At 35.0% G+C, this 239,120-nt stretch overlaps 7 protein-coding genes across 10 annotated transcripts; 3 read left to right on the top strand and 4 right to left on the bottom strand.

The window, feature by feature from the left end:
• Positions 1–1,657: 1,657 nt before the first annotated feature.
• On the top strand, positions 1,658–46,811 carry LOC138320501 (rho guanine nucleotide exchange factor 10-like). 2 transcript variants are annotated; one of them, XM_069263494.1, is made up of 23 exons: positions 1,658–1,762; positions 3,836–3,925; positions 8,660–9,869; positions 21,051–21,134; positions 22,641–22,780; positions 23,094–23,255; positions 23,604–23,681; positions 28,008–28,187; positions 28,671–28,787; positions 29,959–30,075; positions 32,986–33,078; positions 33,294–33,503; positions 33,744–33,829; positions 34,563–34,717; positions 35,068–35,183; positions 35,778–35,896; positions 40,270–40,355; positions 40,802–40,908; positions 41,276–41,538; positions 42,501–42,676; positions 43,030–43,172; positions 43,739–43,916; positions 44,483–46,811. In XM_069263494.1, exons 2-23 carry the CDS (start codon positions 3,848–3,850, stop codon positions 45,580–45,582), a joined length of 4,998 nt encoding a protein of 1,665 aa, XP_069119595.1. In that variant the 5' UTR covers positions 1,658–1,762; positions 3,836–3,847; the 3' UTR covers positions 45,583–46,811. The 2 variants fall into 2 exon arrangements, with proteins under 2 accessions (XP_069119595.1, XP_069119605.1); XM_069263504.1 differs by lacking the exon at positions 29,959–30,075.
• Positions 46,812–52,724: 5,913 nt separating this feature from the next.
• Positions 52,725–159,692, bottom strand: LOC138320490 (tensin-4-like). Of its 2 annotated transcripts, XM_069263476.1 has the most exons (10): positions 158,851–159,692; positions 135,507–135,587; positions 127,276–127,350; positions 121,690–121,836; positions 103,302–103,598; positions 101,905–101,931; positions 99,140–99,550; positions 87,185–87,708; positions 57,531–57,789; positions 52,725–57,077 (listed from the first exon to the last, which is right to left on the bottom strand). In XM_069263476.1, the coding sequence occupies exons 1-10, from the start codon at positions 159,106–159,108 to the stop codon at positions 56,874–56,876; spliced, it is 2,283 nt and encodes a 760-aa protein (XP_069119577.1). In that variant the 5' UTR covers positions 159,109–159,692; the 3' UTR covers positions 52,725–56,873. The 2 variants fall into 2 exon arrangements, with proteins under 2 accessions (XP_069119577.1, XP_069119587.1); XM_069263486.1 differs by lacking the exon at positions 101,905–101,931 and having other exon boundaries at positions 158,851–159,498.
• Positions 159,693–163,829: 4,137 nt separating this feature from the next.
• On the bottom strand, positions 163,830–181,161 carry LOC138320454 (ubiquitin carboxyl-terminal hydrolase 5-like). Its single transcript, XM_069263418.1, has 21 exons — positions 181,014–181,161; positions 178,923–179,033; positions 178,543–178,668; positions 178,171–178,225; positions 177,811–177,929; positions 177,285–177,391; positions 175,723–175,958; positions 175,407–175,501; positions 174,678–174,871; positions 174,288–174,359; positions 171,090–171,165; positions 170,239–170,361; positions 169,853–170,006; positions 169,095–169,152; positions 168,661–168,783; positions 168,070–168,158; positions 167,320–167,427; positions 166,642–166,785; positions 166,041–166,177; positions 165,596–165,728; positions 163,830–165,403 (listed from the first exon to the last, which is right to left on the bottom strand). The coding sequence occupies exons 2-21, from the start codon at positions 179,022–179,024 to the stop codon at positions 165,231–165,233; spliced, it is 2,424 nt and encodes an 807-aa protein (XP_069119519.1). The 5' UTR covers positions 179,025–179,033; positions 181,014–181,161; the 3' UTR covers positions 163,830–165,230.
• Positions 181,162–181,246: 85 nt separating this feature from the next.
• LOC138320473 (cell division cycle-associated protein 3-like) lies at positions 181,247–188,512 on the top strand. 2 transcript variants are annotated; one of them, XM_069263440.1, is made up of 4 exons: positions 181,247–181,318; positions 184,803–185,037; positions 185,495–185,674; positions 186,568–188,512. In XM_069263440.1, exons 2-4 carry the CDS (start codon positions 184,812–184,814, stop codon positions 186,822–186,824), a joined length of 663 nt encoding a protein of 220 aa, XP_069119541.1. In that variant the 5' UTR covers positions 181,247–181,318; positions 184,803–184,811; the 3' UTR covers positions 186,825–188,512. The 2 variants fall into 2 exon arrangements, with proteins under 2 accessions (XP_069119541.1, XP_069119553.1); XM_069263452.1 differs by lacking the exon at positions 181,247–181,318 and adding an exon at positions 181,319–181,343.
• A 1,535-nt stretch (positions 188,513–190,047) lies between these two features.
• On the bottom strand, positions 190,048–192,137 carry LOC138320482 (ceramide-1-phosphate transfer protein-like). The gene is made up of 2 exons (XM_069263464.1): positions 191,973–192,137; positions 190,048–191,680 (listed from the first exon to the last, which is right to left on the bottom strand). Exons 1-2 carry the CDS (start codon positions 192,089–192,091, stop codon positions 191,170–191,172), a joined length of 630 nt encoding a protein of 209 aa, XP_069119565.1. The 5' UTR covers positions 192,092–192,137; the 3' UTR covers positions 190,048–191,169.
• Positions 192,138–194,510: 2,373 nt separating this feature from the next.
• LOC138320463 (AP-2 complex subunit mu) lies at positions 194,511–201,863 on the bottom strand. Its single transcript, XM_069263429.1, has 11 exons — positions 201,738–201,863; positions 201,220–201,347; positions 200,519–200,784; positions 200,055–200,137; positions 199,619–199,754; positions 198,774–198,924; positions 197,828–197,959; positions 197,474–197,609; positions 197,057–197,154; positions 196,620–196,731; positions 194,511–196,182 (listed from the first exon to the last, which is right to left on the bottom strand). The coding sequence occupies exons 2-11, from the start codon at positions 201,291–201,293 to the stop codon at positions 196,048–196,050; spliced, it is 1,323 nt and encodes a 440-aa protein (XP_069119530.1). The 5' UTR covers positions 201,294–201,347; positions 201,738–201,863; the 3' UTR covers positions 194,511–196,047.
• A 299-nt stretch (positions 201,864–202,162) lies between these two features.
• On the top strand, positions 202,163–204,654 carry LOC138320442 (large ribosomal subunit protein eL22-like). Its single transcript, XM_069263409.1, has 4 exons — positions 202,163–202,279; positions 203,317–203,436; positions 203,943–204,064; positions 204,471–204,654. The coding sequence occupies exons 1-4, from the start codon at positions 202,271–202,273 to the stop codon at positions 204,616–204,618; spliced, it is 399 nt and encodes a 132-aa protein (XP_069119510.1). The 5' UTR covers positions 202,163–202,270; the 3' UTR covers positions 204,619–204,654.
• Positions 204,655–239,120: the final 34,466 nt, after the last annotated feature.

Raw genomic sequence — 239,120 nt, 5'->3', positions numbered from 1 at the left:
TCTGATATTTAAAAGCGTCAGCGTGCGATCAGGATACAGCAAAGATGTATGAGACAATTATTTTTACCGTATATATAATGAAATAATCGATTACATAATTAGTTGCCAATATGTTTGTTACTTCACGCGCGATTTTTTTTGCAAAACATTTGATGTCGGCCATTACTCTGGAACATCACGACTTTCTAACTCTGCCTTAATTCCGCCTTAGGCCTCTGATCGCCGAAAGGTTTATTGTGTTCTAATTTAAGTTTAATCATCATAATGCCTGTTTCCTTTATCTTCTTGTATTTTCTATTGTTATTTCTATATCATATAATCGCTTTTGTTAAAATGTGTGTCTTGATAAAGAGACATGCAGCCAGTGAAAATTCGAATTCTACAGTATATTTTGTCTACACGGCTAGGAAACTTCATTGCCTCATATATATATATATATTCAGAACGAGTTTAAAAACATCATCATTTTTTTCAACTAGTTTTATCAAAATTCTTACACCAGAGCACGGTCAACTGATATCGGACAAATCTTTTGGTGACTTTCTGTCTACTCTACCTGGCATCAGAATCAGAGACATATATATAATTTAATTACTATTTAATTATCTGTCGGAATTAAATAAATGTATTATCACGCAACTGACGCTGCAAGTCAAGTATACACGAGTTATGCCCCTTTAAAAACACAGGTTTGAAATGTCCTTAGCACTGTTTGGTTTTCTATTTCTTTATTTCTGTAAGGTTTGTTTGTTTTGCTCTCTCAACGGCTATTTAGGACGTGCCGGATTAAAATTTGAAGAAGATCAAGATGCCCGGAGAAATATATATATAAACTTCTCGTGTTATCTGAATATCCAGTTGGTATTACTTCTTTGATCCGTATATAAAAATATATATCACTAAACGTCAGAATAGTGAACATATGGATTTGATCTAGATACATGTATAGTACAATGTAGAGGACGAGTTTTATCGATTTTAATTTAGACCACTCACTAGAGATCGTAAGTGATCAGAACCCCTGGAGTATCGAGGATGACAAAAGGATCAATAGATAAACATGTACATAACACACAGTAGATTAAAACAACAACGTAGACAAGTCAGCTTTCCTCAGACAGATTAAAGGACTTTTCAATAAAGAGGGCTAAATCCTGTAGAAGTTGTAGATTATTAGAAGACAAGAGTCTGTCAATTTTTTAAAATCTGTTAGATGATGGTTTTGAAATTACATCTCTATGTCTTTTAAAAAGTGTTCTCATTGTAGAGCTAACGAAACACTTAAAAATGTTACAAAATTTGCATAACCGCTGAGGACAGGGAATCTTTTTTACCCTACCCGCCTCAATTTCTAAACTGTGGTTGCTTATTCTCAGTTTTGCGAGCAATTTTCTATAACATAGATCTATAGCTGCCACGTGGATATCGGGCGGTACATGATGAACAAATTAAATTCCGTGTCAATTAAATGACGTTTCTGATCTCTAAATCTCCCTCCTTCGATTATATTTATATGGGTTCGTGTTTCTGCAATCTAAGGAAAGGGCACCTGCTCTAAATTAATTAGTGCTACCACATTCAAATTTCGCGCCATCGCGACATCTCCAAATTTGACTTATCCAATCAGAGACGCCGTACTATCTGGCCTTTGGAGAACGTCAACAACAACTACACGTGACGCCTTCGGTACTTCCGTGTCATATCGGGTCAGCTATGACAAGATGGAGTTAAATTTACAGACGGTCTGTGACGGTAATGGTTGGTAAGTAGGCATTTGTTGCTTGAAAATGAACAAACTCATGAGTTCTTTATAAAATAGGATTGAATCTACGAGTTATATATTGATTTTGGAAGCAGACTTCAGTCCGCTCCCGTAGACCGAATTCCAGCACATCGATTCACCAGACACCTTAAGCTCATGACGAACTGCACAGGTGGAATTTATACGGTTATGCACATTTGTGGATAGGTTGTAGACAGTCTACTGTTGTTATGCATTGGAAAATAAATATTACTGTAATATACATGTTGAGTATGATCTCTAAATGATTGCAACACTAATTATGTTTCTAGACGAACTGAAATAAAAAAAAAAAAAGTATATAAAATTATAATATAGGCCTATGGTACTCTGGATATATGCCTGATGTTCTACACTGTAACATTGATATTATAAAAATCGTGTAATATTGTGGATTGTTTGTGTTATGATTTCCATTGAATTTACTGTATTTTTATGCTTAGACATAGACAAGGATTTATAAGTGAGAAGGATTCGTGTCTGTCTCTTTACATTACTAAACACCACGCGAGACGCCTATGAACCGGGAATAAAAACCGTTTTTCTCAACAAATACTTGTCTTATCAAGTCAAACGAAACACCATTGTAAAGTTTATTAAATTTCACGACGTTTATAACTTGCTTTAAAGACGGAATATTTAGGGGATATGTCTTAAATTTTCGTTAAAAAAAATTGACAGCTCATGAAATGACAGCACCGCTTCAGAAAGTAAGACGGTAACCCTCGCACCCGCAAGCTACATCAAAGGCTGCGCCGGCGGATATCAAAGGAAAATCAGTCGTTGCCCAACGTCACGGTCAGTGCACAAACACAAAAGCGCCTGCCTTGGACTTCCCCAAAACCCAGTGTGACTTATCCTTCTCATATACGTCCTTGGACATAGATAAACAGCTGAACTATAACATCTTTAATTATAAATACATAATTTATAATATGTAAGAGTTTTGGATTTTAAAGAACCTCTGGAGAAAAACCAAAGACCCTTGATCATGATCATGACCTTTATGAGCGAAAATTTATTATATTAAGCTTTATATGGGCATGCCACTATATAGTGAGAGGGGGTCAGTGATGTGTTTCATGTACAGTCTAAAAGTTCTACTGCAACTGCAAGTAAAAAGGTACACACAAAAAAGTTGTGTTTCAAGTTTTAGAAATTTAAGAGATATTAAGGAAATCATATTACCTGGTAGTTAAATGAATGTAGGAATATTTGTACCTAAATGCCCTGATGAAAGCCGGATAGGTCCAGCAGCTGATGGAAAGATGATATCATATAAAATGCTTAGTATATTAGTAATATGCTTCTGTAGAAGAACAGGGAAAATACACATTCCTGTCGAGTGCCCCGACCAGGAATCGAACCCGGGTCTCCGGCGTGGAAATCTACGGCTCTACCGACTGAGCCAAAGAAGCATGCTCCGTCAGCTGAGTGACAGAGACCGTATTTAACACTATTTACAAGTCACACTGACCCGCTCCTTTTACACTACTCCCCCTTTTTTTCTTGAGATTTCCTTAATCTCAACCCGAGACACTTTAACCACCTACCATGGGTTATTTAGTTGGGCGCCAATGTAGAAGAACAGGGAAAATACATATTCCTGTCGAGTGCCCCGACCAGGAATCGAACCCAGTTCTCCGGCGTGGAAATCTACGGCTCTACTGACTGAGCCAAAGAAGCATGCTCCGTCAGCTGAGTGACAGAGACCGTATTTAACACTATTTACAAGTCACACCGACCCGCTCCTTTTACACTTCAGTGAGACAACGCTCTAAAGTTGACCTTTAAGAATAACTCTTAATATTCTTTCACAGGGACACCAATTTCAAAACATAAACACAAATCATTTATCGAAATTTTGTACTCTTGGAAGAGGCTGTCTAATAATGAATTATCAGATCTCTTTATACAATGTAGTACCAAAGTACATATCTTGCAAACAACTTTATCTTCAGTTTAGCATTATAATTGTAATGCACTCTTCATATAAACACCAATTTCCTACTGTAATCTTTTTTCTCATTACAGAGAGAGATAATTATGGCAGCTAACCAGGAATGGCCACCAGGTGGCAAGCATGGAGATTCGGAGGCTGTTTATGCATCTGTTCCTAATGAGGTAATGTACACAGGTGTCTTAGAACAAATGAAAAATAGTTCTGAATCAAGGAATCCGATAAATACTGACTAGTCTTTATCACACCTGTAGTAAAATATATATCCCTCTGTACAGTACTGTAACACATTTATCTATAACTAATTAATCATCAGTCTCCAGTGGCCATGTCAAACATTTCAAGCACTGTTATCAGTAATGTAAGTTTTTTTTGTATAATTTAGCTCCATCACCTGGTATCATACAATGCTAGATATTGAAGTTCTTTTGTACCTACTGGTGAAAATATCTTTATGCAATCAGCATAATGAGATATGTATGGATTATTCATCAAATTTTGACAGTTGGTCAATTTATTAGTGAAATTTTACAAAGGGTATATGTATATTGTGCATGGCAGCATTTAGACTTAATGAGCTTGTTCAACCATGAAGAAATAATACACATTAGTTGATTAGTGACAGATGTATTTGACTGCCTATAGAATAATTACAGAAACTATTTTGAATATTTTGTTATATATATACATTACCCAACAATTTTTTTCTCAAAACTCAACAATTTTTTTCTCAAAAACAGAAGTCTAGGTGTTAAATTCGATTCAATATTTTAGTATTATACATTCATTTTTTGGAATATTGTTAATGCAGGTATTCACACAAAAAGTTCTGTAAGCTTTAACATACCTAACTTTGAAAGTGATGACCCCTTTTCATTTCTGATTTTTTAACTCTCTATGTATGTAAACATTAGCTGATAATGCACCTCTCAGATTACATCAGTGTTATATACTCTACAGATACAGGTGTAAAGCAGGAAGTGATCATTGTAATGACGTACTACATATATACCACACTATGTTTGTCTGTGTCTCTTGGCTGTACATATTTGTACTACTATATACAGTCATGTATAGTTAATCATGGTAATGATGTGTGCTTTTCATTAATTCTATATATATATATATTTCTATATAATATACAGAACCTGTGTTTTTGAAGATAATTTGAATGCTTTGATAACTTAAGATGGCTTGATATTTCAGAATGACATCACTTTCTTACTTTCATGAATTTTTATGTCTTAGAATATTGGATGAGACCTGCACTCATGAGAGTTTGGATAATATAGTAGATTACCTTTATTAACAATTTGGCTTTAATTAGCAGAACTACATTAACTATGGTAACATCCTTGATACTTCAGGGGTTACTTTCACTGTCACTATATCAACCCCTGGAATTCCGAATATGTCATAGCAAAATAGAAGGCAACAGAAAACACTGGGAATTTGGTCATTTGATGTACGGTACATGTACATCAACAGAATCGAATAAAGTTACACTGATGTTAACTCTATGGCTTTGAAGTTGGGCATCACTCTCTGTAATCTTCAGGAAGTCTCAGCAGGCTTGTGATTGGTTAGTTTTTTCTATTGATCTGCCTTCAATTTTACTATTAAGGTAGATAGTCAAAGGATGGATAAAAGTAACCCATGGAGTATTGAGGATGCTACAGTAACAACAGAGCTAAAATGGGCAAGACTTTATTGTATGAATGGTTATCATAAGGGTGCATGTAAAGATGGAACAACTGAGGGATGTATACACATTATAGAGATTTTTAGTTAGTTCTGTATTACAACATATCTTAACTATGGTTTATTAAATGTTGGTATTTGCTGATATCTGTAGCCAATTCTGATAATATTCATGGGACTTTAGAGCCATATTGATTATCTCCAATGTGCCGAAACCATTTTCTATATTGTCAAGGGACCTTACTAATGGTTGAAATACAATATAAATTTTGAGAACCTAGGAAAAGGTATGTTACTAGTTGCAGAGATTAACAATAGTAGAATTTGAGTACAGGAAACTGACCAGTGTCCCTAGTGACTCCTGTGAAGGATGAACTTAAGTTTTTAGGTCAGCTGCTGGTCAACACAAAGTGGTCATTTTGAAATAAGGTCAAGGAGATGGTGGTTATAATTTTGTATCATGTAATAATTCCCCAGGGCGTTATATATTTAAAACACTCTGTATGGTAATGTACCATGGCAAAGTCATGACATTTTGACCTGTATATATCATCTGGGAAGATGTCAATAACGGATCTTCAATTACACAATTTTGAAAAACAAAACAATTATTACTCATTTTCAAGGTAATAACACCACTACCTGACACTACTCAGCTCTTAAACAACAATTTTAGGTAGATAGTGATAAGATGTTGAACTTTAATATAACATTATGAATTACTGTTTGAGTAACACTAAATACTTTGGCACTATTTATATGATGCTGTTGATGATTTGAAACATCTATTGGTAAAGTTTCTGTTTCTGTTGATCAGCATTGCCAAGTCTCCCACTGTGATATATTGAAGAAGAAAAACTGATGCAATATTAATAGAAATGCCAAGTGTATCCAAGCACAGGCGTCTGCTTCTAGATTTGGAAAAGAAAATATAATAACCTACCCCTATGACCAAAACTTTTTTTCTAAAACCAGAAGCAGATGCCTGTGATTATTCCGTTGTCGCTCATTTAAAAATACTCCCTTATATATAGAATATCAGATTTTGTGAACACACTCTGCCAAGGACATAGGATTTGGCACTTTTTGGAATTTTTTTCAACAAGATTTTCAGCCAGCACCATTAATAAACTTTCTATCACTATATTCAGATCGTATTACAGCAGACTTTGAAAGTCACAATCCTGGTTATTATACTGTTATTGTTTAAAACTATGACTTAACTTCCTCTAGGTGCTCAATGTGAAAAGATTATTTACAGGGTTGGCTCCAATTTTGAATACTTATAATCAGGATAAATACCAAGGTCCTGTTCTACAAAATATCTGAATCGCTGACCATGAGAGACAATCAACAAGAAAATGACTATATCTGAAGACTTATTTCATATTTCACTTTTAAAATTGTTTCCAAATTAACAGCATCACTACCTTGCTGTAGTATTCGTATCAAAATCACAAATTTTGTGCATCATTTTCTTAACTCATAGCTAGGGTGATGTGTATTTCATGCAATAAGCAATAAAAGCACAAGAGGAAGTTGGAAAGGTTTGCAACATTCATAGCAAGGCTGTCTCCAGATCAGCTGTTTTGATGGTGTATTAATTAAAAATCCTTGAATTTTGGACTTGACACTGTTATTTTATAATAAAGTATGCCAGGTTAGTGTTTCTCTGGCATTGTCCCAACCATCAAAGTTGATGGGAGATATATACCAGACACTGTTGTTGTCTATACATTCTACATGTGGATATTTACCACCACAAAGAAGAAAATTATAGACTCCAGCTATTAAAACTAAGGCTATCACCAAACTTAATTTCATTTATAGATATGTAGGATATTCTGATTCTGTTCAGTGAAGTGTGTATACTGTACATAGATATTCAGCTTATGATACGTACATACAGGTGAGATGATGGGATCTGATTACAGGTAAAAGTTATAAAAGTTTATTTTGCTGGATGTTTTGATAATTATATAGGTCATATTCTTTACCACTGAGATACCAATCCTTATATGACCTAGGTATAGGCTGTTTGTGTCCTCATATAGATGTACATGTATTATCATAATTGTCACTTTGTATAGTGTCTTCCCTTGTTGTTGTGTCTTACCTATAGTAAACTTTTCTCATGTAATTACAACAATTGGTACTCTGCTATATACCATGTCCTTGAATGGCCCTGATTGCATTTTCCATAGACATCAGTCCATATGCAATTCTAGTTATTCAGGGTTTCTATAGGAACCCTGATAGTGTGTTAAGTACGTTATCCAAATTGACATTGAGTCTCAAACACATTAATATGATCCTTTTAATGTCACTTTATATAAGATTCTTCCTATTTGACATTGTCATTTGACATCTATCCAAGAACAGTGTAATCTTTATATATGACCTTGAATATTTGTCCTTTAAAATACCTGTCCTCATATGACCTTGACTTTTGGTGTCCTTGCAAATTGATATCAATACTTACATGTGAAGTTGTCTGGTGGTATCACTTGAGACACATGACTTTCAATTGGATTGGTGCATTATATATTTTACCATAATTAAATATCATAATGCATCAGCTTTAAAAATACATTTTAGAAAAAAATGTGTTTCATACATGCATAAAAACCATAGGAAGCGTTTCTTGTTTCTATTTGCCTACTGAAAGCTTTTGTATACAATGAGACAGGTTCCCATACTGTTTTGTACAAGTTAATTGTAAGCTTTCTGTGTAATTGACAGAGCTGTAAGTCCAGATGTTGGAGGGCTACATTTAGTAACTAACCCCAGGTCACCTCCAATGATGTTATACACTCTGGTAGTTTGTACTGATGCTGAGTTTTATTCTCACTGTCAATGTATAGAAATCAGATAAAAGAGTACAGATTCTGTTGCTATGTATACATTCAGCTGTATTTAAGCTATCTAGGACTTGTGGACTTTTCCATATCAGGTTTTAGCTCTACATAGCAGAATCCAGAAGTCGGAAGGACTAGAACTGTGTTAAAAGTTTAAGGTATTAGAATGTTTTAACTATAAACTGATTACCAAGGTTTTAAAATAAGCTGTAAAAATTAATGATATTATACTATAATTATAATCAGCTTGTTTACCTTTCATCTTCCAATTAGTCCTAAGTGTAAATAGTAAATAATCTATCTAAATATCAATAATCACATGTACATTCAATATTGTAGGAGATAAGACCAAAGCTGGATTCCTCGGATGATGACACAGATCTTTACGTGGACGCATTTTCCACAGTCCAGGGTCAAGGTCAAAATGGAGATACAGGTATGGATTTTATTAGTAACAGATCTTTAGGTGGGACAGCCCCTCCAGTGTATGATGTGGTTAAGGCCCCTGTTTCGCTGTATGATATATCTAAACCGGTGGCTGACATGTGGGAACCGCCACCAATGTCAAATGATGGTGACAAAAATCCATCTATCGGTCAAGCGGAACTGCTTGTCAATGAGACACAGGACGATGGGCCTGTGTTCAATCCTGTGGTGCACTCAGACTTTCCTGTGTATGAATTGGCCAAAAATGTAACCCGGTCATCCGTTGATGAGGAACCTGAATCTCCACTTCCTGAACTTAAGATCGTAGAGGAGGATATTGGAGTACAAGATGATAACTTTTACGAGGCTGTTTGTGGAGACAATGATATAAGTGATCAAGCGGTGAGTGAACAGGGGGTGGAGTCAAATTATTTATTACAAGATAATGGTGACAAATGTACAGTGGATGATGTTCCTCAGTGTGTCGGTGATAGAAACAAACCAGCATGTATACAGGAGGAAAAAACAAAGGCACCACATATAGTAGCAGAAAATCAGACAGAGGCACCACCTGTGGTAGAGGAGAATCAGACCGAGGCACCACATTTGGTAGAGGAGAATCAGACAAAGGCACCACATGCGGTAGAGGAGAATCAGACAAAGGCACCACATGTAGTAGAGGAGAATCAGACAAAGGCACCACATGCGGTAGATGAGAATCAGACAAAGGCACCACATGCGGTAGAGGAGAATCAGACAGAGGCACCACAAGCAGAGCCTGTTAAGCTTTTGACTGAAGCAGATTACAAAAAGGATGATAAGTTTATCTACGATTTAGCTGGCCCAATTATAGACAATGAAAACAATGTAGGTACGGAGGAAAAGGTGAGAGAGCCCACAACATGTCCTGTATGTCCTGAAGTGGCACCCAAACCTTTACGCCGTAAGGAAAGCCTACCAGGGAAGAAGTCTTTACGGAGCAGTGGTGTTTATGAGGAGATCTCTATAGTTGACATGTTGCCACAACTAGTGAAATCCTCCGTCAAACCAAAGATTAAAAAGCGGCAGTTGTCGGGAGGGAAGTCCCAGAGAGGAGGTAACAAGGGGGACACACAAAAGAGAGGTAACTCTATGTAACCTGGTGCACCCTGTGTTTCTGTCGCCACGCACCCTGGGTGTACTTAGCTGTAGTGCTTTACTGCTGTAGTGTATACACAGCATTCTCTAGTCTTAACCAAAAATCAACTAACAACTAACCAACTCACTGTTAGTTGTCACAGATTTTGGATGAGACAAAGTATTATTCAGGAATGGCAGTGTCTTCTTTATTTAATTAATTTTTCGTTGAGTCTGCATTGATATAGATGAACACATGCTATTTCTTCCCTAGCTTGTAGTGGGTAGTATACAAATACGTGTATATATACATTTCATAGACACAATTTTATTCACATTATTTTGAAATTTTGTTTTTTGTTTTTGTAAATATTTCTTCTTGTTTGTTTGAAAGTCGTACACATCACTGTACTTTTGTTGTTGTAGTGGCACTTCACTATATGCTGATTGTGTTTGTGCTTTGGCCAAATCTGGATCCCTGAGTGTGCTAGATTTATCACTTTTCTTTCATAATATATATGCATATATTCAAGCTGTAATGGTGGTTGTGCTAATTGCTGAACTCACTGTGTATGCTCCTAAAACTTACAGTGACACAATTGATGTAATTTCATATTATTGTACTTAGAAAATAGTAGCAATTCTCATTTGGCTAATTAATCTTTACAAAAGAAGTAAATTGATAGAATTATTCGATAATTAAATACTTATAGATAGTTTAAATTTGGCAAGCAGTCATTAATGATTAATGCAGTAAATATGCAAAAAGTTTTTACATTAACTCAGATTTGGATCATTACATATCCAGAAAATAGATTGTAAGAGAACCATTAGTAAAAACAGCCAAACCTGTCTATAAAGGCCACTCAAGGGGCAAAAAAAAATGGTTTTTATAGCCAAATGGTCTTTATACACAAGTCAAATTGTGTTGAAACTGACCATTTACGACACTTAAAAAATTAGTCTTATTAAGTAGGTGGTCTTTATACAGAGGTGGTTGATAAGGCAGGTTTGACTGTATAGGACATATTGCATTGCATAAATGATTCACATTTTCCCTGTGCCTTATATATATATATATTTATATGTGTAACATATTGAGTTGACATGATATTTGGCGGGGTGGGGAAGACAAGGCCAGGGAGACCATCTTTATACTTGCCTACTTCATGTGACAAGTGGATTGGCCATGGTTTGCAGCGTGAGTGGAATTTATAATGATACTGCTTGTTAAGCAGATGATAATGTGTATAATTCACGGTAACAAACATTTTAGTATCAGGAAAAAATGTGTTACAATATCACGTATAACAGTAGACTATCTATAATTGGTGTCAAATCAACAAACCCCGTACTGTCAGCATGGACTTGTCTGTTGTATGTAACAGACCTATCAGATGATACAGTCTAATTTTCAATTCACAAATGCCTCTTTGTGAAATCGCAATTCCATTACATAATTGTGCATACTGATATACATGTATACAATCATATCCTCATGGTGCTGTTACATGGGGAGCGCGAGTCTGTGATGGAAAATAACATAGAAAAGTGTTTTCAGGGATAACATCTACATAACAGCTGCTAGACTGTTGGTTCCAGACATTTAAATAATCAACAAAAACAAAAATTGGCACCTGTATAGTAGAAATTTAGCATGTTGTAACAAAATAAATATAGACTTTAAATTAAGGCCATAGAATTCAGTCTAGACTTTAGTCTATATAAAACTACAGTTCTTGATAGTTTTGATGCGATACTGCAGACATTTTTTGTTCAAAGAGGTAGCCAACAGCTGCTACACTTAAGTCAATATTTATTTGTTGAAGCCAAAGTTTTTGGAATACATGTAGATTATAAGGGCAATGACACAGTTCTGAATTAGAATATGAGTGTTTGAGCTCTGTAGTTTGTTCAAGTGAAAATCTTAAGTTTTAAGGATGGTTTTGGACTTTAAAAATGATTTGAATACATGTATATATGAAAGATTTTGAGTGTTGAAGGATGTTTTAAGTATTCTATGATGATTTTAGGTATTGAAGGGTGAATTGAAGTATGACAGATATTTCTTAGGACATGTATTTTAGGATTATTTGAGCATTTATGGATTAGTTGAGCATTTGATGATGGCTTTGAGCATTTGAAAGTGGTTTTGAACATTTGATGGTGGTTTTGACCATTTGATGGTGGTTTTGAACATTTGATGGTGGTTTTGAGAACTGAAGATAGGTTAAATCTCTGAAGATTTTTTTCTACCAATGAGATTGTCTTAAAGCTGACAATGCAAGTTAAAAACATGCATTTGAAATTAAAAAAAAATTATTAACGAAATATTTTTTTCAAATATTGTTTCTGAGACATCCCCTAGTTATGACAGTGTGGTATCTAAGGAAGTGGCAGCCATTTTTCTTTTGCTCTTCTTAGTAACCTTCACTGGCCAACCCCCTATATAAAGCACGGGACACTTGACACGTGTCATTCTTAACATGTCTTGTCTCAGATACACATGCCCCGATATTGGAAATAACAATGTCAAATTGAAAATAAACATTGCACTAACCTGCCAATATTTCATTGAAGTAATAGATGAATGTGTTGTCAGCTATATCCCAACATATGTCCAATACGAACTAATAAAACACTTCAATATACACGAAGTTTTACACGTACATGTACATCGACACGTGTGTGTCCTTGATAGTTGTCGCTCGTTCGGGTCAGGTACGGTAAATTACGTTATACTAATTTGAGTGCATCAAATACGAGGACATACGTGGAGATAGGCCCATGGGCCTCTTGTTGACTTCTAAAACTTGCGTTGAATTTTTGTATAGATAAAAGATTTTAAAGACAACTTGAAGGATGTTTTAACATGTAATTGCTGAAAAATGTCCCATATAGTTTTGAAGGGTGAATTGAAGTTTTGTTTACGGATATTTCTTAGGACATGTATTGGAATGCTAGGATTATTTGAATGAGCATTTATCGATTCACTTTGAGCAATTGATGATGGCTTTGAGCGTTTGAAAGTGGTTTTGAACATCAAAATGGTTGTCCTGAACATTTTGATGGTGGTCATAAACGATTGAGAACAACGAGTAGGTTATTTAAAAAAAAAATCTCTGAAGATAATTTTAACTTGCATTGTCAGCTTTAAGAACATCAAAAGATTATATGATTTTGATCATTAAAATACAGTTTTAACATTAAGCACAATGATGACAATGTAAGTGAATGAGGGCAGTAGGTCAGTCTCCCTTATAGTAACCTAAAACTTATCATGTTCCTGATCTGGTCATGATCTTATCAAGTGTTTAGGCGACACTAAATACACTACAATAACATACTGTCTTACTTGTACTCTAGATAGTCAGGATCTTTCCTCTGTATAACAACAGGGAATGGTGAACTGATAGTGATACATATTGTACATTGTAAAGTGACATTACAAATTTTACTAGTAACAGAAGTCCTTTATTGGTAAGAAGCAATTTTTAAAGGAGGCTCACGATGACTAGGCTGGGAATTTGTCAGAATCATATCAATTATCTTGCTCATGTGAAATACATGTTGTTATTTATAACTAGCTTCAAGATTGTTTTCAGAAATCATAAAGAAATATTTGACAAATATCTAAATGTTCATTAAAGTGAGATGTGAACTTTGGAATACAACAGTGTCTTTTTTTAAGGTTCTGATTCTCTTTTTTGTTAATTTTGGCTTTGATTAGAATAAGCTCAATGTGGGATATCATTATAGTTATGGCTAAAATAGTCACTGGTTAAAGTTTGACAGGTAGGACAATATTGGGGACATGTAGGCATCATTCTAGACGGATAGGAGGTTAGTGTAGACAGGTGAAAAGCTAAGAAATAATAGCTTACTTAGACAGGTAGGACCTTAATAATGAAAATTAAAGGATAAATATGCATAGAAAATAATTATAGACAGGTGACACAATGGACATCTTGTCAAGTAAACATCTGAAATCCATAATCAGAGTTGATGATACTGACAATACCCGGGAATTACCCATTACTCAGAGTTTATTTATAGACTTTGACACATCTGTATCGCTCTGGTTACAAGGGAGATAACCCTTGTCACACGGTCGGTTGATTTTTTCCAATAATGACTTACCTGATGCATATGCTACCTGTAGTACTACACAGATGATTAATGAAGTCAGGCTGTTTGGTTGTGGAGGATGCTAGGCATTGTCAGTGGAAGTACTGTTGCAGGTAAAAATACTAAGTATTGGTATATATCTAGTACATGAAGGCAAATTAATTCTAATAATTAGGTGTTAAATTTTAAACGGATTATGTTACAATATCTGAAGTTTTGTGTATAGTATTCTAGAAATCATGAGTAGTGTTCATTCTTTTGTTGTAGTAGTATACTTATTTTGAAATGTTTCAGTTGTAATTGATAAATGCATGGAAATTGCTCCTCTAGATATTTTTATTTGGTATATGATACTTCCTTAAAGAGAATAAGAGAGGTTCAAAATATATAACTGTATCAATTTATCATTAATTGCTCCAATGTAGTTGAATACAAAGAAAAGGAAATACATTTCTTTTTACCTTTTCAATCATTTTTGCTATTTCCTCAATGAACTACAAGTAAAGGAAATTTGACCGCTGGAAGCAGACAAATGGTTTATACCATTTGGAATTGCAATAAATAATTGATTGAGTTAATTTCTTCCTGAAAATTGTGATGATATATATGTTGGAGCATTATAGACCTTCCAGGTTTAAGTGTGGTAAGACTCGTACAGTTGATAAAGTGCCACAATATTTACCTTTACACTTTTATTGATTGGAATATTTGATTTACCAAGTAGTAATGCTGCAAATAAAAGCAAAAAGCCTTCAATCAGAGGAGAAGGTCATAGAGATGAGTTATTATGGTTCATTTTATATTGATAATACCAAGAACGTCAGAGAAACTTCAAATGTCAAGGTAAAAAAATATCATACAATGTCAGGGTCATATACGAACAATGCATAAGAAGGTTATGAGTGTCAGCATATGTTACAAGAATTTATGTAAATTTTAAATGGGTCATGCAGACATCAAGAGTTAGATCAGAAACAAGATTAAGAGAATTGATTCAATGTTGGTTACAAGGTCATATTGCAATGTTCATGCAAAGATTGTTGTTTTCGTAACAGTATCTGTTTAATGCAAATTGATCAATATTTGTTAAGTTATCTTTATTTCAAAGAGTCAAATATTGTATTCTGCATCTCAGAAGGTCCCCAAGGTCATAGAAATATATTTATATAATTGTAAAGTTAAAAAAAGAAAAATAAATTAAAGATATATGATAAGAATTTCCAAAAGAAATCTTTGTTTTGAGGTCAAAGGTTACATGCAGTCACAGGACGGTTCAAGTGGTCAAGCAGAAAGGTCAGAGAAATGTTTTGGTGAAACAGTTAACCACACTTTATAGAGAGTGAGTGGATAGACATCTTTGATAAAAAAGGTGACAGATAGATAATTCACTGTGGTTATATGTGTACACTCAACAAAATACTCATACATAGAGAGCATCTCAACTATTGTGTGGGGGAAATCTTATCATTCATCAAACCTCTTATGTATAAAATACATGTAGATAGTGTAGCCCGGACAACAGGAAGTGTCTGTAGGGGAAGTTATAGCAACAAGAAGTTCATAGAACTTGAACACCGATTGTGACTTTAGACGGGGCATTTTCAGTAGTGTGTGTGTGTGTCCAGGTATAAAACTAATGGTACACTCCAGTCTTAGAATGGGTGAGTTTTGTTTTGTCTCAGCTCTAAGTTAAGGTTTAACTTGTAATGAGATGGTGTGTCTATAGATCTAGAGACAGTTGTGTATATTAAGTTTTAAACTAGGTTATTGTGCAATCTTCTTAAATAATAAATGAGGAAGTTTATATCTGCTGTCATAATTTTGATACCTATTCAGTAGAGGAGTTACGGTTTCCTTCAACATGAAATGGAAAGACATATAGCCATAGGGTAACCTTGTATGTCTACACTGGCCTATCCAATCGTTTCCTGTACACTGTCCTGTCCCATCGTGTCCTAAACACCATCCTGTCCCATTGTGTCCTGTACACCGTCCTGTCCCATTGTGTCCTGTACTCCGTCCTGTCCCATTGTGTCCTGAAACCTAGGACATACTATTAAGGATTTTAAGCAATCACTTTAAATATTTTACCATTATTGTAAATATCACTATACATCTCTACAAGCCTTTTTTGGCTTCCCAATGATGTTGGACTGATAAAAAACTGATGAGAAACTGTACACTGTCCTGTCCTATCGTGTCCTGTACACCGTCCTGTCCTATCGTGTCCTGTACACCATCCTGTCCTATCATGTCCTGTACACCATCCTGTCCTATCGTGTCCTGTACACCATCCTGTCCTATCATGTCCTGTACACCATCCTGTCCTATCATGTCCTGTACACCGTCCTGTCCTATCATGTCCTGTACACCGTCCTGTCCTATCATGTCCTGTACACCATCCTGTCCTATCATGTCCTGTACACCATCCTGTCCTATCATGCCTGTAAACCATCCTGTCCTATCATGTCCTGTACACCGTCCTGTCCTATCGTGTCCTGTACACCATCCTGTCCTATCATGTCCTGTACACTGTCCTGTCCTATCATGTCCTGTACACCGTCCTGTCCTATCATGTCCTGTACACCGTCCTGTCCTATCATGTCCTGTACACCGATCCTGTCCTATCATGTCCTGTACACCGTCCTGTCCTATCATGTCCTGTACACCGTCCTGTCCTATCATGTCCTGTACACCGTCCTGTCCTATCATATCCTGTACACCGTCCTGTCCTATCATGTCCTGTACACCGTCCTGTCCTATCATGTCCTGTACACGTCCTGTCCTATCATGTCCTGTACACGTCCTGTCCTATCATGCCTGTACACCTCTGTCCTATCATGTCCTTACACGTCCTGTCCTATCATGTCCTGTACACGTCCTGTCCTATCAGTCCTGTACACCGTCCTGTCCTATCATGTCCTGTACACTCCTGTCCTATCATGTCCTGTACACCATCCTGTCCTATCATGTCCTGTACACCTCCTGTCCTATCATGTCCTGTACACCGTCCTGTCTATCTCCGTCCTTGTATCGTACACGTCCTGTCCTATCATGTCCTGTACACCATCCTGTCCTATCGTGTCCTGTACACATCCTGTCCATCGTGTCCTGTACACCGTCCTGTCCTATCTGTCCTGTACATCCTGTCCTTCAGTCCTGTACACGTCCTGTCCTATCATGTCCTGTACACCGTCCTGTCCTATCATGTCCTGTACACCGTCCTGTCCTATCATGTCCTGTACACTCTGTCATCATGCCTGTACACGTCCTGTCCTATCATGTCCTGTACCCTGTCCTTCTGTCCTGTACACGTCCTGTCCTATCATGTCCTGTACACCGTCCTATCTTCACTCCTGTCCTATCATGTCCTGTACACCTCCTGTCCTATCATGTCCTGTACACCTCCTGTCCTATCATGTCCTGTACACTCCTGTCTATCATGTCCTGTACACCGTCCTGTCCTATCATGTCCTGTACACCGTCCTGTCCTATCATGTCCTGTACACCGTCCTGTCCTATCATGTCCTGTACACCGTCCTGTCCTATCATGTCCTGTACACCGTCCTGTCCTATCATGTCCTGTACACCATCCTGTCCTATCATGTCCTGTACACCGTCCTGTCCTATCATGTCCTGTACACCGTCCTGTCCTATCATGTCCTGTACACCGTCCTGTCCTATCATGTCCTGTACACCGTCCTGTCCCATTGTATCCTGTACACCGTCCTGTCCCATTGTATCCTGTACACCGTCCTGTCCTATCATGTCCTGTACACCGTCCTGTCCCATTGTATCCTGTACACCATCCTGTCCTATTACCGGGATATGTCCTGTACACCGTCCTGTCCTATCATGTCCTGTACACCGTCCTGTCCTATCGTGTCCTGTACACCATCCTGTCCTATCATGTCCTGTACACCGTCCTGTCCTATCGTGTCCTGTACACGATCCTGTCCTATCATGTCCTGTACACCGTCCTGTCCTATCATGTCCTGTAAACCGTCCTGTCCTATCGTGTCCTGTACACTGTCCTGTCCTATCATGCCCTGTACACCGTCCTGTCCTATCGTATCCTGTACACCGTCCTGTTCTTCAGGGCAAAGAGACAGGGACAAACACTTCTTGTTCATTCTCATTATCTTAATGAGCCAATGAATTATAACTTAATTATACTTTGGAAGTGGGTGCCATGCAGGATTAACATATATAATTCATGAAAGAAGTTGAGTTTGGTAATGAAAATGGGATTGAATGTCCACAGTGGGCAACTGTAAAGGTGCTCTTAGTAAATGATAGTCATCTTCCTGTGGCAAAAGAGTTCAGTGTCAAAGTGGAGCAGTTGCCATGTATGGATTGTAGGTGGATGGTTTTTCTCCTGGTAATTTGACTTTTTGCCACCATTAAACCTGGCTCATAATGAAATGTTACTGAATATCAGAAGAGCAAAATGTAAAAAAATTTTTTATGAAAGCACTGATATACACAATGTAATGTTGGAAAATGATATGGTATGGTGTGACATGAATTAGGTTTTACCTGACTGTGATGATGTCATATGAATGAACCACATGATGTGCACCTGGTGCATTAAGAACTGTTCTAATAACATTACATGTCTGAAGTCATTGTAATGTTGTTTGTCAAGGTAAAATCTTCAGTGTAGCCTTAACAGTTATTTTTACCTGACATATATATTTACACACGCAATATAATTAGGTATTGTCGATGAGCTCACATGTGTACTGATATTCTGACATAGAAATAAAAACGACAGGATTATGCACAGTCAGAGATCCAGTGTGATTATAATGTATATGGAAGGATCTGTGTTTCTGGGTAGTAGTATAGACGGTAAGGCTTGATTTGGTAGGATTCTGTTCTGAGGTAACTATGGTAACTACTTCAAAGATTCTCCATTAATTTTGAGAGAAACAATGATTGGTTGTTGATTGTGATGGAAAATCTTGATTTCAGGACATTCAGGTTATCTAACCAAAAGTGTTAAGATTATCTATTTAGTCTATAGTGACCATGCTTCGAGTTCATCTTCGTCCCCTATGCACTTTTTGCCATGTGTGTAGTCTAAAAGTTTCTTATTTTAAACTTCTTCTATGTTCCATCAGCCAGATTGAACTGAAACGTGCCTGGATTTATCCCCAAAAGCACAATAAGTTCATACTTTTAAGTTTAGTTTTAAAATCCAAAATGGCTTCCACAGCCATCATCCGGTTAAAAATGCATTTTAAACTCATCCAGTTTCTAGAGCAGTGTAATAAGAGAAATTTGTTTTCTGTGGCAAACAATTTTTAGTCTTAACGCTACATCATATATGTGTATAGTCATGTACATGTAATTATTTCTCTTCTAAGACTTCTTTGTAATATGCATGTTTCTATCACCTTGTCAGTTCATGTTTTTAGGGTTTTTATTTTTTACGTATAATCTAAATTTAGTTTATATCTATGAATTCTTGGACTTCTTCCAGGAAAGTTATGTTTTTTTTACTTTTACCAAATAAACTACATTGCAATCTAATTTGCATGGGTGTTTTCTTGACTGTAAGGGATCTTTTATTCTGTATAACAATACAAATACATAATCATCTGTGATAATACAGTATATGTTTTATATATTATCTACCGGTATGTACGGTATATTAACATTACATGTATATTAAATAATCTTCAACTTCACTGTTTCAGATTAATCTGTTTTAATCTCTGTGTTAGTTTATATATTCTGTCTTTGCATATTGCAGAGTTACCTCCCTTGCTGGTAGGTATCCATTATGATGTCATTTTGTGAGCGAAACTTCCGTTGTTTTCTCTGAAAAGCATGATGTTACACTCGCAAACACATGACGTTATAATCAATACCTATCTACAATAAGGGCAGATAACTCTACAATATACAGATATGGAAAAGTTAATTAATTTTTTTCTTATCATGTAGACATGAGTGCTGATGTTTAGACATTTTTTCTATGATACTTTCTTGTTTTGGTGATTTCTTTGTACCGTTTTGGTATTTCTCTGATTTCAGTTGATGTTGTTTGTGTTTGATATTTTATATTGTGAGATTATTGTAAATAAAGAATTTGTGTTTGAAGTTTAAACATTTAATTGAAATAAGAAAACAGAATTTTAAAAATTGGTTTTTCATTGTCAATCTTGATTCCTCTGATACCAACAATTTTGATATAATGTACTCATTAACAGTTTCTGTTGTATACTTTATAGTGGTTAAATTTCTTGGCTGGTTTATTTTTACTATATTCATGCTTTCACTGAAATCTGTAAATGCTTAAAACCAGCAAAATATTCAGAAATTCATTGACAACGTACCTAAGAACAAAAAATTATAGGTATAAGTGAACCACAGACTTTAACATCAGTGAATATGCTCTGTATAACCGTAAAAATATTAATATAGACCCTGAGAATTTAAAACGGTATATGCAGTACTCAAATAAGCTATTTTAAATTCATTACATAGTGTATCTATTAGGTGCTAATTGATATTTTTATTCATAGATTTTTACTTATATTAATTACATGTAACAGGTTTAACTACAGAGCTGAATTAACTTACAGACAAAAAGTACAAATTAAATCATTAATGTATTGATTAATGAATATATAACATAATGTATTCATGCAACAGTTACTTATAAACCATACTAAGTTACATGACATTGTGTAACTATAATGCAATTAATCATACACTAATACATATATATCCTGATATTACTATAACCATTTATATATTAGAAATTTGAGAGGCACTATACTTAAAGCCATTAAGATAATAGCAATAAAAATGAATAGATCTGTAGTGCTAGTAAATATTAGCCAAAACTACCCATATAGATAATAATTTCTTATATTAATGTAATCTGAATCTTTTCAAAACGTCAAGTGATTGAAAAAGTATTTTGAATTAATAACCAATTATAATTGAGATCAATTTTTAAAAAGCAAATAAATAAATTCAGTTACAGTATTTCTATGTGCTGATATAGTTTCTAAATCATGTGACCTTTGACCTTATGTTGTAGGGACTGCAACAAGTCAAAGGGTCCCGGGATGGCCCCCAGAATCTTCTGACGGCACTTTGTACACAGATGTCTATTATCCTGGAGGTAAGTCTTGAGTTGTCTGTCCTTGAGTCTAACACTCAAAATGTATCCTACGGAAGCTGCATGCTTAGACTTATCTCCCCTTTTAACTACAAGTAGTTATTTGCTCCTGATCTACATCTGCCAGTTCAGTCATGTCATCGCAATTTATGAGGAATATCCCATTGATTCCATGTAATAAAGTAATCATTTGCACTATAGCCCATTACCTTCTTATCTCCCCTTTAATGAGTTACATCCCCTTAATCTGCACGGGAAATGCCCCTGGCTTGTTTACGTGCAAAAAGTGCTGTCTATTAGTATCTCCTTGACATTGGTCTGCATGTACGCTATACTTAAACTGCCAATTTTAATCCATATATTTAAAACCCTTTACATATATGAGATTAACAAGATTGGATCAATATTTCTAGATATGATATAAGTTTCAGTGGGTCCAAGTACACCAGCTTAATTTCATTGGTGCATACATCACTATTTGGAGGCATGAATATAAATTGCTGTTGATTATTTAAATTATTTAAATCTATTATATATATAACCAGAGCAGCTTAAAGTCTGAACTGAAGTAAATACAGGTAGCTTACAGTTGTTTATACAATTCTTATCAACATTTGATGCAAAATCCAAAACATTCACTAATCTACATGTATTTTAGTTGTGTAATAACTGTACCAATTTATATCCCTTTGGGGTTTTCCCAAGATATTATGCTTCAGTGCTATAGCACTATAAAAAGGGCAACAGTTCCACTATACAAGAAGACACAACATGAATATACCGCAGTCTCCCAAAAACATGCACCTCGCACAACATACACGCAACACACCGCATACATGGGAGGCCATCCTTACATGACCATAGCTGTTAATAGGACGTTAATTAATCAAACAAACAAACCAAGATATCCATTGAGTTGCTGGTTATAATTGGGAAATGATTGAGTTATATAATTATTTCCTTTTAGCTGTCTGAGATATCATTATTCTTTAACTTATTTATAATCTCTTAACATAGTTTTAAAACAAAATTTCCTGCACTCTATTTGTTAGTAGATTTATGACTTTACAAATTTGTTATGTGACTAATTAAAGTCAAGTTTTAAATTGTGTTACCACTTTATACTTATAATTTCAAAGTTATACAGATTTATGGCTGTAAACAATGCAGTAGTTGTATGGAAAATATTTTTCTGTGTTTTCAAAGAATAAGGAAATATAACAGAAGTAATTCTTGTAAAGCTAATGAAATAGTAATAATTCATACAATTTATTGAGGATACCGAACCTTTTTAGAAAAACTAATTTTTTACAGGGTTTTAAGATAAATTTCTACGTATATCTGAGTTTAATCTCAAGTAAATATTGTTTATCTGTTAATTACACCACATTTGAAAACATTAAACACATTAAATATACATGTAGAGAAGTACCTGACATGACATACATGTTTGTGGATGAGCATTTTGTCAATACAGTGTACATGTAAATATCTTTGATTGCTGTTCAGATGATGATGAGTATGCTCTTTCCCTCGATGGTGGATCGACTGACAGCGAGTTTGACACAATATCAGACCAGGAGGAGGCAGAATTGGCTGAAGTCGATGATTATCCTGATAAACCCCTCCCAAAGCCTCCACCCAAAAATGTAAGTTATTCACCATACTTAAAGTTGTCAGGCATATTCCTCTTCAAATTATCATACAAACATATTTGTGCACCTGCCCACACAAACTAGAGTAATTTGTTGTACTCAAATCATCATAAAAGCATAAAACACAAGACTTTAAATTATGCTTCATACCTGTGTTGAAGACATCATTTCTTTTTAAATTGATTTTTGTGTGTGCATTTCTCTTTAGTCACACATTATGCACAACATTTTAAGGAACCGTCTTGAATCCTTAAAATTTTTCATTATTGAAACCTTTTCATTTACCCCAATTTTTTTTTTTTAACAGAAAGGAATTTTTGAGCGTATGAAGATAAACAAAAGTATAAACAAGAAAATTGACAAGTTTTCACAAGAAGAGGCTAGTCCGTGTCTACCAGTCAAACTGGACACCAAACGACATCCTCCCCCGGAGATGCCTGCCCCTCCGGCAGATCTCACGGAAAAACAGGTACTGTATTATGAAGTGTTTTCATGACTACAATCCACTCGGATTTTACCTTCACTTATTGATAACAGTAACAGTATGTAGAAAAACAATTTCTGATCAGTTACTGTGCCCCAAATATGTACATACTCATCACCCAGAGACAGAAGGCTACAGGTAAAATAATGGGATATTGTAATCACTAGACTATTGATATGAGGTATTTATCGCATTCACAAGTTTTTTTTATTAAGTGTAAAAGAAAATGTTGTTAGCTAGGTCATTTAACAGATACCCACTATAGATATTGCATGTTTACATTTTTACTTTGATCATTGTAAAACAAAAACTATTTGGGTTTATATTTTACAGAACAAGAAGCGAAAGGTGATTGAGAGTATCATCAACAGTGAGAAGTCCTACATAGACTCTCTGGACAGGGTGGTCAATGTAAGTATAACAGTGAGAAGTCCTACATAGACTCTCTGGACAGGGTGGTCAATGTAAGTATAACAGTGAGGAGTCCTACATAGACTCTCTGGACAGGGTGGTCAATGTAAGTATAACAGTGAGGAGTCCTACATAGACTCTCTGGACAGGGTGGTCAATGTAAGTATAACAGTGAGGAGTCCTACATAGACTCTCTGGACAGGGTGGTCAATGTAAGTATAACAGTGAGAAGTCTCTCTGGACAGGGTGGTCAATGTAAGTATAACAGTGAGAAGTCTCTCTGGACAGGGTGGTCAATGTAAGTATAACAGTGAGAAGTCTCTCTGGACAGGGTGGTCAATGTAAGTATAACAGTGAGAAGTCTCTCTGGACAGGGTGGTCAATGTAAGTATAACAGTGAGGAGTCCTACATAGATTCTCTGGACAGGGTGGTCAATGTAAGTATAACAGTGAGGAGTCCAACATAGACTCTCTGGACAGGGTGGTCAATGTAAGTATAGCAGTGAGAAGTCTCTCTGGACAGGGTGGTCAATGTAAGTATAACAGTGAGAAGTCTCTCTGGACAGGGTGGTCAATGTAAGTATAACAGTGAGAAGTCTCTCTGGACAGGGTGGTCAATGTAAGTATAACAGTGAGGAGTCCTACATAGATTCTCTGGACAGGGTGGTCAATGTAAGTATAACAGTGAGGAGTCCTACATAGACTCTCTGGACAGGGTGGTCAATGTAAGTATAACAGTGAGGAGTCCTACATAGATTCTCTGGACAGGGTGGTCAATGTAAGTATAACAGTGAGGAGTCTCTCTGGACAGGGTGGTCAATGTAAGTATAACAGTGGGGAGTCCTACATAGATTCTCTGGACAGGGTGGTCAATGTAAGTATAACAGTGAGGAGTCCTACATAGACTCTCTGGACAGGGTGGTCAATGTAAGTATAACAGTGAGGAGTCCAACATAGACTCTCTGGACAGGGTGGTCAATGTAAGTATAACAGTGAGGAGTCCAACATAGACTCTCTGGACAGGGTGGTCAATGTAAGTATAGCAGTGTGAAGTCTCTCTGGACAGGGTGGTCAATGTAAGTATAACAGTGAGGAGTCCTACATAGATTCTCTGGACAGGGTGGTCAATGTAAGTATATAACAGTGAGGAGTCTAACATAGATTCTCTGGACAGGGTGGTCAATGTAAGTATAACAGTGAGAAGTCCTACATAGACTCTCTGGACAGGGTGGTCAATGTAAGTATAGCAGTGAGGAGTCCAACATAGACTCTCTGGACAGGGTGGTCAATGTAAGTATAACAGTGAGGAGTCCTACATAGATTCTCTGGACAGGGTGGTCAATGTAAGTATAACAGTGAGAAGTCCTACATAGATTCTCTGGACAGGGTGGTCAATGTAAGTATAACAGTGAGGAGTCCTACATAGATTCTCTGGACAGGGTGGTCAATGTAAGTATAACAGTGAGGAGTCCTACATAGATTCTCTGGACAGGGTGGTCAATGTAAGTATAACAGTGAGGAGTCCTACATAGATCTCTGGACAGGGTGGTCAATGTAAGTATAACAGTGAGGAGTCCTACATAGATTCTCTGGACAGGGTGGTCAATGTAAGTATAACAGTGAGAAGTCCTACATAGATTCTCTGGACATGGGTGGTCAATGTAAGTATAACAGTGAGGAGTCCTACATAGATTCTCTGGACAGGGTGGTCAATGTAAGTATAACAGTGAGGAGTCCTACATAGATTCTCTGGACAGGGTGGTCAATGTAAGTATAACAGTGAGGAGTCCTACATAGATTCTCTGGACAGGGTGGTCAATGTAAGTATAACAGTGAGGAGTCCTACATAGACTCTCTGGACAGGGTGGTCAATGTAAGTATAGCAGTGAGAAGTCTCTCTCTGGACAGGGTGGTCAATGTAAGTATAACAGTGAGAAGTCTCTCTGGACAGGGTGGTCAATGTAAGTATAACAGTGAGGAGTCCTACATAGATTCTCTGGACAGGGTGCTCAATGTAAGTATAACAGTGAGGAGTCCTACATAGATTCTCTGGACAGGGTGGTCAATGTAAGTATAACAGTGAGGAGTCCTACATAGATTCTCTGGACAGGGTGGTCAATGTAAGTATAACAGTGAGGAAGTCCTACATAGACTCTGGACAGGGTGGTCAATGTAAGTATAACAGTGAGAAGTCCTACATAGATTCTCTGGACAGGGTGGTCAATGTAAGTATAACAGTGAGGAGTCCTACATAGATTCTCTGGACAGGGTGGTCAATGTAAGTATAACAGTGAGAAGTCCTACATAGATTCTCTGGACAGGGTGGTCAATGTAAGTATAACAGTGAGGAGTCCTACATAGATTCTCTGGACAGGGTGGTCAATGTAAGTATAACAGTGAGAAGTCCTACATAGATTCTCTGGACAGGGTGGTCAATGTAAGTATAACAGTGAGGAGTCCTACATAGATTCTCTGGACAGGGGTGCTCAATGTAAGTATAACAGTGAGGAGTCCTACATAGACTCTGGACAGGGTGGTCAATGTAAGTATAACAGTGAGGAGTCCTACATAGATTCTCTGGACAGGGTGGTCAATGTAAGTATAACAGTGAGGAGTCCTACATAGATTCTCTGGACAGGGTGGTCAATGTAAGTATAAACAGTGAGGAGTCCTACATAGATTCTCTGGACAGGGTGGTCAATGTAAGTATAACAGTGAGGAGTCCTACATAGATTCTCTGGACAGGGTGGTGTCAATGTAAGTATAGCAGTGAGAAGTCTCTCTGGACAGGGTGGTCAATGTAAGTATAACAGTGGGGAGTCCTACATAGATTCTCTGGACAGGGTGGTCAATGTAAGTATAACAGTGAGGAGTCCTACATAGATTCTCTGGACAGGGTGGTCAATGTAAGTATAACAGTGAGAAGTCCTACATAGATTCTCTGGACAGGGTGGTCAATGTAAGTATAACAGTGAGAAGTCCTACAATAGATAACAGTCTCTAGACTCTGGACAGGGTGCTCAATGTAAGTATAACAGTGAGGAGTCCTACATAGATTCTCTGGACAGGGTGGTCAATGTAAGTATAACAGTGAGGAGTCCTACATAGATTCTCTCAATGGGTGGTCAATGTAAGTATAACAGTGAGGAGTCCTACATAGACTCTCTGGACAGGGTGGTCAATGTAAGTGTAACAGTGAGGAGTCCTACATAGATTCTCTGGACAGGGTGGTCAATGTAAGTATAACAGTGAGGAGTCCTACATAGATTCTCTGGACAGGGTGGTCAATGTAAGTATAACAGTGAGGAGTCCTACATAGACTCTCTGGACAGGGTGGTCAATGTAAGTATAACAGTGAGAAGTCCTACATAGACTCTCTGGACAGGGTGGTCAATGTAAGTATAACAGTGAGGAGTCCAACATAGACTCTCTGGACAGGGTGGTCAATGTAAGTATAACAGTGAGGAGTCCAACATAGACTCTCTGGACAGGGTGGTCAATGTAAGTATAACAGTGGGGAGTCCTACATAGACTCTCTGGACAGGGTGATCAATGTAAGTATAACAGTGAGGAGTCCAACATAGACTCTCTGGACAGGGTGGTCAATGTAAGTATAACAGTGAGAAGTCCTACATAGACTCTCTGACAGGGTGGTCAATGTAAGTATAACAGTGAGAAGTCTCTCTGGACAGGGTGGTCAATGTAAGTATAACAGTGAGAAGTCTCTCTCTCTGGACAGGTTGGTCAATGTAAGTATAACAGTGAGGAGTCCTACATAGATTCTCTCAATAGGGTGCTCAATGTAAACCACACAAAGCAAGTCAAAGTTATTTCCCTTATGGGCAGGATTGACTTGGTAAGTTATTTGATTGTGAGAATAACAAAAAGAATTTCTGTAGAAATCACAATTTTTTAAGCACAAAATAATGGTTAAGCCCTGCTCCCAAAAGTCATTAACCAGAAGCTGTATGATCGGAGGTCCCTGGTTTGAACCCTGTTGGGCTGCGTGCACCTTTCCTCTCTTAAACACATTTGATGCCAAATTTTGTTTTGTCAATGCTTGCTTGACAAAGATATAACCAAATCTTGATTATAAGTTTAGACTTAAGGGCTTTTTAAAATCTGCCTTGCAATAGAGAAGAAGGGGTGTATAGTATTAATCATGTATGTTCCATCCCACCCTGTCCTGATTTCAAATGGACGAGGAAAAATGTAATGGAGGATATATTCTGGACTTTGGTCACAGACCGTCATTGTTCCTGGTCAAAAAAATTATATCGATGAATATACCATTAATGATTAATATATGACTGTTTGTGTGTTTAGATATTTAAGAGACCACTGCTGTATTCCTATGGACTAGAGGCAAAGGAATCAAAGGTCAAGGACGTATTTAACAAAACACAGGAGATCCTGAACTATCATCTCATGTTTCAACTGGAGCTCGCAGAATGTGTCAAAAACTGGGACGAGACCGAGAAGATTGGAGACATCTTTACTGCTTCAGTATGTCCACTACCTATAGTCAGTCCTACCAACTTATTTCAATAGTGTAGAATTAAAGTTGATCTGTCTGAAGATTTGTTGAGGTCCAAATCAAGAATGAGTGATAGAAAGTAATATCGGTAATATTAACATATTTGTAGTTTATTACACGTATATAACAAATATTTCAGATTTGATTTTGAAATTAGATTTTTTGATATAGAAATATAATATAGTAAAACATGGTTATAATGAACCTTTAGGGACCATCAAAATTACTTTATTATTTTTAAACCTTTATGTATTAAACACATGCACAGTATTACAAACATCTTATTGGAACCTGCACTGTGAATAAAAAATTACTATGTTGTAATCATGAGCTTGCTGTAAGTGTGTTCATTATAAACATGTTTTACAGTCTATTTTTCAGATCAGATTATTAACCTGAAACATAAACATTTTATTCTTTTCTTATATTTTGATGATATTTGTTTTCTCCAGTTTTCCCGGGCGATGGTTGTGGATGTGTACAGTGACTATGTAAACAAATTCTCTACAGCGATGGAGGAGATTAAACGTGCTCAAAATGCTCAGCCTGGACTCCGCAAATTCTTACAGGTATATATTTCATGACGGGCAAGATCGACTTTCATATCTCCATAGTGATAATGTTTATTGTGATCTGATATTTTAATTGGCTAATTTTCAAATGTTTGCAGTTACCTAATGATTAAAAATAACAAAAAGAACAAAGTTTATGTTTATATTAGTTTTGTTGGGTTTTACTTAGTTGCTGACAAAAGAACTCTGTCCGATTCATCTTGAGATCTTTTTAATTTTTGAGTGGATATTTAAAACAAAAGGCTATTAGGACATTTACTCAAGAAACAGACCACTTTCTAGTCCTCAAAGCTGTAGACTCTTCTCTCAACTAAATTTCTGCTCCTTACTAACACCTATAAACAGTATCATGTACATTGTATTCTGTATTACCGTAATTATACTAAACAATCTTACATATTATTCAATGCTTCAAAAGTAACAACATATTCTAGATTATATTCCTTTAAACTTACATAATGTTTTAGTGATGCTGTGAATATAAGAATTTAAACCATATCTATCGGGATTCCATATTCTGCCATATAGAAACATCATTGGTTCATTAAATGCTTTGAAAAGTACTACATATTAATGTTTGTATAACATCTATTACTGTACTAACAATATATATTTGTGGGAGTTTTTTCAAAAATTTGATAAAGAATACACTGTAAATATATTGTTTTGTAAATCCAAAATAGACCACTAAATTTACAAAGGATGATGCTTTCTCAGGAAAATTGCAAGATATTTAAATTGAATTATGTACAATTGTGACCAGTACGGAGAAGACAATACCTATATCAGTATGTTTTTCATTTAAATTTCTTTACACGTTGTTACTATAAGGGGAGGAAGTAATTTAGGTATAAAATTCTAACATTCATATCTCATTTTAATTCTTATGATATTGAGTTATAGGCTTTTTAAGCCTTTTTCAAGAGGGAAAACACAACTTTTATCCAATATTTGCATACATCAGAGTTATCTGCCCTTGTAGGTAAATGTTGATTGTGATGTCATGTGTTTATGAGCAAAATGTCATAGAAAACAAGGTGAATTTTGCTGAAAAAATAATGACATCACAATCAATACCTACCTGCAAGTGCAGATAACTGTAATATTCGATGACGGAATATTTAATTTTACACATCTGATTTAAATATTCGTGACATTGTTACCATAGCAATGTGGAAATGAGGTTAGTCCATCGGGTGGCGGTGATATATCGCCCAGTGTACGCGGCAAGAAGCCGATCGACATACAAGCTCTACGACGAGACCCAAACTTTATGGTGATACAGGTATTATATGGGTGATTTGAGCTTTGATGTATAACAGAGCAATGCTTGTATCTAGATTGACTGTATTCACTCTACTAGACCACTACTGCATGTATTTACTGAAACTGATACTAGTCTGCTCTGACGCGGATAAAATGGACGTTAGAATTGGACTAGACAATGAAAAGGTGGATAAAACATTTCAAGGCTTCAAATATTTTCAAGGATGTACATTTGTATACCTAGATTTGAAAATGTTTAAGTTCCTTTTTGCCCTTTAAGCTCAAACTTTATACAGATACTCCTTTTCTTGCTTGCTTCAGATGGCTTTTCAGATCTAAAGGTCAAAGGTCAAGGTTAATATTACAGGAAATAGAGAGTTTGTTTCTTTGTAATAACCATTAACAGTTGTTGAAATTGTGCAGAGACCCAACTTAAGCAAAATTTTTTTTTTTTTTAAGTTTATTGCCTTGACTTATAAAAATGTCATGATTTTTTTTGTTATTTTAAATAAATTTTTACATGACTTGAATTGAAAATGAAATAAATCAACCGTTTTTTTAACCTCACAAGAATCACCTTTGCAATATCCTGTACATATCCAAAGCATTCATAAGTTTTTGCTTAAGTTTTTTCTTTGTTAAAGGTTCTCCGGCTCTTATATTTATACATATAACTGTTTTTGTTATGGTGATAGGCTAGTCACATACTGTTAAGTTGTATTGACTTTTTGTCTATTTTGTAGTATCATAGAATTAATAGATAGTTTCGGCTATCACATTTAACATGCAACTCAAGGCATGTTTATTTGATTTTTACAATACCTCCATTACTAAACTATGACTAATCGGTAACTGTTCTCTTATATAACCATAGTGTGTTGTGTAGTTTTGTTGAAAACTATGACCTTGGTTTGACCTTTGTGACCCTAATGGCATGTAAGATTTAACGAAAGATTTGCCAAATGACCTTTTTATTAAAAAAAAATGTTGAAACTAAAATTTTATTGAAATAATTCAATAATATGTTTTATAATGAGGCACATGTAAACTTTTCAAATAACATTATGTTTATGATCAAAATTGCAAGAAACGCAGCCTTTAAAAAGAAAAATTAATTTTAACAAACTGTGTGCTTAGGTCTTAAAAGTAATTATTAACTGAAAGATGTAATACACCGATTCCGGGATACAACATTCAGTCAGTTTAGTCATGTGATTTTTATCACCATGTGACTTAATTTAGGGCACATTGAAACAAAAATGCGGAGCAAATGTAATGATCTGAACACGGGTGGGAAAATTACATATCATTGATAGAACATTTAACATTAATTACCAGAAAATATTGAATTAAATCTAATCTAAATATGCACGGAAATTGAATTTAGACACTTCATAAAGAAATGACATATAAATTACAGCATCAAATGGAGCTGTTGCCTAGCAGGTGGAAATCAACGGTATCTGACGTCTCACTCACAAATATTTAATAACTTAACTTGTTGCATTTTCCCAAAAATCAATACCAAATAAGAAACACAAAACATAACAGTTTATCTTAGTTCCGTTATCGAGCAAGTATTACCCACTATGACCTTAACCGGGACATTGGTATTCTCTGCCTATAAGTGTCACCGCCATGACGGAAAAATGTGCCCTAAATTTTTCGCAGTCACATGACCAAATTAACGTTTTTTACCTCCTACCCCAGAAGAGTTCCTTGTATCCCGGAATCGGCGTATTAATGAATATTGACATTTTCTACATCTTTTTTGCCAGCTTTTATCTTTGATGTCTACTAAATCTGATCTGTTAACATCTAAACATAACCACAGTCTGTCAAATAATACCAACATTATACAGAGATTATATCGAAACAATAGGATTTTAGACTGAGTACAACGCAGTCTGACTTGTTGTTTCTGCTTATTTGAAAATTTCTTGGAGCTAGTACCTTGTGTGTATTTTGCTGATTCAAACTTAGATGGATTGCTGCAAATCACTCTTAGCCAATCAGATCAAACTTTTATATTCCTATGTACTATCGCTAGGCAGCTTCTGTTTCTGAGAGTGAAATCATTCCAATGCTAAATCTATGAAATCTTAAACATGCTGTTTTGCGTCTGTGATTTTTGGCATGACCTTTAACATGTGATCGTCAATGTTTGTAATGTGCAAAGTCAAACTAATATCTCTGTGTGGTCTGACACCTTGAATTGTGTTAATATCAGCATGAAATCCTAACATCCAGGTGAATATTGTAATATAATTATATGAGATGATTAAATCAAAGAAAAAAAATACTTAGAAAAACCTTGAAGCCATACGTTTTGCACTTCTTTTCTGTAACTCTGTAAAAGTACTGTATTTCATTATCCATGCATACAAACAAGGTAATGTACTGCAAAGAGCATTTTCACAAACTTCATATGTTTTTTTTGTGGTCTTGTTCAATTTAATTGATTTCAAGAACACTACAGGTATCATCAAACATTAGTTCTGTATCCTTAATGACACAGACCATTATGGTGATCTCCAGCAGGTTCGATCACTCATAAAAGTAACCCATAGAGCCAATAGGATGGATCTTCACGATTAAGTCATTTATCATGGTTTAAAGTGAATTTAAATGATTATGAAATAATGTCAACAGACTTGAAAGATTTAAGAGTATAATGGTTTAGAAGCTTTGATGAAGCCATGTTTGTACAATCACTTTCGTGTCTCATTGTGATAGAGGTGCTTACCCAACACCATGAGCTGATGTCGTTGCTGAAAGGTCACAGCTTTCATGCAGCTTGTTTTTATTCTCAGAACCATAGATTTATTCTGAAAAGAAATTTTGTTAGATGTTTATGTTGTTAGTGGTAATCTTTGAACATGTGTGATAATGCTCAGTATACATTAATGATGTCATCGTTTATCCTCAGGAACAAGAACATGCCACGTCGGACCGCCTGTCCATATTTGGTCTGATGGTGAAGCCTGTCCAGCGATTTCCTCAGTTTATCATGTTTATGCAGGTAAGAATTAATTAGATGATTATGGTTATCTCTCTTTGTTGATGATTGTGGTTGTCTACCTTTTTTGATGGTTGTGATTATCTCCCTTTCTTAATAGCTTAATATACAATGTAATGGGATAACTTCCCTTTGGTAAATAAGAGTCGGACGATTGAGATTATCTCCCTTTTGTCATAAAATTATAGTCTTATTAACCATGAGTATTTTTTTTGTAGGACCTACTAAAGTACACTCCGCCGAATCACCATGACCGATGTGCCCTACAGAGGGCGCTCACTGAACTCGAGAACGTCGCCCACAGACTCAACGAGAGCAAGCGTGATAGTGAACAGTATCTGGAGGCCAAGCGTCTGATCAAAAAGCTTGGCAGGACATTGTCTGATCGATCACAAAAGCTTCTACGCCAGGATAACTTTGAACAGATGGTATGACTCAATATTTTTAAACAGAAATAAGTCTGTTGCTCAGCAAATTAATCATTTATTGAAAGTATGTAGGCTTTTGATTTAAACTTTCTATTTTAGTTTTATATTTCAAACAAAAAGTAACTTTTTGGGGTTCAGTATAAAAGTTTTGGTTTTAATTTATTGCTAGGTATAATCTTCAAAGTAAAACTGTGCTTCTGTATAAGGTGGTGAGATCATATTAAATTCTTTTGGTTGCAGACCAAGGCCAATGGTGAGATTGTGATGAAGAAGCGACGGCTCATTCTGATGGACGACTGTCTCATTGTGATAGGTGTAACCTATAGGTAGATACACTCATAAATACGATACGACATTGACTCCAATAGTGCCTAAAACATTCAAGGTCATACAGAATTTAAAATTTGCCTTGCTTTATTGAAAAGGCCAGACTGTGAAAAAGCTTTCAAATCAAACAAGTTAAAGGAAGTTGAATGTTTGACAATCAAATACTTAGTTTTCTAGAGTTATAAGACTAGGTTGTCATATAATAAGAATAAAATACAATAAGTAAAATATCCATGACAAAGATCTGACACTTAATGATATCTATAATTTTAGAAATACAGGATCTTTCATGAGTGGCTATGTGATATGAAATTTATCAAACGTGTTCAATAATTTGATATGCCACGAGCCTTTAGGCGATAAATTTCATATCACATAGTCATAAGTGTAAGATTCTATTTGTCACATATCTTTTAGAAATATAGAAAAATAGATATATAGATAAAACTTTAAATTTCCTCTCTATAAAATAGTAGAAATCTGGCTCAGATGTGAAGTTTGCATCTACTGAAACAATCATGTGATGTTATATATGTATATTATGATGTCAACACTACATGTGACGTCATAATAATGTTATTACACATGTGTCTTACGATATTTATGACATAGCTAAACAGGCCAGATATGAGATAAATAAACATGTAATACTAGAGAATCTCTCCTTTCTAGCCATTTCAATGTTTAAAGTTACCATGGAAACAGACATCATTGTTTTATTATAATTTATAGAGATAATGAAGACCGGCGGGCAGCAGAACAGCTAAAGGTAAAAAGCTGCTGTGCCCTGGTGAACCTGGAGCTAAAGGATAGCTCTATATCTCCTGACATGCAGAGTAGTATCATCACCTCTAGTCGTCGTACCTCCATACAGACCAAGGCCCCACGTAAGTCTGAAGATAGTCGATAACCACTGGCAATATAGAAAGAAAGATGTAATTCAGGACAAAACCATAAAAAATATCATTTTACTATAAACATGATTCTTACTCATTTAAAATGTTCATAAATTTATTGTATTTGATTATGTGAATGTGTTAAAGTATAGTATGTACTAGTAAAACTTATTGATTTTAAATGACTTCATAAATCTACCAGATGTTAGCCATATTTGTTGACTTATTTAATGACTTTCATAATTTGGATGCTAAAAGCGATTTTAATCCAATTTATAAAAATGTAATTATAAAGAAGTCTAGTTCAAAAAACTTACTTATTTGTTTGATTATTTTCACAGTAAAACCAGAGGACGACCCGTTTCACCTATATAATGACCTTAGTAACATGATGCATGACCTTTCTGTACTGGGTAAAATTGGGGCACTCGTCTCATCACTACAGAATACATATGAGGTAAGGCGATGGTACAGTTCAATGTTTGGAACAAGTTTAATTGATTAGTATTTTGATCTAAAAAATTCATTGTGACATTTTCATTATCTTAACCATGAGTTCTCCTTTTTATTCCCAACCTCTCTTAAAAATAAAACAAAATGCAAAAACATACATGATGTACTGTCAAACTTGTCTAAAAAGACCAACAGAGAGACAAAGACAAATGGCCTATACAGCCGAGTGGGTGATATTGGTCATTTGAGACCCCTAAAAACTGGTCTTATTAAGCAGGTGGTCTTTAGACATACGATGGTGTACACTAAATCAGGTTTTATTGTTGTATGACAAAAGATTTACATTTCCTTCTCTTGGAACAATTCAAACCAATTATTTTTTTGATCCAAAAAGATTCACTGTAAAATCATCATAGTCTTGTCCCTAACACAGATGGATTAAATTATGTTGACCATTTGGAACCACCAAAAATCATCGGTCTTATTAAGCAGTTGAATGTTAAACAATGGGTTTACTAAGGCAGGTTCTTCTGTATCGAAAAAACCATGATACCTGTACAGATATGATTTAAAAGTTTTTAAAATTTGTTTTACACAGGGTTTAAGTGAAGATCTGGTTATCGAGGTGACCCGTGACCTCCAACAGATGATTCAGGTCAAGGACCAACAGTTGCAGCTACTGAACAGCTGTACGATCAACGTCCACGATACACTCAAGTAAGTCTAACTAAACAGCTGTATGATCAATGTCCACGATACACTCAAGTAAGTCTAACTAAACAGCTGTACGATCAATGTCCACGATACACTCAAGTAAGTCTAACTAAACAGTTGTATGATCAACGTCCATGATACACTTAAGTAAGTCTTAACTAAACAGCTGTACGATCAACGTCCACGATACACTTAAGTAAGTCTAACTAAACAGTTGTATGATCAACGTCCATGATACACTTAAGTAAGTCTTAACTAAACAGCTGTACGATCAACGTCCACGATACACTCAAGTAAGTCTAACTAAACAGCTGTACGATCCACGTCCACGATACACTTAAGTAAGTCTAACTAAACAGTTGTATGATCAACGTCCATGATACACTCAAGTAAGTCTAACTAAACAGTGATACGATCAATGTCCACAATACATTCAAGTAAGTCTAACTAAACAGCTGTACGATCAACGTCCACGATACACTCAAGTAAGTCTAACTAAACAGCTGTATGATCAATGTCCACGATACACTCAAGTAAGTCTAACTAAACAGCTGTACGATCAACGTCCACGATACACTCAAGTAAGTCTAACTAAACAGCTGTATGATCAATGTCCACGATACACTCAAGTCTAACTAAACAGCTGTACGATCAACGTCCACGATACATTTAAGTAAGTCTAACTAAACAGCGATACGATCAATGTCCATGATACATTCAAGTAAGTTTAACTAAACAGCTGTACAATCAACGTCCACGATACATTCAAGTAAGTCTAACTAAACCGCGATACGATCAATGTCCACGATACACTCAAGTAAGTCTAACTAAACAGCTGTACAATCAACGTCCACGATACATTCAAGTAAGTCTAACTAAACCGCGATACGATCAATGTCCACGATACATTCAAGTAAGTCTAACTAAACAGCTGTACAATCAATGTCCACGATACACTCAAGTAAGTCTAACTAAACAACTGTACGATCAACGTCCACGATACATTCAAGTAAGTCTAACTAAACAGCTGTACGATCAACATCCACGATACATTCAAGTAAGTCTAACTAAACAGCTGTATGATCAATGTCCACGATACACTCAAGTCTAACTAAACAGCTGTACGATCAACGTCCACGATACACTCAAGTAAGTCTTACTAAACAGCTGTACGATCAATGTCCACGATACACTCAAGTAAGTCTAACTAAACAGCTGTACGATCAACATCCACGATACATTCAAGTAAGTCTAACTAAACAGCTGTATGATCAATGTCCACGATACACTCAAGTCTAACTAAACAGCTGTACGATCAATGTCCACGATACACTAAAGTAAGTCTAACTAAACAGCTGTACGATCCACGTCCACGATACACTCAAGTAAGTCTTAACTAAACAGCTGTACGATCAATGTCCTTGATATACTCAAGTAAGTCTAACTAAACAGCTGTACGATCAACGTCCATGATACACTCAAGTAAGTCTTAACTAAACAGCTGTACGATCAACATCCACGATACACTCAAGTAAGTCTAACTAAACAGCTGTACGATCAACGTCCACGATACATTCAAGTAAGCCTAACTAAACCGTGATACGATCAATGTCCATGATACATTCAAGTAAGTCTAACTAAACAGCTGTACTATCAATGTCCACGATACACTCAAGTCTAACTAAACAGCTGTACAATCAACATCCACGATACATTCAAGTAAGTCTAACTAAACAGTGATATGATCAATGTCCACGATACATTCAAGTAAGTCTAACTAAACAGCTGTACGATCAACGCCCACGATACATTCAAGTAAGTCTAACTAAACCACGATACGATCAACGTCCACGATACATTCAAGTAAGTCTAACTAAACAGCTGTACAATCAACGTCCACGATACATTCAAGTAAGTCTAACTAAACCGCGATACGATCAATGTCCACGATACATTCAAGTAAGTCTAACTAAACAGCTGTACGATCAACGTCCACGATACACTCAAGTAAGTCTAACTAAACAGCGATACGATCAACATCCACGATACATTCAAGTAAGTCTAACTAAACCGCGATACGATCAACGTCCACGATACATTCAAGTAAGTCTAACTAAACAGCTGTACAATCAACGTCCACGATACATTCAAGTAAGTCTAACTAAACCGCGATACGATCAACGTCCACGATACATTCAAGTAAGTCTAACTAAACAGCTGTACGATCAACGTCCACGATACACTCAAGTCAGTCTAACTAAACAGCGATACGATCAACATCCACGATACATTCAAGTAAGTCTAACTAAACCGCGATACGATCAACGTCCACGATACACTCAAGTAAGTCTAACTAAACAGCTGTACAATCAACGTCCACGATACACTCAAGTAAGTCTAACTAAACCGCGATACGATCAATGTCCACGATACACTCAAGTAAGTCTAACTAAACAGCTGTACGATCAATGTCCACGATACACTCAAGTAAGTCTAACTAAACAGCTGTACGATCAATGTCCACGATACACTCAAGTAAGTCTAACTAAACAGCTGTACGATCAATGTCCACGATACACTCAAGTAAGTCTAACTAAACAGCTGTACGATCAATGTCCACGATACACTTAAGTAAGTCTTAACTAAACAGCTGTACGATCAACGTCCACGATACACTCAAGTAAGTCTAACTAAACAGCTGTATGATCAATGTCCAGGATACACTCAAGTAAGTCTAACTAAACAGCTGTACGATCAACATCCACGATACACTCAAGTAAGTCTTAACTAAACAGCTGTACAATCAACGTCCACGATACACTCAAGTAAGTTTAACTAAACAGCGGTACGATCAATGTCCACGATACACTAAAGTAAGTCTTAACTAAACGTCCACGATACACTAAAGTAAGTCTAACTAAACAGCTGTACGATCAATGTCCACGATACACTCAAGTAAGTCTAACTAAACAGCTGTACGATAAAGTAAGTTATACTTTATATATTACTGTGATGTTCTGTTTACAATGTATGGAATACATGTATTCTCAATGCAATTTCTTTCTGTTTTTTGGTAAATATAAATCGTGTAAATTGAACATTTTTGCTTCCTGTACAATAATTATGAGGCAATGGTATTATACCATTAGAATTTTATTAGTCCATGAGCATGACCTTAAATGTATACATTCAAGGTCACATGATAGTATGTATATTATTGAATACTAGAATGATATGATGACCCAGATGTCTGTTTTTATTGATAGGTGTTTATGTTTGCAGCAGGATGTCCTTTGTATGATGGTTTGTCATACAATACAAACAATCTTATCTGTTTTACAGGAACATCCGCTGTTGTCATACAATACAAACAATCTTATCTGTTTTACAGGAACATCCGCTGTTGTCATACAATACAAACAATCTTATCTGTTTTACAGTTAGATCCGCTGTTGTCATACAATACAAACAATCTTATCTGTTTTACAGGAACATCCGCTGTTGTCATACAATACAAACAATCTTATCTGTTTTACAGGAACATCCGCTGTTGTCATACAATACAAACAATCTTATCTGTTTTACAGGAACATCCGCTGTTGTCATACAATACAAACAATCTTATCTGTTTTACAGGAACATCCGCTGTTGTCATACAATACAAACAATCTTATCTGTTTTACAGTTAGATCCGCTGTTGTCATACAATACAAACAATCTTATCTGTTTTACAGAGATCCGCTGTTGTCATACAATACAAACAATCATATCTGTTTTACAGGAACATCCGCTGTTGTCATACAATACAAACAATCTTATCTGTTTAGACCGCTGTTGTCATACAATACAGGAACATCCGCTGTTGTCATACAATACAAACAATCTTATCTGTTTTACAGGAACATCCGCTGTTGTCATACAATACAAACAATCATATCTGTTTTACAGGAACATCCGCTGTTGTCATACAATACAAACAATCATCTGTTTTACAGGAACATCCGCTGTTGTCATACAATACAAACAATCTATCTGTTTTACAGAACCCGCTGTTGTCATACAATACAAACAATCTACACAGGAACATCCGCTGTTGTCATACAATACAAACAATCTTATCTGTTTTACAGGAACATCCGCTGTTGTCATACAATACAAACAATCTTATCTGTTTTACAGTGAACATCCGCTGTTGTCATACAATACAAACAATCTTATCTGTTTTACAGGAACATCCGCTGTTGTCATACAATACAAACAATCTTATCTGTTTTACAGGAACATCCGCTGTTGTCATACAATACAAACAATCTTATCTGTTTTACAGGAACATCCGCTGTTGTCATACAATACAAACAATCTTATCTGTTTTACAGGAACATCCGCTACACTTTCCAAACACAGACACCGGAGATGAAACAGGAATGGTGTAAAGAGTTCCTCATGGCAAAGTTTGCTCTCGGTACATATTATGGCTTCTGTATATTCATCACTAAAATCAGTAGATCTGAATATGTCCAATCTTATTTGTCTGTCTTATTCCATTTTGATTTCATATGGAAACAGGACCATTTTATATGACTGTCTTCCAGACATCTATAGTTTCAACAAAAATATGAAATTTTGTCATTTGTGTTTTCAACAAAATTTTACAAAGGAATTTATTTTCAATACCAATAGTAGCTTTCTTTGTAATGTTACATTACTATTTTAACTTAGAAGCTAAGAGTAAATACAAGTATAAACAAATACATATGTATAGGTTTATTACAATAGTGTTAGATTATCATACTAAAGGAGAATTTTCGTATATCTCCGTTAAGATCACTTCGAATTTTAATTTACCTAAAAAGGTATTTTTGCTGGAAAATAAGGGACAATAACCTGATAAATGATTTGTGTGTACAGAGCCCCAGAACAACCCAGGCTGGCTGAAGGCTGAAGACACCAACTCACTACAGCCTGCTGTGTTTATGAAGTCTGTGTGTGTGGACATGCCGCGGAACTATACCAAGGTAACTAGGATCAAATTAATCCTAACACAAGTGGTTTGTTGAAATTTAGCTGAATTTAGAAAGAAAAAATGGCTTTACACAGCAAGCAAGACTGGGAATCATACCCGGAATGTTTGTATATAATTTTATGCAGTATCTATATAATCACTCTATATTAGCACAATTACATATATAAAGTTTTCTCTGAATCATAAATGTTTTTACATAAGAACTTCACTGGAGTAAAAATTGCTCAAATGCATTAAAACAAGAATGAAAGATTTTTAGAACATCAGATATATTTACAATACAAAACATAAAACTCTACTATCATGATATATCTGTTAAAAGAAAATCGTTGAGAAACTTTTTCAAATTTTTCTATCAGATGAAGTGTGCCGTACCTGTATTTCTGTCTGCCCCTGGTACTATCGACATTGGTATTCAACATTTGTGGGTCGTCATGACAACAGAGAAACGTACACAGGTGGCGTTGGTGTCGACTCAATCAACCAAGCCAGCCTTAGTGGAGTCCTTCCAGGCCATGGATGTGGAGGCAGTTGCCGTGGAGATGGTCCAGGGTTACGCTACAGTGGACACGGATGATGCATTTGTGGAGGATACGGTGTGGATGTCGACAATTTCATCTGAGTTAGTAACTGAAGACAAGATGTTTGTTGCATATTGGCCATAGAGATGGTTTCAAAACATTGACCACTTTACATATTTCAAAGTGTAAAAAAAAAATCTTGTTAACTCAACGACACATTGAATTACTTAAACTTAGGGAAATGATTCCCTGAGAAGACTGCTCAAAAATGTTTGAGAGTGAAAAGTCTCTGTGTATTGGTTCTGAATGGGTGGATCGCTGGCATTCAAGTGGCTCAATTGATAGATCATTAAACTAGTTATTAAAAGCATTCAGTGCTTGAGCATTTTTGGGGTCCACTTATATATACAAACTTAGATTAACTCATATACTTTGGATGTCTTCAACATTTTCATGCTCTTAGTTATAAATCATGGTTGTAACATTTCTTACCAACTGACCGTTATAGAATATCTGATTTGATGTCTTACCAACTGATGTTTTACCAACTGACCGTTATAGAATATCTTGATTTGATGCATTACCTACTGACCATTATAGAATATCTGATTAGATGTTTTACTAACTGATTTGACCGTTATAAAATATCTTGATTTGATGCATTACCAACTGACCATTATAGAATATCTGATCTGATGTCTTACCAACTGACCATTATAGAATATCTGATTGATGTTTACCAACTGACCAACTGATATTCTTACTGACCATTATAGAATATCTTAATTTGATGTCTTACCAACTGACATTATAGAATATCTGATTAGATGTTTTACCAACTGATCTGACCGTTATAGAATATCTTGATTTGATACATTACCAACTGACCATTATAGAATACGTTTCTTAGACATATAAATATCTGATTTGATGTCTTACCAACTGACCGTTATAGAATATCTGATTTGATGTCTTACCAACTGACCGTTATAGAATATCTGATTTGATGTCTTACCAACTGACCGTTATAGAATACGTATCTAATTTGATGTCTGTTTTCCAGGATTATGGTGTTCCGTTTGTTTAATGAAGTGGGACGGAGAGATTTATCAACCACGGCTAGAAAACCTGCCACACATTTCTACTGTCATGGTATTGCCATGGTAATCAGGGCAATGGACGACCGGGTGTTTGTTGGGTGCAATAATGGAAATTTAGTCATCTACGACCGAGACGCTGGTAATGTTACCTACACATTCTCAATCCATAGAAAAGATATTTTCTTTTAGATCACATAGTGTTGAATATATCGGTGCCATTCTTTCTTTTTTCAATTTGTTACCATTGATTAAATCTCGAGCAATAGCTTTTAGACTCATAATCTGTACAATGTTTAGTTGTACAAGTCCTTTTTTTTGGGGTTAAAATACAAGATGGCTGCTATGGTCTGCAATTAACAAAAACAACAGAAATTAACATAACTGAATGTAATAAATTATTGCTCTAAACAATGTAAGCAGAATATATAAGTAGATTAAAATGATTTTTAAACATACTGATTGGAGGTATAAAAGAATAATTGATATTTCCAGAAGGGAGATGGAATTTCCGGTCCCCGACGATCACTATAATCGACAGTGTTCCAATCCGGAGTATCCTGGTGATGGAGGAAGAAATCTGGTTATCATGTCGGGATTATGTTTACATCATACAGTATGAGGAAAACACCTACAGTGTAAGTCTACCAACCTGGCATGTCTATTACGGCCTAACCTGGCATGTCTATTACCGCCTAACCTGGCATGTCTATTACCGCCTAACCTGGCATGTTTATTACGGCCTAACCTGGCATGTCTATTACGGCTGTCAAAGAATCAAAGTAATTCTGACTAGTTCTAGAAGATAGCTTTGTCACTCAAACAAATCAGTTGTTCTCACAGGCTCATCAAACCTATAGTCTCTGTTCAAAAAAAAAAAAAAAATCATCATGATATTAATTTTTGTAGTGGGTTTCATGACATCTCTGGAATATTTCATATTATGGCATCTTTGTCATAGAGTTTCATTCTTAAAAAATAAAGTCACCTTTATCAAAAAAACATTTGAAGGAAATTTCTCAGACCTCTTTCATTATACATAGGGAATCTTCTTTGAGGGAAAATTACACAGGTTTTGTGATGACTGTGTTCAACTGATGTTATGTCATGAGCTAACTGGAGATATGTTACAGTTAACCAATCAATTTGATTGACTAAATAGCTGAGTAGTTTCTTACACACAAATATTTGTTGATTATTTCAGGAGAAAGTGAAGATGAGTTCAAACGAAGGCGGGTCAGAAATCAGTGAAATGGTACGATCCGGTGTGGGATTATGGGTGTCTTACAAGGACCAATCACGAGTCTGTCTCTTCCACATTGAGACCAAGGAAAATCTTCAGGAAGTGAATGTAAAGGGAGCAGTGGAGCGGATGGTGTCGAGTAGGTGTCGCATGATCAAATTGTTATAAATGAACATGAGAGTGTTATGCAAGTCTCTTGATTACAAGATCAATGTGTTAATCCTGAGCTCAACTCGATTTGTGAGCTTCTAAGAAGAGAAGTCTTCTCAGAAGACCTTCCACCTCCTAGATGGCAGAGCTTTCAGAAGCAGAAGAGCTACAAATCAAGTGTCCGGAAGTTATATTCTAGAAGTAGAAAACGGCAAATCAAGTTAGGCTAGGAGAGATTTTTTATTTCTCAGTTTAAATGTTCTAACTTCACTTTTGAATTCACCTTTAGAATCCTAAACGTTAAGCATTATTTTATCAAAGCTTTATCTTGCTGACTCCACTCACCAGGGGTCTCATGGCCATCCACTTATGTATCCCTGGTAACTCAGGTATCTTCCTATGTTAAATACTCCTCACATGCTTTATTGGGCTAACAAGAGTGAATTCAGACCAATAGAACTATTTTTGCATTTCTTACTAAATGTTTAGTCTAACTTCAGCAAACAAATAATTGTGAAAGAATTGCCAATATTTCACAACGGTTATATGTTGCAGGTTGTCCTACGTATGCTAAGGAGAAGTCTACAGACAACTGTATGGTAACAAGTTTGATGACAAGTCGTGGTTATCTGTGGATTGGGACCAACGTAGGCATTATATTGACAGTGTCCTTACCACGTCTCAAGGATGGGGTACCCCGGTACTGGGACAAACCCTGGGTGTCGTGTCACGCCCACAATGGTCCCGTCAAACTTCTAATCCCTGTCTACTGTGATACAGTAAATCTGTGGCAGTTAATGGACGGAGCCAGTCAGATGGCTGGAAATAACTCTGGTGATGATCTGAGAAAAACTAGCTCATCTGCGGAACCAGAGACTGAAAGAAAGAAATCTAGCTCATCTGCCGAACCAGAGAGTTCATCTGCTGAAACAGAGGGCTCTGAGAGAAAGAACAGTTTAGGGATTCAGGTTTTACCAACAGAGAAGGAAGACGTGTTAATACCACTAAATGCTTCACATTTGACATTACGTGGGGGTGAGGCTGAAAATGCATCGGCTAAATCTTTGGGTCGATTCATGCGACATCCTAATAGTTCTCTCCCCTTTAGACGGGAGCTACTAGAAACTGTTCAAAAGAAACGCTTGGGTACTGTCAGGAAATCAAACCTTCTAGATAATGTATCATCAGAGGATGAGGTCAGTTTGTACTACCATGACCTCATGACCTTTGATGAAGGGTCAGATTCCAGTAAAAATTCCGATCTATCTGACACCTTAAGTGTCAGGGAATTAGCGGGTAAGATGGATGATGTTGTGCCTACTACAGAGGAGAGTAAAACCAAGAATAACACAAATGTACTTAAACCACACAAGGAGTTAAAACCTAAAAAGTCATTCAGTATACGGAAAACTTTATCAAAGGGAAAGCAGCCCAATGTGGTGAGAACGTCACTATCGCTCAAACTGCCACCCGGGGAACACAATGGGCCCCGAATGAAGGCTATAAATACGTTATCCAAACGGAACTGTAACGCTGTGATAGTGATCAGTGGAGGGGATGGCTATCTCGACTGGAAACGTCCGCCTTCCGATCAACAGAAGGAGTATCTCCGTAACGATGAATCTTCTCTAATGATGTGGATGTATAAATTCTGATGTTGACATGGAAGTTTTAGAGAATTAATACTTCAAATTGCTCACATTGTAGAGGGACCTATCATTGTGTGTATAACACACTACTGATTTTATTATTTTAATTGAAGAAGAAAAGAGAATTTCATTTATTAAAACTTCAGAAAGAAAGCGACATTCATTCGTTCTAGTCCAGATTTAAATATTCAACCTTGTTGGCTCCCAAGTTGATGTAACCATGGGAACACTTTGAGTAATCCAATTATTAAAGTTCAGTGTAATATATATTAGAAAATTTGGTTGGAACCAACTTTTAATTAAACAGGGTCTTTACGTTTCAAAACAAGTCAATGAGGTTGTAGGTCAGATGAAATGAATAGCCTGCCAGGACACAAAGTTGTGTGAGCAACTCTAATTTACCTTTTCTAGGTTTACAGAACAAAAGGAACACGATTCTGTTGATAAAATACTCACATTATGTTATCTCCATGATTACTCTGTCGACTCTGTATATCTGTGATGATCTGTACATTAATGGCATATACTAAGCTGTAAAGGCATAGGTATTCAGTAGATAGTTTCAAAATTTTACAAATAGCCATTCAACATTGTCATTATAGCTATGGTAATTTATTCAGTGTCTGTTTCACATTGGGGCCCGAGAGCTGTGACATTATACCCGAGAAATGGTTACAGCTTATTTCATTATAGGGCGGACATCTAAGGCGCTGTGACATAGGAATTATTTTGTCTTTTATTTGTTATGGTGCCAGGATGTTGTGACTGCAATATAGAATTTACTGGTTGTTATTTAAATCCATTATTTATAAATCCTCATATTTGTATATCTGTATAATATTGTGTGCTTTGTCTCCATAGCAACTCCATTAATTATTCTATATAAATCACTGTACATTAAATTTATATTGGTTTCCATGGAAACTTTTAATGTTATTTTACAATTCACATTTTCATAAATCTTGGTGTGTTTTTATCAGCTTGTGTAGAAGACTGTTGTAATACCGTATTCGACCCAATAAGCGCCCAGGGCGTTTAAAAAAATGTAGGAATGAAAAGGTGCTTAATAAGACGAAATTATTGCAAACCTATACAATTATGTGTAGTTTTGGTCGTTATTTTGGGCCAAGGCAACTGAAATTGCGGCCTCAAAAAGGGGGAGGGTCGCTTATAAGGACATGGGCGCTTATTGGGTCGAATACGGTCATACCCACCCCACCCCCTACCATCTCCACTATATATATGGTACATGTATGACCCAGTAATATATATAGGTATGTTTCCATGGTAACCCAGGCTGTTGTGATATCCCCCCTCCACTAACTTTGTTACAAAGTATTACAGTTGTTATTTGTGTATATTCTATGTTGATATGGTTGCTGCTTCAACTATAACTTGTTTCACAGATTAAAATTTATTTTAAATATGTTGCAGAATTTTATGCAATTTTGATATATATATGTACATACCTATGTATTGTTTCCCTGAGGCATCAGAAAGTAGATTTTTTATTCTTATATATCGGCTAATTTTATATTTTCAAATTATTATGATTAAGTAGAAAAATATTATAAAGTTATCAATAATCCAAATTAATAAGCTTTTAGATCATGAAACAACTTTAAATTGAAGTAAATACTCACCCAACTTCATGGTTTGTGATTGTTTAAGTCAAAACTTAAGTTGTAGACATATCCAGATTTATTTTATGATTTCAAGGTTTGAAAAGAAATTACTGACAACTAAACAATATTTTCAGTTTATGATTAAGATCTCCATAGGCTTATTGGTCTATATAAAAATGATATCTTTATATCTGATACTGCAACGAAAAAAACAAGTATACATACTCAAAGGTTAATGTGGTAAGTCCATAAAGGTATTAGTGACCAATTCAGAAAAGATATATAATGTGATCTATACATCTGATACAGCAACGAAAAAAACAAGAATACATACTCAAAGGTTAATGTGGTAAGTCCATAAAGGTATTAGTGACCCATTCAAAAAAATATAAAAATATGTAAAAGTGGTTCAAATAATTCATGAATGTAAATATACTGAACATCCTTTGATCACTATTTAATGTATTTGGGAATATTTTGGAATTGACAAAGACTTGAAATATAGTATTCCGTCTATGCATATCACAGAGTTAGCTCCCTTGTTATTACATCAAGATCAATACCTACCCACAGGGGCAGATAACTCAATATGCAAACAAGACGGAATACATGGATATGAAGTTGTTTATAGTCGGGAGATATATTTGTAAGGTTATATGTTCATGATGTTAAAAATAATGCAACTAAGCCATTCAATATCAAAAATATGATATGTGTATAATTGAACTAGAGTATGTCTGTATGGCTGTAGCCTAAAGGTGATTACTGGTTGGTATAGTATAATTCTACAATTAATATTACTGTAAAGTGCTGTATAGATCCTTCTTTAAATATTCCATTTCTCCAATCCTAATGTTTATTTTGAAGAATTGAACAATTTTTACACCACGAACCATTCTTAAATTGTTTAAAATCTGTTTAAAGACTGTTGTTGTACTTAATATATAAAAAGTTTATCTTTGTATGTTTTGCTTGAATTCATATTTTAATATTGTTGTATATTTGATAGATTTAACAAAAGTTACAATGATTTCAAAAATTTGTAAAATATCTTTTTGAGGAAGTACATGGAGTGGTTGATGTTGACAAATACAATGAAACTTGACACAATTTTCCAACACACACATAGAAGTTTTTTGGCTGTGCCAGATTGTCAGAATATTCAGGTGTTGAAATTGTCATGGTTTTACTGTACCTTCCAAAAAGAACATTCATCGGTTGATGTTACCCTGTAGCCTTATGCCATATTGTACTTAAAGTTAGTATACATCTAATGTGAAATATATGTACGTGTACAACTAGTCAAATTAATTCAGCTTTATAACCATTGCTACTGCAGCTAATATATATATTGGTGTTCTAACCAGTGTGAATGAAGCATATTTATCCAGCATCAAGCCCTAAGGGAACCAAAGTCTTTTCTTGGTAAAGTTTTGAATTTTGATAGGTATTATTATGGGGATCTAAAAAAACCCATCTTAATTCCACTTACAGTGGAAATTTCATGATCTTTTCTCCTCTTCTGTGACAAACAGTGGTAGCGTGCCATGTTTTGTATAATGTCTATCTATTGTATGAGGTTTTACATTAAAAATTTGGATTGATTCATTAAAATTTGTTTAATCATAGTATTTTATCATTAATATAAGACTTCTTGCTGGATATGTATGCTACTGAACAACACTTTAATCATTAGTTGGCTTAATTTATGTTAAGTTCATGGCTATTTATGTTGACTTTTAGGCTAAATAATATATATGTAGTATTTGTATGATATCTGGGCACAGAGTGCCTTTGTACCTGGGTAATAATTAATAGTGGCTACACCATGTGAAAATACACCTTTACAATTACAACACAGAATGTCAAACGTAGCCGACTGTTATGGCTGAAGTCTGTCTGTGTATATTCGCTACTAATACTTTCATTTATATAATTTTGTGAATCGATTCAGGCCCTATGGGCCTCTTGTTTCATGTAACTTTCTGGGTTTTTTTGGGGTTTTTTTTTGCCTTTACTATTGAAATAGTTTGTTCTCTCTGTTGTGGATAACCAGTATTTATCATTTTAATTTTACAGTATTATTAATTAATAGTCCAGTATTTATGTTTATAGATAATCCCATCATTAAGTGCTCATATTTAGCATAATTAGTATATTACATGGTACAAATGATGTGTACTCTGTGAAAACAAATTTTGGCATCAGGGTACAATTGTTTTGAATATTTCACCAGAAAGAGTTATCTCCCCTACCTTTCAAGGGTGCCTCTTTTTCTTACCTTTTTATCCTTTTGTAAAATGATAATTTTTTTTGAAATCCTACATGTAGACGATACATTTTGTATTAAATAACTTAATTCCCATACAGACATTAGAAAAGGGAGAAATACTTTGGAAGATGTATTAATTTAGTAATTAATAAAGAATTATAAAAAATGATACTCAGATTCTGAACGGTTTCATTGGTGTTGAAATCGTTATTTCAGAAATAATTTAGATATAAAATTTATTACAGTTATTTCAGGAAAATGAGTTATTCAACTCATTGTTCTTGAAAAACTTTAAACATCATAAAATAAATACGGTGTACGGTAAATATATTTTGTTAAACTCCGAAATTCAACACTGCATGCTAAGTATACTAAATTCAATATTTAAATGAAAAACAAATTTCTTTATTCCTTTGTTTGAGTCCTTCATTCACAGCATCTATGAGTGGCCTTGGCACTTTGATTTAACTTCATCGGGGTATGAAAGAAATTTTGTTTGCAAACTGTATGAATCCACGTAGCAGATTGTCACAAAAGTTAGCAAACAAAATTTATTTCATAACCTGATGAAGTTAAATAATAGTTAAATAGTTACATTTAGACTTTTTCAGACTACGTGATAACAAAAAATACGTTTAAACGTACGATACCATTGATTTTCCAAAGGATTATTTTTTCTAAATCAATACGCAACGTCAACGTCTCTATTGTGACGTCATGATAACGTCAGGTTTTTATGCCATTCTCGGATTTTTTCTTCATAGTATATGAAGAATGGAGAAAAAGTATAAGCCAATTAGAAAGTCAGATTCAGTATGAAAACAACTAAAAATTAATTATTCTACATATATAACATATTTTTACGGTCATAGTGCACTTTCTTCCATAGATGAACAAGTGAAAAAATTGGGGTAATTAAATTGTGGAATATCTGTTTGATGGAGACTTTATTGTGCTTAATAATTTACAAACTACATGTGCTACACAATATGTAGACAGGTTTTATAGATGTCTTCATTTATTTTATGATACATTGTTTTTCATAACTGTAACACATGAGGCAGTGATTAATCTAGAAATTACATACCTTGCAATCCATCACAGGAATAATGCATGGACAACAGTTTGGGATTTAATGCAGACTTCCCCATATTAATTAATTTCATATTCCATTAAAAACATTTATTAGAGTCATGGAATTTCTTACAAAGTTTAAGAATATGATTGGCTTTGCTTATTCCTCAGTTTTCATGCAGTTTGAATCAAATGTAAATCCATTTTATGCAATTTTGATAATTTTTCTTAAATTTGTTTTGTCTCTGTATATATATACAGAAATATTGTTGTAATTTAAAACCTATTATTATTTTGTATATTTTCCCGGTATGCAAATGAAGTCAGTGTTGTATGAGTAAATGATATAATACTTGTTTGATGCAATAAAATGTTTAAAATATGAAATATCACACATAGTTTTGACTTTGTTATCAATACATGTGTTATGTGTATAAATTTGTCTACCTTCCTCAACTTTTTGTATTAAATGTTTTTTTGTAATAATAGGTTACAACGACTGTCTTTACACTAGTGACCGCCTGGTTACAATAACTGACTTTACCCTAGTGACGTCTGGCTAAAACATTCAGTCAAACCTGTCTATAAAGACCACCCAAGGGACTAAGAAAAAATGGCTTTTATAGCGAGGTGGTCTTTATAGACAGGTCACATTATGTTGAAATTTACCATTTTTGACCCTTAGAAAGTGGTCTCAATAAGCAGGTGGTCTTTATACACAGGTTTTACTGGATTATATCAAGCTGGTTTGGTTGATTTTATCCTATGTACAGCCAGAGTCATTTAAGGTTTTTTATGATTAGAATGTGGAAGTAAGTACCCCGAGAAAAAACCACTGACCAACAGTCTTTGGATTAATATGTTTTATGTTTTATTAGCCCACCATCATCAGATGGTGGGCTATTCAAATCACTTTTTGTCCGTGGTCCGTGGTCCTGTCCCGTCCGTCCCGTCCGTCCGTCCGTCCGTCCGTCGTTACAATTCTTGTTATCGCTATTTCTCAGAAAGTACTGAAGGGATCTGTCTCAAATTTCATATGTAGGTTCCCCTAGGGCCCTAGTTGTGCATATTGCATTTTGGGACCAATCGGTTAACAAGATGGCCGCCAGGCAGCCATCTTGGATTTTGATACTTTTATCGCTATTTCTCAGAAAGTAATGAAGGGATCTGTATCAAATTTCATATGTAGGTTCCCCTAGGGCCCTAGTTGTGCATATTGCATTTTGGGACCAATCGGTCAACAAGATGGCCGCCAGGCAGCCATCTTGGATTTTGATACATAAAGTTTGTTATCGCTATTTCTCAGAAAGTACTGAAGGGATCTTTCTCAAATTTCATATGTAGGTTCCCCTAGGGCCCTAGTTGTGCATATTGCGTTTTGGGACCGATCGGTCAACAAAATGGCCGCCAGGCAGCCATCTTGGATTTTGATACTGAAAGTTTGTTATCTTTATTTCTCAGAAAGTACTGAAGGGATCTTTCTCAAATTTCATATGTAGGTTCCCCTAGGGCCCTAGCTGTGCATAATGCGTTTTTGGATCGATCGGTCAACAAAATGGCCGCCAGGCAGCCATCTTGGATTTTGATAGTCAAAGTTTGTTATCGCTATTTCTCAGAAAGTATTGAATGAATCTGTCTCAAATTTCATATATAGGTTCCCCTAGGGCCCTAGTTGTGCATAACTCGATTTGGGACCGATCAATCAACAAGATGGCCGCCAAGGAGCCATCTTGGATTTTGATAGTTGAAGTTTGTTACTGCTATTTCTCAAAAAGTACTGAAGCGATCTGTCTCAAATTTTATATGTAGTATGTTTGCAAAAGTTTGAAAAGCAGAGAAAAGATCCCTCTTTCCATTGTCAGACATAGATCATTCTTTGGTGGGCGCCAAGATCCCTCTGGGATGTTTTATGTTTTATTAGTTTTACGTCCTATTAATAGCCAGGATCATATAAGGAATTCTTAGGTTTGTTGGTGGAGGAAACCGGAGTACTCAGAGAAAAACCACCATACAGCAGTCAGTACCTGACAACTGCTCATTATGGGATTCAAACTCGAAACACAGAGGTGGAGAGTTTGTGGTAATATGTTGGGACATGTTAACCACTCGGCCACCGCGGCCCCGGACACACATGTTAACCACTCGGCCACTGCAGCTTCATATAAATAACAAACAAGTTTATACTTTGTCTATGACTTGTATTGGGCAAGAACAGTGTTTACTACACAGGTGTTACACCCTTCCACAATCACAGGTTTGGCAAAAAACGACGCAAAATAAACATTCAACAATCTTCTATATAAATATGCTAACAAACAGAAACGTTGTTGTAGCCTACCTACTCCCAGAATCACCAAATGGTTTACACTTCGTACATCAAATGGTTTACACTATGTGCATCACATGGTTTACACTATGTGCATCACATGGTTTACACTATGTGCATCACATGGTTTACACTGTATGCATCACATGGTACACATATTGTGCATCACATGACACTACATCTGAATGCCACTTAATATCATAGGAAAATATTGAATTACCCACATGGCCCGATTTCTCGAAAAAAAATTTCATAGGTTACATAAGGAGAAAAACTGCTTTGACTGAAGTCTGCACTTTTATTTCGAGAAATCGGAGCCTGATGACACTGATAATCTGTATTACATGAGCTCAGTTTTAGTACAACTTCAAAATGTGTTCTGGAAATGAGTAGGATACAAAACTACAAGTCTTAATGCTAAACATGCAATCAAATACTACTGGAAATAATATAATTTATCATCCATATCCTTTAACATCTTCATGTGCAAGAAATAATCTGCCCATAAACTCTGATTCTGTCTTGTGATTTTTCTTTCTTTTGATATAATTCATCAAGGCTTATGGGCAAATCATTTCATGCACCTACACAAAAACACCCAATGACAATCTCGCATTTGTATACATGTACATTCTCCCCCCTAAAACCAACCTCAGCTCGATCAACGCAATTTTCTCCATTCATTCCACTTCAAAAGTTCATTCTCTTTAAAATTTCACCATATCTGATTTAGGTCAAAGTTCATTTACAACATTTCGTAACAAACATTTCCAACCCATTCCGCTCTACACAATCACACCTTGAACATCCAGTTACACTTGTACATTCAGGTTAAAAAAGGCCACAACAGAAGCCAACATAAACCGTAAGTTTTTAAAACAACCGTAGCTACATGTCTTACATGTATGGAAGCATTAAAGTAGTAATTCACATACAGTGCTAAAATGATCTGTAAAATCTAGGAGAAACTACTGGGCAACCAGTTTTCGCCGAGTACCAATTCTCACCATCACAACTGTATCTGTACAATTTTCACGCAAATCTAGTCAATATAGCCTTCTTCTGATAGAAGACACTACCATGCTGATTTCCACAAAAAATGTCTCAAAATTTGTCTGTGATCATACAATTACCGTATTCGACCCAATAAGCGCCCAGGGCGCTTAAAAAATTGTTAAAAATGAAAAGGTGCTAATAAGTTAAAATTATTGCAAATTTATACCGTTTTATGTAGTTTTGGTCCTTATTTGTGCCTGGGCAATTGAAATTGAGGCCTCAAAAAGGGGGAGGGGCGCTTATAGGGACATGGGCGCTTATTGGGTTGAATACGGTACATATGCAATGGCGAGAATTGGTACTCGGCGAGAACTGGTCGCTTGCCAGTATATAAACTTAATGAAATCCTCCTATAAATAACTAAAAGTAAAATATTACACCTTTGAACTCTTGGATATTTAGAAGAAATGAGTTTTACTTAGTTTAATTAATAATCATTAGTATATTTCATAGACCCAAGAGTCATATTTTTAATCTGCTAATTGCTCCGTTAACAGAAAGTTTCTAACTGCATCATTTAGAATATCTGGCCATCTTTTCCGAGTATCATTATGATATAAAACTTTACCATCTGATTAAAACAGATTGTCAGTTTACAATGGTCCTGACTGCAAAAAAAAAAAAAAAAAAAAAAAAATTTTGAAAAAAAAGAAAGATTTAAAATTCAACATGGTGCATAAGGTAACAGATATTGCGTAGATTCTGAGACACATGGATGATTCTGTTTGGAATAGGCTCATAAGAATGGATTCGCATCAAATTATAATGCACCATTTAAAATATAATGTCAGGCTTTTTCACCAACAGTAAAATTCAATACCATTCTCAATGGTTGCCCTGCAGGTGAGTTTTCACTATAATTGATAAAACAGCACTAGTATTAAAAATCATGCATAAAAAGGTGGAAACACGTAAAAGAATGAAAGTGCACTGAAGTGTTTCAAATAAATGAATGAATCAATGAAAAGGCTTTCTTTGCTCATGCCTGAATTTTAAATGTAGATACACTATAATTTTCATCTCTATTAAGACACGGATGAAATGTAAACTCCGAAGTTTTTCATTATAATTCCCCGATGTTATTAGTTGTTTATTATATCACAAGTTTCTGTTACGTTGTTTCACAAAAATCAAAATATAAAATCTCCCAAATATAGTTTGTATTACAAAATGTTTTAATATGTGTTTCCATTCTCCCAAGTTTGGCGTTATTACATTATGTAACCGGCACTCTCTGTATATTATTTTGAAACACATGATACTTCTTACAAATACGATATAAAAATCTGATACCCTGAGCAAGGAATTATGAAATACAATTAATTAAGTTGCTTGAAAATGAATTGAACAAAACTTACTTGAAGGCTAGATTCAGAATACCAGACACAATGTTTTAGCAAGATTTACCTCCCTTTTGTAGTTCTTTTATTTTAAGTTTTAAAGATTCATTTTTAGCTAGGTAAACATTGATATAACATTATCAGTGGCAATGAAGTTTTAGGTCCTGAATTAAATAAGGATCGATCAGTATGTACACTTTACATACCACTGTCATCAAGGCATACTTTATTAATATAGCTGCAAAGGAAAGAACTAATGAAAAAAAATTTGATGAAAATTATTACAAGCTTTCACCCTCCAAAAACAATAAACATTTAACATGGACTTATCCATTGACTGATAGTCACAGAACTGATTCAATGAGGGGCAGAGAGGGACAGGTTATACTCCTGAATTGGACTGATCCATAAAAGTTTGGGAAGGATTCACTCCGATTGGTTAATCCAAGGCAAGAATCCAACATTTTGTCCTTAACTACAGAAGTTATGATTTCAATACTACATAAACTATAACATACAATGTATTACAATGTTCATATATATACACTGTAGTACTTTGTATTCTTCACAGATCACAATATCTTACATTACAGTTAAAATGTTCTTAATATATAATATATTTTTACATCAACATTTTTACATCTTACACATGAACACTTGTACATATATATCTAATATCACAGCTTCATCTGCATCCCACTGGCAGATTATCTCTAGTCATCCCCATGATGAACACCAAACACAAGCACATCTCCGATGGACATTTTCATCAAACTCCATAGACTCAGCTTAGTTTCAGAATATTGCTCTGCTACTTTTCTAGCAAAGTACCCTTAGAAGTTCTTCATTAGGTTCGCCATTACAGCATCCAATGACAAATATGTGATGATTATGGGTATGTTATAATTGTTTTGCACCGAGACATTATTTCACAATGAATGCTGTTACTTTAGCCCCTGAATTGTAGATTTTGTTAATGATAATGTGTCAGTGATGATTCTGATGTAATGTCGTCTACATTGTCTACGAAATGCCACTGTATGATCACCTGGAATTCAAAATCATTCCACTGTTTGTGTCAACATATTATACCTGTTGATTGTAAAGACTGGATATAAAACTTTCCAATCATGGTTAATATCACTGAAATCACCAACAACCGCCGACTGACGTTTGTCTGGTTAATTAACATCAAGTCTTGTACTGTACCAATGTTTATCCCTTACCCTGCACCATGAGAGAACTGTTCTGCCACAACAAATCTGAGTTATCTCCCTTCAAACACAGACTGATCTCTGATTCTGGTGTTAGTGTATGTAAAGTATCAGACCTCTGTATTCTGGGTAATAATTTCTGTATTGATAATCATAGTAATGCACCATAAGATCAAATTCATCAGCACATGTGGGACATTGTTTGTGTAGTCACTGTAGTATCCATGGTAACCAAATTTTGTCTGTATCCAGGGTATTGACTAGCTTCCATAGTTACCAGATTTAGGATACACTGTAACCATTCACGGTAACTAGTGACTACGGTAACCGTGGCAACAAGAAATACACATCCTGTCAGTGTTCATTTCCGTTCTATGTAGTGATCGGAGACTACATCTTGAGAGTGTCCATCATGGAGGAAAAGTCAGACAGACGTTGATAGTCGGGATCATCTTCTTTCTCATCCTTGTCACTATCTTTAAACGTGGGGTTTGTGGACTTGTGTGGCAGGCGTAGGGTGCAGGGTAACATTTCTGACATTACTGTATGATGTGTGACTAGAGCAATCAGATCAGGCCATTCCTTCTCCAGGCCCTGCAACACATATCAAACACATACATTACAAGTGTACATAGAGGATAGTCTCTGAAATGAATTCTAGAATTTTAGAAATAACTATTTAATTTTGATTTATTCTTAGTTACAGCCAGGGTCATAATGTAAGATGTACCAAATTATGAAGGTAATGGGAAGTCAGAGTTCCTGGAGAAAAGTCATTGACTTATGGTCAATACCAGATATACTACAGGTAGAGGCTATTAGTGTACCATTACCACTTGACCACTAATGACCACTTATGACCACAGAGGCTTTCTCACTTAGTAGGTGAACAAAATATTTTATACAAATCAAAGAAGTTTTTTCATCAGTCTATTAAAGTTTGACCATGTCTGTAGAAAACTAGCTTTCATCTGATTTTATCAAAAGTTATTACTCACAAAAATTCAGTCCACGCCCTTATAAGGTATACATGTAGTCGGAGCTTACCTTTAACTTGACTCCCCGCTGTGTCTTAAGTATAAGATAATGGGAGATGCCTGTTGGATTTTCAAACTTTGGGACACGGACCGAGAGAGCATAACACCCTGGGTGTGTCGAACTGTCCCGTACAATGAATGATCCAATATCCTCCTGTTGTAGAATCTCCAAGGCAATCTCTCGTGGAATCCCTGCCTGGTACCATGACGCATGACGTAAGGTCTCATCCTCAATGTGACTCCGATCTAACCCCATCAACGACTCGAGTCTGAAAAATAGTAAACAACAGAAATTTGAATTGTATGCTAATTTTGTAACAAAATATCTAAACAATCAATAAGTTGGTAATTTTTTGTCGCAATATCATTCAATAATATTAGTTAGCTTCTTCAATATCTGACAACAGTGATGAAGGTCTTACTTCTTTTGAGACCTGGAGCCAGCTGACCAAGACATGAGACCGACTTACTCGGAGACATATGGTCGAGTTTTGACCTGACAGAGGACCAGTGAGGTATATACCTCAGTACTGTCTGATTTTCCTGGTTACCAGTAACTTAAAACAGCTAGTACGGTAAATGTTACCAAGGTTTGATCAGCAGATTCCATGAATGGTCGGGGCATATCATTACATCATAAATGTGGTAAATGTTCTTTAAGAATGAAAGTATTTATTCCACAGATAAAAGAAATAATACATGGTCTTCTTTTGTATCAACTTGAACACATGAATATATTAATATCAGAAATATCAGGAAAATCAGGAAATCCTTAAAAACTTTAAAATAAAAATTGTTGAAATTGAAGTATATCTACTGTCATCACTTTCCGGTTGCTATGTCCCCGACAGCGCTAGTGTCTCCGACAGCGCTAGTGTCCCCCAGTTTTATTGTTTTACAAGACGATACCTTAAGTAGCTATTTCTCTGATGAGTAATAACTTAGTGTACCTGTAGCTGAAGTTTACAGAGAAACGCCTCATATATCACTTTAACACTAACTCAAAAGCTTCACATCATTCTCAACAAGAGATAACAACCTAAAAAATCCATTTAAACAAAGTCTGACCAAAGTAAACTTCACTTTTGAAATATATCTCAATTTCTGAAACAAAATATCCTGGTACTCAAAATTATTTTGAATAAGGTTTTAAAATTTTGTTTATCAATTTTTGAAGCGTTTTATTTTGAAATTGAAGATTCTGAAAAAGATAAGGTAATGATTTATGATACACATTTAGTTTGCTTGCCATTTTGAAGTGGGGGATTTTACAAAGTTATAGAAAGTGGTTTACATATATATGGTAATGCTACACCACAAACAAGGCTTTAACACTACAACTTGGATGATGAAAACATGATTCTATTGGTAAAACACATTAATTCTAGGGAAAATCTTCAGATTCCTTTGGTTATAACCTCTCCAATCAGTAACCTCTCCAATCAGTAGATAGTTTCCTTTACACCTGGCAACAACAACTGTTTCAGCGAAGGTGGTAAAGCATACTTGAGATAGAGTTAGCATTATGATATTTTCATTAGCCTACTTTTGTTTCTGATAGAAATCCCACCCAGTCCAATAGATAAAATATACATCTTGGTGCTTCAGCACCTCTAACCAGACATGGTAGGATGCCTGATATCGATCCATAGATCACATGACGTTTCGTATCGATGGATCGTTACTAGTGCAACTCACGCTATAATTATTGGCAATATTATTTCCGCCAGACAATGTGACGACTCTGGATCAAGTTCTACGCTGCATCTGATGGCTGGAGACCGGTTTATGGTGACCCTCCAAGAGTTAATTAATGAACAAAATTCAAACCAATTAAAAAACAAACTGCATTATTGATTTTTCTGGACCATCCAGAATGGTACAGCTAGCTATTCGGTTAGCTCACAGTTTAAACCTTTAAAATTCAGGAACCACGCGGTTGATTTTATTAACCATCAGCCAGGACAGTAAAACTGATACCACATGGCACATATGTACCCCATACTTACGTTTTATAACAATATCTGAACCTGTAGTCTCGCACACTCTGTTTTAGCTTGTAAGTGTTCCATACATCCAGACTATATTACTACTGACTATATACCACAATACTGTACAGCCTATTTACATTGTCTGAATATCTGACATCTCATTGCATACACAAGTGTTTATTTACATTATCTTCTATTTATATACATTTTAAAGTTCATAGTTCAAATTTCTGCCCCCAAAACAATAAGAAGAAACTTCTGAAAAAAGGAAAATCATTATTTGGAAAAAAAAATAGAAAAGAAAATTTAACTTCAGCAAACCTTGCGTTATGGAAATACATATCCCAAATACAGAGAATCCAGAAGATTAAGAGAGTCCAGAATCCTGGGTTTGTTCCATACGAACATCAGCTCATCTCTTAGTCCTCCCAATAGATCACACAACACCAAAGACCAAAATCTAGCGAAGAAGAGTTTGCTCACATGAAGACGGCAGAGCTTAATCTGAAGGTCATTGTATGGCCTACCAACAACATTTAAGGTGAAGTGTGGCAAAAAACTTTTGATAAGCTGAGTAGAGAAGATTGGTTAATACACGATCAGGCAGACTCCAGTAGTTCTGTAGCTGATCCAGGTGTGGGTCTTAGAGTTGACATGTTGTGCAGCTCATCCAGGGTAACAATGTAACTCAAAATAGGAGAAACAAGAAACCTGACAATACCTTTCACAAGGAACCAAAAACTCTCATTATAAACTATTTAGAATATCTCTCCTAAATACCAAACATAATGCTAACATTATCTAATGCACAAGTCATGCATAACATCTATATATCATCTCTACTAACGACATACACCGTTAAAGGTCAGAGGTCGAAGGCGGAGATGTTCGGTATATCATGTAACATTAAAGTGTCTTGATCCGAACATTTGTAAATGTCACTGTTATCATAAATAAAGCTCCATTTCCTACAAAAGGCCACCAGTACTGTACAACTTCTGTATCAACAGGAGCTTTCTAATACAGGTATTGCGGTGTCTTTTTCCAAAAAATGATTTTAATTTTCATTATTGCAATAAATGAAATACCATAAAGTTTAATTGATTTTTATCAATAGAACTCCTGTACACTTAATTTTATGGGACTGACAATATTTTCAAAGAGATTGCTCTAATCAAATATTGTTAATTTTTGACATCATGCAGATATTTGAAATCATATTTCCTGCCATTTTCATAATACAAAATGTATAAATTTACATCTCAAATAAGATTTTCTTTCTATATAACATACGGTAAATAATTCAAAGCTTTGATAATGATTCCCACAAAATGCCTATTATTTTATTGACATTTATCTGTTTATGCAGCGCATCCCTAATTATCGACCCTATAAACGAATATAGCTCGCGGATGGGGCATGTCACATTAATATTCATACATCCGGTAGTGTTGTTGCAGCATTGAAAGTAATCTGGATTCACTACAGGGTCCCACCTGTACAATGTCAGCCTATCTATCATACCTATACCTATCTATCAACCTGATAACAATACATGTATTGTTTTATCTCATCACTTTGAGTCTGATTCACCTTTCATCACCAAGGATGGATACATGAAATCATGTCAAATCAAAATTTTGTTTAACATGAAATTTTCAACCTGTGTAACATATTACAATGTAGTATGGACTTCAAAAACAAACAACATTGTATCCATCAGCTTAGAATGCCCACCATTCTGCTGAAAATTAGTATTATCAACAATATTGAATTTACCTTGGGTAGTCAATTTCTACTCAAACTAAGGGGAGATAATCTAGAATTCAGCTAAAAATTAGCAATTTATATGCAGCAGGTAATTAGTGTTTCAGCCATCAACTTCAAATTTGATTGGTAATTTCAAAATTTAATTGTCAAATTTTTTTTAACCATGTAGGTGTTTAGTTACATCAAAAGACTGAATTGCACTGGATACTCTTCGATATAATCACAGAAAAATCATTTGTTTTCATTAATAGAATCTCAGAATCAATATACCTGGAAGATAATTTGTTTTATTTCACATTGCACGGTAATAGTCAGGTGATAAAATCGCTGTAAGAATATTCCGCGTATGTTCTACTGAAAATACCTTTCTTAATGACCTGTTTTCATTTGTATTTCACAAAAGGGTTGGTATGCGCAAGAAAAATATTAAGACTTAATTGCTTTTAGATTGAATTTAGATGTATTTATTTATGAATACCTGAGATTACAGGTACATAGTGGAATAACAATGGATACCTATTAACAAACGGGGTGATTTAGCCTACCTGGGGGAGGCCAGGTATACAGGTATCTTCGAGGTAGGTACATATCTACCATTAATTATACCTAGATTGTGTAAGCAATACTCAAGTCACATGGCATTTTATTTAAAGAAACGGTGCACATTTATATGAATTTTAAACAACTGCAAACAAATTAAAATGTTTGTATAACAAATGATTTTAACATTAGCAAGAAACTCTGCCAAGGTTGATTATCATTTCCATAACCATACCAAAAGTACGTCGTCCATTCTCTGTAAGATTCTCCACAAACACTAACATAATGGTTGATTTATTGGCTATCTCAGGTTATGTAGAATAAATATTGCTCTGTAATAGTATTTATTATGTATAAAGAACCATAGAAACACACATTCCTGTCAAACAGTTCTACCAGCTTCGTATAGTATTGCTCATTCAGCTGAATGACAGAAATTATGCTCATTTTACAATTTCAAATACCATTTGGAAATAAAACATTTAGGCAACATCTTTTGAAATCCTACACAGATTTTGATATTTTGATATTGTAACTGGTAGTTGTGATGGAATGAATGTAAATGTGGATTTTTTTGGATTACTATCAAATCCACATACAGTATCCTCTGGTTGGTGGTCCCGTCTCTGGTAAACATTCTTTTTATGGTAAATCCTTAGATTATTCAATAATTATGTAGATTACTTATTTGCATTTTCCCCTGGAGGAAAACCTGTGAATTTCGTATGAAAACTTGTGATTAAGTTATGCGAGTGTTAAACATTAATTCATCCTGTGGACTGACTCATCGTTTGATGGTCTCCTCCCCTCACCCTTCTCTTACGAAGGTACAGCCCCGCGGCCTGAGGTCACGACAGGCCAGGTCACACCAGGTTAGGGAAATGTTCCCAACAGAATAAGCCTGAGTGACTGACAAGAGAGAGCATTGCCACAAAGCTGGGATTAACCCCGCTCAGCAGATAGAACCCTTTGTGTTTTTTCAGGCATTAACTCCATGATAAAGAATACAAATGCCGAAATAAAACAAAGCTAAGGCCCCGCAGAAATGTGTGCGAGGTCACACGGAGCCAATTCTTCAAGTATCCCAGACAACACCGACATCTTTAAGACTTGAGATTTCAGACTTTTTTCTCAGTGTTTATGTCTTAGTGACAAACTTTCTTGTCTGTAGTGACGTTACTGTGATATAATGTGTAAACACCTTGAGAGTTACGACATAATCTAGTCCAATTACCTTGGTCAATATTTGTGTAGTAGGTTACATGGATCACCGTTTCTCTGTTTTGTGACTAACAGGTCAAGCATGTGACCGCTTGGACAAACCGCTTGACCACAGCCTAATATTAGATACCTATGGGTTGATAAGGTGAAGAGAAAACATATACATCATTGATCCTATGAGAAAGTATGTCCTAATGTGAGAAATTTAGCTGAAGGGGTATTGTCAAATGAAGGACTGAATTGATAGTTTCTGAAAGGAGGATCAAAAGAATAAAATGTCATGAAATCTACAGTACCACCATCAATAAAATAGCATTAACTTCAATTTAGAATGACAATTCTTCCTATTTATGACTTCTTATTTGCTTAAAACTTTGAGAATACCGTACACTGCTTCCCCAGTTTGCATTTGGCAAAATCATGACATTAAATGTTTTAAGATAAAAAGGTCCCAGTCTCAATATCAAGAAAGGGGTGAGGAAAGAATGGAATGGTAACACTCTGTGCCCATTTCATGGTGGGACATGTTTTCACCTGTTTATAGGTAGTCACCTGCTGCTACTTCATGTATCAGTAGTTAAAGTCAACCAGGATCAGTTTCATCCATCATAACACCCCTCTACTATAACACACAATCCTCCTTCAGACCGAGCCCGATATTAAAGTACATGTACTTCATATTTTAATAAAAATATCATCCCTTGTCAATCCGGAGGTCGAAGGAGATTTTGATAAGACGTTTATCACAGACTTAGAACTGATTAAAAGTTTCTGTGTGAATCTATCAGGTATTAGACACTTAAAAACACCTAAGATCTCCTGAAATATTCCGACCATGACTAGATATCAATAGGGAGCTTTAGTTTTACGTGTGGGAGCCGAATTTGTCAGCTGTTTGTTGTGTGTAAATCTATACTCAAGTAACACTATATAATACCTGTTCAATCTGATTTCTGTCCGTACAACGGAAATTAAAATTGATCTGAACTTTTTTTAAGTATCTGGTAATAGAATCTATGCCAAGATATTAACTTAAAGATGCTCCACCGCCGACCTAGCATAAATGATATTCATCATTTGAACAATAATTGGTATTTACTCGTGTATATATATGTCTAATTAACACAAAAAAATATATAAGATAATTTATTTTGCCTTAAGTGCATGCGCAATCAGTACTTTATTCCATATAGGATATAGTGCCACAGAATTTTTTCGGGATGCAATTAATTATTTTTCATATTTTTAACTTGAAGTAAAATTAGAAGCTGAAACTTTTCAGTGGTGGTAATGGTGTAAAGTAAGTAACTTTTGTACCTGAAGAAAAATACTAAATCGTCTGCTCATGTTTTTGACAGTGAAAAAATACCATTTGTCAGCGGTGGAGCATCTTTAAGGAAAAGTAGATTATTTTAAAAAATGTCTAAGTGCTTCATTACAGTTTTGCAGATTTTGCCAATATTGAAGATTACAAAATTCTATTCAATCTCTGGCAAATGGAGCGGTTTTAAAAAATGTGGTATATAAAATGTATATGGATCTTAAGATGTCAATGACAGCAAAATAATTCAAGAGTCTTTGCGAAACAATGAATATCTAGATCTCCTGAAAATGAAACGTTTGAATCAGAAAATAATTATCGATTAATCCGATTTTTTAAAAGTTATTTTTTAGGTTTTTTTTTTTATGAAAGCATCAAGTACTCAATGATGAAAATGTTCCACATCAAATTTTACTTTCGTCATAAATAAATTGGGGTTATAATGTGTACATTATCATTCTCTGTTAAAAAAACCATCATGGTTTAAATACATTATAATGACAGATAATTCTCTAAGAACATTTACACAAGACTGGGCAAAGCTTTATAAAATACTGATAGAGTTCAATGAAATTGTAGATTTTTTTAGTATGATTATCTTCAGCAAAAAGACCAAACAAGATATTACTGACGATAAAGTAATTTTTTCTCCATAAACTCGTCATTTTTAAACCATAAATCATAATATGTCATTTCTATCTTTAGTAAACCATGGTAACATTTTCGCTTTTCATTCATAAAATTCTTCGTGAGTGTTTTACATTGATCATCCATAATGGCTCGCCTTTCCTTTCCCCATTATCTGTACTAAATCACACAAACTACATTATTTACCTGATAAATTTTCCTCATTTCACTGAGTTTTCCTGAGATCTTACCCAACGTATGATTGATATCGAGCAGGATGAGTCACCCTGTATGTTTGTTCTTTATCGTTCAGCATACCAATGACATACATTGTTTTATTGTTTCTGCCACCACTGTACTAAATCATATCAATAATTAAACAACTATTCCTGCCATTGATAAACATTGGTAGTAAAACAGGTCAGCAAAAACAATCATTCATTTATTTATAAATACACTCTTAGGAGTTAATTCTATAGACAATTTGTAAACTTGAACATTTCTACAACAGGAAATTATCACTTTGTTGTAATCTTGACCTTGAGTTTTACCAAAAATACTGAAGGCAAATTTAAGACCATAAATGCCTATAACAACAATCATTGGAATCATGATATCTATAGATGGGACAGACCATACTGACTAAATAATGTCCTTTTATCGATAAGGTTCATTGGAAGCACGATATCCATACATGACATGCTTCAGTGATCATGTGACCCTCCATCCAACGGATCAATGTCTATATACAAAAAGCATGAAATTCAATGAACAATGAAATTGAAAGGTAAATCATTGATAGGGAATCAGACTTCAAAGAGTGTTGATTTCCGAGTCATTCAACTTGAACCTAACTGCTTTTAGATCCATAATGACATTCCTTGAAGGTCTCTATGTTATTTTAAATGTTCAACAGAAAGTCAATGACTTTGTAGGTGAGTTTTACCATACAATACAGTGATAGCTTAGGACCTGACTCATTCAAGACAATTTCAAAATAGTCTCTGCAGATAAAATTCAACTATATTAACTCTTAACTTATGGTAATATTGAAATCTACCTTTCACTAGCTGAGGGGGCTAGGATTTGATTTTCTGATTGAACTTGATAAGTTATGGAGAAACATTCCAAAAAAATACAAGAATTTTTCTACATTAGTTCCAATATTTTGGTTTGCTCTGCACTCCTCTTACTCTTCTTCCAGTTGGGCAAATAAGTGTAATTGATGAAGTTTAGTATAAAATATAGCTTGTTTTGCGATTATTGTAAAATAAAACAAAGGTTACTTACGTCATCTTTGTGATATTCCACATCGTACTACAGAATTAAACAGTCTTTTATAAATTTTACCATTCTCAATACCAACAAGATACGATGCCAGAAAGTTTTGTAGAACTTTTCCAAATTCCTAAACAAAGCAGCTGAATTCTGGCAGTCGAAACGATGAAATCACTGTGGAATACAGCAAGTCTCTACCTTCACTGAAGCAGAGACACCGAGTCTCGAACAAAAAAAAACATTTCACCAAAATCTATTTCAGCGACAATTAATAATTCAGAAAAGCTTATATGCTTCCTACCAAACCAGACTTTCAGGAATACAGACTCCAAGATTCTGTAAGAAATACATGAAGGGAAGTAATTTTATCCGTAGTTACGGGGACATTGAGTCTTTAGTCAGGTTTCGTTGACATTTGAAATGAGAAGTTTTTACAGTATAATGGTGAAATGTGGCAGTAAAATTTCATACTAACACATTTATAGTCTGGAAATATCAACACTTCTGACAATATAGACAGAAACATTTTGATCCAACTGAACATATTTTTGCCATTATAAAGTATACTACAAAACAACCAATATATTGGGAATGAGAAATCCATTCCAGTTGAATGTCGAAATAATGGCAGCAAATGGAAGTGAACATTAGGAATGATCACAAAGAAAAGCACAGCTAATGAACTTAAAAAAATAAATATATTCTGACAAAAAGGGACATAGTGTAATAACAAACATTCAAAAGACCAAAGAAATGGGTGTACCAGTCGGGTAATGACAACTATTAAAGACAATGCGAATCAGTGAAACGGGAAAATGGCAGACAGCAGACGTCAACAGTAACTATAGCAACATTTATCTAATGTTGTTTTTTCCATTCTGTGACACTGCCTGGTTTCTCAGAGAACTATAAAGACAATTTTTGGGAAGTATATATGCTAATTTCTATAGTTAACTCGATAAACCAAATCACAACCATCAACACAATTATCTTACAAACTCCATCCACCGATGTTTTACATCCAAACTCATCTAAAACATTGAAACCCTCTACTGTGCTAAGCCTTAGTAGAAACAGCAGCTCTATTTGTTTGGTAATTACAATGCTAAAACTTGTTCAGGACAAAGATGATACAAATAGAATCCAAGAACGAGTTGTAGAATGAGGTTAAAATAGAGTACAGGTCGCGTCTACTCTAATCCCACATAAAATAACGTCACAGTCATTCTTTGCTTGTTTGGGGGTGTCAATCAAAACAGTCTTAAAGTTTGGTAAGAGTACACTATGTTACATAAGATAAAGGTACTTAGTAATTAATTCTCTACTGTCTGTACCACCCCTGTAATATGTATGTGTTATATGTCCAGACTGGCGTTGTGTAAGATTGAGATAAGTCTGAGTACTGGATATACCCAACTGTAGTGTTCTTATCACTGTACAAACAGCTGTTAACACCTCATAATCTTATAGTTACAACCATAGTTAGAGATAGTCGGGAGTGTGGGGGTGGCGGGTGATGGTGGGGGAGGGTGGGAGTGATTATAATCATAATCTTATAGCTACAACCGTAGTTAGAGATCGTTGGGAGGGTGAAGGTGGCGGGTGATGGTGGTGAAGGGGTCGGGGTAGATCTTACCATAATCTTATAGTTACATCTGGTAGTTAGAGATAGTTTGGAGGGTGGGGAAGGCAGGTGGGTGATGGTGGTGAGGGGATGGGGGTAGATCTTACTATAATCTTATAGTTACAACAGTAGTTAGAGATAGTTGGGCGGGTGAGGATGGAATGGAGGGGGTACATCAGAGAGAGTGAGAGAGGGGAGGGAAGGAGGGAGAAATAGAGAGAGGAGAATGTAAGGGAAAATTCACATGATGTCTTATTATATCAATTATAATTGATAAAGGACAGATGATGGGGGAGGGGTAAAGTGAAGGGATAGGTGCATCATTACACCATTGTTTTACATCAGTTATTTGAGATAGAGTAAGTTTACATGCTACTATTACAAGGGGAGATAGTAAGGAAGCTGTTTGGTGGAGAGGTGGGGGGGAGGGGGCAGAAATAGTCCAGATAAGGGGGAGGGGGCAAAGGGAGAAGGGTGGTGCACATCTCTGTGCTGACTCTTCTGATAACACACTTTAGATAAATTGCACATCTGTTTGTACAAAAACAGCTTGAAATGTTGCAACGCTGTGATAATAATTTCACGGTGTTTTATATTAATTATGTGTCTTGAAAGTAAAACTACAAAGATTGTAGACATCCCATCATTCCTTAATATGATCCAACCTTTCAAAAAGAAAAATATTGTTTCTTTCAAAAATCCGAAGGAGCTAGGCTGAACTTCGTAAATAAATCTTAAAATTACAAATTTTGATCTAATAATGACTAATAACAAAACCAAAATTAACCAAGTCCAGAAATTTTATTTGTAGGATCGATCAGGAGGAATTTGAATTTGTGATTAAATTTTCTGGCAAATTACAGCAATTTTAATGTCACACCAGCTATAAATGATTCATAAAAGTTTCCCTTACAATCTATACAACAACCGGTAAAATAAGCCAAACAATCCCTCAACATTTCATTTCATTTCTATTGTTATAAAACCATCCAGTGAAATTGAACATGTTTTTACCTATCCCTTATCAAACGTCACTGTAAGTTATAATACCCTCGGTAACAAAATCCTAGTCTAATCTAACTAATGTCTTTCACAGAATTCTTTATATATGTATGATTCATCGTACTTTAGGTCGGATTCAATATCAGATGTTTATCTTTCCGATGTCCAGTATAAAAGACAAACTGACCACAATGTTCGGTCTAAAAGACCACAATGTATTTCATCTTTGTGACCCCTGAAATTGACAACTGCCCAATCAGATCCAACAAAAGCTGGACTCTATTGGTCTAGCACATTTGAAGGGGTTGGAATAGCATTGACGGGATTAAATAAATTTTCATTATGAGGAGGGCGATATTTATTAGCGACTTTAGAAAAGAAGTGTGTACCTTTCCCTAATGTAATTAGTGGACAGGTAACAGGACAAGTGTGGGAGAGGCCAGTCTTTGATCACAGTTGATGAATGTTGACACAGTGTCACGCGGACAAAAAATCTCAGGCCATGTGAAATCAGTGTAAGAATGACCACTTCAAAGAAGTCGTTGGACAGCGAGCTAATATCACACTGGGACGATAAAATTAATTCTCTCAATGTCAAATAGCAATAACATAGCAAACGCAATATGTACAAAGGGGAAATGAAACAGAAAAATCTGGGCAAAAACACAGAGAAACACTTTAATGTTAACAGTCTATAAATTACCACTACAGGGTAATTAAATATTTTCTTGCTACTCTACCACTTTAAACGACTTCATATCTAGAGAAAGTGACGATAAATTTCATCATATTATGTATAATATCAGATATGGATAAATATCGATTGGCTTAGGAATACCTAAAGGGGCTGTTATATACCTACTGTACATATACACGAAAAGTGACTTTCCAAACCAATTTTACAGATTTGATGAACATCAATTTTAAGACCATGACATATTCCAGCAAAAGTTCATGCATGGAATTTTATACATTTTAAAAGTCTATACAAGACTTACCGAACAATTCCGTTCCATTTCTGTTTCCGTCGGCGTTCAAACCAGCGTTTGAATACACTCATATCATAATAATAGTTTTTTGGCATGATGGGTATTAGTTAGCATCCTGTGGAATCTTCCGTCCCATTGACTGACCACCCGCAGCAACTCGCACTGAGAAATAGTCTATTTCCCAACGCTCAATACAAACTCAATTGTTTACAACACTTTTCAGCTGCATCCCCTGCAGCGATGTTCAGTATTTTAAAAACTTTTTAAAATTCAGTATACAGCATCAACACAGAGCTTGCCCTAATAGCTGTAATGTTAGAGAGAGGCGAGAATACTTATAGGTATTGACACTGCGCTGACTGCAGCAGAAGCTTCTCAGTAGGTTTTCCACTGTGATATATGTTGATGGACAATTAAAATGGTGGCAGCAGCTACTGTAATGAAGCTTTGTCTCCCGGCAGGAGTTTTATACAGCTACCACACACATGTAAACAGCAGGCTTCTAAAATCCACTGTAAACTCCTGGTCTGACATCCAAAAACATTTCACTTTCCTACCCATAACACTTGATTAACACTTTAGAACAATAACCCCATATTCCCTTTTCTGTTACAATTCACCGGAAACTTGCCCCTTATATCCGACACCCCGGCATCAGGTTGATCTCATGTTAATGACCGATTCTCCTTCATACCAACTTGTTGATATACACATGTTGAATTCCCAGTAGGGAGTTCCATCAGTATAAAAACATAAAAAAAGGTCGGAAGTAGGGAAGTGTTATCTAGGCTGGTGTAAGCTGTACGATGACAGATGTCAGTCTACCATGATGGGGTTTCACTGTGTAACATTGTAACAGTTGATTAGTTTATATAGAACATGTATCACAGCTGCCTTGTAAGTGTTCTGACCTCGCCATACAGGTATGTACACACACAGCTAGTGTCTTTAACAAACACAAGACGTTTACATATCTTCCTCGTTAGCACTGTTAACCTACAGGTAAATAAGGTTGAGGATTTCACCACCACTCTCGTCAGATCAGCACTATAATGTATCTCCTTGTGGTCAGTTTTCACCACGAGGCTTGAGCCATACTCCTGGTCATAATCCCTGACTGACCGTTATCTATATTTGCCCGCCATACCTGTCCAGTCTCTAATGTCCAGTCTCTACCCGACCACATTCACACCACAGACACAATTCATTTTTTACTGGACTGATCGCCAATAAAGACCTGTTATTATTGAGTGGAGACTAGTCACATGGCCGTTTTAACATTACAGGTAACAACCGTCGTTCAAACCTCACATGCTCAACATACCTGGGATCACTCAGGCGTGACGCCGTCATCAAAGTCACACAGTTTCCTCACGCTAAACTCTAAACCAAACAGAAGAACCAAACGACTCGAACCTCACCTGTAAATCTGGTCTTAGAGCAGCAAACATACCTGTTCAATTAACCACTACTAATTATCCCCACTTACCTGTCGGATTCGTTACAGGTAAACATACTCAACGCTATAAAACATGTAAACAATAACTTTTTACCTGTAACATATGCAAATATAAACCTATTTACCTGGTTTAATGAAAATTTGAGATTTTTTTATTAGAGATTTGTTTAATCATTTATATGCATGAATAGAAATAAATTAAAGTACTCAGTACTCTTTTACCCCAGAGTAATCAGTGAGATAAGTTTACCAGGTACAAACATTGTGGACTGAGTATACATATTGGTAATTACAATGTATTTTAAATACAAATCTCTTCATAAAGACATTTTCTAACCTTAAACTTTCATGTTAAGACAAACACGAAAATGACGGAAATTCTATATGTTAAACTTGTGTACATGATGAAATATTAATACAGGTGTTTCTGTAAAACATATTTGTATGTCAACGTCATACATTTATTTGGCCTTGAGCGTGACTATATGAGCGTGATCAATTACATTGAGAAAGAAATTCTTCCGAGCAAAAATTGTTCAGTTTCCTCGGTGTGGAAATTGTCGCATTAAGTCTGTAATCAAACGACTATTGTTAGATTTAGAACAGGCCTTGAAGAAAATTTAAGATAAACACTGAATGTTGTTTGATCAGAAACATGCCAGTTGGTACTATACTGGATTAACTCAGGTGCCCATTCTTTGAACTTAACAACAATAATGGAATTAGCGAAGATTTTTATTACCTAGTGACATTCTTTTACCAGAAATAATGGCAAAAAACATGCTTTCAGCCTTTGAGCATGCATAAAAATGGTCAATACTTTCAATTTCCTTTTTCTTTTTTGATCCTACAAATTACATTAAAAAATTCCCCAACATCAAAAACATGCATTAAACATGTTTGCCAGACAGACAACACAAGGACTCTGGTAGTTACCAGAATCAATATCTATATGGACCTCTGATGGACCGATACCCTATATAGACCATATGTCAGACTTTCATCCCCACGTAATTACTGATATCACATTTAATCATACAGGGACGTATGATCTAACAGCTCAAAATATGGTGCAGACATTTTTTTGAATTTTTTTTTATGAAGAACAGGGAAAGAGTATGGCAGATGTGTGCTCCAAGTCACAAGTTGTGTACAGCTAATTTTTTGTCTAAGAAATTCTGTCAAGAATTTTATTATTTTATCACAATAAACAATAGTTATGGTGACTTTGAGTTGTAGTAGCTACTGGCTACATAACATATAGCATGCCAGTATCATCTTAACTTCACACATAAGGAGTTGAAATACAATTATTTGTAATATCAGAAAAAAAATATCATAAATTACAGGAAACAAAACACCTTATCTAATGTAGCTTTAAGGAAAATATCATCAAAGTCTCTTTCCTCCAATCAGATATTGATATTAACACCAATCATAAAAAAAATTAAAAGCTTCCATTTAATTACATTTCTCTCTTCTGTTGCTTTTTTTTATTGAACAATGAGGAGTAGAGAATGGCCGTATGATGTTACAAGGACAGACATCCAATCAGATCAACTAAGGCCGAACTGATGGCAACAATTAACAGATTGTTTTACCAACATAAAACTGTAATATAAAACAACAGTAGCTGTGAGAGATCCACTGATATCACTGTCAAGTCATTATCTCCTCATCATCTTCCATGTTAAAATACTCATAAAATCATAACATAAAAACAGGTTTTACAGCTGGTGGTCTATGTTCTGATCCTTTCTCTACAACTTTTCTATCTGCAATACTTCTAGGAGCCGCGGTGGTCAAATGGGTAAGCTGTTCTAACATATACCCACAGGACATCAACCTCTAGGTCATCAGTTTGAATCCATTGTGAGGCAGTTGCCAGATACCGACCGATGGTCATTGGGGTTTTTTCACGATTTCTTCACCTGACCTTTAACCTGACACCTATATCCTAAATGACCCTGGCTATTAAAAGATGCTAAACCAAATCAATACTTCACTAAATGTTACCGGTACTTTACTCTTATGCCTCCACCTCTAGGTCACAGTGGCTGAGTGGTTAAGGTGTCTGACATTCTACCACTAGCCCTCCAACTCTAGGTCACAGTGGCTGAGTGGTTAAGGAGTCTGATATTCTACCACTAGCCCTCCACCTCTTGGTCACAGTGGCTGAGTGGTTAAGGTGTCTGACATTCTACCACTAGCCCTCCACCTCTAGGTCACAGTGGCCGAGTGGTTAAGGTGTCTGACATTCTACCACCAGCCCTCCACCTCTTGGTCACAGTGGCCGAGTGGTTAAGGTGTCTGACATTCTACCACCAGCCCTCCACCTCTTGGTCACAGTGGCTGAGTGGTTAAGGTGTCTGACATTCTACCACCAGCCCTTCACCTCTAGTTCACAGTGACTGAGTGGTTAAGGCCCAAATGGTGCAGATACAGATACTGGCTGTATTGTTTTTTAACTGAAGAATATCTGAATTTTCTACAAACACCAAAGACTTTAACACATCATTCAATGACTATAACCAGAAGTACAATGAAATACAAATAATCAGAACTATATCCTACACTGTATGGAGTTATCAGTGAGGCCTATAATGACCCGGGGGGGCACCACTTTTCCTGTGATTAAGTAATTTTCTCCATCACATTGCGTAGAATAGCAGAGCTATCTGGAGACGATTCTGATCCTAATTATTGTTTATGGTCCATAGGAAATAATATAACTCTATAAACACTCTCTTTACATTGTCTTTAACACTCAGTCACACAAAACAGACACTAAAACTCTATTCCCATTTCTACTCTTGTTTAAAATTCACTTTAGTGTTAAATTGTTTTGAAAGTGATCCGCCCAGATCATTTTATTTTACATTAAGTATTTTTTATTTGTTGATGTGAGACAAGTTGAAATGTAATTGGTCGTTTTTAAGAATACAGGGCAGTGGAGTTATATAACACAAGTATTTGACCCCATCCCCCCACCCACTCCCTGATCCCCCTCCTCTCTACTTCTCCAATCTCTCTCACATTGGTTAGTCATACAATTCCACTTATCAGATCCCTTACTTTACGATACTTCAACATTTTACAGCACAATTGAGGGAAATTAAATTTAAGCATTTTTAAAACAACACTTCACCAGATGTAATTTAGGATATTTTGGTGATAGGACCTCATCTAGGTCATGAGTCATCTAATATCACTGAAAACGCTACTGAAACAGAGGTCAATGGGGCAGGATGAGAAGTCGAAGACAGGGCAATAGCTTGGACAGGGCGATAGCTTGGATAGGAGAAAAGGGTTGAATTAGGCTTAGCTTCGTATTAACAGCCAGGGTCATTTAAGGATGGCTTCCCCTGTATGCAATGTGCTAGGTGTATAAATGTCTGTATGTATTCGTGTTGTGTCTTCTTGTTAAAGCAGGACTATTGCCCTTTTTATAGTGCTATCTCACTGAAGCATAACGTCAAAAACGAAGGGAGTGGAATGACTGGTTTGCCTGTCGTCAGTAAAATGTGATCAGGTGGGGTGTCTGTAAGTTGGACGGGGAATAAAACTGAATCTGGATAAGAAATCTACTATCTAAATCTAAATGTGTCTCCTTATGGTAATTCAAAACTGTTTTAAACTAAAAAGATAATTTAATGGTAAAGAATCAATTATGAAGGAATACAAATATATCAATATGGAGATTTTTAAGACACCAAAACGACGTATATAATATTTTAACGTTGATTAGTCCTAAACTTCCGATGATTGTGACATCATTACGACATGATTTTTGTGACATCACAATCATCAGAAGATGTTACTAATCAACGGTTAATTGACTACTTTACCTAAGTTGATTTGGTTTCTTGAAATGAACAAAACAATGCAATTATTGATTCAAAGTTTACAATTTAAACTTGTTGAGAAAAAACTTACAGCAAAAACATCCTATACATACTGGGGTATGTAACTGAAAAACTATAACCTATATTTCTAAGTAATTTAGATATTGTAAGCCATAAAAATGAAAGAAGTGTCCCATAAGAATTCAATCTCTGATAGAACTGAAATTAAGTTTGGAGATGTGTCTATATGTTTGATCTATATATCAAAATTTATGATAAAAATGAATTTAAGCCGTGTCTGGTTGAGAGATAGGAAGTTGGATCAAATTGCAAAATTTTAGATTTCAATAACTTTTGGTACATAAGCATGGTCTATTTTCTCCTTCTCTTTTTAAATGCATTATAACTACTGTATATATTCGCATCTTCCCTTACAAGAAGACAGACGACAGATACTAAGCAGTGAGCAAACTTCTTTTAGTTTTCTTTACAATGCAAATTGTGGATTTCAATAAATTTCATCAATTTTTCTGAAGATTTTTTTCTTTCCTTTCCATATCTTTAACTCTTTACTCTCAGTATAAGTACACCATGTAAATATTTAAACAAGTAATTTCTATGAACAATTTTACCTGCGTCTGTTTTGCAGTTGCATCACTAGTATAACATTAGATGACATACCTGTATTATATTTGTCTGATATAACACCTGTCCCAGGTAAAACTTATACCCCCAAGGACTCACCTATCTCCTGGGAACACAGGCCCACACACCTGTTGATAGGGAAACATCGTCACCTGTCCCGACGTCCACAAACATGCACACATGCAGTGACGTCCATATCAGACCTGCGCCGACTTCACAGCAAGTGCACGGCTCAGTATAGCCCGGTATCAATGTCCCTATCGCCAATCAGCTCCACGGTTAAATAGGATTAAAACAATTGTATTGAAATGAGTGAATTATTCACCAGGTAGCTCGCCCATGCTCTCCGTAACATGCGTGATACCTGCAGGCAACATGCATTTCCTGTCGTCTATCACCATAATTGAATTAAAGTTTGGAGAACAAGATTTGTTTTAATTAAGTTTTGCTGTAAGTTCTGTGTTTTTTGTTTTAGATCCTCAGTCAGTGAAATAATTATGTCCCAAAGAGAAAACGCATTTCCTGAAGAACCTAAATGTCTAAAATAGTGGAACGTTTTATCTCCCACACCAAGGAGAAACAATGTTCTATGTTTAAAATATCTCAACCAGAAAAACCACACTTTAAATATCTCGACCAGAAACAAATCTGATTTGTCTTATTGGAACAGGGCAAAACAAAGCAATTGCAGATTGCCTAGCGAAACGGAAAACATTTTAGCAAAATTGCTTTTATTAGTTCCCAAATTTAAATTTCAGAATAAAAATCTTCTATCTCCTGGGACACATATCCAGTGATGTTGCTGGTTTCGCTCAGATATTGACTCAGACTGTCATGGCAAACACAAAACGTCATATATATAAATCTTAAATGGGCTGTTTTGGATCGGCCGGGATAAAAATGGGCATAGTGTAATAGCAGACTGACTGCCTTTCAGTAATTCCTGCATTAATTCTTATCCTTTACACCAAAACTGAAGAATTTACAAACAAGCCAATGATAACTCTAATGATTTTAGGTTATTTGAAGATTATTGTAGAATATATATATTTCAACCAATTTGGAATATAAATGGTATCACCGATTATCATGAAGAAACTCTTATACAGATGAATAATTACTGTAGGCCAAATTTTACAAAATCAATTATTTTCAAACATTTTTATTTCAGATGCATTTAAAAGAAGTCAGAAATCAGAATTAAACTCCTGTCAGAGAAGACAAATATGGACTGGAGTCAGAAGCTTCCGTCTTCACACTCGGTCACCGACAATAGGTGTGGTATCAGTTTTTGGACGAGGCTGGGCGTTGATGAGGACGCGCGTGGAACAGACAATAAGACGCTCACTGCTGCCAAAGTACGACCAGAATAGATATATAATGGGAAAAAGTAATATAATGGAGTATAGTTGGTCACAGATCCATACAGAACTATCTACACTGTCCAGAAAGTCTATCAGTTATTATTTTCTATTCTCATTAAATGACATGTATAGGACATGCTCTCTGTAATATCTACACACAGGTGTGAAGTGGGCCCTATCACTACAGACAATGGCATGTGGTAGGGTGGAAGGTATTCACAGGATAGGAGGGGGCAGGGAAGAGGAGGGGGCAATAGGGGAAGGGGGCAGGAAGGAGGGGGTGATCGCGGGAACGGGGGGGGGGGGGGCAAGGAGGAGTGGGGGGATAGGGGAAGGGGATAGAAAGGAAGGGGGCAAAAGGGGAAGGGGAAAGAGAAGAGGGGGGCAATAGAAGAAGGGGCAGGGAGGAGATGGAGGGATGATAGGAGAAGGAGGCAGGGAGAAGGGGGGTGATAGGGGAAGGGGGTGGGGAAGATAGGGGGGGGGACAATAGGGGGCGGCAAGAGGGAGGGGCAATAGGGGAAGGTGGCAAGGAAGAGGGAGGGGCAATAGGGGAAGTTGGCTGGGAAAATGGCATTAGGGGGAAGGGGTTGGAAAAGAGAGCAGAGAAGAGGGCAGATAAAAGAAGGCAATAGGGGAAGGGGACAGGCAGGAGGGAAGAGGGGTGATTAAGGGGTAGGATGATAGGGGAAGGGGCAAGGAGGTGGGAGGGGGGAGGTGCCAAAGAGGAGGGGGGCATTCTCAGGTTTAGTAAGTGATAAAGTAGGGGTTTAGGCAGCTAAAGTAACTGTGACACAAGTGGGTGTGGGGGTTTATATGAACAGTTAGATAGAAAGAGATTTTGGTATGGGGAAGATTTATAATTAATGTGTGATTGGGTAGAAGACAGGAGGGTCTGGTAGGGTGGACAAAAAATACAGAGACCTTGGGGATGATGGATCCTATCATGGAGATAATTACATTGAGTAAGTGGTGGGATAATTATACAATGTGTTGATGTTATTGGGAGGTAGGTGATGCTATGGGGAGATAGGAGGGTGGGGAAAGATGCAGGTGCAGCGACCATTATCACAGAAGTACACACTTATCATACCGATGATTATATAACTTCCGGAGACGCTTACACGTGCAGGTTAATGACACAACAAAACACATACTATAGTCCCATGGAGCCCTTGATATTCAGTTAGACTCAATTTGGAATAATTTAGTCTTATATAATACAGAGCTTTACTGGAACAATAGAATAGACTCAGGCTAATTCTACAGAGTGTCCAATGGAATAGGCTAAGACTAAGTCTAAAAAGGCCCAATGGAATAGACTCATCCTTAGTCTACAGAGTGTCCAATGGAATAGACTCTGACAAAACCTATACAGGGCCCAATGGAATAGACTCACACAAAGTCTACAGAGTGTCCAATGGAATAGACTCTGACAAAACCTATACAGGGCCCAATGGAATAGACTCACACAAAGTCTACAGAGTGTCCAATGGAATAGGCAAAGACAAAACCTATACAGGGCCCAATGGAATAGACTCAGACTTAGTCTACAGAGTGTCCAATGGAATAGACTCTGACAAAACCTATACAGGGCCCAATGGAATAGACTCACACAAAGTCTACAGAGTGTCCAATGGAATAGACTCTGACAAAACCTATACAGGGCCCAATGGAATAGACTCACACAAAGTCTACAGAGTGTCCAATGGAATAGGCTCAGACAAAACCTATACAGGGCCCAATGGAATAGGCTCAGACTTAGTCTTCAGAGGGCCCAATGGAATAGACTTATCCATCGTCTATAGAGGGCCCAATGGAATAGACTCTGACAAAACCTATACAGGGCCCAATGGAATAGACTCACACAAAGTCTACAGAGGGCCTAATGGAATAGACTCAGGCTAAGTCTACAGAGTGTCCAATGGAATAGGCTCAGACTAAGTCTACAGAGGGCCCAATGGAATAGACTCATCCTTAGTCTACAGAGGGCCCAATGGAATAGACCCTGACAAAGCCTATACAGGGTCCAATGGAATAGACTCAGGCTAAGTCTACAGAGTGTCCAATGAAATAGGCTCAGACTAAGTCTACAGATTGCCCAATAGAAAAATGTTGAATAAATCTACAGAAGATCAAATATTAAGTTTATATGGGTCTTATTGGAATAAAGCCTGGTCTGAGCTTGGCAATATTCAAACAAAATCTAAGGAAACACAGGAATAGAATAAGAAGTCCAAGAGAGCATGATCAATCCTTAAGCCTGACTGACTGACACAGTCAGGTATGGTATCTGCCCAGTCTATTGCATGTCTACCATCTGATAGAACAGATCATATCACTTTACGATTTTACCACACGGAAAACAAGCACTTTTTCTAATTTCCTCTGAAATAAGATGATGAGATTGACTAGAAAATTAATGTTCTACCGTTTTCGTGTTTGTATGATTCGCCGCCGCTGACAGGCAATACTGCTGGTTTACCAGTGTATATGAACCAAGTGTAGGATCGCCAATACACCTTGGGAATAACCTCACGCCCAGACCTCATAAAAGTCTACGACAAAACGCCCTGTAAGACCAATACCAGACCCCTGCTCCGTCGCGGGACAACCCCAGGAGCTATAGGGCCTGATGATTGAATTCCTCTAACAGTACTTTTATATCACAAAGGCACAAATTTATTGACTGATGGCATCACTAATCTAATGATATATCATTAAATGATATTAAGTGCAACTGGTTTTTTTCTTGAATATTCAATATTACTTGTTTACAACCAGTCCATCAAGGCTCAAGGCCTTCTGGCCTAACGTAATATTAGGCAGAATCATTGAAAATGGCACCATATTGTCGGGAACACCATTCCCACATGCGCTCCCATTTGATAAGTTGTGTTGTTGTTTATTGAATTGTTTCTCATTACATATATCTCATTTGAACCTATGAAAATATGAACAAAATAGGTATAATATCTTGTCATATCCTATCTTGACGGAAGTGAATGAAACTGAAGGTATCCGCAACATTCCAACTCCCCAAAGTTATCTTTCTTTGTGATAAAGTATTGATTATCATTATAGGTTCCAGTTAAGTAATGGCTGTGATGTCCTCATTTCTTTATGTACGATGGGACAGATGACCACACATCAATAAACATATATGACATTTCAAACCAGTATAAATAACAATTTTACTGTCAAAAGCAGCAACAAATGTAACAACAAACGCCTTATCAGAAGAGTAACTATTAGTATTACTAATAATAATGAAAAGACAAAATTAACGTTTCTTGGCGTGTCTACATAGGGTACGTAATATCGTCTGTAATAGGAGTTAAAAGTTTACGTTCAGGAAACGTTTCTGGTTGAATATTTAAAAGGTGAGCAAATTTAACAGTGGTAAGAAGACCCACCATTCTGTATGTATTTTGTCACCTGTAATTTCACTTTCAATCACAACATGTCTGTTTTTCTAATCAACAGGTATCAAACAATGGTATCGAATGTCTGACAGGTCGTAACACAATGCGGGGTTTTCTCCCCCTGTCCAGATCAACTGTCACCCTCTCTATAACATGACAATAATGAATGGGCAACTTTTACTACACGGTACAATTTTCTCCATTCTGAAAAGCAGAAATTAAATTTTTACGATTTTTCAACAATGGTGTTGAATTCAAGGTCACTAGTGATGATCTTGACTGTCATCGTCACAAAACATTGGGTGATTGAATAACTATTCGTCCATTGTCTAGGGAATGGGGGGGGCAACACAGTGGGATTCATTAGGACCACAATGGTGGAATTCAAACCCACTAGTCCTCAATTGTCTCCCTTAGGTACACTGATGACAACTAAAGACAAGAATGTTGTCAAAAAAAAAATATTGACTTTCACTTTTTAAAACTCCACAATAGCCAATAGATGATGGTGAATCACTCGCTTTTTGACATAAAAATAACAAAGCGTGCCCGAGAATAAAAGTCGCCCTAATGTTTAGTACACAAACACTAAATGGTGTAATTATCGTAGTTGACTCGGATTCTATTCATACGCACTTTCCTACTTCTTAATTGGATGCCATTTGAAAAGAAACTCTTTCTACATAAATAGAAGAATTTAACAAATATAATTGGCATCATTATCAAATTATTTTCATCAATTGGTTTTTAGAATTTTTGGCAAATTTAATGTAGACAGCAATTTTGAAAATCATTTTCTTGATAATTGTATCAAGAATTTTCATCTAGAAATAGATTTTTTGGGGGTAATTTTAAGAACTTAGGTATCCTTGACAATTTGACATAAACTAACATGTAGATTCATGATTCAGATCCCCCATTGTATGCTGGAAACTAAGCTGAACTGAAAATTGCTATGTTAAAGCAGGATTTCTTCCCTATGACTATATGTAAGCAATCAAAGAATTCAGACTGTCACAATTGTCAAAGTTGTCACAAAGAGTTCTTACATGTTCAGGCCCTGATTTCTCTAAACAAAAGTGCAGACTTAAGTCAAAACTTTTTTTTGTCCTTATGTAATTTATACGAAAATTTATGACATAAGTCAGTTTTTTTTACTTAAGTGTGTTTCGAGAAATTGGGGCCAGGTCATGAATATTGCATGACACAGATATAAGAATACTGCAATGGAATAATAAGCTTACTATTTGTTTCTGGGGTGAAAAATGCACCAATTTATCTAAATGCTCGAAAGAGAATTTATTCAATGTACAAATCATATCCTCTTCCATGTAACAAAAATCAGCATGTCTCCAAAGTAGTACTGAAGATTTGTCTTAAAATTACTTGATCAATAATTCAGCCTTGCCTCGGGTATCAACGCCCAGAGAGGCGTTAAAATGTTACATCACTGTTACATCACGACACTAATGAAAAATTACACAATCACTCCAAGATCATAAGACTCTTTCATATGTGGATATGAAGGATAGGGATATTCTACCCGAGGGTCACAAAATGTTGTAAACCCGAGTCTTGCAGAGGGTTTACAACCTTTTGTGATCTCGAGGGTAGAATATACCTATCCCTAAAAAAAAGTTAAAATAATACCAAACAAGCAAGTTCGTGGAATTTTCATCCCCCGCTTTCAGGACATATTGATGGTAAACATTATTGAGGTTAGGTTTAACCTTGGTTGAAACATGCCGTGGCAATCACACTTGGCCAAGCCCTTAAGGCATTTGACCTTGTTACAAAGTTTGAAGAAAATCAGTTAATATTTATTAGAGTTATTGCAGGGAAAAGGCAGAAAATGACTTTTTTTTATTAAACCAAAGAACCATAACTGTACTAATTAAGGTCCGTCGCAAGTAACAATCAGACTTGGCCCAGCCCTTAAGACATTTAACATTGTTACCAAGTTTGAAGAAAACCAGTTCATATTTATTAAAGTTATTGTACGAAAGTGGCAGAAAATGACATTTTTAGTAATTCAAAGGGCCATAACTCCGCTAAATAAGGTCCATGAACAGTCGCGATCAAACTTTGCCGAACCCTTAAGGCATTTCATCTTGTCACCAAGTTTGAAGAAAATTGGTTTACATTTGTTACAGTTATTGCACGGAAACGAGGTGTTACAGGCAGACAGAAAGACAGAAAGACAGAAAGACAAACCCAAATTAATATCCCCTGATTCGGAGAACGCGGCGGATAAAAATAGTAATTTTGTTAACACTGTGAGGTCACAAGGCTTTATTGCATGAGTAGCCATGCAATACAGCCTCAGGTGACATGAGTGTTTTGCCCTAGACCAGCTAGTATTACATGTGTAGGTATGAGAAAATAAATGATAAATAATTTCTTTCAACATTTTAAATCATTGAAATAATTCTATATTCAATTTTCGAATATTAACATACTTTGAGGTGGTCAGTAGTAGACTTTAAAAAGAGGTGATTTGGTTTACTTTTGGTTGAAATCAATTGAACTGCTATCATCATTTGAGGATAATTTAATGGTTAGATGGAAAGAAAAAATGATTACTCAGTGAAAAATCCCAGACCTACAGCTGCATTACCAAACAATTTCCCTTCTTGTGCCTCAAACCGAGAAGTAGATTGAAGGATTTCAGACATCAACAGAAAACATCTCCACCTCCATCCAAAATGGGCCATTTACACATTTGTTACAAAAACAATCATTAGTCCCAAGCCATGCTGTGGGAAATCTGGTGTGCTCATCACATGTTCAATTTTTGACTTCAATTTCCTGACATGTATAGACAAAGTGTCAGCGATCTTATCTAAAAACTAACTTTATGACGGTACAAAAACAAATTAAAACTTCCTCAACATAAAATAGTCAGGAGAAATCTACATATTTATTGTTAGAAGTGTTTTGTAGGGAAAACAATTTAAAGGTTTTGAGTTGAGGATTTGAATAAAATGTTTGTTACACAGTAATCTGGCCGGTACTTTAAATTCCTGACACTTCACTTGGCCATCGTAAGTGTCACCACCCCATCTTAACTGTCAGGACCGGAGTCAGGCACAAGTACTCCCTTTCATCTCAAAATGCCTGTATCGACAACATCTTATGTTCACATCAATATCTCTAAACCACAGTAAGTTGAATATTTCTCAAAATACTTCCTGCACCAAAATGTGACACAGTCACAAAATGATCATATAAATTCAAAATACTTCATAGTTTTTAACCAAAAACAAGTTAAATTTTTATCAAACTGCATTCTTTACTACAATATTTATACTTTGACTATGACATTTTCCCTGACTTTAATTACTTTGACATTTTCCCTGACTTTAATTATCTCCCTTTGTCAAAGTGATATGTGTTTTCTCCCCTTGCTACAAATGACATGTTGGTTTAAATCAATTAGCTTCTTTAACTTTAATTTAAACACTGAACCCTTCGTAAACTAGCTTTTATAATTATAGTCTAGACAGAGTGAGCTGAACAGCCTCATATGGAGCTGTGCAAATGGCCAAAGCTGACAATCCAGTTCCTTGGTGCCATGGCTAAATATGTCATTGGGAGATGTCCTGCTCAGCCACCATATCCAAAGAAAAGGACAACCGACTGATCAACTGACCAACTACCCCATGGCAAATGATAAACAAATCCGACCAAAATAAAACTGCAGGACTAAAGAGAAGTATTCAAGCCAGTCAGAATATTGTGTATAATGTTAAAAAGGACCTGGGAAACAAACTGTTGTGTATTACCATTACAACCTGTGGGTGGTACACAAGTAGACACTTGACAGGTATAGACCATTTTCAAATCAAAGTCGATCATTTCTCTAATCGAACTTGGCATTTAATTTGATGACTAATAAATACATATTTTCCTGATGCCTTATCATAACTTCCCTTTCACAACTGTTTTGATTTTTGATTCAAAAGACAAACAATTTGATGTTTCTGTCACTTCAGATTTCAGAGTTTTAAAACCCACCACCCATAAGTCATAAAACGAGTGTACCTTTTATCTACAGTTGATTCACAATCATACATATACAGTTACAACTTGATATAGGATTACAAACCACTACACAAACCAGACAGTAAAAGGACTACTGTACTAGGCCACTTGGTGATACATGATTATCTCCCTTTGTGAATATTTTCATCAGTTTTTCAAACTGTCTTGTAAAGAAGGTACATATTGCCTATAGGAAGATTTGTATTTACCAATTCAAGACAACTTATTTCAGTGAATTATAGCTAGGTACACAATCGTCTTCCTTGAAGGAGGTTTTGTTTTTTCCCATGTCATTTTGAAAACTAATTATCATTGAGCTGAATATAACTTGCTTTGTGATAAATGGAGTTTGTCTCCCTTTGTGAAAATCTCCATTTTTTTGTAGCACATTTTCTGTTTTACTGCCGTTCTATCATAAGATTGCACGATTGTGTTACAGTACTAGTGTATCGACTCACTGTAGTAGATTACATCGCTACATGGTACAGATGAAGTGTCTATGTAACACGCATTGTGATTGGCTGAAGTGTGTATAAACATTACACAACCTAATTCTACATCCGCGGGAAAACACCCCAGTTTAAAATAGCCCCTATTTGTGCAATCGGGACGTTCTAAGTACGTCGAAACAATTACAAATGTTCAAATAGATAAACATCTGAAAAATTAATATTTGTAAAATAGAAGTATTACGCCGTAAAAATAAATAACGCTGATATATAGAATTCGCGCTGTAATATACATGACTGTTGGGTGTTTTTTTCCGTAGTACACCTAGCACATGTGACGAACTTGACTGACAGAGTTTCCTGAAATAGCTGTTGTAAATATATAAATAAGATGATTGAAAAAAAATCAAACATGGAAAGAGATAACACACAATCAGGTTATACTAGCTGTAGAAGAATACATAATATTGATTTTTAAAAACATGATAATACTGGTACCGTTAATGAATAAATATGAAGGTCAAGAAGAAAGTATCTGCTAAAACAACTGTTCAGTTTCATAATTATGGTAAGGTATATTTAAAATGTCAATTTAACTCTGAATTTGAACTTTATACTGAATAAAAAAGTGTGGAAGTACTAAAAATCGTCGATCGCCAAGCTGCCAACGCGTGCATATTATAAGTTACCGGTAAGTTACATGTGTGTTTGCACATGTGTAACGTTACGTTACTATTTTAATCTCGCCAAAATTAGAAGCGGTTCAACCGATCACAGCCAAAATTAGAAGCAGTCCTCAACCGATCATATGTCGACATGTCAAAGCCACGAACCGATCTAAAAGTACGCGAAAGGGTAGTGAAAATGTACAATGATGGCATGGGGTGTCCTATGGAAATATATCTAAAGCGGCCGACGTTTGTAAATCCACCTGTCGGAAACATCGCAAAGTTGTGCGAGGAACAGCATGGTTCTCTGCTTCCACGTGTTCGGTCTATCATGACACCAACAAAGGTCAGTGAAGAAGTTGTTAAATTCGTCGAATATCGGAAGAAAATGAGACCAAGCATGGCAGGCTAAAAAAGCAGCTTTATTGTGCACACACGTTTTTCTCTTCTATTTTTAGATCAACCCAGCCAATCACAATGCGTGTTACATAGACACTTCACCTGTAACATGTAGCGATGTAATCTACTACAGTGAGTCGATACACTAGTACTGTAACACAATCGTGCAATCTTATGATAGAACGGCAGTAAATGAAGGTCAAGAAGAAAGTATCTGCTAAAACATAACTGTTCAGTTTCAAAATTATAGTAAGGTGCATGTATATCTAAAATGTTAATTAAACTCTTAATTTGAACTTTATAATGAATAATAAAGTGTGGAAGTGCTAAAAATCGTCGATCTCCAAGCTGTCTACACGTGCAATTATAAGTTACCGGTACATGTGTGTTTGCACACATGTGTAACGTTACGTTACTAACGTATTTTAATCTCTCGCTAAAATTGCGCCAAAATTAGAAGCGGTTCAACCGATCACAGCCAAAATTAGAAGCAGTCCTCAACCGATCATACGTCGACATGTCAAAGCCACGAACCGATCTAAAAGTACGCAAAAGGGTACAGTAGTGAAAATGATGGGGTGTCATATGGAAATATATCTAAAGCGGTCGGCGTTTGTAAATCCACCTGTCGAAACATCGCAAAGTTGTACGAGGAACAGCATGGTTCTCTGCTTCCACGTGTTCGGCCTATCATGACACCAACAAAGGTCAGTGAAGAAGTTGTTAAATTCGTTGAATATCCAAAGAAAATGAAACCAAGCATGGCAGGCTAAATAATTGTGTACACACGTTTTTCTCTTCTATTTTTAGATCAACTCAACCAATCACAATGCGTGTTACATAGACACTTCACCTGTAACATGTAGCGATGTAATCTACTACAGTGAGTCGATACACTAGTACTGTAACACAATCGTGCAATCTTATGATAGAACGGCAGTAAATAGCTGTAAACAGAAGGTGGTGACTGACTGAACACAAACACATAGAGAACATTACTTACCCAGGTCCTGGGCGTGGTTTGTTTGGTTGATTAGGATCCTCCGGACTCTCATAGGAACCGGGTTCTTGGAAAGGACTTTGGTTATTTTGGTATCTAAACGCCTGTTTTGACGGAGACGAGTGATCGTCCTGCTTAGACGGGGATCTGTGATTATTTATAAATTGTTGTTGGGTCTGTAAATGAACCTGCTGTTGTATCTGCATTCCTTCCGACCTTGAGTTACGTATTTGACGAGTCTGCATTTCCCGTGAGCCGTACATATAACACCCTGGCTCGTCAAGTCTAGCACCGGGAAAATTAGAAAGTTTTTTATCTGAGAATACTTCACTTAAAGGCCGCGCTGGCCTCCTTTTGGGTGAATCTCCCATGTTATCCCCCCGCGACCTTGACCTTCGTGGCACTAGAACATCATCGTCCATGCTTGTCCAGTTTTTGTGTTTACAAGGACTGCCTGACTGACCGTTGGTTTGGATTGGGATGGCTGGGAGTGGACGATTGACCATCTTGTTGCACAGATTCTTGTTCTGCAAACAAAAGTTTTTACATTTTATTTAAATTTTGTAAAAACTGAGCCATGAAAACCGAGACAATTAAGATGTAGGAACAAGCTCTCATCAATAAGATGTTATGCTCTTTATGTAAGAAGTGATAGAAAAAATGGTTTGAATTGGTTTTAGCCAAATATAATAATTTCAAGGCAAGCAATGTAATGGATATCCAACACCTTAACCACTTAGCCCCCGAGACCTGAAGATGTATGGCTAAATGCAATGTCCAACACCTTAACCACTTAGCTCCTGAGACCTGAAGATGGAGGGCGAATGGTGCAATGTCCAACACCTTAACCACTTAACCCCCAAGAGCTGAAGATGTAGGGCTAAATACAATGTCCAACACTTTAACCACTTAGCTTCTGAGACCTAAGATGGAGGGAGAATACTGCAATGTCCAACACCTTAGCCACTTAGCCCCCCGAGACCTGAAGATGGAAGGGGAAAGCTGCAATGTCTGCACTTTAAGGATGTACACCTCTGAGAAGTCAAAATTTTCTTGTATTAAACTTTTTTGCTCATATAGATTTTTGGAAAAAGGAGTTCATACCATAGAAGAAAATGGAATAAAAAACATATGTCCGTGTGCTAGTTTTTGAGCTTTTGTCACTCAAAGATACCTAATTGACAAAATATTGGATTTTATGGGAATTTTGCCGTTTTAACCAAATAAGATAGAGATTAAGGCCATAATTTCCTAATGAGGTGTTTGATATGTATGAATGTTTGTAGAATTCATTTTCTGTTAGTCTTTTTTAAAAATATACCAGATTTTATCAATTAGACTAATATTTTTTCACACAATTTTTTTTCTAACAACATATGCTACCCCTACCCCTTAATTTTGAGCTACAAATTACACCATTTCCAGCCATTTTTGCCAACTTTAACCCTTTATAGAAAAAGTTCTGGTATTAAACTTTTGTTATTATTTTGCATATCAATAGGAAAACAGCTGTTCTTTCTAAATCAGGAAGAAAAATTGGGGGTCCGTGTGCTTACTTTTTTGCTCCATTTGATTTTTTGTTTTTTTTTTAGTATTTTAGAGTAAAAAATATAAGTGCCCAAATTACCATTAAATTTAAAAAATAAAGTCACAAAAGTGTATCAATACACATATCATTGCTCAATATTTTAATTACTACGAACCAAGTAAACAATTTGCAGCAAAAATTAGCTCAATACAGCTAAAAATGCTGGCGCAGTGATGATTTAAGTAAAAGCAATTTCAGTAAAAAATGATAAAACTGTGGCTCTACTTGAAGCGAAAAAAGACACAATTTCAAAATGGCCACCAAATGGGCCATTTCTTAAAATCCCTGTATAAAAAATTCCCCTAAAAATAGAAATGTAATTTTTTGACAAAATTTGCATCTGGCAACTTGCTACAGATACTGATAAATTGTATTTGAAAATCTCAAAACTTCTTTGATCTATGTTGAAACGAGACTTCAACGGGACTGAAACCTCAGAAGAATACATCCTTAACCACTCAGCCACCACAGTAAGGATGTGGAGAGCTCTCAATTTGTAGAATGTCCAACACCTTAACCATTCTGACACCATAAACCATTAACAAGAAACAAAGCAAAACTCTAAATACATCAATATAAGTTTAATATCGAGCAGTTCTGGGAGTTGATAATATGACTACAGTTTCTCCTCCATTAAAACAACATCGTGATGATGAAGTATATAGGTGAAGAGTAATCAATGACTAACAACACCTGTCTACAGACGTTATTGACACCACCTACTAACATCAAAGGAATAAACGAGTTTGTACACCTCAGGTTCATTGTTCTTTTACAGGTGATTAGCATCAGAACAAACCAGAGAATAGGATCTAGTTCATGAACTTACAGTATCTACAAGTACATTAAAGGCCCACTACCTTTACGGAGCAAAATTTAAAGTTTTCTTAAAAAACATTAATAACATCAGAAAAACACATTTCGTTGGAATAAGATGAGGTAACCCCACAAAACATATGTAGGATTTCATGGGTAATATCTGATAACAGAGGAGAGCCACTTCGCTGTTTTGCCGTCTGACGCAGTGATAGTCAACTACCGTGCAATATTTAGGACGAGGGGGCGGGGGAAACATAAGACGACCTGCGTTATGAAAATTAACATTTTATTTTTTTTAAACAAATTGTTCAGAAAGTGATGATACGTGTATTATTACTCTTTAAAATTTTCAATCCCATTCTACATTTTCATTTTAAAAACTAAAAGCTGTTTTGGAAAGGTAGTGGACCTTTAACAACATACAATTTCATTTCCCTGAAACAGGTATCTCAAATTGAGTTGAGAGAGAAGTCTTACAACCTTAATCAATCAAGTTAAATCTGGGACAAAGTCATTATTTATGTACTATCTAGGTCACTGACTTTAATTTTTTAATTTCTACTACAGGTATGTATACATGTTATAATAAAAGTTTGTCTTAGAAACTACATGGATAATGTTTTTGTAATACATGGACTCAGAATTATGCATAATAGGAATTTAAAACTAAACTTGAAGAAATATCCATGACATTAAACTTTCCAAAGAAAAGCATTACAGATGGTAGGGAACAAATCAAAATTAAAGGATCTTCCTCAAAAAATATTTCAAGAAGTTTCCTGAAGTTTTTCAAGAAAATTCTGTGCATCATTAAAACTGAAAATGTTTCTGTGCCATTAGTATTGGGACCGCAGAATCAAACCAAAAATAGATTCCTGGAAATCCCCTTTTGGGCACAAGATTTCATAGAGAGGTGAATGTTTCGGAGCCTGCTGATTGGGTATTCAGGGCGCATCAGTTTCAAATGTTTAATGTGTGGGTTGGGCAATACATGTAGATGTAAAATATGTAAAGAAATTTTAAAATTCTGTCTATTAATTTTATTAATATTAATATTAATATTAAATTTTAAAAAAGTGTGTGTCTGACAGGGGGAGATAATCAATATTGGAATTTCATGAATATTTTGGTCAATTTTTGGTGCGTAATTCAACATAAGATGGAACCCCCCACATAAAAGTTTAGCAAGATGGTAGATCTTTATTTCTTTTTATTCACAGGTATGCCAGATGCCATTCTTCAAAATCAGTGACAGGTGACCAGACTTGAAAACTCCATTTAACCTGGACAGTGGCAAACGTTAATATATCGTATATAGCAAAATCATTTGGTTCTGCGGTCTCAGTATTAGTGTAAATGATGAAATGTCTTCACTATTAGATGTCTGATATCATTTGATGATATGTAGACAGGAAACGTCACGTCCAACAAAGGAACTCTTTCCCGTAAATCTGATGACAAGGTAGAACTAATTAAGATACTTTTTGCCTAATTATCCTTTATCGCGTTGTTAGAACAGCAGGAACCGTTTTGTGACCTCACCGATACACCTTTCACCTGTCAATGCTCTAATTAGAGATTTAACCTTATCTACATACCGATCAGCTGCAGATCGTACAAAGATATCTCGTCCATTTATGCCTCCTACAGAAACCAGACTCGAACACAACTACCCGAAGACATGCTTCTCCTGTCGATATGTTCCAGATTATCCTTTCTATATAAGTAACCAATTACCTGTAAATTTTATTGTTATTTATAGTTAGATAACACTTCTATCTTAATATTGCAATTTTCTGCTTCAGACTAACGCGTGTCACAAATGACAATGGCGTGGGTCTGCAGGAGTAATTAGACTCTAATAAACTTTACGAAGAAATCCGAAACACTGCAGCGACAGAAAAACATGGAATTTGACCAATTAGCACCACAAGAATGTTGTCCTCAAAATAAGTAAACATAAGGAATCGGAGACACTGGCACAACACTAAGTCAGAGTGATAAAACCTTGTAATAGACAGTCATGTAGCTGTCAAATAGTAACTATAATTAAAGGAATTAGGGGTGTACTAAAATTATTGTGGTACAATTTGACATTTGTCATTACCATTTTACATTAAGGGAGTCTTCTAAAGCTTATAAAACATGAAAAAGTTTCATGAACTTACTTAAACATCAAACATTCTACTATCCAAAAATGTTTTTATATATATATATTACAACTTCTATAACATATGCTAAATATGAACACGCCCTTACCTTGAATTTGACGATACATGTTCATGCATTCCACTCTAATCAGGAATTAAACACATAACTTCATCGGATGTGAATCTGACATAACCAGCCTTGGGTACATACCGACAAACAATATCATAGCTATGTAAACTCGAACAGAAGCTAGACCGTCCAGCGAAGGTAAATAAACTTTATTGACATTATGTGTACAGCTGTTACCAGAATTAACGCCAAAGTTATCGTAATCAATAAAAACAGTTTCCATGTCACTGGCTTTTAAAATTCCATATCACATCTGTTTGTCTAGCTCTAGTCGTACTTTCATATTTTCTTGATGACCACTCTATCGGAAAATATACTTAAACATAACATCACTCTTAAATTGATTTTCTTAATGTACTTGAACAAAACCCTTTTTCATATCACAAATCCATCAGAATACCGACATAAAAATATGAATGTTTGGTACTTTGACTAAAACCTTTCAATCTCCAATTAAAAATCCATTAGAAAACATCTATTTAAACACTATTTATGCTAAACTTTCTCCTAAATATTCTAAAAACTTTTTTCTCATCCATGATTATATCTCATACCCCATATAAAAATATTACTATAAACTTTCTCCTACTAAAACAGCTTTACAACAACTATTCTATACAGTAACCAATATGACACAAAAATTAAACTTTCCGCTGCTTCTACCAAGACATAGCTATGAGCGACGACAAACCAATCTGGAAATATATAAGTAAACATTAAACCTAGAGTTGAATTATTACCTACTTGATCTCAATTAGCTGTATCAACTATAGTCCAACTTTTTCTGGGATCAGCCAGGATAAAGTTATTAAATATCAATTAGGGTGTATCTACTACCACCCAATATTGATACAGCCTAAGAAAGAGTACCTTGGTATACCTGCCATGTCACCTGGAGCCTCCTTTGATCTGATGACGAGATTTGGTAACTTCAGGTAGGAAATGACTGCAGACAGCAGTGAATGATATACACATATGTTACCTCTACACCACAAAACTTCATTTCCTTTTCACATCAAAACAGGTTTAGGGGCAAAAGTACAAAATATGTTGTTTTTTTAATTTACATTTCGATTCATTTAGCAATGTCATTCATTTCCATTTGAATAAGATTATAAATAAAACATTAAACCTAACAGGATTAAAAGTACTTCTCATTCTTACCGAACTTCTCATATTTCTTAGTTTACAATAAAACAGTTCATGTTAAATGTTTGTTGGATTCCTGCATTTACTTGACAATGATTATGCGTGACATCTAGATCCAGGACATGTTTGTAAGTGTTCCTTGACCTTTGACCTATAGCTGATGCATCTCTTTGGCTGTCATTTATGATAGAGCTGCTACTTTAGATATGACTGGTATAAATTACACAGTTTACCAGACAGAAAACCTACTACGACCTTTTGTGACCTTTATTAATCAGTATTCCCTATACATTCTTAGTGAATCAAGCAAGAATGGGTACAATAACATTTGATATTAGAGCCCCTGGTAAAAATTCTGGGTGGTATGTTATGTGATGATACGTCATACGCTAAGTGACTATTGAGGTTTTTAGATGACTTTGTGTCAACTAGTTAAAGTAGCCACCAGCTACCACCATGAAACTAACAGAATATTACAGGGGTATATTTTGGTTGTTAGCTTGAGGCTTGCTGAGTGCTGATCAGCAAAAATTCTCATGATGTTATTTACTTCAAAGAAAAGGATGACGTTTCATGTTTTGAAGCATTTTCACCTTGGTATCATCACAGGATTGTCGGTACACCATATGTGTTGATAATGTTACTAATAATTTAGCATATATGTGGGCTGTTTTACACTCTTCTGTTAGACAGAGTTATCTTTTCCTTAGTAATCATGAGATTAAACCTATGAATAATGAAGAAAACCTCTGTAAGTGTGTATTTCTGTTGTAAATGAAGGAAACTGAGTAAGTCACCAGCTTCTACAGAGAAAATATTCTCTTCTGTATGTTTCATTGTTTGTGATTGTGTTCACAGATATATTATAGAACTACATTTCAAATGAAAACTTCTGGGATTTTGATAGTTATGATAAGAACTCAATTACATTAATTGAACGTTGATGACCTAAAACACTTGGGGTTAATTTAGAAAGAGATATAACTCCTTACAACAAATGAGTAACAAGAAGAGATCAAAGGTTATGTACTGAATATCACCAGTCAAATATACATATGTAACGCAGATGTCATCATGGCCTAATGATCCCCAGATTACCTGACGACCTAGTTTATCTAACGAGGATTATTTGATTATCCTAAAGTTTATGCTATATCCTTACTATAAAGGACTACATTATGATTAAATTTCTGATGAAAGGCTTGCTAACGTCATTTTATCACCGTAAATTATTATCCTAATTCTCTAATGTAGCAGATATAGCAGCCGTCTTCCAAGATAAAATGCCAAGGATAATGGCTTAAGATATTAAAACTTGATTATGTAAAGATGAAGTATAGAGTCTAGCCAACATCATCAAAGAGCTTCAACATCATCACGACTTTTAACGTGTAACTTAAAAACCTAAAGCAACTTTTCCTAACAACAAATTTTAGGATGAATAGGGTACAAAAACTCTATAAAGCTGGCAAATATCTCTAAATTTCTGTGTAAATATTGTGAAGGGTGAGAGTTAGAAGTGTATAAAGCCTATATAATAGCCAGCTAAACATACAGTAGCAATTACACACGATTCCAGACGTTGTTGACTTTTGTCCGTTGGTTTTATGGGGTCAATGTGTGAAGTGCTCAATGAAACAACACTGAAAACCTACATCAAACAAGTACTCACATACCATACTGATCACAAACTATTTTAATTGAATGAAATCTTTTCGATGATTCAGACCTCAGTCACGGTTCAGTGATTACACATAAAACTTAAAAGGGACTATGATGCTAAAAAGGGGAAAGAACTCATGAAACCGTTTATAACTCAACAAGTGTTATTAGGACTTTGAATTTCCTCTAATGATGTTTCTAAAATTAAAAGCTTTTTTCATGTGCTTTAAAGAGATATTTCATCATGAGGTTGATTAACTTTAGCTTTAAAGTGATATTTCATCATGAGGTTGATTAACTTTAGCTTTAAAGAGATATTTCATCATGAGGTTGATTAACTTTAGCTTTAAAGTGATATTTCATCATGAGGTTGATTAACTTTAGCTTTAAAGTGATATTTCATCATGAGGTTGATTAACTTTAGCTTTAAAGAGATATTTCATCATGAGGTTGATTAACTTTAGCTTTAAAGTGATATTTCATCATGAGGTTGATTAACTTTAGCTTTAGAGTGATATTTCATCATGAGGTTGATTAACTTTAGCTTTAAAGTGATATTTCATCATGAGGTTGATTAACTTTAGCTTTAAAGTGATATTTCATCATGAGGTTGATTAACTTTAGCTTTAAAGTGATATTTCATCATGAGGTTGATTAACTTTAATCATTAAGTAACAACACAGGACTTACACAGCTTTACTGAACTGTTATAAACTCCTGGTTAATTGAACACTTTAAAACAGATTACAAGTAAACAAACTCATGGTGATCATTTAAAGAAGCTGTTTTCAGGTTAAATCATACAACTGATACACATGTGGCCAGTTTGAAAAAGCCTAATTGTCTTTTGAATGTGAGGTTTAACTTCAGTCCTATTCTCTTGAAAGAAATTGAGTTGAAAAAAAAATTGTGATAACAAGTTTCCAGTGTGAATTCTTCGGGTTCTCACACAATCTTGCTCTCTATAGAACGACACCTGTAAATTAACGATCAAACTTTTCCAGAGATACGGGGCTGATGGTTCCCAGAGAATTCCCTAACTGGCAGTCTCTATATTCCGTAACAGAATTATCTCCCTTTGGGAAACTCTTTATTGCGTAAAAGAAGTAATCACATCTGACAGACAGAGTGCTTGTCTCAGGAAGTATGTAGAAATGTACATCAGGAAAGTTTTCAATAAATGTGCTTAACTGTACAACTAGTTTTAATGTCCTGCAAAAATCAAATTGATATATCGGCCTATCATAGCACCTGCATGTCCATAGGGATACACTGAAAGACCGATTCATTTCCGACACCAAAATAGACTTTCACCAACACAGCAATGATATTTCGAAGGATACATAATCAATGCCAATATAAAGTCCATTTAATATTTATGTTTTATTTTATTTAGTTAAAATGGTACAATGAAATTTTGGGAAGTCACTTTTGGTTAACTGAAATAACAACTTTGACTACGGCTGTATTTCCAATATTTTACATTTAAAAAGAAATATCTACATACTCGTAGGCAAGTCTATACTTATTATTCAGACACAAAAAGAATTCCAGAATAACAGTCATTACAATAGAATGATTCAACTAAATGAGAAACTTATGACCTCAATTTTATGAGTTTTATCACACTGATAATATTTATCTAAATAAGCATTTGCCATCATTGGGTACGATGTTAAAATTTAAATAGTGATAAAAGTTTTCCATTTCTTAATCTTGTTTTTATTGTTGTATAAAAAAAGAGACATCCACCTTCAAAGAAAATAAACAGTTTAATCCTGGGGATGACAAAGATCTGAATCAGCACCATTACTTTATCTACAGGTCAACACTAAAATGTAACATTAACACAAAAAGTCTTGTGATAAGCAGACACAGAATGTCAGGAATTAAGATATCATGAATAGGCCTATTGTGACCGGTAGGATAACTTTTTGTGTAGATTAAAAACATTTTCTGTAACTGTATATAAGTAGATTATATCTAACTCGTGTCAACGGCAGTGTCAGTATCGCTGTCAGATGTAGTTTTTAGTTCTCTGATCATCGTGACCTTACCACTGTGTAAGGGTAAAAAATAGAGATAAAATCGGGTAATCCGAGAAAAGGGGAAATAACTCAGTCAGGAAATCGTAATGGGAGACCGGAGGATCAACCAATGACAACATACTTTACAATCCACGTTAAATCAGCATTTTTATTACTGCTATTAAGCATGCCATCGAGCATAAAAGTCCTTCTGTGCGATGAGGGAATTAAGATGAGGACTAGAAATAGGCAGATTACAATGGTACAGTATCCAAATCATTGCCAGATTTTCAATCATTTTTAATCACAATTTTCGAAAAAAAAATATTTTACATTCATCTTACAAGTTAAATTTTGATATAAGAATTCAAATACCCGGTATCCGCAATTTAACAAAAGGAGGTGCCTTCATGTCTCACCCCCAAAAGTATGTCCACAATTTTTTTTTTTTTTTTTTCAAGTTATTTCTATTCTTCTTGTATATTTTAACGATGAAATTTCAATCTCAAACAAATTTGACTTAACAGAAAAGTGCCTATAATATTCCATTCATAGGCAGTTTTTCATGATCAGAATTACATGAAAAACATCATTATTAATAGAAATTCCTTCCCTTCATAATTTTCTAACCTTAAACTTACTTAGTCTTCTCTTCCCAGATTTTAGTTTAAATTTCTCTGTCCTTCTTCAATGAGTTACTAACCATACAAACTCTCCCTGGCCGAGTGATTGATTTAATCTATCAAATCGCTCCACCTCAGTACTTAGCCACAGACATAAAACCACCACTATAATTATAGATAATCATAGCTATACATATCTTACCATTGACACCGACCATTAGGCCCCGCACCCATGTACCATTATATCGTATAAACTCATCTATCATTACTCAATAGCATCAGTTCAATACCTTCACATCAATCTCATGCTCCGACTTTTAACAGTGGAGATATTTTTAGAACTGCTGAGCTTTCTTAAAAAAAAAACTTTGGTCACTGTTGACCAGTTAGTAATTCGAGGACTGGAATAGCTGTAAGTTACTTTCATTGTCAGTGAGCCATGATGTTAATTATTACTATCGTCACCTGTCAGCACCTGGTCTGACGCGATGATACGCCAATCAGCCACATATTCTGATGACAGCTGGATAACTCTCAAAATGTTTCAGGCAAAATAACCTGTCAGCTCATAGATGGTCCAAAACGTGAGTCATGATAATCACTCAATGTACCTGTTTCAGAACAACACAACAAATCATCCCGATATTCAAATATTCTAAATCAGCAAGGTGCTATCTAGTTTATTTACTGGATTATCTCCCCTTGGTTTGGAATTTGAAATCAGATACTTGATTGATAGGGAATACAAATATTGGAAGATCAAACACAATAGGCTGGCCACCAGCCCCTGACTTTGTTCTACTTTAACCAGCTAAATCTTAAACAATATTACCTCCCCTTAGATTTCTATCCTAAATTTTGCTTTATTCAAATTATCTCCTCTAAGTTTAAAATCTAAACAAGACATGCTGTATAGACCATTTTATTAAAATAACTTGAGGTCTTGAAAACCTTTTTTTTGGAAGTTTTTTTGCAGTTCCATTGCTCTGGGCTCAATCAGAAACTAAATGTATGTCATTATCAGCTTCATGAAATAGAATAACAAGAATGAAGTGAATGTAAATAGCCTAACTACCAATAATTACAGCAAGAATGTTAACAAACATGCTAAATAATCAGAGAAGGATAGATAGAAATAAACAAATTAACAAATAAGAAAGATGGAAAGAAAAATAACTCTTGTTACACCAACTTCAGACAGGATGATGATGAAGGAGCGAGGTTAACGTTGTATGAATTCCCCACCATATGCCTCTGTACAGTTGGGTTTGATAAATTACCGGGAAGGGGGAGGGGACATGTGTTACCTCCCTAATTACCTGTACTACATATTACTCTGCATACCTGTCATTTCATTCTTAAAATACACTCACAGCGATCCTCAAACAGAATACCTACACCAACTTTTCAGCTCGAAGCTTTATATCATGTCTATACCACCACCAGGAGCACAAAACATAGAAATAAATCTATCTTAATTATATCCAAATCATCTGTATCAAATCAGTCAAATTTTGAGTGAATTTTTCATTCCAGTAAAACCTCCCTTGCCACAACCTCTGTATAAAGACCACCTACTTAATAAAGCCACTCTCTACGGAGACCAAATTAAAAATTAAAACATAATTTCACCTCTGTATAAAGACCAATTGGCTACAACACAAATGCTCTTTGGGTGGTGATTTTAGGGAAACTTGACTTTATTTTGAAATAATCAAAATGTTCAGCAGATAACAAACTTAAACAATACTAGATGGTGAACCAATACATGCATAAAGAAATTCCATTTTTTTTAGCCCAGAAAACCTACCTTGTCTTCGTTAAGTAGCCGGCCATTATGTGGTGCTAAGTAACCCTCCTGGTCGTGTATAAGAAGTCCCCCGGAATCTGTACTGTCCTGACTAGATAGGGACCCGTTACAGAACCCTTTATCAATAGCGTCCTTTAGGGCCGTCACTGGCGACCCCTTACTCTTCCCCGAATTATTTGTACTGTCGAAAGAGCTCCGAAGGAACGCCAGAGAAGATGCGTTCTGATTAAGTGAGTGCACTGGTGTGGAGTTCCGTTTGTTAGCGGATTCTCCAATGTTGTAATTGTGGATCAGAGCTTCTGACTGGGGCCTTCCTCCGACCGTCGGAGATTCACTTCGCCCCGGCGGTGACGAACTTAACGATTCATTGGCAGCTGACCGATGTTTTACCTTGTCCACTGCTTGCTTAGCCTGCAAAAACACAAAATGCTTTTAAGGGTGTATGTCATAAAACATGTTACTTATTTTCAGTCCAAAAGATTTCTAGAGAAGACAATCAAAGTGACCATAATTATTATTTTCTATTTCTTGAATAACTGTAAGACGATTTACTACCTACAAATCAACTTATCATTCATCAGAGAGAAAAGGCAGAAGAATCAGAATACAAACATGAAGTGAATGAGAAATTAAATTAATATCAATTTTCATGATGACCTATTGACATAAACTTCTTTGGGGATAAAAGTTTCTTAAACTGTTCAATTCAAAATCATTAATATTACAAAGTTTTCACTAATAATGTTTATTTAAGTTTTATATCAATTATCAAAAATATTCTGATCTACATTATTTGTATAACATAACAAGTTACTCCATTTTTGCCCTACCTGTGCAAACGGTCAAATATAGCGCCCTACCTGTACAAAGCTACCAATGCCACATCCCTAAATTAATCCCTTTGCACACCTGACTCAGAAATAAGACAGTAGAGTATGCTAATACTGATAAGATGTATTTTTTACTATCACTCCATAGAAAAGGATACAACGAAGCAGAATTTCCCAGAGGTGGCAAAGACAACAGCTCATTAGAAAGATCAGATTTTGTAAGAGTATGCAAAACAAGAAAACAATACCTCTACTATTATGAAAAATTGTCTTTGAATGAAAAGATAAAAAATTAAAAGAATCTCCATCACCAAACCAAACAGCAAATCAAATTTTCACTGCAGCAAATAAAATCAGGGGAAGGAAAAAGGAGATTGTGACGTGTTGTGGCACACAGAGTGAAGATATTGAACCCCACACACATGTACATACAGTAGGTAAGACATGCAACGGGAATATTGGACAAGGTCCTGATTACAAAATGGCAATAATGGAACAGCATCAACATTAATTACTTGAACCGGAGGAGAAACAGTCATAAATATTCCCCAGTAGACAGGGTGGGCATGTATAGTGGGGTATATAGGAGAACGGAATATCACAAGGATCCCGGCCGAGAAATCTTGGCATTCCGATCATGTCAGGAAGCTGAGGTATGCAGACACACAGGACTGTTATCTACAGTGTACACAGATTATGGTATAATGACACAAGTCCTGTTTATAAACAGAAAGTCGCAACACGATCCGAGTCAATACAAAATGACCCAGTAGAACTTCGAGTATATTATGTCATGCTTACCCGAGTGATTATTTTTATTCATAACAAAACAACCAATTCACAGTCAACAAGAGCATATAGAGAATTAGTCACAGAAATATGGAAATGGACCACATTAATTCAAATATCTTCAGTTTTACCATGATGGGCATTCTTAACTTTTTAACCTGACTTTGTTACTTGAACCAACATAAACCTTCTAGTACGATTGCATTATCTTATCAATTTTACAAACAAAATTAAAAAAAAAAATAATTAAACAATGATTAATAAAAATACAAACATAGCCTATTCCAGTATATATATATTCATATTTCTGTTGATTTTTACTTTTTTTTTTTTTTTGTGTGTGTGTGTGTGAAGGAAAACATTCTGAGAATATCATATAAAGACTGATAGAGTTACTTCCCCTTTATCTGAGCTCAGGAGAAAAAGACAGCTAGGTGTGACAGAGTTACTTCCCTTCTGTCAAAACAGCTATGGACTGACAGTTATTTCCTTTTGCAGTGGTATAATGTGCTAGTTAAATCAGGAAAGAAATGTGAAATAAATCCATAATTTACCAAGAAGAAAACAAAAAAGAAATGTATAAAGCACATGCTGTAACAGATATACATGAATACCTTAGCAATGAAATATGCTCAAACTATACAAATAATCATCTAATACCCTTTACATAAAATGCTCCTGTCTCTAACATTCATACAGCTACGTGCAGATTTTAATGTACCCCAATCCCTCATAGCCTGAAATAAAAGTGTTAGCTGCCAAATGTTTTCACATCTCAACTTTGTGTAATTGTGTTCACTGATATATAAAACTTAATGATATATAGATTTCTTCTTCAAATATTTTCCTTGATTGTGAAGTTTTACTTTTTTTTTCATATCAATGTTATTCAAATTGAGATAAGATATAATTTTGCTAATTGTTTTTATCATACCTCACTACTACAGGATTATCATTGTGATATCATGTGCAGAATTAATTTTGCAATTAAGTATGTTTTGAGTGCTAAAATAATTTTGTATTTTAAAAACATTATGTTATCAGATTAATCAATTACAGCTATGTGGATGTAAAAACATCTGACGTGCCGACCCAGACAGAGGAATGGACAACATACAGAGGGAAACATCAACCATCTTACTGTACCTTGATGGGACTACGTTGTAACGAAAACTGGAAGTACATATAGATCACAAAAAATTGAGTGAAGGCTTAACTTTCTCTGGCTACTTTAATTCTGTAACATTAGCATTTATCAACAGAAATACAAAACAATAGGCCCTAAGGACCTTAACGAACATCCGAGTAGTATCATTTATACTACTGTAATACACAACACCCAGTGCCAAACAACATGCCTTGTGAGGAATCTTCCAATGGCATTCATACTGATTTACATGCCATCGACATAGTCTTAAGCAATGATCATCTTGGTATTTTTTACTTTAAATAAATAATTTTTAATCAAACACCAATCCTTTATTTAAATTGTAATCTGATACTCTTATCAAACATGATTAATTTGTTGATTAATTTGTCAATCATGGTATTTTTTACTTTAAATAAATAATTTTTAATCAAACACCAATCCTTTCTTATAATTATAATCTGATAATCTTATCAAACATGATTAATTTGTTGATTAATTTGTCAATCAATGAGGTATGCATGTTGTTTTCTGATTTATACTTTCTGTTTTAAGACATTTGAAAGATCAGTCAATCATCTAAATCCAAAATATGGTAAAAAGGAAAATATTTTTTTTTAATTAACTTATTAAATGAAAAATTATTACTTTTATGATTTTGCACACTTATACTTCAGAAGTTATCTCCCTTCTAAAATGTTTTTTTCATCATTTACAAGCAAGAGTTATCTTTCCTGAACCCTCAAAGCGAGAGATTTTGTTGAATCATGAAAAGTGAATGTAGCTAATGAAACAAAGGGCCTAATCAATATAAGTATGACTCAGTGTACATATGTGTGAATATTGATATCCTACTCCAGATTTTGTTACTACTTTTGATGTGATGTACATGTATTGACCTCTACTGTTATATCTACCCCCCAGGTAAAAATCTATACCTATTGGTATTCTCTAATTATCAGCTCAATTTTAAGCATCATACAGCGACAGAGTATTTGCACACACAAAAAAATATCTATAATTTTTAGATGATCATAAGTAGTAAAGTATATACTCCTTGCTTAAGATTATAGTCCCAACATATGTAGACTTTATGTCATGATCTTCCTCTTAAAATGTTAGTAAAAGCCGCAGATTAACACTTTTAACACAATCACACTTTCAGATAAAGCCAAAGTTAGTAAAGTGATCAATCTCAAACTTGCAGTGAGGCTACATTCAATATTGCAACATTTCTAAACACAACTATAAACCACCATATTGAACCAAAAGTACATCCCACCAGTCAAACAACCTTTTATTTCAAATTTCCAAGACACTCAATCAAATGTAAAACAAAACTAGCAAAATGCATCCCATATACAAACTCTAATGAATAGTTGACAGAACAGCTTACCCATAATTTATTTTTGCCAACGACAAGGTCGCGTTCCTTTTCCTGGACATCATCACTGCTGGACTGTCGCCTCATCTCCATGCGTTGTATCGCCTTCTCTGAGAATGGAGTGGGGGTGGCAATCTCTGTAAGTTTCTGTTTGAATTCTTTTTGAGCCTGAACCTGATATTCTGCGAACTTGGCCTTCTGTTCATTCAGTTGTATTTCGATAAGTTCGTTAAATGTAGGTTGTCTTACTCTCTGTTGTGCGTAGGCCATTTTGAAAGCATTCCCAATGATTGTGTTCAATTCCTCTGCCTGCAAGAACAGGGAAAAAACAATAATTTAATTATATCTTTTATATATAAAATTTATAAGAAAGAAAAATAAATGAACATAGTTAAAATGTAATCGAAGGCAGATACTAGTGAAATACAAATTATACAAGACAAAAATGCTGCTTCCTTCATATGTCATTGTATCAACCCATCAGAGGCTGTGAAGGCTATCTTGGATTTTTGGTCAAGAAAAAATCGAGAAAGGTGCACAAACCATTATACTAGTTATGTTTTTGTGAGAAAAACTTTGTGAGAAAAACATTGGAAGTTTACAAGAATATGTAGCTACAATGAACTGCATATGACCAGAAATAAGGGAACTTAACATGCATGCAATTAAAAAAAAAGTCTAAAATCTTTTTCCTACATTGAACTTTTTATAGAAACATTTTATAATGCAAAATATAAGAGAATATAACAGAATTAAGAAAATATTCTTCTCAGGCTAATTTTATCTTCTAGATCTATGCAATACTTTCCATGTAGACCTGTGAAACTAAATCAAATCTTCTCTTACAAGGACACATAGGATTGTCTCCCTTATAAAGATCCATTGATTTTAACACAACCACAGTATCAGCGGCAGACCATCCTCACCAGGAATGGTGACAACTAATTACCTGTTAATAGTGCAATTAGCTTCCATTACAGAAACAGGGATGTCTTTTTTTAGATTCAACGTAGAACATTTCTTCACAAAAAAACAGATTGATCTGAATCAAAAGTGGCTGATAGTAATGTCTGTAACGAAACTCAACACAACAAGGAAGAGGTGAAGTGGAGTACTAGCTGGACAAACATCAGATAAACGGCCAAGTCTTCCTAAATTAATCAAGAGAACTGAGGAACACATTTTTTGACCAACTAATTGGTCTTGTCCAGCATGCTCCATTTTAGGCAATAATTGATATGGACAAGCAAAGTCTTTGTGGGGAACACCAAGATTGAAATAAAATTACTATATTCATCCTTGTTAGAATAACAATGAATTACTGCTGAATATGGTCTTATGATACCACTCATGATTTCTTTCATTATATTTTGGCTCAAACTTGCTTGGTTTTGTTTAATATCCAATGAACATTGAGGAAATTGAAAAAGCCCAATATTGGTTTCAAACTGGTAACTCAGACACTGAAGGCTAGTGGTAGAATTTCAATGTCCTTTGTGGCTCAAAGATTGTCCATCTCAGCAATTTCATGATTTCGCTATCAAGAAATAAAATTGTAACATTTCATTTGTATTATTCAGGATTTACTTTGTTATCTCTGTGATTAAAGTTTTAGTGAAGAACTGTAATCCAGATTGAGTACCTACTTCATGTCTTTAGGAGCTCGTTAAAATCTGAGAATTCATGTCTCACAGGCTAGGAAATATTTAAATCCTTACTCATTGTTTGTAGCCTAACAAACAACTCCACTTTTGTCTGTGTAAAGAATTAACTCAGAGTGATTCTTCCTTAAGATGATTATTTTCTATAAAGCTTTTCGACACAAAGGTTTCCTGATGTAACTGCAAGAAAATCTATAAAAGCGTTAAGGACGATTCTCTAATTCTAAAATATTAAACAACAATTACAAGTTGACACCTAACAGACATGATTCAGAAGGTGGTTTAGGGAATATGGCGGTTGTTTCCACAGATATGGGCCGAATTACTGACACAAAACAATATAAACGGGTTCATTGCCGACTTTAAATAGGCCTTGAATAAACATGGAGGATATTATGGCTAGTTTATCATGTCTCTTGGAAAAAATCTATAAGTATACTCCAAAAACAGCTTATGTATTCAAATGAGGTTTATACAGTGTTTTCACCCTATAATTCTTCTGACCTGATCTGGTAGCTAATATAGGGTTATCAGCTTAAAACTGACAGAAGGAATGGTACAAATACTTGGATACAATGAACAAAGGGGGGTGGGGGCAGGGGGAACAGGGATACACATGAGAGATACAAGGATCACAGGGGTACAGGGATACAACTGGGAGATACAAAGATTACAGAGATACAGGGATACAGAGAAGTATGGATACAGGGGGAAAAGGGGCAATACAGAATAACATTTGATAAATACAGAAACAATAGGGATGAAATAATAATAAAGGGAGAGGGGTAATATTGGGATACAGAGCAAAGAAATAAGGGATTAGGGGGGATAATACACAGGAAGGGGAAACAGAGGGATGCCAAAAATTTATATATAGTTCCTATAGCAGGAAGATATTATACAGCAGGAAGTGACGGGATGAGGAATATGGGTTTTAGAGAGGGGAAAATGGAAGGAAGGGAAAAGTAGAGAGTGGGACAGCGTGTTAACAAAGACAGAAAAGGCAATATTGAAAATGTCAATTTGATTTGAGTGGAGGATGTGTGAAGTGAAGGTTATGAGCCAGATGAACACTTTTGGTGAAAACAGGGAAGGGGAATGACTGGTAACAAAGTTGGTAATCACAAGATAGAAATTATAAAGACAAAGGAGAAGCAAGACAGTAACACATGGGGTGGCATTAAAATGAAAGAGAATTCCTCTACAATAGAACTTTCCTGAACTCCTTGGTGTGAATGACTCTGACCTCTACATCAGGTGTTAATAGTATCTTCCCTTTTATAAGGTCTGATCGACAGTTTGATCCTACCATTGACAGAGGAACCAGTACATCATCCTTGACATGCAGGGAGTCAGGGTTGCTCACATTGGACTGATAATCAAATATCACTACAGAGGTAAAGCTCTTGGGATGGACACCTTGAGCAGTAACCACATCTACACTGTCAGCAGGTATTCTAGTTCAGATCTATCAGAGAGGGAATAAGTAAGGATTTCACACCCCACAAAGGATATTAGGCTTCCTTAAATCAAATCAACATATAGATACATGTACATGTACATGTACACCACATAGGTATTAAGTGTAATGTTGGATTCTTTAGTAAAATACAATTTAAAGGTACCTATATCATGGCTTTTACTTTCACAAGAGGCTAAAGGGGCCTGCATAATCATCCAAGACCATCTGCCTCTTTGTGAGAATTGATGACCCTGTAAATTTGACCATGCAAACAAAGGTCATTTATTTGAACAAACTTGGCTGTCCTTAACCATTGAATTCTACATGCTTTGTGGCTCTGCCATTAAGAAGTCATTTGGAGATTTATTCTTCAGACTAGACTGGTCCCAAGTCTCTAAAATATTGAAAAAACATCACTAAAATTTGGCTTGCTTATTTCTGTCTCTACTAAATGTCTGATTCTTAGTTTCAAACTAGGGGGAGATACTCTAGTGAAGAACTCCGCTGAGAAAGTCTTAGGGTCTGGTGGCTTGGGTACCTCCAGACCAGAAAATCAAATATAAGATTATGGACGCAATAAAGGAACTTGATATTTGTCAATGAATTTTCATGACATTTTTTATCGATATTTGTCAGTGAATTTTCATGACATTTCTTATATGTGCTCATCAGATTGAACACTCAGAGATCATCGGTTACTCTAATCCTGTTTGATCAACTCGCTTACCTTTCCATATTCTAGACCAATGAAGACATCTATAGACCAATCACATAACAACCAATTCAAGACTGATTTACCCCAACTAGCCAAATAATTGATACCACTAGCCTATCATAGAATCTACCCCAACTAGCCCAATAATTGATACCACTAGCCTATCATAGAATCTACCCCAACTAGCCCAATAATTGATACCACTAGCCTATCATAGAATCTACCCCAACTAGCCCAATAATTGATACCACTAGCCTATCATAGAATCTACCCCAACTAGCCCAATAATTGATACCACTAGCATATCATAGAATCTACCCCAACTAGCCCAATAATTGATACAACTAGCCTTTCAAAGAAACACTTAACATGTAACAGTCAATGTAAAGAGTTTTAATTTAGAATGAGAGAAGCCTCCAATAGGAATGACAATGATGAGGTAATTGAAATTTTAATATGTGAGGTAAGTTTCCATACATTTAAATGACAATACTTACTGTTACTGAGGTATAAATTTGAAGACAGCGTTTAAGGTCTCATTTAAAATGACAATACTAAAGCCATTGAGGTTTCAATTTAGAGTGAGGTAAGTCTGTATAAGTTACACTGACCATGTTAAGGTCATCCAGAGGTCATTCAGGTGAGACTATCTACCTGGATTATATTGGTCACAGTCAAGTATTCACAAGTAGGTCTTTCTTAAATTGGATTCTACAAATAAACAGATATCATGTGGAATTTATTTGTACGTGAAAAATGCTCGAGGCGAGAAATCCTGTTCAACAAAGTCTGTCTGTGTTTGATCTGACCAGTGTATTATTGTTGACAATCCCATATAAGTGGTATAAATATATCTCTTTAATTACTTATATACAGGTACAAGTGTAGGCATATTCTCAACTTAGACAGCTTGATGTAGTATACTCCTTAGATCTAAAACATATTTTTCACAGGTTTCAACTTTTGAGTGCAAATACCCTTTCTATTGAAATTTTGAAAAAAATCTGAGTATTATGTTCTTACTAATTTTTTTACAATCTTTGCTTGAGATTATTGAACAAAGGACAATGATCTATGTAAAGTATATTTCCATCTTAAAATGTCCAATTCATTCCTGTACGTTCCTTTTAATGACAGAACTAAGTGACTCTGGCTTGAATATTTTTTTAAACACGATTTTCCTCAACCAAGCACCAGCAGCTTGACTTTATATCAACTTTAGTTATGTTCAAATACACCTAAGAAGTGATAGACATATAAACAGCCACTAGCTTAGACAGGGTCTAAATCCTTAATGACATTGTTGGGTTCATGTGATTTTTCATGGAAACATTTGAAGGGAAATGAAATCGATGAACATCTTCAATGACATACAGCAGGAAAAGAAAATGCAAGATCAGACCCTATTTTTCCTAAAATCATTAAAATTTTCGACAGTCTCCTCACCAACTGAGCTACCTGGTTGCCAGCTATTGGCATGCTGCTGTACAAATAACAGAAAATAGTATATATTTACAACATTTAATAAAACAATATTTAAACCAACATCACATTTAAATTTATAAAATAATGAAATAACCATACCTATAAATTCACACATTAATTTACACAAACATGATATATAGTTCACAAACACTGTATAACATATGTCTATACTAAAATGGTTTGGCATCTTTGGGGTAGACTCAACCTGACACTTATACATGTGATACCATTCCTTCTCTCGGTTTAGGCAGTGAGTAAATTTGTAGCTGTGTAGACTAAGTCTCACAGATTACTACAAATCGTATACGTAGCAGGTTATATTGTGGCTGTGCGGACTTTGCGGCGACAGATTACCACAATACTGCAAGCGTATATATAGTAACAGATTATATTGTGGCTGTGCGGACTTGCGGCGACAGATTACCACAATACTGCAAGCATATCGCAATTTGTGCAACCAAGCTTCACTTGGGTTGCAAACCTAATCCAGAGAAGAAATAGCACCTTATATTGTCACTATCAGAGACCTCAACTACCCCTTAGACTCAGACTGGTTTAGCACGTTGGGCTTGTCACCAGATGTCAGCAGGGTAGTAAGAAGAGTTATATATGTACACAATAGAACCATGATCATAAGCTAATGAATTTTTTGGGCAATTTGATGAGGAATAATAGCTATTCCTGTTCCGAATAAAAATGAAACCTACCCTAAATGAAGATTAAAATAGCCATGTATATATACAAAGAATTCAAGCTGAATCTACCCATCAAAATTTAAAAAATATACCCGGTAATTTAGTTGCTTTACCGGTTGTAATTAACATGTTCCAGATCATAAATCAAATTACATGTAACATAGAATTGTGTTGATTATAATTAAATCCTATTAATATGTAAACTTAATTGCATTTCAGGTGAGTGGTGGGGTGGTGGTGGTAACAGATTTTCTTCAGAGATCAAGTTATGACATCATCCTGTTACTGAGTCTGGGAGAACAATGACTCTCCCGCCTATATCGCTCGGCCAATCAGATTGCTCTATTAAGGTTGTCACTATAAATTTAGGATTAGTATATGATATGGACCGCAATGACATGCCCATATAGATAGTAATTAATAAGCTATAGACTAATTGGGATACATGGTAAGGTTGATAAAACAACTTATTTGTACATTTAAACCTGGCTTATCTTCATAAGCCTCAATTTAAATAGTACAAATAACAGAAAATAGTATGTATTTACAACATTTAATAAAACAATATTTAAACCATCATCACATTTAAATTTATAAAATAATGAAATAACCATACCTATAAATTCACACATTAAATTACACAAACATGATATATAGTTCACAAACACTGTATAACATATGTCTATACTAAAATGGTTTGGCATCTTTGGGGTAGACTCAACCTGACACTTATACATGTGATACCATTCCTTCTCTCGGTTTAGGCAGTGAGTAAATTTGTAGCTGTGTAGACTAAGTCTCACAGATTACTACAAATCGTATACGTAGCAGGTTATATTGTGGCTGTGCGGACTTTGCGGCGACAGATTACCACAATACTGCAAGCGTATATAGTAACAGATTATATTGTGGCTGTGCGGACTTGCGGCGACAGATTACCACAATACTGCAAGCATATCGCAATTTGTGCAACCAAGCTTCACTTGGGTAGCAAACCTAATCCAGAGAAGAAATAGCACCTTATATTGTCACTATCAGAGACCTCAACTACCCCTTAGACTCAGACTGGTTTAGCACGTTGGGCTTGTCACCAGATGTCAGCAGGGTAGTAAGAAGAGTTATATATGTACACAATAGAACCATGATCATAAGCTAATGAATTTTTTGGGCAATTTGATGAGGAATAATAGCTATTCCTGTTCCGAATAAAAATGAATCCCAAAACTCAGACATATGTTAATAATATGAAAATAATATGGATGAGTACCCCAAAAAGCCATTAGTGTTGTATTAATTCCTGTATATATACATATTACTTAACTAACATCAAATGTTGATCTTTGCTGTTGTTTAGGTTTTTGTAAGTGCGATTTGAGCGTCTTTAATGGAAGATTGCGGTGTACGTATATACCGACAATACGCATCTGATGACCATCTTCCTAAAACTTTGATAAGATGATCTTCAATATGTGCTGCTGCTGCGGATGTAGCAGCACCAATACGAAATGAATGGCCGTTATAACCATCAGAGTCTATACCTAAACAATCAAGCACATGTCTAAATCTACTTATAAACACTGTTCTACTAAGAGGTTGCTTAAAAAGACGAGATAATTGCAAACCTACCGGTATAGAGTTTTGATAGCTTTGGTGTTATACCTGAGCATTTGAAATTCCGAATTCAACCCGTATTTAAGAAAACGTTTTGCTAGGACATCTGACCATAAATCTACTTTTGACACCTCCTGGCCACAGACAACATCTCCAAACTGAGGATGGTTGCATGACCCAGGATCAGACATCGTCCATTTTGTCCCTAGGTGGCAGCACCAGGCATTGATTTAAACTGTAGGAGGAAATTGAATGTCTGCTAAAGCCAAGGCTAATATGTTTTATCTATAGCAGCATTTAACAATGCCTCACGCTCAAAGCAGTCCCCTAAATAGTCAATTACAATTCTCTAGTTATTCCTACACATGTCAACTGTCTGTGGAAGAGTGGTCCGTGTATATGTCAGTCTAAAAATGAGATGATCAAGCAATTTCAAATGGCCTACATACATCTGTCTTGGAATGAAACAGCGCATTTTCAGATCTGAACAATATGACCTTCTTAGATCTTTCATAAAATGAGACAGAACAATTTCTTGGTATGGCCTATTCACATATATATGTCTTGAAATGTGTTAGAGCAATTTCAAAACTAAATGGGAAACAAGATTTTATAAAAATTTCAATTATTTCAGGGCAAGTATTAAAAAGAGAGAAAGAGGCATAACAATAAATCAGGTTACAATAATACAAAAGGTCATCTTAGATTTGGGAGGAACAATATATCAGACATTGTTATTTCTAAGATGCTTTGAGCTCCGTATTACTATTGTAATGTCAACTGAGTCAATTAATGGTTCTCGGTTTTCAAATATTTCAAAAAACTATTGATTATGTTACTATCTTATAGCCATTAAAGTTAACAAGAGCTGTTTGAGAACAGTAAGGCTTCATCTTTAACCAAATATAGTTTGGTCCAATGGGCCTCTTGACAATCCTGGGGTTTTTCCACAAAGCATTGCCCATGTCCAAAACATCATATATCAAATCAGAAATCAATGTCAGTGAGTTACAAATAACAGAATTTCTTACATTATAGCAAAACTTAAACCTAATGCTGATGTGACACCGACACCATAGTGATTTAATGATCTCCCTCCTCCTCTCTCTCTCTTTCTACAAGAAGGGATGTCAGAAAAGATTGCAATGGTTTAAGGTGTTATGATTATACCAAGAGCCATCTATCTCTGGATCACATGGTCAGAATTACCAAATTGATTTAAATACCTGTAATTTACTAGTCTACTGAACACCTTCTATCCTTACAAGGAAAGATTTTCTATTTTTAGCAGAAACCTAAGGTCAAGTGCAATGCTACCCTTAGGGCATCAACGTCATCAAACGACATTATCCAACGACTTCTTCAAGGTGTGTAAACCGCTGTTGAGCACAAATTGAGTAAATCGCATCTTTTTGATAACAAATGATATCAACCACAGGTATCGGTAATATCTTAAGTAAAAAGCAGCATAAAACAACAATACCTAACTTTTGTATTGTTCTTATAAGTAACGTGATTATCAACATACAATGTGTTAGGTAATGCTAAACTCCTATATACCACACATACTTTACAACGACAGATTAAAATATAATGTCAGTATCAAATATAATGTCGGTCAACAATTGTTTGCCCTAAAGACTTGACCACATTAAACCCTTACCTGTCCTGATTCAATCACTGACCACATGAATCAATGTCCAGTGTCCACTATGTATATCCCATAAATCCCACATATGACCACCATTGAAGAAGTTTGACTGTTAAAGAATTTGATATCATAAAGCCAAACTTCTGACAAATAAAGTATGAGATATTGACATCTGTACTAGTGACAAAATTCTGACTATTAAGGAATTATATTTACATCTGTATTGACAAGTTAACAGATTTACACCTGTAATTGATAGAACAGGTACACAGACAGGTATGGACCACCTCATTGGTGGATTATTATAGTCTGACAGGTGCTTTGTAAAGTCGTTCATTCAGAAAACTATCGAGGTGTAGAATTCCATAGAGTCGAGTATATCACTTGTATCTGTTACAGTCTAATTCAGAGGATTAGACAGATCAACTGATAAAACATTTATCTTTCTTTTCAATGGCCTGTCACTCGAACTGTAGAGATTAGATGTAAAACGTTTTTTTTCTTTTCAAATCAAATACAATATACGTAAGCTGTAGCCAGAGTTAATAAAAGCCTTATATAAGTTAAACTGTCATAAAATCAGAAATGCTGAACAATTCTTCCCCGATAAAGCTATTTACCAGGGTGATAAAGACTGGAGTTATCTCCCTCTGATAGTTTCAGTATCATGTGTTGTAAAGGTGCAGCAGGTGTTAGTTTCCAAGAGTCAGCATATATGAAGAACATATGAACAGGTGAAAACATCAAAAGTGATAGGTTATAGATAATGCCTTGTATAGTTTCTCTTCTAAACAGCTAAAAGTTTAATATATGCAAAGTGAAGCCTTTAACTCGATCAACAAAATGTCATAATAAAAGAAATTCAGACAGTTGAGTCCAGCTGACACTGATAGCTAGTGTTAAATGTATAAACAACTAAATATATGACCACCAATAGGAACATCCTCAATATTCCAGGGGTTTCGATATGATCTCTATACCCCTGGACTATCTCATAGTAAAACTGGAGGCAACAGAATAGAACAGGTAATTTACATTTTTCATCAAAAGAGCCCTATAACAGTACACTGTGGTTGTCAGTGTGGCTTTGATGTTAGGCGTCGCTCTCTCTGTAGTCTTCAAAGGAAATCTTTGCTAGCCTGTGATTGGTCAAACATTTTCTGCTGAGCTGCCTTCAATTTCACTATGAGATAGTCCAGGGGTGTAGAGATCATAAGTGATCGGAACCCCTGGAGTATGGAGGATGCAATAGGAAATGCAATTGAATAAATCATTCTAAAGTTTATATTCTTGTGCTAAGTGTTTTATTATATGAAGAGTTATTGCCCTTTTCAGTAGGTATGGATTGAATTGGTTAACTAGAGCATGAATTATTAGCTATTGATTGATGTGATGAAGGTGACATTGTACACATCGTACTAGTCATTTGTCTGATTTATTATTATGAAGGTGACATTGTACACATCGTACTAGTCATTTGTCTGATGATGGTGACATTGTACACATCGTACTAGTCATTTGTCTGATGATGGTGACATTGTACACATCGTACTAGTCATTTGTCTGATGAAGGTGACATTGTACACATCATACTAGTCATTTGTCTGATGAAGGTGACATTGTACACATCATACTAGTCATTTGTCTGATGATGGTGACATTGTACACATCATACTAGTCATTTGTCTGATGAAGGTGACATTGTACACATCATACTAGTCATTTGTCTGATGAAGGTGACATTGTACACATCGTACTAGTCATTTGTCTGATGAAGGTGACATTGTACACATCGTACTAGTCATTTGTCTGATGAAGGTGACATTGTACACATCATACTAGTCATTTGTCTGATGAAGGTGACATTGTACACATCGTACTAGTCATTTGTCTGATGATGGTGACATTGTACACATCATACTAGTCATTTGTCTGATGAAGGTGACATTGTACACATCATACTAGTCATTTGTCTGATGAAGGTGACATTGTACACATCGTACTAGTCATTTGTCTGATGAAGGTGACATTGTACACATCGTACTAGTCATTTGTCTGATGAAGGTGACATTGTACACATTGTACTAGTCATTTGTCTGATGAAGGTGACATTGTACACATCGTACTAGTCATTTGTCTGATGAAGGTGACAGTTTAAACACCATACTAGTCATCAAAACTTCACACACATGAAACACTGGTTATGTAACAAATATTACATAAAGGAACTATCGACTACAGTCAGGCTGTTTTATCTAATGTTAACTGATAAACAACAATCAATTGCTGCAATGCTTCCAAATGGTCCAACATACACATAATTGTAGTGCAGTTGCCCTAAAGTCTGTCTGAAGAATTCAATATAATGGTAAAGTTATAGTGATCAAGATTTTTTGAATTTCTACATAACGTTTGACCATAGATACTAAAGTTTGCCCCTCAAATCAACCATTGTTATGACAGTAGATTCCGAGATAAAATTGCATTGTCTTCACAGATATACATGTTTTTATATCATTCTCAAAATCCTTTACATATAATGCTTACAAACAAGAGAAGATAACTCTAATGGGAAAAACTTTGACAAGTACATTCTGTAATGATCAGATGAACCTGGTTGCCATTGCCACAAATAAAATGTTCTACAACTTTTTTGTTGTAATGTTTTATGACATTGGTTCTGTCCTGACTAGCAGACATCCAGAGAATGGTGTTTGATGTTCAGTAGTGGATTCCCCAGCTGTGTAGGAATGCTCCACCTAGGACCCTACCAACTCCACATGTGCTCAATAGATAATGTGTCATTATACCATACTGGTATCTGTTAGTCTGACAGTGCCAGGAATTACAGCATCTGTCAAAACTGTGGTTCTTCATACAGAGAACATATGTTCTCCCTTCCTACCCTATATAGACCACAGCCCCGATACAGATAAAGTGTATCCCCTTCCCCAGGGAGAGAGCATAAAAAACCACACCCTTCTTATTACCACACCAACCAACCCCACATACCTCCCCCACCCTACCTCTCTAAATCCTTCACCCAATGCTGAAGCACAAATACAATCCTCCACCCACCCTGCCACCATTCCTAAATTTTCCCCTCCTCTGATCAAAGCTACAGTACATATTTTACCATAAACACCACCAAAACTCCAATACTCAGTGTCAAAGCCCCAACATGTGTCCCCACCTACCCAGCTTTACCCCAGCCATTGTCTCAGTATTTATCATCGTTCTATTTGATTCCACTCTACCACCGAGAAATGCCTCTACTTTCCACTATCATAGCCCCATCATGCTGCACACCTTAGTAATAGCCTAATCAGACAGTAATACATGGTACTTATAACCTGTCGTTAGTAGGTATAATTATCAGCAGACTGTGGCAGCCGACAGGTCCTACCAATTCCTCCCTAGCCTGGAATGTCATACCTGCTGGGTTCCCATCAGTAGCAGACCTGAGATGTCTATTCTGAAGTTTTATAGTACCAGGAATAGTTGTGGACAACTGTTTGGTGCTAACCCCAGACAGTCAAGGTAAAACAAAGACTATGGTAGACTAGCATACTGTGAGACTGATCTATTATAGGGCAATTAGTCTGCTGACCTTAAAACTCTAATGATATAGATCGTAAATTTAAGTCTAATTTTGACATTGAAATAATGGTACTGTCTAAGTCCTTGACCTTGAAAATGATGACTGTATATTTGACCTTGAACAGACCAAATAAATAAGACTATATACAAAACATTACTTATATCAACTGATCTGAAGACAATGCAGATTAAATGGTAAAGCATAATGGACCTTGACCTTTGAAATGGTACAGTTTAACTGAGTTTCGATCTTATGGAAGACTTTTATCTTGGCAAGACTAGACTGAAGACTTTTGACCTTAACTCCTTTTATGGTTTACTATCATTTGAAGTAGTGCAATTGACTTAAAAGATTCAAAGAATTGAATAAATGACTTTGAACTTTCGGAAGACTTATATTTACCAGAACAGTTGACTTTGTAACCTTAAACAACCCGTACAGTTGACTTTGAATCTGGGAAAGTTTTCACTTTGGACAGACTGCACAATTGATTTTAGACCTTTGGGAGGCTATCTGGATTTGTTGACTTTTGCTGATCTTGGTCACCAGATGACTTCTACTGACTTTGTACAAACCTTTACAAACCTGTACAAATGACTCTTGACCATTGAATGACATCTTGAACAGCTGGTAAAACAAGAGGAGATAACTCCACAGGGTGACAGGTGTATAGGGATCATCCCTCTAACCATTCTCCTTTGTTTATTTACAAAAAGTACATAATGTCACAGAACATAAACACAGTCTTCACACATCAAACAGTGGACAAACCCCATCGATCACCATGTCCTTAGATAACTGTCCCCAGGGACAGCTTGATTGACAGGTCACTGTTACCGTGGTGATAGAGTAATCATTGTGTAATGACATATTGTTATCAAGTAAGATCTGATGTCATCATTCACAGTGATAAACAAGTCTGTTACACATGGTTTTTGTACTGATCATCAAGATAGCAACAAAGTGCAGTGACCCTAAGGCTACCAAGGTCAATAACAAAATTTATCAACCACACAACAGGTCTATAATTGTCTGTTACTTAACAGTATACCTCTACACCATTCATATGATACTGGGTAGTATGTACTGATTATTCAACACACAGTTGCTGTATAATACAGCCATATTTTTTAATATTTAGCTCAGTAACTTTGTCTTATACTGCCAGAACAGTTAAATTCCTTCTTTTCTCAAACTTTTAAAATCAAATATTCTTTTTTGGAAATTTGAAGCAGACTTCTTACTGCATTCATCATGCCTTCAGACAACTGCCTGTGAACGTATATATGGTTTGCTATTTTGTAAGGTATTAAGACCTAAATCATTTGCATTTCTAAAGAAAAATTTACATGTCTCATCAACAAATTACAACACACTGACCTACTTACACTGAGCCAAAGGTCAAAGTCAATGTCTGCTGAACTCTATTAAGTCTGCTGACCTTTGGTTGTAGCTCTGACAAAAAAGACATCAATAGACCCAAGCCTGGTATCAAGGGACGCCACAGCAACACCTACTTAGTGTGAAGTAGGTATACTTGTCACATATTTACAGCAAGTTTGATATGAAAGGGACACACTGATGATCAGTAGTATGTGTCCACTTCAGCAACCATCAGATAACAGATTCAAGGTCATGCAGAAACCAATCTTAAGGTCGGCATTTTAATACCAAAGATATAATTAATCATGTTAACAAACTACCGTTGAAAATCTAAGTTCCTCTGGGTAATGTTTATAAATTAGATTTGGAATGGATTTTTTTTCCCATTTTTTTAATTTTTTTTTATTTCAGAATATTCTATTGTCAGATATCATGACAATGAGAATTAGGAAATAGGTCAAGCCTATAAAAGCCCTCCCATCATAGTCTTTTTACAGTCTTTTCCAAAATAAACTCCTGCTAAAACGAACATTTCCAGATTAGTATTTTCTTGTAAGTACTTGAAGGTTATGTTGCTACTTTGAGACACTTGAATTGCATACTTACAAAACATAAATGAAAATTGAAAAGCTCACAAATATTTGATGCCACATATACCATTTAAAATTGCAACTGTTGCTCATCATGCTTTCATCTTTACCTATAATCCAATCTTGGTCACACACAAAAATTGGCCATTTGAAGCGAAATCTGGTCCTTATCAGTATAAATCCATGGAGTTCTAACCAGACACCTGTACGGTACCTGGACTAATGACAAATAGCCAGGTACTCATTACAGGTACGTAGTTACAGGTAGCTGGAGGCTCGTTACCTGACAGGTGGGGGAGGATGATCTCATACTGTCACTCAATCATACGTCCAAACTAGTCTGTCAATCCTGGTATATACTTCCTAAGTCAGAACTTTAGAATCCTCATTATGATCTGATTCTAATTACAAAGAACGGTAATTTTACTATTGAGATCTTTACTTTGTAAATATATAGATCCCAAAAAAAAGATAGTTTCTGTATCTATATTTTAAAACTAGTCGGTTAATCAAAGGGATATATCAGGAATCCTTAACTTAAACAATCAACATTACATTCTGATTTCAAATTCAAAATACCCTGTTCGACCCAATAAGCGCCCATGTCCCTATAAGCGCCCCTCCCCCGTTTTGAGGCCTCAATTGCCCAGGCATAAATAAGGACCAAAACTACATAAAACGGTATAGATTTGCAACAATTTTGACTTATAGGCACCTTTTCATTTTTATCAATTTTTAAGTGCCCTGGGCACTTATTGGGAACACGGTAGTTTATTAATAAAGGTATACATCCCTCATCAAAATTTCTTATTATCTTCACAACACCCTGAATTCCCAAGCTTTTTACTAAGTCATTTCTAAGTTTAATATCTAAAACTACAGTATACTTCACTTTGAGATAAAATTAATCAGAAGTTTTATAATGATTATACTACACTCTAATTCTAAATTCAGTCATTTCTAAGTTATAGATTTATAACAACATTAATTCCTTTAATTCTAAAGGCATAATAATAAACTTAGTAACAAATCAAATTAAAACCATTACAAAACAAGGTATCAAATTTAAATATGAAACTCTTAAAACACAAGAATCACTGAAGAATTTAGAAAACATTCAATTTCCCAATCGGCCATAAACCAAATAACTTGAATATACAAACCCAAATTAATGTTTGATATATATTTTTGAATTGTATCTTGACCATCGTCTGGGAGAAGATGGATGTTTTGGTGTGATCTTTGGCACCGCCGATCAATCTCGGAGACAAATTGATTTTATAGGGAACTTAAATATCACTGTATCGTCTATATAATACCACAATATAAGTGTAATAATTAGATTGAATTCAGAAAAGACGACAAAGACTCTTATCAATTGTTCAGTATTTAACCTATACTTAATTCTCAGCCAGTCTAAAGATTTAAATCACTGAAATATCTGCATTAAGGTTAGGATAATGGTATTTATTTGGAAAGTTGGCTTTATATATTCATTCTCTATAGACTGATCCGACAGGAGACTGTCCTCCTGGGCATTTACATCTCAGGACGATATACAACATCAATGTTCAGAGATGCACATTACTTCAGCTTCATGGAGATTGACTTTAAAATGATGGAAACAAATAATGAAATTAGACAAACTCAGTCATAGGGGACCCATAAATACGGGTACAAATAGAAATGTACTGTTGTTGTTGTGGTTTTTATAGAACATTGGGAAACATTGAATTAAATGTGAACTAAAACATAAGGGAGACCTGGATTGTAACGAGTTTTACAGGCGTCCTCCACCGAGTACATCCACGACTCGCAGCCTCGGCTAATGTTCCCCATGTCTCTCCTTCACCATACAAATGCTATAGGGAGCTCGATAATGCAGAGATGAAACACTCGCCATTATAATTAGCATTTGCAGTGAGTTGGAAAACAAATAGGATCATTGGAATTCATAACTTTTTAACCACTCTGGATCATCTCTCTTGCAGAAGACTGCCAATGTTTGCAGTTGTCCTGAGCTCGGAACACTTCTCAATCAACCGTTATATTGACAAAGCTGTAACTGATCCGGGGCTCGTGTCTGAGCCTACTGAATCAGAGACATGGAAACAACATGCCATTTTAGTTTTTAATTGTGATTCCTGTATAAAATGCTAAATCAAACAGTACATCAGTTATAATAGAGCTTGAAAGTATACCATTTACAGTTATATCCTGTGTGTTTCTGTGGTATAAATCATCATTATTCTACAAAGGATACACATCGCCATGGTGATGTTAGCTATGATGAAAAACTGTTTCAGTATAAAGCTATAAATGTTTTATATAAAAAGTGATGTATGAACAAATATCTGTTCTACTCAAACACAGCCAAAGCTATAATGCTCTATCATCATCTAACATGAGTTAAAATCTATCACACTGAAATAAGTTTGAAAACTTTTTAGTTCGACTTAAACATGCAAACTTACAAAATCAATAGGCAATCTTATCTTCAATGAAACCTTACCTTATCATTATAAAAGCTTTGAGAAACTGCAACCTTCATTAATTTAGTTACACACTTTCACAGACCATTCATATCTTTCTGTCCCACACCATAGCACAGCAAAAATCACATAGGGCCATTCAGGGCCCAGACAACACTTGGGGTCAGCTGGGGTCAGGCTCTGCTGACAGTTTGGGGACACATTTTATCAACATAATTTGACAAGCTGCAGCTTTCCTAAATGCTGGAGGGAGCCTGGGACCACAGCCTTATACAGAACAGGTTAAATGACCTGTGCAGTGATATAAATTAATGGTGTATTTTCCAGTATTTAAAGCTTACTGTAGAATAGTTCTATTATCACCTGTTTCACAGCTTAAAGTCAGTCTGATCAGAAAATCAGTGGGTTTCTGTGTAAGATTATTAGAACAATCTATCTGTGCCCAAAAACTAATCAAATACTATTTGGTTTCTGTTAGCAATATAAGTTCTTACAACTATAAATCTGTTTGTTAGACATAAATGCTGCTTCCTCCTTAGAAGCATGAGCGTCAGGCATATATGTTATACAGGTGGTATCTATGTTGTAAATACTTTATTCATCCAAAACTAACCAAAGACCATTTAGAACAGCATAACTTTGACAATCAGCGCTTCCATTTTCTGGATACCAACAAAGATCAACTTAAGATTAATGTTCCCAAAGTTATTTGTCCAAGAAGCTACAGCAGCCAAAGTGGTAGATACAATAAGACAATTATTGATATTGAATTCAGTCGTCCTGTACTGGAGATTGGTATGCCCAACATTTAATATTCTATAGAACTATGGAAGTTCCCCAGTGGAAGTTTCTCAGTGGAAGTTCATCAGTAGAAATGTCTGTAGGAAATAAATTCACCATCTCAAGATAAAATCTGGATTGGACAACAGGGACAGGGTGAGACAGAATAGGACAGGACAGGAATGGAAGGAATGAGTATAGGTAGCACACTATATCCCAACATTTCATGGCAGGAATATAAAAAGATCTTGGTATAAAAGGGAATGGTACCTACCTCCTCTGATGTACTGGTGATGAAGGCGTGACAGAACTGCAGGTTGATATGTCCCTTGGGTTCCCTTGCTAGGAAGGAGAACTGACAGTGGTCAGGGTCACAAGTTGCATAGGAAATTCTCTTCAGGGCATGGGCCATGTACACACTCTGGAAAGGTCAAGGTTTCACATTATAGGAATGTCAAGGACAAAGTTACACAATGTCATTATAGGGAATCTTCATCCTCGATACTCCAGGGGTTCCGATCACTTACGATCTATACACCCCTGGACTATCTCATAATGAAATTGAAGGCAGCTCAGCTGAAAACATTTGACCAATCACAGGCCAGCAAAGATTTCCTTTGAAGACTACAGAGAGAGCGACGCCTAACATCAGAGTCACACAGTCAACCACAGTGTACCGTTATACGGTTCTTTTGATGTACATCAAAGGTTTAAATTACCTGTTCTTTCCAGTTGCCTCCAGTTTTACTATGAGATAGTCCAGGGGTGTAGAGATCGTAAGTGATCGGAACCCCTGGAATATCGAGGATGGGGAATCTTATGTCAAGGTAAAAACTACATATACATGTTAGAAAAGTAAAGGTCAAATGTTATGTCAGATATACATTTATAAAGAGCTGTAAGAGAATCTGGGTGAAGGTCAAAGACAAAAATGAGCATTGGTGTGAAGGTCTACAGGTAGTGCTAGAAGAGGTAATTCTTCAGAACAAGTCATGTTATATCTGTTCTCTAAAGTTGAAGTCATTAAAATATGTAGCGCTACTCCTTGAGAAAATTTATGCTATTCAAACAATCTTGAAAGAAATCTTATTTTACAGTCGACAAAAGTCAAGGCTGCTGTGGTTAAGATCCATTGTGAACACATCAGTCACTGTAATGGCATAAAGGTTACATCTAAATGCACATTAATGAAAGTCTCTTTTACAGGAAGGATTCCAGCAGCTTTAATGAGGAGACGTGTAATGAATGTGAAAACAGTAGCAATGGGTATACTCAAACAGAAGAAGATGGCTTACACACAATTAAAGAAAACAGATCCCAGTCAAAAGCCACAATGAAAGTGGATGTCAAATTCATAAAGATATCTTAAAATATCTCTACTCAGCACAAGTGTTATATACCTACAAGTGAGGGAACCAGTTGATATGTACACTTGTAATATAACTACATTTGTCCTCCATAAAGAAATCAGACAAGTGTCAAATACTACTACACAACTGGTGGTACGGCAGTATATATCTCTCCATTCATCATCCCCGATCATATCTCTGTCAAAATCTACTCCTAAAATCATATTTAAAAATCATCACTGTTAGGAATTTTTATGACATGCCACAGATGTATATATTTTAATATGTGACCTATATAAGAGTATATCATACATACAGGGTCTAATACTATAGATACCTTAAATAAAGCTGAAGTCAACCTATTAATGCTTTTTCTTGATTTGATAAAATCAAAATCAATCAACTGAAAATCTGAAGCCGATACCTTTAAATAGTTCTGCCATTTGGTTGATTTTTACCTTTATCAAATTTTACTTGACTCAGATAAGCGTACCAACTTAACATGACTTAATTTTAGCTTGACTTCAATGATATCTATTCTTTCCTTGATTACAGTATAAAGCTTACCAAACTGTAACTTGGCAGATTACTAAGATAAGCTTATCAAGCTAACCAGACTTTCTCATTCACCTGACTGTGCACTTTTCACCGGTACAACCTAACACAAGCTAACCAGACTTTCTCTTTCACCTGACCCTGCACGTGTCACCAGTACAACCTAACACAAGCTAACCAGACTTTCTCTTTCATCTGACTCTGCACATGTCACCAGTATTGTTGTGTAGGGATCAGTAATGGCCACTGACTGCCCACCAACCCTCTGGACCAATTATCATATTATCCTTTTTTACCCTATAGAAATATAAATGCTACTTTTCTGATTTAATCAATTTATGTTATTGTCCGTAGTGGCCTCTAATGGACTAAGTCATTATGCATTGTGTCTGTGCATCCTCCTTTGGCCACTTCCATGCCATGTGTGCACTGTCAGCCCCACCACACAAACAATATATAACCAGGTTTAATTGAATTTAATGGCCCGTGAATAAAGTCATCCCCTGACCCTGTGGCCAAGATAATCGGTTTTATACAGTGATCTGTATTGTATCTGCTCATCTCAGTCCTCACCACTTGTCACAAAACTATTTTATCATACTACAGACAGCATTGACAGTCAATCTACCATGTATTTGATATCTGAGGAAAGAATTTTCCTTAAGATTTTTTTTTCAAGGTGAATTAATATAGATAACCTATAATCACTGAAGTGTTTGATCTGGATTGGACAATTTTTTTGGTTGGAACTTTATTCAGGGAGTTTCACCAATTACATTACTTTGTGTAAGTTAATTGTCTGCAGGCTGGCTCCAAGATCATAAAACTATCTAAAGATTTTACTTAGTTTGTCACAAATAACAATACAAAAAGTTACATCATTCAAAACTTTAAGTCAAAGATGTTTTTATGATCAAACTAGGTATTTTTATAATACTTTGGTAAAGAAACCAAGTGTCATAGGAGATATTAACGGTTTTCATGTAGTGAAATTTACAAATGGACAACCAATCGATTACATGAATCAAAACCATTCAATCCTACTAAAGATACATAATACACACAGAAGTATGTAAACAAACCTGCCACCCATACAGTGTTTCACAGACATGTCAGTGATTTAAAGACAATGGGGGATTTGTCAGAAGAATTCAGTCTGACAATATAAATATCCAAACATCTTTGCCGCTTGGTCAGAACAAGGAAATGACCACAGTAATTGGACATCAAGTTGAATGTTTTTTGTCCAGCAGCTGTCACTGGAAGATAGGTACCATATAGAGCTAATTACTGATTAGGACTCCAGATCATAATTAGGAAGATAAAACACAATTAATCTAAATATGAAGAGAAATGCCTTATATGATTGGTAATGTCCTCAGTTAATAATTACTTTCTTATATTCAAACCTTATCACTTCATTAAGATGGTAGAATTATGAAATATCCATGTTTTTTGTGTGCACTTGCATGTTAAAATGGGACCAACAAAACAATCTGAACTAAACAGGGTTTCCAAATGAAAGGAGATAAAGCTACAGAGGTTCTGATATAGGTATGATTTTTCTCCTGGTTCTGAGAAGCTGATATAGATATGATTTTTCTCCTGGTTCTAAGAAGCTGATAAAGGTATGATTTTTCTCCTGGTTCTGAGAAGCTGATATAGGTATGATTTTTTCTGGTTCTGAGAAGCTGATATAGGTATGATTTCTCTCCTGGTTCTGAGAAGCTGATATAGGTATGATTTTTCTCCTGGTTCTAAGAAGCTGTAAAGTATGATTTTTCTCCTGGTTCTGAGAAGCTGATATAGGTATGATTTTTTTCTGGTTCTGAGAAGCTGATATAGGTATGATTTCTCTCCTGGTTCTGAAAAGCTGATATAGGTATGATTTCTCTCCTGGTTCTGAGAAGCTGATATAGGTATGATTTTTCTCCTAGTTCTCTGGCTTTAAACACTTCACCTTCTAATAAACCTGGCATGTCCTTCAATAACTAACAGCATATCAACCAAAAGCCAAACTATAACATGATATCTAGATTTCAACTTGGGACATTTGAGAAAGGACATGGCACTTGCATCTATTACATTTATAGGGTTAAATACGGTATCCATATGTCACACAAAATAGATTTACCCCACATGGTCAGTATACAGGGGACAAGGGATATTTTATTTGTGGTCAGTGATGGTCACTAAGGTCAGCATGTTGGCTCCAGTATCACTTACAAAGGTCACAAACAAAGGTCACCAGAAGGTCTCATATTTCAAACAGGAAAAATACCTACAACTGTCACTGACATGTCCTGTGTTGGACATGTCAACATATCCTGCTACAACAAAGACTCTTTATTTCATATTCTCCTGATCCTGCTTCAATACAGGCTCTCTATTTCTTATTCTGGAACACGATAAAACATATCCAACAACTTAATGAAGATAATTTGCAGAGAAAACATTTTTTTGTACCCCATTGCTGCTTAATCAAAACATAGAACCAGAGAAATTTTCCAAGATAAACTAGAGATGTCTGTAAGACATAAATGCCCATAGTCATTCAAATGAAATAAGTATGTGCAGAAAGGTGACAAGATGAAATGTCGGAGACAGAGCTAATATATATATATATAGGTAATACTTTATAACCCTTCCACTTTTCATGGACATGGCATAAAATGGTTAAAACAGTTGTAACAAAATAGTGATTAATATCAATTAGGTAATGAATTTTAGGAGGAGGGGATCTAAAATTAACATCAGTTTAATAGTTTTAACATCATTGATATATCAGGTTCTACACTCAAACAGGACAGACCATGTGCATAGCTACAATAATGTATGTTTGTCAATTCACATATTACTTTTCACAAACATCTGCCTGCACAAAACATTCACCTTGTTAATTAGTTGATACTGATGTAAAGGTAATTAAAACCTCAACTCAACCCTAAAATGACCTAACACCAGATGTGCTTAGATCCGAACAAACCTTCAGGAAACAGCTCACACAATTACAGTCACTGGCTTTCACATCTGGCTACCAACATTGGCAACATCTTTAAATGACAGATTAATGTTGTACAAACAAATATATGGCCTATTACTGATTTTTATCCAGATTGATAGTGGAATTTATGATTATATAATGAGACATGTAACATGTGGAGTTTTGTGTACTTTTGTTTTTAAGAAAATTAAATTGCTTTGCCAGTTAATAGTGTCATATATCACATTGTCTAACATCAGGGATACTGGTATACTACACCTGTGTTGTGAGGTTTTATACATAATGATAGTTTATATCTCTAGATCTAACATTCCCACTGTTACATAACAATACACATGTGATCAGCTGCACCATTGGGAAATGGACATGCTGTTTAGATTTCACAGAAATAACTGCTGTAAGGGTCATGTCCAAATCTTCCTTATAAATGTTTTGGTATGCAAAGCTATTAAGAAATATGATAACTTTCCTATTACTGATGATCAGTTTTCAACTAGGGTCATTAAGTTTATTGATATATATATATGGTGGAGAAGTGATGATGAACTCAGTAAATTAGGTCTTGTGGTATATTTATTTACTAAATGAAGTTATGATATGTTTCACTTGGTGATTTTATACAATTATAGAGTTACTTCCCCATTATGCTGCACACTAATAGTTTTATAGATTTACCTCCCTTTACTGCTCCACACATAGCTATAGTATACATTTTTTTTTTATAGATTTACCTTCCAATTACTGCTGCCCAATTTTTTACAGTATATTAGAGTTACTTCCCTTTACTACTGCATTGGGTAAGTTTGATTAGATGTCCTATTAATAAGCATAGGATTCAAACTCGCAACCCAGGGGTGGAGGGCTTGTGGTAATGTCAGGACATCTTAACCATTTGACCACCACGGATCACTGCTGCACATACAGCTATAGTATAAAAATGTTATAGATTTACCTCCCCATTGCTGCTGCACACTTTGATCCCAGAAAGAGAGATGACCAGTAGCACCTTCTTACTCTTGTCCACCGTCTGTAAAATAAAACAGAGAACAGGCTCAATATCAGTCAGGTTAAAGTGGGCATGATAAGAAAAGATGACAGCTAAGCGAGTTCAAACCCAGGTCTGGCCACTACTCTTCTCCTGTTACTTGACAATCAGACAACAAATTAATGTTTTAACTTTCTTAGATGGTGATCTATATAGAATCTCAATATTTTACTTATCTGACAACCATCTGTTACTAAAATGATAATTACATATTAACAACAAACAGTTATCAAATTGTACACACAGGTCCCTGAATGTTGTTTGTCTCCGCTGACACTTGGTATCTATGGTAAGGCGGTGTCGAACAATATTCTAAAATTTGTTATCACTATTATTATCAAAGACAACACAGACACCACAGATAGCATAGTCTGAAGGAGTCAAGATGACACTTTAAACGTTTCAGTCTATCTCACAGTGACCTTGAAATTAAGGTCATCCTTATACAGATAAATTTTCCCCGGAGTTTGTGTCATTCAGATTTATTTTTGATTGTGTTACATAACTTGGGTTCCTCGAGTACATTCACTCTCCAAGGATCTTATGACTTGCATTTACTGTATAGAATCATATTATTTATTATCATATATTTCAAAGGCATTGGTGGAAATCAAGATCTTGGTCATTTATCGGTTCATTGGCCAATTCAAATGTTCACCAAACAAAAGACATTCTTCCTACTTCATTTTCAAAATCAAATCACATCCAATGTAAAAGGAGAGTTGAAAATTAATTTTAAAAAATAATACACTATACAGTTGATGTGCAATAGGAGTCAATAACATGGATACCAGGTACATGTATAATATAATATCCTTCCAAAGATACCAATAAGTAAAATTAAAGACCACACACACACACACACACTGGTGTCATCTTCTATCAATAAGAATGCATGTTTCACATGGCTGAAAACCGAAGACAACATTTAACTTGAATGTCTAGATACAAGTTCACATAATTCTGATTCAAATTGCTTTTTTATTCATTTTTCTCTGTGTCTATAAACTTCTATATTATCGATGATATCATTTGACAAAACCTGCAACATATACTTGCATCAATACAGCATATGTGCTGTGCATTACCATTTATTCAATGTCATCAAAAACATGATGGTATACAAAGTATTTCTAATGAAAAACTTGAAATTTTGTTTCTTTTATGAAGAGAATTATGGTCTTGAACTTTATTTATTTTGCATTGATTGAGAAACAAGGACATAGTCATTCAGATCCCCCGCCAATAGAAATATCAAAACTGAAGTAAGTTTGATTTTGGAGACTTACGTGTATAAAAAAAAACAGGAAAAAGGAAGTTGAGCTAAAGAAAGATGGAGTATAATTAAAGTAGAGCGGGGCTGCAATTGTTGAATCAGGTATACAGCCTTGACATTTATATTAGACTATATACACAAAGATGGGTAGAGTTTTGCAAAGTAACATTTACCATTTACCATGATATTTTCAGCAATGTTTCCATGGTAACGGAAAAAGCGCAAAAAAAGAAAACCTAAAAATAGCAAAATGTACTACTTGACCATAAAAAGAATGTGTCTATGAAGTTTCGTGGAAATATCTCGTGGAGTTATGCTCCAGAAATGAACCTGCTACAAAAATATGATATTTTCAGCAATGTTTCTATGGTTACAGAAAAAAAGCACAAAAAGTGAAAACCTAAAAATAGCAAAAGGCACTACTAGACCATAAGAACAATGTGTCTATGAAGTTTCATGGAAATATTTCTGCTGGTTTTAAAGTTGTGCTCCGGAAACGATTCTTACACAAAAATCTGCCATTTTCAGCAATGTTTCCATGGTTACAGAAAAAAGTACAATAAGTGAAAACCTTAAAATAGCAAAAGGCACTACTAGACCATAAGACTAATGTGCCTATGGAGTTCCGTGCATATATCTCAACCGGTTTTCCAGTTATGCTCCGGAAACGAACTGCTCCGGAAACGAACCTGGTACAAAAATATGATATTTTCAGCAATGTTTCCATGGTTACAGAAAAAGTGCAAAAAATGAAAACCTAAAAATAGCAAAAGGCACTACTAGACCGTAAGAACAATGTGTCTATGAAGTTTCATGGAAATATCTCTGCTGGTTTTTGAGTTGTGCTCCGGAAACGATTCTTACACAAAAATCTGCCATTTTCAGCAATGTTTCCATGGTTACAGAAAAAAGTACAAAAAGTGAAAACCTTGAAATAGCAAAAGGCACTACTAGACCATAAGACCAATGTGTCTATGAAGTTTTGTGGAAATATCTCTTCTGGTTTTAGAGTTATGCTCCGGAAACGAACCTGGTACAAAAATATGATATTTTCAGCAATGTTTCCATGGTTACGGAAAAAATGCAAAAAATGAAAACCTAAAAATAGCAAAAGGCACTACTAGACCATAAGACCAATGTGTGTATGAAGTTTCGTGGAAATATCTCTACTAGTTTTAGAGTTATGCTCCGGAAACCATTCGTACGGACGGACAGACAGACGGACGGAACCCATAACTAGTTATACAACTTATACCAATCACTGTCGAGGGCCAAATGAAAGCGCACAAGGGGTCTTAGAGTGGGAGAAACTGGATTGCCCGGATAAAACCCAGTGATCGAGTAAGTGACCCCTGATCTTTTCACGTCCATGACGGGGATCGAACCCCAGCCAGCTAGGTGGAATGTGAGGCACGTTCAAGATGGTGAGTGCTCGCGAGCGTTAGTGGGGCTCGCTTCTTAATGGCCATGAAGAGAGCCTTGTTAAGGAATTTTTTAAATACATATTTATTCTGATAATAGTGCTAGAGCAAGTACCATATCGAATGCATGTCCGAACACCCGCTGCCGTTCAGGGAATTTCTTGTCATGCAAGCGCTCGCCATCCTGTACACGCCTCTGGTCCTTTCGATCAACACAATTCAACCCTAAGATTTCGAAAATTTCTCCTATTAAAACGAAGATAACTTATCGATGAAACCATGATCATGTTGATCAAATATTAAGGAAAATTGTTAAAATATTTCTTTTTAGAGATAGAAAATTGTGTATACAGTGATAAAATGATCACCATCAACCTCTGTAGTACGTACACACAAAGAGAAACTGGATGTGTTCTTTATCTGATTTACTGATCAAATCAAACACTTAGGCAGGATGCGTTCCTGATTTAGAACACTGTCGAACTTTTAGCCAGTCAATTTACATCCCTGTTACAAAATCATCCAAATAATCGATTTACATGCAGGTTTCTCCTCAAGAAAAAAAAATGTTAGTCTTTATGGCGTCATACTGATACAATGAAAAATACCTCATAAACACCTAAATCATCACGTCTGAATAAGTGTTGAATTGAACATTTAGAATTTTATAGCTAGTTGACAGTTAAAACATTATCAGTTATTAAAAATAACAGTATCAAATTTCATTTCAGACAGTATCAGACATCGGCACATTGAAGGCAGTATGGAAAACTTAACATTAAGGATCGTATCAGACTTATGGGTTATATGTCTTTGTAAGTCAGAATCGCCTTTGTTTCCTAGCAATGTCTGATACACTCGCTGCCTCTGTCTCGTTGGGTCTATTGCCTTTTTTAGGATCCAAAAGTGTCTGACAATTTATGACAATGGGTAGTTTTTCATTCCATACAAATTTATCTCCAATGTAATTTCCTGTCTCCTACATACAGTGCCTTGCGAATCCTGTCTGGTGCGAACATGTTACTCAATTTACAACGAAAAAAATATATATCTGCTAAAATTGATATCAATCATGATTTTTTTAGCGGATAGGCTCTACATAACTCCCAAAGCAATTACGATGAGGTTAAATGTTCAAGTAATTAACCTTATTAAAGGTAAAAACCACTCACATTAATAATATACCAACATTGCCAAGACATTTGAGGGACAAAGAATGTTCATAATTCACAATGAGATATGTATGTATGACATGTTTTACACATTGTTAATTATAATTGCATAAAGAAATTGAAGTTATTATTATAACTGCTGGTCTAATAATGTAAGAAAAGACCAAGGATCGTATTACAAAATTGTGAGTGAGGAATGCCAATATTGTTTTGTGGCAAAATGTGATCAAAATATTAAGGTAAAGTCTGAACAGAAATTTGGGATACCCTGGTACTCATGGATCTAGATACAACAAATCATCTACTTAAAGTACACTGCTTCTGAAATCAAAGTTGATATGTATTAAGTGTCCCAAGACATTTGATGAAAAGAGGCCCAATGGACCTTAGCGGCCATCTGACAGACTATAGGAGATTTCAGAAAAGATGGCGATGACGTCACACAAAGGTACATCCGGGCGCCCAAAGGTACAACTCTGTATATCCACACATAAACATAGAGGGAAAACAGCCGCTTGCGATGATTGTTTACGTTCTATTGTCATAAATAGTGCGACAATCTGAGAACTATTGCGTTATTTTAATTATAAAAAGGGTAAATAAATATATTTAACAAAAATATTTAGATATAAACATCTGGTATTCATATATTTCACTCTATTTATACTCCATTTTCGACCGCCACGAGTAAAAACACGGTCGACATTAGACATACGTATAAACATTGACAGAAGTTACAAAATTATCAGAAACTACATATAAAAATTCCAAGTTTTCCCAAATAATATAATGATATTTTAATAATCGATTACTGTTTTCTAAGTTTAACTTGGTAAAACATCTTACGATGTGTGATTATGACTAAATTAAAATTTGCCTTCGTAGATTACCCCAAGCGCACGGCAGCCATTACATACAGTACTGCCGAGATCCCGAATTTCGTCATTTTTCAGAGTCACAAAATTATATATTCTGGTTAACTTTTTCGTCAGAAATTTTGGAATTTAGTTTATGACATTCAAAAGAGTCATTTTATAGTTTCTTTTTATCATATTTTAAAACAAAACTTCGAGTATTTTAGGATTCTCGATGCCGTGCGCAATGTGTCCTGGTCGGCATTTCTAGTATTACGATCTAGCTATGTTGTAATTCATAAATCTAAATGTAGTCTATCTAACATGCATTCAAATTACTTAAAAGTAATATCATCTCAATTTGGCATTTCACATAACGGCATATGGAATAAAAGTGACTAAAAAATAAACTCATGAAATTGAACGATTTCACTATTTCACTATTTTATTTTTCGAGATATCGGCAGCAATACTGTACGTGTACGTACACATACATCTTCATTTATGTGTAACCGTGGTTTATACCATTTATTTAAAACCAGATATACATAGGAAATAACGAAATATATATCTTTTACAAGTACTTATTGAGATATACGTTGGTAATTACGTATAAATATTATTAATTTCCCAACTATTGGCTGTTGACCGAGGTGATCTACCGGCGAAGCCATGCACGAGCGGCCGTGGTCTGACCAGGTGGTTCACATTTCGTTATATTTATATTAAATAGTGTTATGAACAGATTTTCCGTGTATTACAGAAATATGATACATTGAAATCAATTATTTATTCATAACTTTTTCACAACATGGATTTCTATGTGTGAACAAAAAGCGTGTACATGTGACGGCCCGACACCGCTTCGCAAGCTGGCCTCAACACTAAATCTACACAAATATATTTAGCAATAAGAAATTGTAAATATAAATGTCTGTAACCTCTGAAACAATAAGAAACTATTTTAATGTCAGAATTTGCAAGTATGAAAGTGTATACTTTTGTCACAGTATCGATTTTGTAGCAGTGCTGTACGTATCTGTTATTGTTTTTATTAGTCTCCATATTGTGTTTGTACCTTTGAGGACCCGGATGTAAACTTTCTGTGACGTCACGCCATCTTTTCTGAAATCTCCTATAAGTACAATACAACACAATAAAAGTATGCAGTAGAGGGAATAAACTTTGGGACAAACTACAAAAAGAAATTGTTTGAATTTATAAGTACATATTTGACCCCTGTGATCTTGAATAAAGGTCAAGATCATACTTGGTACCCGTCATCCGAGCATGTTAATCAAAGCAGAACAACGAGGTATAGGACCAATATCAGTACCCTTACTCTATCAGTTAATTATAAGTTCTATGACTGAAAAAATTATGCATGGCCTATAGTCATATGATTGGGTTAAGACAAACTATAGTCAATGTGTTTGTCCATAATGGGTCAAGACCATATTTCTGGAATCAAGATTGATGTGTATGATTGCCAAGACACATGAGAATGGCCCTAACGTTTCTATTATTGACCAAGAAGAAATAGATATAGTGACCTGTATAAGCTTTGACCTTGAAAATGAGGAGCATAAAGTAGCCACATTCTAACATCAATATCAGGTCCAAGGGTATCAGGAAAGGTTTCAGGAGACCCACAGAAATTAGGAATTATCAGAGTTAGGCAGTTTGGTGGTGTCCAGGGAGACCTAAATCCGAGATTATACAGACAACTTCTTCACTTTTCTTCTGTAGACTAGGTACATATCAATATCTCCAGACAAAGAGAAGATATCTACAGATTTACAGACAATATGCTAAAGGCCAACCACCTTACCAAGTCCAAATGCTGTCCAATGTGGAACTCTCCTATCAAATCTATGATATACTTGGGTATTTACATATACTTGCCTTTTAGTTTGGTGATCAGAAAATGATTCCATAACTATCAAAAGCTTATAATTGACCTGCTTGACATTTCATGTGACGTTTAACCATTATTGACATGAATATTTTATGGCTTCATTTGAGCTGAACTTAAGTTATCTAATCAATTGTTATATGGAATCTTTCAAATTATTTACACACCATTCGCCTAGGATATTATTACAGATCAAATCACTGAATACCAAATAATACCAATCAATTCTATATTACACAACCACCAATCTAAGCACCTTGTTATGGTATAAACCATATTTCAGCACACTGGAGGTCATCAGAATGTTTTCACTTGAAATATTTTCATGTTATTTCTTTAAAATCTATTAAACAAATTCAAAATGCACATTTTTTCAGATAATAGACAAGAATTGAGCATTTATAAATATAAATATATCTCTTTTTTTAGACAACCTAATGACAAACTCCACATTTAAATAGAATTTTGATTATGACTAATTGACTATTGAAATTATGATCAGGATATGTTTCAGGGGGATGCAACAAAGGTATACCTGACCTCCACAGTACTGTGCTTGGCCGTATCTTCTCCTCAGAGTCATCATAAAAACTCATTTTAAAGCCAAAGATAAAATTGAGAATATTTCGTTTGTCAATTTCTATAGAACATTGCGTGACACGTGAAAGGTCTTGTTGTGTTCCTGCTGAACCTTATAATAAACTAAGGAATACATTACAGAACCTGAGCGGGGTATGGGTTGATAGACTGATAATGGTAGCAGAGCCTTGGCCTGATAACATGGTACCAGACCAGGAGACACCAAATCATCACTGACTGTCACAATGTCTGCCGATAACTCCTTCTACATCTCATACATGTATACAACAGATCTTTATTACATGACATAAAAACATTTTATATCATGAAATGAAATTCTGGGTCACCAGGCCAAACTGATCAGAAATGATTTCAGAACTCAAAAGAACTGTGTTGCACCTTATAATTCTGAAAAAAGTCCAAGAAGATGTTCACAGTAACTGAAGGTCACGTCACCACAGTACATCAAAGGTGAGGTCAACACAGTTCATCGAAGGTCAGGTCATCACAGTTCATCAAAGGTCAGGTCATCACAGTTTATCCAAGGTCAGGTCAGGTCACTACAGTTCATCAAAGGTCAAGTCACAACAGTTCATTAAAGGTCAGGTCACCGCAATTCATCAAAGGTCAGTTCATCAAAGGTCAGGTCTGGTCACCACAGTTCATCAAAGGTCAGGTCACCATAGTTCATCAAAGGTCAAGTCACCAAAGTTCATCAAAGGTCAGGTTACCATAGTTAAACAAAGGTCAGGTCATCACAGTTCATCAAAGGTCAGTTGATTATAGGGTATGGTAGGTCAGCAGGTCATGAAAGTTCACAGACGACCATGTCTTTATACTTCACAAAAGGAGAGGTCATGTTTTATGAAACCCCTGTATTATACAGGCTCTATAGGAATGGAGGTTGGAGAAGCTACTTACCCTCATGTCCTCTAAGTGAGTCTGAACACATTCTGCCCGAGCGTTCTGGTCTGCACCCTGGACAGAGAAGCTCCCGATATACTGAAATAATAATAATAAAACATTTTAATCATTCAAGTACCTGCCCTTGAATTTTATGCAAAGCAACATTAATACTTATAAAATGTTTTCCTTTCTGGAACCTTTTTCAAATGTTGCAGCCTCTAATCATTTTTGCTGCTTCAATTTCATACAGTATAATGATTCCTTACTGGGATATCTTTCCCACCTGTTGCTGCCTCAAACAGTTTGACTGTAAAGTTACCCTCTGTGGAACCCCTTTCCCACCTGTTGCTGCCTCAGACAGTTTGAGTGTAAAGCTACCCCGTCTGGAGCCGCTTTCCCACCTCTTGCTGCCTCAGACAGTTTGGGTGTAAAGTTACCCTCTGTGGAACCCCTTTCCCATCTGTTGCTGCCTCAAACAGTTTAAGTGTAAAGCTACCCCATGTGGACCTCTTCCCACCTCTTGCTGCCTCAGATAGTTTATAATTAGGAGTAAGCTACCCATGTGAACCTTTCCCACCTCTTGCTGCCTAGACAGTTTGGGTGTAAGTTACCCTCTGTGGAACCCTTTTCCCACTGTTGCTGCCTCAACAGTTTGTGAAAGTACCCTCGTGACCCTTCCATGTTGCTGCCTCAAATTAGTGTAAAGCTACCCCATGTGAAACCTCTTTCCCACCTCTTGCTGCCTTAGACAGTTTGGGTGTAAAGTTACCCTCTGTGGAACCCTTTTCCCACCTGTTGCTGCCTCAGACAGTTTGAGTGTAAAGTTACCCTCTGTGGAACCCCTTTCCCACCTGTTGCTGCCTCAGACAGTTTGAGTGTAAAGCTACCCCATGTGGAGCCGCTTTCCCACCTCTTGCTGCCTCAGACAGTTTGGGTGTAAAGTTACCCTCTGTGGAACCCCTTTCCCACCTGTTGCTTCCTAAGATAGTTTGAGTGTAAAGTTACCCTGTGTGGAGCCTCTTTCCCACCTGTTGCTGCCTCAGACAGTTTGGGTGTAAAGTTAATTTGGAGATGATATCTTCCTACCTAGGGATTACATCTTGTGAATGTCAGACGACTATCTATACCTCTCCACTCTCTCATCCATCTTTTTATCTCGACAGATTTAAAGTTTTTTTTTTCTGACAGATAACAGGTCCTAAAAGCTCGATTCAACAGTCAAATATACAGTAAAAGATGTACAATGTATACCAACACCAGCTAGCATAGAGGAACATAGTAAAGTTTCTTTAAAGTTACCAAAACTTCTGTCCAACAGAATCATAATGTCTTTCTTATCTCTTCTCAATCCTGTATCATTTTTCTTTGGGAATGTAGTCAATATACTAATTTAGCTATAGTGTGAAATACAAGACACGTGAAATATTTTCATGATATAAGAATTAGTTCAAAGATGTTTTATCATCAAAGATTTTTTAAAACTGGCCCTGACTATGAATAAGCCATAATTGTATATTGGCCCTGATTTTGATCGAAATATTGACTTCAGAAATTCTTCTATAACACTCATGAAAGGAACATTCCATCCATTGCCTGGGGGACTTATACCTTAATAAACAGTTTTGAAAAGATTCAATATGGACATCTTCCTATTTTCTTTTTTTTAAATTTGCTACCTTATTAAAATTATCTTTTTATTGGACTAAAACTAGTTATCTTATGTGTGATTAAGACCACTTGGCAGACTCGAACCTGTAAGTCGTAAACTTATGACATTAGTGCACTGTGAGATATACCCTGATCAATATTAATCCTATCAAATGACTTCTACACTTGGAAGACTAACATTTCCGTTGATTCAGCAATGCCTCGTGCTGTAACATGGGCATGTACCTATTCAGTGTCAGAACAAATTAATGCTATAGCATACACAATTGCAAAATGCAAAGTCACATCTATTTATATAATGCTCTTTGATTGACTGGTGATCCGTCAATTGCAAAGTTCAGTTTATGTAATATGGTAATAATATTAGATTAGATACGGTTTGTAGTACATTGTCCGGATGTGAAGTGAGAGCACACTACACAGATGATTTACATTCCATTTTCTCTCATACTTGACAGGGTTATCCCACGGTTTCTAAGGAAAAGATAACTCTGTCTTTTATCGGGCTAGGGAAAGACAGCTCACAAGTGATAGACAGTGACATCATCAATACATGTGACGACCATTTTTACGCACAAAGACGTTCATGTTGACTGAATTTTAACCATTTCTCGTTAAAGTATGAGAGAAAAAGATTCTTACATGGGCCTGTCAGGTGAACGTGAACAGGGATATCTCAACCCTCATAAAAGATTTTGACCGTCAACCCTCCGCAAGCCTTGGGTTGATTAGCCAGAATCTTTCACTTGGGTTACCTCTGTCCACTTGACAGAGCCATGTAAGATTCTATTAATCATATCTCTGTGTGAAGGTCTCACACTTACTATATATAGGCCACTTAACATATTTCATCATCACTAAAAACTGACACAAACTTAACATTGCATGACATCGCACAATTGTTATAATACACATCCAATTTAATTAGCAATTAAATGAGTCTAAAACTGATGAATATTACGCAGTTATCTGAACATCATAATAATGTATTATATATAAACATACATCCCTTATTATTGCCGTTTCCACTTTTAATTTAAAGGTAATTAAATAGTTTCTTTACTTTAAAGCATATTTTGATTGGTCTTCATGAAATTGCATGCAATATATCTACACTTACTTGAGGTAAACATTCTGATAACTTGAAATTTTAACTTACTGAAAACCTGCTTTTTTCAAGGAAAGAAGTTTTGACAAAATAAAGGAATATGTTTCCCATTAGAATAAGCATTTTATCTTTTTACGTTATCAACAACACCCACCTACAAAGCTAGGTAAAATTTGTCACAACCACACAATATGTTCTTTATTTCATCAACTTTTTTTTACACTTTTTCTTGTGGTGGAAACTGTACAGATATTTTACCAGACGATTGCAACCTTAACTTTATGACCATGGCACGTTTCAATAATGGATCAATTTTGAATAAAATCAGATTTCCCTGATTGCGACTTCATCATGTACCTTCTACCAAATACCTTTATATAAATCTGATTACCTGGATTAGATTGAAACAGATGTTTATACAGTTTAATCAAGTTCTATACAGTCATTCCAATCTGAAGAAATGAAAGAATTTGCATTGATTTTTTTTCTCTCTGTATATTTCAACAGCAGCTTGTGTGTATAACGAGACAGTGGTTGCTGTGAGATCTGCGCTATCTACATTCTAGAGAATTTACAGAAAATTAGATCTGCCATTCCATTAGGCTTAACTATCAATGTTTGTTAGGAATGTTGTATATTAGTGTAAATGAAATTTGTGGGCACATCTTCTCCCCTGATTATGGTGTCTTGGCATGCTCGATCAGAAACCTGCCTCACCACATAATACCACCAATTCTATAATATACCAATTGTGAGCTACAGTCACAATTTATTTTGTAGGACTAGAAGTCTAGGTTTATTTTGTAGGACTTGAGAAATCTAGGTTAGTTTCATTGACACATTCCACTGACAATTGACATACGATTGACACTTCTAACTGATATCACTGAGAGCTTCTCTGCTATATCTGTAATGAATTTTCTTCAATAAGCCATGAGGGGGTGAGGGGAGGTTGGGGGAGGGGGCAGAGTGAGTAAGGTGTTCCGACATATCACCTGCACTCTAAGCCTTTTACCTCTTGTTTTGTAACCAGGGTAGATAATAGTTGTAAGATAAGTAGGCCTACTTCATGACCACAGGAAAATGTTTTTTCTCAAGGTACTCATGCTTTCCCTCCACTATCAAACCCAATAAGCCATGTCTCATGTATTAACCCCATTCATACGTGAAAATAACTGTAGGAGGTAAGTTGTAGCAGCCCCCCCCCCCCTCCCCATATCTATAAATTCTTTGCTCTTCGGCAGATGACATATGTCTATGTTTGGTTTAGCTACTACCCACTGACTATTTTCTATTGAGCTAAATTGTGTCATTAAGATAAGTTGTTTTGGGAGGCTGCTGTATATCATTTTTGTCTCCTTAAATTATTATGATTCATCACAAAACTCATCTCTTAAAGATCCCCACGGTAGTGACAAAAATTGATCTATCGAGATATTCTCAAAATGCTACAGAAACTTAAGCTTCAAAAATTGATCTATCGAGATATTCTCAAAATGCTACAGAAACTTAAGCTTGGAAATTTGTCATTGTTTATCCCTTCATCCAATTTCTGACACGAGTCAAATTGATGCTAGTCCACTGGGCTTGTTACAATACAAATAAGGTTATTTCCCCAAACTACAGATCAATCCTATCAAGTTAAATTTGTGGGATGACCTTAATCCAGATATATAGTAATTAGGTCCTGGTCCAAACCCCCAAAAGGATCTATAATATATCTAAACTGGATTAGATCTGCAGTACTCTGAGGTCAATCCATCCCAAATTAATGAGCTTCAATTCTTATATAGACAGCTGATAAAGTGATACCACCTTTGACACATCAATGTTTCCAATCTTAAGAAATTGTTTCAATTTATGAAACTCAACAGAGTTTATAATGAAAGTCAGACTGCAGCTTCGAGGGGACTTCATTTGACCTTGAGGATGGTTTATAGGACTTTGTGGTCACAGTGGGTGAGTAGGGCTTGACGTTTACTTCCAATGTTGGTTGGTGTTTTCAGGAGGCTGAGAGAAATTAAACATTTGTGCTGTTGTGGCAGTGATCTTTGTGTTTTGTTAAACAATTCACTTCAATTACCCTGGACTTCATGCGATATGTATAATAAGATATTCAGTAAAGTAGCCACCAGCCATGACAAGTGAAGACCACCACTATACATGTTCCAAAATGTACCTGACAGGTACTTACAAAACTACAAAAACAAAATTAGGTATCAGGGTTCCCTAAGTGCTCCAAAATGGCAATTTTCTGCAGAAATTTTCAGGAATTTTTATAATAAATAAGAAACATTACATATTACATAGGTTTGATCAAAGGGAACAGCTAATGAAACAACTAATATGTTCTTCAAGTAGTAAATGAATTTACAGCAAAGTACACAAACACATTCCATTTGTCTGGCTTCTGTGTATGATGTTATCATATCCAACAAAATGTTATATTATCTTTATATTTACCTATCTAGTTCACTCCGAACAAAAGCCACCGAGGACTTAAATCCACCCATTACAGACCACAAAAACCTGTTAATTTATATGTATCATCCATCTAACCACTTTAAAAATATGAAAATTATTTAAAAACCAGATAATTTTGCTGTAGATATATGAATTATATGCCTATGAAATATTTACATTGCTTGGAATGCAGTAATAGATAATACATTTATATAAAGCCAGCCTCCCCTGAGTAATATGTATACGGTTTAAATTCTCGCTGGAATCTCCCCAGTGTAAATTGGTCGTGAGATAATGTTGGGAACCCTCCAACAATTAAGATATATATATACACATTATCAGCTTTATCACAGCCAACACAAAGACATGATGATACGCTCTCTAACATACTCTCAAACAATACAATTTAGGCAGACTATATCCAATATGCTCTCAAACAATACAAATTAAGGAGAATTCCTCAATCACTCACATCATCAATACACTCTCAAACAATACAAATTTAGGGATAATTCCTCACATACGCTCTCAAACAATACAAATAAAGGAGAATTCCTCACATACGCTCTCAAACAATACAAACAGTACACTCGTTAAACAATACAGTTTAAGGAGACTTTCCCCTTTAACTTGTTAATTCACCTAGAAAAGAGGATCAGGTGTACCGTTATTCTTGGTCCAATCTGATTAGTTCCTTGACCATTTGAGCAGATCTTTGACCACTTAGGATGTTGACCTGACTGGACAGGGAGTAAAGTCTCCAGACGTTGATATCCATTGTGGCGTAGTCATTGTGTAAACTCATTGATTGGTTAGTCATCTAAGAATCTGTCCCAGTCACTTTGTAGTCAGTCGGCCTTATAAATGGTTCTACACAGCAGCGCAATCACACCAAACATCACACCAAACATCACAACATGGCTGTCTCCTTATACTCCAACAACTCAGGCCAGGAACCAGCTATCTTAATCATAGGATGCACATTACAAAGAATAGTTACACTACTATTTTTTTTTTTTTTTTTTTTCATTTTTGACAAATAATGATATAAAAAAAAATCTTTTAGGTTTGAAAGGATTTTGATTTTTCAGTATAATGCAGAAAATTTTGAACATTTCAACGACAGTTTCAGAAGAGAAATTCAATAATCCTAATTTTTTCAACAGCAGCAAGGGTCAGTTAATAAAGCAGCTTCTCTTAACTTCAAAAATCAAATCCTGGAGATGTTCCTTAATAATTTTTCACTCATAGTGTATATCAGCTTTTATTCAATGGTAATACATGTACATGTATAATGATATACTCAGAGAGAAATTCAAGGGAAGTTAACTCTTGTGTCAAAACCAAAATTAGTCATATAATTTTAGGGGAGTTACAGCCCTTGAATTGAACAATATATTAGATAATTATATGTAAATAGCCATTTAACTCAACAGAGTAAAATCATGTTCTGAACCAAAACCATTTCAAAATGTTCTCACAAAATTTGTAATTCGCTGATGTATGAACGCTTAACACCCTTTTGAACTGGAATACCATACAATATAGAATGTGACCTCATTCATGTCAAAATAATAGCTTTAACATGTTACAAATAAGACTGTATCTCTTTCCCCACTGTGTTATGTAATTGGTTCTCCCTATATAACTCATTCTCTCTGTAATAACATCAGGTTTTATCAATTTTACTTTACATTAATTCTTCTTCTTATTTACAGGATTTCATATCAATATTTGATTTTTTTTTTTCTATTTCATTTCAAAACTGTCCATGTAGTTTGTTTATATAAACAACTAGAAAAAAATGTCCTGACATATACACCAGTAGCTTATGTATGTATTCCAAGACTACTGTTTGCTCGAGCATAAGATTTATTTGAATAACTACGGTAACTTGACAATGTAACAACTCTGGTTTGATGCCTCCAGGCAGTGGATTCAACTGTATAAATGTACATATGTTGTCTATCGTATCTACACAATGCTATATGTATGTCACTGTCATATCGCTTTACACTCCACAGCAATTGAAACAAAATAAAATTCTGAAAACAAATGTAAACAGTACCTGACTAACTTATCTACCTAACTAAGAAGTTACATTTAAAATCTGTTTATATCTTTCTATGTGAATCAGACTGAATGTCATCTATTTTTCAGAATCTATAAGTCATGATGTAACCATTGATTTGTATAATATCTTTATTCATTAACAGTCAAGGTCATTAAAGGACAAGTCCACAAGGTGCAATAAAAGCTGGAGTACCTGCTCATAAACCACCGACCTACATGTTGTTACATGACAAGTGCCTGTTTTAGGTTTCAAACTTGTAAATGTCAAGAGGTGGACTAGGATAAAAAGCAGGGACAACTTGACCACAGGTACCTCCTCGTAATACATAGTATACATACTATATCCTGTTAGGTAGATCAGATGAAATCATTATGTGTAGGTAACAGGTGACAAACCCTTTAGACTCAGGAATATAGTATACCTATATTTTCATTTCTATTCTAACTAAGTAGCTAAAATTTCCTTTCTCTTTTTGTCAGTGTCAACAAATCTACACATGAAATCAAAACTTGTGAACCAAGCTGAAGGTTTCTTCATCTCTTGAAGTTCTCAAAGTATAGGTGGGAACTGCATAAATATCCTTGTTTAAATGAAGACAATTCATACTGTAGATTAAATTTGCAAATCTAATGAACAGATGCTATATATATACATGTTATTACGTATTTATAAGATAAGGTCAGTATCAGGTCAATGTAGAATTTCTTTCATCGTTACAGCCATGTCTGATATCCTGATCATAATAAACTACTACACAAACATGTCTATTACACAGTTTCCAGTCCTCATGTTACCCTGTCTGTCACATCAATATTTATTTTGCCTGTATAATCACCATACCGACTATGATATTTTAGCATTTATTGTGTAACTCCATCTATTATACATGTCCTTTACATTCTCCACTGGTGTTTTAGTCAGACACAAATTATAGATTTGTTTATTAAAGCTATTATGTTCTACCACCACAAAGCCAACTCCTGGTAACAACCAGAGATAATTTTCTAACTGTGCTACAGTAAGATCTTCTGTACTGAAAAATCCTAATTGTCACATGTTGAGCAAGATGATCATCTGAGGAAGATTGTCGCTTGCCTGATGTTAACTTTGAGATTTTAATTTCATATTGAGACACCATTATCAAATGGAGGGGGAAGTACTTTTCTACCACATGCATAAGTATTCAGAGCACTTTTCCAGCAGAACAAGAAAATGACTAGAGCTTACAATCTTTTACACAATACTATGATATATATCAATATTCATGTACAGGGATATATTGCCTCTTTCTATATATGTATTTACAGCAAGTGTTGGTGAGGTAATGGGACTGTGAAGTTTCCTCTATGTAAAAGAAGATCAAAGTGTATAGAAACATGAGTTATGTTGATCAAGCACCAGACACATAAATCATCTAGTCATGGTTAGAACAGCAAACATTTCCTGACAATGATAAGAAAATCTGCGAGGATCTATATAAGGCTCTTTTTAAACTGGCCAGCCTCCAGAGGAAAAGTGCATCATACTGAAGATACAAAATGTACATGTATGTGTACAGCCAAACTAACAGCTCATAGGTACATAAACAAGAGGTTCACAACAAGCAAATAGGGAAGTTTGCTAAAACAGAATAGACAAAAACAAAAAAACATCTGAAATGAACTAAAATGAATACGCTATCAAAAAGGGATACAAAATCAAAAGCAAAAAGTCCCTAAATTATTGTGATATAAAGAGAATGGCATATTTTCTAGTTTTTTCCCTGTTGCATTTATCAGTTATCCATGTCAACTATTAGGGTCCTTGATTTATGTGACATCCCTGAATATAATTATCAACAAATTGTTCCTTTAGTACCATCCACGTCTTTGAGATGAAGCCATGTGGCTGCAGTGAGCAATACAGACAAGAAATGTATATCTCCATTCTCAGACAGCAGAGTTGAGTCTACATAAAAAGCACATACTGCCCGACTCCCTCAGGGACAATACAGTTATCAACATGTAGAATCTTAATTCAATTGGTCTTAATCATCATTTGTTAGCAGTCTGGCTAGTGCTAGTTCTATACACGGCAAGATGATAGCTCTCACCTAATTAAGTCCCATAGCAGTCTGGATACAGCCAGGTCTAATCTGTCAAAAGTTGTCTCAGGGCATTACTTTGTCTTTACTCAAAACTTTCAAAAACAAAAACTTTGACCCGAGATGCTCAGCTCAACGAATACCACTACTGACTATGACAGGATATGTAATCCATCAATAAATTGATGATCATCTCATCAAAAGTGACAGTAGCATCTGCTGTAATAGTATTGACAAAATAAAAGTGAAGTACTTGGACTCTATCTTAAAGATAACATTTATTTAAATTTTTGGTTGATATGATGGTCAAAGTTTTTAATTTAAGGTTTTGTATATAACAGTTCAAGTAACATGTATAGTAGATGTTACAGGGTTAACTGTCTCAAAGTAAGCTTATATGTTCACAAAAATATGACATCATTAAACATGTTTTGCATGTAAAATCTATAGATGGTGATAAAACATCTAGAGCTACTATAATGGTATCTGTTGTTGTAACGTACACTGATACAACCAATTCTGGTCGTTACCAAGTAACATTACAAAGACACAAGTTAATGGAATCATTTCACTGAACGACGGTGTAAATCATGTAAGAATGACGATAAAACACACGCTAGCAATATCCCTCTAAAACAATCGGCAGAGAGAGCGAGAGAGGACGGAGGAACGCTTAACTACCCATCAATCAGCCTTATATCACCAAGAAACTGATCTTCAACGTCTGCGAGGAAACAATTCAATTTCAAACATTGATCAGTTTTCTACATGTGTTGGCTGTTAAGTTATAATTTGAGCCCATTAAATTGGGCTTCATTTACTATAACCTTACACAACAACACATGGCTGAGATTAACTCTGGCAATGTTCTAATTCTGGAGTTTGTCCCCAGTGTATTGATTCTAAACAACAATATGACAATGTGGATAAGAAAAAGAGCAGTGCTTTCCCATTAGAAATAAAAAAAAAAAAATACAACCTTCAGCTAAATATCCACACAAAAACTCCCTGCCCCTGGGAGCCAAGGACAACATTTATATACTGGAACAATATTTACAAATATTTTACAAATCTTTCATCTTTATAGTTTTCTTTTATTGCCATAAATATTACAAAACATAACATTGAGCCATACATCAGTCTTATAAACCCATAATTATATCATCTACCAGGTATATAACCCAAACACAATTCGGGTTTTTTTTTTCTAGTTTAGCATGTTGAAATCGTAATCTCTTTTTTTATCCTGTTTCATATTAAATGTTACCTAATTACTTTTACATCTATGAATTCAATAGTTTTCCCAACTGAAGGTTTAATTCAACATCATAATTCATCATTCCTTGTAATCAATTTGGATGTTATGCAACAAAATTCATTTAAAGTGCTAGCTTTCTCCATGTTGAAATTATCGTGACCTCCAAAGCTCAATTTTTGCTTCGAAGTCCTTGGAGATTTTATTGATCAAGCAGAAGTTTACGACAAATGATACCGTTAGAATGACAATATGATGGATGATGATGATTGTTATATCAATGTTACTAAACGAAAACGCCAGCAATCTTACCTTAACAAAATTAATCTGATTTTAATTAGACTGAAGATTTGGTTACTGTAATTTTATTTTGCAAATGTTATTGAATCTTGAGCGATTAAAATTCATTCATTTCATATCAAACAAAATAGAGAAAGAATCATCAATGAAGTTCATACAGCTTTAGATAAAAACTTTATACTTAGTACTTATCACAATAATCTAACAAACATTTGATAAAATATTGCATCCTACAGGGTTTTTTTTTTATAGAAATCTCCAAACAAAATCTGGTGAGGATGGTTGAACAGATGGATGTAGCGGAGGAAGTGGCACCATTATGAGGTAAATTACGGCAGTTTAGTTCGATCATCAACAGATATACAGGCTCAGAGGCCATTTTCTACATCACTCCTCAACCTTAAAATCTCTGTGATTAAACGATTAAAGTGCATGATACAGGTAGCCAAAATCTGAAGTAATGTATCTATCTGTTGGTAAATGGAGTTTAAAACATGCTGTGTGTTACACAGCACACAAGGTGTGGTTTTCCTGCTGTTTTGATCTGTATTTTCAGTACAAGTCTAACTTAGTGATATAATCATAGCCTAGGGGTGCATAAGACTATCCCAAAAATACAGCACTAGTACTTAACCAACATACTTATAGTGCACCTATAATTTAATAAATGAAGAAATGTCGTTTTATTTACAAAATAAAATTTAGACAAGTTGTGTTTTCACAACCTATTACAAGCAATAACAAGATATCTATTTCAAACAGATCATATCTTTACACCCTTGTTAACGGTCTTCAAGTATGGATAAATGGCCTTTAAACTTTGACAAAATTCATTGTCCACACTGCTGGAGCTAGATCTATCCAGAGAGGAATTGCAGCGGTATCTATCCAGAGAGGAATTGCAGCGGTATGCCACCAAAGATAAGTTATAATACTCTATATAAATGCCACAAAGTGAAAATTCAAGGACATTTGATATATACTGATTGTTACCTACTGACTCTGTCCTAAACAATATGCTCCTAGACACATTGTCTGGGTTGTGGAAATTTTCTTCACTTGCAGTAATTGGGTAGTTTCTAATGAGTTTGTTCACATGTATACAGCTATCCTGGTATATCTGACTTTCACATTCCAGGACTCTCCAATCAGTTAATAACTTCCAGAATAGTCATTAAAATGCAGCCTTTGATAGTGATGAACCTGTATTAGGGACCTAACTGCCTTGGTAGTGCTAGCTATAGGCATTAAAGTGGATAATTACACCAATTTGATGCTGATTTTGCTAACTTTAATATGCTATTAGAGACCTCTCTTTGAAGTTCTATCAATGGACATATATTTTAAAGTGTTTCGAAATTTATTAATTGAAGGGTTGGAAAGCTTAAGTAACATTGTACTGTTAGAGTGCACAAGCAGTTAATTAATGCAATTGGCCGTCAACATATTTGGGTAATTATCTGATTGCTAGTATAATTAACTGCATCTAAAAATTCATATTTCAAGTTAACATGTAACTGAAATGTAATTTTAGTCCAGATAATTTCACCATGGGTATGTAATTTTTCATTTTGAGTAAGATCAAAATAAATTTTTAATTTGGAATTGTACTTTAGGAAATTTCTACTGTAAAGACCAACTGCAATACACTACTAGACTGATAGCGATTTATCTTAACTCTAAATTCCAGACAGAGATTATACATTAAACCAAATGAACCCTGTATAAATAGATAGAGTACATAAAATGTTGTTGTCCCTATGAATTAACCGATGAAAAGACAGACAATCCCTATCAGTATCAGAACAATTGGTACAAAGATAGACATTGAGAGGACAAGGGTCCAATGACAAACAAAAGGATTCAGGACAATTTCAATAATGGTTCAAAGACAGACCAAAGAAGAACAATGGTTCAGACAGACCAAGGGAGGACAATGGTCCAAAGACAGACCTAGGAATTTGAAGCGCAATGGACCAAAAGCAAATCAAGACAAGGAAGGACATAAACCAAGGAAGGGCAATGGTCCAAAGACAGACCAAGGAAGGGCAATGGTCCAAAGACAGACCAAGGAAGGGCAATGGTCCAAAGACAGACCATGGTCCAAAGACAGACCAAGGAAGGGCAATGGTCCAAAGACAGACCAAGGAAGGGCAATGGTCCAAAGACAGACCAAGGAAGGGCTATGCTTCCAAGACAGACCAAGGAAGGATAATGGTCAAGAGACAGACTATGCCATCGAAAGGCAATGTTCCAAAGACAGACCAAGGAATGACAATGGTCCAAAGATAGACCAAGGAAGGACAATGGTCCAAAGACAGACCATGCCATCGAAAGACAAAAGATAGACCAAGGAAGGACAATGGTCCAAAGACAGACTATGCCATCGAAAGACAATGTTCCAAAGACAGACTAAGGGAGGACAATGGTCTAAAGACAGACCAAGGGAGGACAATGGTCCAAAGACAGACCATCGAAAGACAATGGTTCAAAGATAGACCAAGGAAGGACATGGTCCAAAGACAGACATGAAAGACAATGTCAAAGACAGACCAAGGGAGGACAATGGTCCAAAGACAGAGACCATCGAAAGACAATGGTTCAAAGATAGACCAAGGAAGGACATTGTCCAAAGATAGACTATGAAGTAATATTGGCTCAAAGACAGATATTGAATGATATGAAAGAAATTCAAGACAATTTCAATAGAATAAAGATATGGGACTGATAATGTTCCAATTATTGTATGAATTAAGCACACAAATGTAGTAACACCTGGTAACCTTTCTCCAAAATACCACCCAGAAGAAATTCTTCATTCATATCACAGAAGGTTATACATTGCCATGCTTTGTTCCTTTATATGAGTGCATACTTTGCATATTTATAGCACGCCTATCTGTAACGATAAAGCATTCCTTACCCTGGAGACAGTAGAGAGTATCCAGTGTAGTATACTAATCAGGTATTGTTTTACTTATTTAATTATTACATCTATGATCTATACATGTTTAGTATAATTAGTATGAGAGGAGGGCGGGGGGAGGAAGAAGGCATGCAGCTATATATATAGTACTCTGTTCTCCCTGACCGTGGGGGAGGCATGTAGTACTCTGTTCTCCATGACCATGGGGGGAGGCATGTAGTACTATGTTCTCCCTGACTGTGGGGGAGGCATGTAGTACTCTGTTCTCCCTGAACATGGGGGAGGCATGTAGTACTCTGTTCTCCCCGACCTACTGTAGTCTACAGGTTATACATGTACATAACTGTGATAGAGCATCTAGTTTAATATTCCACTCCATATAAATCAACTACTGCAGTGATTTCACTGCACTCTAAGGGTCCGTAGAAAAACTTTTTAGAACTAGACTTTGTCAGATGAACTTGATTTATAAAGCAAAAAGAGAATATCATATTTAGTTTGTTTTGCTCAACATTGCCATGACCATGTAAGGATGTGTCAAGTTTTATAAGTGGAGAAAAGCTTGAGTACACAGAGTAAAACCCTCGTACCTTGGTCAGAAACTAGCAACTGCCTCACTTGTTATTTGAGCTCAAACATGTATCAAGAGGTGGAATGTACACACTAACCACAGCCAAAAGATCTGCTACAAAGTTACAACAACGACTGAGAAAAATAAACAACAACATCTGATAGCTAGGCTTTACAGGAAACAAGAGAGAAAAAATAAGGTCACAGCATTAAAACCACAAACAGAAGTCAGTACATCAAGCTGTCACCGATCCTATATTTAGGCCTCGGCTAATGAATCCTGCTGAAGATAGCTGCTAAAGTTTCCATTTTATGTAACAGTGGGATTATACTTAAACTCCACAGATAATCAATACATATATCTACCAAGGCGCACACAGGAAGACAACTCAACATCAATCTGTAATCCAGATCTTAGATAAGCCTGACTTCATGTAATCACCGACATACAATTTATAATTAACTCCATACCCCCTTCACCACGCATGTGGCACAGTGATATTATACAAAAGGCCCAACAGACATGCTCACATATACATTGAAATAAAACCTTACATGACATAAAGAAACCAAATCCATTATAGTTAATTAGAGATAATTAAATCCATTTGGATTATAATGAAAATCATTCCTAAATTGACAATTCAACCATTACCTTAATGATGGTGCATCGTTTTAATACTGTATTTCATATAATCAGGACATGACTTGTGGTTAATTGTTAGTGAAGCATGCTTTGGTCTGGTTAACTTCATTAAACCTCACATTATATAATATCCAGGGTCATTTAAGGACTTGTGTGCCAGATAGAAAATAAGAAGGAAAGCAGAAGGTATGCTTAAAATCTTATCCTATAGTCAGGACTTGCAACTGTGTCCCACAGGTGGAGGAATTTAATACATTGTGACACTTTAACCAGTCCACCACTATGATCTCCTAATTACCGTATTCGACCCAATAAGAGCCCATGTCCTTAAAAGTGCCCCTCCCCCTTTTTGAGGCCTCAATTTCAATTGCCCAGGCATAAATAATGACCGAAACTACACAAAACTGTATAGATTTGCAATAATTTTGTCTTATTAGCACCTTTGCATTTTTTCATTTTTTTTAAACGCCCTTGGCGTTTATTGGGTCGAATACAGTAAGCAATAAAGCAGAAAAGACTTCCTTCTCAGCTCCATCATACCTTGTGCTTTGTCTTGCTGAAGACTACAGTACAAATCACAGGTCATCAACTTCACAAAGATTAATTGAGATATCTATATTTGGTTTCAGCACCACACATTCTCCGAGGTCTACTTGAGCAGATATTTAAAGTCTACTCTAACAAAAGAAAGCTTTCTGGCAGCAGACTGTATCAGGCTGTGCTAATGCAGCCCAAAACTGATGGCACAGAACTGGACAATGGTACAAGCTATGTCCATTAGACATACACACCATCTTTCTCAATCAATCAACTACAGACTAAATACAAAATATTTAAAAATAATTTCATATATATATAAATCAACCACTATTTTAATTTTGTGTGCAATACAATTTATACTAAAATGAAAGTTTTGAAATGATTTTTTTTTTCAATGGTTAATGTTCTGATTGGCATGCTTCTTTTATCATCCCAATGTTGCAGGTATTAATTGTAAATGAGATGATGTTGCCTTCTAGCTGTAGGTACCATAGTTATTTTCACAATATGCTATGTATTCCCCAACTAGCAAGTTGGAAAGGGGTCTTAATGGTTTGATAAGGAAGGCAAAGTACTTCTATTCCTGTTATTAATTGCAGACAAGATTCATGACAGGAGGAATTTTACCATAAATTTACCACTAATTATAGACCATGTTCTATATGTGTTGAATTTGATATGTTGTATCAACACAAAACATGTTTATTATTGTGTGGTCTGAAAATAGAAACATATGTTGCTGGAGAGTTGTCCAGTAAAGTCTGTCATAGACATCAAAGGGATGAATGGGTATAGGGCTCAGAGATCCCAGTGGTACCAGGCAGCTCATTAATGACGCCTATATTCATAAGGTAGTATGGAGAACGTTTCCACACGCTGAGCAATCTGATGGTCATCGACAATACTCCTGAAGTGGTGACTCATTCACACACAACTCCAGGTAGTCAAAACCCGGGGTAAACGGTCCAAACTCTAATCATATGTATACGAGGAAAACACATTTAATCAATATAGCGTTTGGAATTAGAAAGCTGTTGCTACTGTTCACACAAAGAATGAAACAACTGTCATCATTCATGAGATCAAATCTATATGTACCACCAACGGGATCCGATGTAACAGGCAACAATACACCAGAATCACAAGTCAACATTTCCAACAAAAATAAACACGAGATAGGATTCTGATATAAAATGTCTTTGTATTCAAATGTATTCTCCAAATCAATTGCTTTCTGGAAAGGGGACACAGAATGTTGAAATTTTAAAGATCAATTTTTAATTAGTTGATAAAAAATACAGATATAGAATAGTTCAGAGGCCTAGGGTAAACTGGTTCATTCTGTTTCTGAACACAATTTGTCTTGCTGTTAGAAGTTCAAATTATCAAGATTTCATTAGAACTCTTTTATTTCAATTTGAGCATTACTGAGTACCACTGTGATATTTCAACAGTGTTCAATAAATTATTTAAATTGGTGTAGTTATTTATAAATATATAGGCTATATCATACACAGCAAGTTGCATTTTAATTGAACAAAAAAATAATTTTATCCTATAAATCTGTGTACCAAGAGCAGCCCTTGACCTTGACCATAGGGAGAGAAAACAGAAGTCTGCTATTCCTGAACATGTGCAGCCCCAGGAAAGGTATAAGGGGAATAGGTGATAGAGTTCGTCATAAACAAAATTAAACATTTCCTGTACATAACACATGGCTCCTCTGTAGTTTTAAAGCCTTTCTATAGTACCAGGTCTGTTGTGGCGGGTTAAAACAACTTAAAATCAAAACACAACCTGACAAAAAGAACAAGATAATATCTCCACGACCAGCTGAAAAAGGTCAACTTTATTGTGAGGTTTCATTGAAAATAATTCCATCAACTTTAATATTAATTTTCAATCTATGATTTTATGGAATGAAATGTTGTATAGAAATGTAATGTTAAGTGTTTACAAATGTGGGTTAATAGACCTGAGAGTTCTCCAGATGTCAGACTGTGCTACAGCAGCTGGGAGGCTTATACTCAAATGTATGGTTAGCTTTTAATTAGTAAATCTTTTACAAAATTGTTTGGAATTGAAAGAAACTTTTTGTTTATTTTATTTTGCTATTATGTCTCAAGTTCAAATTAGTGTTAAATATTACATAAATTGAACGTCCAGGATCTGCTCACGAGATGTCTTGAACATTTCTTATTTACCACGAATAAAGTTTTATTACGCTAACAAGAGATTCCAATTATAAAATACAATTTCAACTTGAAGGTTCAGAAACACATTAAGTCCAAAGGATATTTTTTACCATTCAAACTACATAACAAATATAACTTCCTTATTATCTGGTGTGATCTATTCTTCACTTTAAATGGAACTTGTGGAATTGAAATTATTGAGTAATTCTTCCATTAGCACGATGTTATTACAAAAACAATGAAATTATATTATGTAATAAGACAAAACAACCACTTAGGCCTGAAAATGCTTTTGGGTGCTAAATTCCAAAATGGGAATAATTTTAGAAATAAATTTTTTATATGAACAGGGGAGCTGGCATTACTAAAGGATTTCTTCATGCATACGTGCAATTGGTTGGCTACTAGTATAGGATTGGTATACCAAATAAGGGCCTAAAGGAGAGAGTCTGTGATGTCCAATACCGGTATTTGTTCTCTACATTTTGAGTATAAAGCGCAAATTTAAAGCCCTGTGTATCTCTCAACAAAATGCAGATCTAGATGGAGCAGTAAGCTAGTCTAAAATGTAACCATGGTGTTTGTCAAAACCTGAAAATCCTCTATAAGCAGTGCTGTTCATACACAAAACAAAGCTACTTTTTTAATTAAATCAATGACTGCCCTGAGCTTGATGGTACAGTAAGGGTCGAGATGGGCATAGCTAGTAACACAACTTGTGTATACCACTCACCCTCCCAAACCTCCACCCACTTATTATTAACACCCCAAAGTTCATGGGGAGGAAGAGCCTGGGAGGCACAAAAAACATAAAGACAGCTAAAATATGAGGTCAGGAATGAGATGAATTTGTTAGTGATGATGTAGGTACGACAGTATTATATATCATACACCTGGTAAATCGAGGGGCTGAGGTATATATTTGTCTGACTCTGTAGTCATCATTACATACAGTTATGTGTACCTCAGGCTGTAGGCCACAGTGTTTATGTTATTACACAAAATAATAATCAAGTATGTTAGTGAGACTACCCAATATGTCCGTATAGGTTTACACCCTAGGCTAATGTTTATGTAACTTAATAACAATAACATTTATGATCAATGTGAGTGAGGAAGGTATACCCATACTGATATGTTTATATTGATAGTGTGTAGTTATAGCTATCTATTTATGTAAATTACAAACAATGTCAATCAGTAAATCTTTACTACTGTACAGAGTCCATCTGATAGCTGAATCTGAGGCCACTGATCTCTCAGCCTAAAACAATGCCCTAGATCTAAATCATACACACAATTTTTTATTTAATATCAACTAATCTACTCCTAACATTTAATTTATTGTTCTTTTGTTTACTGAAATCAGACATCGCGAAATTTGCTGGTCTGATGAACATGTCCAATAGAATTTGACTCAGACCGACTATTTTAAAATCTGATCTGGACCAACTGTCCGGCAATTATTGGAAGTGGTAGAAATGGCGTCTCAGGTGCTGAATCTGGCAAAAAACGTAAACTGCATAAGATAATCATGAAAACAGCTGCCTGGAGACTAATCTAGGCAGGACTTTGTTTACTCAGAAAGAAAAATACAGAAAGATCATTCATTTAATCTTTCCTATCATTATTAATTTTTGTCACTTTCCTCATCATTCCAAATAATAAGGTTAAACTATATTTATTTTTTTATTAATGACCTTGAGTATAGATAATCCCAAACTGTATCTACTTTTTCTTCTTAATTTTTTTTCCCATATAAGAGTATAGGAATATTGACCAGAAATCCACTATATTACATGTACATGTATTAATATAACCCAACAAGAAGACCATTACATTACACATGTACTATAAGGAGCCTATATATCCCTGTGTAACTAGGCCACTCAGTTCACTGGCTGTCTGGTTCATCATCAGCATGTCAGTTAATGGACAATCATTTCATCTCTACTTCCTCTCTTATACCATTTACAAGTAATCAATATATCTACATCAACACGAAAGGAAGAGTCAGAGTTAACAAACTTTTTACCAACTGTCAAAAATCCATCAAGAATCAGCTACAACTGATCAACTGTTGTTTGTAAAATGTGTGGTAATGTGTACCAAGGAACCCTTATACTAACTTGTTGACAACAGTATCACAGCACTACAAAAGTAGCAAGAGATTCCTTCAGTTATATAAACCTATTACCTTGGAAGTACGAATGCAAGTACATTACAACAGATACATAGCTACAATGTTAGAATTGTTTGGAAATTCTTGCTTTCATCCTCCACTTATATATTTCAAATAATGCAATCAAATGCAGATTCCGCAGTAATGATTGTGTGCAAGTAAGCCAGAATTTTGGTCGTTAAAGTTTTGATAAAACTAAGAATCTGAGGCATCGCATGACATCATGTTGGATTGTTTCCATTAATCCAAACCTGGAGTGATTTCAAGCATATTTCTCTCATCAGCAATCCATATGATCTTGCTTGCTATTGCAATTATTGACTTCCATTTGATCAAAATTTATATCACAAAGACATTTTATAGATCTATAAAAAGTTTTTACCATATATACCAGTAAAGCTCAAGACGTAATTTGGGAAACTGATACCCAGGTATTTTATGAATTTTCTGAATGCAAACAAAGTGTTAAAACTTTGCTTTTTGTGAAATTATCTATTAAAAAAGATTTGACAATAAAGGTACTATGCACAACTAGGGTACAAGGGGAAACTATGCTTGGAATTTGAGAAAGATCCCTTCAGTACTTTCTGAGAAATAGCGATAACAAACTTTAACTATCAAAATCCAAGATGGCCGTCGGTCGGTCATCTTGTTCACCGATCGGTCCCAAAATGCAATATGCACAACTAGGGTTCTAGGGGAACCTACATATGAAATTTGAGAAAGATCCCTTCAGTACTTTTTGAGAAATAGCGGTAACAAACTTAAACTATCAAAATCCAAGATGGCCGCCTGTCGGCCATTTTGTTCACCGATCGGTCCCAAAATGCAACATACACAACTAGGGCCCTAGGGAACCTATATATGAAATTTGAGAAAGATCTCTTCAGTACTTTTTGAGAAATAGCGGTAACAAACTTAAACTATCAAAATCCAAGATGGCCGCCTGTCGGCCATCTTGTTGACTGATCGGTCCCAAAATGCAATATGCACAATTAAAAAAGATTTGACAATAAATGTATCTAACAGTTTTGATGATACAGGTTGGAAACAGATTAAGTTTAACTGAAGTTCAGTATTCATTGTAACTTTAGTAAGACACTAGGAACAGCTTTATACAGCTGGGTCAAGGAATACCATTTTTAACTACATGTATAAGAAATTTAAACTTGGCCGTACCAAACAACTGAACTGAAGGAAAAATTACTTCACACTTGATATGTAATTCAATTATACATGCATGGTATAAAAATCTTTTAAACTGATCAATTCACCTACAATTTTACCCTGATAGTACAACCCACATTGCTACACCAAACACATTGGTATAAAATAAGTCAGTGTATAACCTACATGCACGCGGATGTCAAATTTCATGAAGACATCACGTTTATCGAGATCACCATCTAAACCAACCACAATAGGAAGTGGTGAGATGAGTAAGGACACGCTCCAAGTGTCAGACACGTACATAGTGGGGACTTGTTAAAAAACACTTCTTACAGTGCTGTACCTTGACCTTAAACCTGGTGTAAAATAGAAGAGTTTAAAAGCAAACATAATGTTCACAACTTCAAATATCATATCTAACTTTCAGATTTTTCTTGTTCCTTCAGTACCTTCACCTAACCAGCACAAATAAGATTGACCTATTATCCTAAGAATCAACAGTCATCTCTGAATTACAGTATAACAATGGTATCTATGTCTACAGACTGCTACATTGTATAGAATGTATACTAACTAAATAGATTTGCTATGAAGTCATCATTCAATATATCCAGTTCATACACTCAAATTTATGGTCTCTGACCTAAAGGTTATAGCCTTAAGTTTAATACATTCCAGCAAACAAAGAGAATTGGTCAAGAGTATTTCAAAGATTGCATTGTCCTTTCTCAAATTACTGTATGTCAGTTACAAATTACCTGTAACCTAATTACTAGATATGAATTTTAACACATTTCTGCTTTTCTTACATTTTTAAATAATTTCAACTTTTAACAGCTGCTTCAACAGCAATCCTATGGTAGAGACATCGACATGATTTTGTATTCCTCCTCAACACTTTCTGTTTTAACACCTATAGAATATCAAAAGCATTGCCCTGTATATATAGTGACAGAGTTATATACAAATCAATACGATTCACATCTGTGTAGCTATCAATCTTTGTCAACTCTTGTCTTACAATGATTTATAACAAAGACAATTTTTATAAGTCTATATAAGAAATCAATATCATCAGTATGATTTCATATCAATCAATTGAACTTTATTTTCAGTATTTAGCTGCACCTGCACACATATAGCACACACTTTCTCCCATTGTAATTTCTTTGCTGACTTCAAATTATTATAACAGAGAAGTTTCAGGGCAGTAAAATTTTACAACTAAACAGGAATAGCTTTAGGGATTAAATAATAGGTACCTAAACGATGTCATTGTGAGCCAGTCAATGTTGTGGACATGCCAATAGTTGGTTTCCCTAGGGGTTCCTGTACATAATTAGTTTAACAGCTGCCAAACTTGCTGCCCTGAGACATTCTATAATTACATTCAGAGAATTTTAATAAGCTATATAACACTGTCAGGGGCATGTGGGACATATTATGAATCAGATTTATTATAATTTATTTGAAATCAATTAAACTCTAAAATACATATTTTTTAAAATTGAAAATAAAATAACTGAACTGAATAAAATAACTATATATCATATAGTAACCCATCAAAGGAGAACAAAACTACAAACTTTTATGTGCATCTTTTTCCCACTGAAATTAAAATCTTTCAATATTGTTCAATCTCAAGTCTGAAAATATGAAAATGAAAGATAAATATGGGGGCATATTTTTTATGGGGAAAAATTATTATAAAAATTTTTTTCAAAAAAGGTGGTTTTTAAAGTCATTTACGGTAATGCCAAAAAGTTGATAAACAGGGTCAAGCAGTACATTAACAACATCAGATAAAAAAACAAATTTCATGTTTTCCATAACTCTTTATATTTGAATGATATTTCCTTACAAATATCAAATTATGTAATTACCACTATCAGTAGCAGCTGATGTCTAACTTTGTTACTAGGACCTTCAGTCCCCAATAAAGCTGGCCCTCCATCATAAATTCCATCCACCTATAAGATCACTCAGCTGATATGCTGAAGTTAATCATTCTTTTTAAATGTACTTTCCTTGCTTTGTACTGACACTGAAAGGCCAAATAACAGTTCTTTAAATGGGCCTATGTGCAGTACAGGTAACCGAGTTCAATACACAGCTGATTCAGTGTCTGGTGAAATGTCAACAAACATGTCTATGAATAATAAATTCACATTCTACTTACCTCCGCTGGTCTTACAGCCGTTTCAGCATCTTGGACATTTGACAGAACAGACTTTGGTCTAAAACAAGCTCCGTCTGGTAGCTCCTCTAAAGTAAACTCGTCTTTTTTATTTGTTTTCGCAGGACTTTTATCCATTGAAACAGACTCTGATGATCGACTAGAAGCATCCCGATGTCGCTCGGCAAATTTTTCACGTTTGTCCTGTAATTCCTTTAAATCTTGACTTTCAAGATGCTTCTTGGACCTCATTAAATACATCCTGGTAGGATAGAAGTAAAATTCCACTCGTTAAGTTTCCAAACCCCTCCGTCCCATCTCTTTGTTTTGTGTACAAACTCACCCACTGAACGGCTGCTCGTGTGCCTTGCCACCACTTCCGGGTCAAACTTTAACCTTTGCTTATCAGCATCACTCGCACTCAAGTTGCTAATGGGAGGGGGTTGAGCCGCGGTCGATATGTTTGTATACAAATATCTGTGTACACAGTCGACGAAGCACGTGGTGAAATGAGGGCATATAAACGTCGAATGTATCCATGGACAGTCAATATAGAATCTAGACTAGTTTAGTGTGGGTTTCTTAGATGATTCATTCACAACTGGGGTCGTTTCGTTTGTCACTTTTAATGCGTCAAAGATAACGTTTGAGGGCAAACTTACCTGTAAAGCTTAACGCTATGTGTATATGGCTACCTACTTACATACCGGTGTTAACTAGCTATAAAGGTTACTGATTAGATTTCTGGCGATAAGGACTTTCTTTATAAGATTATTTGCCGAAATAGAGATCGCTAACCAAAGTATATATTTGACACAATGTGTGGCGATAAATTATAGAAATATTTTCTCATTGCCAACATAAACTCGACCAATTTCCGCAGGCTAAATGTACGGCTTGATATAAAAGTTCTAACGGAATATTTGAACACGTTAAAGGTATCAGTGTATGAAATAGGATTAACCTCAAGTCCCGAGTCTACTTCAAAACGCTGGATTCTTTTGACTGAGAAGAAAAAAAGAAAAACTAAATGAAAAGCTAATGGTTTGGAAAATATGTACAATCAATCTTAGTTTTGAAATTCATTGAAGCATGATTTCCTATACATGATAAGTAATACGATCTGCAGATAGAGAGACGACATTTCTGTTTATTATCATATGTAGTGTAAACTGGGACCGGCGCGGAAATACCTGACATTCCTTACCTTACTGTACATATACACGTGGTGGACATTTACTGATAAAAACTCAAACAATGACACCAGCCACAGAGAAATCACAAGGTAAAAAAATACTCGAACTATACACTTAATCTCTCAATGAGTCTATTTAAAATTCTATTAGTAAATTTTAATTTACATTTACGAACATGATTTGCTGGAAGTAACTGTCGTTGTGACTCTTTACATGTTTCAATATAGGTATAAGTAGATCTACGGCTTTTTGTCTTTTTAAACTGCGCATTTTTGACGAATAAAAAAATAGAAACTTGAAAAAATGAAAAGTATCAAACCTAGTTTTAATTAGATCAAATGATCTTAATTAAACTGACATATTTTATTAAGACAGTACGGCACTCATTAAGAAAGAGATAATATCAAACTGAACCAGCGTTATGGGTTCGTAGACATATTTCTGACCATGTTAGTGATTACATATTATATACTAAATTATATACGATTATTATATCAAATTACGTGTAGAGAAATCATGAGTTTGACGCACCTGTGCGCAACACCTTGACCATTGACGTCATTTCTGCAATTCCCGCTGACATTTGCGACAACTTGCCGACTAGCAAAATGACGGTACACAGAAAAGGTACGCAACACCTGTGCAAAACTGATTCGGAGTTCCCATACAAATGTACATATGTTGACCACGACTGCACTTGACAAGGATTCAATAGGTTTAAAAGGAACAAATGCAATATGCTGTCTTCAAATACAGTTTAGCTTTACTCGATGTAAGGTAAAGTTGCTCTTTGTAAAATGATCTAAAATGGAAAGCCTAGAATTGATTGTTGGGGCTTTTATACTAACATTTGAAAGTAAATGGCGAACGTACTCATTTGAGCATATGTTTTTGTCAACAAACGGAAGGGGTATTTAGAAGAAGTAATCGCAATGTAAACATTCCTTCAAGCAACGTCTATATAATAAGACAATATGATCATGTAAGACGCCGTTCTCTCGTCTCGGCGTTTTTGAAGAGAGAACTAAGTTCCAAGTCTTTGTAAAGAACCTGCAGGAATACTAGCGGGTCTTCATTCTTCAGTAAAAATCTCATTACAGTTTTCAATTAATTAAATGGATTAAGTCATCAAACTAAATGATTAGGAATGATTATCCGATTTTGGTAATATCTATATAACATTGGGGGTATCCGATAGTCATTGATTTGATTGATAAGTATGCTGGGATAAGGTTATTTCAAGGCCTCATAACTTTGGTAAGGAAGCGACGAAACCATAGCTTGTTAAGAATGGTAGGCCACAGAACGAACAGAATACGAATGTTGTTACGAAAGAGTTCGAGTATCGCCAATTTCGTCACCAGTTTCAGTGAGGAAATGGCGTCGTCGTCTTAAGACGATAATCCTTGCTACGGCGCGGCGTGCTCCAAATTAAATATCAGCTTTTAACTCGTTTTTAACATGACAAACATATTTTATTTTAAATTATGGTAGAATTCGTGTTCAGCTAAAAAAACGTAACTAATCTAATCTTTGTATGCGGGGTTCTTTTTCGTAACAAAATATTTTGTAGCTCAGTTCTTCACCTCGTTGCTGTATATATATATACCGTAGATATATATATAATGGCAGGATGTCTTTGCTTTAAAGATCACTTATTTGATAAAATCTTCATAATTTTGTGTCCAGTTCATTATTGTGATACGGTCAAGGACGTATATGAATCCCCTTGGATATGGTGTACAAGGCTCCATGCATTACGACGACGCTCTTTGATTTCCCTGCAAGAGGGGAGATAACCCTTACACTTGCAAGATGTTAAAATACGAACAGTCATGTAAACAGTTGTAGGTTTTTAAAGGGCATCAATGTAGGTATTATATATAGTTAGGAACGATGCATTATAGGAAATGTAATAAACAGCAATGTCCAAAACGGCACACTGCTAAACTCCATTGTCGGAGAGACTGTACAGCAGGGTTTTGTTATGAACCCTTCATATTAAAAATTTTCTTTCAAACAATTTGTTCTTATGGTTTTTTTTTTGTTCCTCAGCAGCAGAGTAAAGATGATCTTATTCACAACTTTGAAGTTTGACAAGATACCAGACTACCAACTTAAAACTTTGAACGAGAGTACCTTCAACAAAGAACTATGTAGGTATACATCCACTGAATTATATGAACCAAAAACAAACAAGAGGCCCAAGAGGCCTTGACGGTCACCTGTGTGCTGCTACAGAAAAGCATTGCAAAGTTGGTTCAAATCTGTAAAAAGTATTTACGAATTAGAATAAATTTTAAAGTTGAACCTTTTAGAATTTTTATTTTTTGTTTTTCATTTTAATAGTGTATTATGTTACCAAACCTTATGCTTAAATTCCAACAAAACCAAACAAGAAGTCAGTCATGCAGTGTCAGTGATTTTATAAATTTCACTTTTTAATCTAAGAAGATTATTTGGTTCCATCAAATCTGTGAATTCAGAATAAGATTTTTGAAGTTATAGCCTATTTGACCCCTTTTGGCCCCGCCCCTCTGGCCCATGGGGGTCGGCCAGGCCAGGACGAATATGGATATGGTGTTAAAATGCTATTTCAGGCTAATAATTCTAACCCAGTTTGACTAATTTTTCTATGAAAACAAAGCAAATAATGTTCATAAATGTGTTTTTCTTATATAAACTATAGAAAATATGACGCCCTACCCAGGGGAAAATCTGAGATCCCAGGGCGATGAAATTCACAATTTTTGTAAAGGGCCTTAAGACCTTCCAATCTATGAAGAGTATCAGGTTTTATCAAATCTGTGAATTCAGAAGAAGATTTTTGAAGTTTTAGCCTATTTGACCCTTTTTTGGCCCCGCCCCTAAGGCCCCTGGGGGTCGGCCAGGACCAATATGGATATGACGATAAAATGCTATCTCAGGCTAAACATTCTAACCCAGTTTGACTAATTTCCTACGAAAAATAAGCAAAAAACATTCATATATGTGTTTTTCCTATATAAACTATAGTTAACTTGACCCCCTCCCCAGGGGGAAACACGAGACCCCAGGGTCATATAATTCACAATTTTTGTAAAGGACCTAAATACCTTTCCATCTAAGAAGAGTATTTGATTCTACCAGTTCCAGAATTTTAGAAGAAGATTTTTGAAGTTTTAGCCTATTTGACCCCTTTTGGCCCCGCCCCTAAGGCCCCTGTGAGTCAGTCATGGAAAATTTGTTAATAGAATTCAATGGCCATTTCATAGGGATAATTCTGACAATATTTGACTAATTTTCTATTATAAATGACCAAGTAATGCTCCAAAATGTGTTTTCACTATATAAACTATTGTAAATTTAACCCCCTCCCTAGGGGGAAACCTGAGATCCCAGGGTCATATAATTCACAATTTTTGTAGAGGGACTTGAGACCTTTCTATCTATGAAGAATATTTGATTCTACCACATCTGTGAGTGGAGAAGATTTTTGAAATTTTAGTCAATTTTACCCCTTTTGGCCCCTCCCACAGCCCCCTGGGGGGTGGGGGTCATATAATTCACAATTTTGATCGGCCTTATGCCTTAGAAGATTTGTGCAAAATTTCATTGAAATTTCTTCAGGGGTTTTTGAGAAGAAGTCGAAAATGTAAATTGTTTACGAACACACGACAGACGACGCACGACGCACGACGACGGACAAAAGGTGATTAGAATAGGTCACTTGAGACTTCGTCTCAGGTGACCTAAAAATCTTCTATATTAACTTACTAAATACACAGATTATGTTCAACTACAACACAATTTTCATACATTTTATTGAAACAGATAATAATGAATGGAATACAACATTATTTTAGTTTGTATCAGCCTAAAAGAGAAACCATTGCAATTGGACGAATTAATTTTGAGAAGTAGCAGCTGTAAACAATGAGAAGCCATAGAATAATTTATCCTGCATACAATACACCATCACTATATCACAAGTATTTTTGTGAATATTACTGCACCAAATATAAAGCAAAAGTGTCAGACCTAATTAGCAAAACTGACAGTATTCAAAGACAAATTAACATCATGAAAAAGATGAAAAAATAAAACATAAAATTGTTGTATGTTTTGATCTTTGATCCTGTATCAGATAAATGGATAAATACATCTAGTACATTATGCTATAGGCTGTCTATGTATCCTTTATAAGGATATCACCTTCACACATATCACAAATATGTCTCTCCATACAGTACAACACCATAACAAATAGTAGTCTCAAACAGTAACATCTTTGATTTTTTATTTGCAAGGTAAGATCAAATATTATAATCAAAATAAGCGTGCCTCTACCATTTTTTTTATTTTTTTTTTCAATTTCTTTGTGCTTAAATTCATATTTAAGAAATTAATATTTTTTCAGCAGCTACTTAATAATAGAAGCAATTCCTACATATCTGATAAAAGAGTACTGCCATTTTGTAGTTAGCATATTCTGTATACCAGTAGTAAGTGACTCTCCAAACTCTCAAATTCGTACATATCTGATAAAAGAGTACTATCATTTTGTAGTTAGCATATTCTGTATACCAGTAGTAAGTGCCTCTCCCAACTCTCAAATGCGTACATACACAAACATGTATCTGATAAAAGTACATTTTACTGTCATTTTGTAGTTAGCATATTCTGTATAGGAAGTGCCTCTCCCCTCTCTGTGAGTGGTATCAAGTAATTATATTACAAGTGCTGTTATATAGTTAATATTAAATATAGCTATATATTTTCTCTTTATATCTGAATTATGGCATTAAAATCACAGCAAAGTATTGTAGTATTGACTTAGAACATGGATATTGATCACGAGATAAAATGTTTTCTTTATATCTGTATTAATAATACAGTCCAAATTCTGCATTTCAGAATTTTTCATAAGTAAATATGAACACTGATTTTCCGGTGTTTCTTGGTGTTAATTGCTTTGACTTTGGTATAGTACAGATATGTAGCTGCAATTTCAGCCAGAGTTATATGTATACTGTTTTGTTAAACAGCTCAATGTTTTATTACAGTTAACAGTGAACACCAGCAATTAACATTCATTAAAGCCGATTTTTAAACAAAATGTTCATTTATAGATTATCATATAAATATCAATCTTCCAGCACTAGACTCCACATTTCTAACATAAAATACAACCACTATTATCAACCATCACACTCGCTCATATAAGTACAGGTACGCTAGATCTCTGGGCGGATTTTCGGAGAGCGCCACCTTCTCATCGTTAAATATCACCCAGCGGCCATCTTTACGAATGTGACAGACGTAATGACCAACCATAGTAGAGGTGCCCATGTGACTGATGAAAGCTTTCAGACGGTACTCTGAGGAGAAAAGGAAATAAGAAACAATCAGAAAATCACTTACAATTCAACATGATGATTAAATAAAAATAACGAGGCAAAAATGTTGCCTTAAATATTTGATGAAAATTAATTTAAATTACATTAAAATTAATTCTTGGGGTCAGATTGGTGAATATTAAAGACCTGATTAAGATCTGAATCAAAACCTACTTTCTCGTCCGTCCCTGAAAGCAGGCTGTGATGGGCCAGCCCCAGCTCCAGCTGGTTCCTCTGTTTCCATTGGAGCGTTTAATTCATCAACATGACTGAAAATCCAGTCTGCTGCTCTCTCTACATTGTTGTCCTGTGAAAGGTTTATACATGTGTTAATGTCATATATTAATAGGGACCTTGAGACATGGTATCCTTGTGTAACGTGAGCTTGAGAGACTAAGCACAGTATTGTATAGATGCTTTAATTCACCAGACATTAGATTTTGCAATACATATTCAGACACAAATTAATTTCTGCAAGATAAAATACCTGCCAATAGAATGTGGAAGAAAAGACAAATAAATTGTATGACTTGTTACATTAAGAATGTGACAATACACCAACAAATCTCCCAGCAACTAAGTATCATTGAGAGAATTGTGAACCTCCAGAATGACTTACTGTGGCCTTGAGAGCCTTGACAGCTTGGTCTCTGGTAAAACCCATGGACATGATCATGACTAGGTTATTCTCATCAGGTACAAAGTCCTTGGAGGAGGATTTCTTGGCTCCCGGTGGTGTAAAAGGAGTGGCAAAATCTAGGGAGAAGGGAATATATAAAGTAAACATACTTAGTAGAATACACCTGTGAATGAATACGGGCTAGAAATTTCTGAAAAAACATATCTGATAAATGTCCTACCTCCGTCTGAAATACAGATGGATGTAATAGGACACAACATTATAGGCATAGTAAATGCTTGATGAACTCTCTTATTTCAGGTAAGTAATGAAGTATGAAGTTTCAGCCAGTTTGATAATCAGTTCAGATATCTAGGTACAAACGACAATCTGTGTCAAACTATCATTCTATTTCCTGGAAACCTGCGAAATACCAATTGCCAAGACTGTCTTGACTCTTGTGGTCATTTTTTATAATATTTCTAAACACCAAAAATACTGTTTTGTTCAGAATTACTTCAATTTTTGATGTGTAGAATTTCACGTTTTCCTGTATCAAGATTTAATCTATTTCTATGATTATTGATGAATTCAAACTGACCTGGGTCACCCATGTGTTCCATGACCCAGTTCATGGCTGCCTCTGCCCCACTGTTGTTGGTGTTGAACACGGCCCGTTTACAGCCCTCTAGAGGAAAGCCCATGTCCATGAGCTGGGCCACCACAGCCTCGTCTATCTGTACAGCTGGAAACAGATCATCTGATACTTTAAATAATTTCAATTTGGGTATTAATGTTGATAAACATCTGTTGTGTTGGTTACTACAGGTAGTAGAAAATACAGATACGAAGAAATGATGTCATTAAAATAAGTGGTACTTGATAATTGCCATATCACACTGTATCGACTTCGAGGGATTTCAATAATCACTATATTTACAGGAGTAATGTAGAGCAACTTTTTTTCAGTGCAATCAAATTTCCCATCATAAAATAGCTGTAAAAAACTTTTTTCAACCAAAACTACAACAGAGCTTTTTAATCATAAACTGTGAAAATAAATCTCCATCAAATTATTGCTAGACATGTAAATGTGACATTATGTTACTATTGAAATACAAATGTACATTGATTTACATTGTGAGGTGGGTGGTTGAGATTGCAATATGTTTTTATCTATGTATAATTTATGCTGACTGCTTATCAATTATACAGAATTTATGCCGACTTCTTATCAATAATATATTAATCTGAACTTAAACACCTGGGAGCACCTTACCAGGAGGCGTGTCCTCCTGTTCCTGTGGTAACTCCTCCTCTCCTGGCTGTAAGCCACTCCCCCTAAGTGAGGCTAGGTCTAATTCCTCGGGCACGTCAATAGATACGTCTAAAAGGTAACAGTACAAGTGATGTCAGTCCTATATACATCAAAATCAAAAAAGGTATGTTTCCTTTTAATACATCTTAAAGAGAAGTGACGAGTGATTAATGTCATCCTTATATGATGCATGTTTTACAATTCTTTGTCTTGACATAATTAACTAATATTTGTTAATAGATTTCTTGCAAAAAACTTTATCAACATCCTCATAAAGTTCATGATACATTTCATTGCATCAAAACAGTTATGCTTTTCTCTCCTGTATAAATTTACATGAATTCTTTTTTCAACATGATGTGATACATTGTTCATATCAGTTTATAAAACAATCAGCTGTACATATCACTTACTGTAAACGAGGACATTTACACGAGGTGGAAATTTACCATAATTACACGAAAGTGGCTTGATCACATAAATTACATCCGTGCATAATATTTTGTGCATATATGAACTTTGTTGTCTAAAAGTGTATCTATCACTAAAATAACAACAAGGTATACCACGAAAGATTAATGCATGCATTTCGCAAAATTAATCACTCTCAAAAATATCCACATTCATTGTAAGCAGGTTGTTTTTGTATCAGTATATTATTAGAATTACTTTGCAATTTCCACATGTTGTCTGTACATTAAAGTAACTTACCAAGTTTTTTGGGAACCCAGTCTTCTCCGACTGTGAATTTCTTTAATTGCACCATCAAATAATCAGGGAAAGAAGAAAGACGTGTGCTTCTGAAAATAAAATAAAAGATGCTGTCATCGTCAGAAGTCTGATTAAACAGTTAAAATTGGTGTTATGAATTAAGGTGCACTCTGAATGGATGTTAAATAGAAATTCCCCTTATAACACTGTTAGATCTTTTCTTGCTTCTTACATTCAAAATTTTAATTTCAGCTTTGAACTATAAAGTATGAAATAACAGTATTCAACCATCCCAATTTCTTATAAAGTATGAAATAACAGTATTCAACCATCCCAATTTCTTATAAAGTATGAAATAACAGTATTCAACCATCCCAATTTCTTATAAAGTATGAAATAACAGTATTCAACCATCCCAATTTCTTATAAAGTATGAAATAACAGTATTCAACCATCCCAATTTCTTATAAAGTATGAAATAACAGTATTCAACCATCCCAATTTCTTATAAAGTATGAAATAACAGTATTCAACCATCCCAATTTCTTATAAAGTATGAAATAACAGTATTCAACCATCCCAATTTCTTACTTTCTAGCTGTGCATTTTCCTTTCACTGCTGAACTGTAAAAGTCATCCACAATTTCATCTGCTTGGAAACACTGTAGACAAGCAGACAAAGGAATTCTTGGCCGTACAAGCTCTTTGGGGTCTCTAGTTACAGAAAAAGAATTGGTATATGGTCATATTTTACTGATTCTTTACATAATTAACAATAAAACATTTAATATCAACAGTTTTTAAATGATCTTAAAGAATACATTTGTTATTAAAAATTTCTTTTGTTTATATGAGAATTTAGTCATGTCTTATTTCTATTGTTGACAAAAAATATATCTGCATAAGTTTCATTACTATGACATTAATATAAAATTGTGGCGATTATGGAAAATATATTCAAATATCAACATACAACACATGAACTCCACTACAAATATTGTTCTACAGTAAGATACTAAACCTACAGAGTTTTTCCTACTGCTTCCACTTCTTTCTTCTTTGCTTCGTATTGTACAACTTCATCTGTAATCAATTAAAGCACATGGTCAACTATCAGGCAACAAGTCGAGCAATCACTAGTTATTTGAAAGAGTTGCAATAAAATAATTAGAAAACAATTAACTGATATTGTAAATCCTCCATGTCAATGACCTTATTATGAATGAAAATGTATGAGATTAATGAGATTGAGACTTAAGGCTCGAAACTGCTTTTAATTTTTAAAATGTGACTTTAAAACAAGTTAGATCATTTTCTAGAGAGTCCAAAAAGTTATTAGCTTTTCGTTGTTATCACTCTCTACAATTGTTAATCACATTAATTAAATGTTATTTGTTATAACAAGGTTTTAATACAATAGTTACATTAATAACAGCAAAACCAAGATTTACACAGGGAAAACCATACATCAATTTGTTCGGTGTAACTTCATTTTCAGTCCATAAATATGGAACATTTAACTTCTAACATTATAAATATTTTTATTGATAAACTTTTTAATCTTTATGTTGGGCTTTGCAATCAAATTTAGCAAAATATTTTTTGGGGAATATTGTTAAAAATTTATAAATTCTTTTTTATCAACGTTAGAAGATAAATATCTAACATATATTCAGTGTCTCTTTTTGACCCACCTCCGTCCTCCTCTTAATGTCATATTTACAGGACTCGTATTTATATTGAGTTAGGTCTTACTGTAGTAGCTGTTGACTTACACACATACCTTTGTTAATGGCTGCCTCCACAGGTACAGGCAGAGCCAGACAATAATCACATCTGTTGGTATATTTCACTTTACGACTTTGCATACATTCTACTCTCTCTTCCACTTGAAACTTCATACTCCCCGTAGGGTTAACCTGTCCTCCAGTATTTCTCTGGGGGAAAAAAAGAAGAAAGTTTACCTATTTGAATAACATACTTTTCAAAGACAAATTGGTAATCAATTAGCAGTTCTAAATGACATTATTTTCACACTGTTCAAATAAGTGAATAAGATTCTCCTGTTCCCTAGTATCAATGACTTTTTTTTAAAGAATTTAATTCACATTTAAGATTGATATATCAAAGAAATGCCGCTGATGGGACAAGTCAATTCAATACTCTTACCTCAATAAGATTAATTAAATGGAGAAAGAATTCCTGGGCATCCTGTTGTCGCTTGGTAGAAAACTCTGGATGTCCATGTCCTACCAATGTCTTAAACATCTGAGGACGCACACCAGTAGGAGGCTGGAAAAGATACGACCGTCTTAATCCAGAGGTTTTTTGGTACAAAAATTATGATTCCGGAATTTAGACTCCCATTTGGCTGTGGGTTTTTAGTATCACTTTTGAAGTTCCAATGAGTCCAAAACTGTACCATATGGAAGTGTCTCAGTCACGCTAAATTGTCAATATTGTCACAATAAGTACTTGTAGGCCCCCCAAAGGAGAACCAGGTAAGTGTTTGTAATTAATGTATGAAATGACTTTAATTCTAGTTTTGATGTAACATGCATATGCTAATTCATTTTATTCAGTAAATTGATCTTTTTTTGTTCAGCTTGGGTAAGTCCCGACATATGTCGTCTATGTTCGTCTGCTTGTTTACAATACCTATAAATGTGGTGAATATTTAATATTATTATGTAATAATTTGTAATCTAATAATGGATAATTCAATATTCTTATATATATATATATATATATGACTAAATTAGTTGTAGGATTGTTATAAACCAATCATAATTTCATATGATAAGCAATTCCATTGTTCATACCTTGTTAGCACAGGGGCTTGTAAAATGGATTATACTGTTAATGATTTATAGTGAAGTTTGGATACCAGTAATATATATAAAATGTCTGTAAAGTAGACATAATTGGTAAGGTGTTTTATATTGATATGAAAAAAGAACATGTAAGATTTAAATACTGTGTGAACAAGACATATCAAATACAGCCCTACAGAACATTACCAGGATGTTTTCGTTGACACCCTCTGGAGGAGGTTTGGAATACTCTCCACTGTTTAGACCTACTCCTAATTTGGCCCTGAAAAGACAAAATATTTAACATACATTTAAAATTAACAGACAGAATCTTCAATAATGTAAATATAAAGATAGCAATTTTTTATAATTGGTAACCTTTGATGGGAGATTTTACAATAAAACATCCAGTCAAAACTACCATTGGGTTAAAGCTGACAATGCAAGATAAAAAGTATACCTTTTAGAAAGAAAAAAAAAAACCCAATATAGTTTGTTTTTCAAAATTCGTTTTTGAGACAACTCCTTGCATTTCTAAGGATGGTCAGACGCCATTTTGTTTTAACTCTGCTTAGATACAACACCGGGTACCGACCCCTATATTAAGCGTGTTAACCACACATACATGCAATCAGTCAAATGCTTTCTGTTCAAGGTGTAACAACTAATACCTGACAGGCTCTAGATCTACTGTACTATATACCCCAGACGTATTTTACATGTAACCTGAGGCCATAAGAATAAAATTGTTAGTACATTCAATGTTTTCTCAACTAAAGTTTCTAAGAACCATATCTAGATCTATGAATTTGTACCTTCTTTCCACGTGCGAGATCCATTTTGATTATAAGTGAACAAACTTGAAAATTCTAATAGCAGATTACATTGTCAAACTAACAAGAGATCCCAGAGGGATCTTGGCGCCCACCAAAGAATGATCTATATCTGACAAAGGAAAGATGGATCTTTTCTCTACTTTTTAAACTTTTTCAAACATACTACATACAAAATTTGAGACAGATCGCTTCAGTACTTTTTGAGAAATAGCGGTAACAAACTTCAACTATCAAAATCCAAGATGACTCCTTGGCGGCCATCTTGTTGATCAATCGGTCCCATGTCACAATATTCACAACTAGGGCCCTAGGGAAACCTACATGTGAAATTTGAGAAAAGATCCATTCAATACTTTCTGAGAAATAGCAATAACAAACTTTGAATATAAAAATCCAAGATGACTCCTTAGCAGCAATTTTTGTTGACCGATCGGGTCCCAAATCACAATATGTACAACTAGGGGCACTAGGGGAGGGAAAACCTACATTCCATGAATTTTTGAGACAGATCCCTTCAGTACTTTCTGAGAAATAGCGATAAACACACTTTGAATAACAAAATCCAAGTTTGACTTCCTGGTGGCCATCATGTTAACCGATTGGTTCCCTAAGATGCAATATGGCACAACTAGGTCCCTAGGGGGGAGAACCCTTACATATGAAAAATTTTTGAGAAAGATCCCTTCAGTACTATCTGAGAAATAGCCATAACAAAAAAACTTTAAACTATCGAAATCCAAGATGGCGGTTCCTGTCAGCGGCCATCTTGTTCACCGTATAGGATCCAAAAAATGCATATGTTTGGCACATCAAGGGCCCTAGGGGAACCTACATATATAAATTTGAGAAAGATCCCTTCAGCACTTTTTGAGAAATGGGGATATCAAACCTTAACTATCAAAATCCAAGATGGCCGCCATCTTGTTTTTTCCTTGTTTTCCTATCAGCCTCAAAATCTGTATGGCACATATCGGGACCAAGGGAATAACATCCATGTGAAGTTTGAACAAAATTCCTTCAGTAGTTCTCAAGAAATATCGATAACAAACTTCAACTGCCAAAATCAAAGATGCTGCCGGGCGGTCATCTATGTGTTTTTTTTTGTGCCGATCAGCCTCAAAATCTGTATGGAACAACAAGGGACCAAGAGTAACCTCCATAAGAAGTTTGAACAAAATCCCTTCAGTAGTTCTCTAGAAATATCGATAACAAACTTCAACTGCCAAAATCAAAGATGGCTGCCTGGTGGCCATCTTGATTTTCCGATCAGCCGCAAAATCTGTATGGCACAACTAGGGACCAAGGGTACCCTCCATGTGAAGTTTGAACAAAATCCCTTCAGTAGTTCTCTAGAAATATCGATAACAAACTTCAACTGCCAAAATCAAAGATGGCTGCCTGGCGGCCATCTTGTTTTTCCGATCAGCCTTAAAATCTGTATGGCACAACTAGGGACCAAGGGTAACATCCATGTGAAGTTTCAACAAAATCGCTTCAGTGGTTCTCAAGAAATATCGATAACAAACTTCAACTGCCAAAATCAAAGATGGCTGCCTGGCGGCCATCTTGTTTTTCCGATCAGCCTCAAAATCTGCATGGCACAAATATGGACCAAGGGGACCCTAAATGTGAAGTTTGAACAAAATCCCTGCAGCAGTTTTTAAGAAATAGTGATAACAAGCATTGTTTACGGAAGGACGACGGACCACGGACGCAGGGCGATTTGAATAGCCCACCATCTGATGATGGTGGGCTAAAAATAAACACTGCACTCACCTGACAAGGTTTCATTGATGTAATATTGTCAGCTAGATCCCAAAATATGTCAAATACGAGCTAATAAAACACTTCAATATACATTACACGCACATGTACATGTGTGTGCCGTCGGTAGTTACTATATGGAAGCGTCACTTGTTCAGGACAGGTGGTCACGTGCACATGACCAGTCGAGTACATCAGGTACGATAGTATACGTGGAGATATGTGGACGGTTTATTATTAGGATTTCTATTCATTTGTGTGGGAAGTTCAATTTGTGAAACATCTAAATGACAGCTTAGAGGAAATGACATGGTTACTTGCACAACAAGCCCTACACATATTTAGAGGTAAGGAGTTTGCTTATCTTTTAATAGGTGATCCACAGTGGAAAACTGATAAGTGTATATGTACATGACTGAGCACACGTGTGTCGATTCATGCATTTTATATAGGGAACAGTGTGCGTATTGTATCCAAGCAGAGTTCGAACAAAATAGCGACTGCCAGTCCTTAGAAACGTAAGGGGCTGTCTCAGAAATTTTGAAGAAAAAAAACTTCATTATTGTTTTTTTTTTTAATCTCAAAAGTATATTTTTTACCTTGCATTTTCAGCTTTAAGTAAGGTTCACAGTTTTCATAATGTTCAATTACCCAGTATCTTCTTCAATGAGCATGTGAAAACACCATTAATCATTTGTGAGAAAATGTTCTAATTTTCTCATTCAATGTAATGATATAGCAAACACTACCTGTTCCTGTAATTGAATGAGAAAACAAAACTTTCAGGTTGTATATATGTACTCACATCTGTACAATGAAGTCAGAAGAGGGTTCGTCTGAGGCACACTGGAATATGTCAGCAGCATTGTCACAGTACCTGTGGAACATATTCTTGAAATATCATCATACTGATTATATCAAATGAAACATTTGTCATTTTCGTGAGTGTTATGGAACAATGAATATATATAGGCACATTGTCCTAGAATGTTGAAATTGGTGAAAATCTTGATGGAAGTGGCCATAGATCCAAAAGAATACAGAGGCCTCACTAGGGATCCAAGAATGTTTGGTATGGAAATAAGTTCTGATGATATAAACCATATTTAGCAATACACATCGAAGTCCTCCCCTTTTAAACTTCATCAATATATCCTTGACTTACTTACAGACATTGATAATACAGACGACCTACCTTTGTACAAAGTCTGGAATAGTGAACATCACCTGCATCACACTGTTCATGTAACAGCTGTTACCAAGGTTACGCATGCCTGTATATCCCGGACCATACAGGGGAATTAACTGACTGCCCGCTTCCTGAATCACGTCCCATTCTCCGATCTTCTGGTTAATGTCGATTTCCATCTCAACCATTGTTTTGTCAGTCTGAAATGGTTTACAATTTTATTCACTCTAGAGTTAGTTTCTCAAAAACCAATGTTTTTCACATTAAAAGCACGTATACAAAATACTGTATGGTCCATTATTTTCAGTCAAAAGTTTTGAACATATGTTGTAATTTGGAATAAAACCAAATTTTAAGGATATATATACTTTATAGTCCTGTGAAATTCCATCTCTGCAAAATTAACCGGCTATTCACAACCTTTCTTTTTAAATAATAATATCAACATATTTGTTCAGTGAAACCTCACTTAAACATTTTGAAAAGCAAACTTTCTTTTAAATCAAAAGATTTCTCCTTATTAAGATTAGAAATGTTCCTTATTTTTATTGTTTCAACTGGTTTTAAATGAAAAACTTCTCAATCTAAACTACGTGTACCAAACAAATTTATGTGTAGAGCCTTATTCTACTGTAGTAAGTTTTGATAAGTTTCAATAAGCTATCACATTTTTTTCATAATTTGACTGAAACAGGCTCAATTTTTCCTGAGAAACAGGAACAAAATATGCATTACCTTCTCCAGAGAAGTGATGTTGATACCAAAGTGAGCAAGATGTTTAGCGAGGTATGGATCTTCCACCATATCATCTTCATCATACGAAAACACATCTGTTTGGGATAAGGTTCACCAATATATAAATACAAAAGTTAAATGACAGGGTGGAGCTTTGAGGATATATATTTTATAGGGTAGAGAAGTTATATCAATGGTTATATTTCAGATAACACTAGATCCTTTAACATGAATATCTATTATCAATATAAAAAGAATAAATACCATAACAAGATGGGATGATATAATAGTGTCATCTTTACTCCATATTGCTTACCAGCTCCATCAATAGTAATAGTCCCCAGTTTGACAGCCAGAGGGTTGCGCATCACCTCGTAATGTTCAACAGCGTGGTTGTTGCCACCACTGCCATCAAAGAATCGTCTGCCACACAGGATGCTACCGTCAGTCAAATTGAGCCATAAATTGGTAGTGAGGTCGCATTTCTCACATTTCCAACCACATGGTGGAATTTTCTTTCCATTGTCCAGCTGTTTAAGGTTCTCTGCATGCCTGTTAGTTTAGATTAATACATTTTTACTATCTATACACAAACATCGTCATATATCATCGTCTGATAGCTCAAACAGCTATTCGTGGAATACCCCTCATTCCTTGAACAGAAATATGTCCTAGTTTCATCAAATACATAGTATTTACCCATGTATTCGTCGAAGAGGTGTTCACACCTGACTACACTGACTGACATGGATAATTGCTCACTATCTTGTGTTTATACAGGTAGCGTATCAAGCCTTTAGGTAATTAAGAGATTAACGGTGTCATTATTACCTACCTACACGATCGCAAGTCGTTGTTTGATGCTAATTTGATTTGAACATTTCAGAAAAGGCATTAAATTATTGATGTTTCTTTCATAATAATCTTCGCTGTAAATACGAAAATACGGAAGTTTTAGATCTGTGTTAATAGAAAGTACACATTGTAAAATGACAAAATAGCCGGAAGATATAGCTGACATCCGCCTTATTATATAAGTTCATTTTTTGTTCAACAGGCTAACACAATGTTATTTATCAAAAGATGTAAACGATATCAAACGATATGCAATATACATTTTATCAGTGCGTTCCGTATCTCTTTCTGGATATTGTATTTTGTAACTCTACTCGTGAACACATGTAACATAATGCGTTTACAAAATAGACATCTATAGATATCGTTTCTTATGTCCGTAGTTGTGCTGGTTTATAACTTATGTATTTTGTAAATGTTTTAAATGATTTGTGATAATTGAATAATAGAAAATGTACTCTTTGGGATCAATTTAGATTGTCGATCCCTTACCTCTGCTGTGAATGACATTTGATTTAGGGCTTTCTCATAGGCATTTTCAAATGCTCAATTTATGTTACTCTTTTTTTCCCAACTTATTATTGCAATCAATAAAACACTTAAATAAAGAAATCAAAAATGCTGAAAGATAGGGTAATTAAAATGTCATTGTCGTGCAATATTTGTCATAGTTTGAGACTGGACATTTTGACTGTCGATAGTAAAGAACCTCGGTTGAGTCGAATACCCTGTATTCCTCGAACTATTGACCTGGTTCATGCTGTTCGAGTTATTGGGATTTTAACTGTATATGAAATTCAGAAAATGCTATATCCCATATACATAATAGCTGAAATTTTGTTTTTAATCAAATAACAACTTTATCCTTTGTACAAGGTATTACTGAAATAAAAAAAAAACAGATTGAAAAACAATTATTTGCCTAAATTTCTAAAATTGACGCAGATCACTTCTGAATCTGAATTACAATGACACACACAGTTGATTCTTATTTTACCTATAACCCTTCCCTGTATCACTTACTTTGAGACTTTGCGCTTTTCTCCCTCCCATGTCCCAGACATAGCTGCAGCTTCAGCCAATTTCCAGGCATCGTCCGCCCCTAAAATGGCTGCTACAGAGATCTGCACCTGCAGCGATAGAACAGAAACACAAATTTAAAATCCACATACACAACTGATTAAATATGCAGTTATTCATATATATATACATGTATATATACAACGTACAGATGTTTTGTGCTCTTTGGGCAAAATGACAAAAACATGCTTTTCACAACTCTTGCAAACCATTTCCTTTTTGTCAACAAATTTGTCATTCTAAATGGTCACCAGAATGTGACCCTAACGGGATGTTGCCAGATCTTCTATGGGACACAGTGAGACTTTTTTTAATGAATTTTAATCAGATTATAAAGTATACCATTTCATGAAAGTGACAATTTTCTGCTAGAACTTTTCCTTTTTAAACATTTTAGACAGCTTTGAGACAATTAAATGTTTAATGTTAACATGGTGGTTTTTTTCGTAAGAATAATTAGTGATCTTACTATATCTGGTAGGTCTGGAGTGTCTAGTGGAATAACTGTCCATTCTGGCAACACCACAACGGAATTCTGCTCCTCAAACACATACTTTTTCTCATCAGGGTTAAATCCACCCTCAAGACCTGTAGATAAATAAAATAGGCATCACATGATTTTAAATGAAGGTGAAATAAAATAGCATAAATGACATTCTTACTTCATCAAGTCAACACTTAAATTATGCAATCAAACTTCAACTCAACATTTTTTATTGAAATATGATTATGATATGGTTTCCAATAAAGAGATTTAAAATTCAAAATGGTCTCATACTATTCATGAAAAGGGAAATTATGAAATGGGTTTAAGTTTGAAAGAAATTACCTATGGCCATTTTTGTTGGTTTTTTCTCTGGTGGAGATTCTTCTTCTTGAGGCAGCTGATGAAATGTTGACAAATATACATTACTAAAATACTGGTATTTGAATTTGGTATCTCATTGATAATTAATCTATTGCATTATGAAAACCAAGGAGGGCAAAGCTTTACAGTCAATTCATTTTTCTTTTTTGAAAATGTCAATACAAATCAAAGATTGACTTTTATTTTAACTTCAAACAATGTCAAGCAGTCACATTTTATTGCTGTATAAGAATCTTTATATATACAGAGAGAGTTTTAAGTATCAAATATTTACATATACATACAGCACTGTTATACCATATATATGTCTGGATAGAATACTGTCACTTTTACCTCCTTTCTAATTCTCTTCAGATGAAGAAATACTGCATTTCCCGTTTTTCTGTAGTAACTTTCAACAAATCTCTTTCCAAGTCCAATAAACTTGTTCATACACACATACAACCCAGTTTCACTTTCCTACAAATTAAATACCAAACAAAAACACAATAAACATATTTTTAAGATTGGAAATTTCTGCATTTATTATATAGGGTTTATTGATTGTAAATGACAAGTTTTTGCTTGACAGGAAAGATACTAAATTTATTTGAATACCAGTATTGGAATATTTCATATAGTTGAATTATCCACTTGAACTATAGCTAGTTAAAGTATAAAAGAAAGAGGCAGATCTAGTGTGTACTGTTCATTCATAAGTCGATAATACTTACAGGATTATCAAAGCAAAAGGCACATTCATCCTTGAAAACTTTCTCTCCTCCAAATGGAGACTTGATTTTAGTCAAGTGTTGAGACAGGGAGCCAAGAGACATTTTGAGTATCTGTAATTGAACCAAAATGCAATTTAAAATTTGTACAGATAATATAATAATCAAATGGTACTTCTGTATTACTGTAAAATCTTAGTAGCCAATTTCAATATGATTATAAATACCATATAATGTAACAGTATTATCATGTCATCATGGATAAAATTATCTTGATTGATAAGCCTGATTCCCGTGATGGATTAAATTATCTTGATTGATAAGCCTGATTCCCGTGATGGATTAAATTATCTTGATTGATAAGCCTGATTCCCGTGATGGATTAAATTATCTTGATTGATAAGCCTGATTCCCGTGATGGATTAAATTATCTTGATTGATAATCCAGATCCTGCTCTGTTGCATTAAGATTATTATGTAAAGGTTACATCTCCCAGACTGATAAAAAATATACATCACAAATCATCATTGTTTTTGTTTATGATTTTGTAAACATTTGTGACCGTCCTCAAGATGCAACTTTGTAACATTTTTTGGGTGTCTTGTTGAAGAAGCAGATTTTATCAACACTACTTTGTCCACACTTTGAATTATTTCTTTGCCCCATGTTTACTACTTATTTGTATCCAAGCTACTGACATACATTTGTAAGGATCCAGTGTTGTCTGGAATACAATCTTTCATAATACTTCTTGATCCATACATACACATATGTATATTCATTAAAAAAAAAAAAAAAAAAAAAAAAAATGATTTAAATTTGAGATTAAATACCAAATGTCCCAAATAATCCAACCATGTTGTATGTTGTCCTGAATTGGGAAGTCAATATTATCATTATTATGACAAAAAAGTATATATAAATCACAGTTAGATATATATCTAGTAGGCCTAGTAGCAGAATTGTAATAGGTCACTTGATAACAGACAGACAGATTGTTTGCAAGTTACAATAATAATGACGCAGTCTATCATATCCTTCAGGCAAGGTGTGCGAAGCACTTCTATACTACACATGTGAAAATGTAAGCAAAACCTCTAACTTCAACATTTAGGCCAACACACTGCCAAATTAAGTTCCGAGGGCCATATTGGATTGATATGGGAATTGTTTGGAAAAAAAATCATCAGATCTATTAGACTATATGGCGTTTTGCTATAAGCTCATTATATTACCAAGTGGTTCAAACACTCATGTGATTCCAATGAAAGTAATCTTTATCCAGTATAAAACTCATGATTTATGATTTGGAAGCAAGAGACACAGAAATTTGATTTCTTTTACTTGACTTAATCATTCATAGCATTCCTTTTGATAATACAATGATTGTTATCATCAATCGCAGGTTGTTTTATATCAATTTTCATCGTCAGAAATATTTTTTCACATTTTTCTATCCATAACCTGTACTGTACACAGTAAAAATATATTCTTGGGTGGTGTTCAAATAATACATTCTCCCTACCAGTGTCCATGCAGTACATGTATAAGCTTATAAAAAATGGGATATCTGTTACAGAAATACAATTTCCTCTCAAATTGAAATGAGTGGGGACAAAAGATAGTGTGTGAAATACATAAATATAAAAATAAACAAACAAATAATGTTATTTCCATAAATTCTGTATTTGGTAACTAAAACATATGGCTGCCCATAAAACTAAATACCTCATTCACAGGAGTTTGACGTTCTGTCAATAATATATAGTATAAATATATATATATAAAAATACCCCTCTATACTATATGTTTTTAGATAGTATATATAGGGGTATTTTTAATATATTTATACCATATATCATTGACAGAACTCCTGTGTCTCATTCCACATACAGAAGCCATAAAGATTGTGTAAGAATTCATTCAATCATCTAATACCCGGAATTTCTTTTATAGAGTTCGAAACCGATTTTACTTTAACGTTAATTGTTAACACAAAAGTGAGAAGTTTGTGTGATGCCAAGACGTGCATCACTGTCATTATGCATATATAAGATTATGTGTCACACAAATCAACGAAACATTCTGTGTACCTTTCCAAAACAGCAAAGCAATTGGTTTAAATGATAAATTCAGAGTGTGGTATGCAAAATGTAATCATAAATCTTTCATTAAAGAAGCATGATCATCCTCGAAGTTGTTGTCCCGTGTCAAATTTGAGCTTGAACAATAGCGGTATTTTTTCATACGTGACAAACATAGCAATGGTTCAGATTAGCTTAACACTATATAGCCAATCAAAAACGCTCTTATATAGGCTATGACCAAATGAAACAGAGAATTTGATTGGTAAAAGCGGGAACTTCAAAAAGACTGAAAGCATTTTTGGTAACAAGACGTAAGTATGATGCCAAACACAAGGCGTATGTTATAATTAATTATTTTGATTCGATAAGCAAACATGCATCTTCGTTTTTTGTATCTTTACTTTCGTTAATTGAAAGTTGTAGGCCTAGTTCATTCAAACTTTCGAAGAAGAAATGGATAAATTTTCCTTATTTCAAAATTTGTTGACAACACGCTAAAATTATTAGGTAAGGAGGGGGTTCGGGAGGTGCAAGATATGTACAGTTGTCCATCATACCATGGACCATATGCCCTAGGCTATCCTGTTCATTCTGATTTAATATGAAGCAAGGATTTATAAGTGAGAAGGATTCGTGACTGTCTCTTTACATTACTAAACACCACGCGAGACGCCCATGAACCGGGAATAAAAGCCATTTTTCTCAACAAATACTTGTATTATCGAGTCAAACGAAACACCAATGTAAAATTTATTATATTTCACAACGTTTATAACTTGATTTAAGGACAGAAGATTTAGAGGATATATCTTAAATTTTCGTTAAAAAAATACGACAGCTCATGAAATGACGGCCTGCTTCAGAAAGTAAGACGGTAACCCTCGCACCCGCAAGCTACATCCAAGGCTGCGCCGGCGGATATCAAAGGAAAATCAGCCGTCGCCCAACGTCACTGCACAAACACAAAAGCTCTTGCCTTGTACTCCCCCAAAACCCAGTGTCACTTATCTTTCTCATTTACGTCCTTGTATGAAGTTATGTACATTTTGTATACAGGTGCTGACAAAATAGGTTTTCTTCCGTGGTAGACATACATTTGAGTATTTTTCTGAGAACCTAACGAAAAAGTTTAAATAATAATAACAATCTTAAAGGAGTAAAGACCTACCATGTACGATCAAATAAGCGTCCATGGCGCTTAAGAATTGAAACAAATAACCTAAATAGGTACTTTTGATAATTACCAAATTTGGACTACCCTTTCATGAAAATGGAAAGTATTGCACAAAGTTAGCTGTAAGAGGAGAGGAGACAATGTAGCGGCCAGACCAGAATTCAGTGGCGTAGGAAGATGAAACTTAATGAGGGGGCAAAGATCCTCAATATTTTGTAAACCCCCCCCCCCCCCCTCGCGCCAAACACCCATAGGAGGAGAATAATTCTTCACACAAGCATATATTCTTTTAACACTTTTTTCATTAAATTTTGTCATTGAATATAATCTCTGTACACATCTATAGACAGTGGTGTCGCTAAAAGGAAATTAATGAATACGCAAATTGGCCAAATTGGCGTGCGAGTGCCGAATGCGCGATATTTAGGTGTTTGAGGGTCTCCCCCGGGAAAAATATTATGATTGAGAATGGCTGAGATGAGTGTTCCAATGTATTTGAATGATTTTGCGAGCGCCAAAGGCGCGAGATATTGGTGGTTGGGGGGTCCGGGGGTCTCCCCCGGGAAAAATATTACGATTGAGAATGGCTGAGATGAGTTTTACGATGCATTTTGATGAATTTGCAAGCGCCCTTAGGCGCGAGATTTTGGTGTTTCGGGGGTCCGGGGGTCTCCCCCGGGAAAATATTACTATTTAGAATGGCTGAAATTAGTTTTACGATGTATTTTAATGATTTTAAAGCATTCTTAACATGGTTATTATCCCCCGCGAAACGCGTTTGCGGGGGATATTGATTTGGGCTCTGTCCGTCCGTGCGTCCGTGTGTCCGTCCGTCCGTCCGTCCGAGTATCGTTTCCGGGCTATAACTCCTAAACCGTTCAACTTGGCTACACGAAACTTTCTGTACATGTTAGGCTAGTGCTCTAGTTGTGCCTTTTGCTAATGGGAACCTTTCATTTTCGATACTTTTTCTGTTACCATGGAAACTTATTCAAAAATACCATATTATTAAAGTTTCCTTTCTATTCCGGGCTATAACTCGAAAACCGTTCAACTTGGCTACACGAAACTTTCTGTACATGTTAGGCTAGTGCTCTAGTTGTGCCTTTTTCTAATGGGAACCTTCCATTTTCAATACTTTTTCTGTTACCATGGAAACTTATTAAAAAATACCATATTATTAAAGTTTCCTTTCTATTCCGGGCTATAACTCGAAAACCGTTCAACTTGGCTACACGAAACTTTCTGTACATGTTAGGCTAGTGCTCTAGTTGTGCCTTTTGCTAATGGGAACCTTTCATTTTCGATACTTTTTCTGTTACCATGGAAACTTATTCAAAAATACCATATTATTAAAGTTTCCTTTCTATTCCGGGCTATATATTGTTGTATGAATTTATTCAAGGACAATACTAAGCTCTGTTCAAATAGTTAAACCTACATGGATGACAATATCAAGATTTAAACTCTTAGTTACAATGAGCTTCATTTATTTTATGTTTGAGCTTTCATACACAACTGGGCGCGGGGGATAATGCCAAGCTTTGCGGCTCCTTGTTTTTCAATTTAAAGTTACCTAGCTGCATTTAGAAATGATAATTGTGAATGTCGTCATATCATTATGTAACCCTGCTCGATCTGCATACCGGCTTCACACCATAGGCATATTGTTGCGTAACTCAAAATAATAACAAATTAATTGTCTTGCTAAGACATATAAACAAAATAATCTTTTAAGAGAGACTTTTTGAAATAAAAAAAAAGCACTTGGCTAGTATTCGGAGGGTCCCGGGTTCAAATTCTCAGGGGCGTAGGAAGCGGGGGGGCAATTGCCCCCCCCGTCCTGGGGAACGGGGGGGCAATTGCCCCCCCGCTTCCTACGCCCCTGAGAATTTGAACCCGGGACCCTCCGAATACTAGCCAAGTGCTCTACTGACTGAACTACCTAGTCAAAGATGATCGACCCAGTCCAATCCCGCTACACTCCTCCCTCCTCTCTCGAAGTCTTCGTCCTTGAAGACATACAAGTCCCTTCCAAATACCACCATCAATATTGTTTAAAATATTACGAAGATCTACATGAACCACGGTTATGAAACAATAATGGTGTGATATACCTTTATATTTATATATGTAGTGATTATCTCCTCTGTTACTAAATCGGCCATATGTTTATGTCATATGTTTACAGTACTGTTAGGGTCCCTTAATGCTTGTGTATTATATATAGTGGTCATATGATACCTCTTGCATTACAACAACTTTTCTGCCATAATAGCAAGCTGACATCTAGATCTGTTGTTAAAATTATGATAATGGGAATAATTATATATATAAGCTATCATTAATATTTTCACATAATGTATGTGAAAATATTTCACTGTTGCAATGAATGACTCTAAACATTTTCTCTCCAATTTTAATTGATTCAAAACAATATTGAATAAAAAGATTATCATGATTTACCCAAGTTTTGCTTTGCATGTCTGTTGGCAAATGTAATGATCATGACAGAAGAAATATCCTGTTTAATTATAATCTTGGCCAATTTATCTCCTTCATAATGACAACAAGTATATAAAGTAATATATAACCAGTATATATAAGATGTATTGTTCCAGAAAGAAAACATGGGTCTTGCCAACAGTAAAACTGACTTTGGTGAAGGAGAGATGATCACACCTCCACGCACCGGTACACACAAAAGAATAATGGATCATGAGTTTGACCCCAGATCACCCTCAGTTGGGATAACGAGGACGCCCATTATAGTGGAGAAAACCCCTGAGGGTCTGTTGGATCCTCGGTCACCATCTGTAGGAATAGTCAGGACTCCTATTACTACTAGCATGCATGGTAAGATCAGTTCTCATCGTAAGTATATAAATGATATATCTAAATAAAAAGAAAAGAACAAAAAAGATTTGAAATTAAAAAAGAAATTAAAATAACATACAACTGAACAACATATTAATGTCTGGATCATCAATCAATACCACTTGTAGTATTCCCTTGACACACAAATATAGGGCAATATGTGGGTTGATATCCCAAAACGATGCGAACAAAGTATAATTTACTGTTGATTAGTCTCACCGTCGTGTGATTTATGACATCATCGATCATTTGACACGAGTTTGGTGATGTCATAAACACCAAAAGATTGGACTAATCAGAAGTTAACTGTTCCCACATTGTTTAGATACCTCAAAACCCCTTTATTATTTAAGAATAGAATAGTTTTGCATCCTTACATCCTAAGCTGAAATCATTTTTAGTATTTATTGCTTACCACTTTCCCATGTCTTAATAGAGTCACGTCTGACCCAGGATCGGCTGCCATTAATGCCAAACCTTGTCGATGAAGGAGATGATGATACAGATGAAAAACTAGAGGATACAGATGACCTTCTACGCGAGTTTGATAACCTTCAGAAAATGACAATTGGAGAGAAAAAGCTCAAAGATGACCCACTTCAATATGTATATAAAGGTATGCAAAAAATACTTAACGATAAATAAGTTGATAACAAATACCGGTAATTACTTTTAACCAACATAGGGACATGGGTGTTTATTGGGTCGAATATGGTATTGACAGTTTCACTTAAAGCCAGGAAATCAAACTTCTTATTTGCTCTCACCATTAACCTGATATTATATCTTATGAAAAACTACCTTTTATGAAACTATCAACAATGCCAATACATTGTGATAGCTTGGACAGCTAGGTAAAACTTTGTCCAAAAATCTTTTAAGGGACAATTCAATGAGGCTTATTCTGTTATATAACCACGAAGTAAAATAATACATAAATGTATTTTATATTCCTTATGAAACATATAACAACTAAAAAAGTATTGGCAAATTCCAAGACATTGTTGCCGTAAGTATTTTGATTGATACTGTTGAAATTCCAAACCGTTGATCAAAACGGCCAAAGGCACATTCGTTAATCAAATGGAATACATAACCACTGAGGAGTTTGTGAAATTATATTTAGACAAGGACATGCACCTAATAATGTAAACACACTATTGTAAGGGCGATTTGTATAGTTCTAGACAAAAAATTCTTTAGTACACTGGCAAGGGCCAGGGTTCCGCATACAAGACGTATGACCACAATTAATGTGTAATGACACCAAGCGAGTTTGAACATTTCACATGCATTTCACTACAGTTGGGCTTTTCTGACATATCACAGTAAAACCAACTAATCTAATTTCCATTAGAACTGGTTTGTTTTGATATGCAGTACATCATTTATAGGTATATGCAAATTTTACTAAAGTAATCTACTCTTAGACTAAATTGTCCCTTTAACCCTATTAAATAACAAGTTGACCAAATTTACAATTTTATAGTAAATGTGTAATTGTTGCAGATCAAGTGGAGACAACTATGCAGAGAAAACCAGCAAAACCTCCTCAACCCAAACAGTTGTTCCCAAAACGTCACTCCTCTCTTAACAAGGACAATACACGATCACCCCTGGCAACAAGGACTGTGGATATGAACTCACCTCGTGTTATCATTCAACAGAAACAGACCAAAAGGATGGAGACGGCCAAATCGTGTGTACAGGAGGTGATAGGTAGTGGTCGGTACTGTGTGCAGGAGAAGGAGAATGTGGAGTACTGAATTTTGTGGAGTAATATATATGTGTAGTGTTGATATTATCAGGTCTTTGTTAGACTGAATTTGAATCATTTCTTTATTGTTGGACATTTCCCATCACATTGAAAGAAAGTGTGAATGTTTGATTTGTATTTATGGGGAAATAAACTTTGCGACAAATTAGGAATGGTTACAGTTTTTATACCTCAAAAGTCAAATTCTGCTGCAGTCTTCAACATGTTTGTCATCTCATGGTCACTTGCTCTATCCTATATATGAACTGGATTATGATCATTGAATAAAATCAGAGTTTTGCTGAAAGGATGATACGACTGTACTTAACATGGTCATCTTAATTTTGTATTTGCAGGTACTTTCTGTCGTGATTTGAAGCTTTCTAATAATTTCATAGAAAGAAATATTTGTGGTTAGGTGATGAACAAAGATAACATGTTTCATTGTTTTTTGTGGTTCCATAACAAGATACAACCATGAAAACAACAAAAGTTTATATATATACCACAAACATTTTATGTTACACAATAACTAATAAAGATTTACATTACAGATTTGGCTGAATTTGCGTTTAAATAATGTACATATATGTCTGTCCATTTGTAAAATTACAACAATGTAATGTATAAATAGGGTTGATTTTGTCAGTTATTTTGCTATTGGATTTTTATCTAAGATCCTTTAGGCGGAACTGAAAATCTAAATTTATTAAACATGATTTAATATGTATATTTTGGATTGTTCCAGTAAACTTTAAATATGCAGTATTTCATGCCATTTGTATGGATTGTGTACTATTTTTATGTATACAAATTAAATTAATTAGAGACCAGAAAAGATGTTAAATGTAAAATGCAACATGACATGTATATTCCTATAGTGGAATACTGAACTTGAAATCCAGTTCAATCCTCTGAAAAGTTAATAGAACTAAATCCTATCGACTTTTTTATCAAGTTTTATGTGTATGCATTAAGCTATATTTTTTTTTCTTTTTAGAAAAATGTACATACATATGATCATGATGGTGTCGTGGCATTTTGTATTTCTTTCCTGGCTATTCAAAGATCTCTATCAAAATGAGAAATTGAGTTCCGTTTAACAACCGCACTATATATGGCTAGTCTATTAACTGTATTAAAGACTGTATTAAAGGAAAGCTTTCTATAACACAAAGACATTTTCCTCATTTTAAAAATACACAGAGCAAACTACATCAAGTCTAAAATCACATAGTATTTTGACAGCTGAATGTATTCATTGATGCATTGCTATGTGTAAATAATGTAAATAGCAGTAGCTTTGAACAGTATAATACATAGCAGCTCTTTTAGTATATATTAAGATATCTAAACAATATTTAAGTTTTATGTACATTTGTATAAAGCATTCCTTACACAGTAACCTGCTATATATTTTGCTTATATGTTATACATGTATTTTGATTGTAGGAAATAGTATTACAGTTATTTCACTATAATTATATTGCTGTGACTCAGTACTGTCATTTTTGCTGTCCCTCTAAATATTCCTCTAAAACTATACATCTTCACCTCTTTATCTATAAATGCTGATATTCAAGCATTTTTTGACATTATAATTAAGTGCATAGTGTTGTATAAATGTTGATAAATAATATGTGGAAAATAAAAATAAAAAAAAGTGAAAGAAAGAAAAATTAAAAATTTAATAATCTGCACGACGTTTTTTCATTTTTTTTTATAATGAATTTTTAGTATGCAATGCATGAATTTCTAACGGGTAGTTGAAATTGGAGGCCCATAGACCTTAATGGTCATGTGACTATTTGGTCTTAGTTATGTATTTTATCAAAATAATTTTTTTCAACTGTACAATATATATAATATATGCAGTAGTGATTTTTTTTTTTTTTTTTTTTTTTATAAACAACTAAAAAGTTTTGACATTTTATACTTGCATCTCTTTAGTAGTTTGTTTCTGATATATTTGACTTCAGCAATCTTGAAAATATGTTCATGTCATACATGTAAAGAACTTAAAAGTGCTTAATCCAGCATGCTACAGGCCCAATATCCTAGTTCTTTAGGATTATCACTTATTGAGAAGCTGTTCAAAGATCTTGACCTCTGTATGACCTTGAGAATAGGTTAGCCCTTCATTCCAATGCCATTAGTTTTTGACTACTACAGTCTCAATATAAGTCTCCAGGGCACTTTTTTAGTTATAGACAAGAAGTTGCTTAAAGATATTAGCCTATTTAGCCCTGTGACCTTGAATGAAGTTAAAGGCCAAGGTCATTATTTTGAACAAATTTGGTGTCACTTCATTCTAGCATCATAGCATGATGCAACCTCAATATCAAATATATATATATATTGAGCATACCTAAGTGGATACCACTTTTTCAATCAAACTGTTAATAAGACAACATTGAAGCCGAGAACACGGTGAGTCACCATGGACATATATCTTTCTGAACTCTCCTGAGAACAAGTCATGAACTTTCCAACTTCCGCAATGATCATAACTTCATACCTATGTGGTGACCAGTTTAAAATGAAGGCATGTTTAAAAGCATTACTAATTTCAACAACTGCTGTACCAAACTTACTATAAAGAAATCATAATAGATATTTTTGATATTGTAGTTTTAACTACATCTAAAAATACCGGTATTAACAATATCAGAGTCGAATCTAACTTTACTTTTTGCAGTTATATTACCGTGGTTACATCTATTGTGACTTTAAAGGATGACCCCTGTGATCTTGAATAAAGGTCAAGATCATTCAATTGAAGAAACTTGATAGCCCTTCAACCCAGCATGCTGCAACCCCAATATGCGACCAAAGCCTGATTCGAAGGATCATATCATCTCAAAATTTTGAAAAAAGGCCTTGGTCAAAAAATTTCACTAATAAATAGCATATAGTTTAGTTTGGTGACAAAGTAACACAACTAGATAGTGTAAGTTTAAAACATTTAATAAATACATTATCAGGAGTGAAGGAAATCAGGATGTTACATATCCACAACGTTCAAACATTAACGACGGAACTTCAACACAACTCAACATAAATATCACAGCAGAAGGTTTCATATTATTTCACTGAACAGTTACTTTGTTAATACATGTATACAGATAACAATACAAAATGCTCCTTACATTTGTAAAGTTTTGTAAATACCATGTAAAATGTGGCTTGGCTCTTTATATTAAATATTTCATTATAACTTCCATATATATATAAGTAGATAAGGTAAAATGTCTCATTGAAGAAAAGTATTATGGTAGTGCAATATAATTACCCAATTTTGTAATTATATTCAAAATTTAAATTAGTCATTATGTATTGGTATGGATATCAATTTAATACATATAAGTACTGTATTAAGAATTTTGGATTTATTTGACACCAAGATGTTAAACCAAAGAATCAATCAAATTGATCATTGATTGCATTCACTTTTGATATTAATTTTAAAATATGTTTATGATATAAAGTAAGATACATTTAATGAATATCTTAGTAATGTTTAGACTGCCAAGAATATTATAACCAAATGTATTTGCTACATAAATTATCTAAACAAGATAGGATTACTCCATTAAAAGTGTTTACCGTAAGTATTTACAAGTGATTGAAGAGACACAGCCTCATTTCAATAAATAAATTGTCATGGTCGAAATAAAATTATTTTATGAAGTAAAATACCTGGTCTAAATGCAAGCACTTGTGTATATAAAGATGATAAATTAAGCTTCAAAGGAAAAACCATATACATATTTAAGCTATTTAAAGGCTCACTACATTTCTGAAACAAACAAAAAAGTTTTAATAACAATACTTTAAATTACAATATTCTTTTAAACTTATCTTCAAAATTCTCTGAATTTATTGAGGATAGCCCTGCAATAAAATAACATGTATTGTTTTTTTGCAACATAGAGAATTCCAACAATCATTTTATTTGAATTTCAATTTGACACATAAAACACTGTCTAAAGTTTGACCCAATAAGCCTCAATTTTACTAAACCAGTAATTCAGTAAATGCACACAGTCAGGGAAAATATGAAAACTGTACACATCTTCTGGAGTAGAAACAAGCTGACCAAAGCATGAGCTGTATTCCATTTATTCACTTTCCTTATTTGATTTATCATATTCTGTTGATTTATGGTTTACTTATGCGAAAGGTAAGTCCAAAGTTGGTCCTATTAAGCGACAGCACTTGTTCATTTTAGTTTTCAATCTAGGTATCCCAATAGGCTATATTGTACTAAAGTGATCCTCAAAACATGTGTAGGTGTAGAAAGAGGGTAAACATTATGTCAAACGTATAAACTAAAATTCCTAATTCCATGAACATTATGGTAAATCAAGCAGCTTTTCTTTCTGGTATATATCTTGAATGATATCATACATTTGTCTCTGAAGATTTGCTGCTTCCATCAAGTCCTCAACTTTTGATTGATCATCGTGCATCATGATCTTCTCAAGCAGCTGTTTACGTGAGGGGAGTGTGTACGTGGCCACACCCACACCTTTACGTATAAGCCAGGGATGATGCTTGGATAGAGTGGCATTATAAGCCGTTGCTGTTATAGATGACATCTTTGCCCCTTCTTCTGCATTCCTTACATCTGTCATAAGTCGAGCTGTGAATTCCATGGCACGATGAAGTCGCAGCAATGTCCTAGCTCCTGAAGCTTTCTTCTTATTATCTGTAGTTTTTTGCTGTACCTCATAGTTAATCATACTCTGTACAGATATATAATGGTCTCCTTCATCAGATTTTCTATAGTCCCTCAATATTTCTATCTTTTCCACAACATCCGCTACAACAAATCCAAATATACTCCCAAGGATACCGAATAATCTAAAATAGAAAAAAAGATAATCATTTTTTATATAAATCTTGATTTACCAATGAGATTACTTGAGAAAATAAATTTGAATAATACATGATTTACATATCTTATTTACTTAAGTATTATTTTATGGGTTCATTAAGATTTAATTAAGTCTTTTCGACAAATGTGAACAAGTTCACGTATTCGAGAACGTCGCATATAAAGATTATTCTCAAGTGACGGTAAACTGACAGTTACCATGGTGGACCGAAATCTTTTGGGTCTGTATTAATCCTTTGAATAGAGGAAGCCACTTACTTGCTTAACTCCTCGTATGCATTTACATAGGAATCTAAATCTACTACATTGTCTTCCCGAATACAGCTAAGAAAGAGCTGATTCAGCTTGGTAAGATTGAAGTTTTCGTTGTCGGCCATTTCCAGTTTCGGCGTCAAACAGGGCGTCTCATGGACCCTGATGCGATCTGTCTAACTCTGGAACCGGAGAATAAAAAATTCCGGATTTTCACATGTTTCTGGTAATAGCCCTTTAGGTACCTTAACGAAATGCATTGCATTAACTTATTAATAAATAGGACTAACTTTTTTTATTCTATAATTTCAAACCTGCTCCACCGCCCCCAGAGCACAGGGACCTGGCACAATTTTGTTTTAATCCATGAGTTTTTTTTTATAAACGGGATCTATATATCAGTGACATATACCTTAGGTCAAAAAAAGTGTGTTTGCTTAGAGTTACCCGACCGACCTTAATCCCCCCCACCCCCGACCCTATTTTTTTTCCACTTTTCTACGAAATAAAATTAAAAATCCAGATTTCGATCCTACGGTTTGACTGATTGGACCTAACTAGTTCGTTCGTGTATTAATTAAAGACGGACCTGGTGATTTTATACTGTTTTCAGACCAGCCTTGGCAAAGCCCCCACAGGCCTGTATCAAAAACTGCAGGTCCGTCAGGATTTATACTTGAAATAATGACTTTAACCAGCGGTCGAACCGGTTGTTCCGAATAAACGAAAACGGCTCTGTTCCAGCCAGCCTAACTTTGGAGTGAAAGGCGCTAAACAGTCGTGATATGGGTTGTTTTAGCGTTTTGAAATGCATGATTTAAAAGAAACACATTCAATTTTCAATTAAAGCAAAATGAGTTCGGGTGTTTTCCAGTTGTTTCATCATTTTCTGGGATGTGAATCAGCTAATCTTTGTGCGTAGATTTTGTGATTTTGGCTTGGTTTTTGAGGTATCCATTAGAGCCGTGTACCTAGCATATTTTTCGTAAATTTCCCGATTCATCAAGTCATAACTTCGTCAATACTCGGCCAATTTTGTTCATCAAGCACTCAATGGAAAGATAAATTATTTCTCTTTAAGGTAAGATATCCGTCAATGTTGTATAGAACCCATTTATTAAAATAATCACGGTTTAAAAAAAAATAGGTCCGTTTTTCTCGACCGCCGAGTTCATACCCTTGATACTATAATATATATATATGTATACTATTTGTTAAAAATTTCGTGCCAGGTCCCTGTGTGTGTTACGGCTGGAAAATGTCGTCCACGCACTTTCCCCCCATGAGAAGTTGGCAAGTATGCTATACAGACATATTTTTTGGTCTTGCCTGAAAGAGAAGTAATTTATCTTTCCAAGGACTGTTTGATGAACCAAATTGGCCAAGTACCAAGATATGGCATGATGAACTGAATTGAGAAACATAACAAAACTGGGCTAGATAGACATTTCCCTGTCCGCTTTAAATGTCAATTCGCCTCTAATGGGTATTTCAATATCAACCAAGTCAAAATAACAAAATCTACACTTGTACACAGTACCTAATTAACTGGTGTGTTCACCCACAATCTCTGGAGGTGATCTGTCTGTGTGTCTGTCTGTTTGTGACTGTCTGTGTGTCTGTTTGTGACTGTTTGTGACTGTCTTTGTGTCTGTTTGTGACTGTCTGTGTGTCTATTTGTAACTGTCTGTGTCTGTTTGTGACTGTCTTCTTTGTTTGTGTCTGTTTGTGACCGTCTTGTTTGTTTGTTTGTGTCTGGCTGTGTCTGTTTGTGACTCAGTCTTGTTTTGATTGTCTGTCTGTGTGTCTATTTGTAACTGTCTTGTTTGTTTGTGTCTGTCTGTTTGTCTGTTTGTGACTGTCTTCTTTGCTTGTGTCTGTTTGTGACTGTCTTCTTTGCTTGTGTCTGTTTGTGACTGTCTTGTTTGTTTGTGTCTGTCTTGTTTGTTTGTGTCTGGCTGTGTCTGTTTGTGACTCAGTCTTGTTTTGATTGTCTGTCTGTGTGTCTATTTGTAACTGTCTTGTTTGTTTGTGTCTGTCTGATTGTGACTGTCTTCTTTGCTTGTGTCTGTTTGTGACAGTCTTGTTTGTTTGTGTCTGTCTTGTTTGTTTGTGTCTGGCTGTGTCTGTTTGTGACTCAGTCTTGTTTTAATTGTCTGTCTGTGTGTCTGTTTGTGACTGTCTTGTTTGTCCGTGTCTGTTTGTGACTGTCTTGTTTGTTTGTGTCTGTTAGTGACTGTCTTGTTTGTCTGTGTCTGTTTGCGACTGTCTTGTTTGTTTGTGTCTGTTTGTGACTGTCTTGTTTTGTTGTGTCTGTTAGTGACTGTCTTGTTTGTTTGTGTCTGTTTGTGACCTTCTTTTTTGTTTGTGTCTCTCTGTGTGTCTGTTTGTGACTGCCTGTCTGGTTTACAGACCAGTTATTAAATTGCAGGCATCAATGAACATTTAATACGACCGCTATAGGTCATCCAGACTGTTCCAGTGAGATGACCAAATATGTCTTTCCTTAATTGAATCAAGTATTTAAAATAACAGACACAGTGCTGGGAGATGGAGCATGGTTTATTCATATATATATATATACTGATTATACATGAATATAATAAACTTTTATGGAAACTGATGACAACCATGGACATTTAGAAATGTACAGGCAATCCAATAATATCGCATTTGAAACAGAAGTCTTTGATTTTTCACTTTTCTTCTCATTCAAACAAGTATTTCTACATGTTAAACCAGTTACCTTTTTTTTTTACCTTTTACATAATTATGGAACGATAACACTATTCGACAGCGTTCTTTACCGAGTATCTATATTTTTAACTTTCAATAAATTATCAAATTATAGATCCTTGTTGTCAGCCACCTGTTTCATCTATAAATATTACACAACCAACTTTTTCAGGTCTGAACCTCTCATTACGATCCATAGCTCCTATTCTCCATACACTTATACAGATTCTATAATATCCATTCTTAAGATAAATATTCCCCTTAAAACTAACCAGAAGACATTTTGCTAAATGAATTGTATGAGATTATAGTACATTCTGCCTGTATTTCATGAAGTTTTTTTTAATAGATAAATGTGAAAATGATATACATTACAATCAAGGCTTCAACCAGGCATGGACTGAAAACCAATCACTAATATATGTTGATGCAGTTATTCTGTGAACAACATTTTAAAACACTTCTTCAGAATTTAGACTTGTGTGTAAAATAGCACTTTAAAGATATAGCATAAAACAAGCCTATTCACAAGCACAAAGGCTAAATGATTTCATATATGGGAAGGGACAGATCTTTCAGGGGAGATAAATGATGAATAATTATACTCTATCTCTTTACTACCACATGACAAACAATCACAAGACTAGAATGATTAAATACATCCATACAGTCAAACTAAGCTATCTCCCTTAATTGTAATCCCCCAAGTTGTTACCTCCCTTGTTTAATCCATGATCTAAGAAATTCATTTTTATATCAAATAGACAGTTGTAAATCACTGTTCTTATAGTGCAGGTTTTGATTTTTTTTTCGGTTCATTAATTTTATACTCTTAATCAACCTGATTTAGTTCCAAAATTTAGCTTCTCTGTTGTATATTCTAAAGCATGTCTCTTGAAATGTTAGGTTAAAATTATCTTAAATTGTAAACATGTTTTTCTACATCAAAATGATCCCCATTAAATGAAGCTACAACATTTTCCAGAGTATTCTAACAACTGTCATACACAACATTAAGACACATTAAGCTGGTATCTACTGGTATCCTTTTGTCTGATACGCCTATAACACACAAGGTGATACACAATATCAATACATCCTGCACAAAAATCTCATTTGTTCTACTTTCAGTTTACATATAGATTGCACAAGATGACTTTAGTCAGATTTTCATTCAATATCAACCAACCAGTATTAACACATTATATGAATCTGTGTTCACTAATTTCATATCACTGAAGACAATCCATAGATACTACATTGGTATAACGTTAGTGTTTCCTCATGACATTCTGTGGTGCCGCCTTTGAAAGATGTTTTGAGTTCCTTTCTACAAATTTTGTGATCAGCATCTGGTTTCGTACAATCCGCTCCTGCCGATGTATCTCACCCACTTGATGACGTCGTGATCACTGTAATTGAGTTTAGGTTCAAACACCTTAAGGTACCTCACTTTGAATCCAGAGGGAGCAAACGGTACCTGAAAGATAAAATATCAACATATATCCTATTTCAAAATTATCCAGTTTCAAATATTAGGTAAATAAAGATCTTATCGGGAAACTATAAATGTCTGTAAAACAAAAATGACTGGTCTCTATTCAAATTGGTCCTGCTAGAGGACATGGGAATAGACTTTGCATTCATTTTTCCATTCAATTTTGACAATACACCTCATATTGTGTGTGTATCAATTTGGATTAATCAGAAGCCTCTGGGGGCTTCCATATGACTTTAATTCAATGCATTATAAATTACATTAATAGATTAAATATATTGAAACAAATTTCAATGTAGGATAGGCCAGTATAGATTACACGCCCATTTCATGGTCAACTTGAGATTTAGGTGACATTGACACTCAAATGAGAGAAGAAACTCCCTTAACAACTGTTCAAAATTTTTATCTAGATTCACCTCAAAGTTCATTGAAATTGGTGGCCTGGTCCATTTCTTCTTGTCGCTTGTTGTAAGTAATTCTATCTCGGCACTAAGTTGACACTCCTTCATACCTCCCATCCTCTTGATCCTTTCAAACATTACAAGATAAAAATAATTTAAGAACCAGAAATGTCTGTAAATGCCTCCGCTTCCACCTCATACATGAAAGCTCTATATGTCCCAACATTCCATTTTACAGCAGGTCAAGGAGCATAAAATACTCTACTTAAACTCTCCAAAATTAAACAAGAAAACTTTATCTCGTATCATTGGATCAGTTTTTGGAACAAATGACATTTATTTAGTGGTGAAATTAAAATTTAAAATTTTAAAATGACTTTAGAATATAAAAATTTTAGAATCCAAGTACTGTATACGGTGACCGTGTGTTCCAGGTAAATTGATAGACTTACTTCCATACTATAGCGTTTTCGCTGGCCTTGTATTTGGCTCGTCCTTTCATACAGATCACCTGAACACCACTGGTGTTGAGTGGAGTTGGAATGCGTACCTGTAACAGGATATTGTGATATCAGACCTCAGTATCATCAACCAACCACATAGCCTCAACAAAAGTATCATGTTAGGTAAGATAATAAAGAATTTGGTAACCCATGGCAATCTATTAGTAGTACTGACATTAAAGATCATTTTATGAATTACTTATACCTTCCCATGCATGATTTCATATCTAATTTTTATCTAAACTATTATCACGGATTTTCCTAGTCTATACATAAACATCTGTAAATTGTGGAACAAAAACAAGGAAGCTAAACTTGACAATATTGAGAAAAACTTGGTTTCAGAATGCAGCTTGTAATACCAACCTCGATCTTCTGAGCCAGGAGTGAGGGTTTGAAGTTAGATTTGACAACGACCTTGACCTCCATCTTCTGTCGTCCAACTTCCCTAACTAATGGAATAACACGGAAGGGAAGACTGATGTCCTTAGTGGTACGGTACCTACAAACAAAGGAGCGATGGCTGAAAGCTATACAAGCATTCTGTTCATTACAAATATTGTTGCAAAGTGATTGGAAGACAATCATATTTAATACCATATTATATAACCAGTTATTTTCACAGGATTTCACCGGACATTAATATGGTTATAAAAATTTGATACACGTAATATTTACAAATACCAATATTGATATGGATATTTGACATATGATAATTACCTCATCAGTTCAAACTCTCCGTCTGGTGGAATGAAACTTATGCTGTGTTCTGTCTCAAACTTACTCAGCTTGACACACTGGTGGAACTGACAGTCGTCAATGGCAATAGAACTCTTCCCGGAGGTCGTCCCACTGATCAACAAACGTAACATTACATTAAAACAAGAACATCACTAACGTTTTTCCTGACATCAATTCATTGTTACAGATATATATATTAGTTACAACATATTTTAGATATAATAACATATTTTATCTGTTCTAATTCCATTGTTAATTCTTATTGAACTTATTGTGCTGCAAGAGCTTACATCTAAAAATTACATTCTTATATTTGTGTTAAAATAAAGTAAAACCCATCTTTGAAACAAAGAAATTTGTTATTTACAAAGTTTTTCAAACTCTTGAAAGATAAAATATGTGATGATACTGAAGTCACAGAAGAGTTTACACTGTGAAAAATATAAACTAAATGAAGACAGATTTTCAAACTCTTGAAAGATAAAATATGTGATGATACTGAAGTCACATAAGAGTTTACACTGTGAAAAATATCAAACTAAATGAAGAGACTTTCTATCTCTTCATGTCATTTAGTCATACAATTCAGAATTAGATGGCAATTAGAAGTCAAAGTCATACCAACATGTCATATCACATATGTCAAGAGACATTTTTCATGTCATTTTCCTCTGTTCTGAAATTACATCTAAAACAACAACCTGCTGTTAGTGTTAGATCAACTGTGTAGAGTACATATCAATTTCTAAAAACGAAAGTAAAATTTACTGTGGATTTGTCTCATCTTCCAGTGATTATGACCTTGTATTTTGACATAATTTTTGTGACCCACTATTATAAGGTGGTACTAATAAATGGTAAAATGTACTTAAACCACATCATATCATGAAACCTCTGTATTGGACACTATTGTCAGTATACCTACCCTACAGTGCGAGGGGTCGGCTCATCCATGCTGCTCTTCCCCTTACTCTCCATTAAGACTTTATCGTTGATACCAAATTTACACTCTGGCATTCCACTTAGGTAGCTCTTCATTACGATTCTGCCAGCCACATGGGCACTCAGCACCTGACCTGGAACATAGCAAATATGAAATGGTTTCAAAATATTTAACCGTTATCAGTAACAATATATATAGTGGAACTTCCCTAAACCGATTATGGTTGGTGCATAGAATTTCAGCCGGTTTAGAGAGGGTTCGGTTTGGAGAAGTGAACCGAATATCGATCATTACGATCCTGATTTAAATGATCGGAAGTCGTTTTCTACACTAAACTGTACTGCCTGTATGCCTAGTGTTCATTATAACCGACTGATATTGATTGTTAATGTGAATGTTATCACAAAAGAGAGAATCAGGTACAGGAACAGGTACATGTGTATTTCACGGTCTGTTTATCAGGCCTCAATGCAAGTTATCAATGACGTTCAGGTAAGGCCAGTTTTCAGAAGTGTATTTTAGTTACATTTGACTATTCCGATCTCAAAATCGGTCCGGTATTCTGAATTGGGAGGGATCGGTTTTGGGAAGTTTTATTTACTATTAATAAAGGGAATTCATTCTGTACGTGACATCCATGTTCGGTTTCTAGAGGTAAAATACAGCTACTTTATGCCTGTTAACAGTAAATGAAATTTCTAAGTCTAACATTTGCAAATTTCATGTTCTATTACATACTATTAAGACATCATACAGGAAATGATAACATGGAGAGAAACAGTATGTCACCTTATACATATAAACCTTGTTTGTTAATCGACACATACCTTGAGGTGACATGAGGAGATTGACAGATTCCAGTACATCAAGGAACAGTTCATTGCGTCGGTACTTAATACCTTCACGTCGCCAGCCAATCTGTCCAGTAACTTGTGACGTGATCTGACTGGTTTCCTCTTTGCTCTGCTCAACATTTAATATTAGAGTAGATATAATAACGTTCAACTCAAAAAGTTGTAACGATATTAGAGATTATCAGATACAATCTAAATTGTCTCCCCTGATCATGATTTACTTGGTTTTTTTGCAGTTACTTCCCCTGACCTTATATCAATAGCAATATCATTATTTATGAAATACAGTTCACACCATATTTCACCTGTGAATCTGGATGTGTTTTTTTTTAACATGTATCTTACCAACAACATTCCAATGCAACAGTTATGAATATTTCAAAACAAAAAAATCTCTGTCCAAACCTACTTGTGACTTCACTCCCTGTTGTGTAATAAATGTCTTTAAAATGCCAGTATCTGTATTTTGTGGGTATCCAAAGTCCAAAATTTCTATGAAAAAAGACAATTTCAAAAGTTACCAAAACTGAAATAAATGAAGATTAACCAGTTTTTCAGCTGACCCTAACATTAAAAAATCACTTTTTTTCTTCACCAAATGCCATATTGTCATGTACATATCTAGTCCAATGTGATCCTGGGAAACTTTACTTTAAATATTTAAGCTCAAGATCACTTAACTCTAATATTCGAATACCTTAAAGTTTTACCATGGATATGAATATGATGATAACCTGATGATTAGGATTTTACAGCATTTTTCAAAGCAACATAAAATGATTTTGCTACCATTATTTCAGTACATGTTTAAGTTAACTGATTTTTATCTTATATCAATATTGATTCAGCATGACTTTAGATAATTTCACATACCATCTAAAATTTCATAGATCAACACAAAATTATTTTTGATGTTTTCTTCAGATATTTTTCCAAAGTAGGACTGCATGACTTCCACCATTTTAAGGAGAAACTCGAACACCATCGCAGCATTAACATTTTGTTTGGTAACTGCTGCCAACCAGATGTTAGACCTCTTAATATGGAAGAAACTGGTCCGGGCAATGTTGGTCACAGGTGACCGCACCTGTTGTCTTGCATGGATGACATTGACTCGGAATGCGTCTACAGCATTGCGCCTAAATGGGGGGAAATAAGAAACAAAAAGAACATCACTATTTTGTGATCGTATCAGTTATGTTTTTATATGTAGATAATATACATATTAAGAAAACTTTTGAGTAATTTTGTTATAAGCTCATTAAAATGGAAAACTGATTGTGGACCTTTAACTTTATTAGGACTGTTGCAAACACTCAAGAGGCATGTTATACCACACAATATATAAGAGTTTTCTTATAAATGTTTCTGGTTATAAATATTATGAGTCGTTAGATGTGTAATATATATGGTTTTTTCCTACCACATGTACAGTAGGTACAGCTCTGTGTGAAAGTATAGTGTTTAATTTCACATTCACTCCTCATATTAACCTAGGCTGCAACTAACCACTTCCAGAAACATCTTTGTTGTATGTGCTTAGACTCCTTTGAGAAAATACTTTGCTGTCTTACCCAATATCGTCCCTATATACACGAGAGATAAGGACTTCTCCCTTGTGGTTGTAAATAAACAACCCGCCAATCATATTGACATTCTTCTGTCAACCAATATAGGTGTCACACATCCATGGGCACAAAGACTGAAAAACAAATCAAATAAATGTCAGGTTTTATTTAATCTGAAAATTAAAGGTGATCATGACTTATAGTAAATTAATACTGAACGTGATTAACTTAAAATAGAGTTTTTAAAATATACAAAAGATTTTTAATTAAACAACATGTGTCTGACACATAAATGTGGTAGGGAAGCCATCCTTGATGATCATTGTAAGACATGTTTATATGAGTGTATCATCAAGTTCGGCAAACAGGAACCGCCCACCAAAATGGTCATTTGCCTATTACTAGCTAGGCCACGCATAACTTAACCATTACATACGTAGTTCAGCAAGCGATTTGATCATGTCAATAGCATGTTGTAATTTGTTTCGGGATAAAAAGGATGCAATATATTTGGATTGTCTTACCCCTTGCTAGTCAAATTATTCAGAACCGGACAGGCGTTTTCGATGATTTTCGATCGATCCGGCGACTGACAAATCCTACTTCCGGTTTTAATTTGAAGGTAAATCTAATTTTATCTTTCGTCGTCAGAACGGTATATATTTTCCGGACTTCTTTGATCCTTATTAATAAGTACCTATTCAAAAGTTTAAAACTCAAATTTTACTCAATTATTGTATTTTTATTTGTAACTATTAATTGTCTTTTTGAATATGGTGACACTTATATATATTCGAGCATTTTATAACCTCAGTCGAATACGGATTTTCGTGAAACCGTCTTTCAGTAATTTATTATTGTATATTCTCGGATCAACGATATGAAGAAAAATCCTAAATAATCTTTTATATACTCATTTCTGTTATAATGTCATAATCCCTCCAAAAATAAAGATTGCTAGTGTGATCCATAATGATTAATTATTAATGAATCAAAAAAGAATTGTGGTCTCGTTGTGAACCACGTTTCCCCTTCCTTTTCCCTACAATCCGCCATCATGCCACAGGTATTGAAAAGCGCTCCACAGTTTTACAGCAATTTCAGAACAATTTTAGCTTCTCAAGTGCATTAGAAGTAGTTCAAAATTATCTGTATAGCTTATTGTCATAAATTAAATTATGCTTTGTCTCAGAATAACCTCAAAGTGTGTGCTCGCAAACATTTTATAGTGTGTAAAACAACTTGGAACACGTGGGAATGCATGCACATGTAGTGAACCTTATGGGCCTCGTTATCTACGTTAATTGATAAATACACACGCCTATGCTTAACCTTTTATAAATTCTGTAAACACCCTTCACTGACATAATCTTGTTCATTTCAAAAAGAAAACGTCCTTTGCAAATTTGATGTTTGAACACCCCCTCCCCGCACCTCATGAAAAAAGAAGTTACTGGCATGATTTATTGTTTATATTCCATATTAAAGGTTCCTATTACAGATCACTGAAAGAGTGATGACCAGTGGTTACTTGTGTCAATTCAATTGCTTCTGCGTTTTTTTACTTTCTAGTAAAGTTTGATGGTTAATGTACCAAATATTCATTTCATATTATCACTTTCAAAGATATCAGAATGTGCTAGAATTGCTCTCAGAGCATCTAGGATTTCAATTTTTTCCGGGGGAAACCCCCTTACCCCCCTTGCGGGAGGGGGCTCTGCCGCCCCACCGCACTCTCCTCCGCCTCGTCAGATGCTGGTGCAAGACTACACTTTTCAGCCATAAACTACACTTAAATTCCTGTTTTACAAAAAATAGGGTAAACAGGTCTGCATATCTCGTTCTTTCAATGATTCTTGTTAAAATAGCGAATTTAGAGAAAAAACTTCAAACACTACACAGATATATCATATCACTAAATCAAAATATCTTTCTAGGCTTAATTTCTTTTTAAAGCATGGTTTTGCTTTTGATTGTTTATACTATTATAGGATCTATCATATTTCTCGACCCATTGAAGTCTTCCATAAAAGTTTTGTGTGTCATGTATGGTAATGATCTATGAAGTTATTATATTAATTACAAAAATATTTATTATTACAGGCTGTGAAGAAATCTGGTAAGCCCGCTGGAGGCAAGGGCAAGAAGAAGAAGACCAGTCTTAAATATGTCATTGAATGCGCAGTGCCAGTGGAAGATGGCATCATGGATGTTGCGAGCTTTGTAAGGATCAAATTTATTGAAGATGTCATTCACAAAATGAAAAAGAATACATGAAAGTAGTTAAAAAATGTACAGTTCAATATTGTTAATGCTAAATAAGTATGATTAAATCAGTTATTGAATATTATTTGTATTGTAAAAGAAGCCAGATGCTTCTCAATAATTTTAATTTTAAAAAAGGCAGCAGCTTTTGTGATTAAAGTCAAAATTATGCAATAAATGAATTGGTATTATGATATTTGATGCAGGGCTTGCAGTGGACCATTGACCATAATTCAACCTGTTGAATTGGCCATCATTGATCAAAATTATAAATTCTTAATGTACTTATTAGAAGTAGAAAGTAAGGATCCAAGACAATGGAAAAACTGAAGCCCTGCTCTATATTGTTGTTTTACTGGCAGTGAACATTTCGACTGACCAGCCTCTTTAACTAGGGTTGACTTCCCTAGTTTGGATTAGGGTTATATTCCCTAATTCCATGGATTTCCTTTTCTGATCCTCAGGAGAAGTTCTTGCACGAGAGGATCAAGGTTGGAGGAAAGACCAACAACTTTGGTAACAATGTGAACTTGGACCGTGACAAGAACAAGATCATCCTCAACGCTGACATCGCATTCTCTAAGAGGTATATCAAAGCCATCAATTTACATGTAAAAGCTATGGCTGACATAGACTAAAATTGCTTAAAATATTCAAAATTTGTATTCAAAGAGTAAATTGAAATTGAATACCAATGATAATAGAAATATCTGGTATTGAGCATTCCAAAGGAAATATATAACAGCAAGAGAATGAATTCCCTTCAACATATACTACAGTTTATAAAATAAGGCTGAATTAATGCTATACCTCGTCTTCTATAACATCTTAGGGACCAAATGTTCATGTTGATGTATTTATTGTAAGGAAAAATTGTTGACAAACTTCCAGTTTTGGAATAAACAAAATTAAACCAACATCTTCAAGGATGCAAAAGTATGCAAATTCTGCACTACATATTGATAAAATCTTATTTCTTGTTTGTTTTCCAGGTATCTGAAATACCTGACAAAGAAGTACCTTAAGAAGAACAATCTGCGTGATTGGTTGAGAGTGGTAGCCAATAGCAAGGACAGTTATGAACTGAGGTACTTCCAGATTAACAACGAGGATGAGGAGGAAGATGATGGTGACGAGTAATAGTTATAATTTTACAATAAAGTCACTCATCAGGCAGTCTGTCTTGTATTGTGTTTCATATAATATGTACAAAAATAACTTATTTGTTGAGTAACAACTTATTAAATGAAATCTCTTACTGCAGAAAGTTCATTATTAAATGTCTTGTACTGCAAGTTAATTAACATATTGATATTTATTTAAAGCTCATAAGTAAGTACATTAAACTACGTTTATGGAGAGAAAGGCAATTCCAGTAAAAACTTGCAATACTTCAATCTAATTAAAATTATACTTAATTCCGCTCCAATACAAGATCTAACAATGCCCCGTTCAGGGTCACCTCAGCATGACCCTTATGATCAGCTAATCAGCGTGTCTCCTATGAAATCTTGTGTGGTTGATTTTCTCGGAAGTATAAACAGCTACTAGCTACATATAGTATGTGTCGATTCTAGGCTAGGGGTCGTGATCAAGTGACCCCGCAGGGCACACTGCTGGATCTTTTATCGGAGCATATCGTTGTGGAACAAAATTAAAAGTTTAATTTTAATCAGATTGTGCTAAACAACCAACCAAACATTACAAGGAGTGGTATACATCACAGGGAATTGCACAAATTTCAAAAATTTGGTCCCTTGTGGTATACATGATAACTGGTTTATTATTCGTGGACAATAAATTACATCAAATGAAGTAGGGATGATAACTAACCATTCCTTGAATGAAATGTAATGCATAGAAAACAAAACCTAACTTAGCAGCAGCGATTATGGAACACGGACAGTGGGACCCATACAAAAATCTTGTAAACCTCCAACTTGGTGGTATACTGTATTTGAGGGATTTTTGGTCAAACCTGCCAAAATCGTCAAGTTGAAAAACTGAGGCTTTCCAAGAAACGGGCCCCAAGTAATTCTGAACAAGGAGCTTTGTTTTTCTCCAAATAAATACCTGGTCTGGTTTATTAGATTTATTTTCATTGATCTGTTGTTCATATTCCATTTTAGAACGGTGGGAAATCGACAGGATGATGAGTGACCGACCATCTTTGATTTTGTTACTAACAATTGTTTGAAAAAGAAAGAATGATTCGCGACAATTTATATAGCTGAATCTTTAGCTTAAAGATGCTCCACCGCCGACAGAGCATAAATGATATTAATCACTTGAACAATAATTGGTGTTTAATCGTGTAAATATATGTTTAATTAACACAAAGAATAATATAAAATAATTTATTTTGCCCTTAGTACATGCGCAATCGGTACTTAATTCCATATAGGATATAGTGCCACGGAATTTTTTCGAGATGCAATTAATTATTTTTTGTAACTTTAACTCTAAGTAAAATTAGAAGCTCAATCTTTTCAATGGTGGTAATGGTGTAAAGTAAGTAACTTTTTGTAACTGAAGAACAACATTAAATCGTCTGCTCGTGTTTTTGAAAGTGAAAAAATACCATTTGTCAGCGGTGGAGCATCTTTAATCAACTAAAGTAGATAAAGACAGGGATCTAAGAGTTACAGTTTAAATATAATTACATGTATGGATCCACCATGTAGTGCCCTTAGACCGTTTTTAGACGTTTTATGGGTTTAGGTAAAAATCATAATCTACTTTTATACGCGTAAAGGGTGGAAAGCTCCCGACACATAATTGCTACCCCACCTTGCTTTAACGGTTGAAAATTACATTTCTAGCACGTCTTCACAAAAACGGTTACAACCATCGGAAAGAGCAATAATGTTCCTTTCAAAATCATCCTACACAAACTATACTGTGTCGTCACAAGGACGATAGCACTCCCGTTTCAACAAAAATAACACGGAAATGTTCTCGATCATCGGGCAATGAGAAATCATGCCATTTTTCATACATTATGCATAGGCGAGACCTCCGCTGCGAAATTTAATTTACTTTACATTGGTGTTTCGTTTGACTCGATGAGACAAGTATTTGTTGAGAAAAACGGTTTTTATTCCTTTCATAAGCGTCTCGCGTGGTGTTTAGTAGTGTAAAGAGACAGACACGAATCCTTAATGTGGACACACCCGAAGAGAAAATAGCAAAGTCCGTCGGCCAATATATTTTTTGTTGAACTTATCGTCTTTTTTAACAGCACTTGTATAGTTTGTAGGATGATTAGAAGAAATTATCGCTCTTTCCAACGGTAGTAACCATTTTTGCAAATTTTGCCGCTAATCTAAGGTTACACCAGATTCATACATACTTTTTATCAACTAAGGTTTATATAAGTACACCTAAGTAAGAAGTGATATACATAAGTATACAAAATTTCGCTTGTAAAACCTTATTATTGTTACTTATTTAGAAAACATAAATAAACTAATTGAAGATACATTGCCGGGGTTTATTGAAGACATGCCGAAATGTACCGAGCCTATATTACTAAACGTTAGTGTTACTATGTTATTATATATGGTTGGAAATGCATCTATATTAGATATGCTCTGATTTTCCACTATTGCTATTGGCTAATACCTGGTCACGTGGAGATAGATGCATTCATATCGTTTTGAACAGTGTTTCTTATTTTAGAAACTTCAAGTTACTCATAATTATGAAATATTGTGACGTCATAGCCGCGTCAATATTGTACTTGCGAATTTCACTGTTGGGTGTTGCCCTATGGCCATCGTTTTTCTTGTAAGTATTATTCGGTTTTAAATATGGTGGTATGCTGCCCTTGTAATATTGAGCTAAAAAACCATGCATTTTTGAGGCAAATGCTATTACAACATTGTGCATTGTGTTTTCATTGATACATACATATTACCGAGAAATGGTGTTTTCATTTGGAATGATCCAATTTCAGACTGAGTGTATTTTCAAAACAAGTCAAAGTAATTCTGGTCTCAGAATAACTGTAAATCACAGAAAGTTTTCATAATCATAACTTTTTTTTTAGGAGAGGTGCCCGTATTCGGCACGGAATAACATAATTATGTCATTGCATCCACATTTTTAACCCTGGCGACGCCTCTGATTCGAATACAGGGGTTACTTTCATTATCGTTATTTCTTTCATACAATTGTACCCACGGGTGCAATACTGGCTGGTCTAGGGCAATATACTCATATCTCAATAAAGCCTCGTGACGTCACGGCGTCAACAATATTTCTATTTCCTCGGTAAAATTTTAACATTTTTTCCCCACAAATTTGACTGGTTTTACTATAAAAGATGCAAACAACGGGATTTTTGTTGAAAATATCACGTAATTTTTCATGTTCGGAAAATTGACTTTCAGTCGTGAATTTCTTCGAATTTATTTCAAAATGGTGGGGTATTATAGTTGAAAAAAGAAAAATACTCTTTCATGAGTGGATATGAAGGAAAGGGATATTCTACCCTTGGGATCACAGAATGTTGTAAAATCTGAGGCTTCACATATGAAACAGTCTTATCATCCACTCCTCGACTATCTTGTATTAAAACTGAAGGCATGTTATAAATTGATATACCATTATCGGGATTAATTCAAACCCAACCCGACTAGTAATCGATATCATTTGCATAGCTAGATCTACCTCTCATTTGATAAACATTTTATATACTAATTTATACGTAATTACTCAACTTAGTATCCCCCGCCCCAAATGGTTGTATCTTTAATAGGATATGTATACACTCTTTTTAAAGGCCCACTAAATTTACTGAAACGGTTTTTAATTTTTGAAATGTGAATGTAAAACGAGATCGATCATTTTTTAGAGTCGCAAAAGTTATACACTTTATTAACTCTCATCACTTTCTGAGCAAATTAATTGAAATAAATAAAACGTTTTTTTATTACATAACGCGGGTCGTCTTATGTTTCCCGCCGTCGTCCTAAAATACCGCCCGTTAGTTGACCATCACTGCGCCAGACGGCAAAATAGAGAAATGACTCTCCATTGTTATCATATATTACGCAGGAAATCCTGCATAGGTTTTGTGTTGTTACCTCATCTTTGGCCATCACTGTATATTTTCTGATGTCATTGATGTTTTTTAAGAAACCTTTATGTTTTGCTCCGGAAAGGTAGTGGGCCTTTAATTAATATGGCATGTGCGTCCATTACCTAGTTTGAAAACAGCTTCTGCACGCAAGTCTGACCGATTTTCACAATCGACCACATGTGTGTCATAATGACAGTACAGATGAATAGATCTCAATTTTTGGACTCGTTAAAGTAATCTACTTATTATCGTTAGCACTGGTGAATCACATCAGAGGTGAAGTTTTTTTCAACGGAGTTGCCTCCCTTACTGCATGAAAATTCAATTTTCATTACGCGTAGATTGAGTTACCTCCCCTGGTACGCAATCGTCAATATTCATGCCATATATATATATATATGTCGAGTTACCTCCCGTTGTATCACAAGTGGCCAGGCCTAAACCAATATTTTTTTTATTCGTGATAACATTCTATTAAGATGAAAGTGAGAGTTGTAGCTATATTGATCAAACAGCTATTTTTAATTTGATTGATCAAAGGGCAGCTTACCCGGTCAGTATACATAATAGGTGAGTAATATATCGAACATGGTGACACATACCTAGTAGTGTTCTGACTCAGTCTCAATCGGCTATGTGTCAACCATTATATTTAGGAATAGAAGCAGAATATATACGTACATACCATGACTGATGAAGCGACCGGCATAATTTTGCGTTTTGGTAACAACGATGTAAACTGAAATGTCGCCTCATTAATTTTGGATGAGTAACAAGAATTAAACAAAGAATAAACAAAACATTTTGCTTTCTCGCCCTTTGAAAATAAAACAAAGCATCATTTGTTTCTCGCCTATTCGAAATCGTTGAAACTTGCCGACCGATATAAAACATACGGAAGCCGTCTGCTTCATGTGAGTCATATTAAGGACATATTAAGGCTTTTTATCACTTTTTATTTCCTTAATTATGCTTTTTTGAAAATAAAGTTTTTCTATACTGTTCATATCTTATATCTTGTCATTAGCATGTGTTAATTTGAACGCGGTCGAGTGCTGTAGCTGCTCAAACCGATCAAAGCAAGTTGCAGTAGCTAGTGGCTAGACTTTTAGTTGTAATGGACTAATCCTGTCCATGAACTGGTGAAATGTAATTGTAGTCGTTTAGATTTATCAGTAATGAAATTGGGTTTCAATTCACGTTTTACATTTAATTGCGACATGTATTTAGCATATTTATGAGGCTTAATTCAATTAGGTTTAACTGATGTTTTATTCTAATTTGTATTTAAATGAAAAACGCATTAAATCTGTTTGAAATCAGCGCTATTTACTGCGTAGCTCACTCGCGACTACAATCTAGATAGAAACGTGCTTATCTGTCTGGTCCAAATGTTTTGTCTCTGTTATAGTGTCACTAAGGCCATAAATAATTATTAGTCTGGCCACGGTCATTAAATTCCGGATTCTGGCTTCATCCATAAGCTCATTAGTGTCAGGAGAAATACGGCCGATTTGTGATGCTATATTGAAGTATCATCAACAGATTTGTTGACCTTGTCCGCGTCCTTATGATCCCGCGCTCACGCGTCTGACCAGTGTCCAGTCGGCATCAACAATTGGTCATTACTAGATTATCGTCTGAGGACCGTATAGATTCTATGCCTGCGCAACTGTCTGTAGGCAATATGGTGTCTGAAGTCTCGCCGTGGTACCATAAATCTCGCGTTAATTTCGATCAATCAGTGGACATTACATTAGGTTTTGCTGGTTTGCACTGTCTGTGATTCTCTCAGTAGACCATTTCCAAAAGCGTAAAAGACACGGAATTTCTATCTGGCGCCGGTTTAAAGCAGACACTATGACGTCGTAACTGTTTTCCGTGGCAATGAAATTTCCATTATTTTCCATTCACTTTAATTGATCTACGTGTATATTTTCTCCATATTTTTATAATCCAACTTCAGAACAACAATTTAAAGTTTGATAAAGTAGGCACAATAAGTTGAGGACAACGGTAATACCTCAATTTAAAGGAATGGTAAGATTGGTTACGGGAACGGTTTGTTTGTTTGTTTGAGTATTTTAACGTCCTATTAACATCCAAGGTCATGTAAGGACGGCCTTCCATGTATGCAGTGTGTGAAGTGCGAGGTGCGTGTTTTGAGAGACTGCGGTATGTTCGTCTTGTGTCTTCTTGTAAAGTGGAACTGTTGCCCTTTTTATAGTGCTATATCACTGAAGTATGCTGCCGAAGACACCAAGCAACACACCCCACTCCCTGTATGCTGAGCGCTAAGCAGGAGGAGAAACTACCACTTTTATAGACTTTGGTGTGTCTCGGCAAGGGGACAGAACCCAGAGCCTTCCTCAAATGGGCGAACGCCCAACTCAAGGCCAAAATTGAGGCGGTGCCAAGGGAGGCATTTGGAAAGATAAAGTCAGTTAGGAAGAAAAGAAAAGATAATATCCTAAATTTAGTCGCCTTTTACGATCATGCAATAGGCGCAGCAGGTACAATTCTAACGCCCTAGCTGCAGGGCTGTAACGGGAACGGCATATTTTTATAAATCATTAACGGGAAAGGCATATCTTAATGATTTATAAGGTGATAAATCGAACGGCTATCTTCGATATCGTTACTAGTTGGACAAAGATGGTGAAGTTCGAAGGTTCAATATCTTCATGTCAGTTCGGTCCAAGATTTGTAGATTTGTAACAGTCATTGTTCGACTTGATATCAATGTATACTATTGTAGCAAACAAAACAAGGGCACCTTCAAAACATTACATTTCATTCTAATTTAACACTTTTAAGAAAAAATGAAACATCCTATAATTCATGCAGCATTGACTTTCCACATTGGTGTCGTTTATCCCTGTCTGTACATTGTTAGATATATATGTTTACACGAATTTTACGTCAAACACAAAAAAGTTGTAAATTTATGAACATCTTGAATTTTGAATGGCATTCTCGTGAAACGATGCGTGCTTCCCATGTCTAAGTTCACTCCGACAAAGGTCATCCGTCTCGTGGTGTGAAATCATGAATGGATTTAGAGACAAAGGGAGCATCTAAAGCCCGCGAATGTAAGCTCGTCTCTGAATGGTGGAGCAAGAAAATAGCAAGTGGGTGATTGGTGAGCAGAACACGTGACCCCGGATTCATTTTGATTTTAATGTGCCATAAACTGATTCTTCATTTCATTTCACTTGTTTAAATCAAACCACTAACACAGCTGGCGGTCATTTGTATATCCTTTGTTTATTTTAAATAGAAAAGTCACAGAAAGTAAATAACATTTTACTTCTCAAAGCCATCTTATTTGTGTTATTTCTCTTTCGAACAACAGGAACATAATTATTTCTGTGTTGTTTTTCGACATCAATGATCAAAACTGGAAGTTACTTCAAAGTTAAGCCACCGCTAGAGAACTAAACTATCTCAATATGCGTTATAGATATATACAAATGAGTAACATATGGAAGCTTGATGTACTTTTATTGAGGTTACAATTCAAAATACGGTTATAATCTCTTTCATAAAGCAATGTATCGGGAAACAGTATCTTAAATAAAATTAATATAAAATAGCATTGCGTAATATCAGTAGTAGTATGTGTAGTGCCCTGTCTGGCTGTGTGATGGATTGTCTGGCTGCTAGATCTAGGTCACTGGGTTAGCCGACACACCAGGTGCCCCCTGAAAAGCCATGTGGTCCCGTCACGACCAAATTCCTTCACATCGACATGCCTCCGTTTACACTTTACGAAATTAAATTTCCTCAATCATGCAAATGGACAATATTTTTTTGTGATGATCTTTGCATAATAAGTTTTTGCAGTTGGCAATTTAAAAGATTACAGCAAATATTTTGATTAATTATTATAAAAAATGCAAACTAATTACAGATATCTATCAACACACTTCATACCACGGTATCACCTTGTAAGTGTGGCTGTTATGATTGGGTATGGCGCCCAATTATGATATAGTCAGGTCTTCATGACACGAACAATTAATTCTGTGCACGTTTGTTAATTAAAGCTGCATACATGAATCATTGGAATGCAGCGATATGAAATTATAATAAAGTTTTGAAAGTCTGTATAGCTATAATTAATATTTAATTTTGTGAGAAAAGGAGTTCGTGAGTTGTGATTTAAATATCATAACGTCTGTGGTTTAGAAGTGACAGGTCTTCACGATCTAGAATGATTTTGATAACACGTGGTAAATCGTGTGAGCCATGTTCACAACATGCATATTATTTTAAACAACTTTGTTTATTTTTATTCTTTGCTTATGTAGGCATATACAATTCGTTTCGTTGCTTTGTCTGGAACGCTGATCTAGATTAGCTATTTTTTTCGTATTTCGTATCCTAAACGGGGAGAAAGAAAATGCTATATTGATATATTTAGACGTCCTGAGAGATGCTATCATTGGTGTACCCTTTGTGTTTTTAGACATCTTTTATAGAATCTGATAAATTAGTAAATTGCAATTTAATGCGGACGTAAATCATACTTTAGATGCTCTATATAGGGACGATAGCAATTCAAATAACATTGATAAATTTGTTTTATATGATATGCACGAGTAATACAACCTACTTCAGTAGGAATTCTATAGAAACGCGCAAAAAAACCACTTGTGAGATAACATGAAATTGGTATAGCTTAACGATGCCGAACATTTGCACTACAAATGTTATGACCTAATATATACGTCATAAAATAAAAAAAGAAGCAAAAACAACTGGGAATAATTTATATCAATTGCTTCACTGGGGGTTCCCTCAATGGAAACATATTCTCGTAGGTTTGTTTTATCCACTATTAATTTGCTAAATCTTGCACAGTTTACTTGCCGCAACTCCAATAGTTAAATATGAAGGTTTTTGCTTGAATTTCTAAACGACAAGAGCAAAATTTTAAAGATAACTTCAAACAAATCAACAAAGGATTCCTTAAAATAAAATAAAAACAAAAACACAAAAAAAAGAATAAAAAAAACTTTAATACGTACGGTAGATTTGTTCAAACATGATATCCATGTCTGCGTCAAAAGCCAAGATCCATGGGGTTTTATCAAATGTTAGGAGCGAATCTTTGTGAGACCCCCAAACGCCAAGAATCAGCTGACAAAAACAGATCTACGACGTCCAGGGCCTCATCAATACTCTTTAAATAACAATTCTTCATTGGAAAGCATCACAGAAGTTAGGTATATAACACAATTTTACTGAAATGTGAAGCGCAATGTATTTGTGCACAGAAGTGAGACTATATCATACTGTAAAAAAGCATGAAATATTCGTTGTATATCATAAAGTTTTGTTATTGTCGCAGATGCTATGAACAACGTCTGCTTGTAACTACAGTCATTTTTGAACATTTGGCAAACTACAAATATTTATATCTAAGAGTCAATTTCAAACTAATGAGAAAATTAAAAAAAATATAATGTGATGCAGAAATTACACAAATATAAATGTTATATCAGCAGTGGTGTATAATGAGGAGTCACTTTAGTTCTTCTCTCATCTTGGAATGGAGGTGACGAAATCCTGGCTGAAATTATACCAACAGCAGATTGATAGGGGTCATTGGAATTAATTCAAAGGGACTTGTAACGTAGGTTGTGAGAAAGTCTGTTGTGTATACATGTGTACTATAGGCCTAGTATATAGGCCTATAGTACACATGTATACACAACAGACTTTCTCACAACCTACGTTACAAGTCTAGTATATAGGCCTATAGTACACATGTATACACAACAGACTTTCTCACAACCTACGTTACAAGTCCCTGTGATTGGAATTAATTTAAACTAAAGAACAGACATGTTAGTTTCTAAGGACGGTTCGCAGCCACTAAACATACAATAATTATGTTATCACCACTGACAGTTTGACCTTGAACACCTTCACATGCACGACAAAATCGTGTCTCTTGATCACTCACTCCATATCTGGAAACCTTCATCTGCTTATCAGTAAAGATTAGATCTTATTTGATAATTACGACTACACGTTTATTAATTAGATATAATTAACCGTGATAATGTTTCGTGTATTCCGCCCAGTTAATTAGAGATTGATAAAGATACGATTAGTTATTATTAGTTCTAGAGGGCAAATGTCCACGAACCCGGATTTACTAGGCATTACCGATTTTTTATGACATAACATGTCTGACATACCGACAGTAATTAACCGATATTTCAACATTAACTCTCGTCTTCTTTTTGCATACTCTTTTTAAGAAGATTGCATAAGCAAAATAATAAAACTACATTTTAAATGTCAAAAGATATTATCTAGAACATTTCTTAAAATTCTTTTTCATTTATATACCTATAGTTATTTAAAATCGAAAACGGGATAGAGAAAATACTCCAATATATACTTCTAAATACTTTTTGACATAGACATTTTGGAGTTCTAGAATTAAATTCATAAGATTTCCTTTTTGGACATTCTTTTGTAAAATTTAACTTTTTGATTATAAAAAGTAATACCGGTAACACAAAAAAGGGAACAAATTGCTCAGAAAAAGAAATGGCATTTATGAGGATTAAGATACTTTAGACTGAAGTTGAAAATGCCAGAGTATCTGTGGTAAATACTCAAGTCATAACTAAAAGTCAAATCGCATTGCAAAAAATTAAAGATTCCTCGGTCTGTATCATTAAAATAACTAAATCGATTAAATGCAGATTGCCCATGACACTACCCACAAATTAAGCTAAATGTGATATAATTATAATATCAATAATTGATATTAGTGTTGTGTGCTGTCCACGTGGCGTGTGTCGAGTATGGCGAGGTCGATGTCCGTTAATGACATATCGACATCTCTCTGACAGGGATTATAAAAGGATAACTGGGAAGTCTAGCTCCCGAGTTCACACAAAGTTCCTTCCCACTTTACAACTAATAAATATACGGTATTAGACAAAAACAACAATACGACTTATTATATGCAACATAGTTTGTGATGGTAATAAAGCGTCCGATAATAACGTTGGTACAGATGGGTTCTTTGAAGGTAGACGGCAAAATACGGACTCTTCTCTTTTTATTGTTGTTGTTTGATCTGTGTTGTTTGATCAATGCACTGGTCATTATGTGACATCGGAGTTCCACACAAAATCGACGTCATAAAATATCGTAAACAATCTTAACAGCTGTGGTGCCTTCACCCAGCCTTCATAAATCCTTTGTTTTTAACGAAGTATACATTCCGAAAAAGTTCATAGATTAGTTTTTTTCTTTTCATTTTAAGTCATGCCATTTTTAAATATAAACAGATTTTAATCTAGGCTAGTTTAGAAGGAGAAAAATGATAACAAGAACATAACTCATACCCAGTATGCATATACCTTCAAGGTCTCGGGAGGATACTGAACTGCAAAGACCAATTATACAACGTGTACCTTTTCAATTTTGAGTTTTGATTGCGGTAGATGTAACAGATTAGCCTTTGACAAATCATGTTGCTCGCTTGAAATAAAGAATTATTCAATATTGGTATTATTTATTTATTTCGTACGTTAAATTAAAGATGCTCAACCGCTGACAAATGGTATTTTGTCACTATCAAAAACAGGAGCAGACGATTTAGTATTTTTCTTCAGTTACAAAAGTTACTTACTTTACACCATTAACACCATTGAAAAGTTTTAGCTTCTAATTTTACTTAAAGTTTAAAATATGAAAAATAATTAATTGCATTCCAAAAAAAATCCGTGGCACTATATCCTATATGGAATGAAATACTGATTGCACATGCACTAAAGGCGAAATGAATTATTGCATAATATTTTTTTTTTGTGTTAATTAGGCATATATATACACGATTAAACACCAATTATTGTTCAAATGATGAATATCATTTATGCTCTGTCGGCGGTGGAGCATCTTTAAAGTACGTAAATTGCTTACAAAATGTATATCATAGAACTGAAGAATGACTAGTTTAAAAGGGAACTTTCATATGATGTCATATGATAAACTTTATCTCTACGGTAGTAAGCAACTCTTATTTTGTCAATTTGTATTAAATAAAGAACACTGTAGTTACGATATTATATTTTTATGTCACAAAAAATATGGGCCTCAAATTGTGGCATTTGTGTCTGCAAACATAACTTCTCAATATTTATGTTGCACTTAATTGGTTAGACAGAGGGAATAGAACATATCTTTGTATAAGGGATATTATCTTCTCAATATTTATGTTGCACTTAATTGGTTAGGCAGAGGGAATAGAACATATCTTTGTATAAGGGATATTATCTTCTCAATATTTATGTTGCACTTAATTGGTTAGGCAGAGGGAATAGAACATATCTTTGTATAAGGGATATTATCTTCTCAATATTTATGTTGCACTTAATTGGTTAGGCAGAGGGAATAGAACATATCTTTGTATAAGGGATATTATCTTCTCAATATTTATGTTGCACTTAATTGGTTAGGCAGAGGGAATAGAACATATCTTTGTATAAGGGATATTATCTTCTCAATATTTATGTTGCACTTAATTGGTTAGGCAGAGGGAATAGAACATATCTTTGTATAAGGGATATTATCTTCTCAATATTTATGTTGCACTTAATTGGTTAGGCAGAGGGAATAGAACATATCTTTGTATAAGGGATATTATCTTCTCGATATTTATGTTGCACTTAATGGGTTAGGCAGAGGGAATAGAACATATCTTTGTATAAGGGATATTATCACTTTTAATGTTTTGTGGCACAGTAAAACACCTCCGTGTTAACAATTATTGTTATATGAATAATATTGACGTAGTTTACGTAAAAATATTAAAATTAACAAATAAACTTGAGCTTTATTTTTTACCTATAAAATTGTCTAATTATAACGTTTCATACTATGGGAGATAATCTAGATCTACTTCATTACTTTTTTTATTGCTCTAGAAATAAAAGTGTGTCTTTTCAATGTAACGTTATAACAATTCAATTTATATTATACAAATGTTCTCGCATCATTCGTCCACTGAGTTTGAGTTGACTCAGGGCTTTGGTATTCTCTGCTGCATTTGTACATGTACATTTGTAAGTAGATTGATTGAAAGGTTGGTTGGTTAGATTCAAGGGTCCTTAAAAGACGGCCTCCTGTTTATGCAGTGTGTTGTATGAACGTGTTTTGGGAGACTGCAGTATGTCCTTGTTGTGTCTCCTTGTAATAGTGAAACTGTTGCCCTTTGTATAGTGCCATCCCACTGAAATATGCTAAATAGACTTGTGGTTATCACTGAATAGTAATAATAATTTCTCTTCAGATTATTGAAAACCAAATTGAGTTTGTGCATATTAAGGCGCATTACGTTTTTGCTAATATCGCATTCACATTTTTACTTAACTACATTCGCATCTTACTGTCGATTTGCCTTTTTCATTCCTGAAATTAATTGGTGTAATTATGCATCTTTTACCATTATAAGTAAATCTTAACATTTGTTTCTTATTCCATAACAGTTCGAGTACTTGGTATTTTGCACAACTCAAAGAGAGACATTGCATGTCCTTAGTGTATACTAACTATCAATCATAGCTGGTCGTTATATATGAGCAAATATGATTACCGGAAACCACCGCTGTTTGGGCTTTCCTTTATACAGCTACTACAGTGTAGTTAATTAACAATCAGTTAGTGGACAAGGGATGTAAATAATTCTTTAGTCTATAAACTCGCGTGTATATCCGGACACGTCATTGCCTAGTAGTTCTAACATCTCACAGGGTGAAAAGTTCAGGACTATCGCCAAGAATATTCTAAATGTTATTCAGAAGTATATACATGTATCACTATTTGTAAAAGTAGCGGGACATTAGCTGAATGTATTTTACATAGAAGTATTGATTATGAAACAATAGCCTCAACGTTCGATAATAATGACAATAAAAAGGCAACTTAAAGCAGAACTCATGGATAAGAACTTGCCAACAATAAGTAATTCAATTTTAATTTCAATATTAATCAAACTTTAAAAATATTACATTTCAATAAAGTATCTTACATTTTAAACCCATGTAGATTTCTGAGCTGTTAAACCTGAGCAAATTGCCTTTGAGTTTCACAATTTTGGTGGTACATCGGTACACTAAAATGAGAACTGGTCCATTTTGAGGACACGTGCTATTGTGTCACCGGGTGCAAATTTCTACCTTCGTTTCTGATGTGCACCAGTAAGCACAAGAAGCAGATGTAATCAACAGCGACAGCTGGAACACGGATGGGTGACTCTCCTGCCATTCACGATCTATTGTACATTTTGTGGTTTTCTGGTGTTAAGTACACGTGTTTAATGTACTGTGAGTCAAATAAAGTGTTATCTTAGGCTTATATGAATTTATTAGTCTATAATTGGTATTAATTAATGGCCACGTATATTGCTTTATCATAGCTCGCAGCATTTCAATTCAGTTCAAATCTTTTCGAGTGTTTTTGCGGTGCGTTTCAGTAATGTTGTCTAGATTCCATATCTCTCCACTGAAATATTCATCAAACACAACAAGCTTTTCTATGTTTTGAAATAACAGTATAAATTAACGAAGACGAAAGATGATGAAAAATGCAAGCAGAAAAGAACGTTACATAGGTTAATTATGCAGAATTTATTGATATACATTTAGTTTGATAATGTGACAAGTTGATCTCCAGTGCTAGGTGTTGGTGAAACTAATCTGTCCTTTGACTACTAGCCATACTGAGGGCATGAGAATGTCAACAAGCTGACGAAGAATGCCTGTTTACACTCACCATTGGAGGGAGTACAATATAAGTCTACGGTTTTACCATTTCTGACAGTATAAAGCACGAGTTTGTGTGTATCCATCTGACTTGCCCCGACACTTGCCCGAGTTACATGGGTCCATCCTCAGTATTAAATAGAAAATGGGGTAAGGTTATAGGGTTAATCATATATTTATATTTCGTGAATCAGAGACGCTTATTCATCCGGAGCACCACAATCTATACGTATACTTTTGTTTACCTGTTTTTCCTTTGTTCGTAGCCTGCTAGTTAGCCATTATTTCGGTGACAAACAAAACAGGAATAAAAATTAAAATATTGATTGATATGCAATGATGTTACAATATTTAATGAACGAGTGACTGCATGAAACAAATGGTTTGACATTGGTCAAAACAGACAGAAAATTAAGTTTAAAAAACAAAAACAAAAAAACTTAAACAAAACAAAAAACAGTAACGTTTGAACAAAAAAGGATATTGTATCTTCTAACAAAGCTTTGTGTGTGATAATTAAGGGTGGAACTATCGTAATACATTGTTCTTTCTTTACATATTTCTGGTATCAATGGCCAAATGATCATGAACATAGCGTTTCTTTTACATGTCTGTACTGAATCCTCAATTGTAATCATGACAACCGGATTCTGCATTATTATTCTTAGATGATTTACAAATGATCAGAAAGAGACAAAGACTTATGTTTGCCTCTAACAAATGGCACCGACAATTTATCACATTCTTTATTGCAGTTTTATCACGACAATAATTTCTGTCTGGAAGTCAACATGGAGATCAACATTTGACCCGAACGAGGCGAAAACACAGGTAAAAACTATTTATGAATGCTACTGTTTATAGAACAAAACACGCATTGACTATTTTTAGACGTTTGTTTCCATATATATCAGTTCTTACGACTCGGTTGACCTACTGCCGTTGGATTGTTCACAGGTGTACAGGTATATTGGCCGTCACAGGTAAAACTCAGGATATCGTCCATTCCTTCAAGGAAATAGCTGTCCAAGCGGACGTGTCAATCAAGAAAACCACAAACACACGAACACAGCTAACCTAGATTGATCTTTTTTTGTTTTTGCTTGCTCAACTCTTTTGTCAGCGAAGTTTATTTTTTCTTTTTTATTTGATATGCAATAAAAATTGGGATGCTTAAGCTGCGGTTATCAGTATTTTAATTCGTAATTGTTTTCATGTAAATTGTATTTAATGTGATTTTGATATGTGGCATATTGTATGTGCAATATAATTTATTTTAGTGTCACATATCAAATCCACACCTGAACATAGCTTACACGTCATTGATAGAATGACAATGATATCGAGCCAAATCTGGATCGCAAAACAGTTACTTGAAGCCCTGACTGAAGGTTGTCTTCTTTTGTAACTTAAATGAAAATGTTTTACTTGAGTCAGTTTGTTTCCAGAAATCGGGAACAGTAAAGGACAACCAATACTAATGATGTCAATATGGTGACATTCGCTACCAAATTGGTCACTAACAAATTGGTTACTAAATTATTGGTAACTAAATCATTGGCCACTAAATTATTTGTTACTGACGTATTGGTTTCTAACGTATTGGTTACTGACGTATTGGTTTCTAACGTATTGGTTACTGACGTATCGGTTATTAAATTATTGCTTACTGACGTATTGGTTACTGACGTATTGGTTACAAACGTATTGGTTACAAACGTATTGGTTACTGACGTATTGGTTACAAACGTATTGGTTACAAACGTATTGGTTACTGACGTATTGGTTACAAACGTATTGGTTACTAACGTATTGGCTACTAAATTATTGGTTACTGACGTATTGGTTACAAACGTATTGGTTACTGACGTATTGGTTACTAACGTATTGGTTACTGACGTATGGTTACTAACGTAGTATGACGTATTGTACTAGGTTACTAAACAATGTTACTTATTGGTTACTGACGTATGGCTATTTTATTGTTACTAATATTGGTTACTAACGTATTGGTTACTGAAGTATGGTACTAAATTAGGTTACTAATGTACTAATGTATTGGTTACTAACGTATTGGTTATGACGTATTGTTACTACATTGGTTACTAACGAATTTTGTATACTATTGTACAACGTATTTGTTACTGACGTATTGGTACTAACGTATCGGTTACTAACGTATTTGTTACTGACGTATTTGTAACTAACGTAGTGGTAACTAAATTTTTGTTTACTAAGGTATTAGTTACTAACGTTTTTGTTACTAACGTATTGGTTACTAACGTATTTGTTACTGACGTATTGTAACTAACGTACTTATGGTTACTAATTATTGGTTACTAACGTATTGGTTACTGACGTATTGTTACTAACTAATGTATTGGTTACTAACGTATTGGTTACTAACGTATTTGTTACTGACGTATTGGTTACTAACGTATTTGTTACTACGTATTGTAACTAACGTATTGGTTACTAATTTGGTTACTACGTATTGGTTACTAACATATTGGTGACTAACGTATTTGTAACTAACGTATTTGTTACTAAATTATTGGTTACTAACGTATTGGTTACTAACGTATATGTAACTAACGTATTTGTTACTAAATTATTGGTAACTAACGTATTGGTTACTAACATATTGGTTACTAACAAAATGGTTACTAACGAATTTGTTACTTACAAAATAGTGACTAACGTATTCATTTAATATTATATCATTCTTTGCCCAGGTATCGGAGGATGTTCCTGAGTATTGTTAGTTTAGTAATTTTTATTAAAATACAATGCAGAGTGAAAATTTTGAAAGCTATATTTATCATAAAGGATATACCTTTATACCTTGTTTATATTGATATTTATGTGATTTTTAGTAACTAAGGACAAAGTTTCGTTTTAAAAACTTGAAAGTCTCAAGTCTATAATTGATAACTTCATTCCACAAAATTCTTCAATGATAATAATATTAAAACAGTAGTCTGTCCATCAGTTGACTTTTCTTTCTAAAAACTTTGACCTAACCACCGTACCTCTTACATATGTATAACACCAACGTATATTTGAATAGGCACTGTATACCACGCCTCGGGGATACAGCAAGGTCGAACGATTGCTATCTAGGGATACGTTCCGTATCTGCGATGACACACATATCTCCGACTTACTGACCCAGTGATCTAGATTCTACGTGCTAACATTGGCACAGGTGTGATGGCGAAGACGGTCCGAAGTAATCCGCTACTTCATCATGGCCAACATATTCTGGAATCATGGAATTACATCATATCTTAGTACTTCAGAAAGTGGATGGAGCTGTCAGCTTCTCGCTCTTCATGACAGATATACGAAATGAAATGCTAGTATACGACAGATAAAAAGTAGGTGAATTAGTCAGCATCTTGGCGAAACATAAATATATCGAATAAATATGCGGATACTTTGTCGTCAGCTTACACAGGTAGAAGGAGAAACGTATATATATCTCGTACATGCGGCAGGAAAAATAGGTGAATTGCCAGTGTTCACAAAGGAAACCGCATGAAAGAAGACTCTTTCATTACATTACATAAGTAATGCAGGATAAAAGTAGGAAGAATCTCTTGTCGGACGATGTATCAACATCCACAAAACAAAGAATAGTTTCCTATCATTCCGAGTTTTTCTCTGCTTACCCTTGAACTTGACACATGCTTACTAATACACAATGACTAGTTCCCTGGATATGTTCAGTTTTATATGTATAATATATTACCCCCTTTCACAAGAAATTGGGTTACATATACATTCGTGCCAAAGGCAATTCAGGCAATTTGGATTTGGTCTTTGTGCACTGGTATTTGCTGCCTTTAATTTTACACAGAGGTAGACGACCAGAAGAGGGTCGTTATGCAAAAAACCATCATTGTATTCTTGATCAATTTGATGACTAAAATTGGAAGATTTAATAAAGATATTGGTCGCCGGAAATTTGCATATTAGTTTGTATTTCAGTTAGCAAATGCACCGTTGTCAACCAAAGTGTTATGATGGCATCCTCTTGCGATCTGAAGATATGTTCGGCTCATCTCAAAAAGTAATTATTTTGATAAAAGATTGGATTGAAATTCACTCGATGAGAATAAGATTTTACGGAATTAATATGTGTGGAGTGAGAGTAATACGTCAATGAAAATATTAAGTTCGCTTTTTCCCTGTTCATATTAGTTCAACATGACCATGTTCGTATGAGCAAAACTGTCACTGTAAACATGACAGATTACCAATTGGCACTCGATCATGTGAAAATCTATTTCGGAAAGTTATATACCAAATGACGCAGACAAAATTAATTGGAACCCATGCTTTCCTATATAACCTTTTGGATAAAGCATATCTGTCATTAAGATACTCTTCTCCCGAAAACTTAAATAATATTGTTATAATATAAAACATAAAATGAGAGAAGGACGATAACTCTGGCTCAGGCTCTGAGTTATTGACGGTGTTACATCCATTTGGTGTGGGCGGAGGCTGCAAACATCATATAACATGCGTGCCCTTTCGTGTTCTTATCGTCTTGTCATCAATCTTCATGTGTCTTCCTGTGACAGGGTTCGCTGTTACTTCAGTGTGGATGGGAGACATTTTTAACGGGGGCGGTATGGTGCATTCATAGCCTTGCAAACAGTTACTCTGCTGAAAGTATGTGGCTCCTCCTAGACTCGGAGAGATGTAGCATGTACTTATAAAATATCCTAAGTATACTAGAATATTTCCTTTAATGCTAATTAGAAATAAAAATATGCAATCGATTGTTGACTGACTTGGACAATCCATGGGATGTCGTCGCAACTGCATTTATGCTAATACGGAATAAACATTTGACTTTCGGGATCTTGCCCTTGATTTCATAAGCATCCCATTTCATTCGAACCAATTTGACCGATTCATTGACTTGGATTTAAAATAGTTTTATTAGGGCACAAGAGAATTTGGCGTAGTGAAAAATGCGAATACCAAGAATGTATCCATTTAAAAAAAATAAGTCTAGATATGTTCAAGGATTTTAAGTGTCGTAGAATTAATCAGTATGATGTTCGGGAAAAATGTAGTAAGCAATTTGAAATTAAAATAATGCTTGATATTAGTCAAAACACAACTGAAAACACAAGATATCAAGTGAAAACGACATAAAACTGATTAACAGAAAAATTTTATCAATTCACATCTGAAGGACCAGACATGGCAAACAAAGGAACCCCATGAGTGTAGCACGGACAACTATTTGCAGGTGTCAGCAAGATGTACAGACTAGACAAGCATGATCGGGAATGTATCCAACAGTACGACTAGACTAGGAGTGTATGTGTGTTTGTGCCTCACCCAAACAGTTACTTACCAACACAGTCAAAAAACGTAAAACAAGCTTTTTGTTGTTTATATGGTCTAACCTTTCCAAAACATAAAAACAAAAACAAACAATAAAACAAACAGAGAAAAATAGAGACAAATAAAAAAATAACACAAAACAAGAACGAATAAAAGATACCAAAAAAGAAGAAAATATTTATAAAAATGAGGAAATAACACGATTGCATTTGAAATTGCATCGATAAAAACACATTTTATATTCAAAATATGAATCGCATAATTGTATTTTGTACGGTAAGACATGGAGGTGTACAAGGAGGATAGAACCATAAGCTCACAAAGGACATGCATACTTAGACATCCACCATGTGTATCTTACCTTCATTCATGGTAGGAGATAACCGCTAATATGAATGACACTGAAGCAATTCAAACACAATATACCTTAAAAAGCAATGTCGATAATAAGATATTGAAAAAAGTATCCAGTGTTTCTTGATGACTTCATGATGTTCGCCATGTCACTTACGTGCGAACAAAAGAATGGAGGGCATGAAATGTTAGTTATATTATGAGATTTCTATCTAGATTTGAGCAACTTCATATTTGATCTCGTAGATGAAGCTGAATCATTATTGTTACACAATCGATATTGTTTTCATACAAAGACAAGCGCAATTAAAGATTTTTTTGTACTTTTTGCAATTGTTAATGGACAATTTTTACAGGGACTTTGATGTTATCTCAGTTAATTACGTTTAAACACCTTTGTATTCCATTTTTTTGGCAATTTTTGATAAAATATTCTATTTAAAAATATCACAGTATTCCGATTAAATTCTATCCAACAACATGTTGTTCCAAGCAAATTCCTTTATTCGGTAATTCTATTGTTATGAGGCTTGGGGTCACCTGTGTGACATATTTGATGTATAATACAGTTGTTTATGTCGCAATGTTGAGCTTGAGTTTAATGAACATGCAAAAAAAGTTAGTTGCATCTATTTGTTTACCTGTTTTAGACGGCGCACGTGCATATTTTGTTTACCATTTTTCTTTCCTGGTATTTTTTTTCAGACAAACATCCTTTTTTATTTTTCGTAATACGAGCAAGTCAACAGTAGACCCCAATATATTCGCTGTTCATATGTCTTTACTGAACTATAACCTGACGTATGATATCCTTTCCCGATCACTTAAGAATCGATTGTCATTGTTATTATACGAAAAACAAGTAAACAAATTAGGTCAGGACGCTGTATTACGATGCGTGTGCACACTATGACACGTTCAACTATTTCTAAATTGCGTACGTGCTGGTTTTGTTTTTGTTTTTGTTTTCTTTGTTGAATTAATGTTATTCGTAAGCGAATTAATTCCACCATATTGTTAGCTTGCAATGCCTTGGTCAAGATTTGCATATTAACTTCTATGTTTTCTAAACCTTGTTTATCCAATTCTGGTGTACGTGATGTTTTTGTGTATTATTTAAATGTACTTTATCATTCACTTATAAAGTTAATGCTCTTACACAGGTGATGATACCAACATTATCGTAGGTGCCTGCCAAAATTAATGTTTTATCACTTTTAAGGATTCCAGGCGTAGCTATGGAATGACATGGTGGAAAGCATGAAGTTGTGTGTTCGTTTGTGATGAATGTAATCACGTGTGAGATAAATGTATGCATGTGTATGTTCCTCACACTAAACAATACAACCTGCCTAAGCGACCACCTAAAGACAACCTGCTTAATACGACCATATTCGCGACTATTTCAATTCCTACAAATTTTATTGCAAATAAGATGCAAGTGGATTTGGCATCAGGCAAAGCCTATAATAGGCTATTAGCCATCTCTAAATTAATCCGGTATGGTACAAATATCTACAAAATCATTTAACATTATATATTGAATAATCATTATGTTAGTGTATCTTTCCAACCTATTACCGAAGATAATAACTCTGTTAGACGTCTACATGACTGTAAATGCCATGATCTTTATAAACAAATTTGGCTGAACCTGTATTGTTTCCTTTAACAACGATACTAATATATACATGTTATTGAAACGTGCATTTAAAATGTTTTCAAATTATCTATAGATAATTATGTTTGGTTTTATGAACTTGTGACTTTTATATTTTATATCCATATGTATTTATTAAGTAAAGGCCTATATTGACGTCATTGGCCAGTGTGTTGACAGAAGAGGGTAGTGCAAACACACCAAAATATCAATCCTCCAACATTATAGAGATATTTATCAGTTGATAATATATTAGCGCCGGTGAGGAATCATATCTGCAAAAAACACTCAATGAGCAGACAAATCGGCAAAAAAATATAAAATAATGAAAATCCGGAAATCTGCAGATATGTAAGTGGGCATGGAGAGTCCAATGGTTGATTTATTTTTGAAAAGAAACTAACAGTCATCATGAGTATAACCCCTTTCTTGATATTTGATGTAACAATGATCAATTTTTGCTGATTTTTTTTCTTTGGAATTTTAGGCCATATATGACCCTTACCACCCATACTCCTTTGGAGTTTTAATTTGATTTGAAACAATGTGATTAATCATGAGAAAACACAAGGACAGCTCATAGCTTTGTTTTTATGACTGTGCAGGGCGGTTAAGATGACCCAAGTAAAAGATCATTACTTATGATAGTAAGAACAAACATCTCCGTTGAACTCACTACTCAAGGTCATCGGAAGGTCATTAAGATAGACTAGTGACCTAATAAAAATAGATGTTGGGGAGGAGTCAAGAAAATTCCTGACTCATTGATATAAAAGCATAGTTAGAGATCAGTTTTGGCTAACTACATCTGGGTGTGTCGAAATGATATTTTACGGAAGCTTAGAAATACTTATGTATTTATGTATTTTATTTCTGTGGCAGATATAAAGTTAAACCATATGGGATAGACTGTCTGAATAAAATCTAAAATTTCGAATTTTGACCTCGTGTCATGTGAATGACCAAGTACTACGGAAGTCGACCTTTGAATTAGGGTTTGCACGATTTATGTCTGTCCAAGATTGTCCTGCAGGTAGCAGGTGTTACCGCTGCTCCATTATGCATTCTTGTCAATTACTTTTTTTTCTTCCTATGAGCATATCCATATGTATTTATTAAGTAAATTTATATTTTATATTTGTCCACTGTTTTGGGCGGTCGGAATGACCTTATGAATGTCGTTTATTATATGACACGATGAGGTAGCACTATAATGTTACTCCTGTTTCTAATCTGTTACAATCGTTGTATACATGTTTATATTATATAACTGAACTTCTGAATAATGTTCATATTGTTCATAGAAAACAATTCTCTTGTTGGCATGAGGAAACTTGCGCCAGGCTATGGGTGTCACGGCTTAAAGGGTGGGTTTTTCTAAACATAGTCTTTAAATGGACCTCTGGTTGTTATTAATATCGTAAATTAAAAATGGAATCAACAGGAGTAGAAACTTTCGGAGATAATATGCACACGATGGTCTGAAATATCCCGCTGTGGATGCTGATGTTCTTGTGACTGCCAGGATTTGTATAACATCCAAATATCTCCAATCTAACTTTGAAATATCTTACGCATGACTGCTGTAGAGAGGGGGATATGAGCCGAAATAACTTCAGAGTGACGACCGATCTGTACTACAGGCGGTATAGGAGTGGGAGGGAGTTAGCTTACAGTGTCTGCATACCACGACAGCGTATTTGGGCCACCTCCCCCACCGCCTGGAGCTGGGCAAGATAAGACAAACTCATACTTAGGATATCAGTGAGAATGTGTGGATTTATAGCACGACACTTGAACGGATTTAGATGTGAAATGAACTAATTTTATCACTTGTACTCTGTTCTCATTCACTTTCCTCACGTAGGCCATAGCTAAGCCTTTCCTGTTGTCTCGCCCCGTACCCACACCGATATTTATGTAAAGAAGTAGACATGTGAGCGGTTCGGGATAATATCAATTAATCTAAAATTAGATGCTAGGTTGCCAGAGAGTGCATGGGTCATTACAAAAGATCACATTATGTGAGAAGTTAAAACTGAAGCGAGGATTGGAAATCCCGATTCTGAGTACTCGTTGTTGATCGAAAAAGCATGTTTTCTTAAAATAAATTTGATGATGCAGATGTAATGCAATAGTGGCATGCTCCAGATTTTGGTATTTCTCATTGGTTTTATTTGTTTCAAATAAACATAATACACTATAAAGGTACGTTCATAAACCTTTGAATAATAAATTCGCTTTCGACATTTTGTTTGGCCTTTGTCAAGTTCAGGTTTTAGTTGCCTTTGAAGTTCCATATAATCACTGACGAATCATAAAGGCTATATATTCCTTATGTACAGTTGGATTTATATGTTACGTTTTAGTACGAAATTGTTGTGCTGCCGAATGAAGTGTTAAAATTCATGTAGCGATAAACTACAATTGGAATGTGTCTACATTAAACCAAAATAACTTTCAAACTTTATTTTAGGATTTTTCCACACACGAAATCTAAAAATAGCTGAGATAGACATCGGCAATACTTACATTTAAATTCTAAATAAACCTACGAAATGATTGTGTTTTTGTCTTTAACATTGGCAAGGTTTTGGTTTGATGCTGTTAGAGATGAGCCATCTCAAAATAGCACGTATATTTCTCGATAAATGGGATAGATTATAGTTCCGTTTGCCGCAGTAGTTTTATTAGTAAACCATTAGGTATGTGACTACAGGAATAACTTCCCGAAATAGAATCGTCCGTGTGTTTTTTGAAGTATGAAAAGGATGAGGTAGATAAGTGTCTATAACTATGACTAGGTAAGAGTAACGAGATCACTGATGTAATAGCAACACCATTATTAGAACACAAACTCGATATTAAAGGTTTCAAAATAAAGTAAGAAAGGCACTTGGTGCATCGGAAAAGCCAGCGTTTTAATTACCTCAAAAGCATTGGTGGACAAAAGCATAGTTTTCTTTTTTTTAATCCACCACATTCTGTAGGACGTTGAGAATAATGAAAATCCTCCATGCTGTCTAATAATGTACAAAGAAAATTCTAATACAAAAACAAATCATGATACACGAAGTTCAAAATCCTCGTTTGACATCACCACAAGGATGTTTTTTCTTTGGTAACCATGGCAACAGTTCCGTATCCGTCGTGGTTGACAGACGACTCAAATCAATCTTAAGAGATAACAAACTACATCACTATTACTTCATCAACAATCTTCCACAGTATGCGTGTTTTGTGCAATCGATAGATTGTAGTTGGGTCATGAACAATATCGTTGTAACATATTGTGATGTCGCCCACACCTCTTGTCTCCACAGTCCCAAGTGGTATCGATGTGACGTACATTTGTGGTTATTAAGCCGATACTATTAGGTTAGCATCCGGTAAGATGGCGATCATTTAACTTTAAAAAAATCTTACATTTCTTGGAAAATTTAATTACTACGACACGAAAGCAATATTATGTTCTTAATGACGGCTTTATATCAAATGTATCGGAATGAAAACGCACTTTTCAGTGCAACAGGTGCGCTCGTGATTTGTTTGTTATCGAGTTTGTTTATATAATGGATGCATAAATATAATGACTGTTTTTATAAATATATATCAGAACTTATCATTATGTCTGACGCGTAAAAAATATCCTACTTGCATATATATATAAATCGATGATTAAGATGTTATGTTTTCATGTGTGCGTATTTTCTTTGAAGTCAGTTCAATACAACGTCTGTGTCTGGGTTGTTAGACAATTGAAGGTTTTTTCTTGACAATATGCCTGCTCTAACACCAGGGCAGTCTTTGAAGATTAATCCTACATGGTCCTAATTACTCTCTCTTGTTCTTCACTCTTAGGTGGTCCGTCGTTGATACCACACAGTGATCAATGCCTCTTCTCGTTGGTGGTCTGCTGTTGATACTCGTTTATAACGAGCGTTATTGTACCACACAGTGATCTGAGCATCTCGCCCACGCTTCAACAGATGAGCAGAAACACGCAGTGAAAACATGTACAGCTAACAATATAGGGTACAAAGTCCACAGCCAGAGATTAAAAAAACATAGTATACAGACTACGGCTGCTGACGATAGACTTACTCAAGTCAAAGTCAGAGTTATTTTTAGACTTACCCGATATAAATGTTGCACATGTGTATTCGCGACATGTTGAAGTGTTTGAGCGATCAATGTTCTTACTCGAGTTTCTAAAACATGTTAAACTTGTGGTTTACTGTCTACGCTTGTAAGTTCTTCAGGCTTCTCAAAGTTTCACGAAATACTTCATTCTCTAATTCGTTTCAGCAAGTGACATAGAAACTCCACGACTGCCTATATATTTGCAGACGTACTCTTAGTTCTGTTAATATTGTAAGACCAATATTTTGAAACATGTGTTGGAGTGCGTCTTTGAGACCTGGTATTTGAGTTAGTGTGTGGGCATATCTCATCCTTTCTAAAGTTACAGTGAATGTCTTATTAAGCCGGCAAGGAGTGGGTGAGATGGTTGTGGTATATATGTGATACTGTTGAGGAATTTCCAGACAGACTTATAAGTTCCAACCACACAGAGAACAAGTCAGATATCAGAATTTATACTTGATGGCATTATGCGCTGTCGATGTCTGTGAGGTGTTTGTACAGAACATGTTTGATTCATTTAAAATAGTCGGTGAGTTGATAACTCAGAGCAGAATGTAGTACATTTTCATTTTTTTTAAGATTAGGGATACAGAATGATAGGACCTTGTGTTCCAGACGTTCAAGAACAGATGCCCTACTGTCCAGTTCAAATGATGTCCCATACGAACAACTGAATTCATGACATCGACAATATACTACTTTCTCATGCCGACATGTGTCACCATTGAATAAAATCACTTATCATTGCGGATTGTATGGTCTTTTTCTTTTAGCCGGTAGATGTTTAATCAACTCATCTTATAAAATTAAGCGATTTGTAAAACGGTTGTAATAAAATGCATTCCACTTTGATTATTTTTTTTATTATGTCTTCAGCGTGCAAGGTGGTAAAATAAAGGTAGGAAGGAGGAAAAAGTAACTTAGTATGGAAAGATAGTTATACCATGTGTATAGTCAATATTACAATGTAACAGCTTTAAACGAATGTAGTCGTCATTGGAATGCAAATCATATTCATTTTAGAAGGACTTCTATCACTACAGTTTCCGCTCGATTCTTTTTGAACGAGTTCATGTTGCATTTCCGGTTTTCAATGGTTTCTGATTTCATTCTGTTTTAATAATGTCGATGTAAAACGTATACTTCAGAAGTGATATAATCTTACATTTGTAAATTATAAGTTGCTTTTATTGTGCTTGATAAGTATACCGAATTACTTTGCTTCATACCTTTTCGATGACGGACGTAGGCAAAACCATGAAGAGAATGACATTATTATTTTTGAAATAACACGTGGATATAAATCTCATGTACTGAGCTAAATCAAGTTGTTTATTTGAGTCATGGTTTTATCAGGGTGTAACGACTAACTCCATCTTGTCTCACTTGCATACTGCTTTGTACAGTGTTTTATTTTGTAGCTGATATGAAGATCAAAGCAATCGAAAACACGCATCCGTGATTTTCTCAAAAAAGATTTTGCTTTTGAACAAAGAATAATAAGGCAGCACGTTCTATACTGTAATTCTAGCCGCACTTTCGTATTAACTGATTTTTGTTCTAGACAAACCAGCTTTGTGATAAATCCGTGCTTTCGTATGATTTGCTTTTCTTCATCTATTGTGTTGTGAGTTTTGGCTTACATAGAGACGGTTGCTACGAACATAACCTGACGTTTAATTAACAAGTTAGTCGCCATCATTTTTTCCTAGCATTTATAATAACACTTCCCAATGAAGTTCCTTCTCATTTTAAAATTGTAATAAATCAATAATAGACAATTGAAAAGCATGTTAGGTCTATGCAGACCTTCTCTTAATCAAATTGCAGTCGAAAATATCGTGTAAACAAATTTATCGTTAGTGTTTATTTCCGGTATTCAACAATAGTTGCTTGATGATTTATTCATGCCAGTTGTTTTATGTTTAAATATTTACATTTTCCATTAAATTTATACAAAAGATCTCTTTGTGAAAATATTCATCCTCAATTTATTTTTGAGTAATCGTCTGCGTTGTTTTTAAGCATTCAGTTTATTAGAATAAATCATGTAAGGCACATTTTTTTACGTTTGTACTATAATAATGTTTAGTGTTTAGGTGAGAGCAACTTTTGTATCAAATTAAAATCGTGATTTATTTGTTTAAATATAGCAAGCAAATGCGTTGCTTTCGTGTATTGAGTATTATATTGAATCATAATACATTATTTCGATGTAGAATATTATATCCCATGTGAAACGCATTGCCTTAATCCAGTATGCTTTATATTTACTATAATCGTTTTCAGTCGGTGATCCTTTTTGCACTGTAATGTTGTTATGTATAGTCGGTGTCTTTTTGTAATAGCGAATAAAAAGCCATCAAAACACAATACATAATACGTGGCGGGCGATGAAACCAAACAAATACAGTCACGGGGAAGCCTTTTGTGGAAAGCTTTATCAATTTTGGGATACTTAGGGGGTTCCCCTCACTAACAAAAAAAAGCCATAAACAAAAACCAGGAAGTCTTATAAGTTACCTGATCTTTCCTTATACTACACTGTATATCTCTGTGTCTGTGATTACACTAATATCGAATACACAATACACAACTGAAAAAGAATAACATTTTAGGGCACTAGAGACAATAAATAGAGCAACAGGCCCTGTGATATATTGGTCACGTAATAAAATCACTCCCTTTAAACTGAAAAGCTGAATTTGTTCTATCGAAAATTGTATTAACATTATATCGTTACGGTACTCATCAGCTAATATAAATAATGTTACTAATCTTTGTTGTTTAGGAAACTCAAATGGCAAGATTTAACAGCAGGTTTATTCCTGATGCCTACTGCAAATCTTTTGAGTCTTTCTAGTACCATTGACAACTATAAGTACGAGAAATGTTTGAGTTGTATAAAGTGATAGGATTATTAACCAACGTATTTCTCATATTTCTGCGAATCACATGCTCTGATAAAGGATACATGTTATATTATCGATTCGATATTTTCTGTTCCAATATGCAAATTTCCTTGTAGAAATATATATATCTTCTCTGGTTCATTGTATATAAGGATTGATTTCGGCTTTATTTCGTTAAGCGTCGTATTTACCGTCATATTTATTGAATGACGTGTCAGGCTTGGGAGGCGGGAGAAAGCCAAAGAAAAACCATCGACCTGTTATCAGGACTTAACCATGTGTCGCATGTCGAAATTGAATCTATCGTATATCGCAATCCACTCTAACAAGCAAATAATAGCTATCTCCTGAAGTTTTATACGTACATAATACAGGTGTTTGTCTTTGTTCTATGTGTCATCGTAGTACCTGTGGTTTTCTGTGTTTCGCACATTACACAACTCTACCATTTAATTCAGCTTTAAATCCATGATATGAACATTAAAAAAACCTTTATCTCTAATCGCGATATGTTACGGTGCAATTTCTGTATCACATCTGTTCATGTAACGAAAATAAAACCCTTTACTACCATTCTATGATGTAAGGTGATACTGTTTTAATACATTAATGTTTATATAATTTATATTCTATCCGTCAAATCATCACGATATCTGATTAAATGTTACAGGACTGACGATTTATGCCGCAGACAAGCTTTGAGCACTCACTTGTTATGAGGTAAATCTTGTAGAATTCGGTTACATTGGGTATATATTGACCGTGCACTAATAACTCATTACACGGTGCTATGATTCTAGCCTAGACTACATCCGTTATATATAAATGTTATATTGTTCTGGTTTTGACTTGCATGTTTTCGAACTAACAGAATGCAATGTGTTGACGTTAAAAATCCAAGCTCGGAGTTGCAGTAAAAACATCTTCTGTCTACTAATATATCAAAACGATATTTGACTCAAAGCACAAATATATTAATATGATAAAAATGTGTTTGCTTTACGTTCTTAATTACGGATTTCAAATTAAATATCCGTGACCGGACCCGTAGTAATGATGATAATGAACATGTTGGCCAGTATCACATCCGTAAATAGGGGGATCCTCACAAGGATGCGGTAAGTGTATATATATTAATATGTGTCGTTAAGCCACGCAGCTCAAAAATGTAACGCTAAAAGTAATCTTCGATTCCTAGACAACATATTACATTGATAAAAACTACATTGTCTAAAACTATAATTACTATACGGAATAACTGCAAGAAGTGACTTAGTATGTATACGGTACACCGAATAATCTGTCTCTTAAAATGACCTCCTTTCTTTTTGTTGTCGTTCGGACCCTCGTCAAGATAGCCTTTATAATCATGTTCATGGAGGTCCAGCGGAAGGGACAGAAGAACAGCACAGTTTCGGATCTACCATATTTCTGTATAATAGACCGTGATGATTTGATGTTGAAATCATGCTGAGAAAGAAACATTTTAAGATGACAGTCAGTTATTTACACAGAAGATTCAACGTTAGAGAAACGCCTGGCTGTTTTTTATGACATAATTTTTCATAAAACATGTTGATTTTAAATGAAGAGGAGTGGGGATCAATCGTTTTTATTAAACGTTTGAACCAAGTCTGATGTTTACATGAACATGTTTAGCTTATAGATAATCAAAATTGTAACATTTAATGCCAACACAAACATGTTGTTATTCCACCGACTTTGTCTACAATTTAGATAATTGACATTTCACGGAATCGACATCTCACATATGACGATGATATTAACCAAGTCACAAAGAGAAACGTGCACAGGTGTTCTTTGAACGGTCAAGTGTGAAATGGAATACAATAAAAAAAATAATTTAATAAAGGGATATAATTGAATAGTGTTAATTACGTCAAACATTGAAGCGAAATAGAAAAAAAAATATCGGCTCACCTTTGATATCTGGTCGTACCTTTCACACGACCACCGTTTCTATATTTAAGTCAATACCAAACACTCATTTATTTAAAGATAATTCAATTTTATTTGTAACGAGCAATTCCATTGGCTTTAAAATTTACTTTATCAGCCCTAAAAGGGGAAAAAAGCGTCGCTGTATGTAACGTCACTTCTGATTGGCTGTGATAACGGCGCAATAATTTCATAGAAGAAAGAGTCCCAAAATTAATTTGTATTTATTGAAATTATCTTCATTAAATTGAATTATAAGAATTAATTTGAATTTATTTTTTTATGTTATATCCCAAAAATCTGAGTGTATTCTCATCATAAACAGCTTCGCGGTTATTTACTCAGAATATCGTGTTATAAAAAAATCATAGTTAATTGATAATCAATTTGCAGATGAAATCAACTTTCCGGGAGGGGAGCATTTCATTAGAGCGTGAGTCGTTCACCCTTTTTCTCGGTTCGAATGACATTTAAGAATTACCAATGCGTATGTATTTGTGTAAAGACACTCCCGAGATCAATGTTATGATAGACATATATTATCATACCTAATGTCAAGTTGGTTATTTCAATGGATCTTACAATCCACAAGAGATAATTTCTGATAAATATTTGCTTTTATCTTATCCCTTTTGGTATTTTGTCATGTGATCATTAAATCAAACAGGCCATCAGTTAGGAAATCTAATTTGCTCGTTTTCAGGAGTTCGCAAACACATACTATGGATTGTGTCCTCTGTGCAATAGTATTGAGATTAGACATGCATGATTGAATAGAGAAACCTTACTCCTTCAGAACGTCTGGTTCTTATCTTAGGGTTTTTTTCCTTGAATTATTTTGAACATATATGTTTTATTCACATCAGATGTTTGTTGTTATGAAGAAATTGATTAGTTGGATTAACGTTTTGCTCTCACGTTAATTTCGTATTTTTTTCCATTATTTTTTTTAAATGTAGTTTGGTGTTTTATTTCGTTTCAATTATATTGATTAAGGTGCCTTTAAAGTTTCCTGAAGATATACAAACAACCCGAGCATTATTTATACAGCCTAACAATTGTGTTAACATATACTCACATATACGTACATGCATTTCCACTTTTTATACGGTTTTGTATTTTTTTTACTTTTTCAAAGTTGTTCAAAGTCTTAAGTATTTGCATATTTTTTCTCTCATTAAAATATTCATTTTGAGTTTTAACATGTTTATCTTTGTTTTTTATTTACCCTATCAAATTAAATGTTGAGCATATGAAATAAAATCTATAATCTAACTCTTGTCTTTTGATTTTTTGTAAATCTCGATTATTCCCTCCTCATAACTTTAAACATCAATATGCTTGCTATTTTGTCAGACATTCTAGATTTTTACAATTTCAATGTAATCGTGAAGAAGGTGTCGTTAAAAATAGAATTTTTCAACACAATAACGGCTACAAAAACACTTAAAATACGTGATCGTGACATAGGTTGTTACAGACTATTTTCGGCAAAACTATATATTTTTGTTTAAATGTTTAAAATGTAGCAATAACAATGTATTCATTAAGCAATGTTCGGGTAATACGGCGATCGATGAAATACTTTAATATGTAATAATGAAATATTTTATCCTGTGAGTAGATGTATGTAAACAAATGGAGAGTCATTGTTCTTTATGTGGGTTAATTAGAAACAAAACATCCACATTGCATGACACGTGCTGACACAGTCACCTAATTTTTAATCAACGTGCACATCAATCTAAACGACAAATTATTATTATAACTTCCGGCTTACCGTCGAGATTACTTATTGCAGACTTAAGTTTTTGTTATATCATCAACACCACATCATCATCTTCTTCAACATTACCATCATCATCATCAACAACATCATCAACATCATCATCATCATCAACATCACCATCATCATCATCATCATCATCATCATCATCATCATCATCATCATCATCACCACCATCACCATCAACATAATCATTAACATCACCATCATCATCATCATCATCATCATCATCATCATCATCATCACACCACATCATCATCATCTCATCACATACCATCATCATCAACAACATATCATCATCATCATCATCATCAACATCATCATCATTATCATCATCATCATCATCACCACCACCATCAACATCACCATCATCATTAACATCATCATCATCACCACCATCATCATCACCATCAACATCACCATCATCATTAACATCATCATCATCACCACCACCATCAACATCACCATCATCATTAACATCATCACCATCACCATCACCATCACCATCAACATCATCATCAACATCACCATCAACATCACCATCATCCTGTTCTTCTTCTTCATTCTTCGAGACAAACTTTTGCTATGTATTCGGTGTCCGCCATAACACCTCATGTTATTTTTATCTTAACCTATCAACATCTAACATCTGTTTTGCAACCATGCCAGTATAATTTTTATGAAAGTGTTACTTGTCATTCCTTGTTAAAAAATAGGCTTTAGTTTACATTTTTGACATTCAGGATCACCAACAACGCTTTATCATGCCACTCTCTTAGAGAAAAAGAAGAATAAGTTTGCGTCCTTCGCTTCATTTGTGTATTAAGATTAAGATTTCCTCGACAATGCCTACGTGTCGCTTGAAGCACTTCAAGGTTACTCACTGGTATGGATAAACGTATAATAAAGCCAGGTGTAATTTTAATAACTGCACATGTAATAACACGTGCATAATGTGTTAATTTAAACTCCATTATCATTATATCGTGCCTTGGAATTTGAATTAAGTAATCAATTAATCATAGCAATCCATTACAATAAATTTAAATAGAGTTCATATTTGAATACGATGCATTAAAGCCTGTCTGGTATAGACTCTAATAAGAATACTGAGTCCTAATTCCCTTTCTATATTAATACATAGCCAAACTATAGAATTGTATCTACATGTTTTACACTACATAAACACTGCATTAGCACATTGTGAGGTTGTTCATGTACATTATAGTCGATTATTCTTGTAGATCAAATAAAAACATGATTTCGCGATTATAAGATTGAATTTCATAGTATATTTATTTTCGAAGTACGCGATATGGACCACAAGGGTTAATTTTGTTTCTTGTCTTATTATTTTATGATTCAAAATTCCCGACCTCGTCAAGATTGCGTTATCTTATTGGTATCCAGTCCTGCAAAAATAAACAGCTATAGACTGTCTGTAAGTGAATGCAAAATAATGTAACGCAATATTCAGCTAATGCTTTCTAAAAGACGCTCACCATTGCGGGTCACAAACCTATCCCCTGAACTCCCTTACGTACGTTTTAACCATTCACTATGTATGTTATGT

The sequence above is a fragment of the Argopecten irradians genome, chromosome 1 (genome assembly GCF_041381155.1).
Source record: "Argopecten irradians isolate NY chromosome 1, Ai_NY, whole genome shotgun sequence".
Classification (NCBI taxonomy): Eukaryota; Metazoa; Mollusca; class Bivalvia; order Pectinida; family Pectinidae; genus Argopecten; species Argopecten irradians.
The sequence above is the reverse complement of the archived record's forward strand: the minus strand, read 5'-3'. Positions and strand labels throughout refer to the sequence as shown.

Excerpts from the sequence above, each read along its gene's own strand:
- LOC138320463 (XM_069263429.1), bottom strand. The coding sequence starts at position 201,293 with ATGATTGGCGGGTTGTTTATTTACAACCACAAGGGAGAAGTCCTTATC. Across the intron at positions 196,732-197,056 it reads GAAAACGCTATAGTATGGAA|GATCAAGAGGATGGGAGGTA; the intron begins GTAAGTCTATCA and ends AATGTTTGAAAG. Across the intron at positions 196,183-196,619 it reads CAATTTCAATGAACTTTGAG|GTACCGTTTGCTCCCTCTGG; the intron begins GTGAATCTAGAT and ends TTTATCTTTCAG.
- LOC138320442 (XM_069263409.1), top strand. Across the intron at positions 203,437-203,942 it reads TCATGGATGTTGCGAGCTTT|GAGAAGTTCTTGCACGAGAG; the intron begins GTAAGGATCAAA and ends TCTGATCCTCAG. Across the intron at positions 204,065-204,470 it reads GACATCGCATTCTCTAAGAG|GTATCTGAAATACCTGACAA; the intron begins GTATATCAAAGC and ends TTTGTTTTCCAG.
- LOC138320501 (XM_069263494.1), top strand. The coding sequence starts at position 3,848 with ATGGCAGCTAACCAGGAATGGCCACCAGGTGGCAAGCATGGAGATTCG. Across the intron at positions 22,781-23,093 it reads CAAAGCCTCCACCCAAAAAT|AAAGGAATTTTTGAGCGTAT; the intron begins GTAAGTTATTCA and ends TTTTTTTAACAG. Across the intron at positions 28,788-29,958 it reads GACTCCGCAAATTCTTACAG|CAATGTGGAAATGAGGTTAG; the intron begins GTATATATTTCA and ends TTGTTACCATAG.
- LOC138320482 (XM_069263464.1), bottom strand. The coding sequence starts at position 192,091 with ATGGCCGACAACGAAAACTTCAATCTTACCAAGCTGAATCAGCTCTTT. Across the intron at positions 191,681-191,972 it reads GCATACGAGGAGTTAAGCAA|ATTATTCGGTATCCTTGGGA; the intron begins GTAAGTGGCTTC and ends TTTCTATTTTAG.
- LOC138320454 (XM_069263418.1), bottom strand. The coding sequence starts at position 179,024 with ATGTCTCTTGGCTCCCTGTCTCAACACTTGACTAAAATCAAGTCTCCA. Across the intron at positions 175,502-175,722 it reads TATTACTATTGATGGAGCTG|ATGTGTTTTCGTATGATGAA; the intron begins GTAAGCAATATG and ends TATCCCAAACAG. Across the intron at positions 174,360-174,677 it reads ATTCCAGACTTTGTACAAAG|GTACTGTGACAATGCTGCTG; the intron begins GTAGGTCGTCTG and ends TATGTTCCACAG.
- LOC138320490 (XM_069263476.1), bottom strand. The coding sequence starts at position 159,108 with ATGTATTTAATGAGGTCCAAGAAGCATCTTGAAAGTCAAGATTTAAAG. Across the intron at positions 135,588-158,850 it reads CGGCTGTAAGACCAGCGGAG|TATATCGGGAGCTTCTCTGT; the intron begins GTAAGTAGAATG and ends TTATTATTTCAG. Across the intron at positions 127,351-135,506 it reads CTCACTTAGAGGACATGAGG|ACGGTGGACAAGAGTAAGAA; the intron begins GTAAGTAGCTTC and ends TTTATTTTACAG.
- LOC138320473 (XM_069263440.1), top strand. The coding sequence starts at position 184,812 with ATGGGTCTTGCCAACAGTAAAACTGACTTTGGTGAAGGAGAGATGATC. Across the intron at positions 185,038-185,494 it reads TATTACTACTAGCATGCATG|AGTCACGTCTGACCCAGGAT; the intron begins GTAAGATCAGTT and ends ATGTCTTAATAG. Across the intron at positions 185,675-186,567 it reads ACTTCAATATGTATATAAAG|ATCAAGTGGAGACAACTATG; the intron begins GTATGCAAAAAA and ends TAATTGTTGCAG.